The sequence below is a fragment of the Hypomesus transpacificus genome, chromosome 14 (genome assembly GCF_021917145.1).
Source record: "Hypomesus transpacificus isolate Combined female chromosome 14, fHypTra1, whole genome shotgun sequence".
NCBI classification, from domain to species: domain Eukaryota; kingdom Metazoa; phylum Chordata; class Actinopteri; order Osmeriformes; family Osmeridae; genus Hypomesus; species Hypomesus transpacificus.
Genome location: NC_061073.1, coordinates 14,015,067 through 14,270,957, shown reverse-complemented (window position 1 = coordinate 14,270,957; position 255,891 = coordinate 14,015,067). Strand labels below are relative to the sequence as shown.

Here is a 255,891-nt window from a genome sequence, read left to right as displayed (position 1 = left end):
GGCGTACGTTAAAGTTTTACAGACAAGAGGCGTCATCTTTGATCCCAGTAGTCATTAGTGTCTGAGACAGAGTTGCCAAGGGATGAAGCTCTTGAAGCACTTCTCACTCTTGTGACAAAGGATTTGAGGACATGGGAGTCCTGTATGAGGACAAGCTGTGGTACACTACAGTGATGCACCCGATGAAGCACAATGACAGTACACCTTTTGCTTGTGATACTAAAATTGGACTAGGGACCAGATGGTGACCCTACAGTGAGATACTTAGCCCAGTGTATGTTTAAGTGTTTGTGCATTTGTGTGTGAATGTGTGTGTGTGTGTGGGTGTGTGGGATTGTGCAAGTGCGTGTGTGTGAGATGAGTCCATTCTCTGTTGTTCTCGCAGCAGGGTTGGACTTGGCAGGAGTTCATCAAAGACACCTCTTCGTTTTAGTGTTCATCATGTCATCATGGCTCCTCCTGTGTGTGTGTGTGTGTCATGTGTCTAAATATGCAGACCACAAATACAGTACAGTACTCCACTCTTGTATTCGCCCTCATAAACCGCTGTGGTCTGACTGTAACTGACAGAGCGTCCATGATGCTGCTGCTCACTGGTCTGGAAATGCATCACTCAGCCAGGCACAGGCACAAATCTGCACAGACAAATTGATGGAAAAAGCATTTATTTGGAAGAAATCTCCATCCAGACATGATGGTAAAAGTCTGTAAAAGCTTGTCGTAAACTCTGCAGCAGACGGGTGCGGGCTACTGTTTGTTAGATCCACTGTGTTGAAGGCCACAGCCAATGTTCCATGGTCTCGCAGTGGGACTGTCTCGAGGGACTGTGGGAGGAACGTTCCGGACAAGTTCTGCCTTGCTGAAGACCATTTTCCTTGACCTGTGATTGTTTGTGGGCACTAACCTTTTAAAAATCGATGCTTTCACCCATTAAACCTGTACCCTTCTGGCATTTGATGACACTATGTTGTACGTCCCATGTGGACAGCTTGTGCATCACTTCAGATCAAAATGTCTGCAAAAAGGAATCAAATGTCAAATGTTATGCAAATGTACAGGCCGTGTCCTCATGCGGTTCACGCTGGTGTTAACATGATGGTCCTTACAGGCTCTCTCATTGGCCTGTGGCCGCTCTGTTAGTGGTTCTGAGGTCTGAAGTTAGGAAAGTGTCCTCAGAATACACACCTGCTTTAAGTCACTGATGCAGATCAAGGTTATCCACTGGGAAACAGACCAGCCTCCACTACAAAAGGCCAGAGGACATTATGTAGAGATTTGGGTCCTGCAGATAAAAACATTTTATGACCAAACTTACAATTCTCCTAACAAGCTATCTCTTTGTTCATAAATCCCATCCTGTTGTAGGTTGGAATAAAGATAGCGTCGTCTAAGTAAAGCCCTGATGGAAGAAATGTGTTGTGAAATATTTTTGCTGCATTGGAGGTGTCGCGGCCAAGCTTGCATCAATCAATGATTTTCTTGAGTCACAGAAGAGAAAAGTTGGCTGTAAAAATGAAACAGATGGACAGTCTGAGGAGAAACAACAAGAGGTACTTCCCACACACACCAACACAAATACACGTCCAACCAACTGCCCAGAATCCTTCAGGGATCTGTAGACCTTGTCTACATTCTGTTAATGAAAGATCCAATCAATACTATCAGCCCATTCCCATGTAGTTGTTTAAGCCCGGCTTTACCCATCTGTTTCCAATAAGAGCTCATTTGTCTCCACCATGATCAGACAAGGACTTGCAGATTGAACATCTGAACATTGGCTCTGCTTGTTCCAAGACCTGCTAACAGGGTCTCCTAATGGACCTTCCTGTACTTTCTTCTCTGCTATTCTCGTCTCCTCTCCTATCTTCTCCTATTTGTAAATAAACTGGAGTAGTCATTTGTAAACAAAGTTTCCTCAGTCATTTTAGCAAACCAACCCAGATCTATTACGGAGGGTTAGAAGGAGTCAGTATTTGAGTGTGAGTTTTTGACACCAGAGACATTAACAAGGCTCTCCTCTCAAGGAAATCATTCCCACATGACACAGGGACCATATAACATAACAATGGGGTTGGAGGGGATGCTGAGATCACTGTTATTACAGTATCAGGATCCTCACTCACACACACACATGTGGATCTCTTTAGAAGGCACTCCAGCTCTCAGCAGCAGAGCGACCAGCCAACACTCTTTACAAGAACACTCTGGTGGAGATGAAGTTGCATTGATGACTGTGCTTTCGGGGACAATATAAAATGGAAATATCGGTAGCAACGCTGAGGCATTGCTACCCCTCTCTCTCTCTTTCTCTCTCTCTTTCTCTCTCACACGCTTTGTCTCTTTTTGGAGTGTTTGTCGATGGATTCCACATGCCAGTATGTGTGCCTGTGTGTGTGTGTTTCCACGTGTGTGTCCATATGTGTGTGCCTGTGTGTGTGTGTTTCCACGTGTGTGTCCATATGTGTGTGCCTGTGCACGACCGCGCACGCGTTTTCCGTGTATGCGTACATGTCCACGTGAGTGTGTGTCCATGTGTGTGTGTCCGTGTGTGTGTGTGTAACAGTGTGTCCTCTACCTGAGACACACTCTGTCAGCAGCAGATGGGTGCTGAGCAGCTTCATCAATCCTCTTCCACCAGGATTACACAATTAGACCCCTTAATTGAAGCTAAAACACTCTAAAAAAGAGTAAAAGCCTGGTTCCCTTTCTGCAGCTGCTGCAGTGTTGTGTTCAATGTCTCCAGACTCCATCGGTGTGTGGCGCTGCAATGGATGGCCCTGGCATGGTATTCTGACATGTTGACCAGATCATAACCTTCCACATAGAGGGGGAGAGAGAGAGAGAGAGAGAGAGAGAGCAATAACAAGAGGTTAGAAATAAAGACAGAGAGAAAGCACCAGAAAGACACTGTCGGCTGTTTTGTCTTTGGCGATCTGTTAAGTGTTTCCTCAATGCACATGTATGGGTCACGAAACATGCCCGATGACTCGTTCAGTACATCTTTGACTAATGGGTCGCTTGTATTACTAACTAGTCTACTGATGAGCTACTGGGGAGTGTTTTCGGGGCTGCATAGATTTTACTAGTGTGCATCCACAGTGAGCCTCCACTTCTTCCTCTCCAGTCCTCTGTGGAGGGCTTCAAGCAATATCTGTGAACCAAATGGCCATTGAACCCCCTGCCCTGTCATCCTGGGTCCACGCTCACCACGCCAAGTGGGTTGATGAGCGGACGATTCAGTAAACGAGCCGTTCAGGGGGGGATTCTTTACAAGAGAACATTGTGCACCTATTATCTGGAACGAGCGTCTCCAATACTGCTCCACAAAGTGTACAGAAGACCACCGCTGTGAGGGATGCGAAGAGGGCAAGGCTTATCTGCTGTCTGGTCTGATCCCAGCCGACATGGCATGTGGTCCCTCTCCGCAGGCCACTGCACGGCTGCTTTCATTGACCTACTGGATGCCCTGACTGTTTTGGAAGCTCTGTTCTGCATTATATCTGCTTCTGATTAGTAAACAGGGATGTGATTAAAATCTTCTTGGAGGTTCCTGGAGTTTAGTTCACACCAGAACTTGGTGTGGGAAGAACATGAACACCATCTCCGGCCTATATATTTTAACCCAAACTGTTATGAAGACTGTGGCCAATGTTCTTTAGTTAATTATGGGTATAATAAGCCCATCAGTGTGTTGATATGACTAATAGCCATGGGCAGTGCAGTCACACAGACTCATGTGAATGGCCAACTAAACTACAGTTACACTCATTTTGTGCTTTTGTACATTTGTACTGACTTTAGCCTATCATATATACTGTTTATACACACCTATGGACACAAGCATTCACACACACCTTAAAAAAAAGAATGAATTTAAAGCAAGCCTTTTCCTTCAGAAGAAAGTCATGTAAACCATGTTCTGAGTGTCGTGTTGAGAGTTCTATTGATTGATCGATTATATTCTGGTTGAGTGGTGTATGCTTGCCACTGAGTGAATACTTTCAAATCACTCTTCACCTTGGGGGCCAAAAAGTTAGTGTTACTGAAAAACTCCCTATGAGTCAACTCAAATAAAAAGATATATATTGTGTTACTGTAAAAACAAGACTTTATATTACTGTATCTCTACTTTTTCCTTTGCAAAACTGTTACAAAGCATTACAAACTTTCCGTTTGTAATTTCTCACCAGCTCATAACATCCGATCACAAGAAGAGTTTGAGAAAGTCATGTTATTTCGCAGTAGAAGCCTAATCACCGACTAATCTACAGTGACCTTTACAACATTTCAAACCAGACTGAATCCCCTCCCAGATCTCACCCTCTTCACACTGTTCATTTCTGACACTGTTGGAGGAAGTCCTGTTGCCTCCGGGAGGAATGACTTATTTTGCCAGAAATATAACTCCACAAAAGTTAGACCCAGTGATTTTCATAATGGTCTTTCTTTCATGGAAAAGAAATGAATCCCTTTGGCTTTAGTTCAGTTCAGCCTTCTTATCTTACCTCCCTTTGTGAAGGAGGTTTCTTTGAATCCTGCTGCAATTATCATATTTTTCATTTCAGGATATTTCTGCCAGTTTGGTGAAGCAAGTCAACAGTGTCAGCTTAATTATGGCTGAACTAAACTCAGAAAGGATAGAATAAATACTATACCACTGGATTAAGAACCGTAAAGGGAAGATATGATTCTTAACAAGTCATTGGCAACGTATGAATTACACCTATTTTTCAAACAAATCCATGAATGAGATTTATTCACATGGCAACATTAAACTTTTTAAACCTTGTAAATTGTGTCGATTTTTCTTACTATATACTATGTAAAAAAAGCCAAGTTAATTAGAGTGTGAACATAATTGTCTGAATTAATTTATTGCAGTTGTGATTTAAACATGCCTATGGTCTTCTGTTCTGGCTTCAGGTACCAGAAGTAGCCATCTTCTGTGGTTGCCCTTTGTTAAGGTTAATGCAGCCAGGCTCAAACACGGCAATGAAACGTACGACCGCCCTGCTGCACTCACCTCTCCATTTCAACACGTACAGTCCTCATTCTCTTTCTTCCCGCCGTCCTGTGACTAACAATTGGAAAATTGCTCCTCTACTGTCCTGCCGCGCTTCATACTCATGATTACAGATAATGAAAAAGGTAATTGTGTTTTGCTTCTCTCATTTGTCGCTGAAAATCCAGAAAGTACGTGCTGGCCCCACAGACATCTTTGCTGTGCCTCAGGAACTATAAGGCTGGTGGGAGTCCATTGACGGTGTCTTTTGATCACATAATAAGGCCATCTGTGGAGACACCTCAAAACTCTCCAGCTTTCCTCCAGAATTGCTTCCTCCTCTCTCTCCATTGTCAATTTATAATATCTATTCTCTTGTGGGAATCCTCTGGTCTCAGAAGATTTTCTTAGGACGTGAAGCAGGACAGCTGGACACAGGAGATGCAGGATAGATACAAACTGGAGACACGGTGGGCTTAGTAAACACTATCCCCCGGCTGCTTATACATACTCATCACTGCTGCATGCATACACACTACTGTATGTTGACAGAAGCTGATTGGTGAGTCTGTCTGCCAAAGAAAAGCCCTGTGCTCCAGATGGCTCCTGTTCAGATGCTCCTTATCAGGCCTACTCAGACTCCCCCCGCAGCCCGCGTGGACCCGCAGCGCTTTGATGATGTCACTCCTGAGGGACGCGAGCCGCTGTCCCACAGTAGTGACATGAAGGGATTTATATGATCTGTTTATTTGCAGCTCTGTAGAGACGCTGTGTTGATTTCAGGTAGCAACTGTTAGACTGTTGGGTGGAGGAGGTGGGACGAGGGAGGCGGTGGTGGTGGTGGGGGGGGGGGGTCTATGTCTGTTTGAGACGGGAGAATGATGGTGTCGACTGGTTTCAAAGGCTGGTTTGACTAGATCAGAGATGTGCTGTCTGTGACTTGAAACCAACGTGCTCAGAGTTGTCAGCTGCTGGAGATTTCCAAACTGGGTGAGAGCAGAGCTCTTTTGTGACAGACTCTACTGTGTCTCCTTCTCTACTGCACCTAGCAGCCCTCTCCTTGAAGAGCGGGAAACAGAGTCCAGAATGTGTCCAACGGATGATGCACCTCAGGCCTCCCCAGTCTCAGATCTATAAAACAGGCCGCATTTTTCAAATACACACTCAGTTTGTTGCGGCTTGACTTTGATCTCTGCACACTCCAACGACTACCTCTTTCTCCTCTCAGCATATAAGTCAGCCTTAAAGTGACTGTGATGTCACGTTCTACTGTGGTCATTCATTCTCTCTAATGGCCTAACATTACAAGAAAGCATCATTTTTATGACCTTAGCAGTACATTATTTTGTCATTACCTCCCCTAGTTAAAGGCATTTGCAGATGTAATTTTGACCTGGCAGCAAGGTTCCTGAGTTTGTATTGTTGTGTAACTCGGCCATTAGTCTTCTTTTGGGACGGTGTAGATAAACAGCAGGCAGAGTAGGGTGGAACTGAACAGCGTGCCTATACAGGTCCAATCTATCACCACTAACGACTCTACAGTGAGTCAGGTTCACGGTCACAATGGACGGCCTCTATGTCAGCACACACCTTGACCCCCTCCCACCCTCCCTCCACCCATATAGACACACCTCTACACACACCTCGACACATACGTGCACACATGCGTACCCACCTCCACAGACACACACAATAACACACACACTTACACAAACACGCACCTGTACATGAACACACGCGCCTCTGCATGCACACAGACACACACAGCGCACACACACACTCGTGCACAACTCATGCAATATTCTCACACAGTCATTTCTCACTCTCCATATTTTTCCTCGCTCTTTTTACAACCTAATTACAGCACCCGTGGAGGAACCACGAAGTCCCAGTTCCCATAGTAACTATAATGTGCTAGCTTTCACGCCGTAAAAGTCACCCTCGGTGACCCGCCCAGCTTATTTTATGAAGAGCCCTAGCTTTCACTGCACCGCCATACAGATCAGGTTTTACACACAGCTCTGAGGGTGTCACATCTGTGGAGATGTTTTCACTGAAGAGGAGACATCCTGAGGTGCTCTGCCCCATCCAGATCCAGAGAGCTGAAGCTGTTCTGAAGCCTTTCAGACCCAAGAACAGACCCAGGAACAGACCCAGGAACAGACCCAGGAACAGACCCAGGAACAGACCCAGGAACAGACCCAGGAACAGCCTGCAGCCCAGTCGTGTGTCTGCCAGGGACTCTGCTCATTGTTTCGTGAATTCAGACCCACACAGTCTTAACTCTGGTAGACGACATCACCGTTCAATATTGTGTTTCATCATATTCTTGGTGGTTTACATTTAATTAATGTGTCCATGGGTTTCTTTATCACTAACTATAACTTAGATAAAAGACAGAAAGACTGCAAAGATGACTTTTGTCAGCATGTCTCCTGCCAGTTCTTTCCCTAGGCTATAGGTCCCCGTGAACACTAACACACACATTCATTAAACTGTACTCAGAGGCGACTAGCAGCATCTAAACAAGCGGATCTTTACAAAGCCAAGCAAAGTCATAATGACACAAAGATGGCAGCAACAGGCTGTTGTTTATGTGAGGGACGGTTATGTGTAAGACCATCAAATGTGTTTATTTGTATTTAATCATCCAGAGTGTTTACAGTGCCCCAGAACCATTCCCCAGGAGTAATTGATCAAATGTGGATCCATGTAATGTTTATGACCCCAATGTCTTTGATAGCATTCACTTGTGACGTCAGTCCGGCAAACATTTTGTCCTCTAATTTTTCTCTCGCTGCAAACATTGTTAAAACTACAAAGGGGTGCATTTAAATGCTTTTTATTTGTAATCATTAACAGGTTTACATGCAAAAGGATAAAAAAAACCCAGACAGAATCTGACTAGCCACAATCACTGATGCACGGGCCAGGGAGCTACACTGACTACTGTAGGCCTACTGGTGGATCCATGTGAAACTGTGTGATGTATTACTGTTAAGTGCCAGCAGCTGGGTAACGGGACTGGACAATAGCGGCCATCTTTATGTGCCATCTGTCTGGTTGTGATGACTTGGCCATGGTGCCTTGATGAAGCATCATGAGTTGCAATAAAGGGAACAACATCCAGCAACAGAGGGCACAGTATTCTCAAACCTTAAACAAGACATATGAGGTTTGGTCACCCTGATATTAGTGAGGTAATGACAGTCTGTTGGTGCAGCTTACTCTTATGATTGTAACAAAATGGGCTTGACATCCACATTTTTGGTGAGCAGTTACATACAATGTTTTTTGCATAGATCCTATATCCCGTGAGAGTGTGAACCCCTCACATTCCTCATTTGCAGTCCAGTCCTTCCCTTACTCCACTCCTCCTTTCCATCTCCATGCAGTACAGTGTAGTACTGCATGGCTGTGTCAGAATATGACTATCCCACAGCCACAGACTGAACCAGACCGATGAACACCTGGCCTCACTGACAAGACTCAATATAAAGCCTCATCTTGAGAAAGCGTTTTCTTTTCGGCCTTCTGTCGAAGAAAGCTAAGCCAGCTAATATGTCAATAACTCAACTGGTAGAGAGGACACTTCTCTAATGCACTGACCAGAAGGAGCTGTTCCTCTCCACAGCCTTGGAGTCTGTCTACTGTCACGTCACACCACACCACTACTTTTCTTGTCAGTGCCGAAATTTGAACCAGTGACTTGGTGGTGGTGTCATTCACACAGGTGTGGGAATTGGGGTGTAGGAGAAGGATCTGCATCAATGCTTCAATGTGTCAGTTGAAGACTGGAGCTACAGAATAGCATATTGGTGCCGCTGCCTTTTTGTCGATCTCCATTCATGCAACTCACCTTTTGTCTCATCCACCCTTTCCTCTTACAATCTCCCAGTCCTCCACCCCTCCTTTCTCTCTGTCTCTCCAGATGGACCAGCAGAGCCTGGTCTGGATTGGGGGTGAGAGAGTGTAGTGTGTGACTGTTACAGTTCTCATGTGGCAGCAACAATAACGTGGGGAAACAACAGTTTGAGGGTATCATGAATATGACCCTTCATTACAAACACTTGATCCAAATATCTCTCGAGGTCTGCTTCTGCTTTTATGTCCTTGGGAGGACCTGCCCCACCTGGTCAAGGGTCTGCCCAATGAAACAGTCAGCACCTGGCAAGGGAAAGCAAAGGAAATACAACAAGATCCGCAACAGTGATGATGAGAAACATGGATACGCTGGAGCCGACGCAGACAGAGGCAGAGAGAGGTCAAGAGGCAGAGAGGAAGAGAGGTAGAGAGGCCAAGAGGCAGAGAGGGTGAAAAGAGGTTAAGCGGAAGAGAGAGGTAGAGAGGCAGAGAGGCCAAGAGGCAGAGAGGGTGAAGAGAAGTTAAGAGGAAGAGAGAGGTAGAGAGGCAGAGAGAGGCCAAGAGGCAAAGAGGGTGAAGAGAGGTTAAGCGGAAGAGAGAAGTAGAGAGGCAGAGTGGGTGAAGAGAGGTTAAGAGGAAGAGAGAGGTAGAGAGGCAGAGAGGAAGAGAGGGGACCAGGAAGCAGAGAGAGGTAGAAATGCATAGAGAAGCAGGCTGTGGCAGCCAGCTGAAGTACTGTGCATCTTAGTTTGATTAATCATTCCAGAAGCTACAGTGCTTTGATCTAGCCAATGGATTGACTTGTTTTATTTGGTGAGGTGGGGTCCCAAAGTTATAAACTACCAGATGGTTATTTCACTGTACCTGACACAGGAACAACATGGACAGAGCATAATGACCTCAGAGCACACCCACATGACTGTAGAAGTTCTACAAAGTTAACGGGATACAGAAATTGTGACTATCTTTATCTAGGTTGTTGCTTGTTATTTCAGAGCGTACCGACCAGCCGTGAAAATAGGTTTGGGAAACGTGAACTGCACGTTCAGTTAGGTCCCATGGCTTTGCTTCTCACTTACCACAAGAGTTGGGTTCGGTATGATGAACATTACTTTAATGGTTTCTAAAGTAGCTTCCCGCGGCGCAAGAATCAACCAGAGGTATAGAGGCCCCTTGTTCACAAACAGCTAGATGATAAAACCAGGGAAACACATCTACACTGTAGCTAACCATGAAATGTAATATAAGCATGACCATTTTAGGAACTGTGAGAGCAGCAGTACCAAGGTCCCTGTGGAGTGTTAGGTAGTAAATCCAAAGCCCTTTCTACCCTGCAATCAACAGTTAGTATTAAAGCCTAACTCCTGGGTATAGGTTTAGAGCCTAGGGACCTTGAACACTTTCTGAGGAAGGAATACTGTGCACACATGAACACTTACAAGACCATTCTGAGACAATTAAACATGGTTGAATACTTCTGTACATATCTAGAAATCCAAGGACATGGACAGTATGAAAGAGCTGTATGGAATTGTCTTTGTGTTATTGCCTTATGTTTGTGTGTTGATGATGTTATTATGTTTGTGCCATAAGTCAAATAAACATTAACTCTGTACTTCACCTGATTTCAGCTTGAACGATTGATTCTCTCAAAAACGTCTCTCATTGATTCTCTCAGCAACAGACAATGCTGATAGACTTGGGTTGTGTGTGCAGGACATAGTGTACAGTGTGTTTTCCCACCAAGCCTCTTGCGTAGGGATTCTTAACCATAATATCGGGCATCATTTCAAAACACACACAACTGCGTTTGAAAAGAGCATGAAACTTGAAAAGAACATGGCTTGTTTTCATTCCATGTCGTTTCCCTTCTACACTTCTGGAACACAGCATGCAAAATGGATGTCTCACTTTGGTTAACATAGCCTAAGCAAAGCTGCCATTGGAAGTGTTAAACTGGATGATTAAGGGTGCATACCTGTAAAGCATCACTCAGCTCTCATATTGAACCTGACACTTGTTTGGGTGAACTTCATTGTCGTTTACCTTCGAGTTCCCCAATGTCGTTCTGTGTCTGCTCCTGGTGAACCAGCACACCACCATTGACATGGCACAGCTGGCAGATGTCAGCAGGGTGCTGAAAGGGGACTGAATAGGACTTTGAACTCTAGTTGGTCCAAACATACAGTACAGTACACTGCCCAAGTCTAGACCAAGAGAGACTGGTGAGACAAGACACCCCATTTAAGTTCACAGTTTACACAAATATGTCATTTAAATGAATGGTTTGATTTTATGTTTTTGATTGCAGCCTTTTTGTTTCAGAAGCAAGGTCTGAGATGAGTGTGGTTGAAGGGTTGGGTCTGGGTTTGGTCAGGGTCTCCTGTCGTGTCTGGGTTTGAGGAGGACACTACACCTGAGTCACCACCAGACCATTGAGCTTGCCTACTACAAAAATAAACACACCCTGATTGGACTATGACCAACCTCAGACAAATTGGCTGGACCTGATTGGGCCTGATTAAGCCAATTAAAGTTTTTTTGAATTTAGGAGTTATTCAAATAGAACGTTGACTACAGAATGCCTTTGTATTAACTGATGTAATAGGCAAAGACAAAAGCATAGACAAATGTCTATTTCCTGATTTATAAGAACATTACCAAAGTGAATCAGTTATTTCAGCTCATATACTGAAGCAAAATCACACAAATTCCATTGTCATACCATTGAAGGAGCTGTAGAACGGGACACTGATTAAAAACCTATGATGCTTTGGTTTCCTCTTAAGCCCCGCCCAGTCAACTGCATGGACCGAGCCCAGAATGTGTCATGCAGCACCAATCCACAATGATCAGCTCCTAATAACAGCAATGTGTCTCTGTTCCAGCCCCTGCTGCTCCAACTGATTGAACATTACTGACCTCACAGGCAGCACACAATCTCACTGAGCTGTCTCAGACTTATCTCAGATCACTGCTCTGAGTAGAATACCAATCTAAAGGTGAGACCTTGATATGAGTGGAAGGGAACTACAAGGAAAGTGTTGTTGAAGTGGAAGTATTCCACTTGTCTGTCTGGGTGGAAGGATACCTGACCCAACGATTTGTCTGTGTGGATTAAAAGAATGCCTGGCCAAACTACTTGTCTGTGTGGATGAATGGACACGTGACCAGAAGAGATTAGATCAGACACTTAGATGGAGAGTTTATGTGTTGCTGCTGGCGAAGATTCTATGTTTACCAAGAAGTTACTGTATGCAGTAAGACAATGACTGTCACCACTGCAAAATTATGAGATTTCTCCAACAGAATATAGAATACATAGAAACATGAACATGTACTGTGCAGAGAACTGTCCAAAAGTGACTTTTGACATCCTATATAGTGTATGTTTCATAAAGGTATATGGATAAAATTCTAAATATATGTGTCATATATGGTTTACATTTGTAGAACGTGGATTGTAAATTAAAATGCGGAATGTGGATTGGAATGTGCCCACAACATGACCACATAATGAATGGTATTACTTTAGTTTAGCTGGTAGCTGAGAGCCAGACAGAGAGAGAGATGCCACAATGCCATGCCCTGGCTGGGTATGTACGTGTCAGACACAGAGGCCATCAGATCACCAGCTGTGGGATGAGATGAGATGGAAAAAGAAGAGATGGAGACAGCTAGAGACTAGTAGAGCCAGCACTTATCTGTGGAGTGGGCCCGAGCCCCAACGATGGCCTGGTGTGCCGCATGATGCTGCAGATCACTCCAGTCCACTGCTCCAAATGACTGTATCCTCTCCATCCTCTCTAGTCTATTTGCCTGAAGACCAGCCAAGCATGCAAACATATGTTGGCTTCTATAATACATAACATTTATTAGCATTTGGTGCAAACCATAAATCCCAATCTCTTCACAACAGTGAGCACTAAGACTTATCATTACAGCTGCATTTTGTCAAGCTGTCATGCATCTCATGTTTGTAGCCTTCAGCACTGGTATCTACAGATCTGTGTCCCTGCTCATTCTAAGTGTCGGACTGAAAGCACTTAGCTTCTGAAGTTACAGATTGCTGCCAGGGGTAGAGTGAAGAGGTTTTAAGTGTAGTGTCATTACACAATGTTTAAAGGAAAGGGATCCTCGAAAGGGGGTTTAGATTCTATCCACCACATGTCATTTAATAGTTATGTGTTTTAAATGTGTTTCTGTATGGGCTTGGTGATGAATCTGTTATTACAACCCAGGAGGGCCCAATGACTCCTAGATCAGTTGATCTGATTGGTTGAACGTTTCCCTGTGTGTCAGCACACTTTAACATGCTCATTCTGAAGGAAAACTAACAAGAGAGGATTATGTGTTAAAGCTGGCGGTCGGATGTGGGTAAATCAGTGACAAACTACAACGTTAATATGAAGGCACATTGGTCTGATGTGACACAGGGAGGGTGAGCCATCTCTTGATGATAATGATCATGGTGTCATCAGAACTAGTAGGACAGAACTAGATGGGCTTGGAGCTCATGTGAGGGGAAATGACACAGCGGGAAATAACTGATTGTCCAGAGGGTGGACGCGGTGGGATGAGTGTTGATTGTTTTGTTGAGAAGCCAAGGGGGTTGTCCTCCACATTGGGCTGGGCTGCGGAGCGTGGCAGCAGGACAGCCTCAGACCACAGAGCCACACTCTGATACACTGTACCCCTGGGATGAAAGGAGTGCTAGCTTTTAACAACCCTGCACTGCAGATACAGTTTGAATGAGAGAGAGAGAAAGAGAGAGAGGGGGGTGGGGGGAGGAAGGAAGGAAGGGTTTGGGCATGAACCACAGCTTTAGCTTTGAAGCCGGTTCCCTACCTTTCCGTTTCTCAGTGACTCACATGAAAGTGGAAAAGCTCAAATTGGTTAAAATGATGAATATTTGTAATATTCATCATTTTATTCCTTATTATCACATAATATAATGGGTAATATGGATTACAATACTTCACTGATGGTCATTTAAAACACTAACAGATAAGGTGTAATGGGTTTCATTCGCCTTGCATATCTAACAATGAACCATGACTTTTCTGTTTCAGCATGCTTGAGCTTTTAACAGGATCCTGTATTTGGACATTTAATTAAACGAATTAGCATAACACAGGGGCTTAGGTATCAGGTATTCTCTTGTGACACTATCACGACAACTCCCCCAATAAAATAACTTTTGCAATTTATTTCCAAAAGAAAAGGCTCTTCAGTTAAAATACTTTTTTAAATCCCGAAGTAACAGAGGTTAAGGAGTGCGCTGTCAAAATCCCCATTTTACGACAAACTAATTAAACCAGAACAGGACACCACTCCTGAATCCTATTTTGTGAATCCTGCTGTACGTGGTTGTTACACGGAACGTATCGGTCGAGGATAGTGGGTACCAAAAATAGAACAACTGTGCTGCTGTTACGCCTGTAGGAGTCACTACGCTGCGTCTCTTTTTCCAACCGGCAGTGTCGTACTCAAAGGGAAACTTCAGCCACTAGAAATTCAGCCACCATCATATAGCAAGTACCGTAACGGGCTGAAAAAGTACCGACAGTCACGATTTATGTATTTTTCTAATGGTTTAAAATCCTTACGGACGTGGAAAACTGGAACACATTAGTAAATTGACGTGTATTGGCGTAGACGCGACTCTAACCAGAAACTTTGGCCAAAGTTTGTTGTAGCATATGGAAGTTCAAAATCTGTGTTTATGTTCTGGACTTGTTTTGCTCCGCAAACAAGCTTGCTACTTACTAACTAAAGTAACTCATTAGGACTACGTTGTCAGGTAAGACTGTATTTTAATTATATTTTCAAAATGTATACATTTTTGTGCCAATAAATTACCGTTTTGTGACAGTTTACTGAAAGTAAATGCGACCGTTTATTGAAGTGATGAGATTTGGACTCAGTGCCTGGATCTGAAGAAATGACAGTGTTGCAGTTACGGTGTCGCAATATAGGCAGCATACATAATGTGTATACAGGATAGTATTTATATATTTTTGACTGTCAAAACCTTGGAGTAATTAAGATCATGGTAAGTAAACGTCTATGATATCAAGTACATAAATGCATTACACTTAAACAAAACTTACACCAATTCATTCAGATCAAATTGTCCATTTAACAACCCTATGTGGCAGAGTAAAAAAAGTTCACTGACCTGTTAAACAAGCCGGATATTAAGGCTTGGTTTCAGGAGGATATCGTTCATCTTTAATAATGAGAGACATCTCTAATTATAGCGCAGTGTCCTGTCTGTGGGGTGGTGGATGAGCAGAAAACAATGCCAGCTGGAAGTGCTGGAAACATGTTGTCCAGGAGGAATGCACATGCACGAGTTATGGTCCACATGGACAGGCCTTAGGAATGGGAGGAATCAAAACATCAATTCACAGCACTTTGAGCAGTAACAGCTGAGTGAGGGCTATCATTGATGACGCATGCCATGTCCAACAACTGTCTGGGTCATGACTGGTGACAAGGCCTCATAGCTGGAGTCCTATTGAGATGGTTTGGTCTCAGGCTGAGTGGATCTGCTAGAACAGAGGCAGAGTTGGTGGGCTTCCTTGTAGTGTACTCTGATCATAGTATAGTGTCACATCTCTGTCCACAGACTAAGAGATTGAGGGGGGGGGGGGGGGGGGGCTGGGATGATGGACGGTTGTTTAAAATGGTTTAATCAGGTCGTAAGCATTGGGACCTTGCTGTTGTCAATCCAGTGTAATCCTGGTTTTGATCCAATTTCCGATCCACATTTTCAGAGTCTCCTTTTCCGGCTCTGATATGTGGTTCCACACAGCACTAAACTGCCTGCTTGAGAGCTCTGCGAGTCTGAGTGGGGGAGAATGGGAGGCCTGGGGTGTATCGGTAATGGATTCTCCAGATGTTCTGTGCCTTGCTCTATTTAGTCATTTAAGTATTTTTCAGTGGTTCAATTGTAGGCCCTTGGGTGGCTGACCACTCAAGATATCCCAAACTGGACTTCAGCTGTCTGTCCAGTGTAAGCATAGCTGCGGTAGACACTAAGTCAACAGTTGGCTATGATCTTAACTTGATATTTGAAAATAACTCAACTTTATTTCCCCCCATAAGGAAAATCAGCTGCTTGTATTCATGTCTTTGACTGTGACTCTGACAAACAATGCCAGGCTCATTGAAATCACATGGTGCACAAAACTTGACCCCTGTTTGTCCCAGGCGGAACAGTAGAGTCACACAGGGGTAAAACATGGAAGCAAGTGTTCTTCAGCTCCTCCAGCCCTTTACAACAGTCAATCGGGGGAGGGGGGAGGGGGTCGGCCATCCCAGTCCCCTTTCAGGAGTGTCTGCTGAGCCCCTGGATCTTGTCTCAAACCCTGGCAGCAAGGTGACAGTGGGACTGGGTGAGAGAAGACACGTTTAGGAGCACCACTCTGCATCTATTTGACCTCCGACCCCACATTCCTGGGGCTCTTCCTGCTCTCCGGGCTGGGACAGCCTTCGACCTCACAGCCCCGTGGTTGACCTGCCATGGAGGAGAAATATGCCCCTTTGCTGTGTATTCTCAGTCGGGGGACAAGGTGCTGGGGGATAGCCGCTCCTCAAAGGATGGATGGGGTTTAAGTTGCACGCGATCCCCATACATCTCCCACACTTTGTCATACTTCACCAGCAGTGACTTCTGACCCGTCCAAAGACATACCGTCATCTGCACTGAATGGCTAAGATACAGTCTATAAGATTATACCCTGATTTTTTACATCCCAGGGTGAGAGAGAGAGAATGGGGAGAGAGAGAGAGAGGGAGAGAGAGAGAGAGAGAGAGAGGGAGGGAGAGAGAGAGAGAGAGAGAGAGAGAGAGAGAGAGAGAGAGAGAGAGAGAGAGAGAGAGAGAGAGAGAGAGAGAGAGAGGGAACCCTCCACCCTCAGCTGCTTCTCATTGTGTTCATCTCCAACTCGTTGGGCTGGGTCTGCCTAATGAAGCCTGTATAACTACCATCAAAGCAGCTTTTCTCTGCCATCCTCAGGAATTAACCATCATATGCTGTGCTCATATAATTTAGTCTCCGATTCGCTGAATAATTCTCTACAGCCGTTTAAGACAAACAACAGAACATTATATGGCATGTTTACTTCACTTTACATCACTCTCTCTGTCTCTCTCTGTCTCTCTCTCTCTCCCTCTCTCTCTCTGTATCTCTCTGTCTCTCTCTCCCTCACTCCCATGCTTCCCTTCATGAAGGTTCCTATTCTCTGGGACCGGGGCTGGACTGCTCTGGGCCTGTCTCGTGCCCCCGGCTCTACAATAGCCTGGCTGTGCTGCTATATCAACATTTTGTTCCTCTCTCCGACCTCCCTGGCTCTGGGTTCTTGTGCCAGTCAGTCCACAGCTCTTGGCCAATCACTGTTAAGCTGAGAGGAACTAGGTGGGTCTAGGCCAGTCTGAGACCTGCCTAACTGCAACTGCTCTGTCCATGGAGTCCAGTTCCACTCTGACTCAATATCCTATTGGAGGAGTCCTGTTCCTCTTCCTGTTTAAACTATTTAAGCTCTGAGTCTGATTCTCCTCTGTGTGTGAGAACTACAGGCTCCCACCTGTAACCCCGGACATGCCAACCCAGCTCAGCCCCCCTGTCCTCCAGACAGCTCATCCTAGGCCTGCAGACAGACAGTGAACCAGACTGGATGTTTTCCTGTGCCGTTGTCCGTGTGCATGTATGACATGCAGTGGCTCCAATTTGGCCTCCAGCTATACATGCCACCAGAACATTCTGTGCCTATATTTTGACTCTGCTATTCAACCGCATGTTGCTGTTTTCAGTTCAGTGTATTTTGAAACGAGGATTCACTGTGCTCTGGAGGCTGCTCTGGAGGCTGCTCTGGGCCGAGGCTACAGGAGAGAGGCTGCTCTGGAGGCTGCTCTGGGCCGAGGCTACAGGAGAGAGGCTGCTCTGGAGGCTGCTCTGGGCTGAGGGTACAGGAGAGAGGCTGCTCTGGGCTGAGGGCACAGGAGAGAGGCTGCTCTGGGCTGAGGGAACAGGAGAGAGGCTGCTCTGGAGGCTGCTCTAGGCTGAGGGTACAGGAGAGAGGCTGCTCTGGGCTGAGGGCACAGGAGAGAGGCTGCTCTGGACTGAGGGTACAGGAGAGAGGCTGCTCTGAACTGAGGGTACAGGACAGTGATTTTAAAGTTGACTTTAAAATACTAATGATCGAGCTCTCTCTCGTTAAAAACTCAGAGCATGGTCATTTCAGTTTCATTGGCTTTCTAGTCAGGAAAGTACAGCATTGATTTGCTAGTGCTGGATGACTTTGGTGCTGTGGCTCTCTGATTTTACTGATCATCCAGTGAGAGTTTCACAGCCATTATAAACCAGTATCAGATCATGGGAATATAGAGGCTCTGAGTGTGGTTGCTAAGCGTTCATGGACACTGTAAAATGTAATATATATAGGGTGTCAGTGACATCATGTTGTGTGACAGGGTACAATAAGAAATGGATCTCCAAGCCTCCATGCTGTGTTATGTCCCAGTGACAGAGGTGTTTGGATGCTTGCTGAACAGAGAAGAACAAGGCGAACTTTTCTTAGCTCTAGCAATTTTATGTTGTTGTTGTTATTTAAGTTGGTGTAATTGTCTTAATCGAGGGAGAGAGAGAGTGAGAGGGAGAGAGGGAGAAAAAAAGAGAGAGAGAGAGAAAGAGAGAGAGAGGATAAGTAATGGCACACCAGGGGAAGCTCGCTGGCAAATCCAAGTCATCACTTTCCCGCTTCCCTTCGTGCCAGGTCTGTAATCAAAAGCACCTTTGTAATCCAGAAGAAAGCCCAGGCTTCTGGGAGAGCTACCACACTCTAGCTGCTAAACAGTCAGTAAACATAGCCCTCACAACTGTGTGCTGTCTGGGGCCTCCTCCACACAAATGCAGTATGCACACACACACACACACACACACACACAATCTCTGATGATTTGAGGAAGAAAACGCAGGTCAACTATATCAGTCATCTATCTTTCTGCTGTCTGGAGGGAAATTGTAATACTAATTTCCAGCTTCTATCTTTTAAATAGTGTGAAGTGGAAAACAATCTAGACTGTAGCAAATGATAAAGGTATATCTGTGCTGTTGTGTACAGTATGTCAGTGTTCATATCATATTGCAAGGCCCTGTGGACGCATGAGTTCGGATGTTTTTCTAGAACCGGAAAATGCTCTCCGCTGCTCATAGATCAACCAGAACCCAATCTGCTCCTCGTCTCTTCCCATCACCATGGCCTGAGCAGAACAGAGTCTCAGATCACACCTGCCCTCACTTTGTCCCGGTGCATCAATGTTTACTCACCATCTGGAGTAAACGGATGCCTCTGCTAGCAACTTTCAGGGTGACCTCCTAAGCAGAACAGGCTGCTTTGAGGAACCTCGTTAGACGTTCTTTACGTTCTATAAGACCGTCCTGGGATGACCCCTCAAGCAGACAGTAGTGTTTACGGTGCGAGTGTCTTTCTCAGGGGAGACACAGCGACTCATCCGACTTTAACATTCAACCTGAGATATTGAGCCTTAACCTCCCTTTTCCTGTTCTATTGTATGATGGGATGGGATGTTTGTGTTTGTGCTTGTGTGTTTATGTAGAGGGGGGTAAAGAGAGAGAGAGACAGAGAGAGAGAGAGCCAGAGAGAGAGAGGCCGTGTTTATCTAAGATATTCAGTAGCAGGCTGCAGGCGGTCAGTGTCAGCAGATCCATTCAGGAGGCTATTCCTGAGCTAGCACTTCCTGTACGCCAGTAAATTGTGACCTCACACACAGGAAGTGTCCTCTGGATAGATGGAGAATGACAAGGATTATGTAAGAGAACAGGCAATTACCCATGGTAGAGGGAATCATTTTGATAGGAGACAATACACATGCACACTATGGCAACCCTGGAATCTCTCCTAAACTAACTTGGCCAATAAAAAAGCCTGTAATTGTGTTGATTGGTTTGTTAGTCGATTAAGATTAGATTATGCCCCTTTAACCCTGTAAGACCCTTTGTTGTAATATTACAACGTCACCTTTAGCTCTCCAAAAACACATTTGACAAAAAAAACGATTTTTAAAGACCACATTTTCATAGACATTGGGTCTTATTGTATTGCCTTGCAATGCCATTGGATACTAAATCTGTATGTAGATCCGGCTGTAAGGCCATGAACTCAATCCACCAGCCAATTTTCCTGGAAGCGAATCTCCTAGTTTAATTTGACTGGATATATCAACATTGAAGTAAGTACATTTTACGAAATAATTTTCCTGGACCTCTCAGTTCAGCTGTTTGTGTTTTTGTCTGTAACATCAATGCTACTGTAACTGTTGACTGTTGAGCTCCAAGAGGTTGATATTATCTTTAGTAAACCCTGCTAATGAGCTCAGAGCTACTTTCAGATAGCATTGACCAAAAGAGAAGTTCTTTTCTTTTAAAAAGAGAGGATTCATTCCACATCATTACATTTCAAGCAGGTGATTTGAAAGTTTTAATGTAAGCCTTTAGTTGCAACCTCATAAGTATTCTTTCCAAATTATGTGTGAAATTGAAGTTGCATGGCGTTTTGAAACAAACGGACCCCTCTCCTCCCCTCTCCTCCCCTCTTCTCCCCTGTCCTCCCCTCTCCTCCCCTCTCCTCCCCTCTCCTCCCCTCTTCTCCCCTGTCCTCCCCTCTCCTCCCCTCTCCTCCCCTGTCCTCCCCTGTCCTCCCCTGTCCTCCCCTGTCCTCCCCTGTCCTCCCCTCTCCTCCCCTCTCCTCCCCTCTCCTCCCCTGTCCTCCCCTGTCCTCCCCTCTCCTCCCCTCCCCTGTCCTCCCCTCCATGTGTCCTGTCTCAGGAAAAGGAAGGTTAACCAGCAACAGGGGCTTGTTTTTCTCTCCTCCCTGTTTGTTTGACACATGTATTCACATGATTAGACAGGCCCCACTTAACATGTAAATCAGACTGACCCCATGCAGGCTGGCAGTGTGGCCCAGCCTCGATCTGCTCAGCTCACACAGAGCTATGTAGGCTTAAGCACATCAGCTAAATAGGGCACCAGGAAAGTGTCTGAATAGCCCCCATTGTCTGTCTGGGACACTTGGTTGAGTGGCTCTGACTGATCCCAGTTAAGAGTGTGTCAGAAGTATGAGGTAGGCTTTCCATCTCTTTCCGTGAGCAAGGCAGTCTTGACAGACAGGTCAGTAAGGAGGCTGGTGGTTTCTCCACACACTATGAGAATCCAGAGGCTTTTTCAGGCGTTTCCATGAGTATTGTTCTTCTTTTAGACCCTGTGGTGTAGAATGATGAACCATGTGCAGGGCTGACCACACTGCAGACTTAGATTCAGAGCTTCTGCACAGCCAGGAGCAGCTGTCCCAAGGGAGGTGGTGGGGGGGGGGGGTGAGACAGGGGAAACAGAAGGGTGGACGGGTGACGAAAGGGGAGTAAAGAGAGAATGGGGGAGTAAGGGCAGAGAGGGGGAGAGTGAGAGGTCTAGGGTGGTCTGTCAGACTGAGCTTGAGGGCTCGGCTCTGACTCTGATAGCGCTTCACTGCTGCAGTACAGGATGGATGTTCCCCTCATGGTAAATATGGTCCTGCACACATCCATACACATGGGGGCGGTGCTCAGGTCGAGCTGTTGAGAAAGGGCCTCGCTACTGCAGAGGGGTGCGGCTGGCAGCATGACTAATGTCACCACCTCTTTCCCATCATGGCCCCAGCAGCACCTTCTGATCGGTCATAATTACAGGGTGCTCTTCTGTCATTTCGGATTTATTCAAGGTTAGACAGATGCACCTTGCAGAGCCACATGTATTACAGGGCATGGGCGCCTTTAATGTCTTTCACATTGATTGAATTATAGTACTGAACTGTATTTAAGATTGCAGATCGTTTATCTGAGAGGAATCTGAGAGGAGACAATGGCAATGCCCAGAACGTCTGTTGACTAAACCTGAGAAGGATTCAGAGGACCTGACCTGGGAGAGGAAGCATTATGTCTTTCCCATACCAATAGCCTACAAATAGCTCCCGGGACAAGACTTTTCCATGAAACCCTGAATATCAAAGCAAAACCAGCTGATTTTCTATCATGGGAACGGCATGAAGAAGGCCATCTCAGGGTTGATTAGATGTTGCTCTATGAAAGGCCCAGAGTTGCTCAAATCAAAGGCAAATTATGTACTTTTTGATCTTCATGGTTTCACATGTACGTAAGCTGTCCATATACAGACACACAGTACTGAGCCAGCCAGGCTCTGTACAATGGGCCACTTGTCACACACACACAGTTCCCAGTCCTGACGGTGGCTTTCTCTGGAGTTTGTGGCAGAGGGAGGGCTTCACTAGTGTCACCCTCCTGGTGGTGACGGATGTCTGGTGGTGGCCTGTGGTTCTGCCATGATGAAGGCCTCAGTGTTGGCATGGCCTGGGAGTGGCATAGGACACGGTGTCAGCCCCCAGTGTGGGCCTGGTGGAACTGGTACAGTGCTACTCTGGGTGATCGAGATACAGATTCATGAGCTGGTCAGGCTTCTTTTGTTGAGGTGCCTTCTAAAATGATGTAGCATAGTTGAGTCATTTATCATGTCTATTAATGGAATACTAATGAATAAGCAGATGCTGCTGTGACAGTAGTTAGTGTGGTATCGGGGGGGGGGATTCTAAACATTGAAAAATGTTTAGAATGTTTTCAATGTCAAACAAAGTTTCGAAAGGTTGAAAAAATGATTTTGATACAGCGTTTTAGAAAAAAAGTTTTGAAAGGTTCTAAAAATATTTTCTACAGAAAGTGTGGAAAATAGTTTGTGATGATAAGTTTCACCTGCTTTGTGTGTAAATGCATTGAACCAAAGTGTATGCATTTTATATTGTTATGGTTTATCGTCCCGTGGTCATCTCAAAGTCTGTGTTGAACTGTCTCAGACATCTTTTTCATCAACGACGGGAGGCCGTTCATTTCGAGCCCTGCCTGAGCCTACCCACACACAGAACTGTACCTCAATCCAGACTCGGCCTTCAAGGGCTTTACCGTTTAGTCCATTCAGTTCATTTCTACTTGGCCCTCTGTATGGAATGTGGCTTATCCACTTATTTTCATGTCCATGCACCTGGTCCACGGGATTTATTGTGCTACTGTGGACCTGTTAGAGCAGCCAGAACCAGGGCCAGATGCATGCTGGGGTTTGCTTTGTTCTGTCTTTCTGTGTGAGATTCTCACCAGTGCACTGGATCTGATTTGCCTCTGCATTTAGACAGGGCAATCTCCATTGCCATAGTCATTTATTTTGGATTGGGAGCTAACTTGTTCCATATGCAGCCTCCCCCTCCTCCTCCCTCATATCTATCCAGTTAAACCCTTTAGGAAGCTCTTCTGCATGTCCAAGGAAATCTAGAGTCTAAAATGATGGTTATTTTATTAACTGGACGGAGGAGATTAACGTGTTACCAGAATGAAGAGATAACAGCTGGGGTTGTTTGTGTGTGTGTGTGTGTGTGTGTCTAGGCATACATGCGTGTGTGTTTATGTGCCAGGTAGTGCATTCTAAAACAATCAGGAAATGAGTGCAATGTTTGTTTTCAGATGTTATTACAACCAGTAGTCATTTATTGACATTCATCTCTGTGGTTAGCCCTTTCAACACATCTTGTTTTTTGTTTATACTTGTTATTCTCATGCATAAACATCTTCTTCCCATTATAGTTATGTTGGCTAATTCTGTGTTCTGTTTAGTAATGTGATATGAAGTCATAGACTTGTAAATAGTTCTGACCGGGGAGGAAAACTTTCCTTCACATTTCCTACAAGACTATTTTTAGAATCTGAACTGTGACAAAGTCTATCCAACCTTGTTACGAGAACTGGCAGAACAAATCAATGGGCTTTTAATTGTTCAAAATTATTCATCATGGTTTCACAAACAGATGTTTTCATAGTCAGTGTGTGTCTGGGCTTGAATGTGATACAACAAGCTGTGCCTGATTGGTTGGATTACTGGCTGGATGACTGGGTGACTGGATGGATGGCCGGCTGGATGACTGCATGAGTGGATGACTGGCTAGATGGCTTGTTGGATGATAGGATGGCAGGCGGGTTGCTGGCTGAATGACTACATGAGTGGATGATTGGCTGCCTGGATGAGTGGATGACTGGCTGGATGGCTGGCTGGCATTAGTAAGACAAGGGTAACCCTTGTAGAGCAGTGGAATGCTTAAACTGGCCAGTTGAATACTTAGTGGGGTTCCACAATGGCACACGACAGGTCTTTTCAGCTTGTGTGTGTGTGTGTGTGTGAGTTCATGTGTGTCTACGTCCCTCTGTCTCTCTCTATCTGTCTGTCTATGTATCTCTCTCTGTCTGTCTACGTCTCTCTGTCTATGTCTCTCTCTGTCCCTCTGTCCCTCTCTCCCTCTCTCCTTCTCTCTCACTGTCCCTCTCTCTCACTCTATTTTACTCAGTTCAGTATGCTTTATTGGCATGACCGTTCGGGTTGAGCAGTACTCTCTCTCTCTTTCACTCTGCCTGTGATCTCTCACACACGCATGTGTGTACAGTAGCAGTGTGCCAGCCTGCCAGGAGTCAGTGTGTGAACAATGTGAACACTGCCAGGTATGTGTTGGTGACAGCCAAATGTGTCAGGTGGTATTAGCTGTTAGAAATCTGCTCTGCTATGGTGACCTCATAACTGCCCTGGCTTCAACCCTTTACCCTGGCCTTGACCAGCCAGCCCTCAGACAGAGAGAGTGCACCAATCAGACTTTTGTCACATTTTAAGGCTGAGCATTGAATGATGGTTGCAATTCTGTTCTGTTTCATTTCTGCTGTCAGCTGTGCAGAGGAGCCTATCCCATGGATTGATATACAACATCCTTGCGATGGTCACGCTCAAAATAAAAACGACTTCACTGAAGACCGTATGGAGTACGGTATATCACCGTGTTTTTATGTTCCTGACACTGTATTTCACCCTCTCCTCTCCAAGTATCCGTCCTGACGTCAGACTGCTTGGCTAGCGAGCTCAGCTGGCAGCCTGACGCGACTGACTGGATGGCTGGATTTAGTCAATGATTACAGTTGGAGACAGACAGACAGACAGACAGACAAGCAAAAAAAACATTGGATACGTGTCTTTTTGAGAGCAACTGATGCTAAACTAACCAATATTGTGTCTTTGTAAATAGAGTATTGGGAGAGGCCGGAGAGGAAGGGAGCTCAAATTGGGAGAGAAGGGAAGCGGGGAAGAGGAAGGGAGAGGGGAATGTGGAAAGAGGGGATGGCAGAGGGGGAGAGGGGCAGAGGGGGAGGGGAGAGAAAGTGGGTGGTGTGTACCAAGAATATCTTGGCAAAGACAGACGCGTTCCTCCGTTTCTCACAAATGGCCCTCCCACAGCAGGGAGTTGGAAACCTCAAGGGGTCATGCACCACAAACCTGGCAACCCACTCCTCTGATGAAAGGGTACTCTAGGAGAGAGATTTTCTGGTTTGCATTAGAATTACTATTAGTACTATAGAATCATTGGTACTTCATTAGTCTCCCTCTCTCTTTCTTTCTTACACTCCTTCACAAACCCACCCTCTTTCTCTCTTTATTATTCTCTTTTTCTCCCCCCCAATCTCTCATTCCCTGACTGTTGTAATGTTTAATCCTGATTGTTTAATGTATAATATAGGAATGATATGTTTCCTTTACTGGACCACCTAGCTGGTGTTCAGTCTGACAGAGTAAATGAGCCTGTTTGGAAGGGCAGATGTAGAGTTTATAACAGGTCTTGGCTCCAGTCCTGACCCCAACCTGTTGGCTGCATCACATCAGATGTGGCGTTAAAACTGGGAATGGTTAACACATCTGTGTGTGTGTTTGTGTGAGTGTGAATGAGTGTGTGTGTGTGTGTGTCTGACTCTGAAGGTGACACGGTCCGAGTCAAAGCCTGCCCTGGGGTTTGGGTTACCTCTTAGCTCCTGTTACACCAGAGCTCTGGTTCAGAGGTGGCTTCCCTTGATACTCTCTCCAGATCAGGGATCAAGGATGATATCATCTCTCAGGTCTACTCTAGGACCACTCTATCCAAAGAGCTCAGAGCTACTCTCAGAGAGGGACCCTGAATACCGTAAACACCTGTTAGGCCAACCATGACAACCATGGCTGATTCGAACAAAATAACTGTCCAGCCAAGTGTATCTAAATTGGTCATGACTGCTCTACTATGCCTCCTATATTATAACCTTGATCTGAGAAGTACTGTAGGGCCTGTACCACATGCCTCCCCTCACTTCTGAACAGCGCTAGCGATGGAGGTTGACTGTGCCTCTTTCCCAGAGAGCAGGAAACCCTCAGATCAACTGGAGAGATTAGACTGGAGGAAGCAAATGCCAATTGCCTTCGAATCATGGCGCAGCATTTCATTTCTGTTCCAAAGGCTTAGGGTTTTGGGCCACAACAAAAAAACAAAAACTAATGACATGTTGACTATGTTTGGTGGAATAAAAAACAGAAGAAGAAAAAACATACTGAAAAACAAATGCCACAACCCCAGCCATTGTTTCTTCGTTTCCTAATGTTCCTTCTCCCCTCTCTTCCCCCCTCTCTCCTCATCTCCTCCACCCCTCTCCTCCTTCTCTTTCCCTCGACCCCATCTCCTCTCCCCTCTTCTCCTACACCCCTTCTTCCAGCTTATCCCCCTCTCCTCCATCTCCTCTTTTTCCTCGACAATGACTCATTCCAAACTAAAGTCCAACACTTAAGCTTTTACTGGTTCAGGATCCTTAAGCCTGATTTACCGATCCTCAGTGACGTTTTAGCCTAAAATAGCAGCTGATAATATAATTATGCCCATCAGAAGTTCTGGTCAATCTGATTTTGGCTCCAGCCAGACCACTGTCCTAAACACAGACTGCAGGCTTCTGCGGTGGTTGTAAGATACCAGTCCTTTTGCATGGCTGATCATTTTCACTGTCCAGTCCCTGCCAGTTGCAATCATTTTTGGTGCAACCCTGGTGTAGTCTACACTGGCTGTGTGTAGTTGCATTCGAGAATAGGTCTTCATTACTGTATGCGCAAACACACACACACGCACATACACACACACACACACACTACACTCTGCACACAAACGTAATGGCTATGTGCCTGACAGTAAGTAGGCCTAAATTTAGACTTATGAAGTCTTCTTCTTGTCAGTGTTGGAATGAATCTAACCAGTCTGAATCCACATACGCCTGTTCTCTTTCCTGTGTTTGACAGGCTGTTCCATTGGTTCCAGCAGAGCCAGCCAGCGCTGCTTCTGTTTCCCTTCTACCTCCACCACATCTGAGCAGCTCGGAAACCACCACATCGGAGCTGGTAGGAAACCACGGCACTCTCATTCCTCCCAGGCTCGTGCTGCTCGTCTCATTTTTTATATTCCATCCTTCAAACTTCATTAGGGTTACATTTACTTTGTCACGAAATGATTTCTAGTGATGCAAGTTGTTATATACAGCACAGTAAGTCGGTAATTCCTTCCTGGAGCAAGGGCAGTATGAATCTTTCTGTAATATTCTCCACAACAGCCACCTAGAACTTAGCTATAAACTACCTACCATCATGCTGTCCCAAGACAAATCCATTGGCGTCCCTGAAGAGAGATCATAAAAGGACATAAAATCGTATTTATAGTAGATCAGCCCCAGGTACAGGCCTGGTTCATGTGTTTGGTATTCATTATCCCATTATAAGGTGAGGCTAGAATAGCGCTGGGGTTTGAACCCTCACACTGCAGAGTACGGCTTATTGCCCATTGTGTTTCATATCCCTCTAATGCAGTACCCTGGTGGCTGTTTCACAGCCGCACACATGGGAGTCATATCAGGCCTGATAATGAGCGTACCAGGAAGCACACTCCTGGGACTAAATTAGTTTTGCGAACCAGAGAAGGGGACTCTCTGCCTCGAGGCCTGTTTCCTGTCCCTTTGGCTCCAAAGCCCCTGTGCTGGTGGCAACAGGAAATCAATAACCCCCTCCACCCCCACCCCACAACACAATGAGTTCAACCCGCATTTCATATAAATGTCTTGACCTCCAGCTTTATGGTATTTCTACTCCAAATCTCTATTTCTTCCAGCTCACTGTCCACCTTAGATCTCCTCTTGTCACTGTCTCCTGTAAGTTTCTCTTTCTGTCTCCTCCTGGTCCATCTTTGTCTCCTCCTGGTCTCTCTCTGTCTCTCACTACTGAGTGAGGGGTGCTGGGGGTGCTGCAGCCTGTCTCCTCCTGGTCTCTCTTCCTGGTCTCTCTCTTCCTGGTCTCTCTTCCTGGTCTCTCTCTTCCTGGTCTCTCTCTTCCTGATCTCTCTCTCTTCCTAATCTCTCTCTTCCTGGTCTCTCTCTTTCTGGTCTCTCTCTCTTCCTGACCTCTGTCTCTTCCTGGTTTGTCTCCTTCAGCTTTCTGTCCACTCTAGATCTTTAATAGATATTCACTTACTAACTACAAATAACTGACACATCAGCAGATATCAACCAGAAGAGAGAATCCTCTGGCTATAAAACAGGTCTAAAAAAAACACCACACAGTCTGAGTGAGCTTCCTCAGATCCTGTGCTTGGTATGCTGGTCAGGATTTGCTGACAGAGCGAGCACTAGAATGGGTAGCAGAGGCTGGACTGAGCGGACTGGTTGTACTGAGTGCTGGAGCTGAGGCTGGGGCTGGGGCTTGGGCTGGAAGGGAGCGAGGGAGGGAGGAAATGACTGGGCTAAGGCCAGACCAGGACAGTAGGGGCCTCTGGCAGACCTAGCCTCGGTGCTGCAGTGTTTCCTGCTGGGGCTGTAGTAGCATAGCAACATCTGGTGCCTTCGTCAGTCAGGCCAATGAAAGGTGGGTCGCCGGGGAGACGGCGCCTGGCCTGGCCAGAGGAACGTCGAGCCAATAAAAGCCCAGTTTTGTCACTATTAATCTCCAACAGGCTGGCATATACATGGACCAGAGGGTTGTTCTCTGTTTGTTTCCTTTGCTATCTGCCCACCTCTCTCTCTCTCTCTCTCTCTCTCTCTCTCTCTCTCTCTCTCTCTCTCTCTATTTCTGTTAAGGTTAGCTTAACGTCACTGCCTCCTCGGAGGTTAAAGGGTCTGGAATGAGTCACTGTCCCCCACAAGGGCAGAGTACATGGTCCTTAGTAGCTCAGAGGGCATCCACAACAGGGACACCCAGACTGTTTGATATCAACGGACCGTTTCAATAGAGCAGGGTAAGTTTAGCTGCATACATTTAGTTTTTTGTAGTCAATAAATAACACCAACATGGATACATGGTGGGTGTCAACCACCCACTTGGTTTGGTTTGGCTGTTTCTGCTTTGGTCCTGAGATTGCATTCTTAGTGACCCTCACACACTCTGCTGTGCTCTGTTCTATAACAGCCATTAAACACAACGGTTCTGGAGGCCAGCCCAGTAGTGAACCCCGACCTTGATATTTGAACAGAAAACACATAACTGTGGCTGTGAAACATGACACCCTCCTTGAATGCACACTCGGTTTCCTGTTGATGGAGCGACGCAGGCCCAAATGCTTTGTAACTCTCTCTCATTTTTTTTCTTCCTTTTCACAAGCACCTGTGTTTCCAACCACCCTTAGGTTTTATCAGACGGTACCTATAGCTAAAAATGAGATCAAGTTTGGATATGGACTCTTGTGGCATGAGGCCAATAAAGAGCTGAGATCCACAGAGATACAAGAGACAACCAGTCTCTCTTGAAAGTAGTTCCAGCAGCCTGCACTCCAGCTCAGATCAATTCTTTTGAAAGCATCTTTCAACAACCATGATTTTGGCAGGCCAATGGGTTTAAATGGGTTAGAACCTAAATATAGTCCTTCCATGACAGTTTACCTGAATATGTACGAAAATGATGTATTTACTCATGGAGTCATGGAGCTGCATTCTAGACCTTGTTGTAAGGCTTCTGAATGAGTGAATTCCAAAAGAACAGCTAAAAGTCATCCATTAATAGTATGAATGTCAACAGAATTCCAGTGTCATTTTTGTCCTACGACTCCTTGGCCCCTGTAATTCTTCTCGCTGGTGAAGCTGCTAACCTCAGGCGCTCAGAAGAGGTTTGTCGCAATACGCCAGCTTGTAGAATACCGTTGATCCATCTGGAAGATCGTCACGTCAGTGACAATCTTTGTAATGAGCGTGTCATGATGTGTGGTATTTGCCGTGTGAAGACCCATTGTCTGAAGAAGGTCAAACAGGCATGGCAATGTGTTCTTATCAGATGAATCTGTAGGTTGTGTTTCAGATGACGTGTGTTTTTTCACAGTCAAGTAAGACGGGGACTAAATTTTTTTCCCCGTGAGATTGGTCCTCTTAAGTTGGAGTGTCAACATGAATAAAACAGACTACCGGCATGAATTCCTTTCTTAATTCCGACCATCCCTGGTTTTAGAACAAGCCCACTTCAAACAGACAGAAAGAACACACAGTGTTCCCTCTACGTTCTTTCTTCACTATCCGTCGGAAGCCTCACTTCACGGCTTGGCTCCCTGCTAACAGATGCTGATAGGGAGATTAGATATGAGATTTAATTTCATGTCATCATCATGAAGCCCCTGGTGAGTATTAAAGAGGACACAGTTGAACAGGTATTTATCTGCTCCAGTTCTCCCCCCTGATACAGAAGTGATCCGGAGCCTGATCTCTCTCCCCAGTCAGGGGACTCTGTCCTTGCTCCTGTCTTCCAGGGCACCAAGCTGCTATTTTAGGTCAAAAGAGAGACATTGGAAACCTGGAGAGAGGGAGATGACACAAGTTTGACTTTTCAGAGAGTTTTCTTTTTAACATGAGAGGAGCTAGAGGAGTTTCTGTTTTCTCCTGAGTCACGTGTGAATTTCTCAACCCTCATCCAGCCTGATGGTATCAACATGCCTGCTAATAGCAGTCTGCAGCTACACAGCTGCTCATGCTAGTGGTGGTGGTGGAGTGGTGATGCTGCCAGAGATGGTCTTTACAGAGGCTTTGATATAGTCTTCAAAGTAGAGCAGGCCTGCCTAAAACATACCTACACACCTAGCGCTTGCTAAGCGTGGCTACGGACAGCATTAGCATTAGGAAGCATTAGGGCCAGTCTTTTCAGTAGCTACCAGTATGGACTAACCCTGACAGACAGGAGGCTTTCCCTGGCAAAACACAGCCCTGTGCTGTCCGGGAAGCTTTGATTAAAGATTGGGCTGTAGCAACTCTCATGTTACTCGAGGTTGGAAGGTAAGTGGACACAGCAAGGCTGAGGAGATGTTTGTCTGGTCCACTGATAGGTCTTAATTACTGAAGGTAAGAAGCGAGAAGGGTTTCATCAGGCAGATGAGAACAAGGGTTCTAAAGCATGTTTGATCTTAGACTATGTTCTAGGATCAAGCATCGTGGAACGGATCATCTCAGACATGATTCCGTGTCCATGATTCCTAATCTTCAGTAGTTAAACGACTAGATAAACAACTTTGACCATGGAAGTATTCCTTAAGCAAACTAAGTCTTGACTGAAGAAGCCCTAGCAATGGAGCGTGTCCATTGACCTGGTTAATCAAAATTAGCTGTTTTAACATGTGTATAGGAACATGGCCCTTCATCTGGTTTGGTGCAGAGAGCAGAAGAGAAAGAGAAACTCCGATTCCTATTTGGTTCCCTGACAAGCAGCACCCCCTGGTGGGATTCTGTCAACACTGCAAACACGAATGTCATTTTTTCATAGAAGCATTAATTCTATAGGCATACTTGTATTTGATATACAAGTATGTCCCTTAACCAACTATAATAATTGAGAGTTGAGGGAAATAAGGTGCAGTTTATGCAATGCACCTCCACTACTGTATGTTGACAGACAGACAGACCGACAGACATAATTGTATCGTACTATAGGTGGTAGTCTAGTGAGAGCCCTTTATTATGCAAAGCCAGACAGAGATTACCTTTTTTTCCACAGTAACGGTGTTGGACACTATTGTGTCGACTTCCAACAGATTATTCTAGCAGATGTATTCTACTTGATCAGGGATCAATCATAGCGAAATGACAAATCTCAACAGGCGAGGCTGGAAGAGAGAAAAGAGAATAATTGGAAAGCAGAGGAATGAGACGGAAGCTAAGACTGGCACTGGACTGAAGCTGGAGGCTGGAGGCTTGGGGCTGAGGCTGAGGCTTGGGGCTGAGGCTGAGGCTTGAGCTATTCATCAAAAAACAGTCCTGGGGAGAAAAAAGTGTTCCACAGGGTAGTTTATTCATATCAACTGAGAGGTACTCCACCTCTTCACTGACTCAAAATCAATGTCCTTATTAAGTTACACTGAAGACAGAATTACTCGCGCTAACGTGGGAGTCCCATCACTAACACTAGGTGGCACTGCAACCCTGAGTAGGTCGGTTAACATAACCAAACAGGCTTTGTGTTTAATTTCCGTATTTGATCAACTGCAGAGCTCTGGGTCTTGACTGATGCTATATCACTTTGTTGACTGGTGTGTAGAGCAACTCCAAGGGCAATTTAAAAACAGTCCCAATTCCATTTAGAAGCAGACTCCAGCCCTTTGCTAGCTCTCTGCTGCTGCTCCAGTGTAATGGCTGCTGAGTCCAGCCCTCAGTGACGCATGGCACTCTATTTCAGGCTCACACCCATCAGTCTCATACCAAGCTAATATCGAATGATGATTCCATTATGGATCAGGCAGGCAGGCAGGCAGGCAGACAGGCAAGCAAACAGGCAGGCAGGCTGTCTCAATATCTGTTTCCCTGCCTGTACTTCTGCTTCACTTGCTCTGCCTTGCTGTTCTTGCTTTCTACTTACTTGCCTGGCCGATTGACCAGCTTCCTACCTCTTTACTTGCCTGATTTACTTGCTTCCTAACTACTTACCTGCCTGGTTAACATTCTTCCTACCTGAATGTCTAAACAAAGGGGTTGAAAGCCAGTGCAGCATCTCCTCTTTAACTGGACCCCTCATTATTGATTTTCATTTAGTCTGTTCACTCCTTCCTCCCTTCTCGTCCCTTGCTGACCCCTGCCTTGTCCTGACATAGCGATTGAGAGAGAGAGAGAGAGAGAGAGAGAGAGAGAGAGAGAGATTGAGCGAGAGAGATTGAGCGAGAGAGACAGACAGCCTGATGGAGATGGCACAAGATAAACCAAGTGGAACAGAGTGAGAGGGAGAGATAGATGGGCTAGGGAGCTGGTGTGAGCTGAAGTGAATGCGGGCATGGCTGAGTGTTGCAGGCTTGTGACCGCCGTTCACATAACTGGAGGTATATATGCCGGGGCGCGAGGGGGTAACAGGATCCCAACGTGATGTGCAGGGCCGCTTAGAGGAGTAAATATAGCAGCAGGGGCAGAGGGGCAGGAGAACTGGGGGCAGAACCTGAGGCCTTTCCTGCCCCTCTGAGGCCCGTACCGTAAGGGTCAGGGGGTACAGGGCCAGGGGGTAGAGAGAATCGGGATACAGTTCCCGGGGATAAGGGTTGTTTAGGGCCATGGGTTGCAGGGTCAGGTGCACACGGCCAGGATGTCCGAGGGTATCCAACCACAGTGACAGGCTAGGGGGCACATGCATCGCTGCTTTCCTAGTATGGACCCGCTCGACCCCTATGTCTCCACTGTTGGCAGTGGACACATGGCAGGGTGTATCACGTTGCCCTGGCTTGAGAGCGGATCAGGCCTTGCTTTGTATCTAAGGCGGGGGAACAGCATCTGGGGGCTTTACATTGACATACATCGTCACTTCTTGAATTTCAAGTGCAAGAGGCTAGTCAGGAGCTGATACTCTGTGAATGGTTTTGGACCTTTCCATGCATTGTATCGTCACCCATATTCAGTTGAGCTGGCAGAGCTGCAGTTGTTTGTGTAGCTAATTACTCTATACAAGTTATAAGCATGACTTTAACTGCCTTAATCGAGTCAGGTCGTATTTCTCTCTCTCCTTCACTCTCTCCTGAGTGTGCGTCATGGAGCTTTATTAGCAAACCATCAGGACAAAGGACGTGACCGGGGATTGATTGGGGTCTTCAGGTCCAAACCACAATGATGACGAGAGATCTAATATTACACGCTGTGCCATGCTGACCGTGCCTTTTACGGGGCCGTTAAATGTGCTGAGAAGTAACTAGAAGGTTCATCTGGGAGTCAGATAGCTAGACCGCATACCTCTCTGCATGCTGGTGGTTGCAGGGAAATCTGTTGAGTCCTCCAATGTCGACTGCTAGGTGTTCTAGTCGGGGTGTTTTATCAGACTTGTCCAGGTGTTACCTGTCAGAGTAGAAACTTGTTGTCATTCTCTTTCATTACCAAACATATTGAGGCAGCTTAGCAGAGCTTTCTTACCAGGTAAGAACAGCTGCTGCTGTCTGTGGTCTGTAGTGTTCAGTCTGCATGCTAACATACAAGACTCTAAAGGATTAAACATGCGTTTACAAAGTAGAACTGAGTCAAAGCTGCCCTTGATTGTCTGTTTCAGGCAGATGCTGTTTCCAGACCTAGCTCTCAGGCTTTGTGGTTCACATCAGTCTTAACAAATGCTGCTTGACTATTGCAAACAGACTCTTGGTGGTCGAAGTATGGTTTTCATGTGGCTTTTAATCGTCTTCGCCACGTTGATAATTTGGGCATGAAATAGCGAAACGTCCATCATAAAAAGAAAATGTGTTGTTGACAGAAAACTCCAAAGACAGCAACTGGGTTTTGTTCTTTTGGAGAAGATGGTGCTACACAGTAGGACTCCAGTTGATGTTCTTTGAAGAAGCCTTTAACGATAGACAGTGTCTCAGTGAGCGCGAGCAGACGCGAGGGATCAGGCTACAGGCTCGTCTCCCCGTTATCATCCAGCAGATCCAGCATGCTGCTGTGGGCGACGAAAGGTGAGGGATTGGCTGTGTCATTCCAATCACGACGAGGAATGCTTTCTAGTCCCGCTCGACCCGGTTCAAGTAGCGGAAGGTTTGACGACGTCGGTCTTTGCACGACATTTGGACGTCGAGCATGAGGTCTGTGTCCGGTTTCCATTCAAGTCACCAAAGTTAAAACAGCCTTGCTGTTCTTTGACTTCTTGGAACATACCACAAATAATGACTTAGATTCCCATGTAAGACAACAGGGCTTCTTGGGAGCTTGGTGTGCCTGTGTTTGTGATGTGGTGTGTGGCCATACGTCGACATGGCTGCACTAAGAATGGTGTACAACATGGTCACTACTGAGAAGTCAAACCGATTTGCAGTAATTGGATAACAGCACGGAGTCAGCCTTTCCCACACAAAGAGAAAGACACTTCTAATCGGTATGTGAATGGAATATATTTGTATTTTTTTTCTGCCCACAACAGGAAAAAATTGAGAGAGAGATACACAGAGAGAGAGAGAGAGAGAGAGAGGGGGGGGGGGGGGGGGGGGGGGGGGGTGAAAGATGAATATCAGATGAACCTACGTTCTGGAACAGTACACAATATTGAAGCACTGATTTTGAATCACCTTTGGTGTTACCTGTATAATTATTCCTTTCGATTGGCTGCACTCAGGCTCACAAACACAATTAAGTCCATCCTTAGGCTCTACTCCAATACATCCATCTCGAGCAACCCGGCTCATTGTCCGCCGGTTTACTGCTCTACATCCAGAATGATGCAGTACTTCCTGAATAAGTCCCATCCCATCTCCTTTGGCAGACTCAGAATAGTGTTTCATCGCCAAGTAAGTGGTCAAAACAAGGAATTTACTTTGGTGGGCAGGTGCATACAGTAAACATAAACAAACTTTAGTTGCTAACATGATCTGTTCTGGCTCTACCAGATGGCTTTTAATACAGCACACACAAGCAGATGTCAGGCAGGTACCACTACAGCTCTGTAGGAGCTAACTTGTTGGTTTTGTCTCAGTTCACACCAACAACTCCAACATCGGGCTCAGTGCCTCGCTCTGGCACAGTAAGGGAGGCCGTGTGATGGACGAACTGCATTTCCAGAAGTGACAGGAGGGTTGTTTTAGGCTCTGACGTGACTCATCGCGTCCTCTGGTTCCGGATTGGCCGCAGCCATTCCATGCCTGGGCGTGGGTGGGTTGTTGAATTGCAGTTGGCAGGAGGTCAGAGTGACGCCGTCGACCTCTTGAGTTCAGAGGAGGAGAGTTCCGGAACCTGAGTGCGAGTGTGGTCCTGGTCCTACCCCTCCGCTCCTCTGGACCGACCAGGCGTCTGTCCGTTCAGCTGCTCTCCCTCAATCTCTCTCATGTGCTCTTTCACCCTCTTTTTCCCCTCCCTTTCTCTCTGTCTCTCTCTGTCTCTCTCTCCGTCCCACTCAGACTGACTCATTATGGCTTCCAGACAGTTTGTCTAGACAGGTAATCAGTCGACCCCTGCCTGACCCTGCAGTGCCACACACACGCATCTAGCAGGGCCTGTTTATAGGCATCTCCGGCGTCCCTAGACGACCCCCTACTGGGCAGGATCCTGGGTGGTCACTGCTCTGGCTGACCAGCCAGGAGCCTGGTTCTCTGACCAGCCAGGAGCCTGGTTCTCTGGCCAGCCAGGAGCCTGGTTCTCTGACCAGCCAGGAGCCTGGTTCTCTGGCCAGCCAGGAGCCTGGTTCTCTGGCCAGCCAGGAGCCTGGTTCTCTGACCAGCCAGGAGCCTGGTTCTCTGGCCAGCCAGGAGCCTGGTTCTCTGACCAGCCAGGAGCATGGTTCTCTGACCAGCCAGGAGCCTGGTTCTCTGGCCAGTCAGGAGCCTGGTTCTCTGACCAGCCAGGAGCCTGGTTCTCTGGCCAGCCAGGAGCCTGGTTCTCTGGCCAGCCAGGAGCCTGGTTCTCTGACCAGCCAGGAGCCTGGTTCTCTGGCCAGCCAGGAGCCTGGTTCTCTGACCAGCCAGGAGCATGGTTCTCTGACCAGCCAGGAGCCTGGTTCTCTGACCAGCCAGGAGCCTGGTTCTCTGGCCAGCCAGGAGCCTGGTTCTCTGGCCAGCCAGGAGCCTGGTTCTCTGACCAGCCAGGAGCCTGGTTCTCTGGCCAGTCAGGAGCCTGGTTCTCTGGCCAGCCAAGAGTTTGGTTCTCTACCGCCGCCCTCTCCTAGACACCCTCTGTGTCTGAAGGTCCTGCAAGTTCAGCTAACAGTCCTAGCCAGTCTGTTAGGATTCTTCCACAGTCAACTGGACAATTTCCCTGCACTAAACCCTGCCTTATCTTTTAATGGTGTTGCCTTTTGTCTCTCTGTTTTGGACCACCAGTAAATTAACTTGCATTAAGGCGGATCGCTCAGGTGTAGCGGATATCTGGGCTGGGAGTGTAGAGACGTCGGGAGGAGTACAGAGGGAGGAGAGTAGGTACGGCGAGGAGAAGAGGATGTTGGGAGGAGAAGAGAGGGGGAGAGGGGAGGAGTGTGTGGAGGAGATTTTGAAGAGTAGAAGGCCACACATTGTGAACGCGGTGTTTGAGTGATGAAGAGAGGGAGGGATGCTGACACTTGGAGTCAGCCCTGATGCAGGCTCCAGATGAGATCCACGCATGTGGTAGCATCCAGCAGAATACTTATACACACACACACACACACACACTCTCGCACTCATAAATACAAGACGCTCACCAAGGGTCGACCTCACGTCTCCTAAATCCCACGCTCACATTGTCATGGACGTCCATGTCCCTGTATGATTTACGTTGTGTTTTCGCTTTGAACAGTGTGCTCAACACGAGGAAAATGGTCGAAGGGATGAAAACTGGAGATTCGGTCTCCAGGTATTTTAGTCCCAAAATATTTTTCATAGTGATGAGAAAGTGTGAAGGCTGTTTCTTTTAACAGTTCTTCCTGAAGGCTTTAATTGCTATGGCACCAGCTGGACGAGGAGTTAGGCCTTGGAAGAGGGATGGAGCTGGAGTGTGGCTCAGGCCCCAATCCAGTGATGAGAAAAGCCTTCAGGCTTCCCTTCATGCAGACATCTGGAGAGAGGTAGGGATGTAATGATACCCTGTTCCCATCCCCTACCCCCCCTCCTTAGCCCAGCCCTAACCCTCACCCCCTCCTTAGCCCAGCCCTAACCCCAGCCTCATCCTCAACCCAGCCCAACCCTGCCCCGACCCCTCACCCAGCCCTAGCCCTAGCCCCAAATCAAGACCCCTCCACAACTTCAAGACCCAGTCTCAACCTCAGCCCCAGTCTAGCTCCGGGGTCAGTGCAGGCAATCATTCTGGTCACCAGGACACCCAAAGGACAAACAGCAGCCAGGTGCCAGGGAGTCTGCTAGGCGCCTGACTCATCAACCCCACCACCCTCCCAGTGACAGACGCAGAAGGCGACATGACGCTGACACACCTCACAAACACACACACACACACACAAACACACACACACACACACTCTCTCTCTCATACACTCTGGCTCTGCTATGAGTAGCCCCCTGAGAGCGTCCGCTAAATATTATGGAGGGTTGCTTGGAAAAGGCCAGCCACGTCCATCTCTGAATTACAGGCCAACAATAAAAATAGGAACTGTGATACGTGGCTTTAAACCTCCCAACCGCAAGCAGGAGACCAAGGTGAGGCCAGTCACCGACATGTTTCCATCATAGGCGTGACAACTAAAACCTCTGCCTGGAACGTGATTTATCTCAGCCATCATAGTTATGGCGCGGGGATATACTGTATGGATCACGCTGGGCGGATCTAACGGCCAGGCTGTCTCCTGGATAGGATCACCGCGGCAGTCCCCTACAGACTGTCACCTAATAAAGCCATCAGAGGAAGAGCATCCAGAGATCGCTGCTCATCAACACAGCTGTCAGCAGCCAGATAAATAAGGATCCGAATCAGGGAAGTAGGATGCAAGGAGATACTATCTCCTTGCATCCTGCTCGGCCTTGTTCTATATAAGGCTTGTCGAGCTTAGCGAGGGCTGCAGGAGAGGAGGAGAGGTCTGGAGGACTGTGATCCCCTATGTATATGAAGTCCTCCAGCATGAGGGTTATATTCACTCCAGACTATAGGCCGGAGGAAAGGATGATTGAGCTGTCAGACACTCTGCACGAGTGAGAGCTCATCCAACCCCTCTCAAACACGGGTTGGAAACACAATATCCTTTCCTATTGTCATCTCTCCTCTCTTCTGCCATCCTCTCTTCACCTCTCCTCTCGATCGTATCTTTCATTACCGTGGGTTGAAGGGGCCCCATCACACCTCTCTGTATCCAGCAGCTATCTCCTGTATTAATGTCTTCGCCCAGCCTACCTCTTTTTCCAGCCATATCTCATTTCAAGTCCTTATCAAAAGCAAACCTCAATTGTGACGTGGTCGTTTCTCTTGGGAGACACAAACAAATTGCTGTATCTCCTCGTTTCATCGGCATGGGTCATTCATCAGACAGAAGTTTCCCCAAGAGGACGACAGTGATAGCTACGACTGGCAAGAGTTCTCCGCAGTCGGATTGTAATTCTTTGACTGTGTGGGGATTGGTAATAGTCCTCCCTTCACGCTACTGTCATACCCACCGTCTTCTACGGAATTGTAGCAAATAAAAAGGAAATGCCTTACAGAATAACGTAACTATTTGTTTCGATCTGTACAAAATGTTAATTATAGAGAAGGTTTTAGGATTCTTGGATGCTGGCCAAGTTGGCTGGTCTTACAGCACAGTGTGAGAGAGACTGCTTTGCTGTGAGTAGGTATAGAAGCGGTTGGATGCCGTCTGTTTATAAAGCTGTTCTAAGGTACTGGCCTTGTCAGTCATTTATACCTATTTCCAAGTCATAGCTCACTTTCCGCTCCCCCACTCCCATTGATCATGTCTCTCTCTGCTCTCTCTCTCTCTCTCTTTCTCTCTCTCTCTCTCTCTCTCTCTCTCTCTCTCTCTCCTCTCTCTCTCTCTCTCTCTCTCTCTCTCTCTCTCTCTCTCTCTCTCTCTCTCTGCTCTCTGCTCTCGCCCTCTACCACTTTTTGTTGGCGATATCTTTCCAGCTCTATCTGTCTCTGTTTAAGGGCTCGCTGTGTTACTATTGCTCTCTTTGATTTCCTCTCTCTCTCCCCCTCCCTCTCCCCTCTCTCTCTCTCTCTCTCTCTCTCTCTCTCTCTCTCTCTCGTTCTCTCTCTCTCTCTCTCTCTCTCTCTCTCTCTCTCTCTCTCTCTCTCTCTCTCTCTCTCTCTCGTTCTCTCATCTCTCACCCTGTCTTTTTCTTGCTCTCCCCCCTTCTCCTTATGGGAGATGGGGATGGGGGAAGAGACATGTCTGCTGTCACAATGCCCAGTGAGTGGATGCCGGGTCCCGGGGGCTGGCAGTGTTCCCTATCCTGCCCAGGCTGGAGGGGGAGAGGGGGGGCAGGAACGCCAGGCCACGTGCCCCCGCCACAGCTGGCACCAATGGGCACACGCCTGGAAACGTAGCCACCTGCAAGGAGTGAGGGGAGAGAAGAAGAGGGGAAGGGAGAGGGCAGGAGGTTCAGCTGGCCACACACACAAACATGCATCACACGCACACAGGAAGGACATCCAGGGAAGGAAGCCCGCTCGCTGTGTGTGCCCCTCGCCTATCAACACCCCTGGTTGGTGGAAGTGAAGGTTGTCAACCTGTCTGAGGTCACCTGCTGCTGCAGAGGTCAGGACCCAGTGCCTGGTCGGACGGCATCTGTAAAAGAACCACAGTCTCGCCCTCCCCTCTTCCCCCTCACCACAGAGAGAAGCTGGAGATAATACGACACTGTGATGATCAACACTAGCTGTCCCACCCAGGGGTGGCAGTGAACTATGGTCTGTGCTTGGATCCGATGTTTACACAATACCTTATGAAGATGAATGGAGGGAACTGACTGAAGCTTTTTTTGGATTCGTCTGCATGCTCTGTAGAGATGAGGCATCGCTCTTCCTCCGTCATGCTGACTGGGTGTGGGCGGGAAGTACTGCAGGAAGTACTGCAGGAAGTACTGCATGTAGGGCTGAGGGACACCATCAAGTGTTTACTCAACTAGGTTTGCTATTAGTGTTTTCTATCTGCTGCTTGTCAGTGCTTTCGTCTTTGGGCTCTCCCCCGCGCCATGCGTCCTTACTTAATGTTGTTTAGTCCGTCCTATTTCAAAACCCATAAAGTGAAATGGAATAACCGAGCAGTTTTATCTGGTATAAATCCACTTGGCCGACACTAGGAACATTAACAGGAGGGACAGGAGCCAGGGTGATGACTGCAGCAGTGGAAGGTACAGAGCAGCTCAATCAGAGGTGTGTGTGTGTGTGTATGTGAGTGTGTTAGGGGGCAGACGATCTTCATGTCCACACTCTTCAAGTCTAAGATGTTGTGAAATCTGGCGGCAGTGATGTCATGACCTTGCAATGATGCGCTACATGTTGGTGTTGCCGGGGGTGATGACACCTCATCCACATGCTATGCTGCACTTGCCACACCAGCTCACAATGAGCCACAGTACAGAAAGTGGGGGCATAAACAGCTGCACTAAAACTCCCACTTCCAGGCATAACTCATCCCTGCCGATGCCAGAGAACTGTGTGTGTGTGCGTGTGTGTGTTTGTGGGTGTGAGTGCATGTGAGTGTGTGTTTGTGTCTTCGGGGTCACTGGAATTTTGGCTCAGTGGGCCCTGCAGATGCCTCCGATTGCATGGAGGATCTGTAAGAGAAGCAAAAACCTCACAGCTTGCAGGTGAACAAAGGCAGGAAATGGTTAATTGCCCCTCTCCAGTTTAGGCAGCTGTGAGTCCAAGGCCCAGAGACTGCCAGAACCCCAGCCCCCAGAACCCCAGCCCCCAGAACCCCAGAACCCCAGGACCCTAGCCCCCAGAACCCCAGAACCCCAGCCACCAGGACCCCAGCCCCCAGAACCCCAGCCCCCAGAACCCCAGCCCCCAGAACCCCAGCCCCCAGAACCCCAGAACCCCAGGACCCTAGCCCCCAGAACCCCAGAACCCCAGCCACCAGGACCCCAGCCCCCAGAACCCCAGCCCCCAGAACCCCAGAACCCCAGGACCCTAGCCCCCAGAACCCCAGAACCCCAGCCACCAGGACCCCAGCCCCCAGAACCCCAGCCCCCAGAACCCCAGCCCCCAGAACCCCAGCCCCCAGGACCCAGCCCCCAGAACCCCAGCCCCCAGAACCCCAGCCCCCAGGGCCCAGCCCCCAGAACCCCAGCCCCCAGGACCCCAGCCCCCAGAACCCCAGGACCCCAGGACCCTAGCCCCCAGAACCCCAGGACCCCAGCCCCCAGAACCCCAGCCCCCAGGACCCCAGCCCCCAGAACCCCAGGACCCCAGCCCCCAGAACCCCAGCCCCCAGGACCCCAGCCCCCAGAACCCCAGGACCCCAGCCCCCAGAACCCCAGCCCCCAGAACCCCAGCCCCCATGACCGATAACAGGGCTCTGGTGTGGAATCCAGTCCAGACCAGTGGTCACGTCCGTCTGTGATGAGCGTTGTTTATCTACCGGCAGAGGTGTTGATCTCTTCTCACGACTCCCCAGGGACACAAACCATTTCTTGGCCCTCCTTCCCATGGTCAGGCTGGGGGAGAGGGGGGAGAATGAAGGAATGATCTTGCAGTATCACAGAGAGGCTGGGACTGAAGACTCAGGCTGTCAGTCAGGTTAGATCACCTTCAGCTGGAGCTGTGAGGCTGGGTTAGGGGGCTGAGGCTGTGAGAGAGGCTGGGTTAGAGGGCTGACGCTGGGTTAGGGGGCTGAGGCTGTGAAGAGGCTGGGTTAGAGGGCTGAGGCTGTGAGAGAGGCTGGTTTAGGGGGCTGAGGCTGTGAGAGAGGCTGGGTTAGAGGGCTGAGGCTGTGAAGAGGCTGGGTTAGAGGACTGAGGCTGTGAGAAAGGCTGGGTTAGAGGGCTGAGGCTGTGAGAGAGGCTGGGTTAGGGGCTGAGGCTGTGAAGAGGCTGGGTTAGAGGGCTGAACATGCAAAACACATGTGATTAGAGTGTGTGTGTGTGTTTGAACCAATTTTGTGAACTCCCAAGACTCATTAGACACTACTGGGTTGTACAAAACTACATTATTGATGCATCACATGACTAGTGTGTAGAGTATGCATATGGTGAGTGTGTTGTGTCATCAGCACTGTAGGAACAGTATAATCCTCACATCACGAGAACATTTGACGTGTTCTACATGTTACAGTAATGTGCATGCTGTTCAAAATTAGCGGCACTAAGTGGAATTCCTGTTTTGTGCTCATAGGCATGAAAAAAATGTATCCACTGAATCGTGTCTTGGAGCGGAATTGTTTGACCTTTTTAGTGCTACACACAACAGATGAAACGTTCTGTTTTGCACAAAAAAGTTGCACAATCGTGCTCTTGGACACAATTCAATAGATAATGTTTTTGTGCCTATGAGCACAAAACAGCGTGATAGCAGGTTGAAATATCTGTGTCTGTATTAGAAAGTCAGTCATGGTATCTTTCCAATGTTCATGTTGTGTAGCTCGGTTATTATTTCATGTTTGTGATTGGGAAGGCATTTTAATTGCCAAATTTGAGATATGACCTAAACATGGAATCTTAATACTGCTTTCAGCTCCCCCCCCCCCCCCCCCCCTCCCCTCCCTTCTTTAAAGGCTTACAGAATGACAATGTTGTCTGAGTGTCAGAAGTTGCTGGCTGAATGGTTTCCTAATTATGAAACATAAGTGTTGGTCAGAGAGAGAGAGTTGTGTGTGTGTGTGTGTCTGAGGCTGCTGCCCTGCTGCCTCTATTACTGCAGGGCTGAGAAATCCTGACTGCTCGCTGGAGACCGCCTTCAGCTGGCTTTGCTGAGATTGTGGCTTATTCCTCTGTCTCTCTTCACAATAAGAGGCTGATCAGAGATTAGCAGAGTGCCTCAGGGTCCCCCTTCCCACAACACCCCTTCCCCCCATGCACGCACACACGCACACACACACACACAAACACACACCAGTCAATTTCCTCCCTTCCACAAGTTTGCTAATCAGAATGCCATCTGTGTCCCCGATGTTAACCATACTGTTGTCTCTGCCTTCCTGTGACCTCTGGGATTCTGACTAAGAGGCAGCCTGCACTACTGCAACACACTTTTGAAGGACAAGTCACTCCCTGTAAAAAATGATATTGTTTTTGTTGCAGGGTTCTCAAAACGCTTTGAGAAGTAAAACAATTTGTCGGCTCAGCCGACCATAAAAAGTCAACCAGCTTTGTGGCAGATGAATTCCTTGTCCTTGTGTGTTCTCCTCAGCAGAGAGCCAGTGGCATGCGGAGGCCAGAGGGTTTTAATTGTCTCGTTCTAATTTTAATCAGGGTACCAATGCCTCAATCCATGTCTGGCTAGTGAAGCTTGCTTGGTATAGAACATTGCTAGGTATTTACAACAAACATCATATTTCATGTCAGAAGACTGGTTTGGCCTCACTCCCCCTCTCCTCTGATCTGTCCCATAGTCATCTGCTTTCCTGTGAACCCTAAACCTCCTCGTAGCAAAGCAGCAGAGCGGTATGGTGATTTACCCTGCACTGTGGCACGCCACACGGCTCTCGAAGATAAATGATGTCGTCCCTCTGAGGTGACAGGCTGGCTGATGACGAGATGCAGAGCAGGATAGAAACAAGCTGTCATAATTCTTACACTTAAAACACTCAACAGAACAATTCTGATTTGTGACTGCATTCACCGAAATCACAGACCACGGTGGCAAAACCACATGGTTTAGTAGTTGCCAGGACAATCAAGCCTATTGTTGTTGCTCATTTTCTGTTAAGGGCTCTATTTTGTTCCGTTGCCTTGGATTCTGTGTGATTGGCTCTTAGGCTCATTGTTATAAGTCTGAGTGCTTAGGCCAGTGTGTGTCTTTTGACCTGACAGCCTCGCCTCACAGTGGAGTGCAATCACAACAATCCAAACCTAGCCCCCCTGCAGGGCGGAGCGCGTACCACACCTTTCCAGGCACACACGGTACCTGGGTCGTCACCGTCGGGGCTGGGCTTACGCCAGGAGTCTGGGATGTGAAATGAGCGGACTGCGATGGGCTTCTCAGCCCGACCCTGCTGCTCCTCCCCTGGGCTCCGTGGTAAAAGATCTGCCATGGCTCCTTCTGAGCATTCCAGGGGAGTGGCGTCAGGCCCCTGCAGGCATTCTCCGGCCACCAGCTGCCCGAGGAGAGGACAGGGTCGGGGGAGAGAGAGAGAGAGAGGCATGGGCCGGAGCCACGGAGGACTGGAGGGATGCAGCTGTCAGGGATTTGGTTTGGGGTTTTTATTTCTTTACTACTCTGTTTTCTCTCTTCGCTGGAAGGGGAAGGTGAGGAGCGGAGATGAGCGGAGAGGAGAGGATATGTATCGGAATGGACAGATGAGTACAAGGAACAGCTGTTCCCCACTAAGGTTTCTCTCTGGATGGAGAGATGGAGAGAGGCCCGCTGGCTATAGTCGTCTAGAAAGAAGATCATTTGATTCTATCAGAAGTAAAACAGCTGCACCTGCCAGATAGGTTGAATAGAAAACCGGGTAGCGCTAGGCAAGGTCGAGGGCTAGGCAGGGTATAGAGCTAGGCTACGTTCCTTTTATTCTAACCTAAAGACTTAGCCTCCCAGAAATCAATATTACCTCAGGTCCTCAATAAGGAGCTGATCCTTTCATCTCTGTATAGATAAAACTAATTTTCTTCCCTGCCTGTTCAATTCCACTGTCCCCTGCTGCCTGAATGGTGAACAAGTGAAGACGGGTGTGTGTCAGAGAGTTTGTTTTGTTTATCTGCGGGTACACTCTGTGAGAGGGCGTTTTCAGTGTCAAAGTGATTGTTTTCATCAAAGTGTATCTGTTGGACTCTGTTGGAAGCGTGTTTCACTAGGCTAAGCTAACCGGCCCTCCCTTCCTTCACATCCCTGCCCCAGCCTCCCTCACAGATGCATGTCCTTTACTCCATGGCAGCTGCAGACAGTCCCTCACCTTACCCTCCCCTCTCCTCATTTCCCCTTCTGGGGCTCCTGCCATAGCCCAGCGCACAACGCAGGTCTTTTAACACCACTCCGCTCATTAAAACTAGACCACTATCATCGGTATGTGAGTGTGTGAATGAAAGATAAAATGTGAAGCGCTTTGAGTGCCACTAAGGTAGAAAAATGCGCTATAGAATTGCAGTTCATTTACCACACACACACTCACTCACTGGACACACACTTTCACACACACACATGTACACACCCTATATCCAGTCTCAAGCCCTGCTTCTTGTTTATGGGGGATTCTTAATTTGTCTCACCCTCGTGTTCAGAGGAATACTGACTGTGGGCTCTGCATGTTTGCCTTTCTCTGACTTTAATCCATCGACTGGTCTTAATGGCTCATGGTTAACGTCTGTCACACATTCACACCCACACGCAAACACACATGCCGACTGGTTTCACTCAATTCCGCCTAAGAAGTTTCGTTTCCCAGCTCTCTCTCGGGGTGCATCTGTTGTAGCAGACACTGTGTCACATGTCTCTCAGGATGATGATTTTAAAGGCTGATGGAAGCGCGTGCATACACCCACACCCACACACACATACACGCACACACACACACACACAGACGGCATGCACTTGTGCACGCACACCCCCATAGGGTGTCTCTATTTTAACAGACGGTTAAAATAACATCGAGAGAGTGAGTAATCATGACCCCAGATAGCTTCCATCGATCTGGTTTCTGCCAGCCATGCAGATGGATGGCCTGGTGTTCATGGAGAACCTGGGCCAGCTTTGTTGTTCCAATCTGCGGACGGCCATCTTTCTTCCTTGGCTGCTGTTTACAGTCCCTGGTCCCCTAGCTTTCCACACTGTAAAGGAGACTGGTTGTAGATGCAGTTACCAGTAATTACATACGTTTTACTGGTGTACAGCTCTTAGTCAGGAAGGCCTCCATCAACTTTATTCTTTAAGAAGCATGAAAAACTGCTCTTCTGGTCGTTTAACTGAACTACATTTTTATGTTTTTATTTTTGCTCTACTGTTTCTCTAACTTTCTCCTCTTCCACTCAAGACCAGTGGAAGCCACTCAAAATGTATATATTCTGAGTGAAAGTCCATTAGGCTTAGGTGAAAATCAAGACTAACAGCATAGTTCTCTTTGCGTGGAACTGGGTGTGTGCATGTTAACCTAAACGTGGGTGTAAAGGCACAGGTTCTAAATCATTGACTGATGTGTCTCCTTGACCACAAGGCAGGTATTGATCCATACCGTCCCTGGAGAGAAAATGACACTCGTATATTGGAACGACCTTTTTGGCAGCCCAGGCGACAAAGTTGTCTGACTCCCTTCTCGATGATAGAGGAAAACACCAGACGCTGTTTCTCATAATAGGAATGGGAAGGAAAGGAAGTCCGTTGATTGGTCAGGGCCCTCATAAGTCAGATGCAGTGAGAAAGGGGGGTCAACTGGACGGGGATTCTAAATCTAAATCACCTGGGCTGCGTTTCCCGAGAACGATGGATCGTAGCAACGATCGAGCAAAAAACAAAACCATCGATATTTCTTACGTGCGTTTCCCAAACATGCTTGTAAGTAGTAGGCTAATCTATGCACTTTCAAGAGCTACGAATTTTCAAGAGACACTTTAGCTACGATGTCTTTGGGAACGGCCCGTAAAACTAAGATTCGTTGTACGATGGATTCTACGATCAACTTAGGCTTACGACCCTTTCGGGAAACGCAGCCCTGGTGACTTACTCTGCACTTTTAACATCCCCCCTTTAATCACTCTCAAACACACACACACACACACGCACACACAGATGCCCAGCTCCCCTGCTGAGAACAGTATGCATGATGTGTCAGAGAGAGAGGGATAAGAGAGAGAGAGAGAGACAGAGAGAAAGAGAGAGAGAGAAGGAGGAGAGAGAGAGAGAGAGAGAGAGAGAGAGAGAGAGAGAGAGAGAGAGAGAGAGAGAGAGAGAGAGAGAGAGAGAGAGAGATGGATTCTGTAGTTTTACCGAGTGTGTTCAGTTGTGTCTAACTCTCAGGAGTTAGCTTTCTCATTCTGCCGCAGCTGACAAGGTCACACCCACAACGCGGCAGCTCTGCTCCCACTGAAACACTGACCACTATGTTTAGCTCTGAAACCAACTACTGTGCACACACACACACACACATACAAGCACCCTCATACAAACACAAACACACAAACACAAAGAGACACACACACACAGGCTCTTTAAACTTTAATGCTCCCTTCTGGCCAATGGGATAAATCTAGTTGTTTTTATGTTCTCGATTTTATTGTGTTAGAGTCTCTATAAGTAGGACATTACGATTCATGGGCTGAATTTGTGTGTGTGTGTCCATGTGTGTTTGTTTCATACCTCTTTCACACTGACATTATTACTTGTGTAAAACAAGGTTGAGTGTTTAGTCTGAATGACCCACCCACTGACCTGCGTAGGCAAGGCACGGCAGGTGGTAGGGTCCATTCATGGTTTTGCTTGGTTTCTGAATATGAAATGGGACTCCCCACAAGTCTCATTCAAAGTATTTAACATTATATTTTTTTCATTTTTTTTTTCTACAGTGTAAGTTGTTCTATAAGTGTAAGTATAACATTTAGCATTAGAACCCAGCGAAATGCAAAAAACTGGAAAATTATTTACTTGAAGGGTCTGACACTTTCGTCACACCTGTTTTGATTCATAATCATCCTTCATGACACTTTTCAAACCCGACTGTACTGTATGTGCACAGTAACCTTGCTGGTCAGCTGACTGACAGTACACCGCCGTCTGTTTGTGTTGCATCCACAGAGCTTTCTAACCTGCCAATCAAGACTACCCCACGCGTTCACCTCCCTCTCTCTTCATCATCTCTAAGGACCGGTAATATCATCACCACACACACACACATTCACTCTCCCACTCCCCAGCTATTTGTTTGGGGAACTGACTGTAACGCTTCAGGGATCTCGCACTTGTGTCCTTTTGATTTTGTTCGACCAGCCTCAGATGAAAGGGCCAGAATGATAATCACACTCTCAGTTCAGCGATGCTCTGCTGTTACTCCTGGCTGATGGAGCTCTTTCTGGCACTGTTGCTCCGGGGTGTGTGTGTATGTGTGTGTGTGTATGTGTGTGTGTGTGAAAAGGATGACGTGTGTATGTGTGTATGTGTGTATGCTGTAGTTTGGAGCGGGGACGTTCACTGTGTGCAAGACAGAGGGTAAGCAGGATAGACACAAGGTGCGTGTGTGGATGATCTGCTGAAAGGCGCTGTGTATTATCCGAACAGTGTGTGTAATCACGTCCAGATTACAGGACCACTCCGTAGTTGTGTGTGATTCTTCCCAGCCGAGGTGTAAGGTGCTCTGATAAGCTCTAACAGCCCCCCCCCCCCTCACACACACACACACACAGACCCAGTGGCTCTGCACTTCAAAGTCAAGCGGGGCTAAAAGGGGGAGCTAAAATTAGCAGGGCGGCAGATAACCTGCGTCCTCTGATCAAAGCCCTGCTGTAGCGCCTGGCTCTGTGGTGGCGACAGGAGTGTGTGTGCGGGTGTGTGTGCCTGTGTGGTGTGTGTGTGTGTGTGTGTGTGTGTGTGTGAGGGGGCTATGGTTGTGGTGCCACTCATGTGAGTGATGCTCAGACCCTGAGGTGTCAGTTCTATGGCAAGAGAGGGGGGGTGGGTGGTGAATGACGAGGTAGAAGTATGCATCACACACCGCCTCACTGTCCCCTAGCTGCAATCTCAACAACTCCCCCTGGATTAGGGGATTAGCAGGAATTTTGGTTGTATGTGTGTGGGAGGGAGAGAGATAAATGCATACAATACATACTAAAGCTGAAAGTGCATGGACAAATGAAAAGGTTTCAACTTTTCACTCTAGTGAAGTGAATATACCTGTGTGTGTGTGTGTGTGTCAGGGGTCTTCAGCTGGTCGATCATTCAGACGTATTGACAGATGAGGTCAGTTACATATCAAAGTGCACCCCCCTCCCCCAAGCTCCACCCCTTCCGCTCCACCCCCAATCCTAAGATCCACCCCTTCAGCTCCGCCCCCCACCCCTAAGCTCCGCCCCCCAGACCCCAACTTAGAGCCCCTCAGGCCCCACCACAGCCCCGGACTCTGACCACAGGCATGCAGGCCAGCCTGAGGTGCAGTGTTGGGAGGTCAGGAGAAACTGACACTGGGAAGGGAGGAAGGAAGGGATAGAGGGAGGGGGGGGTGCTCAGGCTACGCTCCGCAAATAAGGCAAGACCTCCTCTTCCCTTCTCCCTTCCCTCTCTCCCTCACCATCTTGTACTTCTCCTCCAATGATGCATTTACATATTAATTTCCCAGGCTGAGCACTACCCCTCTTGCACATACATACACAAAGGCACGTGCATACACACACGCACTCGCACAGACGCGCACACACTCTGATAGCCACTGGGGATCCCCCCTTCCCTAATTAGGTATTGATTGAGCATGCTTTGGCAATGGAAGACAATGAATTAGTGTCCGGTATAGTGTGTGTGTGTGTAAGTGTAAGTGTAGGTGTGTGGGAGGCACGAGGGGGCGGTGTACAGACCATTTATTTATCTAATTTTATTTATTAGACAGGTGAGGTAATAAAGCAAGGTGAGATGTAAACACCCTGCAATCATGCTCCTTGGCTGTGTGTACACAGGTCAGCAGGCGGCGAGTGGGGTGGTGGGGTGGGCTGAGGATGTGAGAAAGGAATACATGCGATTCCATTAGGGTCTCAGAAGGCATCAATCTGACTGGGGATTGGTTCCTCCACATCTCATTGTCCAGGAAAGAATGGCTCATTATGTATGCATGGATATTCATTATCAGTGCCTGGCAGCCCTGTGAAGTCTCCCTCTTCCAGAAGCAAACCGACCAATGAGCGGTCACGAGTGGACCTGGAACGGCTGAAGCAGACACGGTATTGTGCCTGTGTGGCTAAGCTATAATAAGGGACAGTATTATGATGTTAAACAGACAGAATCACAGCTAATCGGAGGACTCCCCATCTAATTAACTGCACCAGGCTTCTGGAGGTGACGACAGGCTTGATGTCTTCTTTCACTGGGGGACTTGGAAGAGAAGTGGCAAAACCAGGGAGACAGAATACTCGATTACTATGCTAGGGATGATGTGTGAGTGTGTGTGTGTGCTTGTGTGCCTCGTGCGCGCGTGTGTGTGTGTGTGTGTGTGAGAGAGAGCAGAGTACTACATGGTACATATGCTCAAGCCTACAGTAAAGATGAAGTTTTATACATGGTTCAAGCCTGGGGTCCTTTTTAAATGAGCTACATTTCTGTTGAATAGGATGAGATGGATCAGTGGTATGAAGTGTTCCTGTAGAAACCAGCGCTCAGTCCTCCGCCTTTTGGCCATGTGTCTATCTGGGTTCTGTTTAGCTACACTGTGTTTAACTAGGCTGTGTCTTAAACAAGGATCCAAAAAAGATCTGCTGCGGAAAGATCGTCTTTTGATGCTTTTATAGAGTCGGCGTGAAAACTTTACAGGCTACCGTGTTGCATTTTGCATGTTAGCGCCATGATCACAAAAATATTTCCCTCTGGGGTTTTATGATCACATGCCAACACACACATGCACACACACACTTACCACACACAGACTCTGCGTCGTCTCCGTACCGAGCGGTCAACCTGTTTCCTTCCGGACGCCAGCCTGTCCCCCTGCTAAGTTTAACCTGAGGGTCGAGGTGTTTGGAGGAATGTCTGGAATGCATGTTCCTCATCCTGCAGCGATGTGTCCCTCTTTCCCGGGAACCATCCGGAGAATGCCCCTCCTGCCATGTCCGTTCACCTCCTGCTCCTCTTCCTGCTTATATGTCTGTCTGTCTGTCTGTCTGTCCGTCTGTCTGTCTGTCTGTCTGTCTGTCTGTCTGTTTGTCTGTCTCTGCCTGTCTGTCTGCCTGCCTGCCTGCCTGCCTGTCTGTCTGTCTGTCTGTCTGTCTGCCGGTCTGCCTGCCGGCCTGCCATCTTGCCTGTCTGTCTGTCTGTCTGTCTGTCTGTCTGTCTGTCTGTCTGTCTGTCTGTCTGTCTGTCTGTCTGTTTGTCTGTCTGTCTGTCTGTCTGTCTGTCTGTCTGTCTGTCTGTCTGTCTGTCTGTCTGTCTGTCTGTCTGTCTGTCTGTCTGTCTGTCTGTCTGTCTGTCTGCCTGCCGGTCTGTCTGTCTCTGCCTGCCTGCCTGCCTGCCTGCCTGCCGGCCTGTCTGCCTGCCGGCCTGTCTGTCTGTCTGCCTGCCGGCCTGTCTGCCTGCCTGCCGGCCTGCTCATTGCGCTGACAGCTTGCAGGACTGGGTATTGATCTGAAGCAGTGGGCTCTGACTGCAGCTAAAGGGCAGGCCATATCATCTGTCTGCTGAGAAGGGCATTACTGGTCCACAGTCTCACACATGTCCCCAAGAGAGATGAGATGAGGTGAGCAAGTGAGAAAGTGAGTGACGTGAGAGGGTGGGTGGGTGGCTGGTTGAGTGAATGGGTGAGTGAGTGAGTGAGTGAGTGAGTGAGTGAGTGAGTGAGCGAGTGAGCCAGTCACTTCTGAGTGAGTTCATTCTGAAGCTCAACAAAACGGTGTTGATTGAGACAAACAGGTCCTCTTTTAGAGCCCCTGGGTGAGGAAGACATTCAAAGCTGACCTTTGACCTCTCCGCTAGACCACCCGTGAGCTGACCTCTCTCTCTGCTCCTACAGCCCTTTCAGCGGCTCAGAAAACACCCCACTGACAACACTATTTAACACACACACAAACTGTTAGTGAGCAAGTCTTACAGATAGAAGCCATTGGAACGTACCACCTTGTGCTTTGATCTTATCATAGGACAAAGCGTGTAATGGTAATGCATGGATCATTGCAGAATCAGCAAGATTATTTTGTGGATTAAACATATTTTCAGCCCACAGTACACTTTGTTTTGTGTGTGTCTGTGTTTTTGGTCTTCTCCAATCATTAGCCCATCCACCATATAGAGCCCATCCACCATTGTTGCAAACTGAAATTGGATTTCATCTGAACCCATCCCTGGGTGCTTTGTATTGTTAGGTTGTTTACTAGCCGTGTGTGTGTGTGTGTGTGTATGTGTGTGTGTGGACGCCTATGTGTGTTTAAAACATCAGTCAAGGTCACCCAGCCAGCTAGTGTTGCATGACATCACTGTGTTCAATGTGATTATTCCATCAGTCAAAATCTGCTCTTCACAGACTCTGTAAGAAAACGGTCATGTTCTGCTCATTTAACATGCTGGCACAGTGTGGACCAAGTGAGGCCCGGCAGTCAACTTTGATCTACTAATAATAGCCAGTGGCTTGTTAAATGATTAGAACGGCTCATTGTAACCAACATTCTGCTTTGTTTGTGAAGTAAGAATGTCCCCTTTGATAATGAGCAGGTGACCCATTTGCAGTCATGTCTTTGGGCTGACCCATGGGGTTGGTCTTAAACCCCTAATTGTCGACTGATGGTGATTCGAAGAGAACACAGACTAATTCAAGAGATTATTGACTTGAGGATTACTAACCTGACTCCTCCCAACCAACAGACCTGTAGGTTTGTGGTGCAACTAATTGGCAAAACTTCCCTCCAAGATGAGAGACGGTCATGTGACCCATACGGGGCTACGGGAGGAGGGATGGTTCCCATTTGAATCCTGGAGCTCTATGAAGCCTCTGATCAACACTGACTTCTCCTAGAAGAGGATATCTGCCCAGAGCCCTCCTACTCTCCACTAGTGAAGTTGGAGGAGAAATAGAGAGCCAACACGTTTAACTGGCATTGAGGGATTAGATTAGGGATTCTGTGTCCACTCTAAGCAGATCTCTGTGTTGCCATTGGTGATGAGGTGGGGCGTCAGGTCCTGCACGACAAGGAGTGTGTGTGTGTGTGTGTGTGAGGAGCTGTGTTTAATGTGCTGCTCCAGAGGGGGGAGAAGGAGGATTTATGTAACGGTTTGCGTCCTAAATGAACTGTGGCATTTCACCATGGTGGTGCCCTTTCAGATGCCTTCAGCCCCAACACTTATGTGTGGGAGTGTGTGTGTGGGTGTGTTTGTGTGTGTGTGTTTCTGTGTAAGAGTGCATACTTGTATGAGTTTGTGAGTGTGTGGATATCAAATCTGTACATGTGTCAGAGAGGAACATCCTGTCTGCTCTGTCTCCTATAATTCAGTCACAGCTTATCACTGGTCTGGAATCTCACCCATGGCTACCTTGACAGTGTGACCACATTCAGGCCTCTGAGCACACACACACACAGACACGCACACACACACACACGCACACACACTCAGAGCTAATTATACTTCCTCTTCCACTGACGTAGATTGTCAACGTAACCACACTTATCTGCTTTCATACTTTCCAACAATGGGCTACATTCATTATTAGTAATCATATCAAGTGTATCACCCGTGGAGATACGGGATGCTTGACTCCAGTGCCCTCTTTTGAATGACTCTGACATAATCAGGTTGAGTTTCAGTGCCACTGTGTCTCTAAAGAATTAGCTAAATATGATACAATAATCTGCTACTAGGGAATGCTTTCACACAGGGTTATAGAGATAGGTCCTTCCTAAAGATGGGGAAAACATTGCAATTGTGCTGTGACTACATGTGTGTGCAATTGTCAAAAGGTGTAGGATGCTGTCATTAAGGTCAGGATCAGAAGAGATCATAACTCCCCAAAACACCCCATATGTAGAGAGAGAAGGACACCTTCCCAGGGTGGGAGGGCTGTGTTTGCCTCCCCCCAACACAACCTTGCTTTAACAGAAGGTTGAGGGAGCTATGTCCTCGGTGGGGAATGAGGGATGGAGGGAGAAGGGGCTAGTACTGCATGAGGTGGGTGGATGGGAGGGCTTTGTTGGGTTCTCGGGGGCTGTGTTGGGTTCTGGGGGGCTGTGTTTGGGTTCTGGGGGGCTGTGTTTTAGTTCTGGGGGGCTGTGTTGGGTTCTGGGGGGCTGTGTTTGGGTTCTGGGGGGGCTGTGTTTTAGTTCTGGGGGGCTGTGTTGGGTTATGGGGGGCTGTGTTTGGGTTCTGGGGGGCTGTGTTGGGTTCTGTGGGGCTGTGTTTTAGTTCTGTGGGGCTGTGTTGGGTTCTGGGGGGCTGTGTTTGGGTTCTGGGGGGCTGTGTTGGGTTGTGGTGGGCTGTGATTGGGTTCTGGGGGGCTGTGTTTTAGTTCTGGGGGGCTGTGTTGGGTTCTGGGGGGCTGTGTTTGGGTTCTGGGGGCTGTGTTTTAGTTCTGGGGGGCTGTGTTGGGTTCTAGGGAGCTGTGTTTGGGTTCTGGGGGGCTGTGTTGGGTTCTGTGGGGCTGTGTTTTAGTTCTGGGGGGCTGTGTTGGGTTCTATGGGGCTGTGTTTGGGTTCTGGGGGGCTGTGTTTGGGTTGTGGAGGGCTGTGTTTGGGTTCTGGGGGGCTGTGTTGGGTTCTGTGGGGCTGTGTTTGGGTTCTGGGGGGCTGTGTTTGGGTTCTGGAGGGCTGTGTTTGGGTTCTGGGGGGCTGTTTGTTGTGCAGGGATTGTGTTTGTTGTGCAGGGACTGTGTTGGGTCTCTACGCTCTCTTTGTCTCCAGATGGAGACAGAGGATTAGTTGTGTCAGATATGAAACCAGGATCTGATGATCATCACAGGCTTTCATCTTAGTCAGCTCATCACAGCCAGACAGTCCTGACCATACACACACACACACACACACACAAACACAAACACCCTCTCTCAGATGCATGTCTAGCCCAAGGTTCTCATTCATCCCCACTGTGTGCATCTCCCAGCTCTGTGAATGCCAACACATCAATCTCTGCCCCATAGTCACCCGGTAGGAGATATACAGAAGATAAAAAGTGAGAGATGGAGAGAGAGAAGGGGGGAGGTGAAAGAGAGAGAAGGGGGAAAGACTAAAAGAGACAGGTATAAATGAATATGGGGGTAAATGAGGATTTACTAGAACAAACAAAGTTGGTCGTCGATGAGAGTGAGCAGGACAGATTTGATGGCCTTTGAGAGAGACTTGGAGAGAAACGATAGCCGCACTTACATGGATACAGTGAGAGTGCATATTCCACCCATCGCTCAGCCAGGCACCCCCATAAATGCGGGATGCAGTTTCCAGCTGTCTGTCTGACAGGCCTTGAGTTCTACTTAGCCTCCCTCTCCGACACGTCTCCGCCTCCCCCTCACACCCAGGTGCAGTCATTACTCCCTCCCTCCTTCTCTCCGTGAGCTGATACAAAATGGATGTATTTCCGTGAATAATGTCCCTACTTCTCCATGGCTAACCGTGCTCCTCTTAGGGTGCACACGCGCACACACGCACACACACGCGTGCACGCGCCTCTACAGTGTCTTCACAATTGATCTGGTCCCTCACACCAAAGGATTCATCACGATGTAAAGTGCCTCGCCCCCACTATACATCAGCACGGAGCCATGGGGCCGCAGTAAATCACAAACACAATGCCCTTGACGTCTGCGTTAGGCAATAAACCGGTGTATTTTTATTTGGCCGACAGAGTGAAGGAGAGATCCCTGGCTCAGACGCGCGTGTGTGTGTGTGGGTGTGTGTATCTTTGTACATGTGAACCACATGGGTTGTTGGATTGGCAGGTGCATGGGGCCAGTCTGTCTGTCTGTCTACTGGAAGATTTATGAAGCCTACCTGCCCAGCTTTGGACTGGGCTTAGAGGGTGGTCTGTCTGTACAGAGGACAGAGGGCCATAATGACACACACACACACACGTCATAGTAAGAGAGCCTGAAGAGTTGGGTGTAAGTAATCACAGTTGCAGTGAGAGACCCATGAGTCCAGCTGGTGCTCAGATCTGCATCTGAAGCCTTTCCAAGCCTCTCGTCTCCTGCCACGCTGCCTGGCGTGTTCCCCAGCACAGCTGATGTTTTATGAAATGCACCTTTAAAGCGAGACCTTGACCTCAGATGGAGGACCACTCTTTTCAGAGTACTGTAAGAATGATGATGCACCGTGGACGGCGTGAGGGATCAGAGCCACTCCAGTCGATCGCCATGCCTACCCAGGGCTGTGCGGCCTGCCGCCAGCTCCCAGACTCCACCTCACCTCCCCCTCACCTCCCCCTCACCTCCCCCTCACCTCCAGGAGGACCCACCACACAGCCAGCGAGCTGCATTCACTCGCCCCAGAAACAGTGGTGAGGCTGTGTAAGTAGATTAAATAGAGAAAAGCCTTGGGCATTTAGAAATACTCCAAATTGATTTGGCTTGTTCCATTCAGCCTAATAATGCTGTTAATTGCTTTCCATTGAGAGGTCTGGACCTGACTGACTGATAGGAGTCGCCTGTTAGTTCAATTATACAATAAATACTTTACACTAAGTCTGCCAATCAATCAGAGAGAGAGAAGGAGAGAGAGAGGAGAGAGAGAGAGAGAGAGAGAGAGAGAGAGAGAGAGAGAGAGAGAGGGAGAGAGAGAGAGAGAGACAGAGGGACAGAGGGACAGAGGGAGAGAGAAAGAGAGAGAGATAGGGAGAGAGGGAGAGGGAGAGAGAGAGAGAGAGAGAGAGAGAGGGACAGAGGGAGAGAGAGAGAGAGAGAGAGGGATAGAGAGAGATTAGCAGCTTATTTTCACACGATTGAGCCCCTCTTGAGAGAGAGAGAGAGAGAGAGAGAGAGAGAGATTGGTAATGATATACTATAATGGTTCGGGCATTCATATAGAATAATGGTCGGATGTTGTGGTGTGTTGATATCATTTCTACAGCCATTTCCTCCTCTGATAGTCTATAGTGAGTTGCCATTCTGTTTTTTATTGCCACATTAGTGCATCTGTAGGAGAACACGAGGAGGCCCCAGCTTCATTCTAGCTTCTTTGCAGTCTCCCTCTGGCTATGGATTTGTATGTGTATGCTTGTGTGTGTGCGTGTACAGTATGTGTGTGTGTGTGCGCGCAACTGTTTGCATCCTCCACACTGGCCTGGCATGCCCAGGCTCAGCATCATCCAGGTTTTTCTGGGGGCGCCCACACACCAGACACACTCTTGCACACAAACACACAGCCCCCCTTTTCATTTCCTCTGCACTTACACAGCCCCCTCCAAACACACACACGCACGCACACGCCTGCCCTCCCCAGCTGGCCCCAGTGCTGGGTCTCAGTAGGACCTAGTTGCACCTCAGCCCCCGTGGTCTGGCACACTAATTGGCAGTGGGGTTTGGGTGACATGCTCCAATCCGTCTCCCTGCATTAGCAGGCTGCTCTGATTCATTATCTTAATGTTTCATGAATGGAATGGCTCACCTCGCCTGCTCTGTGCACCCCTTTATTAAGTCTGCTGTAAACAAGAGGGGGGGAGAGGGGGAGGGGGGAGAGAACGAGAGGGAGAGGGAGAGGGGGAAGGGGGGGGAGAGAACGAGAGAAACGAGAGGGAGAGGGTGAGAGAGAGAGAGAGAGAGAGAGAGAGAGAGAGAGAGAGAGAGAGAGAGAGAGAGAGACAGACAGACAGACAGACAGACAGACACAGAGACAGAGACGGAGGGGGGAAGGAGAGGAAGGGAGGGGGTCATACAGTAGTAAGGTGATATAAATGAAGTGAGTGTGTTCCTGGGGAAGGGTGCCTGTCCTGGTCTATCTGCTGCTTTATCCAATCTCAGGATCACCACCAGTCTACTCTGTACTGTAGGAGTCTGTAATCTGCGGAGATGTGCGTAATGCAGGATGTTGCAGTGGTTTACAGCAGAGTCCAGCACCAGACCCTTCCCTACCGCCTGGCTCTTACTCATCTTCACGGTGTAAGGTCCAAACTACTCGGGACACTTGTGATGCCGTCCTCATATTTTTCTTACTATTGTTTCATTGTTTGTTTCATGTCGTTTCCTATTCCGTTTGTGAACTATGCTGTGACCATATCTGCAGTCAGGGCGCCGGAGAGGAAAGAGGGGAACAGGGAGAGCCAAGAAGGGAAGGGAGAGCCATTTGAAATTGCATCGCTCAAGAGAATACCAGAGGAAAGAGGATGCCATGTTCTAAAGCGCCGACGATGGATTAGAACAGGATTAATCTCACCTGCTTCTCCTGACCTTGATGTCTGCTGCTGCTTCAGAGAATGAGAGGGCTCTGAAAACAGTTCTTAGCTGTGTCCCATCACACTGTCACACACACCACACACACCTTCCAGGCTGCTCCATTCAGTATGCTATAAAAGTGGTTCTTCTTTCTCTACCTCCCTCTTCACCTCCTCCGCCTCGTGGAGTGATGGGATCAACCTTCCATCGGCCCTGACATGAGGAAGGCTTCCTGAGATGAATGGTTGGAACACAGCAAGTTCTCTCTCACCTGAAAGTCTCTTGGCAGTTTTGCTTCTCTGCTCCTCTGTTGACAGCCCCCCACCACCACCACAACCTCCGCCAATCTTTATCTCTTTCTCCGTCTTTAATTACCCACTACTACTATGTAGTACTCCCACACTCCCTCTATTGCTTTCTCCTTACCTCCCCATCTCTCTGTTCCCCTTTATGGCCCAGGGAGAATGGCAAGGGAATGGAAGTGAATTGATGAGAGGAGTTTTTGATGGCTAATTTTGCAGGGTAGCTGGGTGTTCATTTTCCCCGAGCAGAAGCACTTCTCCGGGCCTTTCATCACCTCTCTCTCTCTCTCTCTCTCTCTCTCTCTCTTTCTTTCTTTCTTTCTCTCTCTCTTTCTCTCTCTCTCTCTCTCTCTCTCTCCCTCTCTCCCTCTCTCTCTCTCTCTCCTCTCTCTCTCTCTCTCCTCTCTCTCTCTCTCTCTCTCTCTCTCTCTCTCTCTCTCCTCCCTCTCTCCTCTCTCTCTCTCTCTCTCTCTCTCTCTCTCTCTCTCTCTCTCTCTCTCTCTCTGCCTTAGTCATCTGCTCTATACCCGTCTCTGTCTTTTTTCTCTTTGTGTGCATGTGTTTGTGTAAGAGTAGTTGTGACATGAGAAAGTGAGAAGGAGAAAGACAGGGAGAAAGAGAGAGAAAGAGAGAGAGAAAGTTTGAGAGAGAAGGGGGGGGGGATGTAGCATAAAAGGAGAGGCACACAATCTGATTTAATATAAAAGCTTTTTATGATAAAAGAGGCTGTGATCATTTTTCACCTCCTGGTTTTTCACAAGAGATTTTCTTGCCGGCCCAAACATTAGCTGTTCATTTCAGACCACCTTGAGATGGCCCTTCCTCGGATGATCCGCTCAGATAAGACACAGCTTCCCTTCCTACCTGGCGTCTGGAGGAAGTCATTTGGTTTGCAACTGGAACATTATTCAGAATATTTGATGCACCAGAGATAGTGGACTGTCTTTTTTTATAGTTGGATTACATAAATCCCCAAGTGAAACATTCAAAGGAGTGGAGCACAGTATCTTATTTGCATGCTGATTTAGCCCCGACTCTGTTGGTAAATGGAACATGAGCTCATTTCACAAGTGAGAGATAAATAAGTCATAGGGCTCAGTCAAACCTGCTTTTCTACACTGTACAGAGACTACCTACTAATCCTATTGTTAATCTGTTGTTACAGGAGGATATCAGTATCTGGCAGACAGACAGTATCTGGCAGACAGACAGTATCTAACAGAGAGACAGTGTCTGGTACAGAGACAGTATCTGGCAGACAGACAGTATCTGACAGACAGACAGTATCTGGCTGACAGACAGTATCTGACAGACAGACAGTATCTGACAGACAGACGGTATCTGGCAGACAGACAGTATCTAACAGAGAGACAGTGTCTGGTACAGAGACAGTATCTGGCAGACAGACAGTATCTGACAGACAGACAGTATCTGGCAGACAGACAGTATCTGACAGACAGACAGTATCTGACAGACAGACAGTATCTGACAGACAGACAGGTCTCACCCAGCTACCTCAGACCAGCCTCTTTCCTCCACCACACTGCAGACATCCCTCTCGTACGGCCGGAGTCCTACTCGAAGCAGACACGTTCTCCTCTCCCAGATCACAGACGCAGACACATTCTTCTCTCTCTGCCGCATGTCAGATGAGAGAGGGTAGTGAGCTGTGGGGACGCTTCCTACACGACCTTAAAGGAACCGGGAGCTGAGCGGACCAAGGGGATCTCATATCCAACGGCAGGATGCTGCGCACAAATCATCAGAGGCTTTCAGGGTTAATATGTAATATATCTTCCCTGAGAAAGAGATGACCTTGTGAGATGTCTAGTATTGTTAGGGTCTCCGTGTGTGTGTGTGTGTGTGTGTGTGTAAAGGCTAGTATGACTCGGAGCTTTAGATGGAAGCATATGGTCCTATGAGCATGGTCTTACATGGAGTGATACAGTTCTGTGCTCCAGTGAGGTTTTCCAGATGGTGCCCACTCAATATGTAAGAAGTGTGTGGGGGGGGGGGGGCAGCTGCATCAGATGCATCTTATCACCCATATCAATGGAGACCCTTAGGTTAATTGTCTATTTGTTTTAATCATTGATTGATTAAACAATTGCAGAGAGTGATTTTGTTTACTTTAGTCTTGCCGTTTTTCAAATGTCCCCCCCCCAGCCCAGTGTAGCTCAAGCAGCTCTCCACCCTCCTCTCTCCACCCTCCTCTCTCCACACTCCTCTCTCCACGCTCCTCTCTCCATCCTCCTCTCTCCACCCTCCTCTCTCCACGCTCCTCTCTCCACCCTCCTCTCTCCACCCTCCTCTCTCCACCCTCCTCTCTCCATCTTCCTCTCTCCACCCTCCTCTCTCCACCCTTCTCTCTCCACCCTCCTCTCTCCTCTCTCCACCCTCCTCTCTCCACACTCCTCTCTCCACCCTCCTCTCTCCACCCTTCTCTCTCCACCCTCCTCTCTCCTCTCTCCACCCTCCTCTCTCCTCTCTCCACCCTCCTCTCTCCACCCTCCTCTCTCCTCTCTCCACCCTCCTCTCTCCACCCTCCTCTCTCCACCCTCCTCTCTCCTCTCTCCACCCTCCTCTCTCCACACTTCTCTCTCCACCCTCCTCTCTCCATCCTCCTCTCTCCACCCTCCTCTCTCCACGCTCCTCTCTCCACACACACAACCCAACGCATGGGAAGCTCCTATGTAAACACCTCTCCCAGAGGGCCGCGCTGTGCTGCTGTCCGCTGACGGAGCACTTCCCAGGAGGGTGAGGTAGAGCGCGGCACGCTTCCGTACGAGGCAGGACGTCCTCTGGAACGCAAAGCTATATGGGGCTTTTCATTTCAATCCTTGGCAATGTGAATGCCTCATTTCCTCTTAATGGGTTAATAGATTTTTTTGGGGGGACGTGGCGTCTCAGGTCCATGGTGATGTGCGTGGGGGAGGGGGGGGGGGGGTTGGCAGGATAACAGGATGAGAACTGGAGGGCATGAGGCATCAGGCGTGCTAGTAACGCCACTCTGCAATATTCACATAGTAGAAGGGCAGAGAGGGGAGATGGGAGGTGGATGAGGAGAGGATGGGGAGAGGATGAGGAGAGGACACGAGGTAGGAATGCGTGAGCTCTCTGCGTCCTGCAGCATCTGGGTTTGTCCAGGGTAATTAGCTGGAGCAAAGGCTGATTCGGGTTAACACTGAGATGCACTGTCACCACTACTTGGTCTATATGTCACATGGCATCATGGGAAACTTCCCATAAGCCCACTCTTCTTGATGTTCCTGGCTTCTCCCCTCCCCTCTCTTGGGCGAAGCAGTCTAAAGCAATGTATGTACATAAGTCTTAAGTGTTTTTGTGAGAGAGAGATACATATATATATATATTTAATTGATCTTAACCTTATCTGCACATGTGTGAGTTTCAAAGCATTATGTGGATGACTGAGGTGTTTAATTGAATAATCTCTGTGTCTCAGCCCTGCCTAGTAGGCTATGGAGCTAAATCAGGGACAAATGTTTTGTTAATTCGAAAAACTAAAGCTTGACATTGAAAATGTAGGTTTTGGTCGGCTTCAGTTTTATGTATTTTTTTGTCCGTAAAAAAAATTAAAACATTTAAAAAAACGTTTGGCCCCAATTTTGTTTAAGGGGCGTGGCTTCAACTCAGAGGCGTAGCGTCCACTCCGCCAACCCAGTCTCATACTTCTGCGTATCTATGACACAGGTTAACACATCTATTTTTCGTGCAATATATACGCCAAATCGCTGTTTTGTGTAGAGTTTATACTCAAATTCCTCCCATCCATTTCTATCAACAGAAAATGTTCACCTCAACCACCTTTAAATAACACCCAATAATGATTTTTTGCCACCAACACCAAGCAGCATTCTTGTAAATATAAATAAGAAAAAAAGATAGGCACACACACACAGGAAATATAAGATGTAGTCTATACAGGCCAGGTTCTTACCAGCTATGGAAGGGTGGGCTGTGGAGATTTTTTAAAATGATTTCTGATTTAACTCTTTATAACTCGAGACAACTATCATCTCAATATTTACATTTACCACACACGTCTAATTAGAGATCTCCGATTTGGCGTATATATGGCACGCAAAATAGATGTGTTAACACATGTGTAAACACATGTGGTAAACGTATTTTTTCTTTGAATACATGGTTTTACTTTTCAAGTTTTCGACCAAAACGTAAATTTCCAATGTCAAGCTAGTTTTTCGACCAAAGATTTTTTTTTCTCAAATTAACAAAACATTGTGCCCTGATTTAGCTCCATAGTAGGCCAGCTCAGAGTGTGTGTGGAAGGGCTTGTCATTCTGAGCAGGTGTGGGGTGAGCAAGGAGGGCCAGGTAGTCTTCTCAAAAGCCCAGAGTGGAGAATGAGAGCTGTGATTGATGAGGTCCCCCAGCAGTGTTTCCCCCTCCTCCCTCAGACCCCTGATATTAAATTGCAAATGATCTGTGCATTAGTACATGTCGAGGGCCTGGAGTCTGGGGATCATATGTACCAGCCTGCAGCTCACTGGAGACCTAAGTGGTTTCGGCAGGGCCTTCAGAAGGCATTTCCACCCAGCATGAGTGTGATGGGATTCAATCGGTTCTTGTGTGTGAGCAAATTCATATGTGTGACTGATATGACTAACGTGCGACATGTCTTTGATCTTTGGGTAATTGATTTCCAACTCAACTTTTTGTGTGGGTGGGTGGAGGTGGTGGTGGTGGTGGGGGGGGGGGGGGGTCTTGCTGTATGTCTGTATGTCTGTATGGTGGCTGTGGGAGTGGGAGAGGGTGTGGGGCTTGCTCTTATTGTGTGTGTGTGGGTGTGTGTGGGTGGGTTCCACCTAGGTGGCATGACCATAACAGAAGTGTGCTTAATTCTTCCTCTTCATCATGCATTGTGCATTTTGAAGTAAACATTACCAGGTGACTGGGATCGGGAGGAGACGCACACACACACACAGGTACTGTGCATATACCTCAGCTCACTTCTTTAATTCAAAATTGGAAAATGTTGTAATGAGGTACAGAGCATCGACTCACCTTAATCAACCAAACGTATCGTGATACATTTTCTGAGAAACGAAGATGGAGATGAAGCCAGTGATTAAAGTCAGAGTGATGGATCACTTCTTCATAGACGACTGGCCAATTGAACCTCTTATTCCTCCAATTAAACACTTTGAGCAGAAACACTGTCACCCTCAGAGAGCTCTGAGACAGGGGACCCACTGCAGTGAGAGAGATGCTTTCAGCAGACTTCCTGCTACGAGACTCCAGTGGGATACTGATTAAGGTGAGGTGAATGCTAAAATGGAGCCATGCGATGGCAGCTGCACCCCAGGGCACTGGACATCACTGGGGGGAGGGGCCTGTACCTCCGTCTGTGTCATCATACCACAGGGATGACAGGGAGGAGTGGGGGGCAAACTGCTGGAGTAGATAGAGGTGCTGGTAGGTGGAGAGGCGGGGAGGCATGGAGACAGGGAGACAGGCAGGCAGGGACTTCCATGTTTGCAGAGGAGGGCGGAGTGGCCCTGCTCGGCAAACAGTGAGGGGTTCCAGTTCTGACAGCAGGCCTTCCAGGCACAGACAGACAGGCTCTAAAACACGCATATGCAAACACGCATACATACACAAACACACACACACTCATTCAGTGAGTGTGCCATGGCAACTGGGGACTATTAACTGAAGACTGAACACCCTGATTCAGTCATCGCTACCCAGCATGAGTCTGCTCTAACCCGTTCAACAGTAGCAGCAGGGCAGCAGGCAACCACACAAGAAGAGGGAGGGAGAGGGGAGATCAGGTGAGATGGGAGTGATGGAAAGAGAAGGAGAGTGATGGCTGTTTACAGACAAAATGGGACGAGAAGGAGAGAGATTAGGACAGGAGGTAGAAAGATACGAAACGAGGAGAGAAGGGGGGAAGTGGATAGAGTGACAGTGACAGTGACAGTGTCTGGAGGGAGTCGAGTGCCAACCTGATGCAAGCAGCAGTGGCTGACAACAGCAGCACGTAGCACTAGCAGGGGCACCGGGCTGCATGTAGGGCTATCGACTTCCTGGAATGGAAACGAGGACCTCCAAATCGGATTTTGAGGTCGGATTTAATAATTTGGCATTCTCTCCGGGGTGTTCCGGGTGGTCATGACCACAGTTAGGGTCAATCGGGAAGCGTTGGGATTGAATTTCCATAGTCTTACACATAGATTGGCTCATTAAAAGAGTGTGAAAGAGAGACTGTGAAAGTGGAGCGAGAGGGAGGAAGATGGGGAGAGAGAGAGCACAGAACACAGCTGTCCATTAGTATGCACCAGCTCACCGCTGCTGGAGAGACATCTCATGGGGAACATCTTTGTGGAGGGTTACCCTGATTAGTTCATATGTTATCTATGGCCTTTTTTATATTTGCAGACTCCACACTTAAACAATGCCTGTATAATCACCCGGCAAATGTGGTGGTTACATACTCCTTCTAGCTTCAGAATATTTGAGTCGTCATTCATTTTGTTTCTTCCTGCTTTTTTTGTACTGCACGATGGTGTAAGGATTGCGGAGACATTTTCTTTCCTCCACTCCTGTCCTACGTTCCTTCTTCTCCCTCCACCCTGTTTCCTTGCATCCTTTTTCCTGCACCCCATCCTCTTTCTTCCTCCATCTCCCTTCTCTTTCTCCACCTCTCCAGCTGTCCTCGTTCTCCTGTTCGTTCACAGGCTCAGAGTTCTAAGCGCCCCGAATGTCCTCTCTCCTCATCCACTCCTCCTCTCCCCTCCTCCCCCTCCCCTCACTTCTGTTCACTCCTTTGTTTCAGTTAACAGGTTGGCGGGCGAGAGACAGAATGGAACAGGTTATCTTTGGAGCTCTTGAGTGATGAGAGCATTTACTGTAACAGCCACTCTCAGCTCTCCTCTGCTCCTCTGGAACATCGCAGCCATCATGTATTTATGAGGGCACTGCAGACAGCATGTAAAAGCTCAAGCCAGAGCCCTATATGGTTCGACAGTGAAACTTCATATTCCACATGCTTCCTTTCCATCTGAATCATAATGACCCGAGATGTGATGCAGGGGTCACCTCAAGTGGCCCTCTACTCTGCTCCCTGGAACATGACAGCACCTCTAACCCTGTTAGACTGCGAGTGGCAGAGAGCAGGCACTTCTATGCCCTTCCACTCTCTGCCGCTTCTCCTCACTCAGCAACACAACACAGACACGCACACACAACATGCGCACGCAAACGCTCCGGGCTCAAATCAGTCGACTTTGTGTGTTTGTGTGTGTGTGTGTGTGTCTTTGTGTTAACTGAAAGTAGAGAGATAGAGTGGTAAGGGAGTCCTGATGAGTGATGGTCCTTAGCAGCTGCTGGTAATAGCCTTCTCTGGACAGCTTTTTCTCGCTTTTTCCTGACTCTCTCTATCTCGTTCTCTCTCTCAGTTGGGCTTGTTTTTCTGTTTCTGTGGTCTTTCAGCCTACAATAGGTTTCCAGCTGAACTGGCTGATACAGGAGGAGAGGGTAGGTGAGGAGATTCGAGGAAACAGGACAGGAGAGGTGTTAGTGAAACTTGTTTGTGATGGTGACATAGCTCCGCCCTTCTTGTTAGCATTGTCGGCTGGCTGCTACAGGACTATTGTCTCCCTCAACAGCTGCTCTTAGCCGAGCCTGTAAATCACTCCCTAACTTGCCGCTTCGTCTCTGTATTTAGCTAGTTTGTTACCCTGTAGCCTCAGTTTTTCCAATACTGGCTACACCCACTCAGACTTGCTTATTCTTATTTGATATCTCCTCCATCAATCAATTCCTGTCATCTCTCTCCATCTCTAAATGAGGTTTGCCTGGCCATCTTTCAAATCCTGTGAAATATCTCACACTGGACTGAACTTGGATTGTGATTGACTCATCCCCATCCATGGAGTCATGGGTTTCCAGCCGTCACATTTTAATTGGCTGTGAGTAGTCTTTTCAAAAACACGTGAGTCATCCAAAAGCCCCCAAGTGAGTCACCCAAATGATCCCATCATGCATTTCTTTTCCTGGGCTCAGGAAATACCGTAGTGATGTATTTGCCACATTGCTTCGATGATTATGCTGTCACGACGGTCAGTCAATGGGTGACAGTTTGCAGTGTGTTTGCCTCACGTGTTCATACTTAATTAGATCTTTGTCAGTGTTACTTCAAGGCGCCAATTTGGTTTGAAACTGATATGTTTCCATTGTCAAGGCTGATTCATTATAACACTGCACACGCTACATGCTGATTGGATTGACAGATAGCAACCCATCCTCTGTTTCCTTTAAACCGCTGCCACTCTCATTCCCTTTTTATAGTCTGTGTGCAATTTACATCTAGCTTCTTGAAAGCCGAGTTCTAAGGGCTGTCTTTTTGTCTTGCTGGGCCCCTTCAGGGGTATGTGGACAAGAGGAACAAGACCAGATAACAATACAAAAACTGAGACAGAAATCCTCCTTCCGTCAGTTAAGACCAATTACCCATGATCCATCTGATTAGCTGGAAGCCTCCCGCTGTGCGCTCTTTACTTGCTCTGTCTGCCTTCAGAAGCCAAACAGGAAGCTCCATTTGATCAGAGCAATGTATGCTGTTAAAGGGACAGCCACAGTGGGCTTCTGAAAGTCATCGTCTTTATCCCTTCTTATGTTCTATCTTTAACCCATCAACCCCCCCCCCCCCCCCCCATCCCACCTCAAGTGCTCATCTCACCCCCCCCCTCCCCCCCCCCCCCCCCCCTCACTTTCTGGTTTTTACTCCGATTTCTGGTCACAGTGTGTCGAACACCTTACAAACGATGCCGTGCGTGTGCATCCGATCTTTGTTTCCCTCTTCCACCCTTCCATAGCTGGTGTAGTTGGAGTTCCATCAGGGTGAGACGCTCCCCTCCTCCACCTGCCTCTGACTGGGACTGGCCTGCACATCTAGGCAGATTGCAGTGAAATAAGATTGGGAGGGAGGACTGTTTCAGTAAGCAGAAACGGAAGCGCTAGTCAGAATGCATAACGGTGGTTTGGATGTGAAGGTTGCCACGGTTACCTGTAGTGCAGACAGCTACTGTGCCGCTGAGCTCTGACCTCCTGTGTTCCTGGCTGGCAGCCTTGAGGTGGAGTTTGCCCACCTTGTCACTCTGTTATCTTGTCAGAGGGATGCAACCATCCACAGCTGGTCCCTCTGACCTGTGATAGAAGGTTCTGGACAAGACGCCTGTGAGTGAGGCAGTTATATTCAACAGGGCGCGCCTACGAGATGGCCGCGTCGACAAGAGCTCCGCTTGCACACTAGTCACTTATACACTGTCACTTTCAGCTACTGGTTGCTCTTTCAGTAACATTGCACTACTGTACCTCGCCACCAGGCTCCTGTTTGGTCATTGACATAGTCACTGATCTGCAAATTTGCACTACTGCACTGTACTCCACTTAGGTTAGATTAGGTTATAGGGTTGTAACAGGTTTTTTTTATAGCGTACTATTTATTGTTATCTGTAATTTAGGAAGTTTTAGAGTTAGGGTTAGTATAGTCGTTTATTTATTGCTATCTGTATATTTAGGAAGTTCACTTATCTAAGCTCAGCATAGATGTAAATTTGTTCTGTGTACTTATATGTTATGTTATTCCAGGTGCTTGCGTTGTCTTGTCTTAAGAATTTCAGTGCCCAGTCTAACCTTGTGTTGTTCTGTGCACCTGACAAATAAAAGACTTGAGAACTTGAGTTAGTCGTTCATTCAGTCAGCTATTTTCAGTCTGTCACTGCCGTTTTCATAGGTAGTGGATTGCAGTTATTATGGTGGAAGAAAATCTCGGAACAACTCGGACAGGCTGGCAGGTTGGCCACAGTTACTGCCATGACCTTAGTTAGAATATTACAAAAGGTGGACAAGAAATCGGCTTTAAGAGATTAATTAATTGCTCATTAATTTATAGATATGTGTACACAAAAAAGCGATATTAAAATATTCTCTACAATACCCCTGTCCTGATTATTGGGTCACTTCCAGTTAAGACTATCTTTAAATTTGAATTGACCGCAGTCACCTTGAACTTCAAATAAAAATGCTTTTGAGAATGTGATGCAAAATGAACTGTTAACTGATCTGAATATGAATGAAGCTGACTGATGTCTGCCAGGGTCTTCAGTACCTGGACCACATCTATCCTGTTGGTTCTGCTGCCTACAAGACGATGAGTCACAATACACAGATCACAGTCTGCAGCCAAGCATTCTATCATACTGAAGATCATCCTGTCATGTGTGGATGTGTGTGTGTGTGGATGTGTGTGTGTGTGTGTGTATTTCTAAAGGCTCTGTGCCTTGATGTTTTAGCCTGTAGCTAATGGACTTGTTTCAGTAACTGAGTTTGTGGACACACTATTTTCAGTGACAGTCAATACCTTCCTGCTTTGATTTAATGCAGACGTTGATGCTTATAGATTATGCAGACGTTGATGCTTATAGATTATGCAGACGCTTATAGATGCACCTTTCCAAATGTGGTTTGATAGCATGCAATTTAGCATGAGGACAATAAAAGGTAGCTATAGCTCTCTCCTCTCTGCCCCTTTTTTCTCCTTTCATCTTCTCCTCCTCCTCCTCTCTCTTGTTCTGTCTTTCTGTCCACTTGTGATCAGACAAGAATACCAGCAAGCAGAAGGCAGTCTGGAGCCGTGGCCAGCCAGACCACACACACCCTGTCTGCATCCCTAACCCTCCCCTGGACACTAGGCCTCCTTAAGCTTATTCTACCCATCCTGAAATAGTAATATTGACAGAAATCTTGACAGGATTGTATAAAACCTAGCCCACACTTCTCCCTCCGTGATTTTAGTACCACAAACGTACCTTCCGGCCATTATTTCAGGGGATGAATTTTCGAATGGAATGTCGTAAGCTTCGTGGAGGCAGTGTTTCAGAGCTAGACGTAGAAAACACGGGTAAACCCCAGACACACACAGTTTTCCGGAATATATCCAGGCCTGCAGATTCCATCTACTCTAATCACTATTATAAATAGTGATGACTGGGTCATAGTGACGCTTCCCACTCCTCCAGTCAGTCTTCACAGCCCACTGTACTGCTGCAAGCCACGGTCAATTGGGAGTAAACACATGAAGGAGCCAGGCTTTGGCAGGGACTTGAAATTCACTTATTAATGTGAATCTGCAGATATGAGAAGCAGGGAGGGAGCTCTTTCTTCTGTTGAAGGTCAGTGTCTAAAGTGAGAGCGAGGATGGGGGACTGCATTAAATATACAGTGTTCTTGTCGACAGATTGTGTCTTAGCCCGGTATCAGGTTTCCTGTGCGAGTATGTCGGGTTAAAACGTGCTCCCTACTGTGTGTGTGGGGGTGTGTTTTGTGGGTGTGGTAGGAGGGCTCCTGTAAAAGTGTGACGTCTATGGGTGATGGGTTCTTTACAGTAGGTTGCAGTGTGTGACACTCATCCTCAAGCAACAGCTGAAGATATTTTTACCTGTCCATCTGTCAGCTAGAGACAAGGCGTCGGCAGGAAATAGGGAGGACTTTGTAAACCTGTGTGTGTGTGTGTGTGTGTATATGTCATTGTGCGGCCTCAGAGAAAAGCAGTCGGATTCATAATAGAGGAACCGTGTCTTTCTGCATTATAGAGTCCCAGAGAGATGTGTGGGTGTGCGTGTGGGTTTGGGGTCTGTGTGTGTGGCCATGCCGATGTGCTTGCACGAGAGAGCACGAGAAGAGAGAGGAGGGGATGTGTGTTAAATGTCAGTTTTATGTTAGAGCTGCACCCAATTTTCAGACAGGGTAACATTTTTATGATGCCCATGGTAGGCTCTGCTTACGTACAGATAGAGTCAAACTGTAAAACTCTAACTGGGTTGGGAGGCTTGTTTGTCACTGAGAGTGATTTAAAGATAGTCACAGAAAAAATGTCCATGCTTCTTGGATTTTGGGGGGGGGTCATGTCTAAACCAAATACATTAAAATACTGTATACTGTTGGGTAGAGCCTGCAAACTAGTTTATTAATTAAGTACTTATATTTCACTGTGTTATATTTTGGAGTAATACGTAATGAGATTTATTCAAATAACCAACAGCCAATTAGTTTTTAATACCACACTGTTAAGCCACTGCTTGAAGCTCAAGAAACGGTAATCAACAATTCCCAGAGGACGAGCTCAAAAGTAGATGTATAGTAGTACCGTAGTAGAATCATGATTCAAGTAACCAGATATAATTAAAATTAGACATTCAGCAGAATACATCTATGAACTTTAATTAAGAAAATTTGGCAGTACCTTGTATCGCTTCACTGCCATTAACATTAGCAAGACAAAGTTGTTGTTAAAGATTGGAAATATTGCTGTTATGTATTACTTCATCTTGTTAATTAAATGGTCTAGTAATTCTGTCAAGGTTGTATCCCAACTCAAGGCATTCTGACAGATCAACTCCTATAACATAAGCAAAGCTAACCTCCATATTGAGAATACTCACAAAACCACACCGACCCAGTACCTGCAGTGGTCTCGTGTGTGCCTTGTAATGGGTTGTAATGTGCAGTTGGTAATACGTCAACGAATTACGCAGCATGTGGTGGAATTCAGCAGGTTTGGATGGCTCTCTGAATGGGTTTCTCCACACCTTAGTGTACCATAACGCCCTAATACATCATCTGGAAGGACATCAGCCAGCTAGCTAGCCAGCCAGCCAGACAGTCCACAGCCAGACAGCCAGAAAAGGAAAAACGACTGATCTACCCCAGAAGCCTGGCTTTGCATAATACATGCGTCGAGAATGGCTGCTTGCGAACAGGTTACTGTATCATCTGCTTGTTTTGTTGGGCAAATGAACATCTTGGGTTGGAGTTTACCAGATAGAGCACCTAACCATGTGACCACGTGGGCTTTTGCTAGTGCGAGTGTTTATTGGAGACGAGCTGCTCCCTCAGCATCAGTCGGCGGCTCAGACCAGGTTCAGAGCTGCTCCAGTTCACTCTGAGCCGAGACTGAGGCTGGAGAGAGATCTCCTGTGATGCCTGTTCACAGTGCTGGTTCTCACCCCATTTCACTCTGCCTCGCCTCTCCTTTCTCCTCTTCTTTTCTCTCCTTTCTCCTCTTCTTTCCTCGTCTTTCTCCTCTTCTTTCCTAACCCTTTCTCCTCTTCTTTTCTCTCCTTTCTCCTCTTCTTTCCTCTCCTTTCTCCTCTTCTTTCCTCTTCTTTCTCCTCTTCTTTCCTCGTCTTTCTCCTCTTCTTTTCTCTCCTTTCTCCTCTTCTTTCCTCTCCTTTCTCCTCTTCTTTCCTCTTCTTTCTCCTCTTCTTTCCTCTCCTTTCTCCTCTTCTTTCCTCTCCTCTTTCCTCTCACCATCTGGTGTCTCTGGGTCCGGGCAGAGGGCTGAGGCTCTGCGTGCTGGTCTCCTGCCCTGGGTGACTTGGTGAGAGGTGGGATGCCAGGCTGGAGGGCTGCTCATAAGGAACAGGGCCATATTGTCAGAGCTTGGCCAGGGCATACACACCCACTCACAACACAGCGTGCACACAAACACACATTCTCCATACAAACACACACCATACCCACACACACACACACACACACACACACACACACACACACACACATAGAGCATGGTGCATGATGCCTGAACATATTGAAGGGTGGAGCTGCCCATGTGGTGGGGCAGGAGCTGGGTACCAAATATATCCCTGGCTAGAGAGCCCGGGGACTGGGGGGTTTGGGGGTTGAAGGGGACACTCATTCCTCTCACACTGGCCAGATATCCAGAGATATCAGCCCAGCTTGCTAGCTGCTCCACCATCAACCAACTGGAGCTCCGAAATATAATTCACTGCGTGAGTCTGCATATGACATTTTTATTATGAGATTATGGTAATGAGCTGGTTAGTATATTAGATACGCCACCATATATAACCCCATGATTATGCAGTTATCAATAACCCCTGCTTGCTAACAACAGTCTGTGGAGGAGAGATGGGGGTTTTTATGCTTTCATGCTGTTGTGTGCGTGTGTGTGTGTGCATGTGTGTGTGTGTGCGTATGTGCATGTGTGTGTGTGCGTGTGTCTTCATATGTGTATTCGATACAAAATCTCCTCAGGCGTCCACTGCTGTGACTTTAATCCATCCTGGGCTTTGAAATCTCAGCCAGGAGCAATACTGCTGAGTAGAATGAATAGAAATACTCTTCCACCATGTTCTCTTCCTGTCTCTGACTTTCTTTATGTCTCTCTCTGTCTCTCTCTCTCTCTCTCTCTCTCTCTCTCTGTCTCTATCTCTCTCTTACTCTTGCCAACTCGTACTCTCTCGTGTTTTACATTTTCTTTCCCACACATGTCTCTCTCTCTCTCTCTCTCTCTCTCTCTCTCTCTCTCTCTCTCTCTCTCTCTCTCTCTCTCTCTCTCTCTCTCTCTTTATCTCTCTCTCTCTCAATGCAGCAGCATCTTCTATTGGCCATAGACCCTTTCTTCATTTTGCATTTCAATGACAGCCTCCATAATATTGGTGTGCTTCAATGGACCCTGCTAGGCTGTGTCAGCAGCTTTGCCTGCACTAGCCCCTGGCCTGCCTGCTTATTGACCTGATCTCATGTAGAACATGGTCTCAGACGAAGCCCCCGCCCCTCTGCAGCAGCACACCCAGGGCAGCCTACAGCGTGACCCACTAAACCTGCCTCAGGGACAAACAGACGGGCAGAAAGTCCAAGTGCTCGGGAGGCTCAACCCTGCCCACGGTAGCTCGGGGTTTAAGTCTGGAGGGCAGAATTTCTCTATATCCTCAGGTGGGGTGGATGAATGCATCTCCCATGTGGATCCCCCCCCACAACCCCCCCTCCCCCCAGACGAGGGGCTCAGCGAAAGCTCTTCCATTTTGGCCCAGTTGCTGATCTCCCCCCCCCACCCCCCCCCCCCCCCCCCGGGTCCTCACAGCCGAGCCTGAGGCCTGTAAAACGACATCCTCTCCATCCCTCTCTCCTTCCGTTGTGTGGAGATTCTCTCCTATAATGACAGCTCTCCTTCTCCCCAACGCCGGGTAACCCAACCCCCCTCATTATCTATAGTATGCGAAGGCTCTATTCCGGGCGTTGAATTCGGGCGAGTGGTTTTTTTGAGAATCGCTCAGGAAGTTTGTCTGACCGCAGTCGTATCAGAAGCATCCGTCGCTCTCAGGATTGGACCCTTCATGTGTGTGTAGGGTGGGACGGCGGTGTCGTGTTTCAGCGATGGTTTTCACAGCGGACGAACCTGAGTGGAGGCTTGACCAGGGTGCCTGTCGGCGTCCTCATTACTTCTGCTCGGCTTGGCGTGATGGGAGACAATGAATGAGGGTTTCAGGTGGTAGACAGCAGGTACAGTAGGGGTCCCTGGGACTTCCTGTGATCTTCCCACCCGCTGAGGGTGTGAGAGGGAAATGGAAAGAGAAAGGGAGGGAGGGAGGGAGGGAGGGGAGGTGAGGTAAGTGGGCATGTGTGCTTGTGTTTAAGACGGAGCTATACACAGAGAGAATGACTGAGGCATTGAAAGTGCCGGGGTGGATGTTCTGTATGTGTGTGGTTATCGCTCCTAACGCACAGCACAAAGGACGGATTTGACAAAAGAGACTCAGCTGAATGTGCAAAAGCTCCCTGTTGATGTTCCCGAAGAATTGGTGTTATTCACCCACTTTTCAAAGGCATGGACTGAACTTTAATTAACGCACCCCTGATAAATCGATAACCCTCGGCTGACTATAACACTTGACTGCCTCCACACCCAATGTGCATTCATTCGTATTGCTGACTTTCGTCTTGTGTTTCTATATTGAACCCTTAAACATTACACTAAGTCTTCAACTAAAAAAACTGTAGTTAGTTTGACTGCTTTACCTGTTTCAGTCTTGTATAACAAATATTATTGGGCTCCTCAAAACATCAGTGGTACTAGCCTGGCTGTCTCTGCTCAGGGCTGGCCTGAGCTGAAACATGCAGCCGTGAGGTGTTCTGCTCTAAATGCTAATGCTGTAGTGTGCTGTTTGCTCTGTTGGTGTGGGCCTGGCTGTTCCGTCTTATCTGCTGCTGCTCTGATAGACGTGCCTGCAGGTTGGCTGTGTACTGTGTGTGTACTGTGTGTGTAGGTGTGTGTGTGTGCATGTGTAGTTGTGTGTGTGTGTGTGTGTCACTCAGGACTTGTTAAATGGTACAAACATGTGTCTCCTATCCTCTGGGCTCAGTCCCTTCAGACAAAAAAAATCAAGCAGATACAATCTACTTCAATGATATTGGCTTGGCAGGGGCCGACAAAGTATTGTTCCTACTATACCTGGTTAAATAAAGTGTGACACCGAGACTGTAAACGATCTGAGATCATATAATATGCTGGTCAAACTGCAGCATCTCAGATGTTGTCATTCCAATGCAACTGTCTGTTTGTCCTTCCTGATTGTATATTGTCTCAGTAATCAAAGAGCTACACACATTTCCTAGTCCCTCATCATCTGCAGATTGGCACTTAGACTTCCTCCAGGAACATGATGTCATTTCCTCTTTCTAGACACCCCTATTGGCACATTGTTCCAAGTCCCTGGCGAGGGACAGGGAAACCTTTTTTGGGGTTGGTTCCCCTGGTGATGACTGGACTGAAAGGGTAGGTCGGAGCCTTGAATATCAGAACAGGTTGTGATTGGAATTGTACTACAAGAGCAGGGGAGACAGACGGGAGCTCGTTAGCATACCTCAGGGCAGCGCAGACGTATCCGAGCAAAACTGTCTATGTATAACCTTTGGGGAATGATCAGGTGGGGGGGGGGGGGGGTGGGGGCTGACAGACAAACCGGAGACCGAGTCCCCAAATACAAAGACATGGCCTCTCTCTCTCTTTCTCTGTCTCGCCCTCTCTCTCTCTCTTTCTCTCTGTCTTTCTCTCTGTCTCTCTCTGTCTCTCTCTCTGTCTCTCTCTCTTTCTCTCTCTGTCTCTCTCTGTCTCGCCCTCTCTCTCTCTTTCTCTCTTTGTCTATCTCTCGCACCCACACGCGTATACACATTGTGTTTGTTCAGTATGGCATGGTGGCATTTCTCTTGTATGAGGTGTGTGGTCCGTTAAGGTCTTCACTCAGGTTTGTTTTCTCACCTGCATGAACACACATAACAGCCCAACAGCCCTAGTGGGCCATTAGTGCCCTAGGAGTCAGAGAGAGAGAGAGAGGAGAGAGAGAGAGAGAGAGAGAGAGAGAGAAAGAGAGGAGAGAGAGAGAGAGAGTGAGAGAGAGAGAGTTGTTTTCAAACAATTGAGCCCCTATTTTCAGTGATACCAGTCGGCTCCAACTGCTCAGTGTAAATAGCGTTTCGATCAGTGAATCACCACCAGCATGTAAACCTTCTTGTCATAAAAGAAATTACGATGTACACCGGATTAATAGTACCAGGAGTGACGTGAACACCCCCACTCTCTTCTTTTATCCTGACATAATCTCTTTTCATCTTTTCTTCCCTGTCATCATCGTTTATCCAGCCCCCCCCCCCCCCCCCCCCCCCACAAACGTTCTTTTTGCTTTTCTAGAACTGCTCTGAGCTGCCCTGTCTCAGGCATACTGCTGTTCCTTAATCACCAAAAACATCTCATATTTTTTCATCCAGTTTTCATACCAACTGGCAGATACCAAATGATAGTGTATCGTGTATTGATACCAAGTAGGATTAGACTTTGGCCCAGGTCAGAGATGTTTCCAGCTCAGTGGGCTAGTCCGTGTCCAGGGATGGCTAATTCTCTCCGCAGGAAACCAGCCAAAACTCTTAATATAATCACTTAACCCAGATGGTTTTAGCCCCCTCTAACAAAGCCCTCTAAATGCCCATTGTGTACTGGTGTCATGACAAGAGTATCTGTTGAACTCAGTAAACATCTTCCCCCTCACTCATTTACAACACACACACATACATTTTACACAAGAATGTCACCTTGGTCTAACGGTAGATGTTAACATGGCACTAGTTGGCATCCAGGATCAAATCCCCACCTGGGAAGTGTGGCTTGGTTTGGTCCTCTCTCTCTCTCCTCTCCTCTCTCTCCTCTCTCTCTCTCCTCTCTCTCTCTCTCTCTCTCTCTCTCTCTCTCTCTCTCTCTCTCTCTCTCTCTCTCTCTCTCTCTCTCTTTCTCTTTCTCTTTCTCTCTCTCTCTCTCTCTCTCTCTCTCTCTCTCTCTCTCTCTCTCTCTCTCTCTCTCTCTCTCTCTCTCTTTGATGCCGCCTGATTCTGATGTTCGCTTCCTCCCTCTTTCTCCTCTGCCGTCGCTCTGTACTGCATGTGTCCAGCGTACTGAGTGATGCATTTAGCATCAGAGAGAAAGTGCCGGAACAGAATCTGCTCTGTTCTCCTCTGCTCTGTTTTCCTCTGCTCTGCTTGGCAGAAAACACTCTGCAGTGTTTTCCCACATCACCACTCTTCTCCAGCCCCAGCCTCAGCCCCAGCCCTACAGTCCCAGCCCTACAGTCCCAGCCCCAGCCCCAGCCCCAGCCCTACAGTCCCAGCCCCAGCCCCAGCCCTCCAGTCCCAGCCCTACAGTCCCAGCCCCAGCCCTACAGTCCCAGCCCCAGCCCTCCAGTCCCAGCCCTACAGTCCCAGCCCCAGCCTCAGCCCCAGCCTCAGCCCCAGCCCTACAGTCCCAGCCTCAGCCCCAGCCCTACAGTCCCAGCCTCAGCCCCAGCCCTACAGTCCCAGTCCCAGCCTCAGCCCCAGCCCTACAGTCCCAGCCTCAGCCCTCCACTACCTGCCCCAGCCTCAGCCCCAGCCCTCCAGTCCCAGCCTCAGCCTCAGCCCCAGCCCTACAGTCCCAGCCCCAGCCCTACAGTCCCTGCCCCAGCCTCAGCCCCAGCCCTCCAGTCCCAGCCTCAGCCTCAGCCCTCCAGTCCCAGCCTCAGCCTTCCACTCCCTGCCCCAGCCTCAGCCCCAGCCCTCCAGTCCCAGCCTCAGCCCCAGCCCTCCAGTCCCAGCCTCAGCCCCAGCCTCAGCCTCAGCCCCAGCCCTCCACTCCCAGCCTCAGCCCCAGCCCTCCACTCCCAGCCTCAGCCCCAGCCCTCCACTCCCTGCCCCAGCCTCAGCCCCAGCCTCAGCCCTCCACTCCCAGCCTCAGCCCAGCCCTCCACTCCCTGCCCCAGCCTCAGCCCCAGCCTCAGCCCCAGCCCTCAACTCCATGCCCCAGCCTCAGCCCTCCACTCCCTGCCCCAGCCTCAGCCCCAGCCTCAGCCTCAGCCCTCCACTCCCTGCCCCAGCCTCAGCCCTCCACTCCCTGCCCCAGCCTCAGTCCCAGCCCCAGCCCCAGCCCTCCACTCCCTGCCCCAGCCTCAGCCCCAGACCTCCACTCCCAGCCCCAGCCCTCCACTCCCTGCCCCAGCCTTCCACTCCCAGCCTCAGCCTCAGCCCCAGCCCCAGCCCTCCACTCCCTGCCCCAGCCCCAGACCTCCACTTCCAGCTCCAGCCTCCATCTTCGTAACCCAGCCCTATCCATTGATGCTGCCACAGCCGACAAAGTTAATATTGAAACAGTTTTGTTTCTACTTTGCTAGGTTACTGCAGAATGTTCTTTTTAGTTGAGCAGTCTGGGGATATATAATAAATGAACTGGTGAGACAGCAAACTTTTTAGGACAATCCAGAGGCAGATATAACAAGGACCAAGTGCTAAATTCTTGGATTCCTGACATCTAGCCTACCTCTTAGAATTCATAAAGTAGCTACAGTGTACAGTGCTCTCTCTCTCTTTCTCTTTCTTTATCTATTTCTTTCTCTCTCTCTCTTTCTCTCTCTCTTTTTCTCTCTCTCTCTTTTCTCTCTCTCTCTCTCTCTCTCTTTCTCTTTCTTTATCTATTTCTTTCTCTCTCTCTCTCTTTCTCTCTCTCTCTTTCTCTCTCTCTCAAAAACACATCATTAGAGCGTATGTCCATTATGGCATATTTCTCGGGCAGAAAAGTGCTTGCAGGGTTCAAGGGAGCACTTTATTGTAAAGCTTGTTCAGCTCTTGACCACCAGCTGAGGTGTGCCATTTTAATGGCTATAAAAAGCCAGGTCATTCCCCTGGTGAACATTGTGAGACTGTTATCTCCAGCGTTCTCTCTCAATGAGCACTGGCCCTGTTTCACATCCTTTCTATTTTGACATTTGTGAAATTAGAAATTAGATTAGAGGTGAAATTAGATTTGGGTTTTTGTAACGCTTTCTTCCACACTATATGTCTTCCTCTCGACCTATTTTGGTACTCTTGCAACCATATAAGTTGCCTCTTACAAGCAACAGAAGTGGATCAATACATACAGTAGATGGTTGGTTATGGGCTTCACCTCAGCATTCTTCAGGTGAATCTGTCCTCTGTCTTTCAGGGCTTAACAGTCAGCCTGGAACTGCTATTACACACACACGGGAGCTGCAAATAGAACAGTAGAATATCAAGTTAGTTACAGTTTCAATTTAATAATCTCTGTTATAAAAAGATACACATATGCACATATTCAAAAAATCATGTTAATACCAGCTGGCGTCAACTGGTGTCATTAGTATCTGTTGAACTCAGTAAACAGCCTCCCCCTCACTGACTTACACCACACACTCGCACATACACTTAAACACAGACACACAGAGCATATACACACACACACACACACTCACGCACACACAAACACCCAAAACTGACAGCACACACACTGGGAAAGAGGCAGTTGCGTCTGGGAAGAATTTCACTTTTGTTGACGTTTCTAAAGGTACAATTGAGCTGTAATAGTAGTGCTAGTCAATGTGATGGTTAGCGATCTAGACAAACAACCATTTGCTTCAATCTGTGAGCTCTATACAGGATGTCAGTCGAGCCATGGAATTTACAGCATGTTTGATCTCGCATTCTATGTCGTTTGAAACATCTCCATTTACCCTCCTTGGGTAAATGTGAAAATCAAGCTCTTTAAAACGAGCACCAAGCTATGTTGTCAGCCGGCAGTGTAAAACAAGGGAGATCTTCTACACCTGACCCTTGGTTTCCATAGGAGAGTGTTGGGTATCGTTAAGCCTTCCCCTTCCCATGCTTGAAATGGTGCGATCATTCCCCTGGCTGGGAGTCTGCCAGCCCATCACTGCTCCCTACATGGAAGGGACTGGCTCACTGACTGTGCTGACTGCCAGGGTACTTTGACAAAGCTGCATGGAGCCCAACCACGTCATGGTCAGGTTAGATACAACTGTAATGTCACACAGAACAAACACTCTGGGGTAAAAATACTGAGCCAGAGCGTGTGGGTTGATCAAACCAGGGAGTAAAGGAAGCGCTCGCTGGAAAAAAGCTTAAGATTGAATGTTGCATTAAACAGGGTGAGCCAGCTCCTTCTAAGCACGTGAAATCAGAGAAGCTGATGTTTGAGCTGAGTGTCTCTCTCTCTCTCTCTCTCTCTCTCTCTCTCTCTCTCTCTCTCTCTCTCTCTCTCTCTCTCTCTCACATCCACACACCGACTCACTCATGTGCAAATATTAAAATGCAGCTTCCATCCCCTGCCTCCTCCACCCCTGCAATTCCCTTTTGCTTCATGAATTTTTAATTTGTGGCCGGCCTTCTAGACCCCCCGACGCTCAGACCGGACAGATGAAATTGCTGAACTTGTATAGGCAAAGCAACGCAATGATAAGCTTATTACATACTCTCCGGGAGCAAGGGGGGAGGAGCCGGTCTGCTTGCAGCTGCTGCATTGGCTGTGTCCTCGGTAGGGGGAGGGGCTAAGGGGAGGCAGGCTGAGGGAGAGAGCGAGAGAGAGAGAGCTAGTGAGAGCAGGGGGAAAGAGGGTAGCGCTCTAGTTGGGGGAGAGGGATTGCCAGTTAGATGTGGCTGCCGATAATAGAGCATCAGCCCCGACACTGAGAGCACAGCCACAGAGAGAGAGAGACAGAGACAGAGAAGGAGGGAGAGAGAGAGAGAGAGAGAGAGAGAGAGAGAGAGAGAGAGAGAGAGAGAGAGAGAGAGAGAGAGCGAAGAACGGAGCAGCTTAGCGCTGGATGGAACACTAGAGGACACAGGTTCCCATAGAGAAAGAGAGAGAGAGAGAGTGAAAGAGAGAGAAGGAGCGTGGGGGAAGTGAGCGTATCGGAGTACACTGGAGCAGAGACATAGATACAGGGGAGGACTGTAGAGGAAAAGTTACCAGCTCAGGAGGGGTTGTGTGCGCGCGCGTGTGTGTGTGTTCCGCTTCCCCCCTTGATCGCTGCTGAGGTCAGCAGGGTGGAATGTGGAAGTGGAGCAGCTGAGACCTGGACATTCACAGGGGGTCCTGCACCCTCAGGAACAGCACAGGAGGAGAGAGAGGCAGAAGACAGTCCAGCTTGCTCTCTCACCAGGACGAGGCAGACCGACGCGTGACCCGGTCCTACTGCTGACAGGACTGCAGAGCTGAGAGAGGAGTGTGAGCACACCTGCAGCAGCAAGAGGACACATAGAGCAGAGAGAGAGAGACAGAGAGAGAGAGAGAGAGAGTGAGAGAGAGAGAGAGAGCGCTGTGCCCCTCCGGTCCCTCTCCTACCTGACTCAACTGAGTCAAACTAGATCACTCCTCAAATTGTGTCTGTGGGCGCCTGTGTTGCCTGTACTGGATCGTGGTGGGGGCCAGCGCGCGGCCACAAAGAGGACAGGAGAGAGCCGCGAGGAGACTCCTGCCCGGTGGATCTCTGAGACATGTTAGACTGTGCCGCTTCACCAGCAGCAGCCCCAGAGCATGGAGAAGTCCAGCAGTGAAGAGTCAGCCATTCACCGCAGCCCGTCCATAGACAGCCACGACTCCGACTTTGCCCGAGCCTCCACGTCTGGCCGGCCGTTCGGCGGCCGAGGCTTCACGGCCGGCGCCTTCTACGGCTCCACGGGGCCGCGCGCACAGGGCCAGGCGGGCACGGCGGCGGCCGCCGACGCCACCGCCGGAGGAGACAAGGGCAGCAGCAGCAAGCGCAGCGCTCCCAAGAGTAGCAAATACGTGGTCTTTTACCTGGATTTATCCTTTGTGTTCCTTCTAGAATTCAAGAAGTGCAACATGGCTCGGGGCTGTCTCTGCTGTCTCAAGTACATGATGTTCCTCTTCAACCTCATCTTTTGGGTAAGTGGATCCATGACTTTGCTCCTCTAATCCTCTCACACACATGTCACTCTCTCTCCCGTCTGTCTTCATCCCGTTTGTTTCTCCTCTCTTGAGCGAGGACGATTGCACTCGGTGGACGATGGGAGCCGACACACGGTCAGCAGTCCGACACACTAATAAAGTTGCTCTCGGAGAGAACTAAATCTAGGCTACGGGGGTTTGGGAGATGTTCCCTGTGTGCTCATACTCGGTCTTGATGTATGGGGGGGAGGGGGGGTTGATGAGGTGATGGTTGTTTATGCAATCATTTGTTTCGAAACATTACATCAGTCAGACTGTTCAAGCATGCTTCTTCTCTAGTGCGGCTCTCTTTCTAGTTCTGACTGAGGTAGGATGACTTACACCGGGGCATGAAAACAGATCTAAACGTTACAGTACGTGAGCCACACACAATATGTATTCATTGTTTTATCTATTCACACTTTGAGATGTCTTGATTTGATTGGAAGGTGCCGAATCAACGTCAGATGTATTGTGGAACTAGTTCTCTTGCTTTACGCCTATTTATAGAAATGCAGCAGCATTTCCACACAGCTCTTTCCTGGGACCCATAGAGGCCAGTCTAACCTACATAGAACTGCATGGGTATTTGTTTGTGAAAGTTGGGTAAGCCCAGAACATGCACCAGGGAGATTACAGGGCTTAGTTAATGGGTCGGGGTCTTTGTGCGGGGGCAGTCAGGCGTGAAGCGTATTAACATCAAAACAAGTCATGTACCCCCCCATCGATCCCACCCTGGTGAAGGAACCACCCTGCTACTGGTATATGGTCCACATCTGAGACATGCCTGCACTTACTGCACAGTAGCACTGCCCAGAACCCAGAGCTAGCAGGAAGTCAGATAGATGCGCAGCATGCAGCTGTTATTACAGTATAGGTGTGTTTTATTGCACATTGTCTGCACACCTTTTGGGGGGATTTTGTGTGCGATCCCACGAGGGGAACAAGCATGGTGTCACGTGCGTCATCATGCTCTTACCTGAAGCACACAGGATGACATCACACTTCCATGTGTCTCTTTGTTCTGCTGCGGAACCCAGCTGACGCTGATCGTGCCAGATGGGGCAAAGAAATGTGTACATGTGTGTGTGTGTGTGTATGAGCGAGTAAATGACCGTGTTTGAGTCAAATCAGCGGCCCTGTAGGTTAGGCCAGGTCAGGCTTAAATCCTACTGTCACTGCAGGCTCTCATCCTGTGCCCGAAGGCTAAACTGGCTCAACCTAGGATTACCCCGTCAAGGTGTCACCCCCCCCACCTCCCCCATAACCGGCTGTTACCCTCTCCTAAGAGGAGAGACTTTAACGTCATGAGCTTCTTGACATCTATGTGTGCATGCGTGTTTTTTGGAGTGTGTGCGTGGAGGTCAATCTATGCTGTGCCTCGTCCCCCTTCCCACTCCAAGCAAACGTGTGTGTGTGTGTGTGTATCTCGTGATCAGAGAGTAGAGTAGGGTGTTGCTGAAAGCCTTGGGCTTTCAGTAGCCCTGGGACCCCCTGCTGTGTGGTAATTGAGCGGCTCACGCTCTCGAAAACGTTCCCTTAACGATCCCTCCCTCCCTAAAGATTAGTGTTCAATTTCCTGTTCCCTTGATTCTCTTTAATGACAGTTTAATGGTTGTCTCAGGGGGGTCCTGTGGGCAGAGCGGCCCAGCGACGGCGCTCACATGTGGGCCTGCGTCCGTGCGGCTGCTGGGTGAGAGGCGGCGGAGGGCTGATTGAAGCTGATTGATCCCGGGGGGGTCCCCTGGGGGAGGCAGGGATACGGCCCGGGGGGGGGGGGGGGGGGGGGGGGGTCAGAGGCGGCTTGTATCCTGACACCCCTGGGACCGGGCTGCTGTCACCGTGGCACTCCAGGAATCACAAGGTTACTCTGCTTTCTGGGGCTGGGAGCTCAGCTCTGACACGCCCAGCACACAGCTCAGTGGAGGTACGGAGGGGTAACTCAAGACCTGGTGAGATGGGTATCTGCCCTCCCCCAGCCCCAGCCCTAGCCCTAGCCCCATCCTTAGCCCCAGCCTCAGCCTCAGCCCCAGCCCCAGCTAGTAATTTGAAGCACAAGGTAAACACCCCGGGGCCCCCTGGCATCTCCCTCTATGCTCTCATCCCCCGGCACCCGCAGTTGTCCCTGACCATCTGGCTCCTCTGTCTTACAGGGATTACCCTAGTCTGAGCCGCCACAGGGAGGGGGTTAGTCCAGATTAGGGCACTGGGTGGAGTGGTGGTCAGGATTGGGAGCTAGTTCTATTTGAACGATGGCTAAAAAGCAATGATCACACCAAAGATCTCCGGTATCTGGTCTTAACGTCGGCCGACCGTGACTGTGATGTCAATGAAAAACAGCAGTAGAAGTGCTCTGCCTTCCTTTACCAGCCTTCCTCTGCTCTCCTCTGCTCTGCTGTGCTCTGATCTGCTCTCCTCTGCTCTGCTGTGCTCTGTTCTGCTCTGCTCTCCTCTGCTCTGTTCTGCTCTGCTGTGATCTGCTCTGCTGTGCTCTGTTCTGCTCTGCTTTGTTTTACTGTGCTCTGCTGTGATCTTCTCTGCTGTACTCTGCTGTACTCTGTTCATCTCTGCTCTACACTGCGCTCCTGGTTGACAGGTCCTCTGTTCCACACCCCCGTTCTTTTCTTCTCCTTTCTCCTTCTCTTCCTCGCGGTTAATATACTCCCCCCAAAACAGCCCTCCACTGTCTTTCTCTTCGCTATCGCTCCCTTTGCTGTCGCTCTGTTTGCTCTCCTCCTCTCTCTCACTCTCTCTCTCTCTCTCTCTCTCTCTCTTTCGTTCTCTCTTTCTCCCCATCTCTCTCTCGCTTTCTCCATGTAACACAAATTGCACATACAACAGTTTCTATGTTAGAGATAATATACTACAGTCCCCCTTCCCTGTCATCATTATATGATATCAAAAGAGCAAACCTCATTTGATATTCATACTTTAAAAATGCTGTGAGTATTTTAGAAGCGTTAAAGCCATGATGGGGTAAAAAGCAAATCTTTTGTTAGGGAAGGAAAATCCTATTTTAAGCATTTATGAATATCTCTTTTTGTTTAGGGAATTGCTGCTACATAGTTGGTCAAAGCCTGCCAAAAATATGTTTCCCCATTGACTAAATCGCCTAAGTAGACATTTTGACATTGTTTTAAATGTAGTCAATGTCCCCACAGAACAGAGCTCATTTCTTAGTGGTTATCTCAGTTTACTGGATTTCTATAAAGCAAGTAGCTCAGTCCCATTTCAGTGTGCCACAGGGTTTCAATCAGCGTAGCTCAAACAGTTTCCCTGTTTTCCAACCCTTCCTGAGTCTATAAAGGTTTACCAATCTCCACAGGCCCCAGACACTAAACATCTCTGTTGACAAAATGGTTACCATAACCAACTCTATTTCTTTACAGCCAGGCGAGTAAATGACTTCATTGAACTCCAACCCAGGTGTAAGCTAATTCTACCAATTCAACAAAACAATCTTTTGGGCATTTTTAGCTGTTGGTTCAGCTTTTTTCTCCTCCCAATTGATAGAAACCTTAAAGAAGCACTACAGTGCTCAACACCACCATACACGTTATGGATCTGTCAAATGATGACAAGCCATGTCTCTGTTCCTCACCCTAAATGAACTCAGAGTGTCCTGTAGTTTACTTAACCATTGCAATTGGCAATTGCAATCACAGTAGCCTCTCCATAATCTTGCCAGTCTGAGGTAGGAGATCATTCTCATCTCTACCGGCAGCAGCAGGTTCGAAATCTGCTCTAGACTGTTGTATGCGTCAGCCGGGCTCATTAGCTCATGTAGCGAATCAACGTATATGCGGCCCACTGTTTCCCACCCCTGGGGTGCTGGGTTATAGAGTCATACAGCATGGGGGGAGGAGGGGAGCTAGTTAGCCAGAAACGTACAATCCCACTGCTTCACTTGGCTGGAAATAAAGGAAAGGAATGATAGATAGAATGTCTGGCTGGTTGGTGTGGAGTGATTATTCCCTGCACACCAGGGAATCTCTACCATCACAGCCAATTACTGTCTTTCTAGGGCCCAAATGAGAAGTAGATCCTCTCGTGTGCTTTAAATGATCATGGGATTATCTTGACAACAAGTGTCAGCTTCGACTCACACAGAGCAAACATTCAGCCAACATGCCGCAACAGGAAGCAGGAAGAACGGATAAAGGCAATGCAGGTGATCAGTGCCCAGTCTAACCTTGTGTTGCTCTGTGCACCTGACAAATAAAAGACTTGAGGTCTGATGCGATACGTCTTTAAAAACCTACTTAGATTTTTTTTTTTTTTTTTTTAAGCAACTATTTTTAAGAATGATTGTCTCGTTTTGGCTTGTGTGCACTACTTGTCTGTGGGGGTTGCTAACAAGTTTACCAGAGAGGCACCTAATCTGCTGGCTCAGATCCATCGACACCTGCCACACCATAACAGTTGGTTCGGCATTCTCCAAACCAGCTCTCAGATATTCCACATTCCACTGCTCTTAATTAAAACAGGAGCCGGGGTGGGGGGGAAGGGGGGGGGATAGGAGGGGGGGGGGGGGGAGAGGAGGGGGGGTGGCGGCAGGTGAGAGAGTCTGACAGCCCTGACATCAGCTCATGCGGTGCAGCACCCCACCTTTTTGCGTGTCACGCGTATACAGCCGTCGTACACCTTTTCCATTTTGAGGCGGATATGCTTAGGTCTCGCAGTGTGGGGTCACAGTGTGGTGCCGTGTGTCTTTCATAAGGGCTTGTTGCTCATGACAGGTGACTAAACACACACGTGAGCACTCGCCAACTAGTCCATTTTTAGGTTTTCTCAGGCCTCTTTCTCTGGGATCTGTGTAACCAATCACAAGGTTCTTGGGGATCAAATATAGAATAGGGCAATAGCGCCCTTTGTTTTGTCTTCAAAGCCACACATAACATTTTCTATCTTTTTCTTTCTGAGAATAGATTCAGGTCAATAGCAGACCTTGTACTCTGCACAACCAATAAGAATACTAAAGATCAGCAAAAGGCATCTTACGACAATCAACTGTGAATTGTTTGAGTCAACAATCCAAATCCCGATGAACAAATGCGAAGTTCTACTTCGGTGGACATTGTCCTCAGTAAACTGAGTTCAGTGAACGAAACTCGTGGTTTCAGTTCTGAGTGAGTTACCATGATATCGAATCAGTCCTGTTTATCTGATCACAATATGATGCGGAGAGACAGGATTCCTGATCAGTTTAGAAGCATATCACTGTATGGGAAGAATGGGCCTCTCAGAATGTTTTTAATGTTAGCAGCATTGTGCAGTCAGAAGTTTTATGTAAATGTCTGTCTAGAATTAAGTGTTTCAGTTTGTGCTCGTGTCCTTGTACTGTAAGAGGTGTTGTAAACCACAACCCCACCCCTCCCTTTCCCCCCCAGGCACACCAATCGATGCTAATCTGCACCTAAGCAGTGAATTAATGTAAAGCGTTAAAAGAGATCGCCTGCCCCTCGCTACTCAGCAGAATCTCTGTCACCTAGAGGCAAATTACAGAGAAATCGATGACTCCCAGCCAGCTTGGCACATGCTGTGAAGGGAGAGAGGCCTGAGAATGTTCCCCTCTTTATCCCGTGAGTCCTAAAGGATAGCCTAGGTTGGTCTAGATTACCTTCAGCCTATTTAATTAATCATTTGGGGGGGTCTGCGGCAGCAAGCCCTGGCTGCTGTGGTCACGGAGGCTTCCGGCAACGTGTTGTTTGAAGTGCTGCAGCTTCCACAGGCGGATTCTCCCTCCTCCGCTAACAGCAGCTCCAGTCTGAGAGGCTGTTGTTGTAAAGATCATGGGAATCCCTGATACTTTCCAATTGAATTTATCAGAGGATAATCTTGCATAGCTTCATGCTCCTGATTTGCTCACCAGATGTTAGTCGCTCAGGGCCAATGATGTGTCTAGGACAGGATATCAGATGCCTACAGTATTGCCACAACATGAAATTCTTTTGTACCTTAGTTCTCTTCACCATCCCCTGCACCATCCATATTCTGTCCCTGAGAGCCTTGCCGAGCTATCCACTCAAAGCTACGAGACCCAAGGCACGTCCTGTGTTTGACTGGGCATCTGAGCCACAGATTGCCTTTAAATCTGTGCATGTCAAGGGTATGTCGTCTTGCATGTGGGCCTGAGGATCCTAGCATAGATCCAAGCACAGTGTGAAAAAAATAATAATAATATTAGGAATACTCTATCCAGAGCCAGCCAGCCAGTCAGTCTATCAAGCCATCCAGGCAGCCAGCAAATCAGTCAAGTTAAACAGCCAGTCATTCAAATAACCAGCCAGCCAGACAACCAAAGGGATGGATAAATCAGGACAGGAAGTAAGGGCATGCACATCCACCGTGAGTAATGAGAGGCATATTCATGCCTTCAACATTATAGCTGCTATTGATTTATTTGTTTTTACTGCCACTACTTCCAGCTTTGTAATAAGTCTGCTGTGACCGGCCAGCTCTTGGTGATTTGGTAAACGGAAACGCAACAACATGTTGCAGACGTCGACCAACCTATTGGACATGAATCACTGTCATGTTTGTATCGTCATTTTAGTGGGCTAATTTCATTTGGCACACCCAGAGCCTGTATAATAGGATGTGTGTGTTCTCATTTCTAAAGAGGTGCCTGAGCCTGTGTTCAAAGAGAGCCACATCTCTATTAAGCAGGTTGTTGTAGTGCTCTGGTTATGTCACATTCTATTTAGCTCTGACTCTTATATGTGAATGAGATGTACTGTAGATGCAAACCAGACAGTAGGCATCCTACCGTAAACACAGCCTACAGTAAAAGACAACTGAAAATGCACTTTGCGAAAGTGGCATTGATTTAGGTATTTTCACCGGTTCTAGATTGACGGCCCCTCAAGCAAACATTTGTACGCAGCCCTCTCTTGACATTAGTCACGTTCCGTTAATGATCATTTCGGTTCACTTCGTTTCATCGTTTCGGCTCATTCTGCTCTTCCACAGTAAGTAGTGCAGGCTTAACTATGTAGTCAGACATGTCAGAGCATTTGCTTTGTAGATTTCCCATGTTTTCACAGGGGACCTCGCATATGTGATCTGCAGCTGGGGACCTGAACAAGATAGGCTGCCTACAGCAGATCAGTTTCTGACATAAAAAAAACTGTTTAACCAGCAGTTTTACACATTCTCAAAATGAGGGTTTATCCATAGAACAGAGAATCAGACTATTTGGAGTCTGAGAATAGCCCGCTGCGTTTTATGACTTAAAGATTTGAAGGTCATGGCACATTGCCCTGTCACTAATGGATTTGACAAAAGTCATTGTTTGTGGACAGATGTCTCAATGACTCACATTACGGTTATTAAGCAAACCAGACATACGTCATGAATGATTCTGGACTTTAGAGGAAACACAGGGGTCTGAGTGAGAACTAGGAGTGTGTAGAACTAGGGCAAGGAGAATGGAACTGTGATTAGTCTGAAATGAACTCACCGTTCATCTTCTGTAGGATCTTATCCAGCCGTAAAACATGAATGCCTCGTCATTCTGACCTCCAACCATTCTCTCATACCCTCAAAGAGAACAGCAACCGTCATGGCAATTTACCCTGCGGTGATGGCATGTAGTGATCAGAGTGTCAGTATGTAGCCCCTTCATGGCCAGGTGTAGCCACACAACCCTGTGGGCCCTGACCCGAGTGACCCGTCCTGATACAGTATTGTCGGTGGAGTGTTTAGGTCATACTCAGGCAGCAGTGTTTCTGTCTGCTATTGATGAAGAGTTGGCAGTTCACCATCGTCTCTCACAGTATTGAATGTTCATTATTCCGAAAGTGGGAAAGAGCGAGGACGACAAACTAAGTGGAATCACAGCAAAAAGCTGGAACACCGCCTTCAGCTCCGACAGTCTGTACTGAGGGAAGGCTCATTAGATTAGTAACCAGTACATTACATTTCCACAGATCACATTGTTGAGAAGAGGAGAGGGCATATTGAGCTGGTTTCATTTCCTTCCTTTCTCTGAGACCAGATCACTAGTTCTAAAAGCGGCAGCTTCTCATCCCTGGGTGTGGAACTGGACCTGTGACGGAAGGGGAGGGCCTACGAGGCTGGAATGAGGGGATGGAAGAGAGGTAGCTAAAGGCTGAAAACTCTGGATGAGGGAGCACGGGGAGGCAGTAATGAGGCAGTAATGAGGCAGTAATGAAGCAGTAATGAGGCAGGAATGAGGCAGGAATGAGGCAGGAATGAGGCAGGAATGAGGCAGGAATGAGAGGGGACAAGCCTCATAGGTGAGTACATTAATGTTTACTGACAGCTAGCAAGCTGACTCAGCCTATAGCTCCTGTCTTGACCCTCTTCCAGCCTTTCCCGGCCTTCCGCTTCATGTACTACATGGTTATCTTTCTCTCCCTTGAGGGACAGTACATCTGAACCTAAGAAACGGTACTGATTTAAAAACTACAGATTGAAAATGCATTCAGTGAGATTGTACCAAATTCATCATATTGTTCAGTTAGCTTATTGTATGACATCTTTAAACTGAAATATTACACAAGCGTTCTGGTTGTTGCATACGTTTCTTTTTTTGAATTCATGTTTTCTATTTCGCAAGCATTCAAAACAATACATCATTACCAGGTGGCAACAATGGTCTGATGAACAGAGCAGACCTGAATAACAATCATTCATTTCTATAGATAAAATATTTCTCCACCATGACGGTGTAATGATGTTTATCGCTTTGTGCTAAAACGAAGGAACAATGAAATGCAAGATTAAATTATTTAAAAAACTAAAGAGGGGTTTAGATCACAAGGCAGACATCAAGCAGAATTAAGCTGACACAATGTGCTTAGTACTGCCTTCTCTCGCTGGCCTCCTTTCCCATCCTGCTTTAGCTTTACTAAGCACATTGATTTCATGATAATTTTATTTACCATGGATCTACGAAATACGAGGGAAGATTACGTTTTTAAAATGTAATATGCTGTATTTAGGGGCCCTAGAAGTAGATAATGTAGGTTCTGGCTTCAATCATTCATGTATGCATTAGTGTGGTGGACAATCGTAAAATCAGCCCTCAAGCCATAATGAACACATACACAGTATACACAACTATCGTCACATAAAATGAAATGACAGCAAAGGGAATGGGTCGATACCTTGTTCAGTTTCATTCCCACACCAATCAATCGCCACATTTTTGCTTGTGTGTCCATTGAACTGCTGAGCGGGCACGGTGCGGGGCCTGTAGATCATTCTGACGTCAGCTGGACCCTGACCTGGCCTTGGGGCCATGAAACAGGGCCGTGACCAGAGGCCATGGGAAGGGGGCAGAGCCAGGGGGGACGAGGGAACTTGCAGTCGGAGGTGGCCTAATAGTGTGACCATGGCCATTTATGATGCCATTCTCCAGAAATATCTAGAGACAGCTGGGTCAGACGTAACCGGAGAGGCTTAAGACAAGGGTGACGGCAGCTCAGAGTTAGCGAGTCATCCTCTTGTGGGTGGTGAGGATGATGTATCAATTCCCTGGTCACTGTCAGTCCAGTCTGCCTATTCCAGGCTTGCTGATGAGAGCAGAAAGCCCTCCTTATGGGAGGACAAAAGTTCTCTTGTGTAAAGGAGAACTTCTCACCCACAGCCCCCGCTTTCAAGAAAGTGCTTACCTTGCAGATGGTAGTGAGGAAGAACGACTTGTCCTCAGGCAGCTTCACTTCTGAGTCTTAGGCCAGTCAGGGGAGGAGATGAAGCGGCTAGCTGTAGTCTGGTCAAATTCCCTCTGGGATAGAACTGACTGTCTTTTTAATCTCCTTTAATGGTGCCTCTGATTAGACATGCACCATACACCATACTTTCATAACAGAATGCCAAATACAGTCTTTGTTTCTCAGAGTCACTCACTATGGATGTTGATTCAAATTCGAAATCATATAGCAGAGCGTCTTTCATTCCATCGTCCATTGCTGTTTCTATCAGATGTTCCAGCGGGGTAATCCACCCGTCCCATTGATATTAACGTTGTAGACAGACAGATATGACAATTCCCTATTAATGATCTGCTCCCATCTACACTGCCGAGAATAACTTCTTTCAGAGCTAGTGACATTTGCTGGCAGGAAAAATGTGCTTCTGTAAAAGCAGAGAGAATATGCTTTGGTTGAAACAAAGCAAAACATCAACACATCTTTGTAACAATTTCTTTGCTCTCTATCAATAGTAGCTTTCAGGGAGGTTCTTTTTGGTTACATCTCCTCATTATGGCCACGGTTCTTTCGAAATACAAGGTCAGCCAGTCTAAGAGTGTATGTGGGTGTGTGTGTGTGTGTGACTGTGTGCTTACATGACAAGGAAAATAAAATAAAAACTGAGCATCTCCCTGGTTCAGCTGTCAACGTTTCTCTTTGCATAATGTACCAGGTTCAGTGCCAGTGTACAGAGGGGATCCAGGGTCGCAGAAGCATGGCGGCAAATATTCATGGGCCCAGCCTGGAAGCTGTGCATGTTAAAATGCAGATTTTTCTTTGTGAGCTAACTGACCACCGGGCAAACAGTAGCAACGGGCGAAGGTGGGCTCAGCCCACCCTAATGTGCATCTTGCCCACCCAATCACAAGTTAAGAAACCTTTTTGTTGTTGTTGTTCAGCCAGTGGCAAAATTACTCTGAAAATACCATATCCGTTTCTTATTTCTGATTGGGTTGCCAGCATACAGATATGGCCAACGGAGCTGTTGCTTGGCACGCAACTTTATGTGGCACTGTCATCCTACAGCACAACAATGTGCCATTCTGACATCCATCTTCATTTCTTTTTTTGCTCGATAAATCCCACCGGCAATTTACAACACATGTCTCTATATGACCGGTGGCACGAGCACAGATAAATAATGACCTGAAGCAGTATTTTCTGCCTTGCTTGCTATCATACTATACCATGGAGACCGTCAATTCTAGGAACTAACATGAGCAAGACAGTTTCTCTTTTGAAATATGTAATTATGGTGAGTTTTTTTAGAAAGACATCTAGAATATTAGTATTTTTTATCTGGCTAATGATTCTGTCAACTTTTGGAATATTAGCCCATCCCTATTTTAGCAAGCTGGAACAGAACTGCAGAGCTAGAACCGCAATTTATTGACATGGAAAATCTCCCTGTTCATTATTTTTCCTTTTGGACTGCCAATCAACCAGCGCTCCTTGCCTAGCAAACTGTGTGCAGCTAAGCCCCTTGCTACTTTACAACAGTTATTCACAGCCCTCGGATAATACGTATCAGTGGGGTTAGCAATCTCCCTTTGTTCTGTTCCTCATGGGTTATTGTGTGTTATACAAATAACAAAAGGCTCCCTTCAAGGACGTCCTCGTGATTGAGGGAAGGTAAGAGAAATAGGTTGCCATTAAAAGCAGGGCTGCTTTTCATGGAGAGATGCTGTGCGTCTTTGTCTCTCCCTCTCACTGCTGATGATGTGACCTATTCTTCCCAGACACAGGGGACATCAAGTGGTCACAACCCAGTGAAACAGAGCAATGACTCTCTGTGGGTCCTGTCCTGTAATGAGAACAGATAGATCGAGAGAGAGAGAGAGAGAGAGAGAGAGAGAGAGAGAGAGAGAGAGAGAGAGAGAGAGAGAGAGAGAGAGAGAGAGAGAGAGAGAGGAGATGGGGGGGATTTAATGACGGGGGTAACGCTGTATGACCTTAATATCGTGATCTACAGCACATCGTGGACCGTTTGGAGTTGGCTTCGTTACAGCTTCAGATCACACACTCCCTCCGTAGCCTTGGTCATATCCACACACTTTTCCGATTAGAAAATGGAACACACACTGAAAAACACATTGAACGCAATATTTTATATAAGCAACATTTACATCTGTGTCGGAAGCCCGGAGGTAGTCTTCACAGTTGTGACTAATTTATTTCTTGTCCTCCTCCAGTTAGTTTCAACAGACAGACGAGTACCCTTCAGGGACTGTACGCTTCGCGCAGCATCTCTTCTCTGCCTGACAAAGGTTGACAAAGACCATGAAGCCTCCAACTAAGCGGCAGCCTCCTTTGCCGAGCACAAAGCCGTCAAGGTCATTCACATTAAGAAGCTGCAATTATTAAATTGACACTGAAATGTCATGGTAAATGTAATATTGTTGCATAAGACATTCTTTCAGTCCTGAGGACAGGCTGCACTGTTGTTCTTTCTTAGTCAGATGTTTTTTTGTTTGTTGACGAGCCTTTACCGTAACACCAAGTATATAAAGCTCTCTATCGATTTGACTGGCCTCACCTTGTCCCCTGGCCAGGTCAGGCTGAACATGAGATGTAAGGAGGTTCAGGAGGTCGTGTCATAGTTGCTCCCTCCCCCCGGCCCGCAGCACTGACAAGCTGATACACAATAGACTGACAGGGCTCTGGCATGTAACCCCTTCCTGCCCTGAGCCAGTTCTTTCCATCCCATAAACACGATTCATTATTTATAGCCAATCATATAGGGTCCATCAGCACACACAGGAGGTAACTGAAGCAGCTCCAGAGAACAAATGGCTGCAATCAGCAGCTGCAATAATAGCCTCTCTCTGTCCCTCTCTGTCTCTGTATCTCTCTTTCTCTGTTTTTCACTCTTTACCTCTCCCTGCCGAACCCCTCACTTCCTTTTGAAGTTAATAGTGGAATGAACATAGCCTCGGATTACACTTATTCCAAGTGGAAATACCAGAAAGGTTTATCTCCAACTGAATAATGATTACAGCCTCCCATGTCACCATGCAGGCTCCCCGCCACTTATTCTGCTGGCCCAGATTATACACGTCTGTGAGCTTGCAGATAAATAGCAAGTGCATGGTGCATCCTGCTGGTGATGTGTCCTGGTTGGTCCATTGTTCACTGTCTAAAGCAGATCATCACTTATCTGTTTGCTGCCTTCCTTCAGTGACACAGTGACAATAGTCAGTGGACATAGTTGGCACATGTCTGCTGCTTGTGTGGGAAGGCCATTGTCAAACCACGACAGGCTTCCAAAGAAGGACCAATTAGAATAGACAGCAACAAAAAAACCAGGATGTGCATATTAGCCCTGCTAGCTAGCCTCCCCTGGAAGTGGGAAGGATATAGCTGATGGTTCCACAGGTGCCCTTTGCCAGTCCCGTAGGATCGACCATGAAGCTTATGGAGAACTGATTTTGGCCTAGCTTCTCTCTGCTCCAGGACAGGCGTATGCTGCTGCTGTGGGTACATTCTAGAAGGCTTCTCTCAAGAGCCCACTCGGCACAGCACTTGTCTCAGCGCAGCAGTAATCGGGAGCTTCTCAGTAAACAAGCCGTCCTGAAGGAAGGCTATTTGCATAGTAAGGAGGGAGAGAAGGAAGAATGTGTGTGTGTGTGTGTGTGTGTGTGTGGGGTGGGTGGGGAGGGGGGGGGGGGAGGCGGGGGGCACCTGTTGCAGGGGTGTTAGAAAGATGCCTGTGATGTTCTTAGAATTTTGAGGGGAAACACCATGGCTCAATCAGTTCGTTCCCCCGTAAGATTCGAGTGTTTTTTATCCGCTTTCAAAAGACTCAGCGCTTTCCTCTATTCTCCTGGCGCAGTCTCAGAGGAACTAGACCCAGATAAAGCTGTGCACAGGAAGCCAGGCAGCAGAAGGGTAATTAAAGACCCAAAGTTCTCTGCATCAACAAACTCTCCTCAACTCTCCTGAGCTTGCCTTTTTCCTACAGCTGTCACTTCCTGTCACTTGCGCTCCTCCTCAGCTCACTTAACATAGTCAGACACTTTCAACCCACTTCTCCCAAAATGTCATAACATTTAACCTCTGTGTAGTCTTAACATTCTGTGTACTCCCCTCATCTTAAGGGTCAAAAATTGCCTTCTTTCACTACACCCTAAAATTAAGCAGCATAATAGAATTCTAACTCCCAAAAGCTATTTTGCATCAAGAAACAACCTGTCATTCGGCCCAAATATTTGGAATATCTGGGTTTTCCCTCTGAACAGTGCAGAAAGACTGCATAGAAGCATGCTGTTCATAGGACAGCCTCCCTCAGACCCAGTCAAGCTCAGGACATGCACGAAATCGGAGGGCAGTAGGTCCACGCAGGGCGGAGAAAGATTATTTTCATAGACATTATAGACAATAATAACCTTCACCTTCTGTTGTAAGGTTACGCTTGTGACACAGCCTATTTGTGGCTGAGTCCTTTTACTCCTCTAGTTCTTCAGGCCGGCAGGACTGAAGCTTTGGACGGTATTAATAGTCAGAGAGCAAGCTGATATTCCCATGCATCCTGTACCCAGTTCTAGGCAGCCTCAAGATCTCCACTGTAAGGCTGCATCTTGCCACAGCCACATGTCCAACCAGAGGATCATCCATGAGACTGAACATTGACCATGATGGCGCTTGGGGTATTAAAACCGTTTGAGGAGGCTTTGTTTCATTAAGTTCTCAGGAAGAGATTGGTTTGTTGAGTGATGTATTTGTTCAATCTGCAACCTGCTCGTGGTCACTGTTAGCAAGAAGCTACAAGCAGGGATAAACTCAATGTTTCCTATCATACATCGCACAGACACCCTGAAAGTCTCCTGCAGTCCCCTGAGTCTAAACGAACCAGGTCCCCTGGGCTGAGTCTGGGACAGGGTACTGCACTCTGGAAGGAAGACCTGAGAAGTGACTGTGTGCTAAATCCAACCCCATGGAAAACCAATGCTGCTGTCATAGGTGATGTTGTACTCTCCTTCTGACCTATTTACCCAATCTTTACATTCTGTCTCTCAGCTCCCAGCTGTCTCCGCACCCTCCGTTTGTTGCGTGATTGTTTTGTCGTCGGCGTCTTAACCTTCACTGGGTGAAGGATCTCACCCTCAGCCTAAGAGCTCCCTGGATCAGCACACCTCGTCTGCGAGTAGGCGGGGAAACATCCTGCGCCTACACATGGTACAAAACAGGCAGGTAGACCGTAGCTCAAGCTCAGCCAGCATTTCCCCTTAAGGATGACTGGAGGTAGGAGTGGGTTTCATCTCGTTGTCTTCTAAAGGAAATTCGAAAGGAGAATTCGAAGGAGATTATAAAAATACACCTCTCTGCCTGTTTAAGTCAGCAGATGTTGTTTTCAGAGCGAGCGTCTGTCTAAATGTTGATTTTTCATGTACATTCAGTCCTTTCCACATGATCTTTTTTTTTGTGGCTGTCTACTGTGCGTGAGCTCCGAAAAATACTGTGTTTCAAGCATAATACTTCCACTCAATATTATTTGGGTCACATCTGTATGTATTTTGTACTTATTTTCTATGAGATATTTAGCTGAAAATGTCATCAGCAATTGAGGACTCTCGATTAGAGAGATGAAATATAGATTGACACAAATTTGTAACAGTGTGGATCCTGATGTGGAGAAGCGCAGTCACCCAATGACAGACTGTTCTGAAACCAGCCCCGAAAGGCTTGGTTCTGGAGAGGGTTTTATTGATGAGAGGAGGAAGTGGAGGAACGCTCTCTGTCCTCTGGGAAATTATGCTTACTGCATCGCTGGATTCTCTACTCCATTTATCACCAGAATCCTTTTTTTGGTGATGTGTTTCCACTGCCTCAGACTGCTGGTTAAACAACTGGGCCAGAGGAAGATGGTTGAACCCAGACAGGGTTAACACCCAGTTTACAGCATAGAGAAACTCTAATCATATTTGTTATTGTTCTCATTCTAATGACTCATCTCATATTTTGTGTGGTTGGCTGACGGAATGTTAAACAAACAGGAGGGAGATGATTACACAAGAGCAGAATAGAGAGATGGGACAAGCTCTTTTAGAGAAGGCCAAGTGCTGATTTTTTGTTGGTTTGTTTGAAGCCTGGGATACCAACTGTCAAATGTTCTCCGGCATTCTGGGTGATGGAGTCAACCTTGGAACAGATACTCTATACCCGCTTCCACCTGGCGCTGCTATAGAGCCCCTTGCACTGCCTTCACGGCTAGAATACCATCTGCTGACGTGTGCTGTCACTGGCATTTCTAATCAGTGGCTGGGTCTGGTCATGTCACACGTCTAATCTGTAGCCGGCATACCTCCCCCCATCCAACCTTTCTTCCCTGTGACTCAAGGGGTCCTGTGGTTTCAGAAGCTTCTCGTCATCTCCCCATTGGCTCTTATCTTAACCCTCCCTGTCACCCACACACACTGGCTTTTTGAAGATGACAGTTTTGTCAAGCGAAGCCCTTATTAACCTTTCACACCCATTTGCATAAAAAAGTTCACAGGCATATCTTATTTTCACATTTTCTGTCCTGAATGCTGACCTTTTGGCATGAGCAGAACAGTGTAATTTGTGTTTCAGTTAAGGCTTTGTTGTTTGATGCATATATCAGGGCAAAGATTACAAAGTCAGGGTTCTTGAAGCCTTAAATATGCCCCATTGGCTGTTTAAATACAGCTGTCTGTGTAATGGTTAGAGCTGTCTGGATTTCCAACATTGTCAAGCCCACGGCTCGCTGAGAGGACAGCATGAGTCGGAATGGAATTTGCAATCTCCCCTAACCCAACCACACACAATCAAACGCGTACACTCCTTTGTAGGTGAAGAGGATAGAGATTTCTCCCAGTTCAGTCAGATTGGAATGTATTGATTGTCTTGCTGGCGTGAGTTTCTCAGACAGCACTGAGCCCCAGCAGACACAGAGCATTCCCTCCCCCATGCCGCTGTCCTTCCTCTAGCTCTGGTTATCTCTGCGCCGTACTGGGAGCACTCAAAGGATTTGTTGCTATCATTGGGTAGAATACGAATTGCCTCTGTGTACCATCTCCATGTGAATAGAAACTCGTCCCAGAGATATCACAACCCACCACCACAACCCTCCCCAAGCCCCGCACCCCCAGACAGTGTCCTTGTTGCGGAGGCATGATGAAATTTAATGGCACAAGCGCAACTTTCTTACATAAACAAATTCCTCCATGTTTCAGTTTTCTGCCCTGGGACCTACTGAGTGAGTCCCACCCAGCCATTAAGATCCTCTTTCAGACTACAGCAGCACAGTCAGCCCCAGAGAACCACAGGCTGCATGAATTATGCAGGTAGAAAGGAGCACAGGTAAAGAAGGGGAAAGGGTGGAGAGGTGTGTTGGAGAGGTGGGGAGGAGAAGGGAATAGAAGAGAGGAGAGAAGACGAGAGGAGAAATAGAGGATCTCTGGTTGTGATCTGCCTGCTACCTGAAACACTGCCTCCCCATGTGGACTCAGAACACATTGCCCCAGCCCTCACCAGCCTGCTGATGTCACTCCAGACTCCCCAGGCTGGCGCTGTTTACCAACTAGGATACACAGCAGCCGGCCTGCAGTAACCAGGGAGGGCTGATGATGTCATAACGCGTGGAGATTGAAGAGGAGGAGGCGCACAGGCGGAGGAAGCCGAGTCATTTTGTTTACAACAGAATCTGTCTCATTTGTTGACATTTATGGCATCATACGTCTGTGAAAACATAAACGCTGGTGAGGTTATTTACAGAAGGAAGCTAACTTCCCAGCCCCGATGCACTGACATGTTATATCTCACTCCGCAGATCTGTTTCAGGTTCAGCTCTCCTCCTTCCTCATTACAGAATCAAATGCTAGGGCCAGTGTCATTCAGGACAGGGTAAAGCCCATTCCCTTGAACTGTAGGCAGAGAAATCTGGGTTTGTTTCTCAAAAGGCAGTCCAAGTACTGGAGCACTGCAGCTATTTTCAGCTGCTCTTCCACACTTTCTGGCATTAGTAACACACAATGGATTCTGCCCTTAATATTTCAGAAGTGAGCAGCTTGGCAAAGAGCCATCTCCCCCCCCCCCCCCCCCCTTCCCCCCCAGGGGAGATCCAGCCATGTGGAGTTCCTCTGACATGCTCAGCCAACACGGAGATCTGACTGTGTGTGTGTGTTTGTTTAGAGAGGATCCTCGAGAGGCACTCATGCGGAACAGCAGCTACGAGGCCCGGACCTCTATACATCCGGAGGCTAGACACATACACAGCCGACTAAGAGGGAGACTCCATGTGACCCTCTCTGCTAATCAGCCAGCAATTACCTCTGGGGATGAGTACAGCAGAGAGGACAGGGATCCCACTCTGACATGGGTATATAACTGCTGTGTGTGTTCTACAGTTGCTGGGCTATGGCAGATTTGCCGGGTCAGGTATGTAGATTAGCATCAGAAGGCAGTGTGGAGGATGTTTGTGCTGTTTACGTTAATTAGCGCGGGAAACCCAAGATTGAACCCTCGTTGTTGGTTCCACTTGAGTAAGGCTCATGGCTAAATGACGTCTTCATTATAGAGGAAACCCATCAACAAGCTATCCGCAGGAGAAGCATCAAGCTATCCACACGTATTCATTAAATGTCTTTAGTGCAAATGCACTGATTCTCTCTCAACTTCCTCTATCTCTCTATTTGCCCCCCCCCCCCCCCCCGACAGAAACACAAATCCTTGGCCAGTTACTCTGTTGTGGACTGATAGACTGTGTTGACTAGACCTGCCCAGCACCTAGCCATCCTCCTCATCCAACACAGCGTCCGACAGGACCTTGTTTAACCTGCACCTTACTGGACGCTGCAGACAGACACGATACAGAGATAACAGGCCAACACAGCAGCCCAATGTGCTGCTGCTGATTCAGAAACCAGACTAAAGATGGCAATTCAGATGTCAACCTACTTTGTGTTTCAAGTAAACAAGTGTCTCGGCAGTGAGTCTGTGTTGGGAGAGATAGGGCATGTTTTCACACATTGCCACCAGTTCCTTATTTTGTGACGAGACAGTTCCGTGTGTATGATAGATATTGGGATTGGGGTCCCTTGAGAGAACCGGCTGAGCTAGACCCTCCCCTCTGCCCTGACAGCCAGGCAGACGTGACTGACAGTCCAAAGCTCCTCTTCTTGGCTCTCCTCCGGCAGAGACTGGAACAAGTCAATAGTATTTGGAGAGAAGCTGTTGTTCCCGTCCACTGGGGAAAACCTTCTGTAAAGTGCTTTTCCAGGAAGATGATGACTCTCGTCAATGTGATAATGCAACTAATCATACATCCAGCACGAGAAACAATTTGTGGCAATTAGATAATTGCGTTTGTTACGAACAATTTAAAAGATAAACGCAAGTGTGTTAGAAAATAGTCCAGTCATTATTTTAGTGTTTGTGTCAGTCAGTCAGGTAGGGTATATCATCGGGGTATAAACGTAATGTTTAATCCATTATCATAATCTTCCGTTCCTACCTGGAATGCCGCGCTAAGCCAAATGTGAAACATTAAGTTAATTAGCAGCTTGCCTGAGTGCCTGCTGTGCCTCGAGCGCTTAGCTCTCATGTGCATCCTCATACGCAGTGTGTTGTCTTGTGTGAGAGCCAGTCACACAGTCAGTATCAATCAGAAGACAAATGAACAGGTCCCAACAACAGCAAATGACAGCATCACTCAATAAGTCACCAGAAAGTGCTGTTACCTGAACACATTGTTTTTTTCATTTATAGAACACCAGCACCCTGTTACCCTTCTCTAAACATGTTTGCCCGAGCAATGCTTCTTTGAATGATTCTTACTTTGTGTAATTCTAGGACTTTGCAAAAGTGTGTGAATGGAGATGCGAAGAATGGAGCTGGCAGTCTTCCTGTTAGCCTCCTCAGGGGATCTCATTGGTCCAGAGTGGTGCCTCCAAATAAAACCTGTCCATCATCTATCTCCACTGAAAGAATATTAATCTAGTCTCTTCGCAGGAGCCTGCGAGGGAGAGGGAGAGGGAGAATCTGCGGCAAACGCTGAGCCTAAGGGAGGGTTGGTCCCTCTGTGACATGCTTGCGTGTAAAAAGGGCTATACAAATAAATTTGATTTGATTTGATTTGATTTGGTTGCATCTGAAATAGGGTTGGGCCAGGGCCCGAGAGGATTCGTTACGGAGGTGTTTCACACAGACGGGGTTTTGTATGGGACTGAATAACTGCAGGTGCTGGCTTGTTATGAGGGTCAAACCAGGACGGAAAAAACATCTGCCCTCCACAGAGAGCCTGAAACTGCAGATTTTCAATCGGCAAAGCCAAAGATGGCTCCCTTAATTACACTTCGTTTTCACGAGTTGAAAGTGGTTTGACATGAGAAATTATGCAAGAGTCTTATGCAAGGCTCCCCCAGTGCAGGACCCTCCCCTCTGCTCCTCGCCCATCCCCGGTGCCCCTCTTCTGGGAAGAAGATGCCCCGTTGGTGCTAGCTGGGCTTACAGCCTCCTCCTTAATGACAGGCCATAAAACATGGATACAAGCCCACATCTGTGGATCCCTAGACTGACATCACCATGGGTTCTGAGGACATCCCTCTACTCTGCTCCTGCAGACCCACAACATGCGCTGTGTTCATGCAACCACTGCACGGCTGGTAGGCCATTTCATACACTGGAATTGTTGGGTTGAGAGGGTACGACAAATTGCTGTGGAGGACGGTATTATAATTGGAAAATATGCACCTTCCAGAGAAAAGTATGTCTCCGGTGTTATTGTGGGCGTTCGGGTGTGATTCTGACCAGAGGAGACTACAGAGGTTGTCCTCTCATGTTCTTGACTTCAGGAGAGAGATGAGGGGCTCTCCAGACTACTGACTGATTTTAAGCGTGGAAGCAGTACTTTAAAAGCCCTCTCTCTATCTGCAACCAAGGAGTTTTAATTAAAATTACACCATGGATCAACAGCACTGCAGTCTCTAATTACGAAGATAGGGAGGGGATTTACACAACACACAAACACCAACGTGCTCTACGCACACAAGCAAACACATACATACAAACATCGGCACACAAGCAAACAAACACACAAACAGACACATGCTATATGCACGAAAAAAAAGTTTTCAGCTTGGTCACTTTCTTGCCATTCTGAATGTTCAAAATAATATGTCCAATTGAATCAGTACATGCGCATGTAAATATGGATGGTTGTTTGGAAGCTCAGTAGATAAAGTAAGTAGGCTAATACAGTTGTTGAAATTATTTTTTTACATCCTGCTCAATTGTCTTAATTAACCATTCACGTCACTAGCAGAAATATTTTGTTCCAGAGATCAAAACCAAGATTACAAATCCACAGCATTTGATTGTCCCCCAAACCTCCTGAGGACTCCAGACATGTTTGGAGACAGGAAATGACCCATGAATTCATCCATTTAGGCATTCAACTGATCCTTGTGTTCTTCTTGGCTTTGCAAAGGTCACTAGGTCTTACAGTGGTGGAGTTGTACCATATTATAGCTGCAATGAACTCGCTGCTATCTTGGGGAGTGGCATCTAGAGTTCACAGTGTTCTGGGCTACATACTGTATGATGGCGTGGAGAGAACTGCTGTGTTTCCTCTCCCTCCCTAAGTACTTCTCTCACCAACTCTTTTAGTCTCTCTGTTTCTCGTAGGGAGAAAATGGGGGCATTGGGAGGGAGGAGGATTCGGGGGGGGGTGCAGCATCACGAGAGGGTTCAAGGAAACGAGGGAGACTGAGTGGGAGGGAACGACAGAGAAGGAGAGGGCCGGTGGAGAAAAGATGATGAAGCCTAATGTCACCCTGTAAATATAGCAGCAGATCAGCCATGCCACGTGCAAGGGATATGCCAGCGTCAGGGTTTACTGTGCCAAGACTGATGGATGAGGCAAAGTGGCCAGTCAATCACACACATGGAGCCTGGGTTGTTCGCCTCTCTCTCTCTCTCTCTCTCTCTCTCTCTGTCTCTCACACACACACACACACACACACTGCGTGCCTTCCATTTCCCCTTATAGATCAGACCTCACACTCTCTTTCCCCCGGCGTCAGCCACAGTGACAGGGATGTACCCCCTCTGCCAAAGGCCCCCTTGCTCTAACAACTGTCTCTGGATCTTAGTTATTACACTCTGATCACATTCCCCCCGGGCGGAAAGAAAGTTTGACTGGGCTCACCCCAAGCAGTTGCTGCTGGTGGTGGTGGTGGTGCAGAGGAGCAGAAGCTCTGTCTCAGATCTGGGCATCATGCTGGCCTGCCCAGCTGGAGCTGTGATATATCTCTGTAGAGAAGAGGGCAGCGGGAGCTGTGATATATCTCTGTAGAGAAGAGGGCAGCGGGAGCTGTGCTATATCTCTGTAGAGAAGAGGGCAGCTGGAGCTGTGCTATATCTCTGTAGAGAAGAGGGCAGCTGGAGCTGTGCTATATCTCTGTAGAGAAGAGGGCAGCTGGAGCTGTGCTATATCTCTGTAGAGAAGAGGGCAGCTGCTTCTGGAGGCCTGGCCTCCCAGTCATCTTTACTGGCACGTTCCAGCCCAGCTCCAACCCTGGGCACGGTTCACCTCCCCGCTGTACTGTGCATGTCCACACACCATGCTGCAGATTACCATGTCTTTAGTGGCTCTTGCTTGCCTGTAATTGCTGTCCTGGTTTATTTTTTTGGGGGGGGGTGAAGCTTCTTTTTAAATTATTATTTTTTGCTCTGTCCATAATAGGGAGATGGGCCAGGCTTACAAAATTGATTATAAAAAGGCTCTCACAGTCTGTTGTTCAGACATTCATTTTACTACAGTTCCCATGAGCACTCCTCTTAGCCTTGCACTCCAGTCCCCCTTCTCCTCCCTCCTCCACTCCCTCCTGCCCAAACTGTGGCTTGTTGAATTAAGGTTAATGTTGTGTTGCATCTCTTCTCAGTGTTACTGCCTCGGGAAAACAACTCTTAGTTGTGCTAAAAAAGAGCATGTCAGGGGTTCGCTCTCTCTCTCTCTCTCTCTCTCTCTCTCTCTCTCTCTCTCTCTCCTCTCTCTTTCTCTCTCTCTCTCTCTCTCTCTCTCTCTCTCTCTCTCTCTCTCTCTCTCTCTCTCTCTCTGTCTGTCTCTCTCTCTCTCTCTCTCTCTCTCTCTCTCTCTCTCTCTCTCTCTCTCTGTCTCTCTCTCTCTCTCTTTCTTTCTCTCTGTGTCTCTCTCTCTCTGTGTCTCTCTCTCTGTGTCTCTCACTCTGTCTCTCTGTCTCTCTCTTCCTCTCATTCAGGGTACTTCTAAGTGACAAAAACAGCATAATGAACACGTACGGTATGCTCATGGCATTTGTTATGTGATTATGTTGAACATCTATAGTGGGTTGTTTGCTTGGCCTTGCATTACTTAGGAGATACGCATGGCAGCCTTCTTTACATTCACTGCAGGCTTTCACAACAAATCTAGGTCGACAAAAACACACTGCCCACTTTTTTCCGGCAGATTATGTTTCGTCGTCGAGTTGTACAGGAAACTCCGCTGGCAAAATGCAAGAGGAATGATACAAATCAACTCATGTCATTTTCAGAAATGTGGACGCCTTCTCTCATAATGCTGTGATCCTGACCTCACACCTGTAAGCCCGATGAAGAGACCTGAAGAGTAAGAGCTGACTGGCTTATGTTTCCCAGGCCCGCATGCACAGAGGGAGACCGAGGTAGCAGGACAGGCACAACCTAGTACTGCTGGGTGTCACCCTGCCCCCACCTCTCATATGCTAACATATATGATCCCTAAAATCGAACCCTCTACAGCCTTCTGGCCACTGTGGGCAGAGTGTGGGCACGGGTCAAACCTCTTATAAAGGCTTTCTTTCTGTGCCAGTGTCCTGGCCAGATGAAATGAGCTCAGCACACAAAGGAGCTAGAGATAATCAAATAATTTCCGAGCCTGGCTCCTTTATAGTGTCTGTTCGCTGGTGGCATCGGAAGTCTACAGCTTAACCTCTCCTACAGGATCAGAGGGGAGTACTCCAGCAACATTAAGTGATTATTGTCTGTGTTAGGAGAGGAGATGGAAGAGGGGTGGGGAGGGGCGGGGTGGGCGGGCGGGGCGAGGCAGGACAGGGCAGTAGATGGGATGAGATGAAAGGAAATTAAAAGAGGAGAAGATAAAAATAGGGGTGAGAAAAGGAGAGGAAATGGGAAGAGAGAAGTACAGATAGTGATACTAAGAAAAGTGATTTACAGGTTGGTTCGAAAATCTATTAAAGCAGCATTATTATATAGTGTCATCTCAGTATTCTTTCAGGCATTTTTTATGAATGGAAAATTGCAGAATCATTTCAGCTTTGAACAGTACTGTTTAACTGTTTAGATAGAGTATGTGAGAATGCTGCCTCATCTGTCTGAGCCTTTTACCATAGAGATGATGTTTTTCCCTTTTGCTATTAGTGACGGGAGAGGCATGCTGTGGCTGAAAGGTTGGGTTCGAGTTTATGAATTTGATGAGTCAGGAATTTTCATGTCAACAAGCAACCTCCAAACATCATTTATTTATACCGTCTTTGTACTAAGGAAAAGCAAGAGGTTGAACTTTCCAAACCTATAATTCAACATGACGTCAACGCAGCCCAACTTTCATGTCTTCCCCTCCATCCCTGCATCCCTCCATTCTTCTCCGTCTGGTCGACTGCTGTAGTGCTATGATACTTCTATTATGGATGGCTTCCGTTTCCCAGAGAGAGGCTCGGCTTAAACTCTCAGTCAGATGATCAAACTAATCGTCTCACTGCGTCAAAGATCTCTGTCCCTCTAGTCCCAATCTCTCGTCGGTGTACAGCAGCAGATTAAGGCCCCTGGTCTCTTTCACTAAGCTCACTAAGCAGATGGACAGATGCCGCTGGAGGGCTGACTTCTTTCATTAATAAAGATATTGACATAGATGAGCCTGCCATCTCCCTGCTCCCAGAGCTGCGTTCATACGACGCACCTTTGAGGATTCAGGTCAGCACTGGAGGCCCCTCAGGAGGCAACTCTCTTTATGAGCTGTATTGAGAGGAGGTGTGTGTGTTTGTGTGTGCCAAACCTGGCATTTTGGTGTGTCCTGACTTTAATTAATGTTCGAGATGGATGGTATGTCGGACTCCAGATGTTCCCCCTCTCCATTTCCTCCATGAAGTGTGCAAGTCAGCTTTACCGAAGCCTTCCCCGCAGTCTAACTCTCAAGCTTTCTGTCTCTCTTTTTCATATCCATTTGCGCTAGCTCCTAAAGGTAATGTGGGTCAGAGACATGCTGTGTATCTGAGTGTTTTCAGCGTACGAGAGGACCAGACTTAATGAAAAATGTCTTATCTTTTATTACTAGGAATCCCATCAATCAAAAAAAGTACCCCTCGACACCGAAGGGAGAGACCAGTAATTAGATGGGAATTAAGCGCAGTCAAAGAGATATGTTCAACACTCACTGCAGTCCATGAAAAATGCCTTTTCTATCAGAATATCAAAATCTCTATATAGTCTTATGAAATCCCTTTTAGTCATGAATAGAGGCACTCGTGACATCTACACACTTGGTGCTGCAGGATGGCAACTCAAAATGTCATTTTTTTTAAACAATTAGGCTAAAAAACATTAAGTAATATCCTAAATCATGTATTCAAGTGATTTATGGATTTATTTGGGAAATTTAAATCCATAAATTTAACAACTAGTTACAATTCTCTATGCGGAAAAATAAGTCACTTGCTCAGCATTTCTATGTTTTATGTCTTTACAAAACCACAAGCTTTTTTAAATGTAATTAAGATCAAATGAATTCTGCAGAGGGTAGCTATATTTAAGTCTGACTTTGAAAGTAAAATGACAATTAAAAAAATCGAACCAATCCTGTCCCCATTGTACATTCATTGTAATTCCATTTGCCAAGCACACACACAAAGGATTTATCACAGCTATGTCATGCCTAGGCAGGAAGGGAACGCTGAGATTACCCACAGTGTGGAGCTTCCCTGTTGTCTGCCACGCTAGGCACTCTGGGAAGGAGGGTGTGGGCCATGCCATCCCTGCTGCCACGGATACAGTGCTCACAAATGGTCCTGCATGCTGGCATCACTATGACACGCATGGTCCTGCATGCTGGCATCATTATGACATGCATGGTCCTGCATGCTGGCATCATTATGACACGCATGGTCCTGCATGCTGGCATCACTATGGCACGCATGGTCCTGCATGCTGGCATCACTATGACACGTATGGCCCTGCATGCTGGCATCACTATGACATGCATGGCCCTGCATGCTGGCATCACTATGACACGCATGGTCCTGCATGCTGGCATCACTATGACACGCATGGCCCTGCATGCTGGCATCACTATGACACGCATGGCCCTGCATGCTGGCATCACCATGACACGCATGGTCCTGCATGCTGGCATCACCATGACACGCATGGCCCTGCATGCTGGCATCACTATGACACGCATGGTCCTGCATGCTGGCATCACCATGACACGCATGGCCCTGCATGCTGGCATCACCATGACACGCATGGCCCTGCATGCTGGCATCACTATGACACGCATGGCCCTGCATGCTGGCATCACTATGACACGCATGGTCCTGCATGCTGGCATCACTATGACACGCATGGCCCTGCATGCTGGCATCACTATGACACGCATGGTCCTGCATGCTGGCATCACTATGACACGCATGGCCCTGCATGCAGGCATCACTATGACACGCATGGCCCTGCATGCTGGCATCACTATGACACGCATGGTCCTCTGCCTCTGCACGTGACGTCTGAGCTCGGTGAAAACCTTGTTCTCTCTTTCTCTCTTTGCTTCTCTCTCTCCCTGTCTTTGCCTAGTCTAGGCAAATAATAAACGTCTCCCTCTTTCCTCGCCTCTCTACCTCCATGTCTCTTGTAATCTCTCTCCTGTGTGCTGTACTCTTCCATCAGCCGCAAAGACAATGGTCTCCTCTGAAATGTATCAGAGTGAACAATAGGGCTGTCAGTGGCTTTCATACATGTGGTTTGTCGTGGAAGTTTTTGAGAGAATCAATCGTTTAAGCTGAAGTCGGGTGAAGTACAGAGTTAATGTTTATTACTCCTCGTTGTTTCAAAAAAACTTTTAACACAAAAGACAAACTTATACAATTTCCTCACTTTTTCTTTAACTTCTCTTTCCTCTCATAAAAGAGAGGACGGGATTCAAAATTCGACATAGAAACTCCACATCAAATTAGCCGTTTACACATACATCCAAATCCTGGTCGGCAATCTGCAACTTGCCCATTTGGTTAGGATTTATTAACAAATGTTTGCCATGCATTTGTCTACCACCAGATTCAGAATTAACCATAACACGCACATCTCAGTAGCAATAAACTCATGCAGAACTCGTAACCCCTAATGGAATTCAAAATCCTTTGTACGGTTCCATACCATCCTAACACACCATCCTGCTAAACATAACACACACGTGGAATAGGGTGCCTATGGTCTTGTAAGCAGTGGTGTACGGTACTCAGTGTACCCCCTGTGTGGTCCAGTCCGGCCTCTAAATATAGCCCCCTTCAGTCAGTGCCTGGACTGACTAACCTTGCCCTGTTATGTGGACCTGAGGGAGAGAGGGAGGGGGAAGAGAGGAATGGGAGGATGTGATACAAGGGGAGACGGAGCGAGGTAGGAAAGGGGAAGAGAAATGAAAAGACAGTGGACTTTGAACGATCAGAACATATTCTACACACGGAACTTTTCATTGCATTCAGCCAACTGTCATCCAGCGTAATGTTTGAGAACAGAAACCATTCAGAGCGTTCCCTCTAAACCAGTCATGCACCTGACAGTTAGTCTGCTTCCACATACCAAATCCTGGTTTGTATTTACATTGCATTTGATGTAAGTGACAAGAGAAAAGAGCCCGAGTTGAGAGTTTTAAAAGCCTCAGACATGCACCTGGCTCATGAGGTGACTTGTGTGTGTGTGTGTGTGTGTGTGTGTGTGTGTGTGTGTGTGTGTGTGTGTGTGTGTGTGTGTGTGGGGGCGGGTAACAGGGGGTGCCTCTATGTCTTGGCACACCTGTAAATCAGTTATAGGGCAGAGTGTTCACACAAGGGCAGTGTTAACAAATGCAACCTATGAGGTCTGAAGCATTCTGCTCTAGTCACACACACACACCCTTCTATTCCAGGAAAAGGTTTAGGACCAGGGGCCACTCACAGATTTTGTGGACCAAATAACAACACACGCACACACACACACACACACACACACACAGCTGACTCTGTCATGACTCGATCCATGTGAAGATAAGATGATCTGAGAGATGAGAAGTCAGGACTCACAGTGAGGACCGCTGGGCTCCTCCCCCATGACCTCTGACCCCTGCACCGGCTCCTGTACCAGCAGGGACAGTAGAGGACAGATGAAGTTATGTGTCTGTTGGAGACAGTGTCCCACGAGAACATGTCCTTCCTCAGACAAATCCCTGGCAGTCCGTAGGCAAGCTCATGTATGACCAACTGCGTCATCCAAAGCTTGCTTCTACAGTCTGATCTTCCCTGCTGTGTTTTCTAGCTGTGTAACGTAGAACTGTTGGAAGCGTGATGAGAACAGACGGGAAGGCTGTTCCTAATGGCTCCCTTGGTTGTAGAATCATGTTCTGGGGATGGGATTTGTGTCTGTGTTGCTCTGTATGACATTCCCATCTTCACACAAGCACAACACGCGTGCACACACAACATGCAGACACACACATAAATACGGCACTAACATATACGGCCTGAGTAAACATATGATCAGCTCGTCCCAAAAAGACCCTGAATTGTGTCATCAACCTTTAAACTTCGGAAAGAAAGTGAATTTTCCCTTTTTGATGTTCACATCGTAAATCCCTCGGAAGATTAATTAGCTGAGGAAATTAGGAAAAGGGGTCTGAACATTTGTCAAAAACAGACATCCATATTTGATGACTTTGATATTCTAGAAGCAGCGATGCCCTATTTGGGGTTCATCCTTGTGTCTGCTCCCGGCCCTTAGCTCATCTGACACAGAGATGCTGGCTCTTTAAAGTGGATCCAGTGATGCTGGCTATAATAAGAAGGATGATAGCCTTCAAAGGCCTCATTGATTGGTGTTGCAAAATGGCAAAGGTTAAGGCCTTGGGGATTACCATCCTTTATAGTGGAGGATGACATGCCAGTCATCATATCCTGCAGCCCCCCACTCATGAGCAGGAACCAGCTAATCAAAGCTGCATTGGCCTCGTGTCAGAGACAATATCTCGCCTGGTGTTTCCTTCATACTGAAGGCTTTGTCTTTGAACTCAGTGTTTGAGCCTGTCTGCCACCTATCCCTACCTCTGTGCCCTGACAGGATATGGTGTGGGTAGCAGTAGGGAGAAAGTGGAGAAGCGTTGAGCTATCTGAAGGACATGCGTATCCCCTTCCTAACCTACAGCTCCCCCTAGCTAGCCCGTGGGAGCGTACATGATGCAGTATTAAACAGGAGGCTGACCTTTGACCTGCTGATCACACACTTGATCAAACAAGCAAGACCATGTTCTGCTGGGGAACATTACAAGACCTTTTGGGGGCTTTGCAACGGTAACCTAGGATACGGGGAATGTGCAACTTCAATACATCTTCTCATACCTCCACCTTGCATTAATGAGAATTGATTTATTTGGAGGCCATTCTCAGAGCAACCCAAGATCCATATTTCAGTGTGGTCTGTCTCTCTTCCTCGGGTTGACCCCACAACCCAGGAGGACCAGCGAGGAACAGTAATAGTGTGAGATAAAAGAGGTTTCACCTTCAGACGCTGTTTCCACTAGAGGGGTTGATCTCATTGATGGCGCTGGGAAACATCTAATGCGTACTGCTGTTTGCATGATTGGCAGGCATTATGGACCTTCATTCTGCCCTGTGTGGTATTTGTATTCATTTATTCCAGCGAGGGAAGGCAGTGGGATCGGGGAAATGGAGGCTGGACGGGGGGGGGGGGGGGGGGGGGGGAGGAGGAGAGGAGCAGAATGGTGGATGGGTGAGAAGAGAGCTGGGCTCTGTTTGGTCCTCAGGTCTTGTGTGGTGGAGGTCGTCAGCTGTATCACATTACAGGCTATCACTCTGTTAGAACATAGCTGTCAGAACATGGGCTAACAAGATCTCTCTCGCACGCACATACACATACAGGACACACACATACACCCCAGTCACATCTAATTTCACCTTGCCGAGGTCTTCCCCCGTGGCCCCAGTCAAACCTCACCTAGTGATGATAGAGCTGCTGCAGTGATGTTCCTGAGCCGGCTCCAGCGCTCCAGGGTGGGATGTGCTAGCTAGACGATTGGCTCTCACCAGAGCTGGCCCGTTACACACCCCATAAGACCTGTTCTAATTAGCACGTCGACTGTAAAGACGCAGCCAATGAGCCGTTAAGGTTGGTCCGGGGGAGGGAGGAGGGATCTGATCTGTGTCTGCACCATTGCACCACCATAAAACCTGACCTTTAAAGAGGTCAAAGTGCAGGTTGTCACAGCCCACAGCCCCCTCTGGTGAAGTGTGTGTCACTGTGTGTGTGTGTGTGGTTGTGTGTGTGTGTGTGTGTTTATGGAACTGGTGTTATAACCATTTGGGGAATTGAGTTGTAAATATAGAGGGTCTGTTCAAGGCTGGAGTGCGCCATTGTATTGTGATATCCTCATATAATATACAACCTCCCCATTGTTATCACTGACAAAGAAGATTCCTCCAACCCTGCCTGGGTGAGAAGGGAGGATCCCCACCTCTCTTTGTCTTTCTCTTTCAATCACTTTCTTGTGTATACTGTACTTTTCTATCAGCCGCAAAGAAAATGGAACTCCTCGGAAATGTATCAGAGTAAACAACAGTGCTGTTAGTGGTGTTAGTTTGAAGTCAGTTTCATTCAGTTTCTCGCAGAATCCTAAATCGCCTTTTTGTAGTGGTGAATGGTAGAGGGACACACACTCAGGTGCTGTGTGCTTGCCTTCGTTTGTGGGGACACAAGCAGGTAGAGAGCAGCTTTATCAGCATTCACACGACTGTGCCTACAGATGTATCTCTGGTTCATGAATACTGATGGCGTACTTGTGGGTTAGTATGGACCCAACGTGTTGTTTTGTGTTTTGAATCTGTGTCCTCTTGCATTCTAAATGTAATAGGAAACAAGTTGCTCCTTACTTACAGATGTCAGGTTCAACATGGACGTGTGTGCGCTTGAGTGTGTGTGAACGTGTGTGTGTGTGGACTGTTGCATGGGTCTGTTTTCCTCTGTATTCCCCAGTGCATGTTCAAGTAAATGTGTTGCATCAGCAGGTCTTTGACCCAGCTGCGGTAAGTGGCAAGGAAAGGAGTACAAGAGTACGAAGATATCCTCTTAAGAAAACACCTGCTTCCTGAAGGCTCAAACAGACGGCCAAGCAGCTGGCCAGACGACTCCACAGCGAGCAATATTGAGAATCAATAGCAATAGTTAGGTGAAAGTACTGCACTCTGTAGTAAAGCTGTCCTCCAACCTTCTACCCTACTCTAATCAGCATTGTGTACCGTATGATATATCCATGTTTCTCTCGTTAAACCCCTTCCCATCTCTCTCTGTCTCTTTTCCTGTTTCTCTCTCTCTCCCCCTCTGTCTTTCGACTTCCCTCCACCCCCTTACATTCGCTGTTTTAACGTGGGGTGAATAATTTACTCCACAAACAGAAGATAAGGATATTAGGAAGTGTTTTTTTAAAGCCGGTGGAGGTTCTAAGTGGCCCTGTGGCCCGTGGCGTGCCATCCAGGAGGTCTATTGATTACACGTCTGTGTATCTCCTCTGCTAGTCAGGGCAAGGTTTCCCTGTTCCTGTTTTCTCTTAAGTGGATGTGCATATTTTCTGTGCGGCGTCCCTCAGGGGCGAGCGATGTTATGCACTGCATATGAAACCGTTTCCAAAACTCAGCAAATGCACGATGTTCACAAGTGAACTGCGCATTTGTTTAGTTTGTCGCCCGCATCCTGCAAATGCCAAAAGCAGGTAAAAAAAAAGAAAAAAAGAGACGGCCATTCCCCATCTGTCAGAGATCGTCAACGTGCTTCATCGTGTGCAGTTTGTGAGTTGCTGTTACTGTAGCCGAACGCCAGCATGTCGGTGTGTTCTGAGCAATTGTAACCCTACCAACCATCACGCCGTGATGTAATGGTATCGGAGGTTTGACTGCGACGAGAGCTCTGATGGATGTGTCTCCATGACAGCAGATCAGATTTGGAAGTAGGGAAAGGAGGGGGTGGTGGGAGGTGGGGACCGGGGGGTGGGGGGGGGGGGTGAATGGCTGCAGTAGTCAGACACCCTCTCAGACACGGTCAAGACGCAGCCTTCCTCAGCCCACCCCCACCTCACCCCTGCAGCTTACCCCAGCACCCTGTGTCTTTAACTGGAGGTCACAGAGACCCGTGTGTTCCCTTCCCCGGTCGTCCCCTGGTCCTCTGGAGCGCCCTGTGGCCCCACGCCTGCTGTCACACTCTGCTGTCTGTCACACTCTGCTGTCAGACAGCTGAACCAGTACCTGGGCCTTGCAGGCCCCAAAGCATGCATGGGAACGACAACCAATCTGCTGCTGTTGTGGTTGTCTTCCTGAACTGGGGGGAGAGGTGCTCATACATGCAGCATATGGACAGCTCCATCACTGGACAAATGACAGAGGATGCAGCCACTGGTTACAAACCCAGGGGATGGAGCTAGCTGCCCTGGACTGTTGAGTTCAGCATCTTCACTGCGTGTGTGCGTGTGTGTGCAATGAGCTTGTGTCTCTCTGCACAGAGCTGTTCATGATCCGTCAGCTGCCCACCAGTGGGCTGGTCCGTGTGAGCAGAGCCTCTGTGTGTTGGGGTCCAGCTCCAGGCCCAAAGCTCTGTTTCTGCTACAATACAGCATGAGGCACTGTAGCCTTGAGCCTTATGGACATTCCCCCAGGCTGGGACACAGCATCCTGTCTCTCTGTCCACCTGGCACAACCCCCAACCTCCTTCCACCCTGCTGAGCCACAAGCACGTACACACACACACAAACACTCTCTCATTAAGCTCTTTCACAAAGGAGAGACAGAATGTCTTTGTGGATCAGAGGCTGTTTGCAGGCCTCTGGCAAGTCTAAGAAAAGGCATAACTATTGTGTTTGTGTGTGCTTGTGTGTACGTGTGTGTAAGTGTGTGTGTGTGTGTGTGTAGGTGTGTGTGTGTAGTGGAAGGTGGGTGGTATGGGTGGCTAATGCTTTAATAAAGCTAAAAGCTCCCATTTCTTTCAGATATGTTCTGCTTTCATTGTGCTCACATGCCCCGTAAGGTAGAGAGGTCTTTATAAAGTTGCAGTTTGATGTCAACAGTGAAATGCAACATTCCCTTCCCGCCAGTCTCTCTCACTCTCTCTCTCTCTCTCTCTCTCTCTCTCTCTCTCTCTCTCTCTCTCTCTCTCTCTCTCTCTCTCTCTCTCTTTCTCTCTCTCATCAGCCCCATGTAGGTCCTTGTTTTGTTGTCCCTATTAGAACTTCAAGGCCTGCGGGGGATCCTTCATGGTGTTCCAGGGTCTGTCACTGGCCGGGGAAATGTTGTGGGTTTAAGACAAAAGACAGCCGCCCTGTCTCCCTCCCTCCGTCTCTTCTCCGTCTCAAACTCAGAGCACTGACAAGGGTCTTTGTTGTTCTGTGCTTATTTGTCAGTTTGGTTTGTTTGTTTGTTTTTGTGTCTGTGTGCATAGCTGCCTGGGCGCTCGGCCCTCGTCGGACGTGCTTGCGTTCCGTGCAGGGTGTCGGCCCGTCCCAGAGTTCAGCTCTCTGCCGCCTGCATCTGAGCCACTCCGACAGCTGTGGTGAGCCAAGGAGACAGACTGAACCCTCCCTCCTCTCTTGCTCTCTTTATCTCCATTTCTGGCTCTGCCTCCTTGTTTTTGATACATAATTGAAGCCACCGCAGCGCCCTGTGCTGATTAAACTATCCTGTTGGGCTGCCGGAGATTCAGCCACGGGTGTTTAAAAGAGTTCTCTTTTATTTATTTATTATTTTTTTGATTTCAGCTGCTCCATCCTACTCAGCCTTTTCTTCTAATGGTGGAGGCTGGCAGGGTGTAGGGAGGGAAGGAATGAGACAGGGAAGGATTGTGTGGGACAGGTTGACCTGGAGCTTGGGCTGTCTGCCTCTCTCTCTCTCTCTCCCCTGCTCTGAGGGATTTAGAGTCACTCGCGACCGAACGGGCCTTTCAGCTGCTCTCAGTCAGACGGGATTCACGGTGTCAGGACACAGGGGCTGGCGTGTGAGCGGGGTCCTGTGCTACACTGACTAAGCTCAGCTTGTCAATCAAGTCTTTAGTGGACTTTAACCATGCAGAACCTGCCAAGGTCAGCAGGATGCTTCCTGATGAGTGACGCCTGATGCAGCCTGTGCCAAAGGCAGCAGGGCAGCAGGGCTGGGTGGAGCCATTCAGAACCCATGCTGGTACATGAGATCAGAGCAATGGGTGTTGGGGAGATTGCATAGCCCCACTTGCAAACCACACAGGCAGAAAGAACTGTGCTTTAGACAGTCACACAGTTCAAACTGGTTTGATTTCGGAGAAATCTCACACACTGTCTCAAACCCAGAGGCTTTAACCAGGCAGTATGCAGGCACATTGCTTATTATTGCAGTTTGTTGTGCAAGACAGATATAAAGAGAGAGAGAGACATACAGTAGAGAGAGACGTTTAGATAGAGCGTTGTGAGAGAGAAAGAGAGAGAGACATGTTCTCCTTAATAATTGACTAGTAATTCCAGCTTCCATCTGCTCCACAATAGTCACCCTGGGATGCCCTAGAGGTGAGTGGAAGAACCCGAGAGGGAGGACAACACGGAACGCAATAGAGAATTTACCATAAAGCAAAGAGTAGTGTCCTTCTTATTGCTCACTGTGGGTTGTTAGGGCTATGATTGCATTTCGAAATCAATGCCTTGCATTTGAGGGAAGTTGGAACACAAGAAGGGGCTGAGAAATTAAGATTTACATTCACATTTAGTCATTTAGCAGACGCACTTGTCAAGAGCGACTTACCGTAAGTACAAGGACATTCTCCCCAAGGCAAGTAGGGTGAAGTGCCACAACACAACGTCCTGTTTGCATGGCCAAGAACCGCTCAGCTACCTGACCCCCCTGCTTCACCACTCTGTCCTCTGTCTAGCTCTGTCTCTGTCCCTGTTCTGTCTCTAGTTTGTCTTTTCTCCCTCTCTCTCTGTCTCTCTCTCTCTCTCTCTCTCTCTCTCTCTCTCTCTCTCTCTCTCTCTCTCTCTCCTCTCTCTCTCTCTCTCTCTCTCTCTCTCTATCTCTCTCTCTCTTTCTCTCTCTCTCTCTCTGTCTCTCTCTCTCTCTGTCTCTCTCTCTCTCTTTCTCTCTCTCTCTCTGTCTCTCTCTCTCTCTCTGTCTCTCTCTCTCTCTCTCTCTCTCTCTCTCTCTCTCTCTCTCTGTCTCTCTCTCTGTCTCTCTGTCTCTCTCTCTCTCCCTCTCTCTCCCCCTCCCTCCCACCCTTTCTCTCTCTCCATCACTCTCGCTTAATGTCCGTGACTGTACAGTACAGTGTTGTATCTACAGAAACAAACATCTGTATTTGACACAAACAAAGATCCAATCTACACAAGGAAGATTGTGATTTTATTTGGGTGAAGATAAGCAACTTGTCGTTTGTAAATAAATTCAGTCCTGACTGATGCAGCGATCTGAAGACATTGCACCGAAGAGTTTTGACATTCTGCCTGAGTCATGGCTGCGATGGTTCACAGTTAACTGAGTTTGACAGCTGCCTGAAAGGCCTGGTTCTTATGACTCGCCTGGTAAATTGATTCGCGAAGAGTTTCAAAGACACCCTCTCTAATTTGATTTCAAACTAACTTACTGTAATTGAGTTTCAGGATGATGCAGTGCAGAAAATAGGAAACTGTCTTTTCTCTCTTTGAGTTTTAAATATTTTGAACAAACCGAAGATGTAACAGGCTGATCGACTCTGCTCGTTCCATAAGGCCCTGTTACAGGTCTCTCACAGTATGACACTATGACACAAGGTGACACCATTCGTTTTCATTCGAGGTGCTCAACTTTCTCTGTCATCATGATGAGATCTGAGTGTAAAATCAATGTTTGTTAAGTGCCAAGTGAAACCCGGCAACGCCAGAGCACAGCTGAATATACGTTTTTCCCAACAGGAAAGAAGAAGAATGGTTCAGTGCGGTGGGATGATAAAGCAGTAAAGCTGCTTAATACCTCCAAGCCGTCAGGGAGACAGCTCCCTGGTTTTATGGCTATTCCGCTGTAACGTTTCTAGGGTTGGAGTTTTCCTCAACTAACATTCTGTTTTTCATTCTACTCTCTCCCTGGAGTAGGTTTCACGATGGTGTCCTTTGTAAACACTCCTCGGTGTCACTGTTAATGCTGTCAGATCGTTAAACTGAGCTGGGACCAAATTCAGAGGGTCTCCCCAACATACGTACATAAACATGCCGTACACACACACAAATGCACACACACCCGCAAACACATCATCCTGTCTGGTTGGCCAGACTGGTTCTCAGTGACCCCTCAGAGAGGAGGAGTTTGAAGGAGTCCGACCCTTCCCAGTCCTCCGGAGCCCCTGGGGGAAAGATTGAAGTGGCATCTCGCATCAGGGTGCAGGTCACTGCAGGGACTGATAACACAGTCAGGCAGGGTGATGTGGAAACGTCTCTCTCCATCCCTCTGTCTTTCTTTCTGTCTCTGTAACATGCCTCACAGTTTCAATTACCCTGACCTTGGGCCTGGTGCAGAGTCCATACAGCAGGGATCCATTTATCCCCTTCAACAGAGGCATCCATCCTGTTCTCAGACCTCCCCACAGCACTAATGTTGTCCCCTGGACTCTCCCCACCTTCATCGGCCAGCACAACCCCGGCAGGAGTGCCAGGGACATTTGGACTCAATTGAATCTATAGCTCACCGCAAAAGGACTGTGGAATAATGCAGTCACGAGTCAGTGAAAAGGTTGGATCAGGCTGGAGGATCTGGAAGTTCGTCTGTCCTTGTCTGACTCTCTGAACAAATAGGAAAAACCTTTACAGCTGTGTCTTGACTGCGCTCATGGCTTTTATGGGGGGGCCTTGTATTCAACCGCTCGTCCAGTCCATCTCCTCTCCGTGTCCTCTTGCCACAACATTTCAGCCGCTTCTCATGCTCGCACGCAACACCGTGTGTTTCTCAGGCGTTTCAAACATTTCTCACGCTGAGAAGTAAGGGATACTTACTAGTCCGCCTATAAACAATCAATGGACGAGGCGCAGGCACATGGAGGGAAGAAGTCTGCTGAGATGATAGTTGTCTCGAATTAAACGAGAATTAAATGCCAATCACAAAACATCACCAGGTACGGTAATCTCACGCCAAAACCTTTGATCCAACTGGGGAGCCCTGCCCCGATCACATGACCTCAGAACCTCTTTGTCTTGTGACAGAGGCTCCAGTTTCAGACAGCAGCAGGCTCAAGCAGCTCAAATAGCCCAGAACCTTCTTTACCTTTCCCGGGCCCTGCTCAGCACACCAAAAGCTTTCCATTACTGCACCCGTAATGTTAACGGGATGGATTTCTTTTTCCATTTTTGCAAATGTCAGCTCGCTTCACCTTAAGCCCTGCAGTATGTATATGAAGCCTTATCTACTCATGGACGGTGGCCCACCCACAGGCCCCGCCAACCCCCACTCCTGAGTGTAAATGTCAGGGGTTAATGGTGGTGGTCCACCTCTCAGCAGGCACCACTGGGAGGGGAGTACGGGGGGGAGGGGTGAACTCTGTGACTGGTCCACAGTTTATGTCTAGTGATAGCCACAGCCTTCAGAGCTCATTAGAGACCCAGCCATCTCTCCTCACCCCTGACAAGGGACACGAGTTCACCTCTCTGGGTTACCATCTCGTCACAGGCCTTCTCTGTCACCCCCCCCCCCCCCCGCCCCCACGGCAAACTGTCAGATACACACACTCACACACTCACAAGATCACTTATAGAAGATACAAGCGTTACTCAGACCCCCCTTCCCTTTCTACATAATCTCCAGACTGCTCAGTAGCGGTGTACGATCTTGCTCTTACATATACAGTGCAAATAGTATGGGTGATATCACTTAACCTGTCACTCCCTTCAGCTTGTCTCTCCCTGTGGAGGTCTCTGGGTGTTGTTGTCAGATGCAGGGATGGTGCTGTGTGGAATACAGTAAGGTGCACTGACGAGTTCTCTTCTGTAAATGCTCTTTACACTTAGTACATGTCCAAGGTGCTATTTGTCAGTTCCATTAAACAAGTCATTTACCACGAACGCCTACTGTTACAGTGTGTGCGCACCGGATTCATTATTCATCCCATTTTAAAAACGTCGAAATTAGGCTAGCTTTTTTCCTGTGTGCGTGCATCTGTGTGTGTGTGTGTGTGTTTGAGTGTGTGTGTTTGAGTGTTCACCCCGTGTGTGTGTCCCACTGCGGGCAGCAGGTTTGTTAGGGTGTACAGCCCTGTATACATTTCTGACAGGCGTTAATGTTTTCAGGAGCACCAGTGCAGAGATGGAAAATGAGGGAAGGAAGGGTGGGGGGGAAGGGGGGGTGGGGGGGGGGTTGAGGGACAAGAACAGGGAGGATGGCAATGTGATGACATAAAAAAGTACCTAACCATATTTCACCTAATTGGAATTTCTTATTCACGGCAAGATTGCGTTTGATATTTCATTCCATTAGGGCGGAGGGGGGAAATGTTACCACTTACCTCCTTGCTGATATTTCATTCTGGTCCGCCTGCTTCCCCTGCCTGCCTGCCTACCCTGCCGTCTGGGCCTACACCCCAGCCTTGCCCTGCTCTTACTAGGGAAACATGGCTGCTGCTTCAGCAGGCTCGTCTGCCCACTCCACCAATCAGACCCTCACACCAACACGCTCACGCATTAATGAACTCGCGTTCGAGACCGGTTGGCCATCACTAGGGGTTTCAAAGACACACACACACACACAGGAGGCAGAGTGATGGAGAGTGATGGAGAATCCCTGGGGTACTGCACCCCCTAGAGGCTCATTCATGCCCTAACATGTTCTTTTGCGCTCCAGGGTTGGTGTGCCGTGAACAGCCCACATCTGGCCCTGTTCCTCTCTAATCTCACACAAAGCTTATCTGTTTATTGGCTGTAATTGGTGTAAGAGGGGGTCATTGGGAGGTGCTTGCTGATGAATGACAGGTTGACGGCCTGGTCACTACTGTGGTGATGAAGCTCCGTGTTCAGACGAGTGTGTGTTCGGACCTTCTTCCCATATGAAGTCTTCCTCTCCAATATGCTCTCAACATGTGTGTGTGTATTCATCCATAACATATCAAACTTCCTAACCAGAACCAGTTGTTGCACGTCATAACACTTTGTGGTGGAGTTTGAGTTTCGCTTCGCAGTTTGAGCGTCTCCGAGTTTCCCTCCCGATGTGTAGGTGGTGCTTGTTATTTTTAAACCCGTCTTGGTTGTGTGTGTGGTCCTCTGACCTGCTCCTCTGTCTTTCCCATCATGCAGCTGTGCGGCTGCGGGCTGCTGGGCGTGGGCATCTGGCTGTCTGTGTCCCAGGGCAGCTTTGCCACCTTCTCGCCCTCGTTTCCCTCGCTCTCCGCCGCCAACATGGTGATTGCCCTCGGCGCCATCGTCATGGTGACAGGCTTCCTGGGTTGCCTAGGCGCCATCAAGGAGAACAAGTGCCTGCTTCTGAGCGTAAGTTACTGTGATCTCCACCATCCGCCCACACTCATACACAAACACGCTGTACTCTCTCCTTGGTAAAGACATCAGATACATATTCCCTTTCTATTGTAGATTCATACACCTTGTTTCAAACCACATAAAAACATAATTTTTTGTTGCAGAATTATATCGCTAAACATGTCGGTTCCCAAAACACCGGTTTAAACTCACCCTTAAACTCACCCCGCGTCAAGTACCTCGATTGACCAACGCACACCGACAGCGTCGCCAAGTTTGAGCCGTGTGGTGAGCTAGTGACATCTACTTTCTACGGGAGTGTCCTTAGCAGAGCCTGCCCGCTAACAAGCCTGTCAGGGGAGAGCAGGCTAGCAACCGACCATGGAGTCTCCTGGGGAGAATGAGACCGCAACTTCAATGGTCTCTCACAGTGGAAGTGAACACTGTAACACAGGCTTTCAGTCATTAGACTCAGAATAATGAAGAGACCCTCGAGATGGTCTTCTTTGTGTCACTTACACTTTTTAATTATGTAGCAGTGCTAATGGCAATATGTATTTATAAAACCAGGCTGTGCTCAATTATTGAATGCAACAAAAATTCTGTTTGTTTAAAAGTGCGGCATCTGCAAAAAGTTGCACAAGAGGTTTATATGAGGTTCCATCTCTGTGTTCTAATGGTTGAAGTTTGAGGGCACTGGGGGGTGGGGGGTGGGGGGTGGGGTAGGAGCGATTATCCGTCTGTCAGTCCATCTGTCAGTCCGTTTGTCTGTTTTGGTAACCCTAAAGTAGAGTGAAGCATCAGAAACATTGTTCCTCTATGGATCAGCTGTCTCGGATTCTCTACTCTGTTGTTTCTGAACATGTTCAGTGAACAACTCGGTTTGGGTTGGATTTGTTTACTGGTCAGAGAACCTTGACAGTTTCCCCTTTTCTCTCACGAAATGAATCAATGCGAACTTAAAAGAGATTCCTTTCAAACGGTAAATTTGCGGTATATTCGTCCGACATCAAAAACATGAAAGAGAGCCGAACACACGCACACTTTCTCACCCATACACACATCTGCTACAGCAATCATGGCATCAACATCTATTTTAGACAAGCTGTTCCTAAAACTTTCAACACCAGAAGAAAATATGCCAAACATATTGGTGAGGGCTAGCCAACAGAATGTACTCAATGAGACACTGAACTGGCCACCTTCAAAATTCAATAAACAACTCTGGATATTCATACTGTGATTGCTATTTCATATGGAACTTGACACAAATAATGCACTCAAAAATAAACAAGAATTTAATAGATGTTTCTAAAACAGTCTTTCAGCTGGAAGCAGCTCCCATGCTGGGAAGGATAGATTGGGTAAATATTTAGCCGAGGAGGAGAAAGAGAGAGAGGAAACAGGGGGAGTGCGTGGAAGATGAATCTGCAAGGGAATTAAACCCCTCCTCTACCGTCCTCCCTTTTCTGACGGCACTCGCTCTCTCCCGTCTCTCTCCCGTCTCTCTCCCTTCTCTCTCCCGTCTCTCTCCCTCCCCCGTTCCCTCCGTCTCTGTCTGGCTCGCAGTTTTTCATCGTCCTGCTGATCATCCTGTTGGCAGAGCTCATACTACTCATCCTGTTCTTCGTCTACTCAGATAAGGTAAGGCGCTTTTCCCAATCCTTGTGTCTACATGCAATCCACCAGTATAGTGCCAGTTGACTAACCTGGACATGGCATGTTGAAGGATGCGAAACATGCGGAAATGCACACACACTGTCAAACACACTGTCAAACACACACACACAAAAGACGTGAAAGATTGAATGTAACATAAGCACAGCCCAGATTCTATTCAAAGTTACTGGTTTCCTTTTTAGAGTGACTTGTCTCTCAACATGAGGATTACTATTTTACCCTGCAGGGGTCAAATCAAAGTCAAAGGTTAGGCCATACTATGCAGGTCCACCCTGACCAGTTGGCTTCCTGTAATTGGCCCTAAGCTCTCTCTTAGTCCTCTATCTCCAGTGTCTGCCCAACACCTCAGATCACCATTTCTGTTGATCTCAGGGCCAGACCAGACCTATGTGCTAGCATGCAGCAGTGGGCTCTGGATGGCAGAAGCCCTGTGCTGGTATGTGAGCTGGTGTCTTTGGAAGAACATGTGTGGCATGTCAATCTCAGAAGATTATTACAGTCTGTGAGGGAGAATTGCTGTTTCCTGTTAGTACCTCTGACACAACCAAACCGCTCATGAAAAGACACATATTTGTTGTGTGGGTCAAATGGTCTAGCAAGTGTTCATTAATTTTTCAAGGGCGTTGTACATTCCTGTCTTCTTTACAGAGTTAGTTTATTTCTCCCTTCAGGGCTGAAGCGTAGGCTTTGTTCGAAGGTTATTGCTCATTCTCTCACTTAGATAAAGGAATCCATTAAGCAGCCAATCCAATCCCTGATTCTGATCTCTGTCCATCTCCCTAAAGTAAATATGGCTTGGCTTTTATCACCACATGTTAGCAGCTTAACATCCAGAACACACATTCAACAAAAACCTAGTGGGAGCAACTTCATTTACTAGTCCCACCATAACTGCCACATGTGAAGGCTGTGTGTGTGTATGTGTGTGTGTGTGTGTGGGGGGGGGGGGGGTGAATACTGTATGGGTCTGTTGCAGTATAGCTACCTCTACTGTAAACCCAGTTTGCATCCTATCCCGGTCTGTTCCTGCCAATAGCACCTGGTGCTTTACGGTCCCTGTGTCTGAGCAGAAGAGCATGCGTTTGGGCTTCATTCAGAACTAATGGGAGATGAAACGATGATGGGGCCGAGGCCCCAGAGGACATCTGTGTTGGCGAAGCTGTTACTGCAAACGATATGAGCTTACTGCCTCTTTGTTGTACTAGGGCGTCTGTATTGTGGTACGATAGCTGTGAGATTGCTATTCTTCCTTGTGTGTTCTGTGGCAGCGTATGAGCAGTGCAGCGATGAGTTGAGGCGTTTTGTATCAATCAGTGAGTGTGAACACGTGGCTTTCGTTTCTCCCTCTCTCCAGAAGATGTTGTAGGGCCCTTGCCGAGCTCTGCGATCAGAAGAATTCCTAATTCCCGTCTGCCGTTTGATCTTCAAATCACAAGGCATTTATTAGTCTTGAAGATACAGACACATCCTCATATCGGCAACCTATAAAGGCTTATCAAATAAGACACCTTCCCTCTCATGTGGTCTTGCTCACTTCCCTTCAGATCAGACAGGATGAGAGAGGATTGGCTAGGTGCATGTAAACATCATGCACTGTAAACTCCTCTCCTCTGGTCCATACCGTAGGCTGGCCCGGCACTGACCCGCCATATGACTGAAGCAGATGGCCCGGCCACAAACTAGATTACAACCATCCGTCTTTACGCTGTGACCTCATTCCAAGAAGCACCATCCCCTCAGATATTAGCTAACACCACCAGTATGCTACACAAGGCTAAACTAGCCACTTGCTATTGTACTACCCCTCACCTTTACCACGGGGGCCCTCTGCCAAGTGACACAGCCGGAATAGAGTGTACTGCCTGAACAAGAGTAGGGTATATGGGAAAGATATAGGGGCAGCTGGCTGGTGGAGAACTGCAGCAGTAGCATTCTAAATTGGGAGCCCCTCTGGTGTTTCTCTCACACTATTAGCAGGACAGTCAGAAATGCAGTATAGTTAAGCACTGATCATGCATTTTTAATCTACCAGCAATTACAGTTGGAGTCCCAGACCCCCCCCCCCCCCCCCCCCCCCCCCTCATCCAGCCCTCCCAACCTAACTCAAGATCCAGCCAAGTCTGACCCGTGGGCTTGGAGACGGGAGGGTGGAACCGGGGATGCCAGCTGGGGCTTAACCCAAACCCATGGGCCTGATGCCCAGGCTGGTGAGTGGTGCCCAGTGGGCCTCAGCCTGACTGGTGGTCCTCTGCCAGCACTCTGCGTGGGTAACCCTGCCCGTCTGTGAGTCCGAGTGGACAGGTGGTGGTGTCCCTGTCCTGCAGGGGCAAGTAGGGGAGGGTGTGGAGTTAGCAGAAACTGGAGGAGATTGGGCAGCAGGCAGGAACTTGCTACAGGAACTAGTTTGTTTTGTTGATGAATCCGCAGTGTAACTTAGACTAAGTTGGAAGAGCATGTGGAAAATGGTGTGTTTTCATGACCAGGAGAAATCCCTGTGTGCTTGGAGGAGCTGTGGGCGTGTGAGGAGAGGATTACAGTGGGGTCTCGTCGAGGTCTTTGTTAAGGTTTCCAAGTCATGTGTCTTCTCAACACATGCATAGCTGTCCTTCAGCAAGCAAAGCCCCAGGCAAGTTAGCACTAAGCAGCATTGTCAGAGACCGGGTCTCTCTGTACTTCACATGATAAGGCATCTATAAGTAACTCTCATATTTGCATGTGTGGAAGGTCTCCTGTGACTGCCTGTCAGTGTAATGCTAATGTACAATGCAGCCGGCGGTGAAGGAGAGTATGGAGAGTGGTGAAGGCTCCTTTCCACAACATGAACTGAATGCAGATGTATCTTGATACCCCTGTGGTACAGAATAAGTTGAAATAGCCCACTGTGTGTATCAAACTGAATAAGAGAACATGACAGTTCATGACAGTAGAAGCTCTGACACCTCCCTGGTACTCTCACCTGTCTATGGTGAACAGCCCTGGACCGACAGGTAACACAGGCCAGCAGCCAGCAGCCTGCCCTCACTCTGGGTCTGAAAATCCTCCAGTTGGGATGCAGCACGTTCTCAGCAGCTCGTTAGTGAATGGGCGGTTTGCAGGTATTCTGTATTCCACCAGACACATTTGACACATTTAATGTGATTTTAAGTGATGGGGGGTCTATGTTTTAACCCTTGGCTGTCAGGATGATGGATGTCATTTCCTGTCTGGGCAGGATTTATGTATCCATGGGGCATTATCATAAGAGAGATGCCTGTGTTTCTTTCGACTCTGTCTGCTGAAACTTGTTCCTAAATCTATGTCATTTAAATGTATGGTTGGGAGCTGAGAGAAATTTCAACTGGCAATCACACGGACTGCTGTTGTCGTGGCAGCATAGAGAACACTACAGTCTGCCATCACTGAACAATTGAGTTGCACAGAAAGCTGTTATCAACCCTGGAGTTAGAAAATAGGCTAACTCAACATTATAGCCCGTTGTAACTGTTCTTTCTGGAAGGAGAAAATGGGTCATGGTTGTTGGAGATCAAGACGTTTTTCTAACCCCTCAGCCGTTTGTCTTCATGCTTGTTAGTGGTAAATCTGTATCATTACGCTGCATCTCAAACCTGTCCTGTGCACAGGAAATATAAAGCCGCCTACACAGGAGTGATTGGGCTACAGCTGTGTTTGAAATCAAGACAACTATAGAAAAACTTGAAACAGAACCAGCTATAGAACCTAGTGACAGAGAGACAGAGAGAGAGACAGAGAGAGAAAGCGTGAGGGAGAAAGAGAGAGAGAAAAAGAGAGAGAGAAAAAGAGAGAGAGAGAAAGAGAGAGAGAGAGAGAGAGAGAGGGAGAGGGAGAGAGAGGGAGAGAGAAATATAAAAACAGGAAAGAGATTGATGCTCCTCTTTATCTTGCTCTTTTGCCTGCAAATGTACCATACACAAAAAGAGAGAGGGACACAGAAAGACAAGAAGCCTATTTTGCAGTGAGGGGGAGAAAAGATCTGACTGGTAATTATATTAAAGATTATAGATTGTCAATTTATAATGGTTAGGTGTGCCTGATGATACATTTATAACAATTATAGTTGATAAGATTATTATTATACTCAATCAACACAACGAATGATGTTGAATTAATGGTTGATTCAGCAAATATTTTACATCCAAATTAAAATGAATTGTAAGACTAGACATCTGCCTTTTTCCATGCTTCAAGTTGTTCTGTAGAAAATCCATACGTTATAACTGCTATGTTTACCACAAGACAGCTACCCCTCGACACACAGACACATTCCACTTTCAATGAAGCACTTTGACATCTTTCCTCTGGAACAGAAGACGTGGGTGTTGTTATTCTGTGACGCCCATAGCTTCACTGTAATCCCCCCCGCTGCCTCAGTGTGAGCAGCCTAATAACAGTTCTGAGCGGTGTTCAGCCAAGCCTCTGTCTCCTCTCCCTCTTCATGTCAGGGCTGAGATCAGAGAGGAGCAGGGAAGCATGGCGGAGCTTCACCTCCTTCCCCAGTATCTGCTTCCTGCAGCCCTGCCCCCTCCCCCCCCCCCGCCACACTGCTTAGCCACCGCTTAAGATTTCAATATGAAATAAATTGCATTCCTCCCTTCCTTGGCTTCTGGAATAACTTTGTATCTCCTGTAGGACTTGTGATCTCGCAGTGTAATTTCCCCCAATATAATTACCCCTATCTCGCTGCTCCCTCCATCCCTCTGACAGTTCCAGGGCCCGAAGGGGCCTCAGCATTGTCGATCTCATTAACACGTCTCATGAAATATTTATCTCTGTCAGACATAATTGTTGCTGATTGTAGATGATCATATGGTACGGCTGCAGACGAGGGAAATTGATAGCTGACTAGTCCAGGGGCCATGGCGATGGGATGACATCATACTGGAGCCGTGGAAGAAGGAGCTACGCCGAAACCCTCCATGCAAAAAAGTCGCATTGCGCTGACTTGGATGCCCTACTTGAATGTGCCTTTATCTGCGGTTGACACTCTTATTCTCTTTCTCTCCATCGCTCTCCGCTTCCATCTCCTTCCTCTCTCGCTCCCCCTTCAGGTCAGTGAGAACGCTAAGCAGGACTTGAAGGATGGGCTGGCTTTGTACAACACCAACAACAATGTTGGCCTGAGGAATGCCTGGAACATCATCCAGGCTGAGGTAGGACAGCAACTCGTATCACCACTCTACTCTGCCAGGTCACTTGGGTGTTGTTAGATGTCGGCGTTAGAAAGATATAGGATAGTTTCGAGGGGGGGGGGGGGGTGGGGGGGTGCGGCAGTAGAATCCACACGTACACACTTACTATAATTACATGTCGTTCTCCAAAGCTGTCTCGAGTACAGCCTTAATGGGACACTAAAAGTTGACTTCCAAAGTCTCTAAGACAATGTACTATAATAACGAGTTATAGTGTCTATAATTGCAGCACTTTACCGAGGCATTATGTTTTTAGAGTTGTCTTTGGACAGATGTCTTTTAACCTGAAACTGTGTGTGTGTGTGTGTATCCGCAGTGGAAGTGCTGTGGGGTCATAGGGTTCACTGACTGGCATGAGGCCCTGAAGGAGAAGGTGGTTCCTGACCGCTGCTGCCAGGAACACTACCAGGAGTGTGGGCGCAACTCCACCAACATGTTCTGGAATAGGGTCAGTCACTGGAAGGCATGGGCTAGGATGACTGGGTTCACTGGGTGTAGTGAGTTAGGGATGGCAGGGCCATAGGGAGTGGGACTCTGGAGGGAGGACACTGCAGGGCATGGGTGGGCTCCAGGGGAGTGATGACCAGAAGCCTGGGGACAGGACGGTCATGGAAGATGGGACAGCAGTGCACCAGACCAGTGGTTCTCAATCCTGGTCCTATAAAATAAATGGGCTTGATAACGATCCATTAATTTGAATCAGGTGTGTTTGAGGAGGGAAACATCTTAAACATGCAGGGCAGGGGGTCCCGAGGACCAGGATTGAGAACCACTGCACCAGACTACCATGACACCTGGGCTAACGCAAGGCATTTTGAAGAGAGAAATCCAGTGTTTTGTATATGCAGAAGTTGGTTTGAGAGTCACAGTGTTCCAGCATAAGTGGATTGTGCTCCAAGGGGATAGAAATCATGTAAATACATTTAGAGTAGTTCCCTCTGCAGTGTCTGAGGATGGGAGTGGGGATGTTTTGAAGGATTGTCTTTTTTTGCCCCTAAGCTTCTTACTTTACATATTGGTCGCCATTTGAATTGCTGATCTCGTTATGCATACAACAGAAATAATCTTTTTCCCCAGACCTTCCAGAATCCCCTGCACCACCTGTCCAATCTCTTTATACTCTCCCAAGAGTTATTTATTTGTCAACCAGCCAACCATGGAATAATATGTCATTTTATCCTTATTAAGTAATTAAAAGTAAGAGAGCATCCTATTGGGGTTTGTAGTTCTAAAACCTAGTGTGTAATCCAGCCAGCAGGGGTGAACTGATAATGTCCTAACTACATGTCCCAGCATGGACACAGTCTGTCACAGACATCCCATCCTCCCTGTGTGAGATTCTGCTGACCTGCAGATGAACTCTCCAACTAGCTGTATCCAGCCATGTGGCTCAGACACAAACTGGTGGGCTGTTGGAGAAGATCCTCTTCTCTGTGAGAAATATTTCATGTTCTCTCAACTCAATTGAGAAACAGATCGCACTAAAGTGCTTCCCCTGCACGGAGGTTAAACAGCAATCCATATCTATCAAGATAGCACCTTGTTTCTGTCAGCTCCATTTCCCCCACCATCCTCCCTTTATCCTCTGTCCTCCCTCCACCAGCTCCCCTTCTCCCCAGTCCTCCCTCCACCAGCTCCCCTTCCCCCCAGTCCTCCCTCCACCAGCTCCTCTTCCCCCCAGTACTCCCTCCACCAGCTCTCCTTCCCCCAGTCTTCCCCTCCATTCACCAGCTCTCCTTCCCCCAGTCTTCCCCTCCATTCACCAGCTCTCCTTCCCCCCAGTCCTCCCTCCACCAGCTTTCCTTTCCCCCAGTCCTCTCTCCACCAGCTTTCCTTCCCCCCAGTCCTCCCTCCACCAGCTCTCCTTCCCCCCAGTCCTCCCCCCCGTCGCCATGTCCACCTTCTTCCTGTTGTGTCACATGGTGCTGTTGTCCTCTCTCGCTCACCCCCAGTGGTTCTCTTCTGTCCACAGGGCTGCTATGAGAAGGTGGAGGAGTGGCTGGATGACAACAAACACCTTCTGGGAACCATTGGCATGTGTATCCTGGTCGTGCAGGTAGGTCCCCCTCACTGTGTGCGTGTTCCTTCTAGAAGAAGCCAAACTGGTAATGAGGAGCATCCTGGGTAGGAGGAAAGACACCCACACATCAGGAAACAGTGAAGCCTCTGTCTGCTGCACCCTGCTCCTGTCTGAAAGCATCAAAGATACCTGGCGCTATGCCCAGCCTATACAAACACACACACACACAAACACACACACACACACACATACGCACACACAAACACACGCACACACATCAGGCACTGATATAAGTCTTATCTCCCTGTTTCGCTCTCTTTTTTTTCTGCCCCACAACTTTATAACCCATATATGAAATAAACACTCACCAGACAGGGCTCAGTTAGTATTTAAATGACTGTCACTCAAGATTCAATTAATTCCACTTAACCCGAGTAGTTAAACCAGTTGAACAGTCCCAGGTTTTCATTTTTTACATGAACAGTTTAGGCATCTGATGGTCTGACTCTGACGGTTTGTATTGGGAGGCGAGTCTGACACACAGTGAGATGTGGAGTAGACAGCAGGAGTAGACAGCAGGAGCAGAGAGCAGGAGTAGAGAGCAGGAGTAGAGAGCAGGAGTAGACAGCAGGAGTAAACAGCAGGAGCAGACAGCAGGAGTAGAAAGCAGGAGTAGACAGCAGGAGTAAACAGCAGGAGTAGACAGCAGGAGTAGACAGCAGGAGCAGACAGCAGGAGTAGACAGCAGGAGTAGACAGCAGGAGTATACAGCAGGAGCAGACAGCAGGAGTAGACAGCAGGAGTAGACAGCAGGAGTATACAGCAGAGAGCAGGAGTAGACAGCAGGAGTAGACAGCAGGAGCAGACAGCAGGAGTAGAAAGCAGGAGTAGACAGCAGGAGTAGACAGCAGGAGTAGAGAGCAGGAGTAGACAGCAGGGGCAGACAGCAGGAGTATACAGCAGAGAGCAGGAGTAGACAGCAGGAGTAGACAGCAGGAGTAGACAGCAGGAGCAGACAGCAGGAGTATACAGCAGAGAGCAGGAGTAGACAGCAGGAGTAGACAGCAGGAGTAGACAGCAGGAGCAGACAGCAGGAGTAGAAAGCAGGAGTAGACAGCAGGAGTAGACAGCAGGAGTAGAGAGCAGGAGTAGACAGCAGGAGCAGACAACAGGAGTAGACAGGATGGTCCGGTTTGGTCCCATTTAATCCGTCGGGATGACACGAACAGTCTCTTTCACAACCAGGCCCTTCACATACATAATAAATACATGGCATAATGTAGAACAATATTTACAAATTCTTAAGCAAAATGTCCTACTTGGTTGGATGTTACCCGGTAGGGATTCAGTTTACCTGTCAAAGTGTTGTGGCAGATGTCTGTCTGGTGACTGTGGGGGATAGTGGAGTGTGCTTGACATCCACTTAGAGTCTCCTTAATCAGCCCTGAGGAGCCTGGTAGAATACAGCAGCATGGAGCTGTAGTGTTCCAGAGCCTAATGTCTGTGGTTGCAGGCCTGCCTCAGCATTCCATCTCTCCCATCTCTGGCTCTCTCTCTCTGGCTGTGGTGGGTACAGTGATGGCTGTAAGATCAGATCCTCTTCTAGTTGGTTTGAGGTCAACGTTGACCCCCCTTATGAGGGCTATTTCTTCATGGAAACCATAAAGAGACCAATGTTCTGCCAATGTTCCGGTGTGTCACATATCACTCCGTCAGTGAGGTTGAAAGCAGGTTGTGTTTAAAAACCTACTGTGTACAATTGTAGGTGGGAGCAAAAAAAAATTGGCGCTACACTAAACAAGTACTGTTAAAAGCACCCAACAGCTACATAAGCAACAACCTAACACACATGCATGCACACACACACACAGGTTTGACAGAGATCCTAATGTCAAAATCAGAATCTGAATGGGATTTATTCGCCATGAAAGTTTGCACAGACAAGAAATTTGCTTTGGCAGGAAGGTGCATACAATAAACATGTGTCTCTCTCCTCACCTCCAGCTCCTGGGAATGGCTTTCTCCATGACGCTGTTCCATCAGATCCACAGAACGGGGAAGAAGTATGATGCTTAGCGCTGAACGGTCACACAAACACACACACACACACACACACACACATGAAGAAGAGGAGCCCCACTGCCCCATGGGATAAACTCTGGATGACAGCCCCTGCTTTCCTCCCCTTGTAACCCCCTACCAGCCACCCTGTTGTCCCTGTACAGACACCAGCCACGCCCCCCCCTCTCCCCTGCCCTCTCCATTCACCTCTCATTTTCCAAAGACAACCAGGAACTGGAAAATGAGGGGCTTCTATCGAAGGCTGGAAGATTCTCCTCTCAACGTCATCTCTGTGTTTTGGCTTGGATTGTGATGAGCCTGGAGGCTTTACTAATGCCCCCCCCCTCCCTCCCTCCCTCTCCCAACCCCCCCCCCCCCCCCCCCCCTCAGCTGTGAGGCTATGAGAAGACTGGGCTCCTACCAACCTACAGATGTAATGCAGGCTCGATCGTGTTTCATCCTAACATTAACTTCCTGTTGCCCTTCTCATTGATGAAAGGATTCACCATAGCATGCTAGTTTTCTGCTCTTTGAAATGACTTTTTGTTTTGGGATGCCATATCATTCTTCTTTTGTTCCAGTTTTCTTTTCTAAATGTTGATGTCGTTGTATCCTGTAGAATGGACACGTTGATGAGTTGATTCTTGTTCCTGATCCTGGGAGAGGGGACGGAAAAAAACACACGTGTGTGTGTGTGTGTCTGTGTTTACTGTGGAGTCAACCACAATGAAAGAAAACAAGTTTCATATACACACACACACACACAGACAGGCACAAACCCATACTAACTTGCAAACAGTAGTCTTATCATTATCACCTGCCATGTCAACTGCTAGTTTGGTTTCCCTCCCAAGATTTGTGAATGGTACATAGGAAAGGAAGACTGGAAGACTGGAGCGTTTAGCTGGTTCCCATCAGGCTGGGATTCTAGAAGCTTCCCCAGCTCTCAGAGGAGCGAGGCGGAGAGGGAGGAAGGGGTTGTGGCGGAGTGTTTTAGATCACACTTTAGCTGAACAGACACGTTAGCCAAGAGTGAGAGAGAGAGGGACTGGAGAGGAAGACGGCATTCAAGAAGAGAAGAGAGGTGGAAAGATGCGCTAGGTCTCCAGACGTCAGTGGGCTCCATTGATCGTGGGAGCTGAGGAGATGGATGTTTCACATCCAGAGAGATTTATTTTGATCCCCTTTCCCCTCTCTCATGCATCTTTCCTCTTTTTTAGCTCCAACGTGGCAAACACTGCTCACAGTTGTCATCTCATTGACATTCCTGTTTGACTACAGACATTCTGCAGCTCAAGTCAGGATGCTGCTCCTGGAAGGGGACGGGGAGGGGTGGAGGAGAGCTTGACAAACGGAGGGTTGTGGAAGGGGGGGCAAAGGCAAGGCCCAATCCCAGGCAGGGAGTGGAACATGCGCTACATCACAGCTGTATTTACCCGCTCTATTTTGAATCCGCCCTGTAGAATACAAGACGCCTGATTCTCTTTAAGCAGTGATGCCACAAGAGGCTGGAATCTGGAGAGATGAGTGCTGAAGCAGTTTGCCTTCAAACAGTGTGACTGTGTGTGTCTGTGTGTGTCTGTGTGTGTGTCTGTGTGTGTGACTGTGTGTGTGTGTCTGTGTTTGTGTGTGTGTCACCATCAAAAAGAGAGGAGGCCAGCTGAACTAGAGTTTTGGTTATTCACGATCACACAGAAATGAAAGAGTTGAATTGTAATGGGACCAGAGGTGTGCAAGTTCTCCGAGTCCTTCTGGAAGGCAGGGAGAATGCAGACAGGATGAGAGCTCTTGACACTGCAGTGCTGCTACATTAGAAGTGGAGTGTGGAGGAGACCGAGAAAAGATAACCAAACACAGATTAGACGCCTTGTGAACAACACTCCCTCTCAGTATTGACTTCTTCAAGTCTTCGAGCCACGTTGCTTCAGATGGCGGTCGTGGTGGCACTTGGGGAGCTCTACACATCACAATGCAGCGGCGAACCTCTACATGTGATTGTTTCCGCAAAGAAGGGAAGAACGGCCAAAGGATGCGATCATCTCATCTGCCAGACTGCCTGTGATTCACTTTGCCCCACTGTTCACACACAGACGCACACACACAGACACACACTCAGGTGAACATGACAGTTGCTGATGTAAAGTACAGGCATGAGTGGTCAGATTCCCTCTGGGCCTGACTGCCCGGTTGCCTCTACAAACACTAGCACCAGGCAACATGGAGAAATCACTTGTATGTGTGTGTTCATGGATTGCACATGTACACATTCTTGTTTCCCTTCTCCTCCCTGGAGTCTTGCAGGTTAGATTTGAGGGAAGGGGGTAGTTCCACCACTCCCATAGACATGACTGGACATGAGATAACACACTTACATACACAGGAAGGAGGGCTCCTCTTGTGTTTTGAAAGTCTGACGCGAGATGGTTTGAAGTTGTCTCATGATGCACAACAGGATGAAAGCAGAGCCTCACTGTGTTATAGTCTTCAGCAAGATGATGCAAAAAATAAAAAATTGAATTGAGGGGGGGGGGGGGGGGGGGGGGGTGGAAAGCTTTTACAATATTGATACATCAGACTTCAGGGTTCTTTTGATCCAAAACGGAATATGTCCTTCCTACAGCTGACACTGTCCTCGCTGAACAGACGAGTGAAAACATTGTTCTGTTCTTCAGAAGGAATCCAGTAGTCTTTTTCTCTCTTGCTCTCCCATTGATGTGTTTTATCAAAGGCATCCATGTTGTTTTTTTTCGTGTATAGCAGGGCCACGGCCTGTCACTTTAACTGAAGTGTTTTAATGTTGTTGTTCATTTTGTACATTTTGTTGTCATTGTTTTGTTTGTTTTTATACAATATGCAGTTTATCATGTTTTTTTCTTTCTCCCATGTATTCATTTTGTGACTGAAGTTGAAGTCTGCAGCTCCTTTTGAGATCAAAATCATGAACGTGTTTGTTTGGGATTATTAGACATGTTGCAGATACAGAGGTGATGTCACAGAGAAACTTTGAGTTGGAATCTCTCCTGTTTAATTTCCTCTTCCATGTGCAAGCACCTTTCTGTCTTAACGTCGCCCCAGGTGTCTAAAGTCCCATTTGGATTGAGACAACAGAAAGCTGAGCAGGGTTAAGGAAAATCAAGACAGCTGACAGATTTTGTTTTGCGTTGCTTCCATATTAACCCATCGTGTACATTCAGATGTGCTCTGACTGCAGTATCTCTGCTGCTGGTACAAAAGCCCATCTGGTCCTCTGTATACGCAGTCAGGTTATACTGAAGGACATATTGGAGCCCAGTCATGTCGATCCCTAACTTGCCTGTCCAGGTTGTAAATATACACATTTACAACTGACATGTTTTGCAGTTGTGCACATGCCAGAGGACAACATATTGTCATGTATGTATGTGTACCTACTGGAATCCTCTGCCCAGTTCAGTACCAAAGCAGGGTTTCATGTAACTTTGCTAAACACCCCCCTTTTCTGTCTGTACAGCTCTGGAAGTCATTTCTAAGACCTGGATGTGACCTGTTGCTCTAGTAATATGTGTTGTTCTTTTATTCATCATCTTTTTCTTTTCCTTTTTGATAGAGTTGTTTGCATTTGTACTTTTGAATTCAAGAGCAGTGTAATTAATAATTGTCAAAGTGTTTTTTGTTAGTACTGTACTCACACTTTTAACTGACAATGTTGCAGCTTGTAAGAGATACATTTGATACAGTTCCATGGAGTGAGACTGAGCGTACACATAGTCCGGCTCAGACATTAACATACTGCCAGAAGAAAATGGAGGTGTGTGTGTGTGTGGGGGGGGGGGTTATGTTCGCTGTGAGAAGGATCTGGAAAGTTGCAGCTCATTTCTACCACCTTTGACATGATATTTTTTTATAATCTCCTATTCCTTGAGCTGTGGAAACGTTCTCTCTGAATGGTGTGTTTGCTGTTATGTCATGGCGGGTGGCAGAGTTTATCTCTCACCGGCCAGCCTTGTCCTGTGGAGTTTTTTGCTACATGTACAAGCACTCTGAATATCTATATTAGGTGGTGCACTACGTTTCATTCTTTAAAATCCTACTATTTTTTAAATAAAGGAAAGTGTGTCACAAAGCCACATGTTAGCTCTTTGCGTTTCATGTTTGCAGAGGGATGCTGTTGGGATGGATTCTCTTTCTTACTTGGCATTGCTAACTATGTGCTGGTGTTTAGATATTAATCCGAGCTGACTATGTCAGGTTTTCATAAGATTTGGCAAAACAGTAAAGAGACATTTTTCCCAGTAGGGTAGATGGAGATCAGAGAAATGAATGAAGATCTGTCCAATGCAGGCTCTTTATAAATGAGTACAATTTGGTGGACAGATTCCTCAGCTGTTGAAACACATTCAAAGTGACAGTTGTGACCAAGTGCCTGGTCCTGTGGTGAGGAAGATGGCCGTTCTGGACAGAAGATTTGACTCTAGTTCTGTCTAACAACATGGTTCCTTCTATAGAAAATTGTTGTATTTAATCAGTTGCACAGATATTTATTTGTAAACAATTTATATGTACTGACAGTACTGTCCATGTACTGACATAGTGATTACAAATAATAGATTTATATTTTTCAGTACTTTGCTTTCTCAAAAGCTTAAGCTTATTTTATGAACCCATGTCAAGTTTATCCTTTAGATCCTTTATATGGTTCAGAAAACTATCTTTTCTCTATTTCGAAGTACAGTTTTGTGAAATCACATAGCTGTTATCACTTATCCCAGACATACAATGAACTTCTGAAAAAAGTCAATATCTTAACCATTCAATGCCCTGCAGTCTTTTTCTTTCTGTCAATAGCAGAGAATAGTCCTTCAAAAAGGTATGTTCTGTTGTTGACTGTATATATTTGGCTTTCTCACAAAAACTGTGCTTTAAGACTCTTCCAAACACCCATTCTTCTCTAAAATCTATAAAATCCCTTTGAATGAAAAAGGTGCACTAGAGATCAATGTCATTGATTGATAAGTCGTCATGCATGTGGATGCAGCTCAATACTAGGCAAGCAGTCCACTATGCAGTCCTCTGGGAGAAAAGGTAGGACATATTGATCTCACAATCTCTTTTTCTCCTTTTTATCTGGTGTTCCACCAGGGCAGAGTTGGGGGGTGAGAGAGAAGAACAGACAATTCTCTGGAGCCTCCAGGGCTTTCAGCATTATGGGGCCAGAGGGAGGTGTTTGTGTGTAACCTGATTCGTGTTCTGGCAGGACAGTTCTGGGTTCTACCAGCATAGCTGGGACAGCGTCACAGCTAACCCTCCCCTTTTTAGGGCAGCAACCCTCTGCTACACCCACCCCCTCTCTGTTACCCCTAGACTTCCCCAGCAGCTGGTTCTGCCGGTGGTCAGATATCCCTGGGGTGTGGCTAGATCTCTGGGTTGTTTTGACCCTGTGTTCGGGAGTTGACCGGGAAACCGCTCCAGGGTGACCATGGACAGGAAGCTGACCTTGAACCGAGCGGAGACGTTCTCCTTTATCAACCCGTGGATAAGATACTTCCTGTTCTTCTTCAGCTTCCTCTTCTGGGTAAGAGCACAATCTGACCACCTGCCTAAACCCTGCCCACAGGGCTGCACCATGCAGGAGTCTTTTATAAGTTATAATCTGGATTTCTGACCCTTAAATGAGTATAGGTGTGTTGACGATCTCAAGGTAACTTAAAGCCCTGTTAAGTGCACAGCAGTGGAGAATAAAAGGATAACCGTTTTCAATGTCTCGTCACATCACACTGAGATTTTACGTCGCCAACCTCCTTAAAACACACTGATATTTATCACACAGGAGATGGATATTCTCTGAAGGTCTTATTTACTTAGCAATATTTAGTAAGTAATATTTTGAGCTTTAAATCAATTTCACACCACATACACAGTATCATATTTTTGTGGAGTGCAAGTGATTCACACACAGTTGATGAAATGATCAACACGTTCCACATCGTGTTAATACGTAAACATCAATAGTAGAGCACGGTCATTTGATCTGAAAATGTTTGCATTCTCCTATTACTGTAAACTGTTATGGTCTCATTGTAGTGTGTTGGTGCTTAAAACGTATCTTTCTAAAATCAATACCAGCAAAACCTCAATCCCACCAAATGGCTCAGAAAAGAATCTCCTCAACTGTGCTTTAAATGGATCTCCACCTATCTCTAGTCCATTAAACCTAATCTATCCCTATTTGTTATAACATCCAGAATATTCTGGATGGTTAAACCTAAACAACACTGTAGAAGCCAATAAATCCAGGGCAGGTTTGTTGACTATGGAGAATGTCTGCATGGACACATTGTTCCACGTCTCCCAGGCACTGTTGTGGTGCTCTATGGGAAGGTTTAAAGGGCTGATTAATGTGAGTAGAGGCACGAGGGTGCTGAATAGACAGGACACGCCGCTGTGTTTGTGAGAGCTGGGCCTCGCTCGGATCTGTGCTGTGGATGCGTGACCCCCCATGCAGGAGGAACAAGACAATGACAACATGGAGAAAACACACACTCACACACTCACTCGCCGACACAGCTCTATTCAAGTTGCTCCTGTATTCAGAGGGACTGGTCCTTCTCAAGCCTGCTGGATCTGGCCATATACTGTGGGTTTGGATACAAAAGGCCATGTGTGATTGGATTGAAAGAGACTTTGTAAAGCGTTCAAGGGAGCAGCGGCAAACAGTCAGGGCTGCTCTGTGTGTGTATACCAGAGACAAACCCTGAGCTCGACATGGTATACCTAATCCTGCGCTGCTTTGTCCAGCCCCCCGCTAGAGCAGGAACTGTGTGTTTGAATATGTGACAGTTGTGGTGAACCAGCCTGGCAAGTCATCGATGACTGGATGCTTTGTGCAGCTAATTGTTACACAAGGACCATGAAACCTGCTGTTGTGTAGTCAAGAAGGTCGACCCAGTTTGGTTGCCAAGTTATGAAACCTATTTCTTCTGAAAAAAACTGCACGCTGTCCAGTCCACTATGGATTGCTGAGTGAGAGCTGTTCTGTGGCTGGTGTTTCTGTGTGGGCAGATGCTATTCTAATACACACAAGTGTTTCAGTGACGCACACACATATCCAACTCATATTAGAACCCAAAAGAACTCTCACCGTAATGTACATAAGTGAACACAGCAGAACAGACGTGTGCAGCCATCATGATCAGGAGTGGAAGACAAAAGACAAGCCATGCAGAAGAACATCCAAGGTGAGACAGACGAGGGTGTTAGAAAATGCATCTTGACAATGCAATCTGCAAAATTTCACTTTACTACTTCACAGAATTCATTCTGCCATTAACTGGTAGACATCTGTATATTCAACATTTCTTTCACACTTCCCACATACAGGACAAAATAATGGATAGTTATTTCTTAACTCTTATCTGATTATGACTCCTTCCTTCCTTCCCTCCCTCCCTCCCTCCCTCCCTCCCTCCCTCCCTCCCTCCCTCCCTCCCTCCCTCCCTCCCTCCCTCCTTCCTTCCTTCCCTCCCTCCCTCCCTCCCTCCCTCCCTCCCTCCCTCCCTCCCTCCCTCCTTCCCTCCCTCCCTCCCTCCCTCCCTCCCTCCCTCCCTCCCTCCTTCCCTCCTTCCTTCCTTCCCTCCTTCCTTCCTTCCTTCCCTTGCTCATCCTTTATTTGCCCTATAGCTAGATGTCCTCCCGCAGGGACAGCTCTGTACATCTGAGATGAGTTTTGTCAGTAAGAAACCCCCTAACAGAAATCTTAGAACACATCAGACAAAACTACTGAATACTCTTTCTTCGAAACTGGAGCGAGGAGTGTTGAATCTTGTTAGACTTGAGCAGACTGCCTCCAGCCTTCTGAACTGACTGCAACAATAACAATATTCCAAGTCGATGTATTGATCTGCCAAGTAGAAGGCTCCGACACCCACACAACCCCAAATGACTACCAGGCTGGTGCTCAGCCCTAGCTGTTTTCATGTTGTGCTACTTTGGGTCTGGAGTGGAACTGATGTGTCTGTGTCCTCCAGGTCTTTTCCTTGCTGATAGTTGCCATTGGGGTTTATGCCAAAGTTCAGAAAGCAACAGGTAAGGTATGAGTGTATGCTTTCCGCACCCACAACGAAATAAGATCCGAACTTGACCCTAAGATTGGACTTTTTTTGTCATTTAGTGGGTTTGACCATCTCAGTTTTATGCTTAACACTTGCTATTCCATGTCATTGTGGTAGTGGATGATGGTTAAGAGGATGGGCTGGAGGAGGGGAAGATTCTGATTGATGTGATTGGAGAGGAAAATGATTGGCTACTAAGTTGACAGTGTTTGTGCCTCACGTCCCAGACATGGTTGTGTTATTAATGGTATTGTGTTCCAGACACAGTCCGGGACACGTTCCTGATCGACCCGGCGGTCATCCTAATTGTGGTGGGGGTGGTCATGTTCTTCATCACCTTCTGTGGCTGCATAGGGGCCCTGAGAGAAAACATTCGTCTCCTCAAGACCGTAAGACGTGCTTCTTCGTCACTGTAAACAGTCTCACGCTCATCTCTTTCTGCAAAGCATTAACACAATGAAGCAAAGTACCACTGTACTGTTTGACATCTTCTTCTCCAGTTCTCCTTCAGCTTGGCCCTAGTCTTCCTTACACAGCTGGCCATTGCAGTGCTTGGCTTCTTCTATTCTGACCAGGTACTGCAGGCATCTTCATTTTCTGTTCATCAACTTTATTTTCCATCAGTCTTCTGAATGGTGCTTGACTGAATGGTGCTTGACTGACTGGTGCTTGACTGACTGGTGCTTGACTGACTGGTGCTTGTGACTGGTTTAGGGATGTTAGCTGGCTCACGTCAGTCCTGTAGTCTGAGAGTACTTTCTACCTGCAGATTGGAGAGTGTTGGCTCGTTTCCTTTTTTCTGATGTTATAAAACCGAAAACACTGAAGCACCTTATATCCTTGATGTTCTGGGGTGCAGCTGAACCCTATTGTGCCACTCTTCCGCCTCCCCCCCCCCCCCCCCCCCATGCTGTCCCTCTACACCAGACACAACGGCAGACCTCTCTCCCTTTCTCCCTCTGTCTCTCTCTGTTTCTCTTATCCCTGCTGCTAAACAGGCCAGTTTAGCATTGCTGCTAGCATCCTTCACTGCTAAATGATTCAAACGCTCTGCCACTTCAAAGTGTAACCAAATGTTCCATTTCCAAAGATCCCTGAAAGGAGGTTTGCTGCTAATGACATAGGGAAGTGCACAGGCATGAGGGCTGGCGTGTGTGAGGCAGCAGGGGAACACGGGGAGGAGGGGGCTGTCCTGGGGGAGAGGGGGGAGTGGTGGAGGGGTAGGGGGCCTCATTACCACTGTAAAGCTTGTCTTATTACACCCATCATTCCACATTAGGACTCCCTGCCCAGACCGTCAAGGCAGTTTCTTAACACAACTCTTTTGGGCTGCTCACATATGCAAAGAAGTCAAAGTTTGCATACACACGTGCTGCTTTACACACAAGGACGACCGTGAGGTGCATTTGTATTCATTCGTCATGTCACTCTCTGTTTCTCCAGACACGCGATGCTCTGGGGAAGTTTGTAAAGAAAGCTATAGTTCACTATAGGGATGACCTGGACTTACAGAACCTCATGGACTACATACAGAAGGAGGTAACCCCCCACTGCACACACACAAACACACACACACTTTTTCCTTTAGTATAGATCAGAACCCATTCCTCTTTACTTTGAGTGAAAACGTGTTGTCAGTGCTTCAACCAGTCTTTTTAAACACGAGTGTCTGTGCTTCTACTTGTGAGAAGGATGTGTGTACTTCTCTGGTGTTTGGGCACGTGTGATTAAACTATAGCAGGGTTTTCTACACAGACCACATGAGTAATATGCTGTTCTGTGTTCCCCTCCTGCCCCCCCCCCCCCCTCCCCCCTCCCTGTGTTTTTCCCGTCTGTACATACTGGCACACTGAGAATGGCGTCTCCTGAGACAGAGAATGTACCAGACCATGTTACTAAATATACCTCCCGTCTCTCTCTCGTTTTCTGTCTCCTACACATTCTTTCTCCCTCCGGTCTCCATCTTTCTCAGTTTAAGTGCTGTGGATGGAACAACTATACGGACTGGTCCTGGAACCTGTACTTTAACTGCACGTTGGGAAACCCCAGCTCAGAGCGCTGTGGAGTCCCTTATTCCTGCTGTGCTCCGATTCCAGGCGAGGTAGCCTGATCACACACATGCAGACACACACACTTAACAGCGTTTGCAGGATTCAAACCACCTGTCAAAATGCTTAGACATCCTGTTGATCCAACGTCTATGTTAGCATCCCAGCAATATCAGCTGGATATTTTAAATTAAAATCATTCACGTAATTACGTTCCATTAGTGTAGAACCCCAAACATTTTAATGACAGGTACAAACCTAACTCAACTGATGCACCAACCTAGCAGTTTTGTCACTACTGTGTACGTTTCTCTGGCTCTCTCAGGTCGTAGTCAACACCATGTGTGGTTTTGGGGTCCAGACCCAGAGCTATCTAGAGGCCACTAAGTCCATCTACCCAGTGGGCTGTGCCGACAGGGCTGTCATGTGGATCGAATCCCATCTGCTCCTGGTCGGGGCCTTAACCCTGGGTCTGGCCTTGCCCCAGGTAACCCACTACATAGGCCACCATGTCAAGTGTTTGAGACAAGTTGACAATGTGAATATGCCTGTACTCAGAATGTGTGTTCTCAGATCAGCCAGTGAGAGAATGACAGCTCTCTCTTTTTCATCTAACGGGGTTCTTTGGAGAAGGAAGTCAATAAATGAGTCATGAACCCCATCAGAACAGCAGCCACTAACTTTGATACTCCGACAGCTTTGATGTAAAGACGTTACTACTTCATCTCCCACTGTTGCCCACATCCCCTCATGATAGGAAACACCACTGAATAGTAATATCTCATTTAAAAATATTTATATTCAGTTTGTTGGGGCTTTTTTTTGTCGAAGAACAAATTAGTTAAGCACTGTATTATTCTGTGATGTAAAATAAAGGAATTGTCTGCAGGGGTTCTGACTTAGTGTAGAGTAGGTGTTTTAATAAATGTGTTGGCTGCAAACAGTGTGCAGGTCTCTCAAGAGACTTTCAGCAGACGTGTGTCTGAGCTGAGGTTGCTGTGTTCCTCTGTCCAGATTGCCGGCATCGTTCTGTCCCAGATCCTCATATCTCAGATCCAGGATGAAATCAGCTCTGTGTTCTCAAGGGATCAATGCATCGAGGAATAGCAGGACAAGGACACTAGAATTGTCTGAAAGGGGAAAGAGAACTACAGCACTTACTGTACATGTACGTCTTACCAGAGAAAGGAAAACGAACATTTCCTCCATGCACTGACGACAACATCTTCAGCACAGAACATCTTATTCACTCACTGATGTGGTCCTGGCTAGGGCTACCGCATGCATGAGTGCAACTGTCTTCCTGTCTCACTGCAATACCTTAAAAATATAAGGCATACATTTGGGATCGATCATTTATTACAATCTATATATTGTTATTTAAGATTATTTTGTATTTATATTATCATGGAAGATTGTTATTCATCAAAGTGTGTTTATTTATATTTCAATTAATCTAATTTGCTATTACAGGGTTCCTGCAGGTTTCAGTAAGTCAAATTTAAGACCTTTTTAAGACATTTTAAGACCATAAAGATTGAAATTTAAGACCCTCACGACACATTACCAAAAACATTTTTAAATCAAAGATATTCTGAAAAAAAAAAGAATTCAGTCATTGAAAACGCATACATTTAATTTACAGATAAAGTAATCACATTAGCAACCTAATTTCATTTCATTCAGCACTAAGTGCTAGGGGTGGGGGAAAAATCGATTCACATATGAAATGCGATTCAGTTTTCTAGTGATTCACAATTTAATTTTATGTAAGCATATAATGAATCGCAATTTGATTAAAATTGATTTTTTATCGAATCGTGCCCCCAAGAATCGATAAGAATCGTGAGGTACCAAAACATTCCCACACTAAATAGACAGTAAACTGTACATTTTTTGTTTAATATTTAACCATATTGCAGAAATAAATATGTCTATTCAAGAAAAGTCTACTTATCGTCACTGTATTTTGTGACAAGTTCTTAGAAATCCTTCAGCAAACTTTCACTTGTTTTGTAAGTATAATTAGAAGGCAGAGTATTCTGTTTTATAACTTGGCATTATCTTTTTTAGACCTGACTAAATTAAATTTCAGACCTCAGATGAAAATCTGGCCTTTTTTAAGATGTTTCAAGGCCTTAAATGTATTAAAACATTGGTCTATGAACTCCTTGTACAGATGGCATTTTATTGGCATACCAAGGCACATTTTTGGATATGAAACATTTACATTTCAAACAAGAATTGTCATTAATCTCAAGAACAAAGCGATTGTATGTTTACAATAAACATTTCAAAAGAAATTTATGTTAGTGGATTCTGGCATCTATTGTTACGTTAGATAAGAGACTTATTTGGAAGACATCCCACAGCAGCTCTGGAACCTTTCTCCTCAGCATGGAGCCGTGGTGCCCAGCCTTAAGGCCCCAGGCCCTGGTTCCAGTCTATGACCCACAGCCCTTAGCCCCAGCCTTGTTCAGACATGCAGGGCGTGGGCTCTCTGGATAAGGCGGTCAGTGAGTGGGGAGTTAGGTCTGGCTGCGTCACGCTCCACCAGTAAACACCTGTCAGCAAGCAGGAGCACGCAGCAAGCTGAGATAGACACGTAGTGGACTGAGCATCCATAACGAGCAACACTGAGGAGTGCTGTGGGTGTATTTCTGTGTGTGTGTGTGTGTGTGTGTGTGTTTGTGTGTTTACATAAACACCAGCGTTATCATAGCCTGTAGGATGTGTTCTGGAAAACATCCAAGGATCCACACCCAATTATGTGTTCTAGATTGTCCTACAACGTCATGATCACATTCTACAGTAATATGTTCTACAGATATGACCGTTTCTAGCTGTAACGGGAGCTGAAGTCCAACCTGGCTAGTTTGTGATGGTGTTTTTCTCCCGACTTCATGGCGGCATGGATGAGCAACTGGTTGAAGACATCCCTCTGAAGACCATGACACACACGATCACATCCAAGGTCACGTGGATCATCCAAGGTCACGTGGATCAGACGTACAAAGACACGTTAATGCACTGTGCGGGGCTCTCTGTTGAGAAGACACTCTGGCTACACGTGGAAACATTGATCAAAATAGCACAATATGCACTGCTCTCTGCTAGCTATGTATGATTCTTTTTTTCCATCAAAGTGGTCAACGTTATATGGCCCAACAACATGAAAGCAGACCCGTGGATAGATTATTGAACAGTTGGTGCTCTGTGGTGTACATCTTAGCATTCAGTCGAGCTATCCATATAGGTATAGGGCTAGTATGAATGGCTTAGTACATCCTCTCTTCCTCCTCTCTCCTGAAAGCCAGCTAGAATCAATAGACATTTACATTTTTACATTTACATTTAGTCATTTAGCAGACGCTCTTATCAAGAGCGACTTTCAGTAAGTTCAGGGACAATCCTCTGAGGCAAGTAAGGTGAAGCCACACAAGTGTGCAGGAGTCAGCCTGCTACAAATAATCTACAGCCCCCCCGTAGGACCCCCAACCCTGGGTGTCTCACCTGCGCATCGCTGCCCCCTATCTGCTGGATGCGGTAGCGCAAGGGCAGCAGCAGGTCCACGGTGCGGCTGAAGTTCCCCTGGTCGTACTCCAGCACAGCTTGGCACATGGGCACACCCAGGTCCCCTGCCAGCTGGTGCTGCCAGTTCTCTTCCGGGGCACTGGGGAGAAGGGAGGAGGAGCCATGAGACCATCCACATTTACATGTCTGAACACGTTCGATCTAGGATTGGGATGCACACAGTACTTGTACAGCAATAGTACTCTACCAGGACGTTCTGCGCGACAATTGTTGTTAGCTGAACACAACCTTTTACAGATGATCTACTAATGTACTCTACTATGTAATCCAGGGGAATCTCCAGGAGTCACTGTCTTGCAAGGTTCAAGGTTCTAGTTCTTAGGTCTGGTAGGAACCCACAGGTCTACCCTGGCAGTTCTGCCTAGCCTGCTACAGGGTGAGCTATGCAACATTACCTCATCCAGTGATATGAGAAGCTAAGAAAGCTAAGAAGCAAAGTATGTGACATGCTCTTCCTGAAGCATTAAAGAGAGTGCTGGCTTTTGCTATGCATGACCAGCTCATCCAGCCGAAAGAACGAACAGCGACCATTCTAGGAAATCTAGAGCACAGACAGGCAATATCTCCCCCACACCCAGGGATTTTTTTCCTTCTTTTCAAACAGCTGTTTCAACCACACCAATGTACTCCATGTGTTTCCTCTTATGTAACATTCCAAGTTTGGATCTAAACATGTCTCTTCTCAGTGGATTTGGGTTGAAGTACAAGTTGAACAGAGGCAGCCTGTGGTCGAAATGCCAGAACACATTACCCACATCAGCGGTGGGCAGTCTTGGTCTGTCAGTAAGACAAAACTCACTTGTCTGACACATCTCACATGTGCTCTACTCCCTCTCCATTCTCTTTCTCGGTCTATCCTCCATCTCTGAGTGCTCCTTCAATCTCTATCTCTGTCCTACTCCCCCTCCTGTTTCCACTGGTCTCTGCCTGTTACGTAAAGGCTGAATGTTTGTTCTGCAAGGTAGGAATACTGTGTGTTACGTTGTTGGGTTAGGAGGTCTGGTGTGGTGTGTCAGGGTGTGAAGGTCTGGTGGTGGGTCAGGATGTGAAGGTCTGGTGGTGTATCAGGATGTGAACGTCTGGTGGTGTATCAGGACGTGACCGTCTGGTGGTGCATCAGGATGTGACCGTCTGGTGGCGTATCAGGATGTGACCGTCTCGTGGTGTATCAGGATGTGACCGTCTGGTGGTGTATCAGGATGTGACCGTCTCGTGGTGTATCAGGATGTGACCTTCTGGTGGTGTATCAGGATGTGAAGGTCTGGTGGTGTATCAGGATGTGAAGGTCTGGTGGTTTCACCTGGCCAGATCCCTGAGGCCCTCCACCAGTCTGTGGGGCGCGTGTGTCTCTTTGGAGCCCAGAGATGCCATGAGGAAGTGGAGGTCGTTGAACAGCAGCACGTGGTCATCCGTGTGGGGCAGTATGCGCTGATGCAACTCCCGCCACCGGTCCTTCACGCATACACCTGACACAAATAAATACAAACAACCGATAATGTATGCGTGTGTGTGTGTGAAGGAGAATTGGTGGTAGATTAACATTGTGCGAACTTTATATGACTGTCTCACCCTCCATCTCCAGTCTGTAGAGCAGAGAGCAGGCATCCACTGTGTCCAGCATGGCCCCAGAGGCAGAACCTCGTCTGGACACCTGGAGAGGACACACACACACACACCTGTCTTCTTTAATCTATCATCTAGCTTTTAATATACAAAGTGAGACAGAAATGGTTGTGCAGTTCATCATATTGAATAAAATGCTCGGGCACATATGATTGTTTACTATGATATGGGATTTTCCTCAGATTTTTTGGGCATGTGATTTCTTAGTTTTTTTACAAAATAAATGTGGCTATAAAAAGGTAGAAGAGCTTGGTTTGTTTTTCACAGAAAAACATGGAGCTATCACTGTGTTTGTACTGAAACAGATTTAACTTCCATTTGATCCAGACATAGTGTCCCGTTTACCCTCTGCAGCAACACAAACACCAGATTGCTCTTAGCGTTGCTCCCTAAGTGATGCCGGAGGTTCTTGGAGACTCAGAACATGCTGCTGGTAGGACACAGGCATGTTGACGAGGACTCAGAAAGAACACTAACCTGGCTATCAAATATTCTCAGCGCCGCTTCGTACTCCCCCTGCAGAGACAGAAAAACAAACAACAAATTCAAACTGGTAGAAATATATACATAAAACAAGCTGGGCTGTTGAAGCCGGGCACATCTTCTCCTGTAGATACAAACTCATTTGCTTACTGTAATCAGCTTTACACTCCCCAGATCCCGAGGGACATCCTAACACATACAAAATCACTACCGTCTGACAACTGTGCACTTGACTAGAGAAACGTATTAGAATTCTTGCCTTCTCGATGTAGTACAGTGCCCAGTGCCAGTAATTGTGACAGGCCAGCATGTCACACACCTGCAAAAGACACACCACAAAGTGAGTAGACAGAGTTCAAGAATACGCCGACACACCAACATGTAAAACAATATGTTATACTGATATAGATAGTAGCACGTCACAGACACACATACTACCATATAAGAAAGTCATGAGATGAAAAGAACTGCAGTGAGAGAGAAGGAGAAAGATCTGGAAAGAGATGAGCAGTGACCTCCCAGTCCTTCTCGGTGCTCTCCATGAACTTGAGGCCCTTGTCCACCTCCGCCTTCATCTCATGGACGTGGGCCACTGAGTGGACGCACCAGGCGTCCTCGGGAGTCATGGCCAGCCCCTGTAGGAGGGGGGGAGCGACGCAGGGGGAGAGGAGCACAAAGACCCGGCAAGGGTTTCACAAAGTTAGAGATCCCATCAAAACATCGAAGATGGATGAAACGACAGAGGGGAAAGACTGGTGGAATCAAGACAATAAAACCATGACACACAATGCACATCATCAAGTGTAAGTGCAATCAGTAAGCAAACGCCTAGCACTGACTGGATGGAGGAAGGAGAGGAACACGTCACCTCTTTGGCCATCTTCTCAGCCTGGTCGTAGAAGTGAGTCTCCAGGAGACCAAAAGAGTACAGTCCTTTAAGGTAGCTGGGGAGAACAGGCAATGGAAATCAAATCCCTGTGGCCATTATAGGGCTAAACTATGAGTTGTTTGTGTGGCCTTCACAGCAATAACGATAATGACATTCCAGAGAGACCATGGTATCTGTAAGTGACTCACAGCACAAACGTAACAAGGTTTAAGCCAACAACTCAAAACGTGACAAGTTCAATCATTTTTAGGTATTATAATAATAATAATAAGCGTATCGAATTTGTTGGACCTCAAGTCATGGGAAATAGAAAACACTACAAACATAATTTGTTGTTATTGAGGATTTTTGTTTTGTGTAAATCGATAGTGTTATTAGATAAGGCCGTTTCAACAGGCCTGGCTGTCATAACCTGGCGTAATGATCCCACTAAACACAAGGTCACACAGGTAAGAGCTGACAGCTAGGGGAGGCATTGGCCCCCTCTCTCTCTCTAAGGGAGCCAGAGCTTAATACACAATGACTTTCCTATCCGCACATAAGACAGTTGACTTTTTGTGTATCATTTGCCCCACCTGTACAGGGGCATGTGTGGTTTCCAGTGGGGCAGCACCCTGGCCACAGAGTCTCTCATCTGGGTCTGGGCCCCCAGGTAGAAGAAGCCATCGTGGGCAAACTTGAGGGCCAGCAGGTCAGTTGGATGCTCCACCAGGATCTCCTCCCACACATCACACGCCTTGGGGAAACTCCTAGGAACAGACACAATACAAAATATCTCAACAATGCTATGACTGCCTAGCAATGAACCACAAAGCAGGGTGTGTTTCTGTCAGAAGCATGCGATGGGGTGACAGGCTGAGCTGCGGGGGGAAACAGATTTAGCATCACAGGAAGTCTCGTCTATCTGGCTGAGCTCGCCGTTAGGAACGCTTCAATAGTTCCTCAAGACGGGGCTGAACAAATTCAAAATGTAACCGACATACAATGTCAACAGACAGTTATATGGGGGGAAAAAACAGCAACAAACAAACCTCTTCTCCATAGTGGATCAATAGTGTGTGCTCGGTTTCATTTACATTACATTTAGTCATTTAGCAGACGCTCTTATCCAGAGCGGCTTACAGTAAGTACAGGTACAAGTAGGGTGAAGTGCCTTGCCCAAGGACACAACGTCATTTGGCACGGCGGGGAATCGATCCGGCAACCTTCTGATACCTAGCCAGACTCCCTCACCGCTCAGCCATCTGACTCCCTCTCCTCTCTCACCCCTTAGAGAAGAGCTCCATGGCCCTGACGTGGAGCCGCTCCCTGGGGGTGACGTCCTGGGACCGAGCCAGCTCCACCGTCGTCCTCACGGCCGCCGCCAGGCCCTCGTCCAGACGCACCGACTTCCCCGTGCCCACCAGCTCCAGCCCCGTGGTGATCACGTGACCCATCACTAACGGCAGCAACACAGGGACAGAAAATCCTTAACCCTAATCGTCACCTGGGCGGCAACAAACACTGATTTAGAATACACATGTAGCAGGGTGTTAGAAGTAACGGATCGTGGTTATTTTTTATAGGGTTGCTGAACAGGCTCTGCATGAGTCGGGGTGCGAGGGGGATGTCTACGAGTTGCGCCATCTAACAGCCCCGCTCTGACATCCATAGTGTGAGATACAGTACAGCTTCCATGACTGGTTCGTCTTTACATACAATAGTGAGGGAAGAAAAGGAGGGTGATCAGAGGGAGGACATTTCTTGTAAGGCAATCCAATCAGTTTTATTAAGGAGCAGTATGCAACAAGGCAGGCAGATGGTTGATTACATACTAGATATCTTGTTGCATTCTGCTGCACCAAGTCCCAGCCAAATGACACCACCTCCTGTTCCTTTATGTTAGGTTTTTTTTTTTTTGGGGGGGGGGGGGGGGCTGGGAATGAAACTAGCAGGTAGGTTAGACTTGGGTACACCATCTTGTCAGTGAGCTGGCAGCTTCTTCATCACGTTGGGACTAAACGTGGGTAGATAACTCTCACTGCACATACTCTGCTCTAGTATCTAGCCAGCCGTCTTATCAGGTTGTTACATACCAAAGTCAGGGTCGGCAGCCCTGACAGCAGACATGCAGCCCTCAACTCCTCCCAGAGTCTCATCATTTCGCCATGTCACGTACTGCAGGCAGGAAAAGGTTATAAAGTTTTAAATATAAATAGTATGCACATATTTGATTTGTTTTGCTCTGTGTGTGACTGAGCAAGAGAATACCTGGGTAAGTATGGCATCATACATCTTACATGCCTCATTGCTAGAGGTGGACAATGGGAGACCTTCCGATCTCCAAGCCTGTTAAAGAAACGATCATAAACTATGTTCATTCTTTGGAAGGTGATACTGCAACTGATATTGATTTCGTATCGATTTGTTATACACGGGATGATTTTGAGCACGGTCTTTTCTCTCGTGTTCATAAACATGGTTTATGTAATGGGCCAACTTTCGGTTTCAAACCTCTGTAACTCAAGGTGAGACCATGATATTAAAACGCATTCCCTTTTGTGGCAATGACACATTGTCAGTGGGAATTATGTGGGAGACGACACGACTATAAGGTTTGGTTGGACCTTTGAAAATCCGAGAACATTCTGTCATGCCGGAATCATATCAATAAATAGTTCAAGAACTTGCAAACCAAAGCAAAGGTTGTCCAACGGACGGGTTACCTCCATACAGTGGTGCATCGCAGTTTTGTGTTTTTATTTTGTAACAGATATGAATGTTTAAAGCTACTTTGTAGCTATGTCACTCGCGCGCACGTGACGTCGCTCGTCTAATGTAGTTAGCCAGCTAGCTAAAACGCCAGCTTGTCGAATAACAACTGTCTACAGCTGATGCTTGATTTGAATTCTTACTATATATTTGCATGCAATAATGCTGTGGAAGAGAAACAGCATGCATTATAGTATGACTAATATTATAAATAAATGAATATTTATTTCCCAATAAATGGAGAACTGACACTTCCAACACTGCGTATGGCTGTCATAAATCTGAATAGTAAAGTATAGGCTGTTATTGTATCAGTTTGCATTCCGTCCATCTTACCTTGCAGTCTCTAAAACTCGATGCAATCATAGTGTTCAACTTTCTTCTGCAGGTTTCTACAAAACTTCCCCGACAGGAATGGACTCGAGCAAACTCAAACCTCTGTTCAAGGGCCAACTCTGTCGAAGATTAACAGTGCATAGGGAGAAAACGCGGAGTGGATTTCTCACCGATAATGGGGTTGATTGTGATGTGTCAGTTAGCTTTAATACTTTTTCTCACCGATAATGGGGTTGATTGTGATGTGTCAGTTAGCTTTAATACTTTGTGCTGTATTAAGTAATATCAGAAGGTGTTTAAGAACGACTGCATTGTTTTATTGCCTTTTCTGCATACATCCAACAACCTATGTACTTCAGCTACATGAAGCATACAGATCATGTGTCAACATAAGGTTTTAAAAATTAGGATTCATTTTCTTTACATATGATACATTTTTGCACACAATGTTAATAAATATCAATAAAAATCTGTCAAACTTATCACACACACCTAAAACAACAATCCTTAAAACTGTACTGTGTTGGAGCCTATTCACAGCTCAAACACGATTTCTCTCTTTGTTCCTCTACTGTGAAACAATTAGAAACCCACCACAGATTTGTGTGTTTGGCAGGAAGGCTAGCAGAGTAAATACCAAACAGATAGACATGCTCTTCAGACAGGGTGCAAGAAGTAGAGCGCCCCTGCCTCTAAACATCTACAGACTGCAGTCAGAAGACCTGTAGTAAAAAGGATTTTAAAAAAAATCTAAATTGTACTTCCAGTGGGGAATATTAACTGTAGAAATCTGGATTCCTTGAAGGACTGTGATAAACTCAGAGGATTAGTATTAGAAACTGTAACTGAGAAAGAAAATGAAGGCATCTTGTTCCACAGCAGGATCGCATGCTGTATGTACTGCAGCCCTGCAGAAAAGAGTGAGTGGTTCAGGTTTATCCCTTTGATATTGCAGCATATCCAGACTCTACAATCTGGCAGCACCCCAAGTGATGCATGGTTTACTGACTTCTCATCTTTAAATGAGACTTCAGTGTTTGAATGACACTATCACAATATTAACACCATTACACAGTGGGACACCAAAACTCTAATTCACCAAAAACATTAGCTTCTCGGAAAACATTTCAACAGTGCTCACATTCCACTATTCGGATAAACTAGAGCTAAGGTGTAGATATTGACCCTGCAAACGTTGTGTGTTGTGAAAAAGGAAAACTGATTGTAAACTTAGTAAACAAGGATATTAAAGTGAGTGACATCCGAAGAAGAACCCACACAGTAAGCCATCAGCGGAGGGTCAGAAGAGTCCATTTGTACATGTAGAGTCTAGACTACAAGCGAGCCTGTCAAGTCCAAGACAGCGTAACAATTAGAAAATCTCCTTGAGTAACGAATCTGCAGTCTATAGTTTTGACACGCAGTGCTTTTTCTGGGTGATTTTCCAACTGGTTACAAAAGAAACGGCAGCCTTTCAGAGTCCCTTCATCATGGGCTACTTTAAACACGGAAGCCAGTCTGTGATTGAAAAGAAAGACAGGTAAAGCAGAAGGTGTCTCTCTCACCATATACAGTCGCCAAGGCAGCAGAGGCAGTGAGGTGAGACACTAACCCCCCCCCCCCCCCCCAAGCCCCCCCTACCCTCAAGGGCAGTTCTCAGTAGCAGTCAGAACAGCCTCATCCAACCAAGGATGCGTCTGCTGTGCTGTGCTCCACACGTGTACACACAGAAACATCGGCACACATCAGATACAATGCTGTACATCAGCAGGGCCTAGCCGTCTCTTCCTTCTTCTCTCTGCATTATCAGGATCCAAATAACAAATTTGAAAGACATTCTCCGGAAGCCTCCAGGTAACGGTGGAGAGGAAGTTCCTGTCCGGGGTTTTGTCTCTCCCGATCGCACGGAGACTATGAGGTGAGCGCACGGACGCAGTGACAGGATCCGCCAGGGCCGAGGAACCTCATGTAAACACCCCAGACTACTCCAGTAACAGCCAGGATGGTTTGAGAACGTCACACAGTCATTAAGTGCTCCCCCCCCCCCCCCTCAGGCCCAGTTGAGGTTGAAGCCCTTGGAGAGCATGACGGACTCCAGGTCCCTGTCCTCCTCCTTCTCCCGAAGCCTCTGCTCCTCCAGCAGCGCCACCAGGGAATCCCTCTGCTCCACCACCTCCAGCATCTCCCCCAGGATACGCTTCTCCTCGGCCAGCTCCACTTCTGACTTCAAGTGGTCTGGGGAGGGGGGGGAAAGATTGGAGGGGCGTTACAGAGATGGTGAAAGAGGGAAGAATAGAATGATTGTGTGTGTGTGTGTGCGCTCGTCTGTCAGGCCTCACCCTCCACTGCCATGCGCTCCCTCAGGTCCTGCTGCAGTCTGCTCTGACGGTCTTCAAGTTCCAGCTCCCGAGCACTAGGTCACACACACACACACACACGTTGGTGTAATGAAGCATGCCAAATATAAAAATACAGCGCACTCAATCAAACAGAGGATTCAACTTACAATATCATAAGCTCTGACTCATAGCGCACTAGAGCGTTCTTCTCCTGGACCAGTTTGAACCACTCCTGCATCAGCTTGGGGTCGTCCTTCTTCCCCATCCCTGGGGGAACGGGGCAGAGAGGCAGGGGTCAGAGAGGCAGGGCGGGGGCTGCAGTGACACACGTTCACTAACATCAACACAGGCAATGACAATGAAAGCCAAGCCAGGATGACGTCTCTGATGGTGAGAGATGGACAGGTGGGGCAGAAGGACCAGGTCTTTCTGCTCCAGCATGACCCGGAGGAGACGGCGTGGAGGAGATACTCTGGCCTCAACTTTGACAGACGCACACCAAGGTGAGGAAGCTCACCTGGTGTTGCAAAGTTGAGAGTTTGTTTGGGGGTTACTCATTTTGGATGCGTTTGTGCCATGGAAGAACAGTCCATGGCCGTTGCCCCTAGCCCTGTTTCCTATACACAGTGGGCAGTTGTGGGGCTACAGGCAATGTGGGGATTATTAAACCGTATATATAAATGTACATTCTAAAACCGGTTGTTCCCATCCTTGATTGTGATTGGCTATATCGCGTTCCATGCCGTTGTAAAATCCAGCATAACCTTACAAGTCGTCCTCGTAACTTTAACATTCCATATTACTGCGCATCAAATACTTCAACCCGCAGCAGAAACACATCATGTCAGATCCTATTTCTGCTAAGCGGTTTTGAGACAACAAAGGCAACCTAGACTGTAACGCCCTACAGTTTCCATTGCAGGGTCACATGGTAGTGAGATGGATTGGTCAACCAATAGTAAAGCTGGAATTCTTGTCTACCGTTTCCTCTGAGGGAGGGGCCTCTGCAGCTGCCCGGGCATGCACCAGTGGTGAGGTGGTGGCAGTGGACATGAGAGTGCTCTCACATCTCCTACAGATCTCCTGCAGATGAAACTGTTCAGCTATACATCAGTGGTAAATAGGGTGTGGACATCGGACCGATTCGGTGTCTATTGAAGAAACAGGGCGTGTCGATGGTTTACAGCGGTATACGTCAGTATACCCTGGATTACATCACTGCACCACCATGTCCCAGGCAGCTAGAGGCCAGCCTCTCCCCCTCTACAGCCTCTGTATACCAAGCCAGATCACTGCATGCGTATGGGAGGCCTGTCAGCTAACACAGCCTCCATCCATCATTGGCAGGCGGAGCCAAGCGCTGTCGATGAGCCAGTAGAGGGTCGATCTGAATGCAGCAGGACGTACTTAGCTGGAGGAGGGGTGGCTCTTGCAAAATGAAAAGGAAAAACACCGAACACAGATAAATGGCTTGGTTGTGGTCTAGGGCAGAGCTGGGTTTGGCTGTTTCACAGAGAGGGACAGAGAGAGCCACAGTAGAGTTCCTCAGACAAAACCACAAGAAGCCAACAGGAGAGCAATAAAGAACAGGCTAGTTTGCTAACTCATCCAGCAACTGGCTGTTTTTTTTTTCCTCCTTCTCTCTCCTCTCTCTCAGTCCCGTCCTCAACCACCGCCCACAGATCAACACTCCATGCAGGCAGGAGAGAAGAGCTACAGTTAGCACACACACACACACACACACACACACAATACAATCCAAACTCAATTAGCCTACCAAATCCCAGTATGCAGAAACACACTGTTCCTCAAGCAGTGTCTCACACACAGCCTATTGGTTTAAAATTCCATTTGTACCAATTAAAAACTGTCAAACCACAAACGTATGTTGCTCACATGTAAATAAATGTATGTTAGTAAAGGTAAACATGCAAACAGCCTGCATGTATGCACACATATTCACTAACGCACACACACTCACACCCTCACACACTACACCACAATGCCTCTCATCTCCATTAGTTGAACAGAAATGGAGGGCATGCTGTTGTTTTAACCCACACTAAAGCAGAGTAGTTTTCCCCTTAGCTAGGTGGCTGCAACTCCGTGGTAGGAGACTGCCTTAAGGCTGTGCTTGGACTCTATGTTGGATGGTTAAAAGGGGATTTCAAATGGGCTGCTATGTGTTTCTTTATTGCTTTGAGAGCTGTCATTTGCCTCGTGTCTTCTGCTTCAGGCAGTTAATCTAAATATATATATGTTAATTTGGTGGTATTTTTTGCCTTTAGTACAGTAAATCCTAGTGAGTCCTTTTAGGAACTAATAATGGATGAACTTTCTTTCTGCAGTCTCATTATTTCTGTACTTAAAAAAAGAAGAAAAAAAGAAGAACAAAATGCTCCTGGTGAAACTCTTGCGCCTATCCAAATAGAGGTAATGTGAGTTCTGTCTATGTTTAAATACAGGTTACTTGAGGCCACAACACTCCATCTCTGTGTTTGAGAGTGCAGAGGGCTTTCTGCACTGGGGCACGAGGAAAACCTGGACCTCCTGGGGAAATCTACTGAGCCTCAACACCGTCACACAGGGGGAGAGAGAGGGAGGGAGAGGAAACCAAGAGGAGAAGAAAGAGGAGGAGGAGATCAGGGGATCGGAACCCTGCCCCTCAGTCCGACTCCCGGGGCGCCGTGGTAACCCAGCTGTGTCCGGGAGGCGGGGTTTACGTTACCTTCGGGAGAGATGCAGGGGCAGAGGGACAGAGGTCTTCGGCGAGGACTCCCCACATGGGACTCAACTTCCACAACACAGGAGGAAGACAAGGGGGAGGGACAGAGGGAGGAAGGGAGGTGGGAGAGAGAGAGGAAGGGAGGTGGGAGAGAGAGAGGAAGGGAGGTGGGAGAGAGAGAGAGAGAGAGGAAGGGAGGTGGGAGAGAGAGAGGAAGGGAGGTGGGAGAGAGGGAGGAAGGGAGGTGAGGGTGAAGAAAAGTGAAAGACACCGAGGAAATAATGATGTAGAGGATAAAGGGTGGAGGAAAGTGAAGAAAGGAGGGGAGGGGAGGAAGGGAGGGAGGGATGAAGAAAGAACAGTGAGGAGAAAATCAAAAAGAGCACTGGGAGAGAGGAGGGGGAAACTGAAATCACCTACAGTACAGAGAAGGTGGGACAGATCAGCTGTGAGGGATGAAGGAGGACGAGAGGAGAGTGAAAATACAAAGGGATACAGAGCAGGAGGCAAAATAATCTTCTTCTTTCATCTTTTCTCGTCTCCTGTTTTTAGAATAAGACCCTGAACAGAGCTCTCTGGATGAGCCAGACTAAGTTGTGTTGGGAGATGAACTAGAACACAACGCATGTTTACAACTCCATGCTAATTGAATTAATTCTAATAAATTGGTTGTATTCCAGCACCAGAGATTTACATATAAAGGGTCAGACTTCTCTCACGGATGATAATACAATCTTTGAAGATATTTCGGTTCATTCAGGTAAACAGACCTACTCCACCATCCCTACATTTTGTTGACGTTGTGGGGCTGTTTGAAATGCTAATTAGAATTCCCATCCATTTGCGTGAAGAACAGCCACAAGAACATTCCTATGGGAAATTAGGTCACCTTGACTATAGTGGCTTGACACTGGTCTAGATGTGAGACTAGAAACCCCAGCAGAACCGTGAAAAGGCATGAGACCAGGGAGGTAGCGTCTTTGGTGAAATGGTGCGGTACAGACACAGGACAATGTCCTGAAGATTCTAGGTGATCGAGATGGACGCCAGGAAAATAATCCTGACGGGACTGTCTGGGAAACCTGTCATGTAGAATATGTCTGTAATAAGACAAGCTAGGATTGGAAGCACAGCAACACTGTTTGCCTACACAGCTGCTGTTGACTTGATATCGTGCTGTTCCACCTCATCATCAAGGCCTAAACAAATCTGCCATCAGCATCGGTAGCCTGCGTAGAGTTAATGTGTAATCTTTATTGAAGGAAATTACAGCCATACATTGAATGACAGACTAAATAGATGAGTCAGCTAAGCTACAGTCCAACCAATGGGAGGAGAGCCAGCTAGCCATGTATCCCCATCATTGGCTTCTGGCACCCTCTGTAGGACAAAAAGAGACAGCCATGCTGTCCCTGGAGGAGAGGGAGCACTCTGCTGGCTTGTCCCAACCCCAAACCTGACTGGGAGTGAGAAGTGAATTGGACAGGTGAAAGCAGAGTTAAATCAGGGGGGCAAGCTACAGCTTTTAGCACATTGCCAAGACAATGTCTAATACCCTCAGATCTCCATAAGTGCATAGGAGACAGCTAAGGCTTTGGGGTGGTGATGTTAGGACAGAGCCTGCGAGGCAGATGCCATTGTAAGTACAAACACAGCAGTATTAAAGCCAGCCATAGAAGAAACCTAGTTGTTCTCTCTATGTATAATGCAGAATGGCTTCAGATCATCTGTAGGACTCTTAAAGGAACGCATAGTACCTCCACACAACACAGCCCTTGTTCCAGTATTTGGAACACCATTTCTTTTGTCTCTCCTGATGCATCCATACTCACCTCTAAACATATAGGAACAAGGTTTACTTCACAGCCTTTGTGGGGCTAAGTCAAGAGGGTTTTCTGGGGATGTTTTTTTTTTGTATTTTTTTTTATACATAATGATGCCAAGCCTGATAAATGACATCATCACTGAGGGACAGAAGGTTACCACAGCTCCACGCCATCTCCTGTCCGATGGAGGACAACACCATGACCAAGCATACAAGCACCACAGGACTGCGAACATCACAGGACTACAAAAACCACATTGCCGTTATCTTAGGTCAGACACACACTGGGTATCTGCAGACTAATCACATTCTAGAACCAGGTAAGCTAAGCTAGGGGGGCAAGGTTCAACATCAACCCCTCTGGGAAGCACACACGCAGGGGGGGAAGGGAGTGCAACTGAGCAGGTATGGGAGAGTCAGAGGGCCACAGCTGGAACAAGAACACTCTACAGCAGCAAGGCACCAGGGAAGGATGGGGGAGCTAGTCAGGGGTCAGGGTAAGCAGTTTAGTAGGGGTCAGTCTAGATTGGTGGCTCGCAGCTTTCCAGCATGTCTATGTGTTTGTTGAACTGACAACGTGCGAGTTATTCTGAGGAAATGAACTCAAACCGTTGAAGAAAACCATTTGGTAAGAGAGCGAGTGCATGAGGTGATCCTGCCCGTGTTCTTTGTGCTGTGTTTGACCTGGAGAGTTTATAGGGAGAGCTGGAGGGTACAGGCCCGGACATGTCAAGGCTGGGAGGGTCTCGATCTCTGATCAGCACGAGTAAGTGTGTGTGTGTGTGGGGGGGGGGGGGCAGGAAAGGTTATGGTGGGAGGAAGGAGAGGGGGTACAGTTGGGTTAGCTAGCTGCTAGTTAGTTAGTTAGTTAGCGACAGGTTTGAAATACATACCGCCCAGATGCAAGTCGAGGAATTCACTGTAATTAGACTCTCCCCAATAGTCTACAACGACAGGATGATATTAGAGATTGGAGTTATTAGAAATAGCCCCAATCGGGCTGCACAGCATCTCCAACAACAGGTCATGCATGTGCCTACACACACACACCTAAACACACAAAAACACAGCCAACAAACACGTTACAAACACACGTACTCACCACGGTACATATGGGTCAAACACATGAAACATTGCTTGCACTGCAGTACAAGACATTCCTCATCATGATAACGTTGCTGACAGACTTGCTGTTGCGGCTGTTGCTGACTCTGATGTGAATGATGGAGAGTTCAGCAGCAGTCAGTGTGTCGCCCAGCTGATATTTTCTAAATTAACACACTGCAATGGGTTTAGACTTGACATGAACCCAGTAACAAACTATGGGTTTAGGCTTGACATGAACCCAGTAACAAACTATGGGTTTAGGCTTGACATGAACCCAGTAACACACTATGGGTTTAGGCTTGACATGAACCCAGTAACAAACACCTCAACTAAGGCTTGGAAGCCAATTTATAGGAACTTAGTTCTCAGTAATAATTTGACGCATGGGACAGAGTAGCTTCTTCTTGAAGAGATGATTAAGATAACCACATCCATGATGAGCTCACGAATCCCAATGTGTGTGATGTAGACGCACTGACATTCCCCAGACAGCATGCAGCTCAGGACAGACGGCTACTGAGTGAGAGGCCAGACACGTTCAGATGGAGGACTGGTGCAGTGACGGACGGACAGACAGACAGACGGACGGACGTCGTGGATGTTACAAGAAGAGCTTCTGTAAGGGCTAATACCTGATCTTCGTTTGTGTCGTTTGGGTAAAGTATAAGTACCTCTATACAAGCCTTTAAAAGAGTAGACCACAGAGGAGGTTAAGAGGGGGCATTTTTGAACAGGTAACTGCACAAAGAGATGTGAAGGGAACGGATAAGGCTCCAATTTCAAGAGGATTAAAGAAAGCATTAGAAAAGCACTGAGGTAGAAACGAAGAACACTGGCCCTTTTCCTATGCTACCGTTCGAAACCATTTACTGGTTATCTCTTTGAATACCTAAGTCGTAAGGCAACACTTCAAGATTCACACGCCTCGTGTTTTACGTCCTAATCTGTGTACTGTAGGGACCACTTCAACTAAATAATGTGGTGATAACATATACTGCCTTCATGTGCAACAATCTGACACCCAGACAGTTGATTCATTGTTTTGCAGTTCCATGATGACTAGTCGTGACTTGAACTTTGAGTAGAGGGTGCAGTGTTGTCTGTCAATGATTGTCCCTTGTCCAGCACAAACTAGAGGGACTATGTGCTGCGTCACAATACATGGAGCTTTAGACAGCTGCAGACAAGAGTCTAGGGACAAGCAGTCCCATTATGTGACCCGCCTAGGCAAGTACAGACGATATCCAAACTATTTTCCTGATCCTAACCCCGCCCTGGGCTGGCTTGAGAGCCAATTAGAAGGAGAGGGAGTATGAGTGACAGTTACCTGCTTCCCCTCGCAGGGCCTTCTCCACGGCCACGCCCCTCTCCTCCAGCTGCCTCTGTTTCTCCTCCACCTGCTCCAGCTGCCGCTGGATGATCTGAGGAGGACAGGGCCGTGCGTTAAACACACTGGCAGAAGCTCGCATGCACCCCAACTCACTCACCCAAACTCACACAACCCAACTCACACATCCCAACTCACACACCCAAACTCACACACGCTCGCACACCTATCCATCCCTGTCACGGTCGTAAAATAGGAGGTGGATATAAAAGGTCATATCCATACTACCTGAAAGTTGGTTCAGATTGTTCAACCTTTTATGAGATCTAATTAAATCGAATCAAATATTCATGAGACTCAGCGGGTGCCGAGCCAATTACTATTGTGTTGATCTCTGCATGACGTACCGCTCTGATCTTCAAAGTTGCAAATCCAGCCAACCCCCCCCCCCCCCCCCCCCCATCTCTTTGTATCTGTCAGTCTGTCAGTCCTCAGCTCCTATGTGGGGCTTACCTGTGCTCTGTGGAGCCTCTTGAGCTCCTCCTGCTTGGCCTGCCTGCGGGCAGCTTTCTGGACCCTGCGTGTCAGCTTGGCGTTCAGCTCCTCCTCTGTGTACGTCTTCTGCGGTGAGACAACAGACGGGGTAGAGGTCAGGGGTCACCTGGGCTGACTCGGGTCAGGCTTGGGACGGGGGAAGGTCTCTTTTTTTAACAGCATGTGGCTCTCTCTAGGGTGGGTGGGATGGGGAGATAACACCTAGTCACAGAGCCACTGAATTTGTCTAAAAACCCACAATCTAAACCACCTATGGAAGGGTAGAAAATGGGAATCAGGTAAAGGAGAAAGTGATACAATTTTCGATATCGGCTGCACCATGATAAGACTACTATTCTCTTCTAGGAACTAGTAGATAAAGCATGTAGCTCCAAACACCACATCTCAAATCCTAGATATCAAAACTAAAACATGGAAAGTGTGTGTGCCCTGAGTGTAGCAGATGGGTTTCGAGCCATCTCTGCTCGTGAGTTACATGTTAAAAGAAGTTATTCATTGAGCAATCAACATCACAGATCAGTTGCTGAAAAACCATTGAACAGCAATAAGCTGCAGCAACACAGGGGGAGAGAGGGGCTAGTGTTCAGGAAAGGGAAGTCTGTAACAGGAACAAAGAAGGTTGGAGTCAGAGATCTCATTCAACAGCAGCACTGGAGAGGGAGGAGCGCTGCAGCGACAGGCTGGTGAACACGAGACCGAGTCAGACAGAAGAACTGCCCTGTGCCACAGGGGCCACAGTGGACAAATCATGTCATGTGACCAGAAAAGGGGTGCAGAACAGGTGGACCACCCCCAGCAGACAGAGGGCGCTGTGATCTGGCTGAGACATGCATCCCGAGAGCCCAGTTAGTGGAACGGCGAGGGTTGGATGTTGTGGTGAGATGTTGGGGACAGGAGAGGAGGGGGGGGGGGGGGGTTAGGGTGGTGGATGGAACGGCACATGCGCAGGGGGATTTGGCCATTAGGGATGGATGGATGCACACACTACCTTGGTGGCGTACGATCTCTTGAACGCCAGGGCGTGAGGGACATAAACAGACTTGGGGAGACAGAACAAAAAACACACAAACAAACACAAACATGGAAAACAAACAAACACCGAACAAATGGTATGATTAAATGGGTTAAAAGTCATGTTAAACCAACCAAAATCAAATCAACGCCGTTCAACCAAATTAATGGTCCAAACAGACAGGCAGTGATATCCCCCCAAACACAGACAGATGGCGAAGGTTGTAGTGGTGAAACATAAACAAAACAACATTACGAATGATTCATGTCACATTCAAAGTACAAGGCCCACTGAAATACAGGCCCAATGACAATAAAACCTTATGAATGCCATCACTTGAAATACTTTTCAAAACAGATTCATCTGAACTGTTAACCTATCAAAACAGTCTCACCTGAAACAGAACACCTGCTTCATAGGTTCTGCTGTTCATATGTTCTATCTACCAACACGTCTCTAGAAATCTATAGGACAACACCAACTACCGACACTACAGCTATCCTAGACTACAGAGAGCTACGCTCTTACCCTCCCTGTAGAACAGTCTAGAACCAGACAAGCTTACAGGACAGAACTGGGTCATTGGGTAGGAAATGTGCAGACTGTACTTTAGTGACAAATCTGCTGACATGTAAGGTGTGATCCAGTAATCCTGTGTGTTTGATCTGCTCCATTCTGGCTCAGCCACTTTGTCATAGGACTGGCTGAGGGGGAGCGTCTTTAGTGTTCATGTCAAACACCAACAGACTCAGTAAGACTGAAGGAACTGCAAAAGTCAACTGTGAACCGGGAAAGGAAAGCTGAAGATGATGAATGCATGCCTGTTGCCATGGGCGACATTCTCAACATTTCCTTCTCTACACACATCAACACAACAGACAACCAAACACTTCTGATGTTCAACCACTCCAAAACATGTTGTTTATAACATGCAAATACAATCAGATGAGTGGGACTCGTTTTGCAGATCTCATTCTGTGCTTATTTTCGCGTTCTTTAATGTGATTTGCAAAGCAATCGAAAACAATTAGAGTTGAAATTGCAATATAAATCACAGTAAAGAATGTTAAAATATGCAATGTTTTTCAGAAACTTGCCGGAATCCAGTCATAATGTATTTGACTGATGCCTCCTTGTTTTGCTCACACATTCAGGGAAATTCCACTTGTGCTGAACTGTGGAAGTATGGACTGAATTGGAAAACTTGAATTGTATCAAGGTGAGTCCTAATATAGAGAGAACTTATGATGACGCTTCAGGCTGTTCATCTGTTGAATAAACTGCAGTATCTTTTACATATTCACAATAAATATCAATGTATACAAAAATATATGGGTAATTTTTAGTGTGGCAAGTCTCATACAAGATAAGGTTAGCCCCACTCGATGTTTAATGGTTGAAATTCAAAAGCATTTGTCCCACTGCTCTACCCATCAAAATACCTCCTCCTCGTCTTTCTCTCTGACTCTCTCTCTTCCCCGATCCCTCTCCCTTTCCTTCTCTCTTTCCCTCTTTCTCTCCTCCTTCATTCTCTCCTCCTTCGTGGCATCCTTCTGGATGCCTGACACTAGGTCAAAGATATCGGTATGCCGATGCTGAAGAGAAGAAAAAGCAGGTTTGAACACAAAGACGTAGAGGCCAGCGTGGAGATGAGATGGTGCGAGCGACCACGGAGAGAGAGCGGCCAGCTCTCTGAGGCCTGGAGGAGGCTCACCTCCATCTTGGACTTCTGAGAGGACCTCTCCAACACATCGTCGCAAGACAGGTCCGAGTCCTCAGAGAAACTCAGGTTCCTACGGCAACGCAGATCTGCAGCGCACACACACACAAAGACAGCCCCACCCAGCATGTTTCACTTACTGGAGTGATGTAGAAACACCATACAACACCGAATACAACTCCATGGGCGTTCAAGTATCATATTGATACATTCGACATGTACTGTAGGAGGTACGATGCAGTAGGTGATACCCCAGGCCCCCTTCCTCCCTCTCACCTGAAGACTTCCCAAGAGGTGGTGTTCTTTTTTTCCCTGAGTCCTGCGTGGTGGAGCTGGAAGGCGTGCTCGGGCAGGACTTGTCCTCCTTCTTCTTCTTGTCCTTCTTGTACCCGGAGAAGACGGCTTTCCACAGAGACTTGTGTTTGGGCGGACTGTCGTCCGTCCCGCGCTTGTCCGAGCCCCTGCTGTCGCTCTTGGATTTCTTCTCCTTCTTGTTCTTCCTCGGGGAGAAGAGCGAGCTGCGCTTCTTGCTCTTGCCTCCAGAGGAACAGTCCGAGGAGGCCAGCGAGCCGTCCAGGCTCTTGTTGCTAGTGAAGAAGCGCTCGGGGAGAGTCTCGGCTCTCTTCGACTCCAGGGCCTTCACCGCCGACGTCTTGGGAGAGCTCGACAACTTCCCACCCTTGCCGGCGCTCTCGGAAGGCGACACGCTCCACGCCACTTTGGCGGCGGCACCCTTGGCCGCCTCAGATTCCTTCATCCTGTCCAGCTGCTTGGCCATGGCGTCCTTCAGCGCCTGGCTCTTCACCGACTTCTCCCTGGCCCTCATCCTCTCCTCTGCGATCTCCTTGGCTTCCGGGGAGAACTGGGTGGCCTTCTGGCCTTTGGAAGCCTGGCCGGGGGGCCCGGCGACGGGGATGTTGGGCTTGCCGTTCTCCATGGCCAGGGCTAGGTGGAGCGGTGGCTTGTCTCTGCCGGGCCGGCTGGTGGGCGGCGTGTAGAAGCGCTCCTGCGCGGTCGTGTCGGGCGTCCTCTCGTCGTACGCATCATCCACGTCGTCGGCGAACGGGATCTCCGCCACGCACTCCACAAACGACTTCCGGACCTCCTCCCTCCGCGGCTTGCTCCGCTCCCGCCTCATCACCACTGGAGCCGGGGCCGGGGAGGTGACTGGAGCCGGAACCGCCACCGCCGTCCTGGGAGCAGGGGTGGGGGCCGCCCCCACGGGGCTGAGCTGGGTCCGAGGTGAGGGCACGGGGTTCTTGGTCTTGGTCGAGGCCGGCTCCCTTGCGGCGGGGGCGGCGGCCTCGGGCTTGGCGACAGGAAGGGGAGAAGGATGGGTGCCGTTGCTCCAGGACACCTGGTGCTTCTGCTGCCGGACCACCGCGGGGGACTCGTTAGGCGGGGGCGGAGGAGGGCTGGAGGGCGGCGTGAGCATGGTGGAGTCGGAGGTGTTGTAGTTGTCGCTGGTGGCTGTGCGGGAGGAGCTGCCGTTGAGGCCTAGGCCCGAGCTGCTGCTGAGGTCCCTGCGCTCCGAGCCGTCGGCCCGGGGCTCCACGGGGGAGATGACCTGGCCCTCCAGGGTGATGTTGAGCCTGCGGATGACTGAGCGGCCGCTGGTGAAGGCGGGCTTCAGGTCCTCGGACAGGTCGGGAGACTGGGACTTGGGCGAGGAGGAGTCGGGGGTGGAGAGCTTGGGGCTGGTTCTCTCCGAAGCCCTGCTGCGGTCCAATGGAGTCAGGCCCAGGCTCTTCCGGATCTCGGCGCTCTTCAGCCAGAACTCCTCAATGATGTCGGCCTTCTTGGACGGAGTCTCGTCGAAGGAGTCCAGGGACTTCTGGAGCTCTGGGGTGGACCAGTCAGAGGGGGGCTTGGAATAGGGGGTGGAGGTGACCGCCACCGGGACAGGCTGGGAGCGTACGGGGGAGCTGGAAGCGAGGGGGGAGCAGGGCTCCGGGCAGGAGAGGGGCCGGGCACAGATGGGGGACAGGGGGTTACCCGTGAGGGGACAGGAGGAGCGCGAGGGAAGGACGGGAGATTTGACGGGGACAGTCTCCGGGAGGGGGAGGGGCTGGGAGCGGATGGGGGAGCGGACAGGGGATCTGAGGGGGGAGACGGCGGGAGCAGGGGAGGGGGAGGTCACTAGGTTGGGGCTGGCGGATGGGGAGGGAGCCAGAGGACTCCTGGGACTGGCCGCCTGTGCCGTCCTCTCAGACTGGACCTCTTCGGGCCCATTGGGCTCTGGGAAGAAGCGAGGGCCAGGGGATTGGACCGGTGACGGCTGAGCGGTTGGAGACTTCTGGAAAACAAGCCAGATTCATGTTTAGCTTCACACAAGATGGCATACACAAACAACAAATACAAGGTTTCTCAACAGCATCAAAAAAACTGAGACTAGCAGCTGGAAGAGAATCACCTGTTTGTCCATCTCTGAGAGAGCTTTGACTGGCATCAGCACCACATGCCCAACCTCCTTCACTGGACTGACCGTGGATTGTTCTAGAAACAACAAAAACAACAGTTGTCACAGCGGTACAGACATACAAGAGATTGAGATGTGTATTACCAGTGTGTGCGTGTAGTGTATTTATGCAACGTGTATACACAGCCTAATCTAAATCAGGAAGTTTGTCAACACCGATGCTGGAGATGATCCCACGGGCCTCTGACTTCCTGTCCTCTTCAGGAAGAGCTTCCGAGTTCTCTGATTGGTGCAGACGAGCCTCGGCCTCGGCGTCTGATGGAATTTCCTCTGAAAGATCCGCACAAACACACCATATCAACACACTGACTCAGCTGACTGGCAGGGGGGGCTTGGGCTCACTCTCACAGCACGACCAGCTACTCTGGGAGAAAATGCCGGACTAAAGAGGGCCAAACAGACGTTAGATCACATCAGAACGATAAGATGTTGAGGATGTCACTGTCATTGTCTGCACTCTGACCCACCCTGGTCCATCTCTGTGCCGGGCTCCAGGTCAGGGCTGTCCGCTTCAGCATCTGGGTCATCTTCATTGCATGCGTCTGGGGTCACACGGAAAAGGAAGTTAGTCAGACTGGGACTGGACCGGGTAAGGAGTTTACCACAGAAGAACTTAAAAACTTGAACCTGACTGGCTGATATGAACACTCTGACAGTCTGGCTGTAGGTTAAACAAGGACGAGAAATCGGAAGAAAACTTGTTCGCATAAATATCCTCAAACTAGATTTGAAGACCGGAATCAGATCAAAGAAGATGAAAGAGTAATACTACAGTCTACATGTTTTCATCTGGGGAAAATAACACCAGAGATTCACACTTGGAAACTCAGTAGTACAAATCAGAAACATGTTCATCTAAAAAAGGTTAGGCACAAAAGGCATTAGTGGTTAAACACATGCAGTTCTCCATTCCTGTTAAGGGAGGCTCAGACCAAGCGGAAACACAACCAAAAGGTAATCCAGGCATGTGTTAGGTGCAGAGGTTACTGGACAGCAGGGAGGGAGCCCTCTCGTCCTTGAGACCCAGCACGCTCTCAGAGACGCACCAGCTTCACGGTTCGGATCGTGTGGGAGTCCACCCCAATCTCAGAGGCATGCAGTTACTGTAGAACCTTCCAGAAGGAGTGACAGGCCCTCATGGAAGTCGCCCCATGACGTCTAAACTGGCTATTCTCCAGGGTTGTGATCGGTTTGACTGAGTGGCGGTCCATCGCAACAGGTGACTGGTTGTTGTTCGTTAGCATTAGTGTTGGGTGGGGGGGGACCTACAACAGGCAGGGTAAGAGGTGGCCCTCTGATAGCAGAGGGACCTGGGGGGGGGGACCTGGGGGGGACCTGGGGGTCCGAGGCACCATCATCCAAGAGAGACGCGTGTGTGTGTGTGTGTCGCGCTCTCTCTTGTGACACGGCTACAGCATGCGAGTTTTGGAGTTTGCTTGTCAGTGTGGGTTTCCAGTCATGCTGTGTAGAAGGCCTGTGGGGGCAGGCCGGCGGCGTGTGTGAGCTAGACACTGAGGAGCGTGTGAACTCCTGACTCAGAGCTACCTCCAGACATGGACTCCAACCAGACTCTGACTGCTTCGTGTCGGGCCGAGGAACGGGCGGGGGCTACGGTCAGGCGACGGGACAGAACACAAAACAAAAAGGGGCGAGAGGAGTTGGTTTGGACATGGACACAGACACGTTAACTCAAGGACACAAGGACATTAAAACAACCGAACATAAAAGGAGAACCAGGCACGTTCAACAGGATACAACATCGACAAGGGGATGGAGAGACCATGGGTTGTGACCCCTGACCTCTGTCAGCCAGTCACAGCCCAGCAGTCCCAGGCAGACAGGGCCGGCATTCAGGCTCGATGCAAACATCACAATAACAGCGGCAGGACAAGTCAATCCACAGATCATCACAAACAGGAGCTTGGTTAGTGTGGGAGAAGGTGAGGCTGGTCCTCCAGTCCCAGACACATCCAGCAGCCTCCACGCTGTAGAGACACCCGAGGTCCCCCCACCCTGTGCCCCACAGCCAGGGGGCCAGCCCTGCCAGGGCTCCCCAGGAATCAGCTCCTCTGGCTGGGTTACCTGTGGAGGAGTGCTGGGTGAGCCCAGAGGGCTGCGAGGCTGAGGCTGGGGGATGACCCTCTGTGTTCCCCTCAGGCTGTAGGGGTGTGGGACTCAGCTCTGCCTGGAGCCCCAGAGGGTCCACAGGCTGCAGGATCTGCTGGAGCTGCAGGTTCCTGGCTGAGGGGGGCAGGGGGAAGGGGGGAGGGGGGGCATGGTCGATAATAGTTGGAGATGTGTTGAGGTATGAAGAGGAGAAGGAAGAAAGCAAGAGAAGGAGAGGAAAATGAAGAGGAGGAGGAGAAGGGAGAGCATGACGACAAGATGGACGTCCAGGTGTGTGTGTGTGTGGGGGGGGGGGGGGGACGACAGGACAGGAATAACAGGAGAGAGAAAGAAGGGAAGAAGCAGAAAGATGATTAAAAGACCAGCAGTTTTTTTCGATCGCCACGGATGGAGGACGAAGGCTGCATGCTCTAGGAACAAAATATTAAACTAGAGATTTATGTTTTACACAAAGAAACCCATACTTAAAAAATGTTGCAATATTACAACTTACTTCCACGTCAATTTCTATGCATTACACAGCAACACATGTTCTTATCAATATGCTGCTGATTAGTAGACAAGCATTACATTTGGGATCAAACTAAAAATGGTTAAGGGTCGGAGTGAAACCAAAAAGTACAAAACGCCATCTGCCCCTGTTGAAAATCGGAATCCAAAAATATTACACCTCAAATGAAATACAACCAAACACAAATATGCCCAAACAAAACCTCCCGTCGGGTGAAAAGAAGGCAAACACAAACCAGGGTATTAATAAGACGTTCCTTCACACCAGGTTAGATATCACTGTGCAAACGCATCCCCAGGCAGAGCTGCTACCTTTAAAAGTACCAGTGTCCTCTTCATCGACGAGGTGCTTCTCCAACCACAGACCTGACTGCAGCTCGTGCTCCCAGGGGCAATACTCACCCTCTACCAGCAGGGGGAGACACAGCCCCAACAATACCCAACACAGGTGAGCAGGTGGGGAGACACATGGTGTGAGAGGAGAGGAGGAGATGATGAGAGACACAGAAGATGGGGAGACTAACGACTGAACAAAGACAGTGCCAGGGACCAGGGTAAGATTACAGATCGGGTCAGTACTTTCCCTGACTTGAAACTGAGCTGAGCTGAAGACAGGATGAGGCGCACACATGAGGAGGCGAGGGAGAACAAACAGAGAGGTCGTTTGGGTGTCTCGCTTCGTGACGCCTGACTAGGACGAACCTCGATAAAAACACCAACGCCCACTTCAGCGCACACACACACACACCATCAAGAAGACCTTCAAAACATCTTCAAACGTATTTACCATCGCTTGAGTCTTCCTCCTCCTCCTCTTCATCCTCCTCCTCTTCTTCATATTCCTCCTCCGGCTCCTCCTCCCTGGCAGGGCCAGCGAGCGCCCTCTCTGGGCTCCCGGCTTCGGGGTCGCTGTCGGTCCTCAGCTGGGCATGGAGCTCCACTGCCTCCTTCCAGGGCACGCCTCCCAGGTCAGAGGGGCTGGGGAGCCCCTCCTCCCCCGGCTCGTCCTGGTCCTCGTCCTCGTCGCCCATGTCCGACTCGGAGCTACTGCTGCAGCACACGCGGGGGAGCGGAGGGTTAGCGTCTGCGCAGCGGAGCTGTGATTCCAGGTGACGGATAGCTACAGCTTCAAAACGGGCGTCTCCGACGGCACATGCCCCCTCACTCACCTGGAGCCCAGCAGGTCGGCGTCCGTGGCCTTGTCCAGGACGCTGCTCAGGTTGTGCTCGGCCAGCGTCTCCTCGGGCACCTCCTCCAGCTCCTCCTCCTTCTGCTGGGGCGTGCGGTAGTTCTCCAGCTCGATGCGCTCCGGCGTGCCGCGCAGACGCTTGGCCAGGCTGGGCTCCTGCAGCCCGTTCACCTCTGCTCCTTGGGGCGGGGGAGGGAGGTGAGGGAGAATACATACATACAAAACTGAGTATGAGAATCAGAAGGGACGTTTCTGCGTCAGACGAGGCAGGAGGTCTGGAGACGAGGCAGGAGGTCTGGAGACGAGGCTGTCTCAGCAGTGCAGGGGCCATGCAAGGCTGAAGGGCGGGCATCAAACCAAACCACACTACCCGGGTCCTCCCAAACACCACATTAAGAGAATGCTCTGTATCTCTAAACATCCCAAACTCCTAGATCATCCTTATGAGGACTGATTCACTCAATTTGAAGTTGACGATTGGCCATGTGTGATGGGAGCCGACTGTGGCAGAACTGTTTCATGTTCAGGAGGAACGTCTACCACATCCTGCAGGCATGGTGGTTCAGGTGAACAAAGTGGCGAAGAACTTGGATTGAGAAGCCAAATAAGACTCTGGCTTTATAAAAGAAACAATCTTTGTGCCAAGCAAGGGAACAGGGAACAGACTGCCCTTCAGTCTGACAGCCTCTGAATACACTTGAATGAAATTCCTTCCCAAAAGACCCGCTTCCATACAGTACCTGCAGATGACACCATCCACTGTACATGATGAACATCAACACTGCACACTGGACTCCTGGCTTCACATTTATTTTCATGTTTCCTCCATGTCCACTTTTCTTCTCAAGTTTGGCTCTGATCAGACAAATGCTCCATGAACATGTCGAGACTGGCCAGCCTTCCCATCAGTGTCGTTCATATTGTATTTTGCCTTAGTAATTATATGACTATAATAAGTGAGTTCATTTCTTCATATGAATAATCATATAGCACATTAGTCACTTTCCAATTATCAATTTATTGCAGGTTCTTACAGCGAATTACAAATTATTAGCAGGTTATCTATACGTTTTAATAAATATTTTGGTATTTGAATTCATATAATCACATAATAATATTATAGGCAACAGGGTTATGGTTGATACCTTGCCTTTTTCCCACCTAGGAAGCAACTTTCAATCCAGATGGATTCACAGACTGCGAGTCTGGTTTAAACCTAATCTTAGTTGATAACAAATTGTTAAACTTAATTTAAAACTATCAGGTCTGTATGTTGCTAGGCTAATACTGAGCTGAGGTCGACCTAAGCTAGCGTTTTGGCTGTGAGAGACAATGTGCTGGTGGCGATGAACCATGCAGCTGCCACCAAGGCATGGTGAGGTGAGCCAGTGAGGAGAGCCAGTGAGGAGAGCCAGTGAGGAGAGCCAGTGACGAGAGCCAGTGAGGAGAGCCAGTGAGGAGAGCCAGTGAGGAGAGCCAGTGAGGGCGTGGCGTCAGGCTGAGGCTGACCGAGGCCTGTGTGTGCCTGTGGGGGATGAGAGGGAACCCAGGAGGGGGGGGCATGGAGGCAGCTGGTGAAGCAGCATGTCTGATGAGAGAGACTGAAGGAAGCCACCTGACAGCTCAACAGGAGCCCAGTTCACTGTGGAAACTGACGTCCTCTGCCGGTCACAAAGCAGTTTAGGGTAAGCTAGTCTCTGAAGGTGATGCGGTCCGTCGTGTTTCAAATGGAGAACTGCCCTAACATCTACACAGCTTAGTTCCAGACCTCTCCTCCCCTTTTTGTGAATCCAAGGTAGAAGATCAGCATGCATTGTGAAATTATTCTTGGTTTATATGTAAATGGTTTCAAGTCACTATTAAATCCTATTTCTGTGCTGTAAAATCAGTAGGATCGATACTTAATACTCACCTTACATTGAATCCAAGAGGGGATTCTCAATGTTACTGCCCTTACAGACAATTCACTACTTACTCACTTGTACTACATAGTTATTCCACATGAGCCTAAATTAAACTAGTTTGATACCAATGTTAACTCCACTAGTGACTGTGACGGAGACGATAGAAGCAGCATTGAGTAGTAAGCCAAGCCAGGAGCTGTTAGATGGAGATGTTAAAGTTGTGAGGTAGAGAGAGAGAGAGGTAGAGAGGTAGAGAGAGAGAGAGGTAGAGAGGTAGAGAGAGAGAGAGAGAGAGAGAGAGAGAAAGAGAGAAAGAGAGAGAGGGAGAGAGGGAGAGAGGGAGAGAGGGAGAGAGGGAGAGAGGGAGAGAGAGGGAGAGAGGGAGAGAGGGAGAGAGGGAGAGAGGGAGAGAGAGAGCAGACAGCAGAGGTGGGGGTGCAGCAAGAGAGGACGGCTCATTGCCCAGCAGTGAGATCTGATGAAGGACAACCGAGTGGGGGGGGGGGTCACATTATCTATAAAATCGTCTGCTAAATGATGACATTATACGTTACGTAATTTCTCAATCGACCCAGTCATAAGCACTACAGGCACGGAACTAACAGCTGCTGATAGGAGGGTGAAAGGTAAAGCTTACAGGAGGACCAATCACAAGCACTTACACAGGCATGTCATTCAAATAGTAAGCTGCTTCAGAAAGGGGAGGGGGAGGCAGATAGTAGAGCTTACAGAGGGGACCAATCACAAGCACTGATACAGGCAGGCTCGAGTGTTAACTGTCCAACTGGAAAAGGTATAGCTTGAGTAAGAGTCACAGGGCTCTACTAGTTACAATCACAAGAGAAGAAGAGTTTGGCTTTTCATTAAAGCATAGTAAGGCAAGAGAGCATGGTTGGTGTCTTCATTTGTAATATACTGTGTACTTCTATGTGTCAAATGGTTAAAGATAAGCAGCTACTATTGATTCACTGGGTTAAGTAGATGTGAAAGGGTGCTTCGAAAAGTCGACTTCAGCAGTTCCACAAGCAGCTATGCTATAAAGCACTCCATCTGGCCTGACTGTCTTTAATATCCAGCCAACAGTCATTAAAACTTTGCATCAAGCCAAACGTGTCCACAAATCACAGACCCGGGATAAACTGGTGCCAACCAACAGGAGTCAAGAAGGACAGTTGCATTTTTTTCCAGAAAACACAAATCACACACACAGAATCACGAGGTTTACATCTACAGGAGTCAGGGAGTCAGCAGGCTGGAGCAGCGACACAGTCCCACTATGGTGAGATTAGTTGGAGGGGGCTACGTCTACAGGAAGTGAGGTCATGCTAGAGGAAGTTGAGCAGAGCATTGAGGCTGAAGCAGCAGAGGAGGTAGAGACAGTATGTGAAGAAGAAGGGGATGTCCAGCGGGCGGCGCGCCACCTGGTGGCAGGTCCAGGACAGCGTGCGACGGAGGGCGCGCAGAGACCCCCCCACGCCCAGCCCCAGCCTCAGGGCCAGGTGAGGGGGCACAGCTAAGGGGGAGAAGGTCAGGGTACCTGAGGGCCGCCGCTGGGTGGGGGTCGTGGCGGCTGTTAGCGCACGCCCCGGGGCGTCCACGGTGACGGGAGAAGGCTGGGACACCTGGTTGTCCTGGAGACAGGGTTGAAAGGTCAAACGGGGTCAAACGCGTCAACAGACCCCTTTCTATCCAGCACAGCGACGTGTCAAATAAGCTGGTGACCTCAATAAAATTAAACTAAACAACGAGAGATATCAGCGCAAACATTCCACACGTTGTATGGATAAGCTACAGCAGGGCAGGTCAATTGTCAGCAACAATAACACGCAACCTAAATTGTTCAGGACAAAACATCCCATAGTTTGCCCTTGCAGAGTCTGAAGTAGAAAGAGTGCAGGTACCTTATTGTTGGGAGTTGTTGGGGTGGGAGCGGATCTCTTCCTCTGAGTCTGTCCCGACAGACGGTAACAGTAGTGGGGTTTGCAGTAGAACTTCCCTGCAGGGATGGAGATGTACAAGGCCTTTCAGTCACAACACTAACATAACCTCACCAGCATCGCAGGGCTTCATCTGTTACATAAGCTTGGTACAACGCATGCGGGTGCTGTGAAAGCGTTGAGGCCTTAAACAAACAGGCTGATTTTCCCTCCCTCTCTCTCTCTCTCTCTCTCACCCTCTCTCTCTCCCTCTCTCCCTCCCTCCCTCTCTCCCTCTCTCCCTCTCTCCCTCATGTTAGCTCCCCGTGGGACAGACCCAGCCCTCCCTCCCTGCCCACCCCCCCCCCCCCCTTCATGCCATAGTGTCCAGTGAGAAACCATTCAGTCCCCGCTTGCAAGCTGCAGCTTGTCCATTAACACAAAGTAGCCCATCCTGACCCAGGAAGGAGAGATTCTATTCTTACCGTCCTCCACGTCGAAGGCGTACGAGGAGAGTCGCAGCGTGGTTCCGCAGTAGTCGCACTTGAAGCAGCTGCGGTGGAAGAACTTGCCCTCCGCACTGAGCCGCTCCATCACGTACACCCGCTTGCGGCAGAAGAAACACACGTCGCTGCCCCCGATGTTCACGGGAAACTCCTTCCTCAGTGAGCCCTGCAGGTGAGAGAAGACTGGATGAGGATCTGGGAGGAGGGAGGGAAGCAAAGGGAGCACACACACATCCTGAAGATCCAGCTTCAGATCGCACCATTCACAGCCCGACTGGGACCAAGCATTTTATAGGGTTAGATTAACACCAAGGGGGGGGCGGGGGGGGAAGCACACGTTGTTGATTATTGTGTAGTAATGTGTGCCACGGAAAGGGTCAACTATTCCACACAAACACAACCAGAGTGAGTTAGCTTGAAGTCACACACTTCCAGAGAATCATTCTCTTCAACTAGGAACTCTAGTTAGAGAAACAAAGTCCAAAACACTAGCAACCACAACTGAAGGGGGTCTAGATGCCCTATACATGCTCTACAGGTTGTGGACTGGACCCGACCACACCATTGACTCTTACCAGTTCCACTAGTTCCCTCTTGCCAAGAAGGGGCTTGGGCTCCTCCTGGGTCTGGAGCTGATTGGCTATCTGCTCAGCCAATGAGCTCACACCCCCTGTGTACATCTTTATATATCTCTATCGACGGACAGAGAGGAAGGAACAGGAGGATGAGGGAAATAAAAAGATATAAGGAAATGAAGAGACAGTGAGGGAGACGAACAGAAACATTTGAGGAAAATCAACTGATGGAGAAAGAACAGTATGTCAGTGAGGTAGATGTAGGGATAACAAAGTGACAGGAAGTGAGGTAGATGTAGGGATAACAAAGTGACAGGAAGTGAGGTAGTTTGGCAGAGAAAATGAGGAAATTCATGAATGAAAGTAAGGCACGAGAGAAGAGAGCGGAATTGCAATTGGAGTCATGAGAGGATGAATGAAGTCATTTTAAGGTTGACCAGGCGTCTACAGTACATGTGTATGTAACATGTTTGACTGGTCAGGCATGTAAAAACAATGAGAGTTGCAGTCTGAATGATTGTCAGGCAATGGCGGACTCACTCGCCATTGCATGCAGTTCCTGGTGAAAGCATGGTAGACAGTGGGACTTTGGGCACTATGACAGATAGACAGATAGGATGTTCTACCAGTATTTCAATGAGGAGCCAAAGCTGTTGAAAGTATCCATGGCTGGATAATGCCTTCAATCTAAAGCCAATCCTAACTCACACAGTCTCCATGTTCTCTGGCTGCCATGTGGCTAATAAGCCAGACAGTTAAGTACTGATGGTCACCATGGATACCAGAACAGCCTATTCGTTTAGGCCTTAATCAACTATGAGTATGTTGAAACAGACGTGAAGTCAGCAGATTTTACCATAGCTACTTTCACGCCAGTATAACCCTGAAATTGCTTGGATTAGATCTTTAACATATCCTCAAAATAGCAGTTATCCTGCTAGGCCAGAATGTAGGTCACAGTTATTCCAGCCCCCCGGCCATGATAACGGCGATAATCTTGGAAGAGTTTTATCCTGAATTTACATTTAGTCATTTATAAGACGCTCTTATCCAGAGCGACTTACAGTAAGTACAGGGACATTCCCCCGAGGCAAGTAGGGTGAAATGCCTTGCCCAAGGACACAACGTCATTTGGCGGGGCGGGGAATCGATCCGGCAACCTTCTGATTACTAGCCCAACTCCCTAACCACTCAGCCATCTGACTCCCGTACATATTGACTCCCTAAATGTACATGTTGTACTTTCAAGTCCAGCACTCCATTCTGACCGGTCTGTGATTACAGCAGCCTAGCTCAACAGGGTGTGTCCACATGAGACTTAGTCCCGCTGGTCCTTCTGGTAAACAAACAACAACAACATGTGGTTGGTTGGCTCAGTCCCTGTACAGCCAGACAGGCCACACCTAACACAGCACTGGTATCTGGCCTCTGTCTCTATCGACACATCTCCCTCCTCCTCTCCATCACTGGGCCAGACCACCACACCCAGAGAATGACACTGCTGGGAATGTCTGTATGCTTTAAACTCCTACTGGTTCTGTTCTCATGCATGCAGGGCATGCAGCAACCAGATGAAAGCCCTGCCTGCTAAATGGATTTCCACCAGTGGAACTCGCGTATCATGCAAGTAGAAAGTTATCGGTCACTGCATTTTCCCTCCACCCCAGCAGGGGGGGGTACCTGTCTCTCTGGTGAGGGGAGTGGGGAGTCAGGGCTGGAGTCCAGGCCTCTGGACAGCTGCCACTGCTGGATGAAGAAAGGGGATGGCTTTTTGGAGGGCTCCAAAGGAGAGAGGAGGGAAAGGAGAGGGAGAGGTAAGACTGAAGTGGAGACTGAAGGAGAGAAAAACAGCAGGAATGTTCCGGTAAAGAAGCTGGTATCAAGGACCAAAATACAAAGGTTCTGATTGCTTTCTCAAATCAATCCCATCTTATAAAGCAAGATGGGTCCGTTCTTGAGAGGCATAAACCAGTGTGCAGAGAATCCAGGGTGATAGAGGTGTTTCACCTTTGGTTTAGCCGGCTTGCCTTTAAACTGTGAGGCTAGCTGCTCAGCCCTCTCCTGAATGCTAGGCACATGTATGGGCACCTGATCATCAGAGCGCAAAGGCTCTGGGTCCTGTCGGAGAGAGGTACTGTTAGAGGAGAAGGAGAGGGGAGGATAGCAAGGTGCCGGTAAAAAGACCTGAGCAAAACCAACGAGCAGCAGAGCGATATTGGATGGGATATTTAGACCAGCTAGCTAGTGATGGAAGCAGATCAAGCATCACCTTCTGACTATCATAGTGACTTCACAAGGATGCAGTGACCTGCATCACCTAGACATGGCTGAGCCTCTGATCCCCGTATTAGCAGGGATCGCTGTGAGGCAGTTATTGGAGGCCAGCTCCAGAGCCATTTTCCATGCGGCAGGGCAGGGGGCAGACAACATGCCGAGAGCAGGTCTATGACAGGTCAATCATGTCAAGGTGCACTGGGGTGTTAGTATTAGCTTCACTGCAATTCCACTCCTCCCCCACCAGGGGGAGGTACCTGTTTGAGGGCCTCTGGGGAAGGGAGAGATGGTTCTGGACTCTGGCTCAGCTGCAACTGTTCTATGAAGAAGCGAGACGGCTTTTTCTTAAGCTCCAGGGGGGGAGAGATAAGAGAGGGAGGGGAAAGAGGAGGGTTGACAGACAGTAAGAATGGTGAATAAGGCCCATTTATTTGTGGCACTTCTGCTTGAGGCCTTACGCCTAAATAAAACACACATTTTCCCATTTCAAGAAAGCACGCTTAAACAGAGTCAAAATCCACCCCGGTCGCCATCAGAAACAGAATCGTTTTAAGGCCGAACTCCACATCCACACTCCAAAATCCATATTCACGGCTCTGGCCTAACGCGCCACACCAAACCATGCATGGTGTTTACCTTGGGCTTTTCAGGCCTGCCTCTAAACTTAGAGACGAGGCACGCAGCCCTCTCCTGTATGCTAGGGATGTGGATGGGCCCTGGGTCCTCCAGTTGTAGTGGCTCCCAGTCCTGTACAGAGACTCTCCATCAGCCAATCCCATCAGTCAGGCTGGAATGAAGCTATGGACATGCAGGTACTGGTTGTACTGCGTGCGTCTGTTTCGATCAGTGTAGGATATCACTTAGTGCCACAGTGACTAAGCGAGCAAGGTAGTGTTGATGTTCAGACTCGACTCAACGGTCCTCTGTCAGACGAGATGAAGTCTGTGTTGTTGGTAGTTCTAACTGTAACCCAGCAAGCAGCCCTTTGCTATAAACACCCCCACGCCCATGCAACCATGGTTACCCTGTGCGTCAGAGGCGTCCGGTCTTGGACTCGGTCCTCCTCCTCGACTGCTAGGCTATCACTCCGCTGTAGGACACACACACACACACACACACACAGGCAGACAATGACACACACACTCTTTGGGTATTCAGTGTGTAGGTTGCTTCCGCTGGAACTACGTATGTGGCTGAAACCCCTCAATTTGGGCCTAGAACCATATTAGTCTGCACGCATCCGCAGGTGACATGGTTCCAAACCCTACACAGTCAACCAGGAAACACAAACATCCTCTCAGGACCATAATAGCAACCCACTCACGAGGATAAGGAAAACCCAGTATACACAGACAGTACATGAAGGTTATGTTGGTCGGTTGCTTGGGGAGAGGAATAGTGAGATTGTCCACTACTGCGGCTCTCTACACCGAAGGCACAACTGACGAGCTAGGACAGAGGGGAGCCAGGGGGACCTGGGTGAGAGACGGGATTAGAGACCGCCAGGACGGAGGCCAGGTTAGGACAGGGTGGTATGGGAATGCTGTGCCATAGACCCGGCACAGGCCGAGCGTCACCTGTGCGTGGAGCGAGAGCGAGGAGGCGGAGGAAGAGGAGGAGAGGAGGATGGTTTTCTTAGGGCAGCTCCGACAGCCCGAGGTGGAGTCTGTGTTGCTCTTCGCCTTCAGAAACAGGAGAGGAGAGGAAGTCACTCGCTGGTGGCGCTGGCCAGGCACATGGGCTCGACATACACACACACACACATGCACCACGCACACACACACACACAAGGCACACAAATGAACACACAGACCACCCACAGACAGAAAGTGGAAACACAAGTCCAGTTTTTTTTCCACTGGTTGAACATGGCTGCACTGGCTGACAGGGAAGGAGACGCTTGCAAGGAAGAAACTTAATCGTGTTTGAGCCCTCATTCATCCGCCAAGTATAAACTATACAGCTAACTGAAGCCAGCAAGAGAACCGTGAGAGTTTTTCCTCCACAGCCCCAGAACCTTCAGGAAGCTTGTGCAGCCAAGGGAGAGAGAGGGGGACAGCATGATGACGAGAGTATGAAACACTGTCATGAGAGAGTGCGAGTTCTTCAAATACAGCTATTTGGACGTAGGCTAAGCTAGGGCAGGGGCAAACAGTTGAGTGTGTGTGAGAGCTGGAAAAGTGATATCGGCCCGTCTCTCTCACCGTCCACTCCGTCCGGATTTTAATGACTTGTACTCAAATATTTCACCTCAACATAGTCTCCCATGGCAAATACAGCACAGTGCAGGAACTTGCTACTTGCGTTAGCAGCCACCAAGCAATGGCCAACTATGCTCAGTGAAAACATGGCTAGGCAGATGTGCCGGTGGTTAGCCCGGGAGAGGGAGAGAGGACAAAAGCAGGTGCTGTGAGATGGTTACCCATCACAGAGCTAACTTATCTACGCTAAAGTTAAAGGCAGGGTTTCCCAGATTCGTTAAGAAGCTCTTAACGCTAAGTGCGTCTTAAGAACGTTCTAAGGGCGCTCTCGAACGCTCTTAGAACGTTCTTAAGAAGATCTTAGCGTTAAGAGCTTCTTAACGGATCTGGGAAACCCTGCCAAAGCCTTTTTGTCTATGGAAGCAGGGCAAACTAGCTAGCACTGGGTTACCAGTCGTCTGTCCCGGCTTGAGGGGCTATGCGTCCGCCTACCACAAAGCTGTCGTACCTGTTCCCCTCGACTGGGCAGGGTCTGACACTTCACCCTCTGCTTATAGCGGAAGCTCAGCTGCTCCTGTTGCTGTGTGCGTTTCTGGGGGACAGCCAATGGGAGTGGAGCAAAGTGGCGAGGTAGGGAGGGAGAGGTATGTCACAGAAGACAGAGAGAACATGACATCATGTCACAATGTCGGGCTCTGTGGCTAACTACGAGACAGTCAGGACGACGATGGACCAAACACACGCACGCATGCATGCCCACACTCAGCTCCCAAATGTTACTTGGATTGTCAAACTCAAAACTAGTTAGTGAACAACACAATGACTAAGACACTGGGATATCTACTGATTCGATCCTGTACCACTCCAAAGGGCAAAGTCCACAGCAGCTGTCTTCAGGGAGGGGTTATGGCTTTTCCTAACGTCTTGTCGGCTAGTACTGGGACACAAAGGAGCTATCGCCATCTTATCGACCACACAGCAGAGACGGATGGTTAGGGGGTTAGGTTTAAGTTAGGGGTTCAACCAGGGCCTGGGAAAAGGGGGAGGGGGGTCCACTCATTACCTTTCTCCACGCTGGAACGGGGGCCAAGCGCACTGGCTCTTTCAGGGGGGCAGGTGAAGGGGCCGGGGGCAGCAAAAGGTTCAGATTGGGCAGAGAGTCTCCCTTTAGCCCAGAAGAAGATGAGGAACAGCCAGAGAGGCCGATGAGAATCCAAGGCAAAGTGCAACCCACAGTGAGTCATAGTCAGGAGACAAAGAGGAGAAGAAGAATGGAGAAAGAGATAGAGAGAGAGAGAAAGGGAGGGAACGAGAGAGAGAGAGAGAGAGAGAGAGAGAGAGAGATAGAGAGAGAGAGGGAGGGAACGAGAGAGAGAGAGAGAGAGAGAGAGAGAGAGAGAGAGAGAGATAGAGAGAGAGAGGGAGGGAACGAGAGAGAGAGAGAGAGAGAGAGAGAGAGAGAGAGAGAGAGAGAGAGAGAGAAGAGAGAGAACGAGAGAGAGAGAGAGAGAGGGAACGAGAGAGAGAGAGAGAGAGAGAGAGAAGGAAGGAAGGAAGGAAATCATGAGATGAAGGGGTCATTCATGGTTGGAAAATATGAGAGCTAATGAACAAACCACAAAGCAGTGGTGTGGTGTGTCACCCGGAGGGAGATGGGACTAGAACACAACACGCTTTCATCTTCATCACGCCCACGTGAAAACCTCCTAGGTCCGTTTCAAATGGAGACATAAGCACGCAGGAAACAGAAGGGGCAGAGAGGGAAAGAGGAGGATGGGAGTGACTCAGAGCAGCGGTCGCAGAAACCTCATAAGCAGAAACCCAAAATCTCTTTCCAAGTCATACTAGGGACAGTCCTTGCGCAAGGCAGCAGTGCTTAGTATTCCTCTTCTACCACCCAGTCATTAGTATGCAGCGTCAGCAGGATTTAGGATAGAGCCCTTCTAACAGACGGGATATGCTCTTAAATGGGAGCTGTAATAGCTGCTTATAGCTCCATTACAGAGAAAAACTACATATTTACTAAAGAGGTCTGATACCCCAAATAGAGAAAAATCACTACCCACACACACCAGAACCTCGAATAAAGAGGATACAAAAGAATATGTCTGTGTAACACACGTCATATCACACAACTGAGCAGGACTTTGGAACAACAGTCCTTGCCTACAGTTTTTTTATGTACACAATGCCAGCTAGTGTTTTACGTTCACCCATACCGGCCAACACCCCTATCCAAATCTCCCATCCTCCTCTGCCCCAATCCCCGGTCCTTCTACCTGCTAATGCCCCCAGCCCCCCTGCCCCCCAGCCCCCCAAGGGTGGCACTGTGAACCCATTCCCACCAAGACAGCACAATCAGACCAGCTAGTGTACCATAGAATAATACAGTGCCAACCACAGCAACGCTCGCATTCTGAGCCCCCACGCAGTAACACGGCCCGGCTCAGGACCCACGTGACTACATCAGCTTCCACCCCCGGGGTCATCTCCATACAGCCCCGAACATCTCTGAACATCTACACTGAACAACTCAGAGCCACACTTTCACACTGTTGGAAGACAGACGTTCACAAATTGAAACTAAAAATCGTCCAACTTTATCTGGGGAAGACCTGACACATTCTTTGAGATTTTAACATGGCACTCGGAGCCTAGGACCTGAATGGTGATTCTGTCTGTTGAACATGACCACACCACGCCCCATCCTGATCCCTACCTGTCTCTTGAGGCCAGAAGACTGGGCCGGTGCATTCTCCTCAAACTTGGCCAGCAGCTGGGTTGCCATGGACTTGACCTTGTTATGGTTGCCCCCGGCAGCAGATTCGACCTTCCTTTCCGTCAAGGCGTTGGAGACTGACGGCCTCTCATCTCGACTGGCCCTCGACACCTCATCCTGATAGAAATACATCAGCATACCTCTATAACAGCAGTATATTGGAAATTCCTACTAAACAGAACCCCTGTTTGGGACCAGCTGAACAGTAAGCTAGTTTCGCGACGGGAGAGAGTTTTGACTGTTAAGATCTCTACTCACGTCTTCAGAGTGTCCAGCTTGGCTTGTCTTCCTCCTCTTGCCCAAAACATCCACTTCCTTCTCCTTCTTGTCCTGTCAAGGACACGTCATGGTTTATGACCGTGGCTATTTTTTTTCACCCAGATCATGACTCATGCAGCAACATGACCATGACATCAACACAGCGAAAATGCAGGGAGACGTTTCAAAGTTTTTTTTGTTTACCAACTGTTCGGTCCTGTGTGTATGTGATGACGATGGCGCGGTGAAACGGTGATCGTAATAAAACGTCAACAACGCCTTTGACTGACCTTGGGGTTGCGTTTGCGCGAGATGGCAATGCTCTGGCCCAGCTTGCTGAGGAAGGAAATAGGAGACTTGGTGCTGGAGATCAGAGCAGCCTTCTCTTCCGGACTGAGGTTCTGGTTTTCTGGAAACACACCACCAAAACCACCAAGTTAGTCATACTTGTGCTAACAAACAGTGGATGAAGTGGTTACTCAACTAGCATTCCACTTATTTAAGACAAGTCAGCACTAAATACTGCATTCATTCATCGTATTACTGAAACAAAGTTGATGTCATGACTCAAAACAAAGCAATCGACATTTTAAACCCAGGCATGACCACCCCTCACCTCCAGGGGGCACTGTGTCCTTGAACATCTCATAGAACTGGCTCAGGTACATGACCATGGACAGCTTGTCTGGCTCCACCACCGAGGACATCTCCTTGCCCGTCATGCAGGGTGAGATGCCAAACTCTCGCTCGGCCACATCGAAGCCAAGCTGGTTGTTCCTCTCCTGGTCTCGCTCCGCCAGGGAGTCAAAATCACTGGGGGGGGGGGAGGGGGCGATGAAGGAGGACAGTTAACAGGTGAAGATAAGCACCCCAGAGTGAATGATGGCTGACTAGCTGATGTGGACAGGAAGCAGACAGGGAGAACATCCTGGACACTTTAATGTAGTCAGTTGGAAGGTAGGACAGAGAAAACTCTACACAGTACATTCACAGTCAGACATCTCAGGAATCACTATGAACAATGGGGGATATTCTGGGATGTACCCTCAAGTGATTCCCATCACACACAGTCAACAACAGATGCGTTTAACCAAGCTATCAACTGTAAATACATCCTTCCCTTCTGCGCAGCATTTTACAATGTTATTTATGAGCATTGGTAAATGAACGCCAATCTCTGCTGCGTCTGCAAATCAGTCATCTCTCCCCCTTTCCCCCTCTCTGTCTCCTTCCCTCTGAGTGGACATGTGTGTGGCGGAAGATCTCCCACAGCGCTGCAGCGCTAACCCCAGCGCCCCCACCGTCCTGTCTCTAGGACAGGCACCAGAGCATAACTCCCTGCAGCACTGCTTGGGAAAGGTCACAAAGAGTCGAATAGCTCCTAATGCTGATAACTATGTAGGGTTAGTAATCCAGAGGTTAACAACCCCATCTCTCCCCCATTAGACAATGTGGTCTTCTGTGTGTCTGTGTGTGTGTGTGTTAGAGGGAACTTGACGGGTCACTGTCGGGTTATTCAGCGGTGAAATATGGAGCTAGCTTAAGGTCTCTGCCTGGTAATAAACCAGAGCGGCGGCCAGCATGGCATCCCGGTCGTGAAGGCATCAGTCAGGCCTGCTCTGCGCTCCACAGGGGGGGCGGGCTGGACTCACATGAGGTCGGGTCTGTAGCGGTGGATGAGAGCGCACAGGGCCAGGCCGCTCTTCCAGGACATGGTCAGGTCTGTCACGCTGACGCTCCTGTAGCCGTCAGTCTGCCTCTGGCACCAGTTGAGCAGCTTGCTGGAGCGAGCGACGGACTCTGGGAGAGAGGGAACAGCATAGGTCAGGGGACTGGGGGAGAAAGAGATGGAGAGAGAGAGACACAGATAGACAGACAGAGAGACACAGATTGACAGACAGAGACAGAGAGAGAGTTAGAGAGAGAGTTAGAGAGAGAGAGAAACAGACAGACAGAGAGAGACAGACGATAGACGAGAGACAGACAGACGAGAGAGAGATATACAGAGAGACAGAAAGACAGTGAGACAGTGAGACAGTGAGACAGTGAGACCGAGAGACACAGAGAGAAGCAGACAGATGGACAGAGAGATATACAGAGAGAGAGAGAGATATACAGAGAGAGAGAGAGAGAGAGAGAGAGAGAGAGAGAGAGAGAGAGAGAGAGAGAGAGAGAGAGAGAGAGAGAGAGAGAGAGAGAGAGAGAGAGACAGAGAGACAGAGAGACAGAGAGACATAGAGACAGAGCACACAAGAACCTTGGATATTAGGTAAACAAATAAGTCATTCCATCGATGGCCTCATCCATGTTAGTTTAATGATCAGACCAGTGCACAGCCAGTCTGGGGAGGCAGATTACTGGAGAGAGTCAGAGTCATGTAGGGGAGGAGGATGCCTATGCAGAGTTAGGACATTTGGAATCAGTTAAAAGGGACCTTCTAGATGTTTTTCTATGCCAGTGGAATGCCGTCAAATGAATGATGAGTGTGTTAGTACAGACAGGGAGGCGTGTTAGGGGTCGAGGTTCCGCCCGCATCACCTCCCACACATGTACAGTTCTCACATGGCACAGGCGATCTGACTTGTTAAGACCATTAGTTCCCCATAAAACAACACCATGCTTTGATCAGTCATGTTGTTACCTTGCAACTGCTTGTCAAGCAGGCAATGGTCTAGGGTGGAAATAATCCATTATTACATTATCAAAAAAACAAGACTATCAAATCACAACCTCAACATGTAATACATTCTTTAAAAAACTCGAGGCAGTTGATCAAGCCGGTAGTCTGAAACATGATACAGCCTTGGCTCACCCTCCTGAGCTACCAAGCAGCAAATTGGATCTTCAGTTGTGCACTCACCATTCCGGGTTAGTTTGGGCGTGGATGAGTTAACGACATTCTCCATCTCAATACGCATGTCCGTCTGCTCCCCGGTGTCAACCAGGTGTCGTACCTACAGCAGAGGGGACAGGGGACACGTTACACGACCAGGCCTCAAGACCACGTTGCCACACTGTCCTGGGCCTGAGCCAGGATTAGGGGCTGGGCCGAGCCACATACCTGGTTGGGCCTGAGAAAGTTGAGGCAGATGTTAGGGTAGCGAGTGGTGGGGTTCACGCTGTAGTGACTGAAGTTCTTACTGACGTTCTCTGGCGTGGTCTGAGGAAGCAGGCGGTAAATGCTCTCTCTGGGGAGGGAGAGGGGGGAGAAAGAAGGAGAGAAAAAGAGAGAGAGCATGTTAACTGGGTTATGGAAAGCATCAGATTCACATTCCATTCAAATCAGCAGAGAAGCTCTTATGCCACTAGAACAACCAGGGGGGACAGTAAAGCTGTTCTGGCCACCTTCCTGGTTCCACTCAGAGATAACTAAGTGAGTATGGGTTTGTGAGCAGGGGACAGGGTTGAGAAAGCACAGCAAGGATTAAGCCGTGTAGAGGTGTGTGTGTGTGTTTCTCTCTTCTCTCACCTCTCAGCCAGCACCTGCAGAGTTGTGTTTCCCTGTGCCCAGCTGCGCACCATCCAGGCAGAGTCCATCGCCGCCAGGAAACCTCTAGCAATCCCAGTGCCCATCGGCCAGAAGGGCTAAGGGATGGAACAGAAACACTCAATCTCAACTCCACATACGAACACCGATAAGATCCCTCGCCTCCAGTCTAACCAGTGTGGGTTTCCAACAGTCATCCCGCCGACCCCCAGAGCACCCCCTCACCTCCAGCAGGCTGTCTCCCACCAGCGCCACCAGCAGCTGGTGGCCGTGTCTCTGGCGGACCAGCGCGGCGTTCTCCGAGGCGTACATGCACGTGAAGTCGAACATGGCCACGTCGGGCTGGCCGTAGTGGTTGATGGCAAAGTCCAGCGTGGGCAGCTGCTGATTGGTGGAGAAGTCGGCGGCCTCTCGGGCGTAGGAGAGCAGGGCAGTCTGGTCGACGTTGGCCCGGGACAGCAGCATCTCTGTGTCAGCGTAGTCCTGAGGTAAAAAGAGGAAAAAAGGGTGTGGTTCTTTTGATTCATGGTTCTGTGGAAGTGCGGCTGCGGGCCGGCCGCCTGCCAAGTCATCCTCTCCTCCCTACCCTACCCTACCCTCTTGTCCAAACGGCAGAAGAGCTGGGAACAGGGGTTGAGGGGTTTCCGCTGCTGGAAGACTAGCCAACATATGACTTGAACCGTCATTGGGGAAGATGTATTTAAATATGAATGGGGCCAACCTGCATGAATGGTGGTGTGATAGCTCAAACGTTTATACTGGACAACCACTCTGTCTTGCCAATCTCTTCTCACCAAAACCAAGTTCTGATACATGACCAGAAAAAGGGACCAGGAAGGCACTGGCGTGCAAGTCAAGTTGGGACTCATTGAACAAACCCCACCCCCCCCTTCTCCCTGCAAACCTCATTAGGACTTGTACAGTGTGTACAAGTTTGGCAGGCCAGCTCGAAAACAGCAGACTCTGGACACCAGAGTCCCAGGCTTGGGGGGGTCCTGGGACAGGGTCTGAGTCTGCTGTAGCCCAGCAGCACAGCCCCTGAGCCAGCTCGCTGGAGGAGAAGGACTGACTGACAACCCTCCTCCTGGAGTGATGATGACAACCAATCAAACATCAGAGTTTGCCCCAATCTAAAAATGTAATCCAATTTTAAAAAGGGTGACAGAGTAAGCAATGACGCTCCTTCTGTAACAAGAGTTTAATCAGGCAGGCCAAACGACTCAAGCACACTCTGTAGATCTTTCAGCTTTCATCTCTCAGTACGCTCACAGTAAGATCGGAACGTTCAATACTAAATGTAGAAAATTCATACAGTTACAACTACCAGTGGAGAGTCACAGGACACAGATATACACTACAGGAAGTAAAGTGTGCATGTGTGGATGTGTGTGTGTACAGAACAGTCAGTCTCAAGGAGCGTGGTTGAGTTTGAGGTTTGTTACACTATTGGCTCAATCAGGCGTTTCTGGGTGTTGACATTGTGATGGTGCGTACATGAATAAGAGAGTCAGGCCCTGTCAGTGGTCTCCCTCTCCCCTGAGGACCCAGGCTTTGATCACTCACATGCAGAATGACTCCTTTCTCCAGCAGGCTCTGTTTTTTGGCGGTCATCACAAAGTAGTGTGTGTCATCCTTGTAGTAGACTATGTTCTCCAGGTCAATTCCTATGGATCCAATAGAAAAGAGTTCTTGTTATTTATACTGTCTTCATTGTTTTTACCAGTTCTCTCTCTGTCTAGTGATTGTAATCCCCCCTCTCTCTGACCATCTTCATTAAACTGAAAGGACATCAGCAGTGATTAATCACAACTCAGCAAACAGAACTAAAGACCAGAGACACTGTCACGTCAGCTGGAAGTCTGGGCATGGCTTCAAACAATTCCGCCAATCAAAGCCTCAATTATTCAAAAAGCATCTTATGTATTTGTTGTTTACTTTTTCTCCCAGTCGAGAAGGATTTGTTTTAGAAAGGGTGCAAGAACAATTGGGCTTCCCAGGCTGGCTGGCTGGCTGGGTCTCGATAAACCACAGTCATGTATTCTAGTAATTAGTTAGGATGTGACTGACCAGTGGCCTCTCTGAGGTCCTGGAAGAACTTCTGATTGAAGATAAACGCCACTCCACTGATCTCCTCCACACTGGCCTCAGCCGTGGTGTTCCTGTTGATGAAGTTGGCCGTTATGGCGATGGCTAGTTTCCCCCGGAACTCTTTCCTGCGGAACCCTGAAAGGGGGGAGGAGCAAAGACAGTAAGTAGGATGTGACCTCAAGGCTCAGGGATGAAGGTTCTACACCACATAGACAGTGAACAATTCAGGATTCTGCGTGTAAAAAAAAACAAAAAACAAAAGAACATCAACAAACCCTGCGGCCATTAGAGGAATTCTTTGTCTAATTCCATAAATACAACCAGATGTAACAACAATTGTCTCAGGTTCAAGGCTGAACGCAGCTAGCCAACATGAGTGGAGAGCAGCCTATGAGGACTGTTCCTGCTAATACAGGAAACAGTCAGTCAATTGGCCAGTTCCTGCTCTGCACCTCAGAGGTCACAGAAGAGTGCTCTCAGAAGATGGATGGAGCTAGCATTCACACACACCAAAGAACCAGGAAAATAACAGGAGGGAGCACGACACCATTCATGGTTCTCCGTGCTTTAGCTCTGTGGGTGTCGAGTGCTGTCCATGTGCGTCCTGTCCAGCTGACTCTACCTGCTAGAGTGTTCCTCCTGCCGTCGGCCCCGATGATCACATCAAACTCCAACTCATTGACAGGGTGTGTCCTGGGGTGGACCTCTGCCCTCCAGCCTATCCCTGCAAGAAACACATGACATTCATTCATTGATTAATCCCCGTCACGCAAGTACCTCGTAACAAATAAACATGCACTCACGGTAAGTCCTTCTTACTGTGAGACACTTACTCTCGTTCTCCTGATCTTCGGGCGGCTCGATCAGACCCTTGAACTCGACGTTGACGTGGATTTCTATGCCAAGCAGCAGAGCCACCTTCAACAGCATCAGCTGCAGCTGCCGGATACCTGGGAAGGGACACGGGCCGGATGTTTAGCTGGTCTGTGGACACTGACCCCATGACGTGGCACAGATGCGGAGGGGAAAGCGAGTGCAGTCCACTCACTGATATGGTCGATGGCCCCGGCACAGAACTTGCCGTGGAACTTCTTGGCTCCGAGACCCCGGAGGTCCTGGATGGTGAAGGGCCAGAGGTGGAGCACGTTGTTCCTGGAGAAAGCGTCTCTCTTCTCCAGCAGCACCACCTTGGCCCCGAGGAACCCCAGCTCGATGGCTGTCCGTAGACCGCAGGGCCCCGCACCAATGATCACACACTGGGAAGAAAGGAGGACGATGAGACACGCAAACACAGCTAGAACTGTACACCTCTTTCATGGCATAACATAGTTCAATACTGAGTACTTATATATACACCATACATATCATTTTATATTTGCAGGTAACACTGGTAAGGAGTCATAAAAAGAATACATGCCACATTAAAATGGAAGACCCACAAACCTTTGAGTTGGCACATGCTCTGCCTTTCTTGTATTCCTTTTGATTGGCCCTCTTGTCCAGCTTGGCCCACAGGGCCTTGGCCTTCCAGTAGTTGAGCTTGGACTTCAGCTTGTGGTAGAAGACACGGTACTCGCAGGGCTTGAGCTCCAGGTGGTCGCAGAGCTCCTGGAAGGCCTTCAACGTGCCCTTGCAAGTCGACGCTTGGACGAAGCGGTCAAACAGGACGTGAGAGGGGTTCACCCCATCTCCGCCCACCCCTCCCCCGTTGTCTCCCCCGTCCCCCATGGTCTCCCTCCAGGCGCTGCGGCTGACGCCCCTCTCCCTCACCCTACGTCAGGGCCGGGGTCACCGGGTCTGGCACCAGCCGTCAGGCCCTCCAGCCTTGGGTCTCCCTCTTTGGTGAGGGGGGGGGTTGGGCACTAGCTCCCTGCCTTCAGCATCCTCATCCTGTGTGGAGGCAGAGAAGTCAGACTTAGAAGACATGGACAGACTCAGAATCACAACTCAATGACAAACAGACGTTCAAAATAGGAATTTTGAATTTGGCTTTCTATATGTCTCTTTACACTGCTGCATGTCCGCTTACTGCACCATAAGCAGTACATTCTGATCTGAGGGGATAGAAGACTCATTGGGGATAGTTGCAAAATCAAGGGGAGTTTCCAACGCTAAGAAAACCTCAAGAAGAAGAAAGCCCTAGCTACAGGAACGAGCTACAAACTGAAGCAAAAACCAGAGCTAACTAATGACCTCTGGGTCTCGGGAGTGCAGTGTTAGGCTACTCTGAGGAGTCTGCTGCAGACAGACACATAGCCTCCTCCTCCTCTTATCTAGGACCAGGACCACCACAGACAGGAAGCTCCCTGACAGCACCACTCAACCAAAGAGGAAACAAGCGGGCACTAGCCTGCACCCTTGTACACACACACTGCAAGTCTAGTACCACAACAAACAGAGCACTCCCGACTCCCACACCAGACACAGGAAGTGATCCACAAACATCTCCGTCCGAAGCAATGCTCTTCATTCATGCTGTGGTGCATCATGACTTGCTTCTAACGCTACCCTGTTCAAAATACGTAGACCCAAACATTTTAGGGATCTTGCTGAGACGATGAAGATATCGAGAGACCTCTTTTGCAGTAGTCTTCTCTCTATGCCTCAACTCTGGGAGTAGACCGTTGTCTTCCTGTGTTTCATTCACCTGCTGAAACAGGCAGCGGTGTGGTGGTGCAGGTCCCAGCCCTTCACCCCCAGGGGGAATCTCTGAAGAGTCTTTGTGGTGTCTGCAGCTCTTCTGTCAGGGAAGGAATGTTCCTGAATGTCACCTGTCAAGGATACCTCAGGGGTAGCCTTTAAATGTCAGTATTAGGCAGCTTGTTATGTAGTTCACAACATCAATGCTTGCCAGGCAAACTGAAATAAGGACCACTACCGGGCTACTTATTGGAAAACTGCTACGCTAACTTCGAGAGACCTTTAACGAAGAGACCTTGATGACAGTCAGTTCAAGTGAGTAGAGGAGTCATAGGGAGCCCACTTGATCCAGAGGATCACATTCCAGGACTTAACGACTGTGGTATCTAACCAGTCATTTAAAAACATCAAACTTATTTTTCTAGTTGTTTCTGCAACAGAAACCAGGCTGGGTGCCTTCTGTCTGGGTTACTCATTGCAGTGCCTGGCTAACCAGCAGGAAAGAACAGGCCAGGGGGGGGGGGGTATACCAGGGTAGGGCTAGTGCCAGGGCAGGGCAGGGCAAAGAAAGCCTTAGACACGCTTGTCAGACTCGATCCTTTTATCTGCACAGCAGGGTGCCCAGGTCCCTGGTCCTTCAAGACACGCACAGCAGAGTTGGACTGACCTGTCTGGGCCAGTGGAGACACTGGACAAAGATCGCTTTTCCACGTGCTGATGAATTTGATTATTTTACCAATAGGCTTACACAACAACCTGAGCCAAAAATGAGGGTGGGTTTTGGAACAACGACAAAAAACAGCCAGGAACACACATTGCGACAAACCTGCACACTTTGAATGTGGTTTCCAAAGGTCTCAACAGTAACCAAGGCCTATAAAGATTGCTAGTCTGTGGAAACACACAAGCTAGCTCCAACCTCAGCACCAGTCCTATTCAAGGTAAGCAGGAAGAGAGCAAGGCCATGGGTCAGGTGTCTGTCCTTTCACAGCATGCCAACTCCTCACTGCTGTGAAAACAGACTCTGGGTTTGGCCCCGTCCCAGTGAGAGTCCTAGACTTAGTGCCAGCACAGTCTAGCCTCGACCAGTCTCCGTCAACACCACATCTCTACACACCCTTTCCTCCACAGCTACACTGTAGCCACAATATTGTCTTTCCATGGACATGACATTATTCCACCCTCTGACTTAAATAAGCAACCTCCAAGTCGACCCCGCGAGGCAGTCTGGATGGCCAAACCGGCGCATCCATGTACAGTATCCTCTTCGGTGAGGAGGAGGTGAGGAAGAAGGCATCCTGACAAGTGTTGATAGTGATCTGCTCTGCTGCACAGCTATCTTTAGCTGCTTATTAGAGCTGAACATGTGAACTGCAGCCTTTCTTTGGTGTAGGAGGGAGTGAAAGCTCATTGGCTCTATGGACAAGATGTTCCAACTGCCCTTCTGTCGACATAGTAACAAAGAAACTTTCTGTAGTCTTTTGGCTTAGCTGAGAAGAAAAGCTAACAGCCTACTGTGATCTCCACAAAGACAACAGCAAACAGCGGAAAGTTATCGTCACAGGATCCTAGCCTGTCCCATCATCAAGTCTCTTTTGTGGTCTAATAGGTCTAGAACATGAACAACAGTCGATGATGAAGGCAGACAGCGGTCTCTCCAGAACCTAACTTGACTGTGTATAATGCAGACAGAAGGCCATTCCAGGTCTTAGTGTGGAGTTCCAGTCTTTGTGTTTGTTCTGGCAGGACAATCCGTGTGGAGGAGGGCTGTTTTTTCAGCCTGTGAAGAGACGGTCAGCAGCCATAACCTCCCAGTCACTGTAGCATGCTTCAAAGGAGGCAATGAGCATTTCAACCCTGAGAAGGGGGAAGGGGTTTCTGGGACGTGTTGGCTAGGTCGTTGGACTGGATGGTACCCAGTGACCCAGCACCATTCATGGACTCTCAGGACTTTGGAGACTTCATTTTCGAGACGGAGCATCGATGAGGATCCGATCCTCATATCCTCTCACATCCTGGCGACAGGAAACGCTGAGCTGTGCAGGTCTATTACAGGCAGCAGTGAAGGAGCAAAGAAATAAAGCTGAGAACATCAAGGATTATCAAGTATCAGTGTCAACTGGTGGGAAATGTTCCGCACCAGAGCATTTGTGTTGAAGACCACCCCAAGCTGATACCAGTAGATGAAAGAGACAGTGGGATAGAGAGCACGACCCAAACCCCTCGCACCCCTCTTCAATTCATCACAGTCGCAACTGAAAACAAAGTAATACTTAAAAGCAGATTTGCCTCAGTTCACCCTGGCAAGACAAATAACTCTGTCAATCTCTTGGCATCTTGACTCTGTGGGTTAGATTTTCACACACAAAAACTGGCATACACACCAACATACCCATATGGCATGCTTTTGCGGTTCTGGGATTGGATAACATCACTCTGAATTCTATAAATAGCAAAAGATTACACGTTTGAATGCACTGTTTATTCTATGCTTATTCCCCTGATTCTTTTACTAGGGATATTTATGACATTTTCCTGCTAGCTCACTTTAAGGAGCCGGCCGGTCGGGTTAAGGACGGGTTAAGGGTTAAGGTTTATTTAGTCTGCTTCTTCCTTGGTGTCCCTCTGGACCCAGGAAAAGGACCGGAAAACGAATTGAAACTGGGACGCGTTCTTTTCTTTGCAGAACATACTGCTGAGAGCTTTTGCATGCCCCCCCCCCCCCCCCCCCCCCCCCCCCAAGGACTGAGAGGAGGAGTGTTAAAACAAACACCTGGCCAAGCTTTCGATAAATACAACTACTCATTAACCACAGCTATGGTTGAACAACATGGCTGACTAGTCTGGCGTGAGGGTTGTCTGTGTTTGTCTTGTGTGTGGATATGCAAAAGACAAGTCAGAGAAAGAGAGGACAGGGCGGTGGTCTGACTAGTTCTGGGTTCAATGAAAGTGAGCTATTAAACCTGCCTTGTGTTTCCATTGATTAGAGGCTTGGATAAGGAGGAGGCGGGCTATGCTAGTCTTCTTCCCTTTCCTGTAGTCCAAACTGCTGTTATCAGCCTCCTTCAAGGTCATCTCCACATTATCAAGATAATCTATGTTAATGACATGTTGATGACTGTACGTGGCAGAGACAGGTGTTGTCTAACTCTGTCTGTATGATACTCGTCAATAAGAATGTCACATTTGTACAGACGAATCGGCTCTCTACTTCTACCGTCTCACATAAGGCACAGTTGGTATCAATATGATTAGCCTACTTCCTTTAGGACATTTGCCATGATGTCAAACGCAGAATCAAGTCTCAAGTAGTAGTACGTACTTTAATATAACTGAACAAAAAGCCAAATGAGAGAGCTTAATTTACAAAGGTACGCAGCGGAACTGGAATTTAGGTGGACATGTTTAGACTTAGCAGTCAATCAAACTCTATAAAATCACCCCTACAAAACTCAATAGCCACATAGCAACTGCTTCTTTTCCATTTCTCCACTATACTCTACCTCATTCTCCTTTGTTCTAGAGCAGAGTGTTCTCTGTGTGAACTCTACTGAGGGGAGACAGGGAGTACCCCCGAGAGACTGAGAATGATCCTCCTCGCTCCAGAAACTGTTAGGGCCAACGCTCTGCAGTCTGAAGTGAACACAAGGCCATAGCATTGATGTCAGGAGATGGGCGTGCAGCTTTCCTCTTCCTCAGTGTCAGGGTCAATGATCTTAATAATTATGCATTTCATCCCATATGTTTTGCTCCATGCTCTGCTACATGTGCCTTCAAAGAGAAGCCACATCAAAACAGCGTAGCCTACAGAATGTAGACTATTATATTTACAGTTTGACAGACTCATCAGCATGCCTGATTTTTGCAGGAAAACCATACACCACTACAATATTTTTTCAACCTTTCAACAACAACAACAATCCCATGCAGTGAAAGGACAGGAGGAGAGGTGAGAGGAAAAGAGAGAAGCCCAAAGTAGAGTAAAGCAAAGCAGAGTACACACAAGTTCAATAGAGTTCGCATCAATTATGCAAACCTATTTTTGGAAAGAAATTGCAAATATTTTAGGAAGGAAATATATCATTTACATTTTTGAACAGGTATTGTCCATTTTAAGTTTGAAAATCTGTCATGGTCCAATGGCAGTTTCACACCAGAGATGGGTCTCTCTCCATAAAGCCATACACCTTCAACACTCCTCTCTAAGCACATAGACAGAAATGAACAGCACACACAATGCTTTCTGATTAAAAAGCCAAACTGGCTTCTCGGCAAAGTTTGTTTCCTGAACCTCTGTCTTTAAAATCTCACATTCAGGCACTTAACACTGTGGTCCTCTGAACCTTTCAAATCTCCAGGTTGGACAGTTACAAGGACAGCTTGGACAGATAGAAGGGAACACCAGAAATGGCACCAAAAAAGGTTGTGGCAACATGTCAGCTTTCCCTCCCGTCTGCACATATCTGACAAACCATTCCCAGACAGGCCACCACTCAGTAGAACAAGTTACTCAAGCACAAGATCCATCACTGACCACATCATGCATCTCCCACATGAGTAAAGGAACCTCTTAGATGCAGAAAAATAAATAAATAATACATGACACAAAGAACTCCTTACTTTTACTTTACTTTTACTACTTGGGCGGAATATTAGGCAGCTCTAAAACATTGCTCTTATCAAATGTCTATTAGCACAGTAATGTGAGCTGTGTAATCTGAGCCAGTGGCCAGACTACCCCGCCTGCCTGATCTCAGAGCAGCTTGCCAGGTGAAGCAGTCAGCCAGTCAACCGAATAAGCCTACCTCTCAAATCTCAGATCAGACACCTCCTGCCTGCCTGCCTGTCTGACTGACTGACCACCTGACTGCCTGACTCCCCACCCAAACGCCTGCCTGTGTCTGCCAGTTTACCAGACCTGAACCAGGGGACAAGGCGGTTACTGCTGGCTACACAGCCGGCCACAACGGTCCTACTAAGGGCTGAGATTCATTCAGTCCATGATTTGGCTACAAGCTTTTAGGGATTTTTTCTATTTGGCTATCTCACCATGTGCCGTTTACATAAGGTAATGTTTTACAGCACAGTGATGTGTGTAGCAGCCTCTCTGTTTCCTCACAGATAACCTTCCAGACTAGGAAGTAGAACTAGTCGACGAGTAGGAAGCCTTGTATGAACCGTCAGAAAGCACAGTGTAGAGATAGATGAACGAGAGGAGAAGGAAAAGGAGAGGGAAAGAGAGGTCAGAGGCAGAGAGAGGGAGGAATCTTTAATCCCTTTGTTTGTCAGAACCACTTCTGAAAGGCTCGTCACTTCTAAGCTATCTCTGAAAACCAATAATGTTGTAAAACAGCCCGTTGGGCAGGCTGGCCCTCGCCTGTTTTTCTTCCAACAATCCCTTCCATACCGATCCCAGTGCTTTCAGCTTCTCCATGACACTGAGCAAACATGAGGAAACAATCCCTCCATCTTCGCTCACTGTACCAAAAGTTCACAGAGCTACAAGCACATCACTATGTCATACCTGGAACATACGCACACCTGATATATGCCCAAACCTGTTGCCTGTCGTAGCAGTCATGGGAAACGGCTGTGCTAACTTTCACCCTGCTCTACCATCTCCTTCAACTTTTCAAAGCCAGTGTTTAAACTTGGGACAGCCTCAGCAAATAGTCCAAATTCCAGGCTGCTTGGACAGCAGCTAAAGATAACCGTGGACTAGGCCCTACATTCTGCCGCAGGATGAGGAGAGAACATGATATCCCCACTGTTCAGTGAGATTTCGTGCTTTTATGGGAGAACCGCAAGGTTTGTGGATGTTGAAACCATTGCTGTGCTGCTGCTGCTGCTGGTGGTGGTGCTGGTTCCTCCCTCAGAGACCTGTGTGTCCTGTCCTTACTCTACATAAGAGTTATGGAATAACAAGCATAAAAGCAGCTGTTTATGAAATCCAAAAACACTCGGGGAACAAGCAGCATGGCCCTTCCAACCAGTCATAAGAGGCCAGTGAGTGACAAACTACATGTAAAAAAAGGCTGCATTCAATTAATTGAGGTCTAAACTGCAACACTGAAGGAAGGACCCAGGTCAATAGTGACCTAAGATCCAGGATCAATTCCCACCCGTTCCATTGAAGTTCATTCCGTCTCAACAGGACCTACTAGCTGTCATCCTCTGAGAAGCTTTTAATATATACGTGTCCTGGTCAGTGAACACTGGGCATATTACACATATTCAACATGACTTCAACAGCTGCATAGGTTGTGTTGACCAGCAGAACAGACAGGCCTGATGCACATCTCTTGACACTGCTGTGTCACAGACTGCAGGCCAGAATGAAAGATAATCCTACACACACACACACACACACACTAATCCCAGTGTGTGGGTGGGGCTGTGAACAGCTCCGATGGTAAACAAGCAGTAAACATACAGAGAAAACAGAGGCGAAGAGTGACTGTCGTAGTAAAAAAAAAAAGAGAGAGAATCACAGTAGTCCCTTTCTCCTCTGTTCTAAGACCCGGACTCTCTGACGAGAGCAGCCTTCACCTGGAGACACGGCCACTTGACCCGTGTCACAGCACAGACACACGCACACATTATGCTCCCCGTGACCCCAGTGCTAGACGAGTCTTCTCAAGTCAGTCTGACGTCTGCCAACTTTACACAGCCTTTTCCAGGTGGGAATGTTGCGCTTTATATCGCCCTCACGACTGAGTACATGGTTGTACCCGCATTGTCGACCATCTGTGTACAAGGAAGAGCCGGCATGGTAGCACAAGACACACTAGAAGCCAACTCTGACGTCATGCCTCGGATTCTGGAATGCCGGCATGCTATCTTACATTACGCACAGGGCAGCAATTTTGCCGCCTTGTTTTGGTTGTGTCAAAAAAAAAAAAAACGACGCCAGAGGGGAGTTCTTAATGGCAATATTGCGTGATCGCTGTGTAAAAAAAAAACCTTCTGTGTCTAAGCATACACACTCATCCGTGCAAACACACAGTGAAGATGCATCCATCACAACTATTCAAGCAGGGATAAACAATAATGACATGAACAAGGCTACACCCCACATTAGCCAAAACACACCTGTCACTTAATATTCCCCCTCCACCCCTATAGTACAGCTGTCAGCCAGGAGACTGAGGCCACTATGTACAAGTATGTGAACACATTTGCAGTATACTCCTAGCTCAGCACAAATCCCCAGGCCTTTAGCAAGACAAACTTCCCCGTGTGAGGGTGTGTGTATGTGTGGAGACGTTTTTCAGCGGGGAAGGTAACCAAACCTCTGTGAGCTGTTGAGCTCGTTGATAGTTTTACCTGAAAGCTTGAAAACAGATTCTGCCCGCATTACACTCTAATCCCTTTCCCAGTTTACGAGCTCCCGGCATCGGCCAGGTGTAGTGTGACTGTTTACAGCAGGTGACACGTTAGTAGGAAAGCTTCCAGTCCTGTATGGAAGACTGGTTCTTACTATGATGCCATGAAAAGACAGCCTCGGGTGTTAAATATACAAGTGCATATGAGAGAGAGAGTAGACAGAGGGTAGAGAGAATGGGGGGAGAGTGTGGAGAGAGTAGAGGAAGAGAACGAGAGAGGAGGGGATGGGTGGGAAGGCAGGCAGAGGCCTGACAGACAGGGAAAGTGTTCCGTTCTTTTCTCGAGATAAGAAGATAATGGACCCCAGAGGCTGCTACAGGAAGAGGCTGAAACATGAGGTCTTCTGGAGAGGTCTACTGGAGGGGCTTCAGCTGCATGGGGGCGAGAGGGTGATTTGGGATTGGGGGAGCAGAAATCATCAGAATTTTGCATGATAGGGTGAATAGCGCTGTGATCTAGCAGACAGGAGACAGCTCCACAAAACAGACCAGGCACCAGAACATTTTCAATCTCTGACTTCTGGACTAGCCTGAAATATAACTTTACAAGTGACAGCAATCATCTACCATTCACTCTTGGATTGGTCTAAAGATGATGTATGGGTAATGGGTATGATACTGTAGTAGCATAGGCTTTACTACAGGGGCAAAGAGAGATTTACTTTAAACCTGCAGGTCTAATGAGTGGCAATGTAGAGGATTCCACCTTGACATTAACCATTTAACAGTTGTTTTTCGGAGGACATTACAGGTGTCCCTCCAGCCGGCAGCACAGGTACAACTGGATCAAGTCTACACTGCTGACAGCCCTGCATTCCTCTGGAGTGAACTCCACTCACTCACCCAAGTCACTGGCCTCAAGAGCTGGAGGTCAGGGAGTTAAACAGGCATTGCTCAGGGTTTAGAAGGACATGAAATGTTTACGAGTTTTCTGCTCTCTGTGGGTTGAAAAATACAGAGATTATGAATTGTAAAGGCAAATGTGTGTGTGCCAGACTGTCAGCAGCACGAACAGAGCCGAACAATCAGACTCGCAGCAGTATCCTCCAATATCCTAGCCTGGCTCTGCCCTCCTACGTACTTCCGCTCAATTTTGATTTTGCTTCTGTACTAGGTCTGGCCATTAGGTACGCAAGTACGATTTTTCAGGTTGATTTTCAACCGGCCAATCACCGAACAGAGGGAGTGGCTGAGAACGATGATGTTGATGTTGTGCGCTAGTTTGTGTTGTAGTTCCGTAATGGCAGCGGAGAAAGATGCGAGCGAAGCCATTCGGTCCGTTGTGGCAACGCTGACGAATATCCATAAGCTAAAGCCGGAGCAAGAACAAGTTTAGCTGAGTTTTGTTGGTGGCCATGATGTTGAGGCCCTCCTCCCCACGAGGTTCGGGAACAGTTTGATTTTCCAGCTACGGCAGCTAGCTCTGTTACAGTAGTGGTGAAGGAATTGGCTAAGGTGAATGCTAGTGATAGGTTATGGCAGATCAGAATGGCTCTGGGCAGATCCAATAGTTTTAAACTTCAACAGAGGACCCGCCTTCAAGGAAGTTAACGCTTGTCAATGGAGACTCTCTGTACAAATGAAATGTACGAGAGTCTGGTTAGGACCACGCTACCAATATCCCTCTCTTTGCCCAAGATCAGCGACAGCTACCCAGAAGCTTAATGTCCAACATCCCACTAGGCACATGGCTCACATCGCTTCCTGGTCAAGGGTCACTCTGTTTGAGTGTAAACAGTCCCATCTGATAGGATAGTCAGCATGCTGACTGTTACACTGACCCCAAACACTAGAACGGCCTAGTCTATGTCCAATACGGTAGCAGGACTACATTCTAGGGTAGCTGGAATGCAGGTGTACTGTCCATGTTTATAATCAGGCAGACAATAAATCCTCACTCTCGTCATAGCCAGGCCCAAATGTAATTCGCGAGCAGAGAAATCAGCAGATTTTGTTTGGGCTTGGTCATAGCCTTTCTTTTATGACGAAACACCCAATGACCCCAGGAATCCTCTGATGATGTGTCCACGTGCATCATAAGATGATGTGTTCAAAGTGAAATGCCTGCTGGAGAGCATCATGTTTGATGATCCCAACTGATCATCTCTGATGCCATACTTAGATATGACAAGACAGAGAGGCAGGAGGAGATAACCTGTAGGGTATATCAGACCACAAAAACAACAAAAATGACCTCCTAGTGGATAGGAAAGAGCGTTCAATCAGTGCAGAGTAATGGAACACGGGGCAGAAATAAGGAAGGAAAGAAGTCCACAATGCTTGTTAAGATGCTTCTTCTACCTCTAACCGCTAGGCCAACACTGTAGGGTTTTACAGGGTGTGACTTTTTTCCCATGGAGTTGTGACTCAACATTCTGGAACACACTAACGGTTGTGACCTCATTGAACAGGGAACATTCTAAAGAGAGAAATGGAGGCTGTATAAATTCCACATCAGGTTATTACCAAACACCCACCATAGCAGTGGGCCACTGAGCTCTGTCTCCTTTTATGGTCCAAGTCAGACCAAGCTGGCATGGGAAGCCCATCATTTTTGTTGGAGTTTACTGTAGGCTATATAAAAATATATTGCCTAAAACGTATATACAATTACAACTGTTAATTGTATCTTGTCAGAAAAACTGTCATTTTGATCCTCCTTTTAGGTTTTAGATTCTCATCCAGCTATGTTTTTGTTTGAACAAAGGTTGTTGGAGTTTGTCTTACAGTAGCAGGGAACATAGGGAAAGAGATCTAATCAAACTCTAGTCTGTCATCCTGCCAAATGCTGTCATTAGCTTAGAGTTTGTGCCTGACCAGTACACGTCCTCTCTTGTCCTACTCTACGTCCTTTGCCTGTCCCACAGTACCCCTCTCTATAGGAGGAAGCCAGATTTGAAATAAAACTATAAGTATAAAAACCACATCAACAGCTCCCACAACTCCCTGCTTAGACAAACAGTCTGACTCCTTATGGCTCAAAAGAGTATGGATCCACCTGAGAAGATACAGCGGAGAAACAGGACAAAATGCAACATCGGAATCAATCATGTCAATCAATAGCCTTGTCAATTCCCCAAGCGGGACTAAGAGCCTTTGTCCAGAGGAAATGTCTGTCAGTTTGACATCTGATTACTTCATAGGAACATAGTAGCTGACTTTGTTGGTCAAATATGGATCACTCAGTCACAATGTGTTGTTGGCATGGGTCAGTGTAAGGTCAATCATGTCTAGTTTAGCCTGTTATGTTCGGCTATTTGAAATAATATAACAACTTCTTGTCATCAAGCTCTAGCATGTAAATGACGTAAACATGGACTAGGGTAACTGTTCAGCTAACAAGATTAAATACAAGCAAACCTATTCAGGCATCCCGCTGACTTCCGTTCCATGACAATAAATAACTAGCAACATCATATTACATTTAATGTTACATAATACATTTTAAGACAATGAGATACAACATTGTTATCGACCTGGTAATATTAACCCACTGGCATAGGAGCAGTAATTGCATACTAGACATGGGTGGTGGGGTTGTTCTGATCTATCAATAACTGCCTGATCGAGCAGGATCGAATACACTCACTATACATCCCGTTGCTTTTAGTGACGGGAAACATATATGCGATTGATTAATTAGGCTATTAGATAAACGTTTCATGTTTTGATAGACAATTCTCATCAACCAACATCAATATAGACTGTACCTGAGATTGATACCAGTAATTCAGACTCGATATTGATGACTAGGCCACATTATTAGTGCGGGATGATCCTCCAAGAAGTTGTTCACTTCGACATACACACATGAGGTTAACCTCATTCACGCAATGGATTTTTAAATATTGCTGTTATGCAGCAGATACCTGAACATTTTCACATTGTTCCGATAAATATTTCGCAAAAGGTTAGGATGTCAAATGACTTGTAACAGTCATCGAATACGTTCACCAACGCATGACATTCCCAAACGTGCAAGATTGAGTCCATAGCTTACCTACAAAGATCCCAGAAAATGGACACTGAACGCGATCATCGGCTGTAACACGTCTTCACTCTGTCCCATATGTTAGTGTATATTCCAACCATTTATTTTGAATAGGTATATCCATAATATAACTCAATCAATATTTTATTGTTGCCAGGAATCTGTTTCGTTCAGTGAGCAAAGCTAGTTTTAGGCATATGCAGGCTCCAGCAAAGGCGCAACTTGCAAACTGACACAGGGACAGGACGAGTACATTACGAAAAAACAGAGGGAGGCACGTACAGTTTTATAAGTAAGAATGAAATTCAAATACACTATTTTGTTTTTTCAATAATAGATTCCGATACATTATTTGGATCTAGTTCGTGTTGACGCCTGTAATTGGCAAACATTTTCTACAACAATCTCATAATGTTTGGTGTTTCGTATACAAATCACCCCTGTAAGTGCACATAGACTGGCGGCTTGTTTTAACCTCTGTTTGAGCGGATTGGTCTCGTCCAACATGACGCGGTTGAAGTGGGAGTCTGCAGGGAAAAAAACGCATCGGTGAATCTCTCCCGTACACGATGTGATGTAAGGCGGTTCCCTACTATTCAGCACCAACATTTCATGTCTTTCACAGGAGCTTGGCTGGCAGTGAACGATAAGAAAGCCATTAGACAGTTAAATGCATATAGGTCGCGGTACCATGGTCACCAGCAACATGTGTCCCACTCCCACAACACGGAGATAGTGTGAACATCGGAAACAGCTTAGTGTGCTGCTCCTTGACAGACATCAGATGAAACTCAGACTTTATAAACCAACATTCTACAAACAAAAATAAATATGCTACTGTGCTTTGTTCTTGAATTAGGAATCCACCAAAAGGTGTATTGCGCATCCATCTGAAGACAAGACATGATGCATCCCATTAGAATCAGCTCATCAGAACTACCAGTAAACCCACATAGCTAATGTCCTAATAACTCAGTAGTATTCCGGCTGCTCAGAGGGAAAGGTCAACAGCCAGCAGGGCCTATCACAGCTGCTGTTACTACTGTCAGATGTGATCCATGTTTATGTGCAAACAGGACCGAGGGTGTTGGAGCTGCAAGCGTTTTCAAATGTGCCTACTTGAGATACAGTCTAAAAAAGAAGGGGCCGAAATAACATCTTATCTGTCATCCGTTGAGTGTCCAGGGTAGATTCTGCTCAGCTGTGAGCCTCCAAACTCATGTGTATTGTTAGCTGGGTTGACAGGACAAGCTCAAAGGGGTAGAACAGACATGCTATCTCTGTCAGGAGTGCCCGGACATTATCAGCTCCCACCACATTACCCCCTCCAACCGTGTTTCAATATTATTTCACTACTTTCTCTAATCCTTTCGTCCTTCCTTCCAATCACATTCCTTCCTTTTGTACCTTTCTTTTTTCCATAATCCATTCCCTTCACAAAATCTCATCTCACTTGATTGGAGAATGTGCCTCCCTGAAGCTTTATCTATTGCTCAGCGCATTGAAACAAGGCGTTATTTGTTGTGTGTTGTCGACCAGCAGATGGTCCCCTGACACCTCCGTTCACCAGACAGGTCCGTCCTCAAGCCCAGAGAGATTGAAGCTATTTCCACCCCCTGAAAATGATATGGCATGAACTTCAACTTGGATGAAGAGGTGTGTGGACGTGATCATTTTGAATACTCTTCTAACACAGTGGCTTTCTATGATATCTGAAAGGTTCAGCCATTACTCTTATCGCCTTTTTAATTGTGCGTCCTAGCCTTTCGTGTTTGTAGAAATGTAAACATTTGTAGGCCATTGACATCGTATAAGAAAGCCTAATGAAGAAATTGTCTACAAGGATCCAAGCGTGTCAGTAGTAGAAGGACATAGAGGAGAGTTGAGATAGAAAGGAATTATAAATAGTCCATGGTTAACAGGGTCAGCAAACCAAAATGTCATGCTGCATGTACAGTAACTTGTTATAGAAAAACATTTAAGTTAAAACACTCAAGCGTTAGTTGCTTATCTGATTCACATTTTGGGTGTGCTGCTGAGCACATGGGCTTTCTGCCATTTAAAGCATTTTATCCCTCGCTTTCTCTATCGCTTTCAAAACAGTAGCCTTTGCTACTAACAGAGAAAAAAAGAAAATCATTAACCTTCTGACTTCCTACCCAGCCACACGAGGCAGAAAGGGTTGGTATGAGCACATAACTGTTGAACTACATAATGAACCTTCTGTGGGTCCTGTACAGGCATAAGTCAACAGGAATACTTTTCATTCTGCTTTGTTGCATTGGTCGCCTGTGATACACTTTGAATGTAAGGTAAATGGGGCAAAGAACCCAACTGGGAAATTAATCTTCTGAGGCTAAACAACAAACATCTTTCGTTGCATATCCATGTCTCTGATTTCTGCATTTCGATGCATTGGGTTACACAACAGATTACCAGCTCAGTAACACAGTAAGCCACAACAACTGAGATCCTGTTCAAACTGAAAAGCATCAAGATCACAGGAAAAGGCCAGCCGGCCCTTTGGCACCACGTATACCAACAGACCCTCCTCTTATCTTAGAAACCAGGAATCTATTGTGTCTGGAGAAGTGGAAGTTGCTGAGCAATACAATCGCGCCAGATCAAAGATGATCTTACTGATTAAAGAAGGAATGAGGCATGTTTAGAGAAGTCAAGCAGGGCCGGTGTCTTCTAGAATCACGACCGCCACATCTTGACAGTGATCATAGCTGCAGTCCTCTCAGGATTAAAGGTCATCTGCTGCCTCAGTCATCACAAGGACATTCCACAAACGGAACCTACATTCGGAACAGGTTGTCCTGGTTGTATTGGCAGGGGTTTGCTAATTAACCAAACCACAGGGGTCCGCAGGACGTCAACTGCCTCCCGTTGACTGAAGGAGAAACCTTTCAGGAGGAAGCTTATTAAACAGAGCTAATAGGACCATGTAGACGCACAACCCACTGACAGGAGATGAGTTATTATCACACCTCAGAGTGAACAATCCACAATCTCTCAGCAGGTGCCATGAAACTGTGTCTTGTGGCACTACCCACCTTTGTCTCTCCCTCCCTCCCTCCCCCCCTCCCTCTCTCTCTCTCTCTCTCTCTCTCTCTCTCTCTCTCTCACTCTCTCTCTCAGCACTCCTCTTCTCTCCTAAAGGAGCTTGCCAATGACACCACTGTCACTGGAATGTGACTGATTGCTTCAGACAAAGGGCTGCTTACCTCACTCAGGGAGGTTGCACACACAAACTGTTTTCTCTGCATAACAAAGGATTCAGGCATGGTGTCATTCACGCAGGCTTCAAAGACAGGCGGGTGCATGACAGGATCAAAGATAACCAATACATTTGAGAGAGGATTGCCTGTTTGAGCACACAGCATATCTATGAAGACGGATGATAAAGAAGGGTTAGTACTTACTGAGGAATGGTAGGAGGCAGGTGTGAACCATTGATATTCTATCTTTAATTGGTTTATATCTCTGTCTCTCTTTCTCGTCTTGCTTCCTTCCTATTCCCTTCTCAACACAGCAAGATGCTGCCTGGACCAGGGCACGTCGTCATGGAAACCGGTAGAGGGAGGGGGATGCTCACTCCCATGTGATTCTGTCTCCCTGTGCTCCGATTGGCTACAGTCAGGGAAGGAGGCCCTTCCTCCGGGCGATGACATCACATACCTCCTGGTTGACAAAGGGAGGGTTGCTCCCAGGCAGGCAGCGAACACACTCCCACACACACAATAGGCATCTTGAAGGAAAAGGGCGGAGTCACCGGGAGTCAAGGTAGCCTGAAATGACTGACTGCCTGACTGGCTGCTTAAATGACTGGCTGTTGTTATGGGGCGCGGCACACACAAGTTAGACGTAGATCAATCCACATGGCTGCGTGTGTGTCCTGTGATGGAGCCAGCTCTGGACACAAAGCATGCTGCAGCCTTGTGGAGCAGCAGAGGACAGGCTACAGAAGGACCACAGCAGCAGGCCTCTCGTGTTGCTGCTTGACCCTCTGCTGCCCCTCCTGCTGGAGCAGACTATTTATACCCCTGCTGAAGGAACCACCCAGTTGCTCTGCTCTGTTTCCTTCTCAGCTATGTGTAATATTCCACTCTGCGTGTGTAAGGCAGGCATCTCCACAATGCACATGACAGTATCTGTATCGCAAAGGTGAGTGGAGGGGGAGGGTGAAAACACTATTTATTTCATTCTCTCTGTCTCTCCCTCCCACTCTCTCTCTCTCTCTCTCTCTCTCTCTCTCTCTCTCTCTCTCTCTCTCTCCCAAATAAGTGGCATTTAAACAAGTAGATGTATTTCCTAAACAGTTAGATTATACTTTTAATACACACTAACACTTACCAAAAAAACAGATTTGCCATGGCTAGTCAAAAGCCCAACAACAAATGGACCCTTACAAAAGTCAGGCTGCTGAGCGGTCTAAGTGGCATAATTACATGATGATAAGAGTCTGCTGTACTCTGTGCTGTGCATATGGAGAAACTTTCTTAGACTGGAACACTGAACTGAGGCTTGGACCAGTAGGATCATTTACTGAACAGCACTTACGATGGCGCAGAAAGAATGGAAAAAACCCAATCTTTAAGTGGAGATAGAAATAGAGAGAATGAGAAAATAAGAGTTGGACATTGGGATTACATGCTTCATTGGCATGCGGTTGTCTCTGTCTCTTCCTCTCTCTTTGTGAAGGTGGATGTCTCTGATCATGGTCCAGAGTGTTCTCCAAGTCCCCTAGACGGAAACCAGACACTGATGCACAGATAATTGCCTCTGATTGGACAAGCCTGCCAAAGCTGGAGAAAGTGGCAGCATTTCCAGGACACAGCAGTGAGGTCATGCTGTAGCTCTGTCCTTACCAGGGACACAGGCCCTGTTTCAAAACTCTAAACATGCACACTTTGATCCTCTCTGGTATACATAGTGACTATGGTATACAAAATACATAATCACTCTTCTAACATGATTGTAAACATGTATCCAGCCATAAGGAAATAATGATGAATACACAGGGCCCAGTATAACATCATCATCTCACCCTCTGAGTCACAGACAAAGCCAATCTGTATTCTGTCAGACTTGCTATAGAACCCGATCAGATTACATCTCCAAATAAACACTCTGTCTACTGTTCACAAACAAATACATGAAACAAACTTGCACCCATACTTTCTTGTAAACTTCCCAGGGTTTTGAGGTAAACAACAAATGAGCCTTTTCCTTATCTCTGATCTGTCTTCAATACAACCGACATACTGTGTCTGGCTGGCGGGCATTGGACGTTACCAAGGCTGTCAGAGCCAATCAGTGAGCTCGCTCTAGCGCCTGCACTCCCCAGCCTGGACCATGAATAATGCAGCTTAGATCCAAGGTAATAACTGGCCACACAGAGTGTTAGGAACATTAATAAAACATTGTCCAACTGTCAGCACCACGCACATTCTAAACAGGACAGACAGGCAAGCTATGTGAATGTACACTTCAGCATGTGCATTGGATATGCAGTGGATATGCAGTATGTCTATGAATTGTTGTGTTTGGAATCCATTCCCCTGAACACATCCTCTGAAAACGCCTGCGCACGATGTGTGTCCTCAGCTCAGCATGTAGTTCAACTGAGAGCTGCAGTTTGAGAGCTGGCAGTACCATGGAGAACCTTCCCACATGATGCCTGAAAGGCTGAAACATGCATTAAAGAGTGGTCCATCCAGTCTGTCATACACACACACACACTCACACACACACACACACACACACACACACACACACACACACACACACACACACACACACACACACACACACACACACACACACACACACACACAGTCTCTAAATCATGTTATCTTCCCTGCTCTCAGCCTAGTGAATGTTCTCCACTTGTTTTCCACTCATACTGGTGTTTCCAGAGCAACAGCAGTGAGATCATCTGCTGCAGCAGACTTCCTCCCTTCTCAAGGTCACAGGCCCAGTAGAGGCAGGCTCTAATAGAGGCAGGCTCCAGTAGAGGCAGGCTCCAACAGAGGCAGGCTCTAATAGAGGCAGGCTCCACACTCTGAGTGATGCGACATCCTGTTCTTCACAACACCCCGAACCATTTCCTCATCACAAAGATATTATTGACATTCCACGGATGACTTACATGATCCAATCATAGGACTCTGTGGCTACATACACAAAGGTACACCAAGTCCTCCAGCCTGTCCTTTCAGTCATACATAACTGTACACTTCTACAGTCATACATAACTGTACACTTCTACAGTCATATATAACTGTACACTTCTACAGTCATACATAACTGTACACTTCTACAGTCATATATAACTGTACACTTCTACGGTCATATAACACTGCACACACTGTTAGAGGAAGGTTGTGAGTTCCTGCTGTTGGGTTCATGTTCTAGCTCCATGTCTGTGACACAGCGCAACCCAGTCCTGTCTCCCTGGGTGTCAAATAGATCATTTACATACTCATGCACCAATTCAAATGTATTGTCCTATGTACAGGATACACAAGTATACAAGTACAATGAAACGCTTTGTGCCACTGAGCTACCTACAACAGTGCAGTTTTTAATAATCAAATAGATATTTGCGGATAATAATAACAATAAAAGATAGAAGATAAGATAAGAATAAAAAATACATAAAAAATAAACAATATCATACACTCACTGACCCACCACCCCCACCCAGGATGGTAAAGGATGTGTGTGTGTGTGCATGTGTGTAATGATGATGACAGTAGTGATAGTGATGGGTGTGCTCATCATAGGCCAGCCATTAAGCTGCTGTCATGGGCCAGTGAGCCCACAGTACTGCAGGGTCCTGCTGGCTGCAGGCTGCAGCTGGGATGCTCCCAGAGAGAGGGGGGAGGGGGGGGATACTGCCACATGGCTGTGAATATTTAAGACACAGACCCTGGCAAGTGTAAACCTCTAGTCTGTGGTCTTAATGTAAGGAGTGAGCATATGATTTAGGTATCTGGGGTGTGGAAGGCTGGAGGAGGGAACACATGACACCTTAGTGGGCCAACTGGTTTAGTTGAATCTAGCTTAACCAAACAGCCGTGTGACTCAGGAAGATCCTGCCCCCCGAGCCAGTGAGCAAACATACTTTCGAGGAAGACATTAAAACAAACATTCACCTGATCTGCAGGATCATGTGTATCTGTTGAGAAAGCTATTAAAACAGGCCCTCATGGAAATACATGGATGAGACCACATAGCAACACAGAGGGAAAGCGGACTCACAGGTTATGTCATGATGTGCACCCTCGATTTCCTGCAGTGGTCACTATTTTAAATCTGGGAGGACCTGCAACGTGAACATTTCATTTCCTCTACAGCGATGGAGCCGAGCCCTGCGAAAACACTCCTTAATCAACTCCAGTTTAGAAGAAGACAAGGAGGACAAGGAGAAATGGGAGCACAGAAAACAGAGACAGAAATACGGAGAGAGAGAGAGAGCGAGAGAGAGAGAGAGAGAGAGAGAGAGAGAGAGAGAGAGAGAGAAAGAGAGAGAGAGCGAGAGAGAGAGAGAGAGAGAGAGAGAGCGAGAGAGCGAGAGAGAGAGAAGAAAGAAAGACAGTCTTTGCTGTCCAAGGTCTGTGTTTAGAGGAGACCTCAGGCCAGACCAAGCCTGTGGTTGAGCTGACATAGCAGCCGTGGTCCGACAGGGACCAGCCCAGCTACGTGCAGACTTCACAGGACTTCAAAAGGGCAAAGGTCAGAGTTCAGAGTTGTAAACTTAGGTGACTTAGGATATCTAATAGTGATTGAGACCCCTGGGGTTACCAGGATAGTGTTACTGGTAGTGTGTGTGTGTGTTTGTGTGTGTGTGTGTGTGTGTGTGTGTGTGTATGGAGGGGGGAGGGGGTGATGTTGGAGAGCTGGTGCCTCTCGGTCAGTCTTTATATCCAAGTTGCTGTGAGGGCCCTGGCTCAGACACAGTGAGAAACAGACACATGGTCTTTTCATGGTATTGATCCAGGGGCCAGGGAGAGACAGCCAGGCTGGACAGTAATTGAATGGGGAGCAGCTGCTCTGCTGGTATCTCTGTCTGTCACGTCACCATTAGGACAGACATGAGTGGACTTGAGACAGGAGAAGGCTTTCACTAGGATTAATGTTGAACTCCTACCTCTCCCTGCCCCACCCCAGCACTCTGTTCCTGAGTAAACAAGCACTGCTCTGATTACTAATTGGCCATCTTATTCTATTAGGACTCTTAGGTTTACAGCATGTGCTGGCTGGCAATAATGCACTGTCCAGCTAATAAAATACACAACATGTGTTCCAAGCAAACAACTGTGTTCAATTGACAAAGGGACATACATTGTCGATGTCAAACATACATTGTTGATGTATGTCCAAACTGTCGTATGCTGAAACAAGATTCTCCCTTCCTTCTTTTCTATGCTATAATTGGTCTGTGCATTCTGTTTGGGTGGGGGCATGTACTGTACGAGCAGTGTGCTCAGTGTCAGAGCAAGCTGAGCAGGGCTCGATGCGCGCACCAGCTGTGTACTCTCAGCTAACCAGCCGGCGGTCTGCCGAGTGCGACATACAGGGTTTTATATACGCTCAGTCGCCATAGCAACCAGATCTTCCTGCCGAGGCCTCGGTGAGGACACAGAGCCCTGTTGGCTGAGATGCCTGTGATGATGTCACACGCCCATCCACCCCCCCACCACCACCACCACCGCACGCACAAAACACAGCGACTCTGACAGAGGGAGAACGTGTCTTCCTGATGGGTGGAGATGAACACCAAAGCAGCGTACAGGTTTTTCCCCCGGATGCGTCTCTGGCCTCCCTCCAGCTGGAGCGGGCCCAGGCTTACATAACGGAAACACCCTGAAGTCACCGCACACGGCTCCTGTCCCAGAGGAACACCCTCTGATTCATCTGCCATGTTTTGTTCCTCACGGACAGCCCTCAGACATCAGTGGCGAGGGGAGAAGCCGCCCGCCTCGGCATGGACGGTCCCACGTCTCTGCTCACACAGACTGGCTCGCTCTCAACGTGGCCCTTCCACTCTGGGTCCACCACCAGAATTTTAATTGCATTCTTGACCACTGCCAACTAGTTTGGTACCCTTTGCCATAGTGTTCTCTCTCTGTGTCTCTCTCTGTGTCTCTCTCTCTCTGTGTCTCTCTCTCTCAGTGTCTCTCTCTCTCTCTCTCTCTCTCTGTCTCTCTGTATCTCTGGATCTCTGTCTGTCGCTTTCTCTACCTCTCTCTGTCTCTCTCTGTCTGTCTTTGTCTCTCTCTGTCTGTCTTTGTCTCCCTCTGTCTCTCTCTGTCTCTCTCTGTCTCTCTCTGTCACTCTCTGTCTCTCTTTGTCTCCCTCTGTCTCTCTCTGTCTCTCTCTAACTCTCTGTCTCTCTCTGTCTCTCTGCCTTTCTCTAACTATCTGTCTCTGTCTGTCTCTCTATCTCTGTCTCTCTCTCTGTGTGTCTCTCTTTTTCTCTTTCTCTCCACAGTTCCACAGTGACCTCAGATCCCAGCACAGAGGGTAGGCCTGCTTCAGAACCACCACACACTGACATGTTTGCTTTGATCCTCTCTGCCAGGGAAACAACAAAAGAGGCTTCGACATAACAGCATTAAAGAGAAATGATTTTGTAACTTAGAGTTGACCTTGATTTCTCACTGCAGATATTAGCTACACTGTGGAGATGGCACACATTCATTCACAGCTAACGTTTCAGTTCTCACTGATGTTATAAAGGTATGTTGACTCCGTACTTCTCTACCAGACATGGTAGAGTTCATGGTTTAGCTATGTGGAGGTGGAACATGATACAACGTGGCAATGATGAGCAGGTTTAGAATGGATGGCCAAGGACACATACACGCACACACACTCCACCTGAAACTCATTCAGGTTTTGTCCCCTGCAATCACATGATCCCCAGAGACAATGACACTCAAACTGAACGGTGAGTTTGACTCCTATACTGCAGTGTAGGCCCAAGTCTCTCCCCTGTTTCCAGAGAGACGGCCCCTGGGCCAGTGTTTGTCCTGGATACAGTATGCTGCCCACAGCCCACTTCCGCCTCAGCCTGCCTGGGTTGACTTCAGACGTTAAATGAGAAATTCCAGTATGGATATTACGTATTACAACGACAAAGTTGACTGTAGAGTGACATGCCAGAGAGGTAGAACATCTCATGTTATCTTCCTGTACACACACGCATACACCTCCACACACACACACACAAACACGCACACAATCTGCTGCAGCTGTTCAAATATTGTGACATGTGATCGCAAACCGACACAAAGGGGTCCTTTAAACAGGCTTGCGAGACAAAGACAGAGGGAACAGTCTCCCCCTCCCCCTCCCCCTCCCCCTCCCCTCCGCCCCCTTCATGCTGCTCCCCACCTCTGGACCACAGGCCTCCAAAGAGACGCATTGTGTTAGCCAGTTACCTCACATATCATGGCTCAGCCTCAAACACACAAACGTGCACCCGCACGCACACAGAGACACACACACACAGACAGCCTCCCCCAAGGCAATTACACAAACCAACCCACGTCAAAATTAGAGGAGTAAGATTATCTCCTTTACAGCCTGTGTTGAGTGAGCACTACAACCACAGGTGGTTCGAAACAAGACGAACACAGAGGATGGAGTTACTGTAGTTAGTGGATCCTTAGCAACATAACACAACAGAACTGAGCTGCTTTTGTGTAACACCCTGCTCACCAGTCTGGGACACAGTGAGGAGCTCACCCCCCCTCCAGCTCCGACAGGAGCTCGTACCAATCTGTCTCCTGTGATCTCCTGACACAAGGATCCAGTCATGAAGTGGAACCCTCCCAGAGTTCTAGAATCATCCAGTCCAAGAAGACAACAAGCTTGAACAGCAAGTTATGCAAGCACCCAGTCCCTGGGTCAACATCCTTACAACCAACTGATGTGTGTATATCAAACTGAAAGCGGATTGGTTTGTAGAGAGAGTAAAGAGCCCATGTGTCTTGAGAAGGGAAACCATGTCATGGTCCAGCTATGCTGATAATCCGTGTCCCAGGGATGACATCAGGGCCGGAGAGGCCTTGTCTGTCAGTTCTGCTTCTACTCTCCCTGATAGTCTCCAGGCTGGGGGGGCCGTCTTGGGGGTGGGAGGGGTGGGGGTGCAGGATTCAGCTCCTGCACCAGCTCGGCAGAAACCCACCAACACACCTGCCTGCTGGCTTCGGACAAGACTGAGTCGGACTGAGAGCAGTCCACAGGTTTGGAGGTTGACTCACAGAGAGATGGAACCAGGGATCTCAGAACAGCTGTGCTGTCCCTGTCCAGTAGATAACTCAAGATAGAAACACTATGTCAATCTCTATGAGTCTGTGTATTCATCCTAACATGACTGGTTATGCCTTGTGGGTTCCTGAATGTGGTAATGGTGAGAGCACAGGGAGCAGACTGCTCTATAGGCAGAGTCAGAGCAGTGGAACCGGTCTTGGGAACCCAGAGGAGCACAGAGGTCTGTGGGAGTGATTGTCTGCTCAGGACAGCTCCAGGAAAATACAAAGTCGATTGCTCTTCAGAAAAAATAATAATCTTTCTCTGGTATTAGAGTTACTGAACAGACATGGAGAGACATAACGAAAAGAGACAGAACCAGGGTACAGTACTGGATTACTTTTATGTTCAGGAATGAGAGAGGGTGTGTTGAGTCAGTTAATAGTAACAGCATGAAGCCAGGCGATCTGTGTGTGTGTGTGTGTGTGTGAGGAGGGGCAATGTTCTGGCCCCGGTCACCTTTTCTGGAGTGTAACCTCAGACCTGACGTTTTCTGAGCCCAGGGGATATGTGTGTGTGTGTTTGTGTGTCTGTGTGTGCGTGTGTGTGTATTGATGAATCATGTTTGGCTTGAAGCAGTGATGATGACTTCAGCGCTGATGTAAGCTCATAGCTGGGTTCTCTTCCACTCTGCCCTGCCTCTCTCCAGGCCCGTGGGTCCCGTGGCAGAAGACAAGGTCAGAGAAGAAAAGACATCGCTGTTAAACAGAGGGCAGAGCAGCGGTTCAGTCGGCGCCGAACTGTCACAACTCAACCGTTCACTTTCTGTTGATTTACGTTCAGAAAATAAGCATGTTGAGGAATAGTCTTGTAGGTTACGTAACATAACTTGTCTCAGGTTGAACTCTTTATTGACTACACACCGCGAATGGAGCACCAACTGAGGGATGTGCAGCTACAAGGTTGCCGCCATGTGTGTGTGTGTATAGAGCCTTGTGTTTGTTTAAGTGTTTAAGTGTGTGTGAGGGGAGTGGTGGGTCTCCCAGCCTCAGATCCTGGAGCTCACAGACTGTCTCTGAGAGCCCCATCTCCTCCAAGCCCACCCCTCACCAGGCGCACTCCATCCCTGGGCCTGGCTCTCCTTATCCCTGAAGGGCTGTGCTAAATGCCCCTGAGCATGCTTAGACACCACGCTTCCCAGCATGCTCAGAGCTCAGGCTGATGGGAGGAAGAGCAGAGGGGCCTAAGGGGACTCTTTCAGTCCTTCCCACTCAGACAATCAGCTGGGGTACTGAATGGATTACTGGAAAGGGCTTCTATGTGCAGCATATTTGGGGGAGGGAGGGGGGGGGGGCTGGCTGTTTGTGAGGGACCTTGTTACAGCCCCTCCCTCAGTCTGTTAGTGTAACTGACACCCCGTCTTTCAGACAGATGATCTTGGTGGGATTTTAGGGGACAGCTGCCCTGGTGTTATGGGGTCAGTTTGGTCTGAACCTGCTACCCTTCTGCGTGTGTGTGGGTCCAGTGTGTGTCCAGTCTGCGTGTGTGTGGGTCTCCCAGACCCTATCCCCCATCTCCATGTTCTTGTGGTGTGTATATTTCGGACTCAGCTCCAGTGTCCTGGCATGTTTGAGTGCAGCATTTATGCGTGACCCGACCACCCCCCACCCCCCTCCCCACCCCCCCCAGCCCACCACTCCAGTAACACGTTTTTATCCATTAACAGTCTTCTGTCTCCCCTCTCTCCCCTCTCGTGTTTTGAAGCAGCGGACTTCTGCCCCGCCACCCCCCACCCCAACCCCCCGCGCCCCCCCCCCCCCCACCCCCCCCCCTTGAGGACCCCTCCGTCGGCTAGACTTCATGGGAGAGGATTACGTCTGGCTCCTGGTCAGGGGCACACTTTGAACGGTCTTAACATGTCACACACTCATACACACATGCAAGCTCACCCTCTCTTTCACCCTGCGCACAGTCTACTACCGGTGTTCATCGTCCCGAACGCTCATCGCAGAAGCGGGCCCCCCGCCTCAGGACGACGCTGCAGAGGCAAAGGAGGAAGCGGAGGAAGAGGACCAGACGAAAGGAGAGCTCGGAGGGAGATCAAGAGGGCGAGGCAGTGCAGAGATCGAGGCAGCCCTGCCAACGTGGCCTGCTTCTGCCAGTGGATCAGAGGTACAGCGCTAAGAGGCAGTGACAGTGGTGCCAAGTGTTAGAAAGCATTTATCCGACTGTGTGTGTGTGTTGTGATGACGGTAGCACAACGTCCGGGTGTTGGAGCCGGTGTGAGAGTGAGCTGTTCCCCGCCCTGGGGGGGGAGGGAGCAGCTGAGATAAGGGCCAGCTGCTGGACTGACTGGCAGCTCAGATGAATGACAGCTATTCACCTCCTCCTCAACATCACATGAGCTCTGCTCTGCCTCCCACTCAGCCAACAGGCACACAATATCCCACTCTGTACCACGGGACTAGTAGAGGGAGAGAGGGGGAGACCGAGGGAGGCAGACAGAGAGAGTGATAGAGAGAGATAGAGAGATAGAGAAAGAGAGAGAGAGTGATAGAGATGGAGAGAGAGAGAGAGAGAGAGAGAGAGAGAGAGAGAGAGAGAGAGAGAGAGAGAGAGAGAGAGAGAAAGAGAGAGAGAGAGAGAGAGAGAGAGAGAGGGAGAGAGGGAGAGAGTGAGTGTTCAGTAAGCCAGCCTGCCTGTGCATCTCTCAGCTTTGTTCCAGTCAGCTGTTGTGCCAACACAACCTGTGCTAGGGGTCCATGTTTTGCCTCCATATTTCCCTCAATCCCTCCCCTTGCTCCCTCCCTCTCTCCGGCTCAACGCAGATACCCTTTATAAATGCGTCCTCTTCCAAACACTGAAGAACATTTGAGATATGGCCTAATTACAGACCTAGATAACCTGTGTAGGGGGAGCAGGGAAACCAGGAAGTGGGGGTAGGAGTGGGAGGGCACAGTGGAGCCCCCCTGCTCTGAGGGGCAGATCACTGCTCTGAGGGGCAGATCACTGCTCTGAGGGGCAGATCACTGCTCTGAGGGGCAGATCACTGCTCTGAGGGGCAGATCGTTTAGGAGGGAGGAGAAAAGGAGCCAGAGGCTGAATGGCCGCCCTCCTGCAGCCGTCGTGTCTTTGGATAAACAGCTCCGCTAATGTCTGGGAAGGAAGCAGGGAGCATTCAGGGGAACAGAAGCAATCTTACTGTCAACATGAGCAGGGCTGTGGAGGCGTTTTGGGACGCAGTGTGGGGGCAATATGGAGGCAGCGTGGAGGCAGTATGGACACAGTACTATGGAGGCAGCGTGGAGGCAGTATGGACACAGTACTATGGCGGTTGTATGAAGGCAGTATTCTCCCTGACAGCCTCAGAGTTGCAGTACAGATCCAGGACCAGCTAATTCATCTAGATCAAGCTGAATCAGGGCAGTACCAGGCCTCTCTTAAGATAGATAAGTACTTTATTAATCCCAATGGGAAATTGCGGCATTACAGCTGTCCAGATAAAAAAGAAAAACCATAATAAAAAGACACAAAAAGACAAAGGTTACCAATACAAAACACACAAGACACACCAGTTCAGACCACTGTACTGTATGTCCATTCTCTGTGATCAGCAGTGTGGGAGGTCAACAGGAATGTGTACACTGCAGAGAACAAGATGACTGGTGCTGCAGTGGGTCTGTCAGCGGCCTCTCAGTTTCGACCTTGCTTCTTTTCTCTCTCTCTCTCTCTCTCTCTCTCTCTCTCTCTCTCTCTCTCTCTCTCTTTCTCTCTCTCTCTCTCTCTCTGTCTCTCTCTCTCTCTTTCCCTCTTTTCCCATCTCTCCCTTGCTCTCTCCCCCTCTCTTCCCTGCTCCCATTGATTACCAAACAGCAGCAGCAGCAGCAGGACTGTAAAGCTATGTAAGAGTGCAGCAGCAGAGGTACTGTTGGATAACACACACACACACTGACACCTGACACACACACACACACACTGACAAACACACACACACACATACCCAGGTAAACACAGAGGAAGTGGGTGAGAATCTTCCTACGTAAATACATTTGGGCTCCTACACGGCTGCCATGAACTTCTCACAGAGCAAGCCCCAACAACAGCAGCGTCCCCTGACAGCCGTCCTTCCGGACCCACCACAGCCTTCACAGCACCACCACAACACCGCTCAGCGCGTGGAACATACCGGAGGAACACACACTGCAGGATACACTCACACGTTTGTGCCCACAAGCCCTCATGAACCCACAAACACACACACACTTTATGGAGGGTGCATCAACAGATTCTATGTCGAGTACAGATGCCTCCTCGTCCATAAAGATGCGCGTGGTGACACTGCTTCAGAGCACAGCCACATGCAGCACACTGCACAGGCACAGTGTGTCCCCCCCCCCACACAGACAGGAGCCTGACAGATAGTACCCCTCTGAGCTGGAAGCAGAAGCACTTACACGGCGGGATGCTGCTCTGACTCCGATGAAACGCCAGGTATCTTCTCCCCTCGGTGTCTGTGAGAATGGGAAGACGGCTAGAAGCTAGTCCTGCTCTCCTCTTCCTTCTGGGTTTAGCCTGCAGAGGGCGAGCAGCAGACAGATCTGCAGTGCTGGAATACTGTCAGTACGCTGATGCCTCTGCTGCTCTCTCTCTCTCTCGCTGCTCTCTCTCTCCTTTCTCTCTCTCACTGCTCTCTCTCTCTCTTTTTCTCTCTGCTCTCTCTCTCTCTCTCTCGCTGCTCTCTCTCTCTCTGCTTTTCCAAGGTCAGTAGAAAGTTCCGCCTTGCTGTGCCAAGCTCCACCCTCTGGGCAGCAGTCACTCAGCCCCCCTCCCACCTCTCTTCTTCTTCCGACCACTATTCTCCTCCAAATCTTCCTCCCCTCACTCAATCCCCCTCTATCATTCTGCCCCTATTCTGCTCCCGCCCACCTCCTATGCAGTAATTACCATCATGAGCCAGATTAACCCTGGGTGTGCCTGTGTCATGTCACAGGGCAGCGCTGGGCTGAGTCTGGCAGGGGCCGGGCTAGGCCGCCACACAGACAGGATTACTGCAGGGGTCCAGGCCCCACCCAGACCTTGAATGGAAGCAGGCGACTGCAACCGTAAATCCGGTAGACTCGAGACAACTGTTTAGCAAAGCCTGTTTTCAAGACACACTACTGGGACAAACCCTAGAAATAGAACTGGCATATATGGCACAGTAGTACATAGGGGTATTTAGTACAAGGAAGGATCTTTGAAACAAAAAAGCTCTACAAATACTATACGAACCTACATTTAACTTCTAACTATTGTCTTTGTTGTCAAAGTCTACAAAATGAAGTAAATTGATCCTAATAAGCCATAATGGAGTGCGTGGGTATACGCCTAGGTACACCTACATTCCCATGTATCCAGGTTAATTAGTCACATGGAAGGGAGAGCTTTAAAGCTAGCAGTAAAACTGTAGACACCAGACTTAAAGAGCTTAGGACAGACAGATCATCCACAGGGTGCGGGGAAGATCCAACTCAACGACTGAGGAGAAAAAGAGTGAGATGTAGACGGAGAGACAGGCAGTGTACAGTTAACTATAAAGAACTCCTGTGGAACAGCCAAGGGGAGCAGCCCAGTGATTGAGTAAGTGTGCACCAGTGACAGCTGACAGTCTGCTCTGAAGAGCAGTCCAGCTTGTCAGCGTCGAGTCCTTAGCTATATCTCACCTCAGCAGGTTTCTGGCTTCTGACAGGATTCAAGAGGAAGCTGTCGTAGAGTGCCAGGCAGAGGAACCAGCAGAACGGCCCCACACTGGACCGACTGGACATCCAGTCACTGTCAGATCAGCAGGCTTATGTCAGTGATCACTGTCTGACCTGAGCCAAATACCATTTGCAGTGAGTGATCTAGATTGATCTTAACCACCACAATTGCAGCAATGAAATATTAGGGACTAATCAAACACAAGGGAAATTGTTTCTGATAATTGGCCAGAGTTCAACCCTCTGTACCTGCCATAGGACTTAACCTGTCGTTGAAACATAACTCTAACACGATTAAATCATAGCTTTAGATTTATTAAGGAATGGTTCCCTTTCATTGAAATATCATATCATTTTGATGACAACCAGATTACATTGGACCTTGTCGTTTAGTTAGTTAAGAGGGTAGAACTACCCACAGACTCAGCAGGGTCCTGCTCGCATGCATGAACACACGCTTATACTGGGCTAAATATGACATCACCAGCCGAGGGGGAGTGGTCTTTTGTCTGTCTTGGTCGTCAGGGAAAGAGCGGTTGACGGGGAAGCGTGGTCTTGTGATATGGCGCCGCCTGCTGGTTGTTCCAGGTACTTCCGTCCCCAGAGAGAAGAGATGAGTGGCATGGAGGCAGATGAAGTGAGGAGAGACATTCGAGCCATGTCGTTCAGACACAGCACTGATGACTCTACGTTGAGACCCATCCGTTACGGGCTTCATGTGTATTTTCAACATCATGCCCAACACACACACACAAAAAGACCCCCAAAAAAGGCTAACGTGATTGAAAACATGCAGGAACATTGATCACATAAAAGGTTGGGCCAGCCAACGTGTCGACTTCACACAAAAACGGAACAAATCCAAAATGGATAAACACAAAAGCACATGGTTGATTCGATGGACTTGCAGTGTTGTTACAGTACCAGCAGGGGGAGGCATACAGTGTGAAATAAATCAAGCCACCTCGAAACCAACAAAGAACACTTATCGAACCCACAGTAGACTCCAAATAAGGCCCTGTTTCTCACACACACTTAGTCTTGGTCTTAGACACAACCGCAAGAGCGGACATCCTCAATAGACTGGTCAGGAAACACGGCCACACTGTAGCAGCGGGAACCTTCAACTCCAGAGGGCCAGTGTTTGATCTGCAAGCTTGGTTAGCGAGTGCTACACTGGTCGCAGCAGAGGATCCTACCCAACAGCAGGAGAGGGTTGAGATCTTCCAGTCCATAAGGCACATAGGAGGGATCAGGAGCCATGCTGAGGAGGGCTTCCTGTCTGCTACCTGTCTGCTTCCTGTCCAGTAACTCCCTCCCCCCTGGGTGGATCTCATGTGCGCGTGGGTCTGGCTACTGTCTAGTGTCCAGTCTGTGTCCAGTTCAGGTAGGTTAATCCTTTCATGTGTTATCCAAATCCTGCATTTCAAAATCAATACTTGAATTTAAATAAAATATCACTTCAGTCCCCAAAAACATCACAACGCGTGGGCAAGTTCCTGTCAGTAAAAAGTATATTAACAACAAACAAAAACGATTGCAACAACACACAAAGAATCATCAGAAGAGGCGAGATTGAATACGAATAAATTCAAAAGCACAAAAAAAACAAAAACGTAGTTTACAGTCAACTGTGAACAAAAGTACAGTACAAAGACCCCATGTCTCTTCTCCTGGTCAGTGAAACAAACACTGACCAGACTGCATCAGCCACTAAACACTGGAATACTGCTGGGAACCAGGACGGCGTTCTAACACTACTCATCCTCATGCTGCTCCTGCACTGCTAAAGACGTGAACGGAAGTGGTCGAGGTGTACTGCAGTCTGTAGTCTCTGCACGAGTCCAGCCTGGAACGCTGGCCCTCCACAAGGGAGCCCAAGACTCTGCCTTTAGCCCCAAGAGAGCGGTGGTACCCAGACTGTTCAAGAGGCAGGTAGGGCTAGTCAGCTTCGTCTCTCGCGTGGCATGTCTCTTACTGTCTGGGCCGGCGGGACACAAGGCATCGGGTGGCTCATGGCAGCGAACGTGAAGCAGAGTAGAAGATAGCACCAGAGGAGGGGACGACGGAGGAAGCCAAGTCCACCAACACCTCTAACCTTCACCTAACCGGCCCTGAAACTCACTGTAACGCATTCACAATATCCCAGGGCTGTGTCAAATACCTGCATGGTAGAGAGGGGGAAGTAACAGTGTAAAGGTTGATGGTGTTTCCAGTTCAGTAATACTGCTGGGCTTCCTGCTGTCATACTGCTGTGAGACAATGTTCACACATGAAAGGCAGCGTGAGAGTTAACACCACGATGTTCAAGACACCCAGCCCATACACGGCAGGTTAAAAACAGGAAAGAGCGTGAAGAAATAAAAACGGCAACACTTCAAATCAGAAAACAACAACCTAAGGTATCTATGGGGGGCGGGGTTTGGCAGGGATGCAGGATGCAGGATGTGGTGCCATTATCTGCTTCCATGGCCTCTTGGTCCAGTACACTGTAACGGATTCAGTGTTGTCCTTCAGCGGGACGTCAGCCTGGGTCAGTCTCAGAACCAGAGGCTACACCTGGAGGGCAGTTCACACGCTGCTGACACCTCTTAGGATCCTGTCACCCTCCGCTGGCTGCTCAGTGACTTGGTGGAGTTACCATCGCTCTGGTTCAACCTGCTACACCCACCAGTTGACCAGTCCATCTTCTGGGTTAGCCTGTTTTTCTGGGACTTCCATGGGAAGTATTGTACTGTTGGGCTGGGCTGGCTGGAACAGGTAGACAGGCAGGCAGGAAGAGAGTGGTGGTGTGACTGGTGTTTTGGTCCGGAGGACCAGGGGGCTCCAGGGAGAGAGGGCGGGGGTGGGGGAGCATCTCAGCTGTGGTAGCTGGACACGGCTGCCTGTTTCTGGGACAGGCGCAGCAGCTCCTCCCTGATGGCCTTGATGAGGGAGGCGGAGGAGTGGTTGGGGGGGGAGGAGTGCTCCGCGGCAGAGGAGGGGGGGTAACCCAGGCCGGGGGGGTCCGGCTGGCCCGGGGGGGCCGAGGGCGCTGACCTGGAGGTCTGGAACACAGAGGAGGGGAAGCAGTCAGGATAGCCCAGCAGCTGACGAGGCCGAGAATGGAAGGAAGAAGAGAAGGAAAAAGAAGAAGGAAATAGTTGAAATTGAGGAAAGGAAGGGGGGGAAAGAAACAGTAGTGGAACCAAACAGAACGGAAGAAGTGGATGGCAGTGCGCTGTACTCACAGCATCCCTGGAGGGTCCTAGCCTGGGGAAGTCCTCCTCGTAGGGGTTCCAGCCTGTGCCTCCGTTCTGCCCCGGGGGGGGCCTGCTGCCCCCTGCGTAGCCGTTGATCCGGCTGGACAGACCCACCTGGGTGAGGTGATGGAGCTGGGCACCTAAACCCCCCCGCCACACAAATAAACCCATCATCACACACATGCAAACGCTGCGAAATGCACTCTTTCCGCTGCACTGCCCCCTTCACTTTTCAGACTGTGGCACGGTCCCTTTACATGAGTATAAGTCTCCAACGCGGCCGTGCACACCGACACAGCCCTCTTTAATAATTGAGCAGAAAGACAGCTCCGAGGTGGACGGTTTGACAGCAGAGAGGTGAGGTGAGTGCTCTGGGTCAGGGTTTAACCCACTGACACACATCCAGACTGCCTTCCATTCAGCACAACAGATCCCCTCTCCCTGTTCTCCATGAATGGGCTTGCTGCCCGGCTTCCTCTTCTGCGGTACGAACGACTCTATGTGTGCGTGCCATCAAGGACGGGGGGGTGCGCACCTGCGGAGCCCCCTACAGGTCGAGGCCTGGCGGAGGAGGGCAGGTCGTCAGGGTGCATGGCCCTACTGGTGTACAGGCTGTCTGGCTGCAGGCCCTCGCCTGGCCCAGCAGCGTCACCTGGGGGGAGGTAGCCAGATCCCAGACCCTGCCTGGAAACACACACACACACACACACACACACACACACACACACACACATGAAGGTTATATTAACATAAACGAGGGACTCTTAGGTGGCCCAAAGCAGTGTGCTAGTCTGTAAGGAGACCGCACCCCAGAGCCGATCCATTAAACCAATAAAATAAAGATGGATCCTTCTCCATAATTGATGAGGGCTGATCCTCCGGTCCCTGCATGGCTGCGTCGAGGAGAAAACAGCACAGCTAGGAGGCCAATAGAGCCAGACAAGACACACACAGAGGGCCTGACTGACGTGCAATGACAGGAAAGCAGAGCAGTAGACACTAGAGGCACAGTAGAGGCACAGTAGAGGAACAGTAGAGGCACAGTAGAGTCACAGTAGAGACACAGTAGAGTCACAGTAGAGGCACAGTAGAGGCACAGTAGAGTCACCGTAGAGTCACAGTAGAGACACAGTAGAGTCACAGTAGAGGCACAGTAGAGTCACAGTAGAGAAACAGTAGAGGCACAGTAGAGGCACAGTAGAGTCACAGTAGAGGCACAGTCGAGTCACAGTCGAGTCACAGTCGAGTCCTGTGTCAGACACTCACCTGTGTAGCAGGCCTTGGACTGATGGAGGGGACAGCCCTAGGTCAGCGTACCTCTGGAGAGAACACAGACCCACACGCGTCGTCACACACAACCCAGAGGCAGGACTGAGGCAGAGCCATCTAGACTGCAGGCTGGCAAGGTGAGAATCTTGGGAAGAGGAACTTCAGTTTCTTTTGACTGCCTCCTGACCTTTCAGAGCATGTAAAAGCGCTGAACCTGAACAAGTACTGCAAATGGCTTTTATGGAGCCTAGAGCGCTCTCTTGCTCTCTCTGCTTGTCTCTCTCTGCTTGTCTCTCTCTGCTTGTCTCTCTCTCCTTCACTCCCCCCCCCCTTTATCTTCCTCGTCTCAGATTTGTTTTACCCTTTCTCTGTCTCGCTTTCTCTTCTTCAGTTTGCATAGCATTTCTGACCTTGTTTCAAGATCTTGACAGGCCAATGTAATGTCTAAGACAGCTTTGAGAAGATGTTTTTGATCATTTAGGAAGCTCATTGCCATGTATCTATCCACTGTTTGTAACCAGTCTGGTTCGAGCCATGTCTATCATTCACTAGCAGTGGCTAGAGGATCGCCTATAGGATTCAGAAAACTCTGCGTATATAGCACTCGGGTTCAAAATCAATGTTAGATATTGCTGTGTCCTAAAATGATCAGTGCGACTACATAACGAACACCAGGAATAATGCTGAGCCATCATAACAGTGCTGGCGAGCTGTTCCCAAACGCGACCCACTTCCTCCTGCTAGTGAAACAGCAGTCTGTCCCCCAGACCGACATCAAACCGCTCTGTCTAGTCTCAGTCTAATACTGTTTGGGTCAGAGCTGAGTTATTCCCCTTCACACTGCATGTTTAACAAGAGGACGCACTGCCAATGTGTTCAGCCTCTTGGTTAAACCAAACCACCAGACCAAACCAGTTCAGGACAAGCTCCCGATGCTAAGTCTCCTATAGAGTACTGTGTGTAAGTGTGTGTGTGTGTAAGTGTGTGTGTGTGTGTAAACCTGCATGTTTTAAAGGCCGTCTATGCTAGCCCAAGGCTGGCTTCGCCACTATGGTGTAGGAATGTAGTGTTCTCAGTGGTCCAGGGTAGCTGAGAGAGTTTGTGGTGGGGTTAAAGGTCACGGTGAGTGACAGATGGAGCCATTCTTAACAGATTAGTATGTTAGGGATGCTTAAAGCTCAACGTAGGCTTATTGCTGTGTGTGTATAGGGTGTGGAGAGTATTTGAAAAAGGAAAATCCTCGAGAGATTGCTGAAAGGGAAGTTAAATACCTAGTTCATTGTACCACATGCTATCTCCAGTTTATCTCCAGTTTACAATCTAAACATGGATCATCTACGAACCCACGCGAGAGAGCCAGGCTCCGGGTCATCAATCTCAGTGTGAGACAGAGTTCACAGCAGTTTACAAAGAACCCTGGGGTCAGATGCACGTCTAGAGCTGTGTGCTTCAGCCGGCCCATGGATCAAACATGAAAGCACCTCCAGAGTCTGTTGGATTTCAAGGATGTATGCAACAGAGCTGTGGCAGTGGAGGCCAGGGGGGGGGGGGGGGCAGACCTATACTCACCCCAGAATAGGGGCCGAGGCCTGGGTAGGAGGGGGGCCAGGGCCGGGGGCCACGGGCGGGTGGGCTGGAGCTGGGGGGGTTGGTGCAGAGCCCCCCCCCGGGGAGGGTGATGCCAGAGGGGCTCCCCTGGGAGGTGGGGGAGACCAGGGCGAAGGCATCGTCCAGGAGGGAGTGCATCTGCTGCCGCGCCTCCTCGATCGTCGGCTGGGGGGGCATGTAGGGTGGGAGAGGGGGGGCGTGACCCGGGGGGGACGTGGTGGAGCCCAGGAACACGTCGTCCAGAGGGGAGGGGCTTCTGGGCTCAGGGACCTGGTCAGGGTCCAACTGAAGAGACGAGACGAGAGGAGGGGTTGAAATGAAAGGATATGGAAAGGAAATGAATCAACTCAACCTCAAATAGACGTTCTTTTTTACTGCATATTCATCAACAGCCTAAAGTTTGCTTGTGTGAGTGTGTACTGTACCCACCACATAGGCTACATTGCTGACTCCAGGGTGTTTCCGGTAGGTTCCGTCGCTGTCGTTGGAGATGAGCCGGTCCTTGTCTGCGTCCGAGAGGCCCCCGTTCAGCTTCTTCCTCTGCTTGGGAGAGCGCTTCCCCCGCCCACTGAGACACAACCAGCACACGTTCACAACAACCTCAAGACAAACAACCACCATCACCACTGGTCACATCGGGTCTGCCTGCTCACATCTCCTCACCCACCCACCCACCCGCACCGTCAGCGCCCCCCAACCCCCTGACCTTTTACTGTGCTCGGTGAAGAAGGAGGGGATGTGGATGTCTGGGTCCAGGATCTTGTCGATCTGCTGCTGGGCCTTGTGGTAGAGGCGGTCCTGCTCCTGGTCCGGCCCCCCCGCCGCGTCCTCCATGACGGGGAAGTCATAGTGGCCCTTCCTCTTGGCCCGCAGGCGGATCTTATTACGATGGTGCTCGATCTCGGACTTGTGCCTCAACGCCACCTGGATCTGACGGACATGCAGACACTGCTGTGAGACCAGGTGACAGCCCCCCCCAGAATAAAGAGGCGTTGCTGTGGCAACTTAAAAATCCCATGTTCTGACCTCCTTGTTCATGACGTTGCGGTCAGGCACTTTGCCATTGGTCATGGGGCCTTGGAGGGGCGGGAGGGGCATGGGCTGCATGGCGATGAGCTGGATCTTGTTGGTCGGCCTCCGAGTGCCGTCGGGGGGGCGGGACATCCGGTCGACGTGTTCGAAGATGGAGGCTGAGGAGAGCTGCTCGTTTGCGTGGCCGTTCAGAGGAGGAGGACCTGAGGGAGGGAGGATGAGAGAGAGAGACAGAGACAGAGAGAGAGACAGAGAGAGGGAGAGAGAGAGAGAGAGAGAGAGAGAGAGAGAGAGAGAGAGAGAGAGAGAGAGAGAGAGAGAGAGAGAGAGAGAGAGAGGGAGACAGACAGAGAGAGAAAGAGAGAGAGAGAGAGAGAGAGAGAGAGAGAGAGAGAGAGAGAGAGAGAGAGAGAGAGAGAGAGAGAGAGAGAGAGGCATTCAACTATATATTTTGCAAAACCAGACTAATCCTGGGATTGTTATCAGGGTATCTAGGATTGGTAAACTGTAACTATTCAGAACTAGAGTAAGGGGTAGACTAAACTTCCCCCACCAGGGGGCACAGCTTTTAGAAAGCACTCTGTGCTCAAGGAACAATCATGAATGGATAGTGTTCCCACACATCATTGATCCTCATCCACATGACTCATGTTCCATATGGACCCCACTAGGGTTTGGAAACAAGACAGCAGGGGGTGGTATTCTTTCCAAACAAAGAGACAGACTTTGTTTGAGAGGGATCGCCGGCTGCCAGTGAATGAGTGACAGCACGGCAGACAGTGATGGATGACGGTGGAAAGCATCGCAAAGACTCCCAACTACCATGGAAAGACGCACACCACATAGCAGCAGCTCAGGGGGGGGGGGGGGGTCACACACAGCCCGACGGACGAGAGAAACAGCCTTACCAATCCTATTCTTCCCTGAAAGCCACAACAGAGAGGAAAGACAGTCAGGTGGAGGAAGCGAGGGACTTGAAATGTCCCGCTCGTGACAGAGACGGGGAGAATGATTCCACACTGGAGACAATGAGAGCGGCGCTGGAGCCCCGGCACTCTATCATCCTCCAACACGCTCATCAGCACAGAGAGAATGAGACAGCGCAGCAGAGAGCCAGGAGAGATGGAGACGACGGATAAGAGGAGGATGAGGGAGAGAGCGAGACAGGAGAGAGGAGTAAGGAGAGAGAGAGACAGAGAGGGAGACAGAGAGAGAGACAGAGAGAGAGAGCAGAGCAGGGTGAGTCACCAGGAGAAGACATTCCTGGGGATGTGGTAGGGTTTGGCCTCCTGGCCTCTCTAAGCCCAGCAGGAGGAAGGGCAGAAAGACCTGGAAGCTCCGTGTACAGACTGCAGTCTGGGTGAGTGTTAAGGCTGGAGTCATTCCTGTGTGGTGAGTCAGGTTTGAGTATGTATCCCGGCCCACTGCCTCACTGCCTCAGGCCCTCTGGATGCACCCAGCAACGTGGGGGCCCGGGGTGGCACACACACTCCCCAAGGCGGTTCCCATCGCTCAGCCTCTCTCGCTAATCCCCACCCTTCTCCACCTCTTTGTGTTTCCTCTCTGCCTGCGTTCCTTTACTTCTTTGTCACTCTTTGCTGCCCCTGTTCCCCGCCCCCCCCTGTTGCTGCCCTGTTTTCCTATAACCCCTCTCACTATAGATCCCCTATAACCCCTCTCACTATAGATCCCCTATAACCCCTCCCACGCTCCTGCTCAGTTGCTTCCCTTCCCCCTCCTCTCTCCCTTCCCCCCCTCTCTCCCTCCCCCCCTCTCTCCCCTCCCCTTCCCCTCCTGCATCCCCCCACCCTCCGCCACCCTCTCCTCCTTCACTTTCTGTTTCTATTGCGCGAGTTGACGCGCGCGTGTTGCCATGGCCACTCACCATTTAAAACATTGATGGGGACCTTGCGGGTGTGTCTGCCGTCGCTTGGCGAGGCCACGCCTCTCCGGTTGTCTTCGGTCGAGTCCCTCTCACTGGAGCGGTCGCTTACCACAGAGTCACCGTCCGACGGGGAGATCCTGTCCGGAGACACACACACGGGATGAACACACACACACACACATTTTTAAACACATACATAAAGCAATTTAGGAATGGTCTACCAACAGCAGCAACACGATTTACTGTAGATCTCCCCTGAACTCTCAAGGAAACAGTTCTGTTTTTCATAGAAATAAACTCTCCTGGTAATCACTATAATTATTCCCCCCTGACAGGGTCATTAAATCCCTATTAAACTCTCAGACCACTGGCTGCTGAGAGACGAGACAATGACAATATTAATACTGTGCTCCAATCATTACTACTCTGATAGACTGCACGACGTCAGCAGCTCATCACACAGCGCTATAACATTTCATTGGAACTGATCTGCTGTTGGGTGAAGCAATGAACACTGACAGATGAGTGTTCAATCGTGGCAGCCACACATTTCACCTCCCTCTCATATAAAGACAGACCAACTGGATCTTGCTAAGAGGAGATCATATCAGCCCTGTGAAGGAGTCACGATGAATAACCAGAAGGCAGGTCTGATCATTTCATTTAGCTCTAAACTGAGAACATCCAGGGAGTTTCCTTCAAAGCCCTTGCAATAAGCTAAAAGGCAGGTGCGCTCTGGCGTGAACCTGCGTACTGTATCCCCAAGGCTGGCCTTGCCCTGGCAGGAGCCCCTCATCAGTCTGACAGCAGTCTAGCTGCTCCATCAATAATTCACCACGGATCAGAGAGCTGTTGTGAATGGAGCACCTATTCAAGTCTTTGTCGGGCTCGCTGTTTCTGTCTAAGACGAAAACCCCCCCCATACTGTATATCAGGCATATATCATTGGCGTACCGCAGGAAACCACGACAGAGCAGCCTGTTGAAGCGCTGACAAAACGCTCTGTAAAAATAAATCAAGAATTCAGCCAAGCGTCCCCCTTCGTAGCTGCACGGTCATCCTTCTCTCTGGTTCTAGGGGGGGGGGGGGGGGGGGGGGGGGGTTGAGGTCTTCCTCCCTAAGGAGGTCACTGTGGGGTCACGGAGGAGCTCCACTCACCTCCCCCGTCTCCGGGCGCTGCGGGACACCTTGGTCTGGAAGGAGGAGGAGTTCTTGGACCTGGGGGCGGGGACTTCCCCGCCCTGGGGGCTGGCGGCCTCCTTGGAGGAGAGGGGCGGGGGGCCGGGCTCCTGGATCACCATGAGGTCGTCCTTGCTGTGCTGGCCCAGGTGGAGCTTGGCGAAGTCGAAGCCCTTCACGCTGGGCGTCTGCAGCTGCTGGAGGGGGGGGGGCAGGCGAGGAGGGTGGTCAAGGGCTTTCCCTTCAACCTGACAGCCAGCAAATAAGCACGGAGACAGCAAGATGAATGGGTTGGGAGTGACTGATGGGGCAACTCAAGACAGGCACAAGTTTAAAAAAGCAAAGAGGAAGGAAAAGCGAGAGAGACGGAGAGAGACAGAGAGCGGGCGAGCGAGAGAAGCGGGCCCACTGTCCTCAGCAGAGTGCGTTTGACTGTAAGGCTTTGAGGGTGTGTGTGTGTGCGTGTGTGTGCATTCACACATGAATGTAAGAAGGTAAGTGCTCTCTAACATTACAACAAAGAGGTACTGGATACTAGACAACTGGTCAGATCCCACGCAACTAGGCTGTCCCACTAACATCTTAGCTCTGTCGTCTGCTCTAGTGGAGGGTCAGTCAGCACAGTCACACCAGCAGCAGACAGGAGGACTCTGCTCCTCTCTATCTGTGGGGAGACCATATGGGAAATACCATCCAACACACAGCATGGGACATTGGATGAGAGTCCTAAGACTGCACTGAGAAGCGTATAAACCCCTAAAGAGCTCCACAAATACCTTCCGGTGTCTACAGCACGAGGCGCTCGTTCGAGCGGGTGTCACCGAGCGAGGGGAGGGACGGCCTGCACACACTCACACATCTCTAGGAGGAGGGCTGCTCCTCACCTAGCTTCTAGATCCCACATTATACCTCCTCCGTCTCCTCTGCCTTCTTCCCTTTCATTGACTCTGTCTTTTTCTCCTTCTCTCCCTCCTCCTCCTCCTCCTCCTCCTCTTCCTCCTCCTCTTCCTCCGTGCTGTCACCTTTCTGAGGGGCCTTGGCCGGGACTGGCTGTCCCTGAGCAGTGGCAGTCCCAGTGGAGGGTAGAGGGGGTCAGACACAGACACCACGGTGAGGCCCATGTTCCCCAGGAGGCTCGGGATGCTTCATCCACTACAGTGCCTTTCTACCCAGGACCCTACTCTGAGGGGATTACTGTGGAACACGACAGGGCTTCTGGTGTTTTCTACTCATGGGAGTCTATGATTTCTACTGGAGGGGGGGGGTCACACAAACTAGACTGTGGTCACCATCATTATAGTCTCTCACGCTTCTATCGAACACCAGGGTCTACTCTGCGGTACCTTCCCCTTCTTATCATCGTCTTCTTCTTCTTCCTCCTCCTCTTCCTCCTCCTCCTCTTCTTCTTCTTCCTCCTCCTCCTCCTCCTCCTCCTCCTCCTCACTAATGTCTATAAGCTTGGTTGTTGATACAGGTGACTGAACGATTGTGGGGAGAGGAGACCGTGCCTCCCTGAGCGAGCCAGACGACTGGACAGAGATGGAGATGAGAGGAGATGAGAGGAGATGAGATGAGAGGCGATGAGATGAGAGGAGATGAGATGAGAGGAGATGAGATGAGAGGAGATGAGATGAGAGGAGATGAGATGAGAGGAGATGAGATGAGAGGAGATGAGAGGAGAGGAGATGAGAGGAGATGAGATGAGAGGAGATGAGAGGAGATGAGAGGAGATGAGAGGAGATGAGATGAGAGGAGATGAGAGGCGATGAGATGAGAGGAGATGAGAGGAGATGAGAGGAGTGATGGATGACAAGGTGAAGGAGGGCCACACGAGAGGCTCCCACATCAGAGTGTGGATTTCAGGCCATGACTCCAACAGTGACACTTGATCAGTCAGAGAGACAGGGTCAGAGTAATAACTTGAAGGCGTAGCAGTCTGTGTAGCAGTGTGGTCTGAACAGAGGCTACAGCTAGAAACCTGCCCTGTAGGATTTCCCACGGCGTGAACCAGCCCACAAGCGCAGCCGGAGACAACCCACTTCCTGGGTGAGTGGTCAAAGATCTACATATATGCTTTTTGAGTGTACCTTTTGGTGTAAGTACCTGTTTTGAGAGCAGCACAACTCATGATAAACCACCTGGAACATTACCCTTACAATCTCTTCCTACGGTAGATCAATCAATGTATCTAGGGGTCAAGCTGTTGTTTACTTTAAGAGATGAATATTGCCCCCCACATCCCCCCATCACTAGTCAGCTGTTTTGGGGCAACACGGAGTCAGGGATATCCCAAGTAATGGTCTGTCAGAGACAAGGCCAGATATGTCCTTCAGAGAGGAGATAAGCAGCCAAGCCAGACACACAGAGGAGCCTACCGGCTGATAACGCTATCTCTCCACATTCGGTGAAGGGGGGGGGGGGAGTGGAGAGGTTGCTGTGAGAAGAAGGATAGAAATACAACAATCTAGATGATGAGGACTGCGCTGATGTTTTCCAAGCAGCGTGTTGATGGATGGGAGAAGAGGTGGTCTGGTTGGACAGAGCTGATACAGCGTGCCAATCTCTCAGTGTATCAGGGCCACAGTCTGAAGGGTCTAACTGAGGAGAGGGAACGTGTTGCTAACGGACGAGGACAGTGGCAGTTTGAAAAGAAAACACCCGGAAGGAATGCAGCCAAAAAGAGCATGCATAGAAGACAAAACAAGATATACGGACATGAAAATACTTTGAACCCCCCCCCCCTTCCCTTCCTCCGTCCCGCTGGTCCTCCCTCACCTTCTGTCTCTGCTGGACACTGGTCATGGCGTCCGGCTGGAACTCCAGCTTGTCCGTGCGGCAGAGCTTCCAGTAGAGGATGGAGATGATGACGGTGACCACGATGAGAGGCACCACCACGCCGATGACGATCCACAGGTTGGTGTTCTCGTTGTCCGAGGGAGGGGAGGCCACTTTATCCACAGCTGGGAGGAGGGGAGGGAGAGTGAGGCAGGCAGGCAGGCAGAAAGGAAGGGAGAAAGGCGGGGAGAAAGGGTTAAAGCAGTTTGGTCTTTCTGGGACTTTCTCTACTTCAGTGCAGGACTTCATTCATGCTTAATGGCCATTCACACTATCCAGTGGGAAATACTGAGCCCAGCATGGCAACAGAGAGAGCAGAGAGGAACAGAGCTGTCCTCATCACGCCTCTCATCTCTTACATAGACAGGCTACATGTTTAGCATAGTGTGTATGGTGCAGGGGAAAGTTGTTCAAATGCTACTAAAAATACATTCAGGCAGAGAGCAATTAGTTGACAGCCTTTCTCTGTCGTAGGTTTGCTGTGATCAGAGCTTGTGACTAATGTGAGCATGTGATGAAGAACTTCATCCGAAAGAGAGCAGAACTAAGATATGTGACGTCAGACATGCTGACACCCTGTCAGTGCTGAATGAGGGGCTGATTATCACAGGCCTCAAATCCACCTCCTTCCTGTGATCCTTGCTTCCTCCTTCCTGTTTACTAATCCTACCAATGAGCAAGCTCAGATCAGCCTGGGCCACTATGACGTCATGGGGGAACTAATCACCATAAAGGAGCAGAAATAGAGCTTTTAATCTATGAATCAAACCTGTACACCTACGCATGATTTATGCTATGCCATGCCCATGCCCAGGCAGACTAAGGTGGTTTGAATGTGTGTGTGTGTGTATGCCCAGGCAGACTCACGTTGTGCCAGGATGCCCTGCACGCGGTAACCCAGGACGATGGCTGCCCTCTGGACGTCCAGGCTGTTCAGCATGGTTGCCGTGGTGACAGCAGGCAGCCTCTCTCCGCTAGGACCCTCCACAAAGTAGACCATCTCTAGAGGTTGGTCTGGACCCACCAGTCTGGCCGTCCGCACCATCTGGAAGGGTACGAGGTAAAGGAACACACACACAAACTATTGTAAACAAAACCACTGGAGGAACATCCATCCACAATTAACCAATTACCAGTATCAACAGCACCATGTGGTACAGGATCCAAACTTTCAGTCCTGATTTTGGCCTTCATGTCTCTCCTACGAGTGCTACGTAACTGCTCAGGGAACATTCCTAGACAGACAGACGGAGTGTTTGAACAGAGGCTCAGCCCAGGCCATGTGCTCGCTCATGCACATCAAATCCACATTACGGTGGCTGCAGTTACTGGAGTGGAGAGATGTTTGCCTGCGTGTTAACCCACCTGAACCCCAGCCTGCCAAATCCTCCCCTCCTCCTCCCTGCCTGATCCTCACCTCCTCCCTGCCTGATCCTCACCTCCTCCTCCCTGCCTGATCCTCACCTCCTCCTCCTCCCTGCCTGATCCTCACCTCCTCCCTGCCTGATCCTCACCTCCTCCTCCCTGCCTGATCCTCACCTCCTCCTCCCTGCCTGATCCTCACCTCCTCCCTGCCTGATCCTCACCTCCTCCTCCTCCCTGCCTGATGCTCCCCTCCTCCTCCCTGCCTGATCCTCACCTCCTCCTCCCTGCCTGATCCTCACCTCCTCCTCCCTGCCTGATCCTCACCTCCTCCTCCCTGCCTGATCCTCACCTCCTCCCTGCCTGATCCTCACCTCCTCCCTGCCTGATGCTCCCCTCCTCCTCCCTGCCTGATCCTCACCTCCTCCTCCTCCCTGCCTGATCTTCACCTTCTCCTCCCTGCCTGATCCTCACCTCCTCCTCCTCCCTGCCTGATCCTCACCTCCTCCTCCTCCCTGCCTGATCCTCACCTCCTCCTCCCTGCCTGATCCTCACCTCCTCCCTGCCTGATCCTCACCTCCTCCTCCTCCCTGCCTGATGCTCCCCTCCTCCTCCCTGCCTGATCCTCACCTCCTCCTCCCTGCCTGATCCTCACCTCCTCCTCCCTGCCTGATCCTCACCTCCTCCTCCCTGCCTGATCCTCACCTCCTCCCTGCCTGATCCTCACCTCCTCCCTGCCTGATGCTCCCCTCCTCCTCCCTGCCTGATCCTCACCTCCTCCTCCTCCCTGCCTGATCTTCACCTTCTCCTCCCTGCCTGATCCTCACCTCCTCCTCCTCCCTGCCTGATCCTCACCTCCTCCTCCTCCCTGCCTGATCCTCACCTCCTCCTCCTCCCTGCCTGATCCTCACCTCCTCCTCCCTGCCTGATCCTCACCTCCTCCTCCCTGCCTGCCTGCTCCTCTAATGACCAGTTGAACCATAATTAAGATGTGTGAGCCATGGCTCTCTGTCTCCCAGTTTTGTCCTGTACGTCCTCTCTCTGTGGGTGTTAGGGCTTTGTGTGGCTGGCTGTGGTGCGGAGAAGAACTGAATATCTTGATCGGAGCTGTCATTAGCCGCGTGGAGAGAGGCTGAAGTGACGTTTTTGAAATGCAAAATGATAAACCACAAAGCAGCCTATTTCAAGAAGGCGTTTTCTTTCAAGTCTATTGAAGGGGAACAGAATCACCATGCGAGTGTATGCCTCCTGATTAAACCAGGGGGAGGAAAAAAACCTTGGAAGGAAAAACTAGGATAGTGACACCTCATAAAACAGCCTCTAAAATTCAACTTCTAATCATGACTCCTAGGTGACACGAAGGCCCAGTGCAGAGATAAGACGTGTGTGTGTGTGTGTGTGTGTGCCTGTCTGGGTTGTGAGTGCTCTGGGGGGTTCCGAGGGCTGATAGGGAGGCTACAGGTCAGTGTCTGGGGGAGAGAGCCTCAGACAGGATGGTGTTCATCACTGTGACAGCTGCCTGCTCACAGCTGCCCACCGTCACTCCCTGGGCCCCTGGTGACACATGTACAGGATCCACCTCCTCACCAGCACCCACGGCTCGGGTTTTGCTCGTCGCCTTCGCTGCAGCCGCCGAGCCGAGGAAGAGACATTGAGAAATACAGGAACAGATGGGCGACGTGGAAGAGGGCAGAGATCGAGGAAGAGGGAAGAAGACAGACGATATTTAATAATCGATCTGCTATTGGCGCTGCGTCTTACAGCAGCCTTCAAGAAAACAGAAATGAAGCGAGAGAGAGAGAGATAGAGAGAGAGAGATACTGGGACTGTGTTTGTGAGTGGCTGCTCCTCACATGAATAGGTGTCGTTGCCATGGAAACCCAGCCTATCCTGTCCCTTTGGAGGAAACAAGAGGGGGGAGGGGATGAGAGGAGAGGGGGGGGGGGGGGGTCGCGGAACAGGTGCGGAGCGAAGCCACAAAAGGCTGGGGTCCATTAGTAAAGCAGACGGGTGCTACGGGCAGAAAACACCAGAGAAGAAGGAAGCCCACTGTTGGAGGAAGGAAGTGATGCCCAGTTGAAAAGAGCCGACCACTAACAGACCTCCTCTAACGTCAAACCATGGCAGAATGAAGCTAAACTCACCCTGTAACCACTCACACACATAATGTTCAATGCGCATCCTGTAGAATTCTAAACAGTCACCCCTAAGGCAAAATAGAGTATTGTTTTGAGTTGAGTGAGTTAGGTACCTGAACCAGGGGAGCGCAGAGTACAGTGAATAGTGAAGTCCAGGGTAAAGGAAGAGGATAGTGAGGAGTGTTGGGTGTACCTGGACACTGTTGTTTCCTCCGCTGGTGGCTCTTCTTGTGCGTCGGGCGGACCCCAGCACCTCCTCCAGTATCTGGGCCAGGCGACGCTCCATCTTCACCTGGAAGGCCCTCTCCTCCACACCCTGCTCCAGCACACCCAGGAGCACTACACACACACACACACAGAGATGAGGCAAGGAACAGACGGAGCCAAACTGCATCGTCATCCATGCTTTGAGACTGGCAGAGTGAGGGGGCTCTCTTTACCTGTCCTGACCCAGGAGGAGCGGAGCAGCAGGGTGGTGTTCAACTCTGGGTAGTGGACAGCTGTTGGAGAGAACACTGGCTATAGAGACGGTTGGATGAAGCATGTGCACGTGCGTGTGTGCGTGTGCGTGGGACTCACGCTCTGCTATCTGCAGCACAGGGAAGCCCAGGTAGTAGCTGAACTCCACCATGTTGAGCTTCCGGAGGAGGTTGCTGACCTCCGACCCTTGCACGTAGCCATTGGCGTCGCTCACGGCGAAGGTGATGTCCACCTGCTCCCTCTGCTGCCGGGCCTGAGCCAGAGGACTCGGCCCCAGCGTGATGTTCACCACCTACAGTACGCACGCGGCCACACGAAGAACACAACCGTCAGGAAAAGGCGGGCCACATCTACAGGCCCAGTTCTCGGCCCGGGTTTAATCAAAGCTGCGGTATTGCTGCTGCTAGCGTTGGAGACAGCAGCGCCTGGGCTGGGTGAGCAGCTAAGCAAGATGAATCAATGCCAGAAGACAGGCGGTTCAGGTCTGAGGGCTCTGCTTTCAAACACAGCCCAAACCAATCTGACTCCATTTTCTAGGCCTTAATCAGAAGTCGCTGCTGCAAACACCCCCGGTGCTGTAGCTGTCGTTCCTTCCGCCTTCCTTATTTCAGCATGCTGGACTTTCAAGAGACTTTTTTCGAGCCGGGGACGCGGTCTTGGCTCTCAGCATGTGCGCGCGTGTGTGTCTGTGTGTGTGTTTACCTGCACGGTGAAGTTGGTGGATTCCTGTGCGAGGCGGCGGACCTTGGCGTAGGCCATGGTCAGGCCTTTCTCGATGCGCTGGCTGAAGTTGCACACACGCACGTCTATGTGGCTGGGTACAAACTGCAACACTGGAGACAGAGGAGGACCAGAGCAGACACAGGTGGTCAGGACATCCAGAAATATGGCTTTTAATGGTCGCTGTAAGTTTTTTGTTCATTTTACGGTATGGCTACTGGATTGAGTTATATTGAGAAGCCATGATGTGTGTTTTTACCAGAGTGGACCTGGTACTGGCGGTCTGGTGTGGGCCAATTGGGTGCGAGGGAGAGGAAGCGACGGCCAGACTGGCGCAGAGCGTTGATGACAGATATCGCTGAGTAGACGACTGGGCCTGACACTGCCCGGAACACAAACCTGGGAGGGGGTTCCACCACCTACACACACACACACACACACAATCAAAACCTGTCAGCATAATTTTACGCACTGCATTTCCCCTCATTTGAATGTGTTTAGATGTGTTAAGCTATAGAAGAAAGAAAGGTGAGAGAGAGGGAAAAAAGAGAGAGATTAAACATGATTTTTACTGTAGCATTACGACGTACTACGTCCGTATCCCTCTGCTTGGCTGTGGAGTCTTGGTGTATCTAACTATGCTAGTCTGTTTAGCACATAGTTGAGATAAGGAGCCACAGGAAATGGTGCATCCCCACACCACGCAAACAGATGTACGCACATACACCTAACTCTAACCCTGTTCAGCTGGATGTTTTCTCATATCTAACAGCTTCAGCTCAATGTCAGCTTAGCTCTGTCATACATACTGTTCAATTACGAGTCGAAACATAATCCTGCTACAGTAGGATACAGATTTGTAGTCATCTTTAGAGTTTCTAAAGATAACTCTTATCTTTGCTCATCTCACTTTGTAAATGCTAGCCCCCCCCCCCCCCCCAAAAAAAAAACGACGAATCAGGACGGACCTCGGAACTCCTACAACAGTATTAGCAACCACACGACTGAATTTCACAATGGTGAACGGCGCAGTATAATACCTGCAGCTCCAGGGATCTGTTGAACCGGCTCTTCAGGATATCTCTGACCTGCAATTTGGCATAGCCCACTGTGGCCCCAGACGGAAAGCCTGCAAACACAGCATGCACAAACAGTATCAGTATCATCATCATTACTGCCGCCCTTTTCTGCCTTGGTGCTCATTGTTGGTATTTTACTGTTTCAGTACGGTCACCAATCCTTTGGAGGGATGCGGATCGACAAGAGTTTTGCGTTGTCGATCTAGTGTGATGTCCTCAAAGCTCTGATGTCACTCACCGACCCTGACGAGGAACTCCGGCTTGGTGACCTCACAGAGGTAGGGCCGCGGGGGCGTGGTCTTGGCGGTGGAGGTCGGGGTGCTCGAGGCCTCGGTGGCAGTCGTGCTCGTCTGAGTAGTCATAGCAACAGTAGTAGCAGCCTCAGTAGTAGGCACAGGAGACGAGGTGGTAGCCGTGGTGACGTCAACAGTAGTCAGGCTGTCGTTAGTCCAAGCTGGGACAAGGCCATCGAATGTTGTCATGCCCTGGTCGGCCATGACAGCTGTCACAGGGGGCACGGACGTGGTGTTGTGGGATAGCTCGGTGGGTGCTGAGGTGATGTTTTGGAACATGTCTACAGAGGATGGACTGAATGCCATAGAGGAGGACAGGACAGGAGTGGAGGTGGGCATGATAGTCTCGGACACGGTTGAAGAGACATACCACAGGATGTCTGTCAGAGAAGAAGAGGATGTGACATCGTCAGAGGGCTGCGTAACACTGGGCACAACAGACTGTACGAGCGAGCTGATTTCCAGGTCCACCGACGGAGTCGGGGTCACGAGGCTAGACCAATCACCCGAGGGCACTCCCTCATCCCAGATGGAGTGATTCATCGAGGGGGTCGGAGCTACAGAAGGTTCCAGAAGCACCACGGAAACGTTCCCCGACCGGGGCGTCACTGTGACCCCTGGGGGGTCTGTTATGGCAGTGTCGTAAGGCTCCAACCCTGTGGGGTCACTGGATGCCCCTTCCTCGACCCAGGTGGAGTTATCGGCTCCTTCTGCGGTTCCGTTGTAGGACGCCGTCGGCAGGTGGCTGGGGTCCACAGGTAAGGTGCTGGTGGCCAGAATGTGAGTGGAACTGATGGAGACGAGGGAGGAGATCTTGGACGTGGTCACGTTGCCCCTGTGTTCAGCTGAGCTGGAGTTGTCCTTGGTCATCTGGGTGGTGACGTACTCCAGACTGTTCATGTCCGGCAGGAGCACGTCTGTGGGTTCCACGGTGAAGGCGTCCGACCAGTCGACACCTGAGCTTTCCTCGCTCTGGGGGTTTGCCGTGGGCTCCAGCCTGGGGTGACTGGATGTGAGGGAGGGTTGGGGGGACGGAGGGATGGAGGACGACAGGGGATGGAGGGCGGTAGGAGGGGCGCTCCTCATACTGGAGCTGTAGGCTGTGGTCAGACTGGGGGAAATCAACAGGTGGTGCCTGGAGGAAGGGGACACGCCCACCCTGGAAGGGAAAGAGGTGTCGTAGCTCTCCGTGTCTTCAGAGTCATCCAAGTCAAACATGTCTGAGGGCAGGGTGGTCACCATGCTGTAGCTATCACTATCATGGTCTCCAGGCAGTAAGGACATTGGTTCCGGGTAATCCCCGGACCCCCAGTCTACCTCCATGGTGCTGGTGGGGAAAAAGTCATCCGGGGGGACCAGGGTGGGCTCAACCAAGGAGGTGGAAGAGATGGTTTGGGGGTTGAGTAGAGGCAGGAAGCTGGGGTCCAGCCTCCTGACAGGGGGCTCCAGCAGCAGGTGGGTGCCCTGGGCAGAGTCCTGCTGCATCATGGATTCCCTGCTGGGGCTATGCTGGGTAAGGTCAAGTAGTCTGCTGGATGGCTCCATGGAGGGCCTGGGATCCAGATAGACTGAGCTGGACTCGTCAGTGGGTAAGCTGGGGGGTGCGAGTGGACTGACATGATCTGATTGGTCGTGCTGGTTGCTGGGTGGTCGTTGGTCTGCGGTGCTCTGGTCAGAGAGTGGGACAGGACGGTGTGGGGATAAGGTCCCAAAGTTGGTGGAGAGACTCTGGGTGGGATTGGACGAGTTGCTGAACTTTGCATGAAGAAGCTGCTGATCTGGGGTAGGAACAGGGTTTGTAGTGGAGGGAGGCAGGGTGGAGTTGGACCCATAGCCAGTCAGCTTCACATCCCTGGCCAGTCTAGCAAGGCCTCCCCATGGTTGCACGGAGCCCTCGGCTGCCTGTGAGGGGTGTAGAGGGGGAGAGGAGAGAGGCACAGGGCTGAGGGGGAGGGAGTCCCCAGATGACGAGTCTTGAGAAGGGGGGAGGCGGTCCTGGGAGACCCCAGCATCTCCCAGTAAGGGCAGAACTGCGGTGGTAGTGGTGTGGACTGACTTTTCAGAGGCCTTTGTGTGTGGAACTGGTAAGGCTAAAGGTGATTCTGTCCAGCTTGATGATCCCTCAAGAAAGTCTTTCAATATGGCAGGACCCAATGAAGGCCCATCTGCTAGATAAAAAGAGAGAGGGCATATGAAAGACCAATGCAGAAAGAACCTACATTTAAATGATCTGAAAGAAACTGAAGTCATTGGAATAGACTGATGAAAATGCTGGTAACTGTTGTAATGCCTAAATTCATAAACATAATCTCACATAAATTCACAAAGAAAGCAAGATGACATCCTAGCTTTCAAATATTGGGGTTTATCAACAACCCAGAGGCTGCATCAATAAATGTTGAGAAAGGGTTGGTGTGAAGTTCTTTCTTTAAAGGGATCAATAACTTTAGTGTCTCGATGAACATTGATCTGTGAATAATGGGCCTTAATCAAAAGCAACCATGTGAATGAAAATAGAGTTCTCAAGACATGGTATTGCAGTTCAACAATAAAAAGCTTTGAAAAAAAAAAAAAAAATGTTTCTAAAGGTTGAAAATAATGTTTTGAAAAACATTTTTGAAAAAATGTATACTGTCATGGTCTATCGCCCCACAGTCCCCACAGTTCACACAGAGATCACTCGGGGGATGGTGGGACAAACACTAAATCCAATCCACTGTGTCGTCATTCATTTTTAGTACTGCTGATCATGCAAACATCATGCATGCATCATATGGCTCTTTGAGAGCACTTTAGGTCATTGTAGTAGCTTTTACATTGGTAAAATGGGCTACTTACTGAAGCACTATAAATGACCACCAGCACAGCAATACGATATTTAGGTGCTTGACCTCATCAATTGGCAACAGCGGCTTTTAGGAGAAAAACCCTGCTCCAACCTTTGGCTGCATTAGTGGGTTTCTGTTTGGGGAATATGGCCAATGAAGAACTAACCAGACTGGAGTGACAACGCCTTTTCTCAGTCGTTGGCTCTTGCATAACTTTAGCATCATGCATGATTTAATTGGGAACTTCTGTGATTACACAAGTCACAATCCCCTACACGTGTGTGTGTGTGTGTGTGTGTGTGTATGTGTGTGTGTGTGTGTGTGTGAGAGAGAGAGAGAGAGAGAGAGAGAGAGAGAGAGAGAGAGAGAGAGAGAGAGAGAATGTGTGTCTGAGCTACTGAGAAGGTGCCGTTGCCACAACACTGTTCAATAATTCAAAGTGGGTCGTCAAAGAGTTTGGTTTCAAGACCAGTATCAGTTTGCCTCGTTTATATTCCAAAACATGTTTCATAAATGTTGTGTTAGCACACAGTCCACGTGGCAGAGCCGATGGAGGGGCAAGGGCGCTAGAGAAAAGGTAATGAGACCTTAAAGTTAGCCAAACAGTCAGCAAAATCATGTTCAAAAAACATAATCCGAGCATATGAAACCAAGACGCTCTTTAATAGTTCTTTACTGTTAGAAACATGCCACTTGACAGCAGACAGGGCAGCACATGTAGCAGCTGATGTAACATATTCACAAAACTAAACACATCCCCTAAATTATACTTTCCAAAATATCAAATCCATAAATAAAAAACAACAATGCCAGCAAAGCAGATGCTAAGCTGGGAGGTGCTTGCAGGCTGAAGCCATCAGTTTGTTGGGCTTGAAGTGGAGGAGTCAGTCTGGGCTGCACCAGGCACCGCTAGACTCTTGATGTGGACGAGTGACTCAGCCGTCTGCAGAGCTGCTGCTGCTGCTCGCGGTACTGCCTGAACAGCTCTGTAGAACCAGACATCAACAGAACCACACCAGCTGAAAGAGGGCTATTCTTAGACCCAACCGTCTACACTACAGAGTCGCCACCACAAGAGAATCTAGGAGAGAGATGCAAATGACTCGCCTGGAATCATATGAAACAGAAATGAGATTCAGCTGATCAAGTTGTTTTTTTGGGGAGGGGCTGTCTTTGCTTTCCTTGCTCACATTCAATAAGACAGGAGAAAGTGAACAGCTGGCTGAAGCATGGAGAGAAATGGGCTAAATGATTTCCTATGGCACCTTAATCAGGTCAGCATGTTCTGGTGCCTTGGCCTCTAGAAACAAACCGACTTGCTTGTGTTTTTCAATGAGTAGTCACTACTCCACACTTTAACTTACCAACACTAACTGACACTTAGACCTCCAGAGTGCCAAGCAATGTAACCACCAGCAGGACAGAAAGCTGGGTAGCACTCTTCTCCCTTGTGAACGGCTTCTAACTTTACACCAGGCCGAGTCTCACAGACAGGTTATGGTTCTGGGAGCTAGTGGTGTGTATTACCACCATGACACCAAACTGTCACTTCTCCTCATCATGCTACCTCAATGTAGAGCAACATGAATTCATTCACATAATTAGGACCGTGTTCAGCTGGCTGACAATGCATGCAGCTGAGTAAACTGGATTATTGACACACTTTGTTACCAGGTCAGTGTTCAGGGGACGCATTAGCACCCGAGACCGCCCATGATGATCGCTGGTTGATGCGTATGAGAGGGAGGGGGTTGGGGAGAGAGACCTCACTAATGGGACAATGATTGGAGGTCACACACACAGACACACCCACACAAAGACACCCACACACACACAACACGGATAGTAGTTGATTGAAGATGGTAGCCATTGGCAACACTGGCTAAAGAGGAGAGCATGCTGGGAAGGCACCGCAGGGCATCTGTGTCTGTCGTCTCCTCACCAGTAACAGAAACATCTCTCCTCGGCCGCGGCTCTGTTTACGCACAGTACAGCACAGTACAGTACAGCACAGTACAGTACAGCACAGTACAGTACAGCACAGCACAGTACAGTACAGTACAGTACAGTACAGTACAGTACAGTACAGTACATCACAGTACAAAGCGACCTACTCAAGTGAAGAGTTGTAGCTTGTTCATGAATAATCAAACCACGCCTCATCGCCATGATGTCCAATTGCTGATCTTAACAATTGGTGCTGCGCAGTTCGTGGAGGGGTAATGACAGATCGGAGGGCAGCAGACAGCAGACAGGAGACGGCCCGGGCTGTGCTGACGTTACAGAAGCCAACGGTGGACAAAGAGATTGGGGGGACTGGCCGGCACTGCCACCTGTCCCCAGAAACATGAGCGGGTCACACAACCTGCACAGCCGGTTGTCGGGCCTATCAGTTCTACAGGCCTGGAGAAGGGATGCTGCTGAGGAATGACCTCCACATGATCATATCGCAAATGTCAGACCTTTACCTGGGATACGTGTGTGCGTTCGGACGGGCTCAAAGCACATCACTTTCGCTGAAACTCAAGTCCAATCCAGTGTCACAGAACACTGGTCTAGTTTATCTGTAAAATGTGTATTAGACAGACTCATATCTGAACTTGAAACATCATTTAGCCAGTAAAGACTCTCCACCATGGTGGTGAAATAACCTCCCAGAGTAATAACCATTAGTCTGACAGTACTGCCAAATGAACACAGAGGGGATTTCATTTATTCATCAAATGAAAAATGACCAACTAACGAGGTTCTATTTCTGCGCACCGAGACACTGAAGTAGTAATTGCATACATTATGAATAGCTAGACACCACATCTGGTCAGACCTATAGTGTCTCCTCACCACACACTGGTCCTCTGTCATTCAGATTCATTCAGCCTAACCATCAAAACCCCTTTGAAGATGAATGAAAGGAGTTCTGATTCTCACAGGTCTACAACTAGCAGACTGGCCTTTTTGTTTGGTCACATCCATCTGTTCGCAGGTCTGTGCAACTCTTCTATAGGGCACTGCCCGTGAAGTTACCTGGTTAGCACACCATTCACAACATCTGGGACCTCATGTTTGGCCAGACCTCAGCTAATGAGCTGGTAGGTTGTTGCTTGGTCCCCAATCTACAGCAGCATCACTCTACAGTGTAGTGCTATGATTGCTCAATCAATGAAGAGCTGCTTTTACGGCAATACCATTGGCCCTGATGAGACCTAATCCTAAAGTCCCTCCCCTCAAAGTCAACACAAAAAATAGGAGAGAGAGGGGAGAGAGAGAGAGAACAGGCTATAGGGAGGGAGAGAGGGAAAGAGAGAGTTGAAAGACAGAGTGATTGAACAAGGGAAACAACAACAAAAAACACCCGTTTCCATTTAATCTCTCAGAGATTATGAGGTCTGGGCTATTTTTAGAGAACTTTTGAGAACTTCTGCAGAGCTGCCAGGTTTCATAGTCATACAGTTGGGTTCTGTTTCTGGATAAGACGGGTGCAGGAAACAACCTGTAATTTGTGTCATATTCCATTTTTCATTACACAACCCAACTGTGCAGATATAAAAGGTATAGGTCCTGGATATGTCATATGACGTTTCCCCCCCTTCCCCCCTCCCACCTATTCCTTGTGTGCTCTGGAGCAAAAAACAAGCGATTGTGGAGAGATCAAATCAATATATAAATCCTCAAAATGATCTTAGTTTCCCAAATGACGTTTGATGCCACGTCTGAAATAGAGTTAACCTGATAAAACAGCTCTCCTCTGATTTGTGATTAAATCACAGAGAGAGAGAGAGAGAGAGAGAGAGAAAAAAAGAGAGAGCAGGAGATAAAGAGAGATACCTCCAAAGTAGCATCAAGCTGATTAAAATTACAGCTTTTTTAAAGATCTCAGCAGCAGTCCATTGCAGTATCCAGAAAAATAAATGGTGTATTTTAAGGTTAGTGGATTTCATTCGTAAGCAACCAGTCTTGACAAGGCCCACATGTTCCAGTCAGAACTGAGGGGTTCTTAGTTCTAATTCTCACAAAAAATAGACCAACACTGGGCCAAAAGCAAGCTGTCTGAGTCTGGAGACTGAATTACCGACAAAAGTCAGTTAACACACACACACACATAACCGTTTACAAGACCCCAAATGATCTAATTTCCTTTGTTTGCCTTTTTTGGCAAAAAGTTGCACAATTTGAAAAAGGAATAGGAAAGAAGAAGAAATTACCTTTAGGTATTAATGCAAACTACAACACATGTTTCTGTTTTGAGCCGAGCCCGTTGCGTGACTTGCTCTTGTCAGTTGGCAGAGCCAGCCTACCCTGAGTGCAACTGAACGATCAAAACTGAACTTTGTTGATGTTAACTTTATCTGCAAAACTTTTAACATTATTTATCAGTTCCAAAACCTGAAGAGCAAACTGTTAAGTAGCCCCCACCTTCACACTATTTAATCCTTAGTTGAGGGTTTGATGGTAAGTTTTCTCTATCTAATACTTCTGCAGTTCTACTGTTTTATCTCTAAAGGAATCCATTTTGAAGATGAAAGAGAGCAGAGGAGGACAAAGGAGATGGAAAGAGAGTGCTGGGGACCGACAAACACGGAAAGGAGGAGCCTATTTTCATGAAATCATATCAATCAGAATGATATCCCTTGGATCAGTCAGTATATAAACAAACTGTGTTGTGTCATTCATTGGACCTTGTTTTCATTGCGCCCTCCAACTAGCCTTTCTCTCACTCTGATCCGTTCAAACCCTCTTTTTTCGACCACCCCTCCTTTTTCTTTTACCCCACACCCCATCCTCTCTCTTCTCTTCTACCTCCCCCTTCCTCTGTTCCCAGCCCGGATTTTCTTCGAAAGACAGGAAGGCAGAGGTTTGTAACCAGAGAAGCCCAGAGGTCTTGGTCAATCTGCACCCTCCATTCCTCTGCTCTGCTTCTCATCTCCTCACCTCTGTTTTGCTCCTCACAGTTAGAGAATTCTCAGACATGTTCCTTTGGGAACACTGGGCCGAGACAGAAAAATAAATGAATTCTATAAAAAATATATATATATTTTATCGAAGCACACATTCTATGACATGCATAGCCAAACCTGAAAGGGCAATCTAATAGTGTGTCTGCTTAATAATGACTGGATGCTAAGATGGTCTAGCCTGGAGAGTGTAACCTAGAAAGGCCTGGCTGAATGCCTCCATCTGCTCTTAGAAAATAAATAAATAATCAGCAGCAGTTCACTGGAGCGTACAGTGATTTGTACAGCAGCACAATATGGCCTTAGTGACACCCTCTGCCAAATACTGAGTTCCACCTCACAAATTTTGAGTTCATTAGATTGGTATGTTTTTTCTTAAGCCCATCAAAAGCAATGCGTGCAGGTGAATTTGTAGCTTTAACGTCAAAAACATAGTTAAAAAAACAGTCCTAATACTTCATACTCATTCAAATGCAGTTGAATGGGCTATGGCTCTGGTTCCAATTGTTGTGTCTGGATCTTGCTTATGGTACAAGGGCTACAACCTCTCAGTTATCAGTCTGCAACCACAGTGGGTTCATTCTAGGTTCTCAGCTGTCACAGGTTTGATTAGAAGCTGAGAAAGAATGGTCGTATCTAAAGAGGCTTTCACTGTGGACTACTTTCACTCAAACACACAGGAAACCCAAGCGGTCTGCTCCTAGAGTCCCTGATAACAACATCCCGCCGTGTAGCCTAACCATAATCGCTAGAAAAACAACCCAAGAACGAGCCCATACAACAACACAAAGACGGCACAATGATACACATGGTGAATGTCAGAAGGCTACTCAGGATAACCTTTCCAAACTATCGTGCGTGAACCAGCTATTAAGCTACATCTGAAATGCACCCACTCGTAAGGCAGGATATCAAAAAAGGAACAGATGGAAAGAGTAGAAAAAGTGTAAGCCTTACTGCATCTCCCCCTTCACTAGCCCTAACCTATCTATCCCTATTGAAATATGCCTAATTGATAAGATTCTGCCTAAAGGATAAGTAGGCTTGTCTAAGTGAGCACTGGGCCACACTATCCAGACCCCTCCATGTGTTAGGCTAGGTTAGATGACAGGTAATAACTCCTTAAAAACTCCTGCTACACCCACACAGGACCACCCACACGTGAGCTGTCTTCGTTTGTGATTTCCCAGTATCACTGTCAATCATTGACCATAATATTTGGGCAAGAAGTGGACATTTGTGGGAAAATTGCCCCGTTAAAAAAAAGTTACAGAAATGGGCCACACAAAATCACTAGCAGATGTTTTGTCGACCATAGCCTCCACTCTGTGGCACCTTCACCAACCAGGCTTGTTGGTTGGGCAGAAACAACAGTGCCTGTGTTGTTTGGTAGACTATTAGTGAATCATGGCAGAAGCCGTATCAGTGTTTGGCCTGTGATGGGCCCTGCTCATTGATCCTCTGATGGCTGGACTCTGATGCATTATGAATGGGCTCATTGTCATCTCCATCAGATCAGGTTTCACATATCAACCGACTACACTGGTGACTGACTAGCTAGCCAGCCTTGGCCCCTCAGACTTGGAAAAGAGTATCGTCTTTGACAGTGATGGTGTGGCAAATTTCACCCGAAAACTGCTCTGTGTAGGCTAAACTATCAGATTCAACACTTTTTTTTTAGGGGGCTTTTTAGGGGCTTTGAACATGCAGGGACATCCTTTCACAACTTACCCTGCCTCATTTAGAAATATAATTTAGCTTCTGACCGTGATGACTGCTAGGCTGCAGCTAATGAAAGCGCTAGCTAAGCAAGGCCGCGGAAAGTCCAGTACGAGGCACTAAAAGGAAAACCAGTAGCAGCTTTCACTGTCTTCGCTTTGGGATGGCCTTTTTGTTTGGAATTAAACAGATGAGAACAGTGAGAAAGGAGTTGAGCAAAGAGCACAGACCGCAGTAGAAACCTGTTCTTCTGATGCGAGTCCAAGTGAGGGATGGTGAATATTCACATGTGGTGCTTAGTCTGCTTGCCAGGAGGGATTCATCACAGGCCGTTCCCCTTACTGACAGAACCCTAGTGTAAAGTGTGCGCTTGCTGAAATCATCAAATACATGAGGGGGATAGACTATTCATCTTCCCTCTGCTGACCCGGATAATAAAACCTGCCTCTCGTACCACGGTCTAATAGTAGGACAGACAGCAATTCTACCCCCTTACACACTGACTCACACTAGTACCACACCTACATCATACGAATTAAGCAATTTTAGGATTACAAACCAATTTGTGTTAGGCACTGGTGAGATGTCGCTTGTCCAGGATTAATTATAATCGGATCATCTTTCTGTAATCTGATTGGGCTGCTGTTAATTTGTGTTTTGGGTCATGTAACAATCATCCAGTTGATTAATTTCCTACCCACATCTATGCTAACTGGGTGTAGTATACTGTCGTTTTTCCGTCAGTGAGGTTCACTGTACTGTTTCTTGGGAGGAGGGCAGGGCAAACAGAGGTTTGGTTGCGGTCATCTCTCCAGGGGGATGTGTTGGCCCTGCTATGCCAGGCTAATGGCTGCCCTGAACTTTCAACAGCCTGACTGTCAGCTGGTTCTGCACACAAACAAACGCTTCAAAGCTAAGACAGGCTTGATGGAACTGATACCAAAGCAACAGTCTCATTATAGGCATGTCACAACACCTCTGGAGAGAGACAACAGACTCACTAGTCAGATTAACTCACTAGTCCGTTAATAAACTATTGTGCTGGCATAACATTCCAGATGCTATCTAGTACTATTATGAAGTAGCTTGTTCTATTGTCCTTGAAAAAACTGTTAGGATGGAAATAGTTTAGGATGTAATGTATTGAACAAAACAGAATTGACAAACAGTGCTTAGATGTATGATTTTGTACTTGATCTGTCCTGACAGGACACTGGTTCGACTCAAGACCCTACTGAGAGACCGAAACGGCCCAACCTGGACCATGAATACGCCTCTTTATTAGGAGGTCATGAGTCAAACAGGTCCTCTGTGTCCACTGCAGTGTCCTCATTATGCTACTCACACCCTAACAAGGACAGGCAGGCAGTAACCGCCACCACAAACACACACACACACACACACATACACACAAGCCTCCGGTATCGACTCACATCCTTGCTCTGTAGGAATAAGTTGGCCTATATCTTCCCGAATGTTTATAATCCGAGAACTGTTGTGTGTAAAGTCTGCCTGCCTTTCTCAGTTTCCAACCAGCCAACCAGCAATGACACTAAACTGTAGTCTGGCCCATGCTGGGTGGTTATGACTATGTGCTTCATACTGAGTGTAGCCTTGGACTCCTCAGAAATGGGACAAAATAGAAAACAGTTATTTCAGTGAGTGTGACCCAAATAAAAATCTTATAAAGTGTGCCATTCATGAACCAAATTTCATGGAGCATCAGAACCAATGTGGCAATTTTTTGTAAAACTCTCTCCACGTATGTCACACAGAGGAAAGAAAGACAAAAAAAAACAAAAACAACCATACCTCATCTATCTACCTCATATATCTAAAGTTAACGACTGTTTTTTTTTTTTTTTTACTTTACTACTATTAAGCAGAATTGATCAATGTGTCTTCTCTAACTTATAGCAACTTATAACAATATCCAGTAACTACTAATTAATACATACAAATCACTGCATCATTTATCTCATATTTCACCATGAGTTCCATCACATTCCACACCTGTTAAAAACCCACCTGTTACCTATTTAAGTTTCTAAATGTTTTATTTAGTCATGTTTGTTGTCCCTACTACACGGTAATACTTATTTAGGGTACTTAGTAATAAGGCTAGCCAAATAAGAGTTGACTCAAGTAACTCATCATATGGTATGACTCAACAGCCAAGTTTATAGCGATCCGTGGTATTTACGTCAGCAGGGTACAAACTGATAGATCATGTTGTGTTTAAGAGGTGAGATATCCACTTACCTGCTGCAAAAGATGTGCCAGCACTGATCAATGTAACCAGCACTGTCAGCTCTAGAACCAGACACCTGCTGTTACTCCAGGTTTGGGGCGTCACCACCCAACCTTTAGACAAGATGAAGCTCTCCATTGCTATGGAGTCAGGGCATTGTATCCACGTTGGAAGAGATGAGTCACACTGATTGCTGATTGGTAAAAAAGAAATGTGAAATCAGGGTTGTTGATGTCCGTCAATTCATTGGATCTCCCTCTGCCCCAGCCAGGTGGTTGTAATAGGGCTGCTCAAGCTGTAGGGGAAAAAGAACAATGTCAGAAATATCCCACACTATCACTATCTCTGTTCCTGTTCTACACACACAAAAAGAAACAAACAATCCTACAATTTAAAAAACCTATTTGCCCACACCATAGAACACAGCAAGCAGGAAATCTGCCTTCACAGGAAATAATAGTAAAGTTTATTTAGCACTAGTTCTTTTGTTCTCATCTTGCAAGGTTGAGCCTTGTAGTGTCAGCAATAAGAGGGCTCTGAATTCTCAATTTCTTTATTATCTTTGACAGGCCACCGACTCCGAGTACTAGGGGCAATGTGAGAAAGGGTAATGCAAGTCCGGGATTATTTTATGTTGGACAACTAGTAGTTAGTCTCACGTGAAAGAAACGAATCATTAATAGACCATGAAGGCCCGGACATTGCAGAAATTTTATAAAAACCAATACATGTTGAGAAAAAACTACAGGAAACATAACACAGGACAAGTTATTTAGACCATTCTGGTGCGGGAGAATTATCTTTGCTGCCTCGTTATGAGGCTGCCTTGTCCTACTACAGTACACCGTCTCGTTAGCTAGCAAGATCGTTTTGTATATTTATCATGTCTTATGACATATCTAGTCAGAAATAAAGGTTACAAGCTTGCCAAAATCACATAAACTAATTTTGATATCTCATTGTCTAGTGTATAAGAGAATAGCTAAAATATATTGCTCGTTCCATGAGTTGAATGGGATAAAGCCAGGAAATTCAGCGCCCCGTTATCCCAATGTAGCGTCCCAATCAGTGAGCGAGCTGGGAGATTCAGGGACTTACCAGAAGGGATCCACACGTTCTTTGTATCCTGATGTCTAAAAACTTTCATGTCCTTAACTGGAATAAACAAAACAAATAAAATATCCAAAAGAATTGTTGAAGAAAAACAGCAAACTATCGCAATTATATGTAGATAGTTAGCAAGCTTCCCAGTGACGGTATGTTATCTTTGGGCATCTTTCGTGTATTCTGTGACCACCAGTCTTTAGGATTTCAAGAGCTCCTCCCACTGACAATTCTGATTTGACGTCTGTTATCTAACGTCGCGCAATCATTGGCTTCAGGCACTGTCCCTCAATATCTGTGTTAGGTTGTTACTCCTCAAGCGGCGTCTGCGGTTCCAAGGCAACGTAGGTTTGTGCAGTTCACTCAAGACTTTCTGTCCAGTCTGCAGTCATGAGTCAAACACTGAAGACAGTACAATCCTAATTAACAGAGAGTAGGGTAAGCTATCCTCATAAGAGAAATGCAATGTAATACGCATAAAATACCCATGTGTTTTGGGGGATGTGGTGTCCAGTTAACCGATAAAAGGAAATGCACGCTGTCGATTGGCTAATTATAGAGACATGGAGATCACCTTCCATGAAGGGCATAAAATACTTTTACACATCTGATCAAAATCTTTAGAGTTCTGAGCATCATCCTAACTACAGTCAGCACTGAAATAATTTGGTGTCCCTTTCTGAAATATATTACACAGATATACAGGCTGGTCATTAAAAACTTTTTTGTGAGATACCGATGATGATGGTGGAAACGAGGTGCAAGCATGCAGCAAGTCTCCATTGAGGGGAGGGGGGAGAGAGAGGTTGTTTAAACCTACAATTATTAGGATTTAATGCTGGACAACAATCTGGTCACTGTACACTGGCGCCCTCCACTGGAAAGGATTAAGGACATAGAAAGTTATTTTCCCTTCAACGACTGACATTGAACATCGCAAGATTTATGTTTGGGAGGCAGTGTGAAGGACAGCGATGTCATCTGACTGGACACATTGGTGAAGAATGTCAGCTTGGTTTTAGCGGCCAAATTAACTCAATGGTGGCAGAAGCTGAGAAAATATATCTGCACAGAGATCGCTATTATTCCTATAGTTAATGAGTGCTCTGTGGATATTCTGTTACTTTTTATTTTTTAATGTTTTACTCGCTGTTACTATGGACACGGAGTTGACTAAGCACTATAATTTAGTTTAGGATCAATAGTGAATTTAATTAGATTGTATACTTCCGAACCTCTTAAGCATCCAGAAATGATGAAATGACGAAACGCAAAGAATTGCCTTAGCTTTTAAGTTTTATTTATAATAGAATACAAGGATATTATGTGCAAGAAATTGGTGGGCGTATGTGTACCTGTACATGTATCAAGAAAGCTTTAAAAATGTAACCTGTGTCAATGTCAACCTCCAAGCAAAACATGACCTATTCAGTTTGTAGGTGTCAAACTCAATATATCTCATAAGGATATATGTCATTATATTACACACAAAGTTCCCACTAGTATACACGTATTGGTTGTATATAAGATTACATACACTATGTATATAAAGTGCAAAATAAAAATTACAGTAAATGGTGTGGCTCTGAAGTGCTGGGTAAAATGAGCGTCTCCTCCACTCAGGGTCTCTGGCCTCTGCAGGGCAGTGTCTCCAAAATGGATTGCCCCAAGTTCATATGCTTGCTTATCATCTACATAGTACGAATGTATGAAATGTATGAAAGGGTTACAAATCTGTGCAATATACGGAGCTGTACATTATCAATATGAAATGCTGAGATAAGGTTATTGTGCATTTCACTTTTTACAGGTAAAACAAGACAATTTATATACAGCTCCTTCCACTCTTCAAATAGCACCACAGGGTCTCACGTTTCAAGCTTCGAAATATGAAATTACCTGAAAAGAGTTGAGCAATTACTTACTTCAGAGGAATAAGGCATCTCTGTCATTTAAAAGATAAGAAAATATAAGCACGATTAGTCACTAGATTACATGCTTTCTTAATGCATTTCATAGTTGCTTGTTTCTATAACACTTCTAATGAATAAAAGCGAGTGTGTTCAGAATCACAGTTGAGTCTTGTGGGGGGGGTTTGCAGGAAAAGCTGAGTGATAGACCTCTGTCTCTGTCTCTGCCCAGTTCACCTCTCCACACCATCCAGCCACCAACATCTGGACACCCTCTAGGTCTGCTGCGAGCCCTAGAGACACACAGAGAGAGAAACATGTGGTCAGAACCTGCCTAAAAGTAAGAATGTAGAATATATACAGCTTCACCTGACCACATGTGCTACATCCTCTAGGAATAAGACACACCAGAGGCAAAAATAGGCGATTATCACTGGAGGACTTTTGACCGGTCAATGGCTTGGGCAATGGTAGTCGCTCTCTTACTGAGTTGGTTCTCTTGCGTTTCCAGCAGTCTGGGTTCAGCCGTTTCTGCTCCTCGGCCAGAGCCTTGGCCTCCATGGTGTACATCCTCCTCTCCTCATTCTTCATCTTCTTCCACTTGTCCCCCAGGATCACGCTGATGGCTCTGAGGAGCAGGGTTAGTTGTCAGTCAACCAGAAGATAACTACAGTGCAACACAAGCCTGTATCTCAGCCAGTGTTGGAATTGTGTCGGAGTTCATGCAAGATGGGCGGTGGGTGTAGTGCTGGGTAACACTAGAGAGCCCAAGGTAGAATGTTTCCCTTTAGTCCCTTACATCGTATGGGTGTGCCAGAACCCAGTGACTGAATTCAAGAGCGTTTAGATCCTGTTTGTTCCTCTGAACTTTTTGGGTTCATTGTCTAGTCCATTCAGATACAGTCAACATAACACATCACATTATAATAGTCGGGGAACAAGGAGGACTACACACCTATTATCCTTCCCAGGGTACATCTGGGTGTATTCCACTCTATACTTCTTGGCAAAGAGCATGAAGGCGTTCATTGGCCGCTTGCATTTTACAGGTGTGGCCCCACCAGTTGTCCCTGAGGAAAGGCTCCTGTTTGATTTGCTGCTGGAGGAGTTGGAGGAGCCAGGGACCTCGAGATCCTGCCCTAGTTTGTCACAGTCTGGACTGGCAGCACCCCCACTGGACTGGGATGCCCGGCGCTGGCGGGCCATGCTGCTGAGGACATAGACAGCTGACGAGTCCAACGGGGTGAAGTCATAACTGCTCAGGCGACAAGTTAGAGAGAGACAGACAGATAGAGACAATCAGACGATATGGATTCAAATCATCACACTTCAATGAATACAATTTCCTCAGACCGTTGTTCGCTTTACCTCCTAAAGGTATCAAAGACAACAGAGTCGTCACAGTTGATGGTGTCACGGTGACCCGGAGGTAGACACAGATCGCCCACCTGCATCTCGTAGCAGGGGATCCCATAATGCACCACGGTAAGGCTTGGATAAAACGAGGACCACCCTGATACACACAGAAAAAAGCAAAGGACTATAAACAAACCCGGATAAATCAGGAAAGAACAGATTCAGGCACAGGAGATGGTCAATAGTGGCATAAATACCATGGTATCTGAAAAATGTGTTTTT

The 255,891-nt window shown here is 48.2% G+C and overlaps 6 protein-coding genes and 1 long non-coding RNA gene across 18 annotated transcripts in view; 3 read left to right on the top strand and 4 right to left on the bottom strand.

The window, feature by feature from the left end:
* The first annotated feature begins 14,354 nt into the window (after positions 1-14,354).
* tspan9a (tetraspanin 9a) lies at positions 14,355-145,600 on the top strand. 4 transcript variants are annotated; one of them, XM_047033397.1, is made up of 10 exons: positions 14,355-14,669; positions 27,108-27,206; positions 48,563-48,634; positions 82,107-82,186; positions 121,481-121,672; positions 123,230-123,304; positions 128,407-128,508; positions 128,864-128,995; positions 130,520-130,603; positions 132,572-133,007. In XM_047033397.1, exons 4-10 carry the CDS (start codon positions 82,124-82,126, stop codon positions 132,641-132,643), a joined length of 720 nt encoding a protein of 239 aa, XP_046889353.1. In that variant the 5' UTR covers positions 14,355-14,669; positions 27,108-27,206; positions 48,563-48,634; positions 82,107-82,123; the 3' UTR covers positions 132,644-133,007. The 4 variants fall into 4 exon arrangements, with proteins under 4 accessions (XP_046889353.1, XP_046889354.1, XP_046889352.1 ...); XM_047033398.1 differs by lacking the exon at positions 48,563-48,634; XM_047033396.1 differs by lacking the exons at positions 14,355-14,669; positions 27,108-27,206; positions 48,563-48,634 and adding an exon at positions 145,426-145,600 and having other exon boundaries at positions 80,848-82,186; positions 132,572-132,672.
* Positions 137,952-144,314, top strand: tspan33b (tetraspanin 33b). The gene is made up of 8 exons (XM_047033399.1): positions 137,952-138,179; positions 140,632-140,689; positions 140,977-141,104; positions 141,216-141,290; positions 142,159-142,254; positions 142,688-142,816; positions 143,089-143,250; positions 143,778-144,314. Exons 1-8 carry the CDS (start codon positions 138,084-138,086, stop codon positions 143,868-143,870), a joined length of 837 nt encoding a protein of 278 aa, XP_046889355.1. The 5' UTR covers positions 137,952-138,083; the 3' UTR covers positions 143,871-144,314.
* On the bottom strand, positions 144,364-152,522 carry ttc38 (tetratricopeptide repeat domain 38). Of its 2 annotated transcripts, none has more exons than XM_047033393.1 (14): positions 152,440-152,522; positions 151,603-151,680; positions 151,428-151,509; positions 150,619-150,790; positions 149,928-150,101; positions 149,332-149,407; positions 148,979-149,098; positions 148,723-148,782; positions 148,458-148,496; positions 147,927-148,008; positions 147,658-147,823; positions 146,277-146,436; positions 145,631-145,704; positions 144,364-145,327 (listed from the first exon to the last, which is right to left on the bottom strand). In XM_047033393.1, the coding sequence occupies exons 1-14, from the start codon at positions 152,467-152,469 to the stop codon at positions 145,240-145,242; spliced, it is 1,401 nt and encodes a 466-aa protein (XP_046889349.1). In that variant the 5' UTR covers positions 152,470-152,522; the 3' UTR covers positions 144,364-145,239. The 2 variants fall into 2 exon arrangements, with proteins under 2 accessions (XP_046889349.1, XP_046889350.1); XM_047033394.1 differs by having other exon boundaries at positions 145,266-145,355.
* On the top strand, positions 151,424-153,179 carry LOC124476319. Of its 2 annotated transcripts, none has more exons than XR_006957033.1 (2): positions 151,424-151,525; positions 152,492-153,179. It is a non-coding gene; the product is annotated as an uncharacterized LOC124476319 (long non-coding RNA). The 2 variants fall into 2 exon arrangements; XR_006957034.1 differs by having other exon boundaries at positions 151,430-151,606.
* On the bottom strand, positions 152,735-219,357 carry mical3a (microtubule associated monooxygenase, calponin and LIM domain containing 3a). Of its 6 annotated transcripts, XM_047033386.1 has the most exons (47): positions 219,084-219,357; positions 190,786-191,232; positions 190,391-190,598; positions 190,176-190,292; positions 189,965-190,066; positions 189,322-189,477; positions 188,818-188,918; positions 187,480-187,737; positions 187,237-187,352; positions 186,829-186,955; positions 186,628-186,721; positions 186,409-186,438; positions 185,420-185,567; positions 184,384-184,580; positions 184,058-184,176; positions 183,768-183,839; positions 183,450-183,626; positions 181,794-181,895; positions 181,239-181,322; positions 180,107-180,211; positions 179,554-179,619; positions 179,166-179,276; positions 178,787-178,879; positions 178,263-178,373; positions 177,936-178,034; positions 176,256-176,372; positions 175,660-175,846; positions 175,160-175,254; positions 174,796-174,889; positions 171,335-171,533; positions 170,953-171,215; positions 170,478-170,570; positions 169,611-169,769; positions 169,074-169,136; positions 167,996-168,070; positions 167,685-167,798; positions 167,463-167,545; positions 165,326-167,345; positions 165,044-165,138; positions 163,306-163,356; positions 162,276-162,383; positions 161,763-161,856; positions 160,222-160,272; positions 157,507-157,572; positions 154,946-155,045; positions 154,779-154,852; positions 152,735-154,674 (listed from the first exon to the last, which is right to left on the bottom strand). In XM_047033386.1, the coding sequence occupies exons 2-47, from the start codon at positions 191,068-191,070 to the stop codon at positions 154,490-154,492; spliced, it is 7,464 nt and encodes a 2,487-aa protein (XP_046889342.1). In that variant the 5' UTR covers positions 191,071-191,232; positions 219,084-219,357; the 3' UTR covers positions 152,735-154,489. The 6 variants fall into 6 exon arrangements, with proteins under 6 accessions (XP_046889342.1, XP_046889343.1, XP_046889344.1 ...); XM_047033387.1 differs by lacking the exons at positions 176,256-176,372; positions 177,936-178,034; positions 178,263-178,373; ... (5 more) ...; positions 181,794-181,895; positions 219,084-219,357 and adding an exon at positions 203,368-203,590; XM_047033388.1 differs by lacking the exons at positions 176,256-176,372; positions 177,936-178,034; positions 178,263-178,373; ... (6 more) ...; positions 186,409-186,438; positions 219,084-219,357 and adding an exon at positions 203,368-203,590.
* Positions 219,358-220,661: 1,304 nt separating this feature from the next.
* Positions 220,662-252,531, bottom strand: si:ch211-1e14.1 (UPF0606 protein KIAA1549). 2 transcript variants are annotated; one of them, XM_047034437.1, is made up of 21 exons: positions 252,338-252,531; positions 251,251-251,534; positions 239,435-241,657; positions 239,158-239,246; positions 238,377-238,536; positions 238,100-238,230; positions 237,497-237,689; positions 237,358-237,417; positions 237,111-237,256; positions 234,285-234,462; positions 233,358-233,542; positions 230,562-230,830; positions 229,404-229,540; positions 227,513-227,721; positions 227,193-227,416; positions 226,916-227,054; positions 226,448-226,771; positions 224,876-224,928; positions 224,145-224,293; positions 223,598-223,749; positions 220,662-223,414 (listed from the first exon to the last, which is right to left on the bottom strand). In XM_047034437.1, exons 2-21 carry the CDS (start codon positions 251,375-251,377, stop codon positions 223,226-223,228), a joined length of 5,337 nt encoding a protein of 1,778 aa, XP_046890393.1. In that variant the 5' UTR covers positions 251,378-251,534; positions 252,338-252,531; the 3' UTR covers positions 220,662-223,225. The 2 variants fall into 2 exon arrangements, with proteins under 2 accessions (XP_046890393.1, XP_046890394.1); XM_047034438.1 differs by having other exon boundaries at positions 239,435-241,654.
* A 1,090-nt stretch (positions 252,532-253,621) lies between these two features.
* hbp1 (HMG-box transcription factor 1) overlaps positions 253,622-255,891 on the bottom strand; it is a 5,719-nt gene continuing 3,449 nt past the window's right edge. Inside the window, exons 8-11 of the mRNA XM_047034436.1 lie at positions 255,622-255,766; positions 255,209-255,508; positions 254,740-254,881; positions 253,622-254,546 (exon numbers count right to left, since the gene is read on the bottom strand). Of these exons, the coding sequence (XP_046890392.1) occupies positions 254,529-254,546; positions 254,740-254,881; positions 255,209-255,508; positions 255,622-255,766 (605 nt within the window). The 3' untranslated portion in view covers positions 253,622-254,528. The remainder of the gene's footprint in view (positions 254,547-254,739; positions 254,882-255,208; positions 255,509-255,621; positions 255,767-255,891) is intronic.

Excerpts from the sequence above, each read along its gene's own strand:
- ttc38 (XM_047033393.1), bottom strand. The coding sequence starts at position 152,469 with ATGATTGCATCGAGTTTTAGAGACTGCAAG. Across the intron at positions 150,102-150,618 it reads ATGGAGCTCTTCTCTAAGGG|GAGTTTCCCCAAGGCGTGTG; the intron begins GTGAGAGAGGAG and ends GTCTGTTCCTAG. Across the intron at positions 145,328-145,630 it reads CACCATCACAAACTAGCCAG|GTGTTTACTGGTGGAGCGTG; the intron begins GTTGGACTTCAG and ends GCTTGCTGACAG.
- si:ch211-1e14.1 (XM_047034437.1), bottom strand. The coding sequence starts at position 251,377 with ATGGAGAGCTTCATCTTGTCTAAAGGTTGGGTGGTGACGCCCCAAACC. Across the intron at positions 239,247-239,434 it reads GGAGTTCCTCGTCAGGGTCG|GCTTTCCGTCTGGGGCCACA; the intron begins GTGAGTGACATC and ends CTGTGTTTGCAG. Across the intron at positions 223,415-223,597 it reads TAGGACCCTCCAGGGATGCT|ACCTCCAGGTCAGCGCCCTC; the intron begins GTGAGTACAGCG and ends TCTGTGTTCCAG.
- tspan33b (XM_047033399.1), top strand. The coding sequence starts at position 138,084 with ATGGACAGGAAGCTGACCTTGAACCGAGCGGAGACGTTCTCCTTTATC. Across the intron at positions 138,180-140,631 it reads TCTTCAGCTTCCTCTTCTGG|GTCTTTTCCTTGCTGATAGT; the intron begins GTAAGAGCACAA and ends TGTGTCCTCCAG. Across the intron at positions 140,690-140,976 it reads CAAAGTTCAGAAAGCAACAG|ACACAGTCCGGGACACGTTC; the intron begins GTAAGGTATGAG and ends ATTGTGTTCCAG.
- mical3a (XM_047033386.1), bottom strand. The coding sequence starts at position 191,070 with ATGGGGGACGGGGGAGACAACGGGGGAGGGGTGGGCGGAGATGGGGTG. Across the intron at positions 171,534-174,795 it reads CACCCAGCGGCGGCCCTCAG|GAGCAGAGGTGAACGGGCTG; the intron begins GTACCCTGACCT and ends CCCCGCCCCAAG. Across the intron at positions 155,046-157,506 it reads CCCCTGCATCTCTCCCGAAG|GGATGGGGAAGAAGGACGAC; the intron begins GTAACGTAAACC and ends CCGTTCCCCCAG.
- tspan9a (XM_047033396.1), top strand. The coding sequence starts at position 81,815 with ATGGAGAAGTCCAGCAGTGAAGAGTCAGCCATTCACCGCAGCCCGTCC. Across the intron at positions 82,187-121,480 it reads TCTTCAACCTCATCTTTTGG|CTGTGCGGCTGCGGGCTGCT; the intron begins GTAAGTGGATCC and ends CCCATCATGCAG. Across the intron at positions 128,996-130,519 it reads CCAACATGTTCTGGAATAGG|GGCTGCTATGAGAAGGTGGA; the intron begins GTCAGTCACTGG and ends TTCTGTCCACAG.